This window comes from Onychomys torridus, chromosome 4 (genome assembly GCF_903995425.1).
Source record: "Onychomys torridus chromosome 4, mOncTor1.1, whole genome shotgun sequence".
NCBI lineage: Eukaryota > Metazoa > Chordata > Mammalia > Rodentia > Cricetidae > Onychomys > Onychomys torridus.
This window is the reverse complement of record NC_050446.1, coordinates 81,898,671-82,187,028: the sequence shown is the minus strand read 5'-3', so window position 1 is coordinate 82,187,028 and position 288,358 is coordinate 81,898,671. Positions and strand designations below refer to the sequence as shown.

Genomic DNA, 288,358 nt, shown 5'->3' with positions numbered 1-288,358 from the left:
CAGGGATTGACGCATCACTAGGTTTGCACAGGAAGTCCTTTTGCCTGCTGATCCATCACACAGGCCCAAAAGTCAGTTTTTGATGTTGAGGAGATTATGATGAAGTAGAGAGACGAGGCCCATGTTTTGCATAGAACACAGGCTCTGATATTAAGGGCAATAAGGAAGAATACTAGCAATGGGAAGGTCTTTTGGATACTGGTAATTTTTGAGGGGCCTATTATAAAGACAAGAGCTTGTCTTTAGTTAGCCATCTCTGAAGCAGCCGGGAAGGCTTCATTGTGAGAGATGATCTGTTGAGGAATATCAGCTTTCAAAGATGGAAGACGGCTGTCAAGACCTTCATTTGGAAAAGGAGCACAGCAAGGGGGCAGAGAATGGCAGAGGAAACAGTGCAGCAAATGTAGGTATAATGAGGTAGGTAAAAACCTGGTTCTGGAGAGCCCTTGGGTCCAAGACAAGGAGTTCAATCGAAAACAGCTAAGTAAATCCCTACATTAAGCCATGTGCCAAAATTAGTTCCAGAGAGAGCAAAGGATTAAACACAAAATAATAAAAACACTAGAGAAAAGTACAGGCAATTCTCTGATTTTGAATTAATGAAAAGTTTTTTAACTATATTTGTGTTTTAATTTTACATATCAGCCATACCCCTGTCATCCCCCCTCCCACTCCCACCCCCACCTCCCCTCCCAGACCCTCCCCTCCATTCCCATCCCCTCCAGGGCGAAGACTCCCCTGGGGATTCAGCTCAACCTAGTAGATTCAGTACAGGCAGGTCCAGTCCCCTTCTTCCAGGATGAGCATATGCCCCAGGATACAAACAGCCAGCTCATGCACTAAGGACAGGTCCGGGTCCCACTGCCTGGATGCCTCCCAAACAGTTCAAGCTATTCAATTGTCTCACTTATCCAGAGGACCTGATCCAGTTTGGGGCTCCACAGATTTTGGTTCATAGGAGGATACTAGATGTAAAACAAAGATGACTAGACTACTACTCACAACTCCAGGGAGGCTACCTAGAAAACAGGACCCTAAGAAAGACACAAGGATCGCCCAATGACAGAAATGGATGAGATCTACATGGACAACCTGGACGTGAGTGGGGGTAATGAAGGGCAAGGTTTGAGGGAAAGAAAGCTTAGGGGAGCAGGAGATCCCAGCTGTATCAAGAACAGAAAGGGAGAACAAGGAATAACAGACCATGATAAGTGAAGACCATATGAGAACAGGAAGAAGCAAAGTGCTAGAGAGGTCCCCAGAAATCCACAATGATACCTCCACTGTAGACTGCTGGCAATGGTCGAGAGAAAGCCTGATCTGACCTAGTCTGGTGATCAGATGGCCAAACACCCTAACTGTCGTGCTAGAACTCTCATCCAATAACCGATAGAAGTGGATGCAGAGATCCTCAGCCAGGCCCCAGGTGGAGCTCCAGGAGTCCAATTGTCAAGAAAGAGGAGGGATTGTAAGATTGTAAATTGTTGGACCAAGATTGGAAAAAGCACAGGGACAAATAGCCAAACTAATGGAAACACATGAATAACGAAAAGTTTTATAGCATAAAAATAAGGCAGAAATTAAATGTAACAGATAGACATACGTTAATTCTATGGCACTATAAAACATCTGTGTAATAAAATACCAATAAAACAGAGTAAGTGCACATCTAACAAAGGACATAAATGCTGAAAAACCTATAAAAATCATTTAACTATGTGTTAAGATTTTTAATAATTTGTGAGTAAAAAAATATAAAATATTCAAATGAAAATACAAAGCTAGGAATTAAAAATATTCCATAAATAGAAAACATATATAAAGATGATAGATAAATAATCACAAAAAATAAATCCTACAGCCAACAAACATGGAAAATACTACCTCTAGCCATTTAAGAAATATAAAAAAGGAATAAATTTCTGATTATTAAATCCATAATTTTGATAAGAATAATAAATTAAGTGATGATGAATATCAATTACCCAGCACAATAGGATTTGAGTTCCTATTGAGAGCCTTAGAAAGTGTAAATGAGAGTGTAAATTGGAATACAAAATGGAAATGGAAACTGCGGGATGGACTCTCTGGAGATTAACAACCTTAAAAGACTCCATACATGTTTATCCCATTTATCCCTTTCTGCACATCCAGGGTGAGACATGATTAAAACATCAGCAAATAGTTATTCACAGAGAAATTGATTCCAAGACCCACTAGGAATCTAACAAAGCCAAGCAGCTAAGCTGCACGGTGGAGGAATGCAGCTCTGTTAAAACAGAGGGGCAACCAACAGCCTCAGAGGACGCAGACAGAAATGCCACTCGTTGTCAGGTAGAGCTGACTACTCCTTGGGGTACTGAGCCTTTACATTTTTTTTTGTTGTTCTTTTTATGGTTTTTCAAGACGGGGTTTCTCTGTGTAGCTTTGGTGCCTGTCCTGGAGCTTGCTCTGTAGACCAGGCTGGCCTCGAACTCACAGAGATCCACCTGCCTCTGCCTCCCAAGTGCTGGGATTAAAGGCGTGTGCCACAGCCCCCCTAGAATCTTCCCCATTTAAAAAATGTCTCACTCTTTCTTTTTCATTAAGACAATATATTAATAATTTGTTTGTTCACTCCTTCCTCAAACAGCTTCTATCAAGTAGGTATAGATCACCACACACAAGCCTCTCTTGTATTCTACTAGTGACAGCCACACACACACACATACACACACACACACACACACACACACACACACACACACACATACATATAAACCATATGTGTGTGTTTATTTGTCTTACAAAGAATTTTAGGAAGGGAAAATACATAGACTCAAATAATTTTAATAGTACTTTCTGGAAAGAGCAATACCTCTATATCAATAACAACGTGTGTATAGATAGATAGATAGATAGATAGATAGATAGATAGATAGATAGATATTACTTTCTTCACTCTGAATGAAGATGCAGCCTCATTAGAACAAGGATGACACTGAAAGAACATGTATCAAAGCTCCCTTAAGGCCATACCATTGGCTGGTATGTGTCTACAGTGTTATTGTTTCAACCACAGGTTTCACCTTGCATGAAATTGTTTGTCAAATTATTCTGAGCAATGTGAATGCAGTTTGTTTTACTTGGAATGAAGTTAAGACAACCTGCTTCCAAAGATGCCCATCCTCCCCTCGAAAAAAATCTTCTCTTAAACCACAATGCAGTTGACCAAATACAGTTTCACTTTCTCCATGAAGTGCATGAAAATGTTGAGTGTTGAGGGAGCAAACAACTTAGCCAAGAGACTTCTCTTATGTCAAGTAGAACTCAGGCAGCAAGACACTGAACTGGCTTCACAGCGTTCTCACTGACAGAGGAGATATTTGCAGCAAGAAGTCCCATTTACCTGAGCCTATTAGTTACCCTATGGGCCAAGGAGATCAAATTCAATTCAAGATTATTTCAACAAACCATTTTGGCAGGTAAACATTTTTTGCAAACTGAGGTTTTTCTGGCAATTGAAAACTAAATTGTTTGAACCATGCTGAGATAATATTGATAAGAATCAAACAATAAAGCAATATTGTGCATGTGTACCCAGCTGCCCAGCTGTTGATAGAGACTGGTGTGGTTTGAAGATCCTAAATATGGTATTTATAAAATCTTTCTGCATGTTTTCCTTGAGTTTAGGATGATACACTAGTGCTATTTTTAGGAGTAATTTTTCAACATTTGTAATTCACATAAAAACCCTCAATTTAAAAAACACTTATCTGCAATTGGGGACCCCCTTCATTCCAAATCTGTCAGCTGAGTCATCTCAGGCATATTTTACTCTTATCCTAAGTTGTAAGCAAGACAGCCTGAAAGCCCTGCTTTGGAATAACTAGGCCAACCAACTCAAAAATATGACTGATGATATATGTTTAGCTTGAAATTTTGTATGGCATCCATATAGACATCAGAAGTTCTTCGAAGTTATCAGTGTTTACCTTTTGAATATTTGCTCACCTCCATGTTTGTCACCCTCACCCTCTCTCCTTCTCCATACCACCCAAGACACCCTCCCCAGGTATATGTAACTTCTGTCACAGATGGCTTAGTTTTCAAGAGCTCCACTTTCCTGTATCTTACCTCCTGTCACCTCTGCATCTCTAGGCAGTCAGCCTTCCTCCTGTGACATTTATGTAAGTTTTGGACCTTCAGTGAACGTATTTTTGTCTTTGTGGCTGTTGTTCTTTGGAAACAGTCTCCATTCATTTTCTTCCTAAGATCACCTCCTCTTCTTCAGGTTGACAATTTTGATGGAAAATTCAGGTGCCCTGCTCTAACTAACCCAAGTGGAGGCCCATACTACATCAGGTCTTACTCTCTCTCTAAGAATTCAAAATCCTGATTGCAAGAACTCAAAAAGGATGATTGAGTTTGTCCTTTCTGTCCTAATGATGATCTCCTGACATGATGGCCAACTGGATAAGTTCCAGTAGCTATGGTTACTATGTTTTCTAGATTTAATAACCTGTTCAAGGGTGTTCCAGTATGTTGCCTTCTGTCTAAGTCATCTAGTGCTCATTTCCAAAGAACACCAAATGATATAAGCTTTATAAGTGTTAGATTTATTGTTTTACCCCTAGAAAAAAACCTATTAAAATAAGGTAAAGCTATACCATCAGAACCATTTTACTGGGGAAAAAAATGGAGTCTTGCATTATTTAATTGTAATGTTCAATGTTACATGTTCACCACATAGTGAGGCATCATGATACAAACCCAGGTATTGGGACCTAGCATGAACTCTTTCTTCTGTGATATTTAGCTTTGGGATAACACTAAACTGTGCTTTTTAAATGTTTAATTCCCTCAGAGATTACAAAAATTACCTCTAAGTGATTCAAAATCCAAGTCCCCAGGCTGAAAAGATAACTCATGGGTTAAGAGCATATCCTACTCTTTGAACTGGCCAAAGTCATTTTCCAGAACACACAAAGACTGGCAGAGAACATATGGGATGTCCTTCTAAAACGCATTTAAAGTTAACTTCAATAGGAATACTACCTACAAATACTTCTCTTAACAATGATATAAAGGAGAAAATGGAAATAGTGTAATAAGAAGGGTTATATTGGGAGTAGAATGGGATTGTAGAGTAAAAGAAGGAAAATATGGAGGGGTAGCTAACACCAAAGACTTTTTGAAAAAGTCATATGAAAAACTCATATTTTAGAAGTTTCCTAAATTGTAAACATACACATATAAAAATAACTTAAATGGAGGTACCCTATAAAGAAGTATCAATGCCCTTACTGAACTCTACGGGACACCAAATAAAATGTCCAATATCAATATCTAGAACATGTTATCTCATTAAAGTTGTTGGCCAATGATGTCCCATACACTTGAAATATTACAGGTTATTGTTCTTACTCTTTTCTACCCTCCAGAATTTGACAGTAACACCCTATTGCTGAAGAGCTCACAGATTTGAGTCACAGAACGTAGAGAAATTCAGTTAGTATTGATCTGGAAACCTTATCACTAATAACTAGTTTTCATGGTGCGGAGAGGTACTATGCATGCCACCAGAAGAGAAAACAGTAATCACCTATCACCAGCTACAAATCCTATAAACTACAATAACAATAATCTGGCCTGGCAAGATTTGCCCATTGTTGCAATAGTGTCATGAATGGGGATAACCAGCCACTTTCTGATTAAATTTAAGGCCTACTCCACAAGACAGAACACATACTTGGCACAGATATCAGGGCCATGAACCTGTGACTAGACAAGTCAGAGGCCCTAGTGGAGAACCTACTACATTACTCCTATTGACTTCTTCCAATACCTGTAGTTAGTGCATCTCTCATACCTCATCAGAGAAACATCTTTTTGCAGTACATCACAATTAAAACAAAGATCCACAACTGGTCAACATGCACAGAATAAAAGAATTCAGAATATTCATCCCTAAACATGACATCTTTATAACACCACCTCCTCCCAAGGCTCAAATATCAAAGTAGAAGAGAGGCAGAAAGACTATAAGAGCTAGAAGCAGTGGACGACTACATGGTAAGAGTATTTTCCCAACACAATAGAGTTGCTGCACATGTGAACTCACCGTGCTGTGACTGCATGCAGAGGATCTGCATGAGCAGACTCAAGCCAGAAAAATTCAAGCATGGAGAAGGGAGATGGGCACAAAGTCCCACTTCTAGCTGAAGGACTCTTGGTAATTTGTAGCTTCTAGAAGAGTTATCTTTCTTTCAGAGTATGCCCCTAGGTAAGTCTAACATGCTCCTTGTGGTTGGCCATACACCTACAAGAATATAAGCAGCAATAATGGTATTTGCTGTTTTTTCATTTTTAAGCAGAAGTGTTGACACAAAACTGGATGAGTACGGAATGGTGATATAGCTGGGAAGAGATGGGGGATGGGGACTAATATGATCAAACACAAGGTATGAAATTCTCAAAGATTTAAGTAAAATAAATTAAAAACTAAAAAATACTCCGCTAAATCAGGGGTTCTCAACCTGTGGGTCATAAACTCCTTTGGGGATTGAACAACCCTTAGGAGTAGCCTAAGACCACCTGCATATCAGATATTTACATTATGATTCTTAACAGTAGCAAAATTAGAGTTATGAAGTAACAATGAAAATAATTTCATTGTTAGGGGTCACCACAACATGAGGAACTGCCTTAAGGGATCACAGAATTATGGAGAACCACTGTTCTAAAAAAAATAGCTTTAAAAAGTCAAATTTCATATTTATACATTTATAATTATTCTATATTTTATATTTTCTGATATCATTTCAATTTTTTGCCAGATATGCTACAGAGTATCCAAAATCAGCATTGTTTGATTTCTGTATGATAGCTTGTCTGTGAGACAAAAAAATTAGAAAAACATTTTAAATACATTGGAAAATAATAGTGTGTCACTTGGATTATAACAAAAAGAAAGATAGGATAATTAAATTTCTAAGCTTCAGTGGGCGAACTTAGTAACCCAAACCATAAAATTCTCCTTTGTAATCTTGAATTGACACTGGAAAGTTATTGTCTTACCATATTTATCATAGCTATTTTCAAAATACAGTTAATCAAACCACAGAAATAATTCCTAGAATCCATTGCCTATACACACATACACACACACACACACACAGAGGGATGGAGAGAGCTAAACTTGAAATGGATAGCTTCTGAAGAAAGAACTTCTCAATGTGTATAGTTTTAGCAATCTATTTAGAATTACTTCCCCTTAACAATGATCAGAAAAATCTGCCCTTTCTACTTCTTTCTCTATCTCTCGGCTTCAGGTTATCCCAACCCCAGAAAGCATATCAAGGAACATGATACTCAGCATCAGAGAGTGATCTTCTGATTCATCTTCCACTACCAGTTCCAGTGTGATTTTGGAAAACTATTGCTGCTTTAAGTCCTTTGTTCAATGCCGCTAAAAGTATTGCTTACTCTTCCAATTTATGGGGTTTTCCATGAATATGAATATGAATGAAAATTAAGAGTGCTGAGAGTAGCTACCTGCCTTCTGATGGATAAAACCATGCAGCCACTAGGACAAATTTGCTAAGTATGGTCCCCACTTTTGTAGATGCCCTGGAAAACTTGACTGGTTAGTTCCCTGAGAAGGTTTATCTACCAGGAATAGCATATGTTAACTGAGTCAGGAGACTTCTTTATAAAACCAGAACGCTTCATTACTATTTAACAGAAATGTAAAAATGTAGCTGATCTCAGAGGGATTTACTTTCTGCATATTTAGCAGGTGCACCTGTACTAATTTAATATGAGTTTGTATTCAAACACAGTTACATCTACATTAATATTTTGCAATCATTGTAGCCTCACGTATGCTCTAGGGCAATAATTCCAATTCCATACATTTTCTCAAAATACATTTTATCAACTTTGAAGTGGTCATGACAAAAAGACACTTGTTATCTTCTTCTGTCTATCTGATGAGAAGGACATGACCCTTAATTGAAGTTGTCACCAACTAAATTAACCTTTATGCTTGATAGTTCCCCAAATATCTGCTTTTTAGTAACATCCTTGTGATTGAGTGGCCAGTGATGGAGTTGGGGTTCCACCCCAACTCAGCTTGGTACTGTCTATCTTCTCCCAGGGGCACAATAGGTAAAGAGAGCTCTGTGAGTTGAGGTGGTGGTGCTGTGGTATGTGGAGAAGGAGCAGTGCTGTTAGCTCTCATTTATACTCAGTCATCCCACAAGCCATAGTATCCCTACGCTTCATGTACAAGTTCTTTAAATTTAAACACATAGGATTTTTTAGGGACAAATAGCCAAATGAATGGAAGCACATGAATTATGAACCAAAGGCTGTGGAGCCCCCAGCTGGATCAGGCCCTCTGTATAAGTGAGACAATTGAATTGCTTGAACTGTTTGGGAGGCATCCAGGCAGTGGAACCAGGACCTGTCCTTAGTGCATGAGCTGGCTGTTTGGAACCTTGGGTTTACACAGGGACACTTTGCTCAGCCTGGAAGGAGGGGACTGGACCTGCCTGTACTGAGTGCACCAAGTTTAAATGAATCCCCAGGGGAGTCTTGGCCCTGGAGGAGATGGGAATGGAGGGGAGGGGATGGGGGGAAGGTGGGGGTGGGGCGGGAGTGGGGAGGACAGGGGAACCCATGGCTGATGTGTAAAATTAAAACACAAATATAATAAATTTAAAATGGAGAAAAAATATATATATATACAAGGTATCAGTGTACTCCTGACATAATGGTTACAGAGCCAGTCACTATGGATCTGTGCCATGACTTGCGCAGGTTGCATCTGGAAATATGACTTAGGTGATGAGGGAATGAAGAAAGGACAGAAATGTGTACAGAAAAGCTGGGGTCAGGTGAGTTGTGTGCGATGATAAAGCAGCGGCATCTACCAAACAACAACCAGAAACCTCAGCACTTTAATATGAACAGCACCGGGGAAGACTTCGCTGGTCTCAGTAGGAGGCCTCTGCAGGTGAGCTGTCTCAGGCTGCAAATATCCAGAGGGAGGAAGCTGGGCTGCTAGTTTTTGCACACTGCCAATATTCACACTCCAACCAGTGGAAGGCTGTGGCAATTCCAAGCCTTACCCACACATGAAATACTTGGCAGTTTCCCATGGGTCTGTCCTTGACATGGCCATACCCATGTCAACAGAACACACACTCGGGACTTCATCCGCTCTTGATACATTCACTTAGGACTTTCTTAGCACCCTACAGGTGTGGGATTGAGAGACTGTCTATACAGGGAAAAAAAATGTCTCCTAATGATACAATAGTATCTCAGATTTCTAGAGCTTCCTTTCTTCAGCATTTCACTATTATTCCCTTTCTCAGGCCCCATCTCATCCGCAGCTTTATTTCCATACTTTTGAAACTTAGACAAAGCAGAGTCAATTCTTATCTCCTTGGTCTATGTAACTCTTCTATCCATGTAAATCAGAAAACACAATCAAATTCAAGCAGGAGTGAAGCCACATTACCCTGTGGCATCCAAGCTACAAGAGTTAATAGATATTTAAGAAAACTATTAAAGTAATTATCTCCACCAACAAAGTCTGAGCCCTAGGCCATGCTAAAATGCCCCCCTCCCTCCCTCCTTCCCTCCCCACTTCACACACACAGAGCTATATCTACAGAAACAGATGTGCAAAACACTGCAGTGCACAGGAAAATGCACCCAATGGGAAGCCAGAGGGAAAAGTGGATAGAAAACCTACAGAGACATCAAATGAGCAAGCAGGCTCCATAATGAGCTGTTTGATGGAGCTTGGAAATTTAATGAGGGACGTGAAAAATCACTTAATATCTAGTGAGGAGGGAATCTAAAGATAATTTAATCCAGCCACTTCACTTTATAGCTGAGGAAATGAAGATTCAGACTGAGAACGTGACTTCCCTAAGGTCATACCACTGTTTTGAGGCATATTTGGAATGACCTTGACCATAGCACCCTACCACTTAGGATTTTTTCATACAGCATGCTAGCTTCAAAGTTTGTTCTTTCATTATAGGTGAAAGAAACATCATTCCAATCAGGTCCATTAAATGAATCAGAGTCTCACTGCTTAAGTTAGAGTATATAAGAAGTCAACAGACAGAAGCTTCCTTCCATTCTACAGCATCAAGCTGTTACTCACAGTCTTCAGGAACGCTAACAGGAATCATGCTAATAATTATTATCATGCATATAGTGTTTCCCACTCACTGGGAGCCATGCCAAACACAATCAAGCTCACTCTCCCCCCACCCTTTTTCCATCATTAATCTTCATAATAAATACATTTGGAAAGGAATTTATTTGGTGTAGGTGTATGCAAAGTTAATGGTTCCTAAGAAATAGGAATATTGATCATTCTCTGGAGGAAGAAGCAAGAAAGTTGTATAGGATGGATTCTTAGCTGTTAACAAGTTTACATGTTCTTTTGACCACTCTAACATGTGTTCTATTTTATGTCCCTATTGCTAGACTTCATATCTCTGAATACATTTCCTCCCACTTGTCTTTACTGTGCATTGCTACCACATTTACCTTCCTGAAGATTGAATTTTTGAGTGGCACCTTCGTTCCAAAACCTGCTATAGCGGGGAGGGGCTAGGCCCATCCCCAACATTGAGCGACAGCCTGTGTTGACTACCCAAGGGAGGCCTTACCCTCTATGAGGAGGGGATAGAGGTAGGATAAGGGTAGGTGGGGTGCAGCAGGAAAAGAGGAGGGAGGGGGAACAGAGGTTGGTATGTAAAAGGAAAGAACTTTTTAAATAAAAATTTATATAAGTAAATACCTGATGAGGCCCCAAGTCTATGTAATGCCTTACAATGTAAGATTTGTAAACTATCAGAATCTAGCTAGTATTTTGGCATCATACCTCATCTTTGTATTTGTTCATCTAGCTCACTTCCTACCCATCATATATATCTTGAAATGTATATTTCTTTCTTCTCCAGCATTTATTGTGTATCTATCAAGTGCACACAGAAATTAAAAAAAGATATTTCTGCATATTGGATAACCTGAGTGATATAGACAGACATTCAAACTGATAATGCTAGTCTAGCAAAGAGACTGCCGTACGAGAAGTGGGCTGAAATGATGTGTGCATGGAGATGGTCCGAGATTTTAGTTGACTTGTTTTGTGCCCAACCTGCCTTTCACAGTCTTTGCCGACCTGCATCTGACAGTCAAGTTCAAATCTCACACCCTTCACTATGTATGGTCAATTTTACTAAAGCAAGAAAGTTCCCAATAACTACACAAGAAATTAATATATACATCAACTTTTGTTCTAAAATATCAAAAGTTTATGTTCAGTAAAACTACAGAAGCAGAAGATGATTGACAAAAATTCTGAAATTGATGTGAAGCCCCTTAGAGACTGAAGACATTGGTTCTCTCTATCCAAGTTTACTCTATCATTTATAACACACAATCCCTAGGACAGGACTCCTAGCTCAAGTTTTTATGATTTATTTTGTTTGATTTGTCAGAGTGTGGGGTCTACAATTGAGACATGAAGGGGGAAAGAGTGTAAGTTTCCTGGTTTAAACAGTGAAGAGAAAATTAAATACAACAAAGATTATTGTATGTTAGTAACAGGCAAGATATTTAAACTAAAACAAAAAAAAAAATGTGTATTTAACATGAAGGTTATAAGGAAACAAAGCTACCCCAAAGGCAGAACCATGAAGAATATGTTGGAAACAAAAGAAGAGAAGGAAGGGAGGAAAGGAGGAAGGAAATGAAATAGAAAGGAAGGAGGGGGCATGGAGAAAAACCAAGTGCTCACCAAGCCACTAGGTGCCTCCATGTACTGGGATTTTCAGGCCGTCTAGAGATGTGCAGGTTAAGACATCTCTAAACAACAATTACAGTGTAATTATTGACACCCCCCCCCAAATGTGAGACTCTTAAGTGCAAAGGCCTTAAAGACTTTATTTTCATGGTCCATAATGTTTAACACTCTCTTAACTGAATGATAGGCACTGAGGAATATTTGTTGAGTATACATTTAATAAAAGAACAACTAGATACTTATATAGTTTTGAAGAGTTTTTCTGAAGAACAGTAGCTGGTAGCCTCCCAGGGCTCCTCAGTGAGTTACTGGATCAGCACTGCTCCCAGGCCTCCTCCGTGAGATACCGGATCAGCACTGCTTTACTCTCCCAGCTAATGTGGCAATACATCTCCAGGCAAATCAACAGTGCATCTAAGACATTTCCCTCTCCCATTTCCCTACTCCATTATACAGAAGGGGAAATAAATGATGTTGACTGTTGCTTGAAACAAGCAAGAAGTAGAGCACTCCAAAAATATTGCTAGACTTGGAAAAAAAGCACAAAGCTTAACAACCACAGCTACCTTGGCCTGAGTTCACAGTGTTCAGCATGCTCAAGGGCAGTCACTGTCCCAGGGCTCTGAGAACTGAGAAGATCGTGTGAAAAACACTGCGGGTAGTGTGCTGATCTGCTTGCCCTTTATTTATTGGTTCTCGGGGCCTTCTATTTAAAGCCATGAAAACATTTTATAAAAGAGAACATGATCCTGGAGAGTTAACTGGACTCTTCCCTGTACTCAGGTAGTAAAGCCTAAAACCAGATGGCCTATAGCAAGCTAAGTTGACCAAATCCCAGCCCCAACCAGAGGGTAATCATGAAGACCAACACTAGCTTCTATACACAAAATAACAGCCAGACTAAATTTTAGGACTGGAGGAAGAGCTCCAGCCAGCTCAGGATGGTGGTTTTCAAACTGTATTGGTTGTAGAATCCTTGATTCACATAAAATTTTTTCAAACCTTCAGTGAAACAAAATAAAAGTTAATTTTGAAAGGAAAAACAGTTGAGGCAGACTCTCTATGCCTGTAGAACATAACCATTGTAGTCTGCTCCCTAATTTTATATGTGGAAGAGTTCTATAAGAAGATAGTGGCTGTACCTCCACTTTATAGATAAGAATAGGAAAGTACAATTTATTTATTCTTTGTAATATTATATTGCTAATATATCAGTCATATGCCCTCTAGAAAACAATGGACACATTCAAAGTTGGCTAGCATAAAAAGAAGTAAATAATGACCCTATTTAAAAGTTATGAGCAGTGTTTCCAAAGCAACTAATGCATAATGCAATACCCTAGGATTGATTCTTTAGGCCTGAAAAGAATAAGATAATAAACAGTCACCTGGAAATGCAAGGAGAGCATCAGGTAGATAGGATGACAATAACATATCTAAACTGTAGCTGAAGGACACACTGCCTTGATCAATCTTCGGAAGAGGAAATGAAAGAAACATATCCACCATCCTCATTCCCTTTTTCCTCTCTCTGATTCTCCCAGGGCTGCCATTGTCCAAAACAACTAGACACCAGAGAACTAAAGGTCTTGTCCATGTATCAATCAGCCTCTAGAGCATAGAGCAGTATGGGAGAAAAGAAGAAAGTGGGTGTGGAGGCGAAAACTGACATGATGTGCTGGAGTTAGCTAGTACTAGCATCGGAATTAGCCAGATGTTTAATGGTGAAGTCCACGTTCTGGGTCACAGTGGTCTTTTGCACTTCAGTTTTGCTATTTTTAAACACACATAGCTCCTTGGTACTAAAGCTATGATTGAACAGGATTTATGTCCACTACTTTACAAATACATCTCGTTTATTGCTGTATAAACTTGTGAATGCTATCTTCAGCAACTAAGCAAGATTTTGAAAATTTGAGGCACATTTAATTAAGTTTTTAATTGTTATTGTTTTTAAATAGTGCATGTGTTGGCAGTGGATGTGTGCACATGTGTGCAGGTGCCTACAGAGGCGTCAAATAACTCTAGAGCCGGAGTTCCAGGTAGGTGGTTGTAAGCTGCCTGATGTGGGTTCTTGAAATTAAACTTAGGTTCTCCTGAAGAGCAGTACATGCTCCTAACTGCTGAGCCATCTTCCTGACCCATTTTTTTCCTTCTTAGTATAAGTTTAACACAGCACAATTGTCCTAATGTACTTTATAACATCAAAGTTGTGTTTTAATAAACATTCATTCCAAAACATTTTAGTTCACCTAAATGCACGGCAAGTAATTTCTACTGTATGAAATATTTAACACCATAAAGAATTTAGAAAACACATGGAACTCTATTGCTTAGCTTATGTACATAGTGAATGACCTGTTGGGTCATACTTGTCTCTTGCTGGTGACAGATATCAACTTTAAAGCATTCTCCCACCGTCAGTGATTCATAAATGATTCATAATATAAAAAGAAGCTTCTGTTCATACTCATAGTGAAGGCACAGAAGAAAGATTGTGAGCATCTAAGAACTCAAACCTGAATGTCCCAACACATTGTGTGCCATTAAAAACATACTCAACACAAATGACTCACTTTGTAACAGACAAGACAATGTAAACGTGTATACAAACAAACTGCCTGTTTGTTCTAAAGAACCGGGCTATCCTTACTTAAGTCTTTTTTATTTTATTTTGGGTTTTTCAAGACTGGGTTTCTCTGTGTAGCTTTGGTGCCTGTCCTGGACTAGCTCTGTAGACCAGGCTGGCCTCGAAATCACAGATATCAGCCTGCCTCTGCCTCTGAGTGCTGGGATTAAAGGCGTGCGCCACCACCATCCAGCAATTAAGTCTTTAAACTGTTACAAAATGAATTTGATTGCACAGTGAAGTTCTTTCAATGGACACTGTCCATTGGACAATTGACACTGTCATGGGTTCACACATACAAGGATTGTGCAAGAAGTCTGTGGGCAGAGGTTAAGCCATAAAACTCTTCTCTTTCCTTCTAGGAGAATCAAAAAGAATATGAGCAGGGTAAAAAGGAGAGGGGGTGGGGATGACAGAGCATGGACTTTACTCAGAAAATGAAGAATGACATGAAGTTTCTGAGGAAAGCTGAGCAGAAGTTCCCCTCAGAAGACACCTCAACCCATGTTTAAGAAGCACTCAGTGCCTTCCCTTGAACCTGCAGATTAAACAAGTGTCACCACAATTTATAAGATCCAAGTAGACCACCCCCACCTACTTTACTGTTGCCATTTACATACGCTTTAAAAATCAGCTCAAAGAATGCACTTCCAGGAAATGTTTATTGAAAGTAGTTTCTGTTAATTACTCCCTGCCTTTGCTCCAAGATTTCTTTTTTAATCAGTGTAAATACATTTTTAACAGTGTAAATACTTGCATGTTCTTTGGCTGATTCCAAAGCTGGTATAGGAGTGCCATATAAATAAAAGTCTATACTAATCTTGCTACAGAAAAGAGATAATACTCAATTTCCAAGTATCTTGTTTTTTAACACATCCAAGCAATGATGATGCCATGAGCACTGAAATCAGACTCCTTCTCTCCTATTTTCTTTTCTGATAATTGTAAGAAAAGCCTCAGATTCTCTAACAGCCAAGAAGAACAGGAAGTAACAACAATCTTTGTGATGTAGAGATCTGCATTCAGCTCTATAATGATCTCATGTAATAAACCTGAGTGCACAAGCTGTTCATTACAAGCCCTGTGATTTGGGGTAGTAGTTCCTTGATGAGTAGTTACAGATCACAATGTTGAATGGCAAGTATATGAAATTAAAAATTTTATTCTGGAAGACAAGAGTCACTGGCTGGAATGAAAATAGATCGGTAGAGTTGAAAGAATAAAAGGAGGATTCAGGAATTGGTTAGCATCAACTAAGTAACTGGATTGGAATTCAACTTAAATGTATAAGGAAGATGGACAAAGCTGGCCCCTAAGTCATGAGAGTTCATTTACAAGTTTTCATTATCATCAGTATACAAAAGTGACCTGTATTTAGTGTAAATATACATGGAATTTTAACTCTGATCTTTTGCTGGGCTAGCAACATACAGTCTGATACTGTCTCATGATGCTAGTCAGTAATAGCTTCTGTAGCTTCAACTCAAATATAGATAGTAAAGTTAACAATCCACAATGAGTTTCTGAATTCTGATGTAAGGGTTAAGGGTTATCAAATACATTTGCAACTTATGATACTGTCAATTTACCAGGGGCATCCCATCCATAGTATGTTAAGGGGCAAAGATAGATAGATAGATAGATAGATAGATAGATAGATAGATAGATAGATAGATAGATAGATAGATAGAAATAGATAGTTAGATGATAGACAGATGAGAGAGAGAAATCTTTCTTCTTAAACTACATTTGTTAGAAGGGAAAATATCATGCTATTAAAAGTAGCCAGCCAGCATACCAAAGAAGTTAAGTTAATTCTAGAAGATTTTGATATTCAACAGTAAGTATCCAGTGAGCTGTGAATACTTGGCAAAAATATAAAAATGAGAGATTTTTTACCCAAATATAGATGGGATTGAAGCAGATAATCTTCTAGACCTCCTTGAGCTCTCTATAATGTTTCCTTATTCTGTACTCAGTAAGTGCTTTTGGGATATTTTCCATGGATTAAGGCTTATAATAGGAAGAACAAGTGAGAGAATGAAAAAAAATGAAAAAGAAAAAATTACCTAAAATAAAATTCTGCATGATCCAGATGTCACTAATGGGTGTATAGCCAAAAAAAGAAAGGAAGGAAGGAAGGAAGGAAGGAAGGAAGGAAGGAAGGAAGGAAGGAAGGAAGGAAGGAAGGCCAAAAGTTAAAGAGTTAATGCACACCCCTATTTTTTTAATAAGAGTACTGTCGTTAAAAGTCATTTTGTGGAATTTGGTGTTTATTGATGATAAAATGGATAATTATTCACCCATAAATACAACAAATCCTTCCTGTCTTTTAGTAGAATATCCATAAAACAAAATGAAATCCTATAATTTACAGTAGCTTGGAAGAACCTAGAAGACCTTATATTACAAGCAAAGAAAGACAAAAATCATATCTTCTCACCCCTTGGTGGAGGTTACAACAGCCATTGTCCTAAAGAGTGGAAACTTGGTCATCCACAAGGGAGGAGGACAGAAAACAGGGATGGATAAAGCTTGAGAAAGAGGAACAAAATTATATTAGAGAATTAACTCTTAGTGTTCCATCTTTATAATAGGGAGACAATCATTGACAAGAACTTATTACATATTTCAAGGCAGCTAAAAGAATATCATGAATGTTCTCAGTACAAATAAATGATAACTAATGATTCTATACCATTGTACATTGAACACTGTGCCTAATAAATATGAAGTATAAATTAAAATTGAGGAAAATATCATCCTTACCCTCAAAAATAATACCTTAATTATAAAATACCTTTGTATAAGACTTATATAAAGCATATATATATACAATCCCATTTTAATGTATTTCAGCTTTATTCTATAAATCAAACTATATTAGTAAAAATTCTCATTTGGGAAGATAATGGAAAATTTTAGAATACTGAGGATTATGAATAAATTAAACAGTCAAAGTTACTCAGTAACCACTTCCATTATGTTAGCCAGCCAATAGAGGCAATTATATTTTAGTAGGAGTTAGTTGAGAATGTAACTGGAAGTCTACTTTTTCATAAAGTAATGTGGCAAGTGTAATAATAATAATAAGCAGAAAAAAAGACGGAGCAAATGATTCAAGCATTGGTAATGGGGAAAGAAGGCCCAAAGTTTAGTCAGTAAGATTAAAACTTTAAACACTAAATAAACATGGGCCTGAAGAAATGGTTCAGCAGTTATGCTACAACCCCTCCCTCCAAATGTAGATGTCTGGATTTCACTTTGCTGCTCTTCCTGCAGACCTCAGCACTCATAGCAGGTTGCTCATATCTACCTATAACTCCAGCTCCAGAGGATCTGACACCCTCATATGGCCTCCATGGATACCTACACTCACATACATATGTGTGCAGGCAGCCACATGTTTATATACATAAATAAAAATAAATACAAAAAAAAGCAACCTAAATGCTTCTCATTCTAGTGAACGGCAGGAATAAGTATTAAATATGGGTCTTGGTGGGGGGAGATATAGCTCATTTTCAGGGCACTTGCCTAGCATGTGCAGGCAGGCCCCAGGTCAATCTCCAGGACCAGAAATATATATATATTGGTGTGTGTGTGTGTGTGTGTGTGTGTGTGTGTGTGTGTGTGTGTGTGTGTGTTGTGTTATCCACTAGGGGAAAACTGTCTGAGCTAAGACAATGGTTGCAGAGCTTAATTTAAATCATACACTGTATTTTAAAATTTGAGCTGAGGAAGTATATGCCCTGTGGCCCATGCCATAGCATGTGTGCAGAGATAAGAAGACAAATTTGTGGAGTTAGCATTCTCTTTCTGACTCTCTATGCACTTAGGGCTTGAATTTGGGTCACTATGCTTGTAAGGATAGTGCATTTATCCACAGATCCATCTTGCTAGCCAGTGTACCACAGTTTTGTTATTTAGTTTCCTGTCTATTGGATGTAAGCATCTTTCCCTAATGGAATGTGGCTTCACGACTTTATATAGCCTGATCCCTTCTAAAACTCCCTGCTACTTGTCCATCAACTAATCAATGCACCACTTTTCCCAGTAAATTTCTTTGACAATTGTTCCTTATTGTTTCGATATGTTTCATATTTCTGTAACAGTACCTATCACCCATTTTATTCATTTGCCTTCTGGCTTCTATTGTCAAGTTTAATTTTCCTCATCCTCATACTACTAACTTACATGGGATACTTACACTCCAGAGGGTGATCAATGGGTAACAAGGAACTGATTAAAATGGTCTTCAAACTTTTCACCATAAGTTTGACCATATTATTTTACAGCTCCCAATGTTCATAGTTATAAAGCTAAACAATAAAGAAATTACTTCGTGGAGTTTCTGAATTTATTTATTGAGAAGAAATCCAGACATCTACATTTGGAGGGAGGGGTTGTAGCATATGTACACATCTATATAGGTGTGTGCATGTCTATGTGAAAATGTTGGACATGTGTGTAGAGGCCAAAGATTAATATTGGATGTCTTCTTCAATTGCTCTCCACTTTATTTTTGAGGCAATCTTTCACTGAACCTGAGACTCATCAATTTGTCTAGGCCAGCTGGCCAATAATCTCTGGGGATCTGCCTGTCTCTGCTTCCCTAATATTGGGGTTACAGGCATCTGTGATTGTGGCCGACCTTTATGTGGGTACCAGGGGTTGATTTTCAGGTCCTCTTGTTTGCACAGCAGATACTTTACCAGCTGAGCCATCTCCCCAGACCCCTCAAACATAACTCTTTTTAAAAGAGACTATTCTCCTAGATGTCAATTATCTTGAGACTGTTCACACTTTTTTTGAGTTGTGAAGGCACATCATCCCAGCACCACGTTTAACACTGAAATAACCAGAAACTGGCTCTAGAATATCTTCTCTAAATCTGAAGCCTCATTGCACTTGACTGTGAGGAGCCTGATAACAGTCTGAGTGAAAGCTGCAAGACCACAAGAAAGATTGTTTAGTATAGTGAATGTTGAACTTCAGCCATGTCCCACATAGCAAGCTCTTCCCCTGGTGACAAGCTGTATTTTTCTAGGGTATCACAGAATTCCATTGCTCTCAGAAACCCTAAGGAAGAGCTTTAGCACTGGATTTTTCAAAATGAAGAAATAGCTAGTGTGCTCAGCCACATACCCCAGGATTTCAATAAGAAAATTACAGAGCTCAGATTTTAATGCTAAATGTTATAAAATAACAGCCAGTGGACATTACTGTCAGCAGAGAATCCCAGTTATTACCTCACCACCACTGCTGTAACTAGCACCCATTGTTCTAAGCTTCTTCACTGATGAGGTTCCCATGTGTCCAGACAACAACAGACAAATCCTAGAAACAGTAGGCATAAAGCTTCTTTTTCAGTCCCCAGAAGGGCAAGTAGATAGTACTAGTAATGTGAACAATGACTCAACTCAATTCAGTGACGAACAAAATGAGAGCTTGGCTTTGTAAAGATTGATACATAAAGTTAATAAAGCTCTACTGGAAAATACACATCTTTAATATACATAAAACTCATTGTATTATTTCTAAAGGAAAATTTGGAAGCATTTTTCAAATTTGAAATGGATATACTCTTGCCTAATTTATTCTAGTTTCCAGAATCTTCTTGCAGAAGTATCTGTATGCATGCCTGAGGACTTACTTGCATAATGTTTGCCTATTTGTGACAATTAGGAAAAGGAAGGTGGGCCAAACACGCATCAGTATAAGAAGGATGAAATATATTATGGTGTATTTATGTGAAATGTTGTGGAACTCAAAAGTGACATGATTATGTATCAAAATGTGAATAGATTAAAAAATACTTAAAAAACAAAAACAAAAAATAAGTTGTAGAACACATGCTTAATATGGTCTGTGTATATTCACACTGACCTCAAGCAATATGCACTAAAACTTAGAAGTAAGCTAGGCATGGATTTAATCTCAGCACTCAGAAGAAAGAAACAGACAGCCATGGGTTCCCCCTGTCCTCCCCCCTCCCACCCCCACCCCCACCTTCTCCCCATCCCCTCCCCTTCATTCCCATCTCCTCCAGGATCAAGGCACCCCTGGGGATTCATTTAAACCTGGTGGATTCAGTACAGGCAGGTCCTGTCACCTCCTTCCAGACTGAGCAAAGTGTCCCTGTGTAAGCCCAAGGTTTCAAACAGCCAGCTCATGCACTAAAGACAGATCCTGGTCCCAAAGACTGGGTGTCTCCCAAGCAGATCAAGCTATTCAATTGTCTTGGGGGGGGGGGCGGGAGGGGGGAGGACAGGGGAACTCATGGCTGATGTATAAAATTTAAAACACATAATAATAAAGAAAAAATAAATTAAAAAAATCACTGGGAAAGAATCCATATAATGAGCAATTCTGAGCATAGATTGCTGGCCAACAATTTTAGATAGATATTAAAATCACAATAAAGGTTTCTATCAAAATCTTACAAAAAAAAAAAAAAAAAACAGACAGATCTCTGTGAGTTTAAGGCCAGCATGCTCTGCATAGCCAGTTCCAGGCCAGATAGTGCTACATAATAAAATCCTGACTAAAAAAAAAAAAAAAATTAGAAATAGAAGTTGAATGGGAACAGTTGAGAAGGAGAATATATGCTTTTTAAAAATTATTTGTACATTGTTTGAATTTTTAAAGTTTGGTGTACGTGATCACCCCCCTAAAATGTGATTAAGAGCTTTAGAAAGCATTTAAGTAATCCCTCTTTCTATTTGTTTACAGTTTTTACAATACATTCCTATTCATCATCTGATGTGAACTTCCATCCACTCAGGAGGGAAGACCAAAGGTTAATAACACTCTGTTAGAGTGACTATACATCTAGAAGAGGCAATGATCTGTTCAAGGTCACACTTGTCTGGAAGAACTATAAATAATTGTTGATGAATTTACTTCCTTAAACCTAGAAAGCAGGCAACTCTCTTAGAGGAGGCTTGGTAGTTCTGGCTCTTAGTTTGTAGTTTTGGGTCCCCAGTCAGCATAGAAAACTGCAAAGCCAATCCCTATGTGCTAGCTACATAAAAGCCATGTTCCCCACCTACAGCAAGAACAGCCGTCAGTTTTGCCAACCCTCAGTTCTAAGGACAATGAAAGAGACTTCCATCAAACCCCGAAGAGAGGCCTACTTTCAGAATAATAACCTTTCAAAAATGAATAACCCAGAAAATGAGTTGCTCCAAATAAAAAGACTTCATGTTCTTTTACACTAGTCCCCATATCTCTTTTTATTTTATTTTTTATCATTCGCTTAAACTACCAGGATGGTGAGCTTATTTTAAAGGCTATTCTGAAATATAAAACTACGATTCATTTTAAAACATTGTAAATTTTTCAATGAAATAATTCAGTAAGTCTGATTCTGTGGGCAGCTAAGACAGCTCATCATTTTCTTTTTCTTTCTTTCTTTCCTTTTTTTTGTAAATTGTGTCCTCTAAAATGACACCATTGCTCCAAAAAACCCTTCTTTTCCTCAAGGGATAAAGATTCAGCCCTCTTTACTATGTTTCTGCCCATTCAGGAGTGTTGGCTAGTATTAGCACAGTGATATATCACATGATAAGTGTTATTAAGGACTCTAATATTATTAATAAAAAGCTTTGACAGGAGTGGTAGCATTAATATAGAATACCTGCCATTGTCTTCATCATCTTCTAATGCCCCCAAGCATCTTTAAGCACTGTAAAATTTAAGATAGTTGACTGTTTGTGACAACCTTCTTTCTCTATCTTCATTATAATATGAATCTCCTTAATTCAACAAATATTTTCCAGAATGTGAATGACAGCCTTCAGCAAAGAATTGCTGGGTTCAGGAAATAAATTGCTTCATTATACTATTTCAAGCTCCTAAAAGTAAGTATATTTGTAAAACATTCGACAAATTCATTCCTGGACTCCAAACTCTGCCCTTGGAATTATTAACTAAAATCCTTGGCCTTCAAATTCCATGTTGAATCAAACTCAGCAAATCCCAAAACAAGAGTCCCTACCTTCCTCTCCATTTTGGCCTCCCGTTTTTCTCTTTTGATGCATGTTCCTGACAACCCAAACTTGACTGTTAGATTATAATGAACATGTGAGCCATTTGTTCTACTAACTTAAAGTTTTCATTCATATATAGCTACTTTACTTCAGAATTTCTGTACTTTCAACCTGGATTATTCTAGCAGCTCTTTTACAGACTCCTCACCTAGGTGTCTTCCAACTGCTTTTATTTACTACTTAATTTTTCTTTCTGGAACACAAAAACTCCTATTTAGTAACAGCACTACCAACAACTGTCTTTCACAGAAATTTGACTCTTGGCGTGGTGGCTCATGCCTTTTACCCCAGCACTCAGGAGACAGATGCAGGTGAATCTCTGTGAGTTTGAGGTCAGCCTAGTCTACAACATGAGCTAGAGGACAGTCAGGGCAGTTATGGAGAAACCCTGTCTCAAAAAAGCCAAAAGGAAGAAAGCAAGGAAGAAAGCAAGGAAGAAAGGAAGGAAGGAAGGAAGGAAGGAAGGAAGGGAAAGAGGAAGGAGGGAAGGAGGAAAAGTAAGAAAGAAAGAAAGAAAGAAAGAAAGAAAGAAAGAAAGAAAGAAAGAAAGAAAGAAAGAAAGAAAGAAAGAAAGAAAGAAGGAAAGGAAGAAAGAAAGAAAGAAAGAAAGAAAGGAAGGAAGGAAGGAAGGAAGGAAGGAAGGAAGGAAGGAAGGAAGAGAAAAGAAATTTGACATTTTTAATATGCATATGGACTCCCTAAATTCAAGATCTAAATAAACATTCTGAACTATTCTCTGTCAATCATTCTTCAACCAAGAGGACTAATGCACTATCCCTCAACAAGAATGTTATTCTTTTACATTTTAGGGTCTTTGTAGTTTCCCCAACCTTAATTGATCTCCGTCTTCACATAGCTCATGTCTTTCTGTCTGTTTGGCTTAACTTGGTTTGTATCCACTCTGATCCCCTCACTTGAAGGTATAGTCTCTGTGTTTCAATCTCTCAGAAAGCTCAGAGCGTCTATCAACATATGCTGCTTCATGTCTAAATATAAATTTTTAAATATACTATTTAGTAAACTAGAATATTGAAGGCCCATGGACTTTGGACATCACTTATACTCTCAAAAGCAATGCTTCAGATTTAGTTAATACTCAACCAGTGGCAGAGTCTTGTTTTTCAGTGTTCTAAATTAAGAATACTGTTTACAATGTGACCTCTCTCATTACCCCATTTTCTTTACAAATTCAAAAATATTAGTGTCTTTAATGGATGAGTCACTCCTATATTTAAAAATTCCTAACTAGAGCCTTCTTTTTGAGATAGCAAATCTGACATTCAATATGTTATAGGATATTTATTTTCATCCCCTCCAAATCTGGCATGCCTTTATATTCAGTGCTCACCCTGGCACCCTACCACCTACCATTGCTCAGAAACAAGACATCTGGTCAAGCTTTACATTCTGTTGATTGTACTCTGAGGGAGCAAGCCAGTTTTGTTTCCTACTTATGCAAAAATTATTGCTTTGAATAGTTTTTGAATGTTTGCTTTGTTGAAAAACCACTATTGCAGTCAGTTCGGATGAAGAATAGCAACAGCAATGCTGACGCTTGCTTTGGCTCTCAGCGCATGGGCTTACATGTTCTCACTTGGGTGTTTATAAAAACAGATTCTCTCATCCTGCCCATTTGGTCTGATACACACTTCTGACTTCTATTCCCTTCCATAACAGGATGGTGCCACCAATATTTATTTACTCACACCAATGACTAGAAACCAGTTGTGAAATTTGTGAATTAGTGATGAAATGGAGCAAATCTGCAAAATAAAGTAAAATACCTCAACAAGTCTATTCATTTGCTTTGACAAGAGCAATTTTGTGTTAATTACTTAGAGTAGTATATGTGCTGTAGGATGTTTTCTCAAAGTAATTAAGCCTCATTTTCCCACCATGGTATTCAGCTTACAGTGAAAAAAAGAAGAAGGAATACACATATTTCATTGAGATTGGTACTGGTTTGTGGATTGAGGAAAAAATATGAAGCTCTTTCAAAAGACAGTGCCTGATTCTTTTCAATACATATGCTTTATGATTACCTGGAGAAAATGGGTATTTATTTGGAAAGATAAATGGATATGAAATGAATTTGCCTTTGTATTTGAAAGGTGTTTTAGTCCTACTCCAAGGGGAAATGGTTTCCACTCTAGTGTTTTAATGTTTGTAGACTTTCAGGGCCGAAAGGACTACCACTCTTAATATATTAGTAGATATTACTAGATTTAATATGATGTATTTTATATCTCATATATCACATTGTAAAAGGGCTTAATCCTCCACAGTTAAAAGAAGACTTTTTGCTGTGGGGGATATTTAAGTTTGGTGCTAGTTTTTAATTCATATATTGGAAAATACATGATCCATTAGGAATAAAGAGCTTTAAGGCAAATCAACACCTTGTCCAAAATCTACCACTTCTCCATAGTGTAACCTGAGATAGTCAGTATATTCATTATATATATATATATATATATATATATATATATATATATATATATATATATACATACATACATACATATCCTATCTCTTTCTATCCTCACTCTTCCTATCTTCACCCCCATCTCTCTCTCTCCCCTTCTCCTGAGAATGAATCCAAGGCCTCACACATACTAGATAAATGTTTTATCACTGATATTGCATCTCCATATTTTTGTATAATTTGTATTTTGAGATGGGTTATAAGTTGTTCTGCATGGCATTAAACTGTGATTCTCCTGCCCCAGCCTCTTAATAGCTAGAATTGTTGTGCCCTAGGTCCAGCTTGGGCAGATTCTTTACACTTTCTAAGTCTCAGTTTCTGAGCCTGGGTGTGTAGCTCAGTGGTATGTGCACTTGTCTAGCATGCATAAGAGCTTAGATTTCAAATTTAAAAATAAAAAAAACTTGAAAATAAAATAATGATAATTTAAACAAAAAAATGAAAACAAACATGCTTGTCTAAATCTCAGTTTATAATCTTTTATAATTTTTTTTTTTTTTTGGTTTTTCAAGACAGAGTTTCTTCCTGTAGTTTTGCTTCCTGTCCTAAATCTCACTCTGTAGACCAGGCTGGCCTCGAACTCACAGAGATCCACCTGGCTCTGCCTCCCAAGTGCTGGGATTAAAGGCGTGCACCACTGCTGCCCAGCTCAGTTTATAATCTTCTGAAAACTAAGATAATAATAACTAATTCCTATTTTTTGTCTGAGAACTTGAGCATGTGGAGTATTCACTCCATCATATGGTAAGCAATGTCAACTATTTATACGACTATCGCTGTTGTCTTATGTGATAGTTTAAACCAAACACAAGTTTTAGAATCTAGTCTCTCTCATAGATTTACTCATTAATTAGACTGAACTAATGAAGTCTCCCAGTAACCTGATGTTCATCCCATAAAGTTAAGTTTGGTAGTTAATTTTTTTTTTTTTAAAAAAATGTCTATCCTGATTGAACATAAATCCGTAACTATCCACGCTAACATCTTCTAGCACATAATCAAAAGACTATTACCTTTATTTTACACACAAAGTATATTGTGTATATGTCACAAGCCTCATTAACTCATGTGAATACTAGCATATTTTAACTCACAAAATTCTCTGACCCTGGAGGGAAAGAGATGCCTGAATAACTTTTTCCTGTTTCCAGGAAACATCAAGTATCTTCCAGAAGGAGAGAGGGAAATAGGGAAAGGGGAAGAAGCTGGGAGAAAAGAGGAAAGGGAAAAGAGGAGGGAAGGAGGGAGAGAGGGAGGGAAGGAGGGAGGGAGAGAGTGAGAGAGGGAGGAAGGGGAAGAAAGGATGAAGAGAGAGAAGGAAAGAGAAAAGATCAAGTAGCACTTTTACAAACCCACGTCAAACCCAAAAGTTCTACATTTTCATATTATTTCCCATCACACTCTTTAAGCAAACCAAAGACCACCATGCTGCAGGTGGACAGCAGGCACCCATCATCTATGCATGATTCATTGGCTTGCATCAGGTCCTGTGGTGAAAGTATCTTCCAGTTTATAGAAAGTTTTTACAGTTCTACTTATTATTCAAAAACTCTCCATTCATGCTCTTTAAAGCCCAAAGTCTCCAGGTTGCCCATGCGTTGTGATGACTGGCTATCTGAAAGGCAATTAAACTTTGAACACAAGTTGATGATTCATTATTCTTCACCAAAATTCTAATGGGTGTGTAGCATCAGGGCTGATCCAAGAGAAGCAATTCAAAGGGAGAAAACACAAGGATATAATGTGTCTGTAGCCAATAATCTAAATAGTATAATCAGACTCATCAAACTCAAATACTAAAATAGACAGCATGTTATTAGAACAATTGATTTAGCAACTATTTTAACTTAATTACTTCATTGAATTATGTCTTCACTCACTCCCAAAACCATGCCTGCCTTTTAATTAACATTTTCCCTAAAAATGTTTCATGTTACAGGCTCCCTTACTCTTTCTGTCTGCTCTTATGTCTATTAAAGCCCAAAGACGAAAAGACATGATGTGGGAATTCTAGTCAACATACTTTTTTTTCCAGAGAAGTGCAGGGATTTGCAGGGGGACAACTATAAAATATGTTGCCCTCCTCTCTCAAAGAGGATTATCCATCATGCTATGATCTCCTCTGTCCTGTGTATCAGAGATGTGGTTTGTAGAAAGCTTTCTGAGAGCCAACACACAAACATCAAGACTGTCAGTATAAGCTTACAAACATCTCTGGAAAATATCTATCCATTTTTCCCTGCCAGCTCTCCCCATTCTTAACTTTCCTAATACAAGAATGAGGAAACAATATTCTGTACAGGTATTTGATTTAGCTTTTTATTGTCTTCAGAAGCAATATTAATTATACAGCAACAGCGCTGAATTTACAGCAGTAGGATATGGTAGATGTTGTATTTTTCCATTACATAGCTATGATATCTACCCTAGTATAACAGTCAGAGCCATTCCTCTAAGTGTAAGAAGAGGTGAATATAAAGGAACTCCAAATGATTACATACAAATCACAATTGAGGAAGCTACACCCAAGTTCTTTGTCCTAACTCTATTATCAAGATGGAAAAGCTTTAACTTGAAGTTCTATGGGGAACAAGAAAATACAGCAAAACCAAAACACTATGTAGCAACATCAGCACAGAAACATGGACAGCAGAGTATACAAGCACCCGGCAGATTTTATGTCACTCAAACAGTTGTAGTTTATCACTAAATATATACCTGCTGAACTTGAATTCATTCATTTTTCACACTGGGCATCTATAGCATGTTAAATCTGTCTTGTTCTGACAAACTGGGAGTATCAGACATAAAAAGACATGTTTTTCTATTTGTATTACCAGATTTTTATTTACATAGCCTGGGGAACATGATTAAAGCATGATTTAGATTCAATTAATTTGACACTTTGGATATGATAAATCTGAAGTTTAACTTAGATCCCTGATAAAGTATTTGTAATCAGACTGTGAGAAATACATTCAACCCTCTGAAGAAGAAAGACTTTTAATGAGTCCATCAATTGTACACAAATAGGGGTTTCTAGCTGCATATAATTCTTAAATAATTCTCTGAAACAAGACTGCTATCAGAAAGAATTTGAGTGAAGAATTTGAGGAGCAACAGATCCTAATTAGCAGGGAGAAACAGCTTAGAGAAATAGCATTGTATTCCTCAAGACAAAGTATTTCATTTGAGTCTTAGACAACTTAAGGAGTACATAGCCTAAAAGGGAATTTTAGTACTGACAACTGTAAACAACACTTGGAGAAAGCAGGTTTTTTGTTTTTTGTTTTTTGTTTTATAATAGTCTTATCCCAATAGGTAAATGTGTGACAACTGATGTAACTTAGTCATTGACTTTAGTGATAATTTTATGCTTTCTTATGGATACAAAATATGCAGCCCAATTCCATGAGGCTATTTCCCTTCTCATGACCAGGGTAGATATGATTAATCAATTGTGTCTCTTGCTTCTAGCATGCTCAGACCAGAACCTTGGAATCATTCTACAGATATCATTTTAGATAGTAAAGAGTGATTAGATGGAGCAGGTGAAACAGACATAAATAATTTATTATCTTATCTTTAAAACCCCTCTTTAATTACTGATAAGTTTTCATGTTGAAATTCGGCTAAGAATTTGTCCTAGTTGGGTATATAAGTGTCAAGATGGATAAAGGGTTAAATGGTTGGTATTACTTAGCATGCCCCATGTATATTTACCGTTCAAGCTTTACAGAACAAACAAATTGACTCTCTTGCCAAAAACTTTGTAAAAGGCCATAGAGTATTCAAATATACATGGAAATTATCAAGCCTTGTAGCTACATGGTGTTTAGGTCTGAATTTGTGTGCGTGTGTGCTGCCTAGGAAACAATGTAAGGGAAAATTAAACAAATTTTAAGTATTATATAAGTTCATCACCTAGCTGCTTATTGACCACCAGCCCCAATACCTTAATGGAATGCCTTTCTAACCAGCATACCACCAGACTCTAGGAAACAGAGACCATCTTTAATCTGAGAACATCAATGTCTAGATGCTTATAACCGAAGTTGTGGCATTGATGCCAAGTGTGTATGTATCATTTTGTAGCTTATTATAAATAAAAACAGTCCTCTCTAGAATTCAGTGTATATAACAGCATATTATAGGCCCTGAGGAGCACCGCCTTGGGGAAAGAAAACCAAACAAAAAAATTTTACTTTGATTCAATATGTCAAAACTGAAATTATTTTGACCATTGACTAGTTATGATGATCCTTTGGGAAATTTACTATAAACTATAATTTCTTTTAGCTAACAAAAATATGTAGCTTGCAGAGGTCTCCTACTATACACACTTGGGATCTAATTTTATTCAATGACCAAGATACAGTGAAGTCTCTGGTATATCTGGTCCTAAAAACTCCAAAAGTAAAAAGAAAATAAAAATATTGGCTTGGTTCCCAGAATGACCTATATCAAAACAAACAGAATGAGATTTTTGCTGCATTAGATTGTATTCATGAACCACCTATTTGCTTGGAGTCCAAAGTAGAAATGAGCAGGCAATTTGAAACTGATCCCTGTCAATGTATGTTAACACCATAAAAGGCCATTCAATGACTCTGGTGGCCTATGCTCATGCTTTCAAGCTCAAAGTCTACAGAGTCATCATGTTGGTCAAGATGAGTCACACACACCAAGAACCAAGTTCTTGCCCACGTTGTGAATATTTGCATAGATTCACAGTGAGAGTCCTTCCCTCCAGCAGTCTGAAGACTATAATCAATAAATTAGTCAAATACAGAGTACCACTCCACACTCAGCTTAACTGTTCATTCTGTATCACATGAACCCATACATTTAAAGACAGCAAATATTGCCTAAGGCAGCAGCTAAATAAGAAAAGCTGGGGATGGCAACAATAACAAAATATCCTATTCCTGTATTTCCTGTCTGTCTTTCAGATACATCAAATTGTGAGGATCTGGACTCATACACATACAGATTCTTGTCAACTTCTCAGTTTCTGTCACTTCCAAAAGAAGTTTTAAAATTTTACACACTCAGAATTTTGTTGAGTTTTAATTTCTAGACAAGAGTTAGCATAAAGGAAAAGATCAAACCAGTTATGAAAGTAGCTGGGTCTCCTAGGGAAAACCAGTATCTGTGACCCATGCATCACTGAGCTGCCCACTCAGATGAGCAACACTTGATCATAGGACTGAAGACAGAATTCTCCTCTGTAACAAAATGCTACCTGTGGGAGCCCCAATTCAGAGGAAAGAACAAAAGAACCCCCATGGGCACCTATTTTGGGAAGCAGATGTTGTATTAGAATCATCATGAGCAAGATCTCAGAGAGAGTGATTTAATACTAGAAGCTCTCTACCTTCCAATACATCAGCATAAAGGACCCAGCTATATAAAACTATTCATTCCAAACCAAAAAATGAAATCCTTGGGTAAATTTTGATGTGAGGCCAAATAGACAACCATTCAGACACTTATTGAACATATACCCAAACCTAAATACATTTTCCTGCAACATTAGCAGCTATTAATAAGTGATTAATCAGATGTATCCCTCTCAAGGTCAAAAGTTTGGTGCTGAAATTTAAAGGGTATTAAGCATTTGTTACAACTGACACCCAAAGGAGAGAAAAGATCTGCTTTAATAGTAGTGTATAACAATCAACAATGTTTGAGCTACAAGTATGTGTAGATTGATAGACAGATATAAATGCAGACCAACACACACATACACATAACTATTCATATGTACACACACATACACACTAGATACTAGGTTACAAACTTAATCCTATGTCATAAAATGTAGGTCGAATTTAAATGAGAAAATATAGTCACTGAAAGGAAGAGCAGTAAGGAGGGGATGCTAAAATTGTGGATTTCAGCTTGGTCAATCTGTATGTCAGTAGAAGACAGTTACTGAAAGAAACTTCTTAGAAACTCATCTGGAATGAGTCAATTTCTAATCAGACCTCCAGAGGCTAATAGAGGTTGTTCTGCTATTAAAGTGAACTACCATGCCAAGTCACACAGGTGGAGGCAGCTGTGTGGGCAACTGTCACAGGATCCCTAGTACCACACAACTAAAAAAAAAGAAAAAAAACTATTTTTTTCTCTAGGAAAAAACTCTTAGTTTTATGAGAGATGAACTGCCACCGAGATTTTCTCCAAATAACTAGGTTCCTGCAAACCAACACCATATGACTAATGTGGCCTAGCTACTGACAGAAGTTATTTTAGGAGCAAAAATAATTTTACTCTGAAAACATAAGTAAAAATTATGATATTTGGCACTAGTGTGGTGGTTCTCACACCTTTAATCTTAGCACTTGGGAGGCAGAGACCAGTCATAGTGAGACCTTGCCTCAAGAGAAAAATAAAGCATCATATTTATGTTATGCATGCCTTTGGGAAGTCTGAAAACAATAAGTAAACTACCAGGAAAGCAGAGTATCCTTTGATGACACTTACATGGAGTCAAGAGTTAGGTTGGAATAGACAACGCCAAAATATCGAAGCATTGGACAACACAGAAAACATGGATGGGAGAGTTAGAGGAGAGATCAACCATGAAGTAGGAAGAAAAAAAAAATCACAGGGCTGGTTATCTCTACATGCTAAATCCTCCTCCCCTTTTAACAGCCAGCTAAAATGCCATGAAAATGCTGTGACCTCTGCCATTTTATCGTCTCTAAACCACCAAAGCTCCTTAACTGGACATTTCATTGCTCCTGCCTGGTACTAGAGGTATTTATAGGCATCACACTTTCTCTCCTAGACTGTGAAGAACAAGCATAACAGCTCCATGCTTTCTGCTTAGGACCAGACACTGTTATTTAGTATTTGCAGATGCATCACCTCAATGAAATTCTAATAACAGCCCTGCCTGTGAGGTATGTCTCTTTTGTCACTTTGGGGGTGAAAAGAAAACATGTTCCAGAGGCCTAAGTACTTACAGCATTCTTATTTTTACAGAAGCCAGAAATGGAGACAAGATTTCAAGAGAAATCTGAAGATGGTGCTTTTCCTGCTCTGAAAGTTTACCCCATTCATCATGGTATTCCCAGCATAGTTCTGAGAACACAAAGCTTTGCTTACTGGACTAGAGGTTACCGAAATGCTAATGAATATAAAAGACAAGATCAATCATCTTGTGTTTCAGGTCACTCTCTAAAATGCAGCCCAGAAAATAAAATAGCATCAAAGTGACTGGTATTATTCTACAGGCCACAAAATTTCCAACTACCAAAAGAGTACAAGAGAAAGAGGAAATGGAGACAGCAAGCTGTTTTCTAATTTGTCCTTGGTTCAGCTTAATAGAAGACACATACATTGTACATAAGAACAAGCCGCTGTAACTGACAAGAACATCCAGCTGCGTTACATGGATGAACTGCAGAAAATCAGATGGGCACCAAAGGTTTAACGTTTATCACCTGAGCAATAGCATACCATCCATTTGGAAATGTCAGCTGTTTGTCCTGGAATTGTGACTATTTCCTGACTGTGGCCTGAAGAAGAAGAACCCACAGACTTGAGGTTTTCTTCTCTGAAGGAGAAAAATGCTGGAGTGGGAGACTTCAACAGCAGCCACAGTCAGACATTTCAGAGGCTTTCCTGGAGAGTCCTAAGGCATTATTTTCTTTTGAAACAAATGCCACTAAGCCAATTGTAATGTATCCACCTATTCTGTTAAGTGTATCAGAACTGAAGTCCAAGAGGGGTGACTCACTTCAGATTACACATTAGCCTCTGACCTAAAACACTATTTGGTATTTATTTCTAATGTGGTCTCAAACAAAAACTAATTAGTAGCTGAGGGTGCTGTGTTAAAAATGGTGCATTGAAACAGTGTAAAAATTCACTGAGTAGAGATATATGACATGGACTTTAATATGGGGTATTTTAATCCTTGTTAAAAAATTTCCTCATTAATAAAAGGGTTGATTTAATGAATGCACTTTTAGAGCTAAAGACCTGTGATCTCATCTATCAAGTATCATGGCTTTCATTGCATCTGCAACAAGCACTAGGCACTACAAGAGACCCACCAGACGTCTACATCCTGAGCCTGGTCCTCAACTTTTTCATAACCATATTTGACTCTTGAGATGGATAGATAATATGAAACCCCAGATCATCTATATGGACCCAGTGAAATTTCAAGGAAGGTAAAAGGGTTGGGTCAGGACAGAGAGAGCTGAGAGAAGGTAGAGAGACGTGCTGCTTAGAAGAAAGCCAGGGAACCATGCAAGTGGTCAGACCCCAGGAGGCAGAAGAGCAAGGATTCTTCCTCAGGGTCTCCAAAGGGAGTGAAGTCCTGCTGACAGCTTCATTTTAAAACTTGTGACCTCCATAATTTTAAGATAACAAATGTGTGTTGTCTCAAATCACACACTTGTGATATTTTAAGCAGTAATAAGATATTAATGCAAAACTAAATGTGCTTTGGTAAGATTTGTACAAAGCTATGTCACAAAAAGAAAAATCCAGAAAAATGCTCTTTTGTAAAAATTGATTTGATATCAAAGGTGAAAAGTTTCAATTGTTAATGGTTTTGAAGTGAGAGAAGCCTCTGTGGGTGTAGTCATGAGATGGATGTCTACAAAAGCAAAGCAGAGTCATGAGAACAATAACCACAGTGAGGAATAAATATTGAGCTGTTATTACATGCTAGGTGCCACAGTAAGAATATTACAGATGTTATTAAGCCTTGTCTTCAGCATGCTCTGATTTCACTGATCGTCCTCCTGTCTGTCCTGCCATTTCACGTGCTACAAAGAGCAGCATTTAACCCAGCAAGAGGGACAAAGAGAAGATGGGAGCAGATGAAAGGATATGATAATGTTCTTCAAAAGAGAAGCCTGAGCTCACTTATCCTGCTTTAGTTCAGAACATACTCAGGGTTGTGAGTGTGAAATAGGAGGCGGAGACTTTCATCAGCCTCCTGTCCGACACCAGTCAACAGTATCACAGACACTGCTGCTTCTCATGGATGACCAGGTACTCAGCACTCCTTGAAAACCCATCTACTCTAAGCCAAGTGCAGACACTTGAAGGGGAAAGAGGCATATCACGGATCTGCTTACCAGGCAGTTCTCATAGGACTGAAAACTGCTCAGCAGGGATTTACTATGCTGCATTTTCAAGAGAGTGGAAGGATAAGAAAAACTACAGTGATGAGCTGCACATTCCTCCTTGACTCAGTTTCCCCAGAAAGCAAAATAACCTGAGTTCTACTATTTTAATCTATTGTCTTCTACTTTATTTTCTGCTCATGGGCATTTTGCCTGCATATATGCCTGCACACGATGTGTATGCAGTGCCTGTCAAGCCAGAGAGGGTGTCAAAGTCAGTCCTAGGTGCACAGACCAAACACTCTCTCCCAGTGTCACTGTGTAGGTGCTGGGTTGGAATAGAACCCCGGTCTTCCAAAGAGCAGCCAGTGTTCATCACTACTGAGACATCTCTCCAAGCTCTCAAGCTCCACTATTATTAAAACTATTGAGTAATACCTTCCCTCTTTTTTAGATCATTCTGCGCAAGATATAGATGCCTAGCTCACCAAAGCTGTCTCTGTGAAGACCATCATAGCAGCAACTCCTAAAATACTTTGTTAATGAATTAATTATAGAAATTAATCATGGAAACAAAAACAGCCCATAGTAAATATCAGTGTCTAATTCTAGAATCGTGTAGAACGCACATGTCAGCATTTATCAGAACACTCTTGCTTTCACTTCATTCTAATCACTTGTCCTCAGCATCCTCTAAATATGGAAAACAATGCTTCTTTTCATTATTTCATGATTTCAAAGACAACTGACTACATTACTATGGAGTAAACCTCTGTGTGGAAGCACAAGTCCAACTGTCTAATTGTTATGTCATTATGACTAAGCTAAAGAATACTGTGATTAGTTTAGCATGAAATGGAATGAAATAGAATCTCTGGAGCCTCACAAAGTGCAAGCAAACCAACTATGAGGAGGAGGGGAAATACTGTTATTGAAGTAGAAGAGGAACAGCTTTGTGGGGCTTCATTACTTCCTTCACGATGTGAAGATGTGTGTCCTATTTTACACACTGGCATGTGAGTGCAGGCACATACACACACACACACACACACACACACACACACACACACACACACACACAATTTGTATTTTGTATAAATAACTATTACAGTAATTAAGTGGCCAAACATTTTGGCAAAACATTTTAAGTATATGGATTTAACGAGAGTTCTCTTTGGATAGCAGTCTAAAGACTACTACAAAGATCTTAAGGCAGCTTCTAAAACAGTCATCCCACCGGGATTAATTCTAGGAGATCTGCCAGAGTATAGGTTGCAGAACTAGCTCTGGCAGTATTGCTGAGATTTCTATGTTAGAAGAGCAAAAACTCACAGAAAAAAAAATGTCAAGATACAGAACTGGACAAATAAATTCTCTTTGAATCTTCAAGTATGCCCTAAAAGATCTGTTTACCTGGAGGAGATGGGGAGGGAGAGAGTAAGAGAATGGAAGAGGGAGAAGGAGGTGTTGAACATGGAAAAATAAAGGAGGAAGGAAAAGAGGGAGACTGACGTGGGAAGGAAGACAGAAAGAACTGTAAATATAAGTGCAAAGCAAAAGGGTAAAAGCACTACAGGGAAAGAAGAGAGGGTTGGAGGGGAGATGGAGGTAAAATTTAAGTGAACACAGGCATTAGTATTAGACTCAAGAGACTACATCTGAGGATGTCCAAGCCAAGCTTTAGAAACAATCCTCTAAACTATCATTGCTTCTTGCTTTAACATTCATACAAAAGTTGGCGGTTCAAATTGGTCTTCATAAACTTGCATCTGCATAAGTGATTCTTGAATGCAAACTGTAGCTCAGATAATTATCGTGTAAAAATACTGAAGTCTCAAAGAGTTTAAGCTTTCAATAGATAACAAACATTTCATTTCATTTACCAACTTCCATAACCTAAATCCTTGTAAGTGTCATTTATGGTTTTTTGAACCAAGGAAGTGCTTGTTGGAGGGTTATATGTGCACCTGTCTGTAGACATTTCTACATGGCTATAGAAATCATTGATGCTTTGGGGTTTTTTTTTGTTGTTGTTGTTGTTGTTGTTTTTGACACAGGGTTTCTCTGTAGCTTTGGAGGCTGTCCTGGAACTTGCTTTGGAGACCATGATTGATGCTGCCATCCAAGTGACAAAATGAGATAGAATAGCCTCTTGAAAAAAAGAAAGAAAAGAATGGTGCATAATTATCTGAATTTCCTTTAGGAATGAATCTATTTCCAATTAACTTTTTAAAAGTCAGACATCTATTTACATATGCTTGTCTTACATAAATTCTGAATTGTATATTGGTTCTCCTTAAGAGAATGATGCATCCAAGTCATACAGTAAATATCAGAATATGAATGAATTTAATATTGAGTGATGGACTATTTTACAATGTACAAAGAACAAGACTTACTAGTGAAAAACTACATTAAAGCAAGATAAACTAGATATTTATCAGGGGGAATGATTCATCCATCAAGATAGACCAGATATCCATCACTATGAACCAGCTATCTCTCAAGATGGACCATGGCAGGCCCTCTGGAAAAGTGAGACAATTGAATAGCTTGAACTGTTTGGGAGGCATCCAGTCTGTGGGACCTGGACCTGTCCTTAGTGCATAAGCTGGCTGTTTGGAACCTGGGGCTTACACAGGGACACTTTGCTCAGCCTGGAAGGAGGGGACTGGACCTGCCTGTACTGAATCCACCAGGTTTAAATGAATCCCCAGGGGAGTCTTGGCCCTGGAGTAGATAGGAATGGAGGGGAGGGACTGGGGGAGAAGGTGGGGGTAGGGGCGGGAGGGGGGAGGATAGGGGGACCCATGGCTGATGTGTAAAATTAAAACACAAATAAAATAATAATAATAAAAAGATGGGCCATGGCTGCGCAAGGTGCTGAATCCCAAACAAGAAAATCATATCATATCCTCTCAGGTTCAGGGAACTTGTGGAAGAGAGCAGAAAGAATGTGAGAACCAGCCAATGGGTTGAAGCACTGATTGACTGTCAAATGTCATTTTCTGTGCAAACCTAGCAATTGAAATTACAAACTCAGAGCAGCTGTAGATACCTCCATGAGACTGAGCAATCAACAATCAGGCATGGATGAATGGCACTACCCACTCATGGCTGGGCCATTCGCCTCTTATGAATTCCCTTCAGTTGTATGCTCCAAAAGATTAAATGCCCTCAAACAAAAACACCATCTATAAATATAGGAAAGGAACTGTTAAGGAAAGGAGGGATTATGGGAATAGAAGGGAGGTAATGGGAAGGAAGTATGATCAGAATACATTTTATACATTTATACATGAAAAAATTGTCACAGAACAAGATTAAGAAGTTAAGAAACATATTGAAGGTCATAGTAGCTATGACAAAATGGAGAGTCAAATATATGGATATTAGATTATAGTATCTGCTATCATCCCTAAACTCACCATTGATTCATTCCATAGAGGGAAGAACTACTTTGGAATAGCTTATATCTGTATGACAATTACCTATTATCTGTTGAGAATGAAGTACAGATATCCATCAATATCAAGAAAACATCCATCAAGGTTAATCAGATATTTGTCCAGAGAGATTGGTAGCCATCAACAAGGACCAAGTGTCAGACAATATGGAACAGATATCCATTAAAGTAGACAGACTCTACCAACACAGATCAAATCTCCATCAAGATAGAAACTGTCAAAATTAAGCATATATTTATCAAACTATACTGTATATCCATCAAGAGGCAAATGGGTAAAGCATAATGTCCTGCATCTATGTCCCAAACAGTATCTAACAGTAAAGTGAGAACAGCTGATAGATTCAATGCAATAAACGAAAAGTATCATGCTAATGGGAAGTAACCAAAAACAAGAGACCTCATAATAGGTGATTCTACTTACCTAAAATCTAGAAATTTCAAAAAAATGTAGGTGACAAAATAAAGAGTTTTCTTACATGTTGAATCCATGAGACCACATGGAGAAATGGACAATGAACTTCAAAGCTGTGGTCTTGGGTTGTGGAACTCCAGTACATATTTGTTAAACTTTATTTAGTGATATACTTAGGTGATATCATTATATATCACTAGTACTTTAACAAATAAAATGTCTGGTACAATACTGCACAATATTAATAATGCATCACACAGGCCTAGAGAGATTGCTCAGTGGTAAGACCATGTGTGCTCTTGCAAAGGATCTGAGATCAGTTTCCAGCAACCCATGTGGTGGCTCACAACCTTCCCTAAATCCATTTCCAGGGTATCTGATACCCTTTTCTTACCTCCAGAGTATCCAGTACACATGTGACATAGATGCCTCCCTATAGGAAAAGTACTCCTATACATAAAATATAATAAATAAAGCTGAAGGATTTTTTTTAAGGGTACAAAGTTGGCTGGGAAGGGAAGGAAAGTGAACCGGGAAAGAGTTTTGGAAGGGAGTGAATATGATCTAGAAAAGCTAACAAAAATAAATGTAAAAATTAAACCAATACCAGCCGGGCAGTGGTGGTGCATTCCTTTAATCCCAGCACTTGGGAGGCAGAGCCAGGCAGATCTCTGTGAGTTCAAGTCCAGCCTGTCCTACAGAGTGAGGTCCAGGACAGGACCCAAAACTACACAGAGAAATCCTGTCTATAAATAAGTAATTAAATAGATAGATATATAGATAGATAAATAAATAATAAAAACCAATACCAATATTACCAGTATAAATATTTCAAAAATCTAGAAGAAAGGATTTCTGAAAACTTTTACCACAAAGCAGTTATACTTGAGGTGACATTATGCAATGTATACATGCATTAAAACATACTGTTCCCTGTTAATATGTTTTACATATCAGTCAAAATCTTAATGTAAATAACAAGATAATAAGTAAAAAGTAAAGTTTGAATGCATATATATATTTCCCCAGATAAATTCAGAAGTCATTTGAAATTCCTAACCATCCTGTGATGAATGAGTGGAATTTTCATGGTAAGAACCTCTCCTCTCAGGATTTACCTAATGTTTCTGATACTTCAAATTCCCTGAGTAAGTCAGAGGAGTGAATGCCACTGATCTCTAGTGATAGAGGGAAAACGTCGAACCCTTGAAGACCTAATGAACAGGACAGCCACAGAAGAGAAAAAGAGGTCCAAGAAAACAATGTCTTCTTTTGCTTCTAGAATGTGATATGCCGTGATGTGAACAGACTTATCTAAAAGTCTCATCAACTCGGTAAGGGTACAAAGACAAGCCTACAGCCTGGAAAATTTTAACAAACATTCCATATCACACAATTTTGAAAGCCTCTCAGTACTTGTACCTTTATGCTTACTTTCTGAACACATTTCCCCCTCTGGTTTGAATGGGATCTATAAATGGGCAAAGAACACTGAGAATGGCATTTTGTTATTTCCACATAAAAGATAACAAAATATTTAAGAAAAAGCAAGTGGACTTACTACATAGCTTTGGACAACTCCTGTCTCCTGTAACTAAATGCAGGAGTACACTTCTCAGGAAGTTCCACTAGTCCTTGGAAATGGAACAAATATATCAAATGAAACAACTTATGCCATGTAATTAATACAATAATTTTCTTGCTAACAACTATTTTAAAAATCATATTTACTCCAAATTCAGCCACAGGATTTTAGTTCTAGGATTCCTCTCCAATACCCAATCTGTGGATGCTAAAGTTTCTAAAACTAAATGATATCTCATTTTCATGAACTCACATCCTCTATATGCTTTAAATCATGCTGATTTATGTAGAATACCCAGGACAACACAAATTGTATATAAGTTGTTAAAATGCCTCATTTATGAAATAATGAAGAGGTTAAAAGATCTGTATGTATTCAGCACATATGCAATTTTTTGTAAATATATTTCACTCACAATTGGTTGAATTTAGGAGTGTTGCACCCACGGATACATAGGTTTGTTTTGTTATCCAAAATTTAATCTACATATACCCAGAGCACACTAAGAGCACTCTGTTTCCTTGTGTACATGGAGAATTGACTCTCTGAGAAATGTTATTGTTGATGGTATCCACAGAAAAGGTCTATTTTCAGTTATTAAAGAACCAGGATGCTGCTCACCTTATAATGATTCCTGCCTTCATCTCATAATGGCTGTTTGGAAAAGAGAGGCAATTCTTAAGCATGAAAATGCAATATAAGGAAGCAACATCTCTTATGAATAAGAGCAAAGTATTTTGAACCATGGGAAGCAAAAACCCAACCGTGTGTGTGTGTGTGTGTGTGTGTGTGTGTGTGTGTGTGTATGTATGTACTCAGCCAAAGCAGGAAAGATAATTAATTAAGTAGCTAATATTATGACTATAGGTAGACATGAGATTTTTTTAATGAATAAATCAATTCTTCTGCTTCAGCAAACACTTTTTCAAGGAATCTGAAAAAATAGTTAAGAATTTTCTAGCACATATATTAGGAAATATGTCTTTAAAGCATGGGAAGAAAGAAATATAAGCTAACTGTCAAGTTATTTCTTCACACACATATCAGAAAATTCTCTCAGTTCCTTTATCCAAGGAGTGAAACATATTCCTAGCCAACATGGCTAGAGAAATACAGAAAGTCAAACAGAACTGTTATTGATGATTGCAGTGAGGAAAGGTGAGTGTCTGAAATCGCCTGAAACTTAGTGGACAGCTCTGAACTTGCTAGCAAGGTGTACTGTCTCTCTATATGATGTTGAATGTTCAGCAGACTAAACTGTTGATAGTCACTGAGTAATGGCACTCACATTTTCTGCTTTTATTTTCTAACCAAACACCATAGGGCATGAACATTAATTCCACAGAACAAAACAATGTTTTCAGTTTAAATTCAAGGCATAAAGAAAGCTCTAATAATTGTTTTTAAACAACTACAAAAAGCCACAATGCATCACAAGCAAATATATCAAATATATGAACATGCTTACTGTGAAGTTCTTGTTTGTATAGCCAGGGTAACCTGTAGTCTAGGCAATAATACTATTTGTGTGTCCCTAGACTAAGAAAGTTTGCCAAAACACACAGTGAGCTCTCTATTCCTCAAAGCTTGTAATTTGCTCCACATAAAAAAATAAATGTAAGATGTAAAACCTAATAGAAATGAAGATAACTTTAAAATATATTTTATAAAATATTATCTCCAAAAGTACATATAATCTAGAGACCATACATATCCTATGGTTCAAGGGCAAAGAGTTTGAAAGACAGGCTAAATTACGCAACTCTTTTCCCATGCATTGTTTCTACACACAGGGACAAGTTAGCTATAATATTTGTTCTGGGGAGAAATTCTTCATAAAAAGAGATATGGTAATAAGCTGTTATGAACTAAAGAAGGATGTGAATAGTTTATAATTCCTATCATCAAACAGTGAACTCTGTCTCCATCTCCTGAATCTACAATTGGCCATATGACTTGTGTGGCTAATTAAAAAATTAACAGAAAGACAAAGATAATAAAAACAGATGCTTGAGTGGTTCATCCATCTTATTTACTCTTACCTGCCTCAGAGCTCAGCTTCATGGAAAGCTTACCGTACCTCACTGGGTTTTGAAGATGGATTTTTGGTCACTCAGGCAACATTTGTTTAAGGCAGTTTGGGGTGAGTCTGCCAAGAGTATGCCTCCGTTCCGGGTATAGCCACATATGAAAGCTCTGATGATCCCAAAAGAACCAGCCAAGGGAACTCAGCCAAACTACCAATACACAAAATCACTACATTCTGAAGTTGGTTGGTACTTGGAAAATGCTAATTGATACATGTGCTAAACTAGCTCACACTGAAAGCCTTTAGCAATTTGAACTGGGATTTGTGGCCCTATTTGTTGTAAATTGGTTCCATTAGATGCAGGATTGATTTATATGGACCGAGGTCTAGTGAAAAAGAAAGAAATCTAGAAGATTGGAACCAAAGTTCATTTCTGAAATATAAACAGAATGGAGAAATAAAAAATAAACTCTAAAATTAATAGTTTCATAAACTAAATCCCATAAAATAAATTATATAGCCTTAGCATTAGAACTAAGTTTTGGAATTTCTCAAGGGGTCAAGAATTTACCTTGAATTCATGGATCTTGAAAGAATATAAAGGAGGATGTTCCAAGATGCTGAAGACACAATGGGTTCCACATGTCTGTTGGCTATTGATCAGTACAGGCACATTTCAGTCTGTAACAAGTGGCAGGGCTATGAAAATGTCCCAAAGTCCATTCCAAAAACACCCATGAGTCTTTAAAATCAGAAGCATTGTCATAACTTTGCTACCTCATTTGGCATATTAACGTGTTTTAGGTTTTTATGTGCTTATTTTAGAAACTGTGAAAGTACTCTTGGCTTTATAGCCTGTGTACAGAAGTGACTGAACCCTGATTATGTAACTGACTTGAGGTGTCAAGACCTCTCTGGCAAACAAGGTACACTTAGAAGAAATAGTGAATTTACTATAATATAAATTTATTCAACTTTTTAAAAGATTACTTGTTTCTTTCAACAATGTATCTTTACTAAAAAAGGAAATAATTGAGACCAGTTATAGTTTAATTGAGTCAATTATTCAAAGATTGGTAATCACAAAGATGAGTAGCTAATAAAAATATAATAAGGTCTCAGAGGATAGAATGAGAAATATTTGAAAAATATTCCAGGATGCTTCAAATTTTTCATAAAATCTGGGAGAAGAACTTGAAAACAATGGCCATGGTGGTGGGGAACCTAAGAGTCTTTCATTAAAATTTTGAACCTGGGAAGTTAGATAGACAGACTATTCCTCAAGGGCATGAGACAGTACCAGAATATCCTGTGCTGTTTCCAGAACACAGTAAAAAACATAGCATCTGTTCTCTTTAAAAACCAGGGATCTATGCAACTGGACTCTCTTAAGCAGGACATGAGATTCAGTCCTCCAGTGCCGAGGTGTTAAAAGATAGGTACAAAGAGGGTAAGCATTTACTCCTCAATAGTAACACATCAAGTCAGTGAAAAGTTAGACATTCCTTTATGAAAATGTGAAGAAAAGGAATAAAGTGGAAGAGGAAGAAAAAAAGATGAAAAAATGGAAATTAAACCTGTGTTCAAGTATAAACCTTCCATAGGGACATTCCTGTGAATCTGCTCAGAAATATGCACATAGTGAGTATCTTAAGACATTATCTTTCTTGAAACTGAATAAAGGCATAAGAAATGATATATAGTGTCATTAAGAGAGACAAGGTAACTGAAGTGAGGTTCTCCAGCTGGAATGAGAAGATAGACATATGATGAACCTGATCTCCATGATCCAAATGAGAAGGGACAGAGGACCACTTACAAAAGGATGGAGAATTAAGAGAAAAGACTTTGCCTTCAACTGCTTCAGCAACATTTGTCATTCTAAAGCAATTTACTGCATGAACAGGCAAAGCTGAGGTCAACATATAGTCACTCTAGTATTGATAATATTTAAGTGATTCATGCTGCTGAGCTAAAGAGAACAGCAAATGTTTCCCAAAGTTGTTTCTTGCCATACCAGATTCATTATTCATTTAATACATCCTCTTGTGAAAAGAAGGCAATGTCAGAGAAATTAAAATCCTTTTATTTACAAGTGTTCAATTTTCTAGGGGAAGCAAGCATAAAAAGATGTTAAAAAAACTAAATATATATGTGAAGATACTTATCACATATTTGTTTATAATAAAAATGTTTAACATTGAGAAAATACACACTATATTGGAATGACCAAGAAAAATTATGCACATTGGATAAATAGAATATCATATAGGTGGAAAATCTTAGTAATAAAATAAAATAAAAATAAACTATGTAGTAATAGTAAGAAAATGGTAATGATATATGCTCAGGGATAAATACAATTTGTATTATAAATATATGACAATTGCTATGAGGTAGGATAGAGATGCATAGAGGAAAGGGAACTGGAGAGAGGATATTAAAAAGCATTTGCTCTCTGTTCTGTGTTATATATTAAAAACATAATATAATTATATTATTATAGTAAACCAGTTATTTAAAATAACTCCTAAGGCTTTTATAACAATAACTATGGCTTTCTTTCATTATCCCTGCATGCTATCATAGTTACTTGAGGTCATTATATTAATCTATATTACTATATTACTGTCATAAGATGAACATATTTCAATAGCACTCTTTAAAAATACATAGCATTAACTGTGCAGCATTCACAAAGCAATGAGCAAATAATATCTTCAGCTTTCTCAGTATAAAGGTACAAGTCAAATCCCCCAATAATGTGTGTGTTCATGTCTGTGTGTGTGTGTATGTGTGTATCTGCCTGTGTGTCTGTCTGTGTGTGTGTGTGTGTGTGTGTGTGTGTATGTACAGGTGTATACATGTGTGAATGTGAGAGACAACCTGAACGTTTGCTTCCAGCTTGTTTAAGACATGGTCTCTTCTTGTTCAGTGGTACATTGCTAGACTTGCTGGTCCATAGCTTCTGGGAAATCCTGTTTCCACCTTGTATCTTGCCATAGGAGCTACAGGTAGCCAGTGCTACCATATCTGGCTTTATATGGATACTGAAGATCTGAACTCAGGTTCACTCTTGGAAGCAAGCTCTTTACCTATTGAGATACCTTGTCAACCCCAAAACATCATATACATCATCAGTTGTTGAACTGCATGGAGCACACCACATTCCTGTGGGTCTCTATATCACTGAGTAGCATAAGCCAGGGGAAATATGTCATTTAGCTTCTGCTATAGTAAATGCTAATGAAGGTACTTTTCACAATTGTATATTAGTCTCTTCTAAAAGACTGCACAGAAATAAGAAGCACATATTAATCATTTTATTCACTCAAGGAATAAAAAGATATATGTAACTTGGTTTAGATGTGAACAAGTAAAGTGAGCCTAACTACACATTCACCCAATTCTTTCTCCCAAAACCTCTATTGTGATAGTATATGGAAAGGCCTAATCACTTCCTTCTCTGAGCAGCTGAAAGAGCTTGCTGTTGTTGCTGCTGCTACTGCTGTTACTGTTGTTGTTTTAGAGCATTAAGCACAAACATGTTTATTGTCCTAGTAGAAAGGGGCAATGACAAATTCTGGTCATGTTGCTCTTCTGCTGACTCTTAGCTGGCTGTATTTATCTCCTCCCCCAGGCATCCATAGAAAATAACAAATTGTTTCAATGTGATGATTTTTAGCAGGATAATGATAGAATCTATAATCTAGTAAATTTGAGTTTTCATCACTCATGCAAGTATACAAAGATGAGTTTTAATTATTGATGATTAATCTGGTTTTCAACCTTTTGTCCTTGTTATCCATTGAGAAACCAAGAAATATCTGTAGCCGGGCAGTGGTGGTGCACGCCTTTAATCCCAGCACTGGGGAGGCAGAGCCAGGCGGATCTCTATGAGTTCAAGGCCAGCCTGGTCTCCAAAGCGAGTTCCAGGAAAGGCACAAAACTACACAGAGAAACCCTGTCTTGAAAAAAAAAATCTCTAAATAGAATTTACTTATAGAAGTAATGACAGTACCTAATTAAAATAAAATACTATTTTATGTCATAATAAACCCTGTCTACTGATTATCCTCCCCAATATCTTATTTGATCATTTGTTAGTAACTAACGTCTGACAACTAAGGTGATCTGAGAGGTTTGTGCTAGGTCAACACTGAACCTGCTAAGAACCTGTGGAGTCCTACGACTGAGTCATCTGAGTTGTCTGCCCAGTGCTTCCCATTCACTATCTGGGAACTGCCTAGGACTATTCTTGAGTACATTCTGTGAAGCCATCTTTCTGGTCAAAGTTTCATAATGAGATACTTTTACTCCTATTCTACAGAGACAACAACACTGACTTCTTCATGGCAAATGGCCCCGTTTTATATGTAGAATGACTAGACTGTAAATAAACACAGTACTTTGTGAAATTACGTGTTTAAAAATATTAAGGAACAGAAAAAGCATGATTATTGAAAATTTGTTTAAAATAACTATTAGAAAAAGAAATGACTGTGACCTTATTTTTTCTAGGGGTCAATGGAGATTAACCATTCCTCTGTTTAAGTATAAAACTTAATACTTCTATAGAATAATTAAGTAATTGATAATCAATGTTAATTAAAATTTTTCTAGTGTCATAGAATCTATCCATTTGATTCTAGAAAAAAATGAAACCTAAAACCAAGTTACAGAGATAAAATCTAAAATAAAGGTAATTAGGCTAATATATTTATATTCAAATGCACACATAGGAGGCATTTTCTTCTGAAAACATAACAGCCCTTCCAGGGATGCAAATCTCCAAATTGTCAAAGTTTGTTCTGCAATCATTCAAACACAACTTACAGGCTTTAAAATATTGCCCCAAACAGGATAATGTTATATGATATAAAGTTATTTGATAACTAAGAAATGTAATCTACTTAATGTAATTTTTCAATTCCAAATTCCACTCTCTGGTTAGGTGAAGATGCATCTTAAATGCATTTTCTTTCTCTTAAAGTGCTTCTGAATGAACCACACAGAACATTTTGGCATTGATTACTTTCAATCTGTTTCAGAAACTGTAAATAAATATATTTCCTTTCATCTCTAATTTCCAATATTAAGAAAAATGTCTACCTCATTTCCTCCTTCATAATGTGTCAACAAGCAAGTCAACTGTCTCAGTCCCTTCAAATATTAATGATGTGCTGGCTAATTTAGGACAATATACATTTTCAAGTATATCGATACTTCAGATACTTTCACAAAAAGTATGTAGTGTAGAAAAAATTTCCTACTCTCAAGAATTTGCATTTAATACACAACATGTCATATTTTGAAGGCACCAGAAATAGTCACCACTTCCTAATGTAAACCCAAGAAATCCCCTGAGATGATGTTTTTACAATTAAGGATATTTCTCCAGCAAAATGGCTAGAAACTGAAGAAACTTCCAAATTTAAAGAAAATCCAGGGTGCATTTGATTCTAATGGCTTTAATGAAGCAAAATTGAACTAATGCTCCACAAAACCAAGCAATCCACTTGGCTTTATTTTATTTATTTATTCATTATTTGTTTGTTTGTTTGTTGACCTTTCCATTCACTGACATGATCAAATGTTTTGACTTCAAGTAGTAGCAATTTCAATTAAAGACAATGTTTGTTTGGCTTGAATGCAGACATGGCCTGATTTCTGGAAGAGGGAGAGAGGTATATGGAGTCTCTACAAGCTAACAAGACAGTGTCTGGAGAACAAATGAAAATCTGAGCCAACATCAGCTATATCTCAGCAATGCAGACTAAAAGTCTCACAGAAACATTAAAATTGATCTCACATTCTCTCGCTTGGCCAACTGCAATGATACAATTCTGTTTTCTAGTAAATGTAGTAGAAATAGCCACCCAAAACAAACAAAAGAAAACTTTTTGCATTTAAGAACAAAATATATGCTCTTATTTAGGTCAGAATTTGTGGAAGCAATATCGGTTATATTTTTTTAAATGAAAATATTATTATGGGGACAGAATAATAATGATCTCAGAAATGCTACTCAAGAGATTTTTTTAAAATAACTTTTACTCTTTTTCAGATATTTCTGATTTGTGTTGTCTTCTTTCACTTCTGTACATCTTTGTCTATCTCTCCACCTGTCTACCCATGTATCTGTCTATCACTCTACCTATCCATCATCATCACTACCACCATCATCATCATTTGTCCCTATACTTCTCTCTCACTATAATTTGCTCACATGCTACTAAATTAAAGAATGTTGGGAACTCGAGGCTAACCTGGTCTACAAGGAGTTCCAGGGGAGCCAGGGCTGCACAGAGAAACACTGTCTCGTAAAACAAAACAAAAGAAAGAAAGGAAGGAAGGAAGGAAGGAAGGAAGGAAGGAAGGAAGGAAGGAAGGAAGGAAGGAAGGAAGGAAGGGAGAAATGTAAATTCCACACATTTACCATCACTATTTGAAAACACTAACTATTGTTACAGCTTTAACAACCCCCCCCCCAAAAAAAAAGTAAGTTATGTTAGCTTGGATTTAGAACAATTTATTATTCTGTTGGTTCAGAAGCTATTATTTTAAAGTGCATTTCAGGAAACAAGATATGATTTTTAAAGTGTTACTTCTTCATGATAGTCTGGCAGTTCAAGCTCCAGAAAGAAACTAGACCCTGTCGCACATGTAGGTAGCTTCTGAGGAAGAAGAAAACATAGGAACAATGGGCAAAATTGGATTTTTTTACAAAAATGAATCTTTCCATATCTTAAAAATTCATTTACCTAGTTATGATTTTCTGAAGATTCAGGACATCTTGCACAGCCCAGCCTGCACTTAAGGAACCTCTATAGCAAAAAAATACCTGCTGAATGAGAAGTCTATACACAATTTTTTTCTTCTAATTCTAGTCTAGGTAGGGCACCCATAAACATCATCAGAATTGTTTTTTCCCTTTGGTAATACTGTACAGTAGGATAAATCTGAAAGTCTTCATAATAGAACACTTCATTGTCTTTGTTCAAGCTTCCCAGTCAGGGTTGATGTCAGCCACAAAGGGACCAACCTAAAAATAGACTGAGTGAGAGGACTATAGCTTGCCTGCTGTCAGCTCCTCACGTTAGCCCTGAGTGGAAAATTCAGGTGCTGCCTCTCTGTGTATCAACACCTCCCCTTAAGAAAATCAATGTAGCAGTCAAAGCAGTTTCAGTAGCCTCAGGTATATAACACAAGAGGCATTTAAAAAGCTGGCAAATCAACATTTTTGTCTTGGAATCAAACTGAGGCTGATGTTTATGTTTATGAAAATGAGGACAGCAAAAGACATCAAACTCCCCTTAATTGTGACTCAATACCTAATAACAACTATATCAGAACAGATTTTTATAGTTGTTATTATTATCTTCCCAGGTCGTTCCACACCAGCATTGTTTCTACACAGTACTAAAGCATCTGGATGAAAAACAGGGAGAAAAAAATCTAATCATCCAGCTGTTTCAAAAATCCCAGCTGTTCACTAATAGGCAAAAAAGAGCTCGCATAATGACAGGACAGAACAGACTCACAATGCAGGTGACAGCAGGAGCTCTCTGGATGTGCACCGCTATGACCTGATTTATAAAATAGCAAGACATCTACTTAAATCACACACAAATAGCTCCTGCAAAGAAATGTGTGAACAGAGAATGGCAATGTCCTTCATATTGCAGCCTCAAGTGGAAGTAATGATGTGTGACAAGAGGTAGGGTCTTGGGAAGGTGGGCAAGCCAAGCATTTTATCTGTCTGTCTCTTCAACCTTAAAATATGCTTAGTAATCAGATGAAATATCAAAAAGCAAACAAAAATGACATCTCTGGATACTTTACTTTTTCTTTAGTTTAAACATACATTAGGATCTTACACCATTACTCATCACTAAACCCCTATAGGGAAGCAACAAAATATTTTCAAGTCAGATGGCTTTTTTTAATCTCTTGCAAAGGTTATAATGTAACTAAGCCTTTATAAAACTGAAAAAAAGGGGGGCCGGGAGGCTTCCAGCATGTGATTTCCAGCATGTTTTATCAGCGAAGGTAGGATTTACCTCCTGTGACATGAGACTAACCTCTGAGAGGGACATCATGGATGTACAAGAAGGAAATGGCAGTTCCTGAAGAGAACTGCTCCTATCTAAAGAGTCCTCCAGATCTCCTGAGAGAATAAAAATAGGCTGGCATCACAAGATGACTCACACCTTGAGATACTGTATGTTGCTTCATGCTTATCTATCTAATCTAACCCTTTCTTTCTCATACTGCCTGGAAGCCTGTGAAATATGTGGATTCCGATAGTGAAATGACACCTCTTCTCTGTGTGGATGAAAAGCAGTCGCTGCAACAGCTAAGCCAGCAAGGTTTATATGACAGCAAAGTTCTAATTAGGTTGCACAACTTTTATAATTTCTCCATTCCTCTAAGCATTTCACACAAGCAATAACCAACATAAACATATCACATAGCTCTACGTTAATGATGTTCATTCCCAGAGCTTCTGTTGGTTACCTAGTTCAGTTTCAACGTATGACCAGTGCCCAAGTGTCAGTCTTTTAAAGATGTGAGAATACCCTTTGCAGGAAGGAAAAGTGAGTTTTAGCCTGATTTTGCAGCAGCAGCTGTAGCTTTCGCATGTAAGTGTTCCAGGAGACAGAAAGCAGAGAACTGTGACAGGGGGACATACCCATCAATATGCCTGCCTACTCTAGGAGATACATGCACTCTTCTGGATACCTTGGGTTAGCAAAAATATATAGTTAGCATTATAAAATCAGCTGTTTTTAGACTTATCTAGCTAATCATTCCAACAAATTGAAGACTTCACTTAGGCATCACTCCTTGCTTCTTGCCCACCTGCCTCCTACTCTACCTGTCTCCCTGTTGGCTCTGGTCCTCGATCCTGATTCTATTCTGAAAGAAATTGGTCAAGAACTCTGAGGTCACTTATAGATACTCAGAAAAGGCACCCTAATATTCCAACAGTATCTGTTGACTATGATACAGTGAGCAGGCACATCTTGTGTTGTATTTCATAGTTATTTTAGTCAGCTTGAAAACAGACCAAAAACAACTGTTGCAAAAGAAGGCATCAAATACACCTGCCATCATGCAATCAATGCATAAGTGATTACTATGTTAGAAAGCCAAAATGGTTATATGAAATCTATCAATTTAAATATAATATTGAAAGTCAAGGAAGGGAGTACAAAAAATGCAAAGGGATTGCATTATATTCTCAGGAAGAATGAATTAAATAAGTCATTATTTCTAGGCTAATTCTCTCTCCACACAAATAGTTCTGACTATATATTGCAACCTCCAAATATATTAATTTCTTAAAATAGTTAGCTGGAAATATGCTTGAAGTTAATAAAATAATATGAAGCTTAGGATCTCTACCTACTCTTTTCTCAAATCTCATTCTATTATTAAGAAAATCAACATGAAATTTAAAAATTCTGGGAGAAGGACAGCTGGTCTATTTAAGGGCAGCTCCTAGCAGGTCAAACACATTCCAGTGAATGACACACATCCAAGAATACATAGGCAGCACTAATTGGCTTCATTGTTTTTAATGCAGGCACAAAGTTGAGTAGGTATGGAACGGGAGATAGACATGGAAGAACATGGGGTAGGGGAGTGAATATGAACAAAATACAATGTATGAAATTATCAAGAATTCATAAAAATATTTTTAAAAATAGATAATGACCTTCTAAAATTTTGTTTCAACCAGAAATGGCAAGTAAGTAAATAAATCTTAAACCAAAGGCTTTCCCTAGGGAGTCTATAACCTCTTCACAGACATCAGTCCAAAGAGACTCATTAATTATTTCCTACTCTCCCTGGTAGCAACTGAAAGCCTCATTTGGATCATGATCCCTACCATTGAGAAAGAAAAGAAAGACTCACTCAGGTGCTATCAACGCCATGAGTGTTCTTTGGGGAAATCACCAATCCATTCAAGTACAAGCTTATTCAGTCTATAAATAGAACAGCATGCATCTTCCAAGCTAGCTTATATGGTCCCTATCTTGACTGGGTATGGATTCAGATAATTATCATCTGGTCTTATAAGAAATCCTGTATTCTCCAACTAATTTATGTGAATGCCTTCAGAGACTAAGAGATATTAATAACATAAAACTTTTTAATATTATACTTAAATTGGACAATTGAGGAGACATATCCAGCAACATTTACAAGAAAAACACAGAAATATAATATCTTTAGGTAAGTCTATTTCTAGAGACTACTAGGTTCCTTTCCATGTGCATCTTTTATAGAATGAAAATAATGTGTCTAAAAATAAACATTTTGCAATGTCTCATGAAGGAAAAATTAAGCTTTCTTCCTGAGATGGACACTCCTTATCCGTGTATCCCATGGGACTCCTCAGAGGCTAGCTCTAATGCCATTGTAGGTCTAAGACACAAAATCTAACCTAAAGTTAAAAAACACACTTTTCAATCCTCAAATATCATCATTTCTCCAGAATGCATATTTTCTTACTAATGGATAACTTCACCTTTTCACTTCAGGCTGTCTTTTTGCAATATCTCAGATTATTCATTTGCTTATACATATTTTATCTTAACAAAGAAAGAATAAGAAATGCATAATACACATAACATAAATGTATGATATGTGAATGTGATTCTTCTGAAACAAATAAAATTAGTTGATCCAGCTTTAGTTGATACTCAGACTCTGTTTATGTAACTGCTTTTAGAAGTGATAGACTGCCAATAACCAGTAATTTAAGAACTGTGGGCAAAAATGTCTTTGCTCTCCTGATACATGGAAAACTGAAAAGAATGAAGCACATTTCTGCATAATATTAATGTCTAGAAGAAGAGAGACCATTCTCTATATTTACTGGGTTTTCCTAGATGACTGTTAAGAATACTGTTAAGATGGGCTAACATGCCATCTGACATTTCACAGAAAATATTAACCTGCATATTTGATCCATAGCTACTTTCTGGTTTACAGCATCTACAGAAATCACCTATTCATTATCTTGGAAAACCACAGGAATCAGACAAAACTACCCTGTGTATTTCATATTTATCTCCTGTACTGGCTCACCAGACTTAGCTGCACAGTTAGATCTTGCTTATTTTCTGAAATCTGATTTTTTTTTCTTTGCATGGTGTTTTTTGAGTCAAGGTTTTGATATGTAGCCCTGAAACCACTTATGTAACCCAGGCTTGCCCTGAACTGGCTCAACTCCTCAAGTGCTGGGATTAAAGGCATGTGACACTATGTTCAGATCTGCATACTCTATTAATGTACCCTTTTATGGCTTTGTATTTCCAAACTGTCTATGTATCAATAGAAAATGGAATTCAGAGCCTGAGTAAAGACAGTCTCATATAACAAACCAGCTATGACTAATCTACAAAATAGATCACTCCTAGGTCAGAAAGCAAGAGTTAATTAACTATTTCTGGATCAAATCTCAAAGTCATCTAGATGCTGGTAACCTCCATACAAATTTGCATTTCAAGACACCAGTAACAGCAAATAGATATAAACTAAAGCTTAGGTCAGCCCCGCTGTGGCTCATGAATTGGAGAGTATGATTTCCAGGATGATAAGGCTTCAATAGGAACATGGTATTGGCCTGATAAATCCACTCTGATCCTGAAATCTGAATGGGGAATGCTTGGTTCTCTCTTAGAGCCTCAGCTGATAAACATGTGCTATGCTCTTCAAAGGTACCAAGTCATGTCTGGGGTTTAATCTTTTTCCCTCTCCTCCAAAATGATCATATTTTCTGAACCTCAAATTGGACCAGATGGCCTGATACATATTAGCATACTTTTATGAAGAAGATACTGTGAGAAATCAGGACTGCTATGGAAACAGACAACGAAGCCAGAAATAAAATTCCTATCACAGTCCTAATCTTAATTTACTTTTTAGAAGTACAGATTCCCATTTACTGAAAAAAAAAATACCTTTGGGTTTCTTCAATCTTGAACAAAAAATATTTCATCAGCCTTCATTCAAATAGGAATTCAGATCCCAGTATTAGAAAGCGGGTCTAATCTAGGGAAGCTACATTGGTTTGGAAAATTATATACTTAGAATTAAGTTTCTTTTCAACAGGAAAACCAAGAGGTACCTTTTGTCCATATCAAATGTCCCTTGCAGAATTCAGAATGACTTTTGGGTCAAGAAGATTTCCTGGAACAGGCCCTTTTGTCACTCAATGACAGCCCATTACCATTCTAAACTGTATCAATAAAAAAAAAAAAAAAAAAAAAAAAGACACAAGATATCCATTACACTCTGCATGGTGCACATGAGCATGTCACCACAGGAGCACTTTTTAAATGTAAACAAAATCTACATATATTTCCACTTGACTTGGTAATGACATTAATATGACAGACACACCAGTGCCCTGAAAATTAGCAATGGACAACACCATTTCTGATTCTGTTGAAAAACAGGGTTCTGCTATTATTATTTAAATCAGATGAAAAATACTTCCCATTGATTAATAATGACTTTTTATGAACTAGGACAATACATATGTTAGCCCTGTATATTTTCCTTGGTTATATCTATTCATAGTTTGGGTTTTATTTAAACATATGCATGCTTAATGAAAAGGGCTTTTTGTTTTGTTTTTCAAAGCTTCAATGGTTCTATGTGAAACAAACTCAACAAGAAATGCAAAAATGCTTGTAAAGTACTACACATGTCTAAGCATAAAATGAGTTCCCAGCACAGGTCAGAACACTATGACAACACTACTCTTCAATAAAGAAAAACAATAAAAATATTTACTTACCAACCTTCACTTGTATGGATTCAACTGGAGACAGAGGAGGTATTTTTCACTAAGTGAATACCTTCTCTTTATAAGTTTGTAGAATAAAGAGCTTTAAAATACACCCTATTCACCCAGTTTGGTTTATATTTTGTAATTCTTAAATTCCTGGTTTTTCAGTTAATTTAACAATGATTACAAATATTATGCTGTTGTTACTTAAAAAAAAAATGCGCGCGCACACACACACAACCTCTGCAGATGGTGTTATCATCTTGATGGGGTATTTAGTTAAATCAAAATATCTTATCAACTACATAGTAGAATTTGGGTACTGAAGGGATAAAATAAAAATGCACCCCAACATTCCAATTTGTATTTTTTAAAAGAAGTAAAGAAATAATAAAGCTTAAGAATCAAATGACACAGTCTGTGCACAGCTCTCGTGATTTTCCTGGACCAACCATCACTCCTCTGGCACCATCTCTCTTCCACAGAAATGAAAAGAATATCTGCTCTTCCTTTCCTTCTCATAACCATTAGGTATCACTGATTCCTTTTCAAGAATTTGCAAGAAATAACAGTGCATCCACCTGTGAAAGGATCCTGATTAAGATGACATTCAGATAGTGTGATCTGGATAATGTCATCTGGAGAGGACTTCTGATCCCAAGCATAATGATCTTGAATGGAATTGCTCCTGTTTTTCTGCCCTGTATGGTAAACCTGTACATATTTCAAACCTGTATGGTGGCATCTAAGAAAATACAGTTTCCTAAATCTGTTTACACAGCAGCATTATTCCTTGTAGAAAATCTTCACAAAGGTCCTAAAGCACTTTGCATAGCTTGAACCTTGGAATCGCTGCAGTTCACAGATGAACTGAACAGTCAACTTCCACATGAAGAAGTGCCACGTGCAGAAATGCCCACCCTCAAGGCAAAGGGGCCTAAAGCTTTCCTCTCAAGGTAAAATTAATCCATGCACCCTAAGATAAATGCATATTGCATGGAGGAAAACACTTTGAATGAAGATCTAATATTTGGTTTGAAAGCACAAGACTAACAGTTCCATCACTTTCCCTAAAAAAAAAAAAAAAAGAAAGAAAGAAAAGAAAGAAAGAAAGGGAAAAAAGAAAAAAAAAAACCTCTGTGAGATAAAGGAAGCCCCAGGATTCTTAATTATCTGTAGCTTATGAAGTCTCAGAATTATCAATATAATCCATATCATCAAATAAACTTAATATAACTTTTCTGATTTAGAAAGGAAATGCCAAAGAAACAAAGAAATTCAGAACATTTCCCTCCTTATCACAAACAAAGCATTACTGTTACTTCTACAAAATACTCAATGAATGCCCCATGCTAGAGAACTGTTGAATAATTTAGAAATCATATCAAGCACTTACATTAAACTCAACATTTCAGAGCTTTCAAGCTTTTCTTTGCTTTCCCAAATCCTGGGACTTAATATGCTTTTCTACTCATTACAAAAAAAAAAAAAAAAAAAAAAAAAAAAAAAAAAGTCTATGTTTAAGTGACTTTTGCCAAGGGATTATGACCATGCCTGTCAAAGGCTATTATATTTTGCTCCAATGCAATGTGTTAGAACGTCATTGTATTAGAACATCTGTACAATGTATTAGAATGTCATCTTTGGACTCCTGATCACAAGATGCCAGCATGTCATTCAATCATCTCCACTGCTTGCTGCCTTTCCTTCTCCAGACAGAGTTCTAGCAAAATGTTTCCCTATGAGTGTAGAGAAAAGACAGGAAGAGAGGCATTGATTGACTAGAACTCTTTTCACTTCAAACACCATTAAAGGAGAGGTAGAATGTATTTTGGGGGCCAAAAGTATTTGAGAAAACCAATTATAAGGGTGGTGTAGGGTGTTTCTTTTTTTGGTTTATTGGGGTTTATTCACATTTGTCAAGTTTGTTACAGGCTGAAATAGCAGACACAGTATTATCCCACAATGCTCAGGACAACCACTTTTTAAGAAGATTTTATTTTGTTTTGTTTTGTTTGGAATATATATATATATATATATATATATATATATATATATATATATATATATATGAGAGTAAGGCCTCCTCTGTGTTTTTCTGAGCTGTATTTCATGGTGATACAGTGGTACAAGGCTCATCACTTCCTGCTACCTCAAATTCAAGAATACCTGTTGTGAGTTAAAGAAAGTGTAGTCCTCAGAAACCCCCTGTGATAAACATGATACTGATTACAATGCCAATAAGGAAACCAAATGTTCTAAAACCATTCCTATCTAGCTCAGTTTTAGCAGAGTGCTTTAGCGTTTGAGGTGAATCCCCAAATTTTGTGGTTTTGTTTTTGTTTGTTTTTGTAGCTGCACACATACACACATACACAAAATGGACTAAAGTCTAGCATTTTGGTGCATATTTAATAAAAAAGACCTTAAGCCATAATTGCTGTAGCTGCTGGGTGCCTTATTTCTTCAAGAATTCTTTCTGTGCATGCAATAACTTTGGTTAAATTATTCTGGACTTAAAAGGCATAAGAGTATTTAAAATAGTATGGTTTCTGAAGCATCATTGTAACAAACCAATTTCAAAAGATTCAGCTGCTGAATTTTACTTCATAGTCCCTTTGTAGATCAGTTGTTCAGATTTTAAAACAGGAATCATGTGCTCTTATCTGTGTAGTCATTAGTCTCACGAAAGGAAAAGAACAATAAAATAAGACTAAGAAAGCATTCTTCCAATGATTGTCATTGAACTGATCAGTATTTTAGTAAACATTCACAGTATGAAGTCTCTCTCAGTCTTCAGCATAGAAAGTAGTGCAAAAGAAAAAAATTCCAGTCTCATGACCTGTGAACAAAACTTGGTACATTTCCTCCAGAATGTTAGGTATTTGCTATTATACCTTCACAAAATTAATAATAAAATATAATCAATTTCTAAAGGCCCCTGCAGCCTTTTCAAAAGTTAATTTCCAGTTAAAAATAAACTTTAATTAAATCCAAGATTAAATTGTGACCTATATTCTATTAAATAATTTACTTTCTCTTTTTTCTACACAGTAATTCTTACAATTTCTAAAAAAACAACTACGGAATCAAAGACATAGGAGATATTATTAAAACACTGATAAAAGACTTCTCAAATTCATTAGTTCTTACATAGTAAATACTTCAGAATGCCAACTTTTCCCATCACAGCACAATTCCCAACAATGTTGACAATTTTCTTACATACCCATGTGCACATACGCTCACACATACACACACACTCACTCTCCTCAGGACCATCTTTACTATTAACATTTTTCCCGTTATGTGCAAAATTCTTGCATTCTATTAAAAAATATAAAGATAGATCTGCTCTATTTAAGCCTCCCTCTTCTCCAAGATGTATCATTTATTTGATATGCAATACAAATTTAGTCACAATTATGCCATGTATTACCATTAAACAGTGTACTACTGTATGCATTGCAATCATTTGCATATTTCATTTTCATAACTGCACTCTCTATGCATGAATATATTTGGAGATGGGGGGCGGCGGCAGGTGGAGAAAGCGATTCACACATCGGTCTCCACAGCCTTTGCATTAGAACAATTGTTTTTATCTGTCTCACTATCATCCCCCTTTCCCTGACACTTCTCTTCCTTTCCACAGAGAGATTCCTTAACCCCTTCTTCCATCTCTAGATACTCTGACTTGTCCCCCAGAGAAGAAGAAGTGGAGCTCCGAAATTTCTTGAGCAAATTAGACGGGAGGTATGGACAACTAACTGCATTTTGTGTCAGCTGGGTCTGCTCCTCATTTTCAGTCTCTCTGTGGTAGAAATAGTTAAAGTTAGACACAATCACCGGCACAGGCAAAGCAATGGTTAAGACACCCGCAATGGCACACAGGGACCCCACAATCTTTCCTCCCACTGTGATGGGCTTCATGTCCCCGTAGCCCACAGTTGTCATGGTTACCACAGCCCACCAAAACGCATCCGGGATGCTTTGGAAGTGGGTAGTGGGTTCATCTGCCTCTGCAAAATATACAGCACTGGAAAAGAGAATGACCCCGATGAAGAGGAAAAAGATAAGGAGGCCCAGTTCCCGCATGCTGGCTCTAAGGGTGTGGCCCAGGATCTGCAGGCCTTTTGAGTGTCTGGAGAGTTTGAAGATCCGGAATACTCGAACCAGACGAATGATCCTGAGGATGGCAAAGGACATGGCCTGCTGCTGCTGGCCATTGCCACCTCCTTGCTGCTGGGCCAGATCAGTGCCCAGAGTGATGAAGTAAGGCAAAATGGAGACAATATCAATGATGTTCATGATGTTTTTGAAGAACAGAGCTTGGCTGGGGCAAGCAAAGCATCGAACCACAAACTCAAAGGAAAACCACACAATACACACTGTCTCCACGATGAAGAAAGGGTCATTGAATATTGTGTGCCCTGAGTTCTCCAGGTGGGATGCCGATGTGTCATTCAATAATCTGCTGTGCCCACCTGCACTCAGGGCCATGATGAGATCTCTATCGTCTCTGAACTCAGGCAAGGTTTCCAGGCAAAATATGACAATAGAGATTAAGATGACCAGGACAGATACAATGGCTATGCCCCTGGCAGGGCTAGAACTCTCTGGATATTCAAAGAGAAGCCAAATCTGTTTTTTAAATTCATTCTCTGGCAGAGCCCTGTCCTCCTCTTCTCTCACAAAGCCCTCATCCTCGCGGAACTTGAGCAGGGCTTCCTCTCCCAACTGATAGAACTTCACCTCCTCAGTAAAGATATCAAAGGGGACATTGACTGGCCTCTTCAGGCGGCCTCCTGACTGGTAATAATATAAAATGGCATCAAAGCTGGGTCGGTTCCTATCAAAAAAATACTCATTGCGCAAAGGGTCGAAGTACTGAGTCCTCTTCTCAGGGTCTCCCAACAGAGTTTCTGGAAACTGGGCCAAAGTTTTCATTTGGGTTTCAAAGCGTAGACCGGACACATTTATCACCACACGTTCACAGCAATCGCTGTAGCGGACTGAACTGTAGCCACCACCACCCCCATCATCCTGTGGCAGCAGGTCTGTGTATGAACACCCATCCCCATGGTCATCTTCACTATAGTAAAACCTTCCCTCCTCTTCCTCCTCTTCTTCCTCCTCCTCATCTTCCTCTTCCTCACTCAGCTCCCTCAAGATCTTCTCTTCAGAGCCGCTGGGCATCAAGTCTGAGCAATGAGGAAAACTGCTCTGCCGATGGTGGAGCTTCTTCTTTTCAGTTCGCTGACGACGACGCCTCCGACTCCCTCGGCTACCTTGAGGATCATGGGAGGAATAGGACCCTCGCGTCTGGTGGTGATGATGGGGGCCTCCACCAGAACCCCCAGTGCCTTCAACAGCAGCCGTGGCAGCTGCCACAGCAGCAGCTGCAGCTGCCCTGGAGTGAGCAAGTCTCTCCCGCTCTCGGGCCCGGGCCTGGGCTGCATAACCATAAGGCATATGACTGTTGCACCCTGAGCTCTCTGCACTCACCATTGCAACCTCCATGGTGGTGGTTTTGGGAAATGGCTGGTTCCAGTTGTAAGAGAAGAAGAAAGAAAAATAGGTCAGCTTATTTTCTTACCAAATTAAGGTAAGTTTGGAAGCCTTAAGCAGATTGCCTGGAAGACTTAGGATATTTTCAGTCCAACTTTGCATTTTCTGTTTTTAAATCAGCACACCCCATGCTCCCTCTTCTCAGAGATTCAGCGTTGCTTTCCAGAGCTTGGCTAGTCTAGACAACAGCCTAGTGCTCCTCAAACATAAGTCATGAAATGTTGCGGTCTCCCAAACACCTACGTGTTTTGGGGTAGATGTTCAAATCTGGAAGTATGTCTGGGATGCGGTTGGTGATGACGCTACAAGACTCAAAGGCAGCAAGTATCTGACAGCCAGACGTTGTGCCTAGAAAATGAAATATATTTTTCTGCATGGAAATTGTCCAAAGCCCAGTCCATCCAATTTAAATAAAATGTAAATATGTCTTTAGTCTTAGCACTTGCCTTCTAGCGATGGCTTGACCCATGTTAAGATGTGGCTTAAAATATGTCCAACCATTGCTGCTCAGTCTATGAGGATGATTTCTAAGATCATTAAAGGCTTCATGGACCCACAGACAATGTCAAGTTGTAGAAATAAGCAAAGACCATGGAAGGCAGAGAGGGTGGAAGATGAGGTTCCAGCAGAGGCAAACCCAACTCTGAGGTCTCCATAGAAATCAGGAAATGAAGAACATCCTTTGGCTAGACTCATTCAGAGAATCACTTCACCTGAGGAGGGATGGGAAACAAGCACAGGAGAAAAATAAAAAGAATCAAACCATAGAGAGAAAACAGCCCTTTAATCCACATACACTTCTCTTGTCCTCAAGCAAATCACGAGACACACCAGGAGACCATAACTCTTCAAGAGCACAGGACAGGATGCTAAAATCTCTCCCACTCAACATCCATCTTGCTTTCTTCTTTGGTTATTAGTTCATCTCAGTCCAGTGTGTGTCTAGTGTGTGTGTGTGTGTGTGTGTGTGTGTGTGTGTGTGTGTGTGTCTGTTTCTGTGTGTCTGTGTGTGTGTCTATGTGTCTGTGTGTGGCAGCTCATCTATTTTGCTTCTGTCCATCCTCAACCCACATGGGTCTTGCTTTCCTCTGCCCCTTCATCAATGCCAGGTTTTAATTCACACTAGCAATGCTGTGGCTGTTTTCATTATTCATTTATCTCAAGAAATTCTCTTTAAAATTTTCACTCATAAAATGTTGCTAAATTCAGAACCCTTCCATTTTCTTCTTAACTTTACTCAGAATTAAAGAAGTAAAAAAAAAAAACCAAAAAAACAGTTTTCTTCAGTTTAAGCCGAAACTTCTTAAATGAACATCTATTACTTCATCTATGAAGTGTAAACAACATAGTCCATCCCCTCCCCCCACACAAACACCTTTGTAAGGACCAACTGAGATCATGGATGCTATCAGATGGCACACTATCTTGCACATAATGGATGATAATGAATATGACAGTTATGGATAACACAGCATTAAACTATGCTGTCACCTATCCACCCACTCTCAAAATTCACAATCTTTGCCATGGTCTAAAGTGGAGAAGGATGGAACTTGAGCACCAGGGTACTACGACACTCACCAGTGCCTGTGAGAATCTGAATCTGGCATTCTCTGATCCCATGAAACATGCCCTTGTTGTTTTTTCCTCTACTCCAGCTTCCTGAACACTCTCTACCACCCACAGCCTCAAAGCAAATCCTAGTTCCCACATCTCTTAGTAACCATCCCCTCTCCTTGAAACCTCCATGTTCACCTGCTCCACTCCTCTGGAATGTGTGGATGTTGCCCTCGGAGTATACACTCTACCCACCTTTTAATCTTATCCTTCTCTCTCATTCTCCAGTTCACCCCACAATTTTTGGCAGACCCCAACCTGTCCTGCCATTACCTCCTGGCCCTCTTTTCTTACTTTGCTCTCCTAAGTCCATTAAATTCATCTCCCCAGCCAGAAGTTCAGAAATCTTCTGCCCCTAACTCCAGTCTCCTCCTGCTTCTTCCAAGAAGACTTCTAAGAATACAGAAAGTGACCCAAAGAATTGGGAAGATGATAACAGGTAGAATTCAGGGCATCCTCTAGCATCTATTATGGGAAACACTTGGGCAGCATGAGAGCAATGGCTTTGTGAAGCCATTAACAGGCTTCTACCCTTGAGCACCTGCTGCTCTTTGCTGTTGGTATCAGTCCCATAACTTAAATGACAAGCAGGAAAATGGCAAACAGAAGATATCACAAACACACACACACACACACACACACACACACACACACACACACACACACTTGATTAGAAAACAAAAATCCAGGAAATACACCTCAGAAGTTATCCCTGGTGACATCTCCTCCTCTGTCTGACTCATCACATCAGCTTACATTCAGAAATGTTTACCATGGAGAGGTCTCCAAGACTTTACTTACAAAACTGTCCTATGACTACGTATGTTCACTGTGGCATGTCAGCCAACATCCTTAAGATTGGCACAGTCCAAATAGCCTGAGAATTTGTTCAACTTCTCAACACCCACAGTTTGCATAGATATCACTAAAGTAAGTCCTGAGTAACTGACATGCCTGTATATTTACAAATGTACAGATCCCCATCCCACCCAAGCAACTCCCCGAAAAGTCGTGGATTAGAGGGTCTTCTAGCTCACTATTAACTCCATTAGCTCTAGAACCACCTTCTTTCTGCCTTACAGCAAAAGCTTCCTTATTCATGTATTTATTTAGGCTTGTTAATTACTGTTTTCCTAAGGTCACTCTTCCACACTCAAAAAGCAAACTGTGTTCCTTTTAATTGGCTCCTAGTTACCTCACTATCCTAAAGAGACAGAAGGAAAGAAAAGGAGAAGAGAGGGAGGGAGAGGAGAGAGGGATGAGGAAAGGGGAGATGGAGGAAAGAAAGAAAGAAAGAGAGAGAGAGAAAGGAAGAAAGAAGGAAAGAAAGGATAAGCCCATCAAACCATTTTTCCAACAAACCCAATTGGTTTAAAATCTCTCTTTCTCCAGGTATTCCTCTTAGGAGAATCAAGCATACTTTGTGCAAGGGACCTTTGCAGGGGTTTTCCTCCTCCTTTCTTAACACCATTAAACTAATAGGATTTGGCAAGGTACCTATTCCTGTCTCTATACTCCCAAACACCAGCCAAGCATCCCTCTGCTCCTCTTATCCAACAACAGCAAGGCTGTTTTCCTTTCTAGATGCTAATTTCTGCAACTGTGGTAGGGTGGTACCTGAACCAAATCTGAGAGAAGAGCAGAAAGAAAGGGGACAAAATTAACAACTAAAAAGGTGATAGAATCAGACAAGCCAACACCATAAGAAACACGTACTTCATTGCACACCATTTATCCAGTCCCTGAGGACTGCTCAAACACTCTGAAAATGCATGCCATCCTAATGTTGGGAGAGCCAGCAATACAGACCCGCTCATCAGCTGTTCGCAAAGGAGAGGAACGGTGCGGCTGGGATCAGGCAAAACGAAAACGATGCTGAATCTAAACCCCACCTCATTGGGGAACGACATCTTTAATTGCGCCCTGGCCTCTAGACCTGGGTTCCCGCTCAGGCACATTAAGCGGGGCGCAATCGCCCCATCCCCTGGGTTGCCCCCAGAGCGCCGCGTTGCATCTGCACCTCCCTTCTCCCACCTCCTGGTTTATTTTTAACCGCCTTCCATTCATGTCCTTCTGTCACATTCTCGATATTATTTATTCCTCAAATGTCCACAGTTTCTCAACAGCCAAAAGAGTAGGGTGGAGGAAAGATAAGAAAGGTATCATACTTACCGTTCCCAGCAAGTGAGAAATATAAAAATAGAGAAAAATCCCCCGGTGATTTGTTTTCCCCCCTTAAGCTGCAACAGCTGGAGGAGGGGCAGAATCATGAGGGGTGGGGGCGCAGTACAAGAAATCACTCGGATTTGGCAGGTGGAGGCTCCCAAATATCCACGGAACAAGTTCTGTCGCCTTGGCCGGGGTAGGGGGTAGGGGGTGTCACAGAGTCCTCGTTACTGGAGCCCAAGGGTAGGGATTAGGGACGCCCCAAGGTAGACCCCGGAGATTCTTGGTTCCTCTGGAGTTCGGCACAGCAGACCTGGGCTGGGAACGGAAGTCAAGGTTCCCCCGAAAAAGACTCAAAATCCTAGACAGCAGCGATCACTTGTTAAGCCTGGATTCCTTCTCCAGTATTCATCCCAGGCTCGCTCTCTAGCTGGCTGCAGGAGCAGCACACGCCTCCCCTGGCTGCCAGCGCGCACGGGCGGGGGCGGGGCCAGACCGGGCCGAGGGTGTGGCCTTTGGGGCTGTCACCCGGGGCGCCTCCCCGCGTGGCTGGGCGGGCACAGTCACGACGCTGCGACCCCACCCGTCGGCCCAGCCCCCACGAATGCTTAGCTTCTGGAAACCATCCCGGGAGCACTTGACTATCACCCCCAAGCGAGGAGCAAATCCTGGAGACAGATGTGTCCCGCAGGAGCTGGAATAGAAGTCCACGCCACAGCACAGGTGCCACTAGAGAGACTGGGAGAGGGACTTCGATGGGAAATGCAGTCCAAAAAATGGGGTGGGTAGCTTGGGGAGGCTTCCCTCCCTGCCCTGATCTTTCTTCGTCTCCCCTGGCACTGGTCCTCTGTTTTCTCCCAGAATGTGCAGGAGTAGGGCTCAGGTGCATCTCTGGCGAGACTGCAGGTCCAGGAGCCCCTGTTTCCCTCTATGAGTGCACTCCAGCCATAGTTTCGGTCTTCCTAGAACACCAGAGCCTGCAGCCTCAGCTCCTAGGTTGGGCCTCCCAGGCTCAGAGGGAGATCAACTTTACCCATGTTTAAGACCGTGTATTAGAGCGTGAGGGGTCCAATCTGGAAAGTGACCCTGGGTGAAGGTTACTTTGCACCAGAAGCATACATCGCAACAGGAGGGCGGTTGGAGGGTTTTGAGCAAACTGCAAAATGGCCTAGGCTGGAGACTTTGGAAGGCTGAGGTAACCCCTCTGTGAAAGTGCTGCTGCGGAAATATCTGAGTCTTAACCAGAGGCTCCATGCGGGGGCGTTGGGGAGACTTTATATTTCTGTCCCTTTCTTTACCGCCATCCACCTATTTTTTTTTTTTTTTTAAAGTATTCCACATTACCAGGCCCCTCGCTCAGGAAAGTGTGTCCCCAAAACGGCAACCACACCCCAAATGAACTTCAGAAGGTTTCCTAGGTGGTTAGTCTGTGAAATGTCTCTGGGACATAGAAATGTGGTTGTGAAATTTTGAATACCCCCCCCCCCCGAAAAGAAAGGTTAGCTCAGAGGGGGGCGGAGAGTGAGGTCAGGTTCAGGTCTCAAGGCATCTTCCTCAGCAACCCTGATGGATCCAGAAAGCACTATGGTACCCAGCTTCAACCACAGGAGCAGATCCGACCTGGGTTGCTCAGTTGGCACCTGGATTGCCATACTTGCAGGCAGCTTTGTTCATGCACCCTATTGGGCTTCCTTCTTTTGTGATTCCCAATTAATTATTAAGGGAAATATTCCTGAGCTGAATTATAGATATGCTGTGTGCACTGCACTTACCTCGTCGCTGCTGATGCAGAGAAAGACACCTGGAAGACTGCTTTACTTGTTTAATTTTTTAAATAATGCAGGGGGGGGGCAGGGGTGCCCTGAATTGGAATTAGTGAGAGGGAAAAAAACAAACAAATAAAAAACTAGTACAGGGTCTGGTTTCTCTAACTTCTCCCAGTCAATGCCCCTTGAGATTTTGGCAAGAATAAATTTACCTGGGAACACCCTCTACCCACCCCCTCTACTTTGATTGTAGGTGAGGAGCAGAGACAAGTACCCCCAGGCAGCTCTGGAGAACCTGGATGTTCTAACTTGTTCTGTATTGGAGTTCATTCCAGCAAACAGAAGGGCTGATTTCTCCAAACTGAAAGCAATCATGTTCACTTCCAAAACAGGCTAGGTCACTGTGCAGTCTCACAGGGTGCCAGAAACAGATGACAAACTTAGTGTTGCACCATCAGAAGGACATTTCTTGGGAAGATAGAATCAGGGCTGAGGGTACAGTATAAGAACATGGGACCAGTTTTAAGCAATTTGTGAGATCAATCCACAGCAGCTATGGAATGCTTCCAGGGAAGTGAAAGACAAGATTGAATAATGTACTAAAGATAAAGGTTCTATTGAGGCTTAGATATTTTAATTGGATCACATGGAAATTTGGTGAATTATGCTTCTATATGTCATTGGCCATTTGTTCTTATTATGGACCAGAGAATTTTGAACATTTAAATGCTTGAAATCTTTATAAACATCTGTATTTCTTAGCTGTCAGGAGGAGCAACTACTAAACTGTAGCAATAGCACAGCTAAATAAAAGCCATTCTAATGAAGGTATTCACCTTGGGTATTGAATGAGTATTTATTGAATACTTGATCATGACATGTAATAGTCACTGAGTGACCAGCTCATCATTGCATGTACATTGTCTTGTTGCAGAATCATGACTAAACACCTTGTATGACAGGTACTATTGTATCAGGAAATTGAGAGTTACATGGGTTATATAACTTGGCTAAAGCTGTCTAACTTTTGACATAGTAGCAGAACTAGGCCTTATATGTGTGACTTTGCAGTGTGGGCGGAGTCTATACTCAGTGACAGCAGTGCTGCACAGTCTATGCCCACATACCCATGTAAGCTAATAGCTGTCACAGATTCACAGGCTGGTGATGAAGCAAGACAACTCATGCTGTGATGCAGATATGAAAATGCTGTGTCTGGGGTACAAAGAACCTAACAACATCCATTCTAAAGGAAACCAGCAAGGACTTCCAAGGAAAAGAGAAAGTCTAAAGACTTTTGAGAGTTAGAGTAGCTGTTGTGGACAATAATTGGTTCCAGGTGGTGAGGTAGGGAGCACTGGCAGGTGGGACTGTTGGGTTAAGATGAGACTATCTGTGAAGATGAGATGTCCCTCTCTTGGCCCTCTGCCCCCATTCTAGCAGACACAGATACACACACACACACACACACACACACACACACACACACACACACACACGTGCAGACACAGGAATTCACACACATACACTCCACTTTGCCCACTTAAGTAATTTTTTTTTTTTTATAAAATAACAATCATTACATTTTTCTCTCTCATACTCTTAGGGACTCTTTAGAAACACACATAATGAGCAGAAAGATTTCTATTTTCCTATACTTTTTTTATGACTGATTAAAATCACTGCTTTGACTAAGTCCTAAAACTCTCTTTTCTTTAGAAAAGTTTTCTTGCCTTTCATAATCATCACCTAGTCAAAACTCTAGAAGCTTCCCCACCTCCACACCACACTTATCTATTACCTCAAATAATTTATCCTTGGCTTTGAAGCCTCCTATTCGTGGCACAATTATTCTTCTGTTCTCCATGACTAGTGTGTCCTGGTCCAAACTGAACAGTGATGTTCAATTTAGTGCTCACCGCCTCTTCAACAAGCCTGTGACGCTTCTTGAGAATTCTTTGTGTCTTCAGAAATGGACACTGTATCTGGCCCAGGCTGTGGATCAGGAAAGAGCTTTCCATCACTGAAGGAAGTCCATTAGGTATGCTGAGTAAACACAAACTGGAGATCACTACTTTTATACCTTCTAATTCCAGATCCTCAGATCTCCAGTTTTAAAGTTCTGAAATGATGTAGAGCAGAGATAGAATCAGGGAACTTGTTTTCATGCCACCTCCTCCAGATTCATGGGTAAAGATCCTCTGGACAGACCACTGCTCTCAATCCTAATGAGCCACTGAGCTATATGTTGCTCATAGTTGGGCTTTCCAATGGTTCCTCACCCTCACTTCCCATTCTATCATATCTTACATGCTACTCAGGTCTTAAGATTGCAGAAAGGCACATTTTTTTCTGACTACAGTCCATTTAAGTTTCTGTAGCAAAATACTGTAGACTTAGTGACTTACAAACAACAAAATTTATTTCTCACAATACTGCAGGCTAAGAAACCCAAGAACATGATGTTGGCAATATCTATATTTGCTAAATACCCATCTCAAGGTTCACAAAGGCTCCTTCTAGCTAAGTCCCCACATGGTAGAGATGGTAAGCTAGCTCTACATGGCTTCTTTTATAAGGGCACTAATGGATTCTCAAGAGATTTCCTGGAATAATGGTACAATCATCTCCTAATATCATTCCATCGGGGATTAGAGCCCCAATTTTAGAATCTGAGATGGACACAAGTATTCAGACCACAGTAGAGAAAGAGAGACCACTCAACTCAGTGATCTTGATCACAGCACTTGCCAGGCAGCATAGAGAAGGCATTGCCACCTGCCATGGGTGAAAGCTGGCCATCCATAGGTGAGAGACAAGAATCAACCTACTAATGCAGTAAAGCTGATGGAAGTCACACAAGAGACAGAGAGAATAGATGCCCAGTGGAGATTACAGGGAAAGGTTCTTGGGCATAATTGGCTTCATACCAGAGGCTCATCAGAGAAGAATGATGTGTGAGAGAATAAGCAAACATCAGAAGAGCATATAGCATGAGGAAATAAGTTTCTTCTCCTCCAAAGTATTTTTAGACACAGTGGTGATAGAGTGAAATTGGTTTGGGCTTAGTTACTGTTCTATTGCTGTGAAGAGACTATATAACCAAGGCAATTTACGGAAGAAAGAGTTCTGGGGCTTGCAGTTGCAGATGGTGAGTCTATGGCCATCATGGCAGGGAGCATGGCAGCAGACAAGCAGATGCAGAAGCAGTAGCTGAGAGCTTACATCTAGTCTCCAATCACAAGGCAGAGAGAGGTAACTGTGAATGCCATGGGCTTTTAAACCCTCGAACTCCACCCTTGGTGACACATCTCCTCCAACAAGGCCACTCCTCCTAATCCATCCCAAACAGTGCCATCGACTGGCAACCAATTATCCAAACATACGATCTTCTAGGGGGCATCATTATTCAAACCACCACAGTACACCATACTCAAACTAAGGACTATGAGAAAGCATTGCAGGATGGGATTCCTGACCCTTTTTAACTCCACACATAGCGTACATGTAGAGTGCATATCCCTGCTCAATACCAAGTTATCAACTTCATAGTGACTAAATGGAATGACTTACAGTATCTCCTGCCAGTGATGACACCTCTCTCCTCCACCTATGAATGTATCTTAGAAGTCAAGTAGATGAAATGAAACAGGCAGAACCTTAAATCAAAGCAGGCATAGATTTCTAATCATAAGCTATTCAGAAGATAGCCCAATGAGTTCAAGTATCTCATTCTCTAATGCCATCCACATTAACAGTTATGCACTACTGCAGTTGAAATCCACTCTGCTAAAGATACTGTAAAAGGGTAAAATTGAATCATCCTTTTTATCTCCTTGTTCTGTTTTCTTTTTAGGTGATTAGGAAATAGGGCAGTGGTGAGACTTGTTGAAGATGAAGCAGATGTTGGTGGAGGAAAAAAATCACCCTGCTCTGGCTTAATTATCATGTCTCAAGCAGAAACAAACTTGAGTCAGGGATGGACTGAGGCAAGATGAGGTAAGAGATAGTATATCAGTTTTATAGACACTACTACCACCATACCCCTAGGGCAAATACTCATAGTTTATATCAAAGAGTTTTTCACAGACACCTACATGTGGGCCTTTGCAATTTTAAAAATCTTAGAGTACAGTATAGAGTTTGTGAAAAATGAATTCCAAACTCTCTTAAGGATCCTTTAAATATGGTCACTGATATTAGGCTGGGTCTCCTTCTGTTGAAAGTTGGACTCTCCCTACTTCCACTGTTTTGATTTTAGTTGGCATTCAGCTTCTGAGGACAGGCATCACCAGTTCTTATAGAACATCACTGTTCTATAGCCTAAGAATATCCATGTTCTGTTTCCTGGCTGCTAACATGTAGGCCAGGCTGGCCTAGAACTCATGATCCTTCTACCTCTGCCTCCTTCAGCAAATCCTACAGCCATGTGCCACCACAAGTGGTTGTCATTATTCTAAGTACTTGGAAAAGGCCAAGAGATTGATTATAAGGAAAGACCTAGAGAAGTACAGAGCCCATTGACCCACATCTGAGCCCTTGTATAGGAGTTGGCCAAGACTGATAGCTCCAGGATTCTCAGTTAACAAATGAGGTAATTAATCCTTGTCCCAACTGTGACAGAATACGTTATGTTCAGTTACAACTTCTGTTTCATTAGTGGTTCTTCTAGAAGTGAAGAGATAATGTGGTTCAAGCTAGCTCACGTGCAGGAGAGCAATGATGGAGGCAGAAGCAGATCTTGCATTAGTCCAGAAAAGGGCTGAAGACCAAGATTCGGTAAAATTAATAATAAGGTATTAGGAAGGGAATCCTCTTTATATTTCTCCTTCCCATATCCCCCTTTCTTTCTCTTCTCCCTTACTCTGTCTCTTTATGTTTCTATTGTCTCTCTTCCTGCCCATCCTCTTTCCTTTCCACTGAATCTGTCTTTCATTGTTTCTGTGCATGCGGTCTATGCAGCTGAGTTAGCCCCTTGTTACATAAGCATTGAATAGTCTACTTGAAGAGAAGAATCTAATTAGCATCTTTTTGCACTAGGTAACTCAAATCTCAGATTACAGTCAAGTCACCTATACCCTAGGGAGAGTCACTCATTCAGGGATATAGATGGGATGATGTTTTCTCAACAGAAATACTCTGGTTAGTTTTCTCCATGCTTTGATAGAATATCTTACCAATGTAACTCAAGGAAAAAAGGATTGCTTTTGCTTCACAGTTTGAGGGCACAGTCAAGGAAGACATAGAGGCAGAACCACAAGGCAGGTGGGCACATTGTATCCTCAGTCAGAAAGCAGCGGGATGGGTATGGAGACTCCGTTCACTTTCTCCTTTCCACTCAGTCCAAGATCCCAGCAAGTAGAAGGGTGTTTTTTCTTCAGTTAAAACCCACAGACATACCAAGAGGTATGTTTCCATGCTGAATCTAAATCCAGTCAAATTGAAATTATGATTAACCAACATGAGAGGCCACCCTAAGTCTAGTACATTGATTTTTTTCAAGATCTTGGGACAGGCCTGGTGGCAATCGTAACTAGCTTCAGCTACCAACTGAAGTCACTTGGGAAAATGGACCTAAAATTGAGGAATTGCCTACATCAGACTGACCTGAGGCATTTTATTTTTAATAATTTATTATTATTATTTTCGTGCATTAGTGTTTTGCCTACAGGTATATCTGTGTGATGGAGCCAGAGCTTCTATAATGCAGTTACAGACAGTTGTGAGCTGCCATGTGGATGCTGGGACTTGAACCTGGGTCCTCTGAATGAGAAGCCAGTGTTCTTTTTTTTTTTCTTTTAAGGACCCAAAATTTATTATCAGACAAGATTGAAAGAAAATGATGAAAAATACTGTAACGTCTCATATATGACATGTAGGGCTATAGGTACTTTTAATTTTTTCATGTTCATTTTTAATATAATTCAGTTTAAGTGAAGGGTTTCTTTTGATCAGTAATAAAGGCACAAGACTGAAATAATGAGAATAATTCATAATACATTTGGGATACCATTCTGGAATTAAAGTTGACCAAAAGTCCTAAAATGTCCATTTTACTATTTATCATAAGCTAATGAATGAAAAATATCAAAATGTATAAATCATACTTCATCATAACCCAAAGCATCAAACTGAGATATACTGATTCTGATAGGACAGTTTATAGACACTAAACTATTCTTTTAGATTTTATAGTGTTGTTTTAATGTTAAAGTTAAGAAAAATAAAAATATACTTAATGATTTATGATTTTTCTTTTGTACAGTGCTATTGGATACTGATATATCTGGCTGATACCATGACTACATTTGTTTTATTGTTTGGTATACTTTTTTTTTTTTTAAATTCTGACTTACAGCTGTTGGTTTGGCATTTTCTAAATATGTGCCAACACTGCATAAAATTCACAATAACTAAAGAATAAGTATTAAAGGTATTTTTAAGTACAATAGAAAGTTTCCTGTGTGTATACTGACACTTTAATCTTGTTGACATCACATACTTGGAAGAGAAGCCAGTGTCCTTAACCTCTAAGCCTTCTCTCCAGTCCCATGATGCATTTTCTTATTTGCTAATTGATGCAGGACAGTCCAACCCACTGTTGCCAGTGTCATCCCTAGGAAGACTGGCCTGGCTGTATACGAAATGTAGCTGGGCAAACCAGAGTGAGTGATCCAGTGAGCAGCATTCCTCCCCCGTCTTCTGCTACAGGTTCTTGTCTTGAGTTCCTGTCTTAGATTCCCTCCATGATGGACTAAACCAGCAGAATGAATAACGCCTGTCTTTTCCTACCTCTTTTGTTCAGTATTTCATCATAGCAACAGAGAGAAAAGTGACAGTGGTATATATCTGTAATTCAAGCACTGAGGAGGTTGAGACAGGAAGAGCACCAGGAGATTGGAGACAGCCCAGGTTACATAGTGACAACATGTCCTCAAACAAACAACCATCAATCAAAAACAACTTGAAAGATGCTTGAGGCTTGTACATCCCCAGAGTGTAATACTCAGCACACTTGAAAGTGTTTCCACATTCCACATGGGTGTGTGGTTTACAATCTTACACTGAAATTTTGCAGGGCTTTGTCTTTTTCAACTGTTCCCACAGCTAATAATTCCAGTTCAGAGCATAAATATTGTGGCCTCATTAAAGTTATAGACACAAGGCACAGTCCAGAAACAAACCTGCATGAAGAAGTGGGCCCTTTGTTACTGACAAGAACACAGATTCTTCTACTTTAAGGAATTGACCCATCACCCCATGGGTTGCTCAACTCTGGATGAAAGGTACACCTGTTTATTTGTGCGTGACTCTGCACTGACGTGTGTGGAGGCATCCTGTGTTTATGTCTTCCATGTTGTGTGTAATCTATACTGAGAAAGCTAATTATTAAACCCTGAGAGTGTGCCCAGAGGCTACTGTGAGAGATGCATCCAAAAAATTATCTAAAAATAACTAAGCAATAAATAACCATTTGCAGATGGGAATTGTTCATGCAGTATGCCAAGCAACAGTGAGTTTTTTGTTTGTTTGTTTGTTTTTAGACATGGTATTTTTGCAGTTTCTTACTGAGTATACTAAATTCAGACTATTTAAGGCAGATCATTTAAATAACAGTGTGATAAAATTGACTGGCTCAAAATTAATGTTACTTTAAAAGACATTATTGAACTATGGCTTTTATGTTAGAAGCCCGTCACTGGTGCATATCCTTATACATTATTAAAAGTTCCGAGGGAATCATTTCTGAGAGGGAGGCAGAGAATGCCAATCATTATTTTAGATTATATTGTCAACAATGCAAGGGCCACTCTTCAAAGTAATAACTTAAGTGCTCAGTGTTTTATTTGTTCACATTCACCGACAGTGAAAAAGTATAAAAGAAAAAAACTAGACATATGATGTCAATTGTGCCCTGGGAATATGCTACATAAATGTGGTTGCATCTGTGAGGAAGCTGAAGTGTTTGCATTAAAAGACTTAGAAATGTAAGAGAATAAGAAATTCTTAGCTATAGTGTCACACCAGCCTTTACAGGGCAATCAGATGATAGTAAGTGAGCAAGACTTAGTGCCAACTTACACCGGATTGAGCATGATTTTTGATAATACTGAATGACTTATCACAGTGGTTCTCAACCTTCCTAATGCTGAAACCCTTTAATACAGTTCCTCACGTTGTACTGACATCCAACCATAAACTTATTCCATTGCTACTGTTATGAATCATAATGTAAATAATGTAAAATGTAAATGTGATATGCAGATGGTCTTAGGTGACCTCTGTGAAAGGGTCATTCGACCCCCCAAGTTGAGAACCACTGAACCCAAACAAAATGTTCAGTGTGCTTTTCAAGGATGCTCTTGTTTATATGGTCTTCTGTCATTACTAATGCATGTACAGCTAGTGGTCTGGCCATGTACTTCAGACTTGTTCAATAAAGCCACAGTGCTTCTATTTAACAATGCAATTAATTTTCCTATTCAAGAAAATACCCATCCATTAAGTAAAAGACTTTGGCTCTGGTTTTAGACTTCAAGAAAAATACAGTCATACACTTACTATAGTTTAACTTGCTGGATACTTCCTCTGTTTAACCTAATGTGTGGAAAGAATAGTGTGACCCTTTCATGCCCTTTCTGGTGAAATACAGCTTAACAGAGCAAAAACAAACTATAAAATTCCAAAATCTCATCACTTGTGAGACCAAAACCACAAATTAAAACAACATAAATTTCTTACATTTTTCAAAAGTAGTGCTCAATACTAATAAAGGAGGATGATAGACAGAGCCAGGTATAGTCATGATGTCTCTAAACTGGTTTATCAGTGCTTGGAAGGCTGAGATAGATGGATCGTGCATGAGTTTGGAGCTAGTCTGAGTAACATGGTGAGTATAGGACCAGCACTGCAACAAGTGAGATCCTGTCTCAGTAAATAACTGAAATTTCAAAACAGATTGTTTTAGCTCTTTTATAAGAAATCTATGAGAACTGAAAGAAAGGTTGGGGGTAAGACTGGGGGAGTGGGAGGAGGGAAGAGAGGAGGATCTGTGGTTGGTTGGTAGGTAAAATAAACAAAAAAATTCTTAATAAAGAAAAAGTAAAAAAAAATAAAAAAAGAAAATTGGATCACAGAAAAAAGAAAACATGAGAAACAAATGTATGTGACAATTGAAATTATTTTATTTAAATTATATATAGAATATTCATTAATGAATAATGAAAGTCTCAAAGAAATGGTGAGGGACCTAAGTTTATATAGAAGGTGATAAGGATCTCACTATGGTTATAAACTGGGAAAGTATGGGAACGAATCCTAACTTAGAATATGCAAGTATAGGCTGGGTGTTTGGGTTCCTCAGTTGGGTGAAGAATGGTTAAAGATATTCTGAATGATTTTTGTTGTCATTATTTCTTTAAAATTCATTGAGCCATGAAAAGAAAATTTTGGGGTTAATTGTCAAGTCCTGTATCATTTGTCCAGCCGCTGCATAATGATAAAGTGCAGGGCTTGTTCAAGTAGTCTGTCAGGCTGTATCATCTCAGCCAGTCATCTCGAAATTGTCCTGAGCAGTTTGTAGTCCAAAGTCGATCTTTCCATGGTGTTAATGGCTTTACCATAGTCCATGTGAATTCATCTTTGTAGGGTCCCATCATCCTTTTGAAGATTTCAAAGTCACTGTTAGGTATGGTCATGGTTCTCTGAAGACTTTTTTTTTTTTTTTTTTTTTTTGCCTCCTCTGTGGTTTGGAGTAATCACAGTCTGATAAATAAATGTCTGTCTCTTGGAATCATGAGCATTCTTCCCTAGAAGAGCAATTTCTCAGCAATTTCTCCCCACCATTTGTCTTGCCAAACTTTTCCAGACTGACCTTTGGTGATGTTTTCTTGTAACACGATGGTCCTGGCAATTCTTCTCTGAACAAGCAGCAGTAAACTCTTCATCCCAGGTAGCAGCATCATTGCAGTCATCAACACAATGAGAAGCAGCCTGTGACTCAGAGCAGCAGTCACTGCCTCCATGGTCCCACTGCCACCGTTTGTAGCTAGTCCCCAGCCGGCCTTAGCTTCTCCCTAGCAAACCTCCTAGGCTGGCCTCAAACTCAGGATCCTCCTGCCTCTGCCTTCTTCAGTAAATCCAACCAGGGTTCCACCACAACTGGCCAAGTATAGCACAAGGCCACAGGCAAGAGGCTTTTTCGTGAATTTGTACCACGAACGTTGGTCGCTAGATGTAGCATGAACTTAAAAGTTCTTATTAATGAAGTCAAACCTGAGGCAGGTTATTGGGATGAATGCTGGAAGATCAGAGAAGCAGAACAAGTCACGGCTATCTCACCTTGCTAGTTCCTAAGGTGATCCTGTTTCCTCAGGCTGGAAGTTTCTGAGTCCTCCTCACATGAATCTCAGCTGAACTGTGTTGCTCCAAAGCCTGAATGCTTAACTAACCAAATGCTTAACTAACTACATGCTTTACTCAGTTAGTTCCTGGTCCTCATGCCTTATATACCTTTCTCTTTCTGCCCCCACTCCCTGGGATTAAAGGTTGGGTTTCTGGGATTAAAGGCGTGGGTCACCATGCTTAGCTGTTTCTAAAGTGGCCTTGAACACACAGAGGTCCACCTGGCTCTGCCTCCCAAGTGCTGGGATTAAAGGTGTGTACCACCACCACCCAACTTCTGCTATAGCTTGCTCTGACCCATTTTCTAGCCACCATTTCTGGCTCTGTTCTAGTGGCTGTCTGTTCTCTGATCCCAGATAAAATTATTAGGGTGCACAATATTGTTGGGAACACAATACCCACCACAGAGCCATCTGTTGAAAGGTCACAGAAGGGCTGGAGGATGGCTCTGTGGATAATGCTCTTTCTGTGCAAACTTGACTATCTGGATTCATGTCCTCAAACCCACATAAAAAAGCCAGATGTGGTAGTGCATGTTTGTAACCCCAGAACACTTTTGTAAGGAGTTATAAAACTGGGACAAGAGAATCCCAGGGCCAGATAGCCTAGAATATACCACAGTGAACAAGAGTAAAGACCTTGTATTTTAAGAAAGGTGTAAGCTGAGGCCTGACACTTAAAGTTGACCTCTGACCTCACTACACATTCTGTAGTATGTGTACATCTGTACTTACAGACACATGAATGCACACTTACACAAATCCTACACACACACACACACACACACACACACACACACACACACACACACGAAAGGTCATAACAGATAGTATTGATTCAGAGTTCCATATAAAAGGTGGATGCTGAGGATGACAAAGACAAATACTCACATAGAAGTCTACAGGAAAGAGTCAGCTGCTAAACTCAATGCAACTAGTTTGATGCATTGTACAATTCAGAAATTTTCTGTTATATAGCCCCCTTGTTTAAGGGCACTGAAGCTTTCCAGCTAGTGTGTAGATAGATACTCTTGGTGATACTGTGCACAGTCATGCTTGCCTCTATATCCTAAGTGATAATAAATTCATCATAAAAATAACCCTAAGACAAAGTCAATAATCTAAAAATGACATCACTTTAACATAGGACAAGTCTAAATTCTAGCTATAGAGTGATATAGTATTTGACATTAAAGTACTTAACTTTAATGAGCATTATCCATGATAGATGAAATTCTTATGCAACAAATTTGTTATTTACTTTCCAGAGAACATATTTCCTCAAACCAGCAAAAATGAACACATTCACTAATAAGCTAAGATGGTTATATATTATTGTCAACCTATTTAGATTATGGAATCAGTGAAACGCCTCTCCAGCTGTACCTGTAAGTGTCTTTCCATAGAGACAATACCCACCCTGAATATGGCATCACAATCCATGTTCTGGGATCTACAGCTGAGAGAGAACTGATCTGTTCAGGTATGAGCATCATGTTGCTGCTGAGAGTCACCCTGACAACATATCTTTCTGGCTGTGCTGACTGTACCCTCAAACTGTGGGTTAAAATAAACCTTTTATTAAATATCCATCAGGTATTTGGTCACAACAATGAAAGTAATTACTTTAAGACCCAAACATATATATAGTCTGCACATGAGGGTAAAAAGCAAAAGTATATAAATGTAAAACTACAATACAAAAATAATACTTCAATATTCTGTTACTTGAATCTAATCTATATCTAATAAATGACTATTTAATATCAGTCTAAGGTTTGCCTCCTAAAGATCTTAGAAATTGCCTTTTAGTTAGCCTACTATGGAATATAACTTCTTATGAAATAAGTATTTTGAAATAATGGTTCAAATTTTAAATATAATGTATAATTTTTATATCTTCAACATTAAGATGAAATATTACCATATTTACCAGTAAACCTATATACATTTACAAAAACACATTGCAAAAATAATAAAGATATATTAGTGTTGTATTTAATGCAAGTCAGAGAAGACAGCTGTTCCTATCAAATTAAAACTTTAAAATCTTATTTGCCAAGTATTTCCCTAAATCTATATGTGAGTTGGACTCTCTAAGGATAACTTTAAATTTTAACATACTAACAATCTTAGTAATTTTATTTCTTTAATTTATGAGAATTTTTGAAATATTTAATATTTGTAAATAGTAATTTATTTCTAAATCTGTCAGAATAGAAATCCTGTGCTTTCCAATAAATTTGAAAATGGCATCTGTAGACAAGGTAAGAACACAGTGAAATATGAAGGGAGTAAGTAAGGGACATGTGACTTCTTCCTTGGGCCTCCACAAGCATATCCAAGGAAGGATGTAAAGGTACCCTTCACCTCTTAACTTTGACACTTTCACCCACATGCACATACCTACCCACCCTCTCTCCAAAATACACACATACACACACACACACACACACACACACACACACACACACACACAAGAGTAACAAACCAGTGTATCTAGTACACACATACTTTCCATTAATCATTCATTCATTTACAGAAATAAGCAAGCAGTCCAACGACAAAGCCAGTACCAAAAGAATCCAAGACAAATCCTTATGGTGCTTTCCATGCACAAGCACTCATAACACAAGTTTAGGAATCAAGCTCACCACAGGGTTACAGCCAGAGGCCTCCAGAAACCTTCCCTGAGCATGGAAAAGTTATTACAATAAGAAAGCCTGGTCCTAGGCTGCAATCCATAACCACAGAGAAGCTAGGTAACAAGGAGGCCCCTAAGAGTGACATGCATAGATCCGCCTAAGGGGAAATAGATAAAATCTCCTGAGTAAATTGGGAGCCTGGGGGTAGGGAGGTAATTGGAGGTAGGAAGAGAACAAGAGAGAATGGGATGGTTGTTGAGTTGGAAGAAAGATGGAGAGGGAGAGCAAGGAAAGATTTCTTGTTAGAGGGAGCCATTATGGAGTTAGGGAGAAACCTAGTGCTAGGGAAATTCCCAGGAACCCACAAGGATAAACCCAGCAAGACTCCAAGCAGTAGTGGAGAAGGTCCCTGAATTGTCCTTCCCCTGTAATCAGATCAATGACTACCCAAATTGTCATCGTAGAACCTACATCCGGTAACTGATGGAAGCAGATGTAGAGATCCACGCTAAGCACTGGGTAGAGTTCCCAGAGTCCAGTCGAAGAGAGGAGGAACTAGCAATGGGACCAGGATTTATCCTTAGTAAATTAACCGGCTTTTTTGGGGCCCATTCCCTATGGAGTGACACCTTGCTCAGCCTCGATACAGGGGCGAGGGGCTTGGTCCTGCCTCAATTTGATATGCCAGATCTTGTTGACTCCCCATGGGTGGCCTTACCCTCTCTGAGGAGTGGATTGTGTAGGTTGGGGGGGGGGGGTGAGCAGGAGGAAGGGAGGGAGGAGGAACTGTGGTTGGTATGTAAAATGAAAAAAAACAAAAACTTTTAAATTAAAAAAAAAAAAAAAAAGGAAGAAAGAAAGCCCGGTCCTATGTGAGTTACAGAAGCAAACCTGAAAGAGACTGTGCCAGATGAAGGGACAGTTTTCTCTAGATCCCTGCAATAGAGAAGATGCTCACTTGCTAATGAGAAAGCATAAAATGAAAGGAGCCTCAAGATTCCTAGAGGCATACAAAGCCACTTAGGAATGTGTGGGCTCATGAAGAATGTAAGTGAGTCTTGTCTAGAAATCCACTAGTTCAGGATGGCTCTGAGCGGTGACAGCATTTCTTCACCATTGTTACTTTCTAGGAGAGAACCCAACTGTTCCCTTGCTTTTTATAGAGAACACTTACTCAGAAAGGGCCCAGGTGGTCAGGTACTGCTGAGAAGACAGTGCACTTGCCAGTGTACTTAAGTGCAGGGGTCACATCCTGCCTGTGTCCTTCAGTAGATTACGACTTTGGGAACACACATAATTTCATTCTTAATTTCCTAATCATCTTCCAGGGCATTGAAATAGTAGCCTCATCATAAAGTTTTTATGACTCAATAAAGCTATAAAATTCTAGAAGGAGATTGTACTAATGGATAAGTTGTCATAAATGAAAGCGAACCATTGTTACCTTAGCTGTTTAAAACTAAACAAATACTGTAAGCAAATGTATTCTATTCTGAAGACCTGTAAGACATAGTAGACCTTTTTATAACACCATGAGTTTATTTTATTCTTTAATCTGCCAAGTTGGATTTTTAATCCAAATGGAAATTTTAATGCTCTTTAACATATTAATTAGAGATTTTGTGATTAGGACAGAGGGATATTGTAAACCTGTTCATTAAAGGTAAATGCAAGGAAGCTTAGTTTTTCCCCCAAGTAATCAATTGAATATTAACAAATTAAGCTAAAATCATAGTCAGAAAGAGCAGAATGATGTCTTTCTGAACTTGTTATTTTTTTTCTTTTTCCCATTCCAGCAGAAGCGAACTGCACATCGGCTGTCTAAGGGAGGTCTGGGCATTAGATTTCTTTCATCTTAACATATGCCTTCCTTTGGGGGAGGGAAGTGAACAGCAAGAGAGCGTGGTTCGAACTTCCATTGTTGAAGCAGAAACTTTTTGTTTGTTTGTTTGTTTTTGTTTTTGTTTTTCAAGACAGGGTTTCTCTGTGTAGCTTTGCACCTTTCCCTGGATCTTGCTCTGTAAACCGGGCTGCCCTAGCACTCTCAAAGATCTGCCTGGCTCTGACTCCCGAGTGCTGGGATTAAAGGCATGCACCACCACCGCCCGGCAAAGAATTGTTTTTTGTTGTTGTTGTTTTGGTTTCGTTTTTTGTTTTTTTGAGACAGAAACATCCGTGTGTTTTTTCCTTCCCATTCAAAGCTTTGGAACTGGGGGCGGTGGTAAGATGGGGGAGTAGTTTGTGTTCCTTTGGGCCCCTTCCCTTCCCATGTTCAATTTGCACTGCAAAGGGTGTTAGAGTAAATGTCTTGTTTGGGAGGAGAATAAAACTAATCGCTACAAAATTACTTATTTTTACAACACTTTTTCTTACTTAATGTATTTGCGTGTAGGTGCACATGTGACATACCACACACATGGAGATCAGAGAACAACCAGGAGTGAGTTCTTTCACCGTGTGGATCCTGGATATTGAACTCAGGTTGTCAGACTCGGTAGCAGGAACCTTGACCTGCTGAGCCATCTTGCAATTCCTACAGAATCATTTAGATCATGCAATACATTAGAAATAAGACAAGTTCTGAAATACACAACTGAACATAAGGCAGAGATCTATGGATAGTGACAGCTCTGGCCCAACAGATATATCTGTAACATAACTCCTGTGCATGGCCATGGCTCAGGAAACATCATAGAAGAGTGAGGCTGGAAGATTTTAAGAGCCAGGCCACCAGGAAATCTGCTGTGAGATTATGTCTCCTAGAAATGCCCATCCAAACAAAACCTGAACAATAACAATATCAGTGTACATGTTGTCTTAGTCACTGTTCTGTTGCAGTGAAGAGGCATGGTAACTATTACAACTCTTAGAAATGAACACTTTAATTGGGGAACTCGTTTACAGTTTTAAAGGGTTAGTCTGTTATCAGCATGGTAGGGAGCATGGCAACTTACAGGCAGGTGCTGGAACAGTAGCTCAAGGTTATATCCTGATCTGCAGGCAGAAAGAGAGACTAGTCTTGGCTTGGGCTTCTAAAACATTAATGGCCACTCCCAGTGACACACTTCCTCCAACAAGGTCACACCTACTCCAATAAGGCCATACATACCTCCTAATCCAATTCTTTTAGTCTTTTCAAATAGTTCCACTACCTAGTAATTAAGCAATCAAATATATGGAAAAAAATATAAGAGCCTATAGGGGCCATTCTTTTTGGTTATTTGTTTGTTTGATTGGCTGGTTGGTTTTTCAAAACAGTTTCTCCATATAGCTCTGGGTGTCCTAGAATAGATCTGTGGACCAGAGTGGCCTCAAACTTAGAAATCTACCTGCCTCTGCCTCTAGAGTGCTGGGATTAAAGGAAGGTGTGCACCACTCTGCTCTGCATCTGGGGACCATTATTATCCAAACTACCACACATACTAATGGGGAAGAGGGAAAAAAATATCTCAGTACACCACCCCTAGACAAAGAACTACAGGCAATAATGATTGCTGAACAAAAGAGAATTAAACCCTTCCAAGGATGAACCCCCTAACTGGTTGTCCAATATGAAGTGGTCATCCCAGAAAATCGTATACACACAAACAATGAAACTGGACCTGGTAGGTAGTGTTTAAATATTTGTGAATACACACACACACACACACACACACACACACACACACACACACACAAACACAAACACACACACATATATATGAATAAATGATAACCAAAGAAAATAGACATAGACTTTAGAGAAAGGCTAAAGAGCGTGAGATTGGGGAAAATAAAGGGAAGAGGATAATATAAGGACATTTTAATTTTGTTTTACATTTTTATGTTTAGCTTGATTTTTTTTATTATTATATTCGTGTTTTAATTTTACACATCAGCCATGGGTTCCCCTGTCCTACCCCTCCCACCCCCCCTCCAATCTTCCCCAGCAACTCCCCTCCATTCCCATTTTCTCCAGGGTCAAGACTCCCCTGGGGATTCATTTACACCTGGTGGATTCAGTACAGGCAGGTCCAGTCCCCTCCTTCCAGGCTGAGCAAAGTGTCCCTGTGTAAGGGGAAAGTTCCAAACAGCCAGCTCATGCACTAAGGACAGGTCCTGGTCCCACAGACTGGGTGCCTCCCTAACAGTTCAAGCTATTTATTTGTCTCACTTATCCAGAGGGCCTGATCCAGCTGGGGGCTCCACAGCCTTTGGTTCATAATTCATGTGCTTCCATTCGTTTGGCTATTTGTCCCTGTGCATTTTGCAGTCTTGGATTCAACAATTCACGCTCTTGCATTCCCTCCTCCTTCTAGACAGTAGGACACTTGGAGCTCCACCTGGGGCCTGGCTGAGGATCTCTGCATCCAATTCCATCATTTATTGGATGAGAGTTCCAAGACGACTGCTAGGGTGTTTAATCATCTGATCTCCAGACTAGGTCAGATCAGGCCCTCCCTAAACTACTGCCAGCAGTCTACAGAGGATATATCATTATGGATTTCTGGGGACCTCTCCAGCAGTCTGCCTATTCCTGTTCTTATGTGGTCTTCATTTATCATGGTCTGTTATTCCTTGTTCTCCCTTTCTATTCTTGATCTAGCTGGGATCTCCTGCTCCCCTAAGCTCTCTTTCCCTCAAATCTTGCCCTTCATTACTCCCACTGTCGTCCAGGTTGTTCATATAGATCTCATTCTTTTCTCTGTCATTGGGTGATCGCTGTATCTTTCCTAGGGTCCCGTTTTCTAGGTAGCCTCCCTGGAGTTGTGTAGCAGTCTAGTCATCTTTGTTTTACATCTAGTATCCTCCTATGAGTGAGTACATACCATGTTTGTCCTTCTGAGTCTGGGTTACCTCACTCAGGATGACTTTTTCTAGATCCATCCATTTGCCTGCAAACCTCATGATGTCATTGTTTTTCTCTGCTGAGTAGTACTCCATTGTGTATATGTACCATATTTTCTTTATCCATTCTTCAGTTGAAGGTCATCTAGGTTGTTTCCAGGCTCTGACTATTACAAACAAAGCTAATACGAACATAGCTAAGCAAATGCCCTTGTGGTATGATTGAGCATTCCTTGGGTATATGCCCAAGAGTGCTACAGCTGGGTCTTGGGGGAGATGGATTCCCAATTTTCTAAGGAAGCACCATATTGATTTCCACAGTGGCTGTACAAGCTTGCATTCCCAACAGCAGTGGAGGAGAGTTCCCCTAGCTCCACATCCTCTCCAGCATAAGCTGTCTTCTGTGTTTTTGATCTTAGCCACTCAGACAGGTGAAAGGTGGTATCTCAGAGTCATTTTGATTTGCATTTCCTGGATAATTAGAGATGTTGAGCAATTCCTTAAATATCTTTCAGCCATTTGAACTTCCTCTGTGGAGAATTCTCTGTTTAGTTCTATAGCCCATTTCTTAATTGTACTGTTGGGCATTTTGATGTCTAATTTCTTGAGTTCTTTATATATTCTGGATATCAGCCCTCTGTCAGATGTGGGGTTGGTGAAGACCTTTTCCCATTCTGTAGGCTATTGCTTTGTCTTGTTGACTGTGTCCTTTGCTCTACAAAAGCTTCTCAGTTTCAACAGGTCCCATTGATTGATTGTTTCTCTCAGTGTCTGTGCTACTGGTGTTATGTTTAGAAAGTGATCTCAGGTGCCAATGCATTCAAGAGTACTTCCTACTTTCTCTACTATCAGGTTTAGAGTAGGTAAATTTATGTTGAGGTCTTTGACCCACTTGGATTTAAGTTTTGTGCATGGTGACAGATATGGATCTATTTGTAGCCTTCTACACATTGACATCCAGTTATGCCAGCACCATTTGTTGAAGATGCTTTCTTTTTTCCATTGTACATATTTGGCTTCATTGTCAAAAATTATATGTTCATAGGTGTGTGGGTTAATGTCAGGGTCTTCAATTTGATTCCATTGGTCCATATGTCGGTTTTTATGACAGTACCAAGCTGTTTTTATTACAGTAGCTCTATAGTAGAGCTTGAGGTCAGAGATCGTCATGCCTCCAGAGGTTGTTTTATTTTACAGGATTCTTTTGGCTATCCTGGGTTTTTTTTTTTTTTTCCATATGAAGTTGAGTATTATTCTTTCCAGATCTGTGAAGAATTGTGTTGGTAATTTGATGGGAATTGCGTTGAATCTGTAGATTGCTTTTGGTAAGATCACCATTTTTACTATGTTAATCCTGCCTTTCCATGAGCATGGGAGATCTTTCCATTTTCTGACATCTTCTTCAATTTCTTTTTTCAGGGACTTAAAGTTCTTGTCATATAGGTCCTTCACATGCTTAGTTAGAGTAACCCCAAGATATTTAATATCATTTGTGGCTATTTTAAAGGGTGATGTATCTCTGATTTCCTTCTCAGCCTGTTTGTCTACTGTGTGTAGGAGGGCTACTGATTTTTTTGAATTGATCTTGTATCCTGCTATGTTGCTGAAGGTTTTTATTAGCTGTATCAGTTCCTTGGTTGAATTTTTGGGGTCACTCATGTATACTATCATGTCATCTGCAAATAGTGAGTACTTGACTTCTTCCTTTCCAATTTATATCCCCTTAATCTCTTTATGTTGTCTTATAGCTCTGGCTAGAACTTCAAGTACTATATTGAATAAGTATGGGGAGAGGGGACAGCCTTGCCTTGTTCCTCATTTTAGTGGTAGTGCTTTGAGTTTCTCTCCATTTAATTTGATGTTGGCTGTTGGCTTGCTGTAGATTGCCTTTATTATGTTTAGGTATGTTCCCTGTATTCCTGATCGCTCCAAGATCTTTATCATGAAGGGGTGTTGGATTTTGTCAAATGCCTTTTCTGCATCTAGTGAGATGATCATGTGGTTTTCTTCTTTGAGTTTGTTTATATGGTGTATTACATAGATGGACTTTCTTATGTTGAACCACCCTTGGATCCCTGGGATGAAGCCTACTTGATCATGGTGGATAATTGTTTTGATGTGTTCTTGGAGTCTGTTTGCCAGAATTTTATTGAGTATTTTTGCATCAATGTTCATGAGGGAGATTGGTCTGTAGTTCTCTTTCTTTGTTGCATCTTTGTTTGGTTTAGGAATCAGGGTAATTGTAGCCTCATAGAAGGAGTTTGGTAATATACCTTCTGCTTCTATTGTGTGGAACAATTTAAAGAGTATTTGTATTAAGTCTTCTTTGAATATCTGGTAGAATTCTGCAGTGAAACCATCTGGTCCAGGGCTTTTTTTTGGTTGGGAGACTTTTAATGACTGATTCTATTTCATTAGGGGCTATTGGACTATTTCAATGGTTTGTCTGGTCTTGATTTAACTTAGGTATGTGGTACCTATCCAGAAAATTATCCATTTCTTTTAGATTTTCCAGTTTTGTGGAGTAGAGGTTTTTGAAGTATGACCTGATGATTCTCTGGATTTCCTCATTGTCTGTTGTTATGTCTCCCTTTTCATTTCTGATTTTGTTAATTTGGATGCTCTCTCTCTGTCTTTTGGTTACTTTAGATAAGGGCTTGTCTATCTTGTTGATCTTCTCAAAGAACCAACTCTTTGTTTCATTAATCCTTTGTATTGTTCTCTTTGTTTCTATTTTATTGATTTCAGCTCTCAATTTGATAATTTCTTGGTGTCTGTTTCTCTGGGGAGACTTTGCTTCTTCCTGTTCAAGGGCTTTCAGGTGTGCTGTCAAGTCACTAGCATGAGATTCCTCCAGATTCTTTATGTGGGCATTTAGTGCTATGAATTTCCCTCTTAGCACTGCTTTCATAGTATCCCATAAGTTTGGGTATGTGGTGTTTTCATTTTCATTGATCTCTAGGAAGTCTTTAATTTCTTTCTTTATTTCTTCCTTAACCCATTGGTGATTCAGTTGAGCATTATTCAGTTTCCATGAGATTGTAGGATTTCTGTAGTTTTTTCTGTTGTTGAAATCTAATTTTAAACCATGGTGGTCTGATAGAACACAGGAGGTTATTCCAATTGTTTTGTATCTGTTGAGATTTGCTTTGTGGCCAAGTATGTGGTTGACTTGAGAGAAGGTTCTATGGGGTGCTGAGAAGAAGGTATATTCTTTTTTGTTCGGGTGGAATGTTCTGTAGATATTGATTAAGTGCATTTGAGCCATAACATCAGTTAAGACTATTATGTCTCTGTTAACTTTCACTTTGGCCTATCTGTCCAGAGGTGAAAGTGGGGTGTTGAAGTCTCCCACTACTAATGTGCGGGGTTTTATATATGATTTAAACTTTACTAATGTTTCTTTTACATATGTGGGTGCCCTTGTTTTGGGGGCATAAATGTTCAGAATTGAGACTTCATCTGGTGGATCTTTCCTGTGATGAGTATGTAATGTCCTTCATCACCTCTTTTGATTGATTTTAGTTTGCAGTCTATTTTGCTGGATATTAGGATGGCTACACCAGCTTGCTTCTTAAGACCATTTGATTGGAAAGTCTTTTCTCAGCCTTTTATTCTTAAGAGGTGTCTGTCTTTGAATTTGAGGTGTGTTTCTTATATGCAGCAGAAAGATGGGTCCTGTTTTTGTATCCATTCTGTTAGTCTGTGTGTTTTTATAGGTGAATTAAGTCGATTGATATTAAGGGATATTAATGACCAGTGATTGTTCATTCCTGTTGTTACTTTTATTTTTTGGTGGTAGTGTGTGTGTACTTCTGTTCTGTGGAGTTTACTGCTGTGCTGTTATCTATTGCCTGTGTTTCCATGGGTGTATCTGCCTTCCTTAGGCTGGAATTTTCCTTCTAGTGCTTTCTGTAGGGCTGGGTTTGTGGATAAGTATTGTTTATATCTGGTTTTGTCTTGGAAGGTCTTGTTCACTCCATCTATGATGATTGAAAGTTTTGCTGGGTATATTAGTCTAGGCTGGCATCCATGGTCTCTTAGTGTCTGCATTATATCTGTCCAGGTCCTTCTGGCTTTCAAAGTCTCCATTGAGAAATCAGGTGTTATTCTGATGGGTTTGCCTTTATAAGTCACTTGGCCTTTTTCCTTTGCTGCCCTTAATATTCTTTCTTTATTCTGTATGTTTAGTTGTTTAATTATTATGTGGCAAGGGGACTTTCTTGGGGGGTCTAGTCTGTTTGGTGTTCTATAGGCTTCTTGTATCTTCATAGGCATTTCCTTCTTTAAGTTGGGAAAGTTTTCTTCTATGATCTTGTTAAATATATTTTCTGTGCCTTTGAGTTGGTATTCTTCTCCTTCCTCTATCGCTATTATTTGTAGGTTTGGTCTTTTCATGGTGTCCCAAATTTCTTGGATATTTTGGGTCATGACTTTGTTGGTTTTAGTGTTTTCTTTGACTGATGAATCTATTTCTTCTACCGTATCTTCAACACCAGAGATCCTCTCTTCCATCTCTTTCATTCTGTTGGTTATACTTGCTTCTGAAGTTCCTGTTTGTTTACTCAGATTTTCTATTTCCAGCATTCCTTCTGCTAGTGTCTTCTTCATTTTTTCTATTTCCCTCTTTAGGTCTTGGACTGTTTCCCTTGCTTTTTCGTGATTTTCTTTCAGGGACTTATTGTTTTCTTCTGCTTTAATTGTCCTTTCCTCTAGCTTTTTATAGTGTTCTTCCCATTTTTTGTTTGTCTGTTCCTCCACTTTATTTTTGATTTCTTCTCTATAAGGCTCTAGCCTCTTCATGATGTTACTTATAAGGTTGTTTTCTTCTTCTTCCATTCTGTGAAGTTCAGGTCTAGCTGTTGGAGAAGGGCTATGTTCTGGTGATGCTGTATTGCTCTTTATTTTGTTGTATGTACTTCTGCCTTGATGTCTGCCCATCTCCTCTTGGGTTCATTCTTGGTCTTACAAGTGTACTTGGTCCAGAGAGAGCTGACAGATTTAGGGAGCCTCTCTCTGGTCCAGATGGAAGCTCTGGGCTAGATGGGAGCTCTGGTCCAGATGAGAGTGCTGACCAGATAGGAGCTGGGGGCGGGGGCTGGACTCTGAGTCTCAGGAAGTCCCTGGGGTCTCCTTATCTTCATCCAAATGGGGGCTCCTCTTGTCCAGATGGGAGTTCTGGGACAGGATAGAAGCTCTGGTCCAGATGGGAGTTCCAGGGCGGATGGGAGCTGGGGGCTGGTTTCTGAGTCTCAGGATGTGTCTGGGGTCTCGGGCAAATGGGTGTGGGGGCAGGGTGTGGAGACTGCAGGGTCTGCCTGCAGTCTTGGAAAAGGGGAGCCTATGACATTTTTATTTTCAAGTGTATATAAAAAGGAAGAATAAAATAAAGAAAAAATAAGACAATACTTTCACTCAATCCAAAATCTTAGCAAAATGATGATGAGCAACCATGGAAAAGGGACGTACAGTCTTATACCATTTCAAATCCACCTAGTCTCAAAGGACTACCCAATGTGACCTTCCTGCAACAGCAAATGCTAAACAAGATGTGTGTGTGTGTGTGTGTGTGTGTGTGTGTGTGTGTGTGTGTCCTGCAAAGTTTCATGTCCTTCACTGAAATTCTCATTCCATTACCTAAAGACCTTGGGCAAATAACTTAACAACTCTAAGCTCTAATTTCTTCCTCTGTGAGAAGTGAGAACAATAGAAACCCACAAACTGAAGAATTAGTGTGAGGATTCAAAGAGAAAATCTCAATGTTTAGCTCAGTCCCTAGCCCATGGTGATTACTTTAATGAAGATTAGACATGGTAGTACCTCAGTGGAATGAACTATGCAAGTAGTAAATGTTATAAAGAATTTTTAAAGCAGGTGCACGGCAGTCTACAATTAATGTATTCAGCAGTATATAATTAAATTGTAGAGTGGAACAGGCCACAGCATCAGAGAAAGTCAAAGGGAAGAAGAGAAGTGGCATCAATAGGGAAATTGTGCCCTGAGTAGCAGGTAGTAAGTTCTTGGTAAGTATTAGATACTTTCATTACCACTGCTGAACAAGTAGAGTTAGCAGAGGATGGTAAGGTGGAGGAAACTCAAGAAATGAGTGAGATGAGGATTGTACAAGGTTCTCTTGCATAATGGCATGTCAGGAGGGAAGTCACTGATGGGGAAATTACTGTGTTAGACCACTAACATGAAAAATATCAGTCTAATAAGAGCTAGCAGAAACAAGCTCCGGCTTCTCTGTAGACAGCTGTTGTCATTCTTATCCTTATTCTCATTAGTCAAAAGCTTCTTTTCCTTGTAGTGTGTATGTGCTAGTTGCTGTGGTAGTAAGCTGAACAACGGCCTCCAAAGAAATTCATCTCTATGCTGACCCTCCAACCTGTGGATATCACCTGAGCTGGAAAATGTGTCTTTGCAGGTGTAATTAAGGATCTCAAGAGGAAGAGATCTACCTGGATTATGCATGCATGCCCTAATGCATCACAGAAGAAACACTTTGGAGACCCTCAAAGGAGGTAAGGTGACCCCAAAAGCACAGAAGGAATAGTGCACACAAACTGAAGATGCAGGCACCAAAGGCCAAAGAAGCAAAGCATGGACAACCTTCCAGCACATCATAGGAAGCAAGACAGTGATGTCACCTTGATTTCTGATTTCTGCCCCAAGAAATGTGAAAGGACAGATTTATGTTTATTGGTTTAACCACCAACATTGTGGCATTATTTTATAACAGCCACAGAAAACAAACTATGCCAATTATTATCTTTCTAGCCTCTGGCTTATATAATCTTGCCATTATCATCAATATGGGTGTTTCAGGAATACTCAAGGGACACAGCTACTCTAGCCTAGAGGAAGGTTCAAATGGGCCTCTTAAAGAAGAATTACCTAAAATACAATTAGCTAATTGGGGAGGCCTCAGCTAAGACATGAACTGACAGGAATAAAATGCAGGCAGAAGTATAAGAGACTGAGCCCAGTTTAGAGATGCTCAAGAACACAGGAGTCTAGAAAAGGGCACTAGGCAATGGTTCAGGATGGAGGGACTCACATAAGTCTGGGATGGAGGTCCTAAAAGACAGAGAGAGATGAGCCTGGTATGGACACCATACCAAGGAGACTAATCACTGGCTAAGACCAGACTGCTTTGGCCAGTCAGCCTGGTACAGGGAGCTTACGTCCTTTCCAGTGTAAGAATATGTAGAGGTAAGGTCTTTGGGAATTGATTAGGTCACAAATGAGACTATTGCTCTTTTAAAAGCTCCTCCTGAGACCTCCCTTCCCCTTCTGTCATGAGAAAAGGCAGCAAGAATATGTTGGTCTTCTATAGGGCTTGGGTTGTACACTAGATTTCCAGCACCCAGAACTGTGAAGGTTAAACCTCACCTAGTTGTAGCCCATCTTTCTTATGCTGTGACTTAGACACAGGTCAACCACTAGCCTTTTGATAAATAATAGATTGCAGGAGGGTAAGAGTAGAAAGGAGGAGTTGAATACACATAGAAATTGACATGTGCTCTCCAGGGTTGTTTAGAAATCAGGTGGTAGCCCCAGAAGAAAATCAATAGCCACTGCATCTATTTGTGGCTCTTCGTCCACAGAAATGTGCTCATGGGTGAATTTGGAAGGCATATTAACAATGCCAAAACAACCAGTCTTGGTAGGGGGAGCCAACAAGAAAGAAAATCCTGACAAACTTTGTTTTTAAACTATAGTTACAAGGCTTGGTATCACTAACATTTTTTTCATTTAATTAGCTGAATTTGAAGGGCATATCAAACTCAACTATGTTCCTTCAAACACCATAACACTGAAATCTGTTTCTGTGTTAATAGAATATACTAAAGGCAGCAGGAAAATATTCAGCTGTCCTGTCCAGTTAAACCTATAAATAAGAATAGTTAATACAGGCAAATTTAACTTTAGGGAGCTGGGCTAGTGAGGGCAACTAAGATTGATTATGTCACAATGGGAAGTTGGGAGAGAGATTAAGGGAGGGCAATTCAAAACACACCCTATTTGAAAATGTCATGATGATATCTAATGCTCTGTATGTTAATTTCTTAAATAAAAAGTAAATTTAAACTAAAAAAAATAACAAATAGGAGAATTTAAAACCTCAGTTTTTCTTTGTGACTTGCTAAATCTGAAGTGTCTTGGCAACTGTAGCTGGCACTTTATAAAAATATACTTGAAATTATCTGGTGATAGAGTATAAACGCCCCCTTCAACTCAGGAAAGATAAGATTCTGTCTAAAACTCATTGTTTAGAAAAATAATGTATCATCCCAAATGCTGGAAATGTTCAGAACTTTTGTCATCTAAGAAATATAAAATTATTTTTAACCCACTGGCTCCAATAAGTGCTGTCAGTATGGGCATGAGTGCAGGATCATCTATTAGGGTACAAGAAAACTACCAAGGGCCCCACCTCTAAGAGAAACTTACTGTCTCTCCCCTATCAGCCATCATGTGCCAATAAATCCTCAGTAAGGGGTGGATCTTGGTGAGGCTCTTCCTAGCCATTTGAAATTTTGATGGGCTTGGTCTTGTGCAGGCATTATGCAGGCAACCACAGCCACTGTGAATTCATATGTGTCAGAGCCCTGTGCAAGCCAATCCTTAGCTCTTATAATCTTTACATCACCTTCCCCTAAATGATCCCCGAGCATTGGAAACATGGGGTATAATATGAATGTCCCCATTTGGAGCTGAGCACTCCATGATCATCTCTGACCCTTTGTGATCTCTGTATTGACCACCATTCATTTATAATAGTGCATGTATGAAATTCTCAAAGAACAAGGAAAAATATACTTACAAATCATAAAGTTTGTGATAGTTCCTTTTTAAGCCTATATCTATACCAGTTTCTGAAGGAAATCTGTCTTCATCTGAATTGTCCTGGATTCCCACGACAGTAGTAAGCCTACGTACAAGGGTAGAAAAGAGGGCAGGAAAAGAGTGAGGTAATCAGCCTTAGCTGTGACATCTGTAGGAAACCAGAGGGAAAGTTCAGGAGAGATCACATTAGCTTGAAATGCCACAAACAAAGTGTATTCTTTCCATAGCACCCAACACTCTCCATAAATGATAAACTGCACAAGCTCTCTTAGGTCAGATCCTTCTCCTTTTCTCATCTGCCTTCTCTTAAGTAGATAACAGTTGCTCACCACCATCCTCTCCTGGCGTGCCTCTTAGGGAACAACATCTGGAATCGCATGGCCTTTTATATGGCCATCATTACCACTTCTTCTGTATCACTCCATAAGCCTCCTAATACATGCTCCTATTTCTACTCTTGTTCCTCAAGATAGTTCTCATCACCTCATCACCTCTAGAAGTTAGCTATTTAAATGTAAGTCATAAAATAAATACCTCATTTAATTGACTCCCCCTACTGTTGAGAACATCTAGCCTCCTTATGACAACTTACAAGTTCTAGATGACCAGACAATACCTCTATTTCTGACCTTAGCAGTATTTCCTTCCTTTTTCCCTTGTTTCCTTTTCTTGCCTTTCTTTTGTTGAGACAGATTCTCACTGTGCAGCCCAAGCTAGCCTGTAACTTACAATCCTCCTGCCTTAGCCTCCCAAATGCTGGGATGATAGCTGAGTGCCAACATGCCTAGATGCCTTCTAGCTTCCTAAACATACCAAACTGTGTCCCATGTTGAGGACCTCTGCCCTCAGAGTGTTCTGGCGTTCTTCTGTCTGAAAGGCCTCATCTCAGTTCTTTGCATGTCTGACTCTTTGTTGTCATTCAAGTGATACTCTACTCTGAAACCAAAGCCCCAAAGCTTCATCCCCAACATTGTGTTCTGTTTCACACTATGCACTGCAAATGATCATTGCCCAAAGTATTCCTACTTTTTTCCTAGAATGACAATAGTTTTGATACCAGAAGCTTTTCATCACACTACTACCCAGAGCTTAAGAATTATTCAATAAAGATGTATTAAAGAGGAGGAAGAGAGGGAGAAGGAAGAAAGGAAAGGAGAAAATATGATCTGATTTCAAGGCCAGTTGCAACTACACAGCAAGTTCAAAGACAGCCTGGGCTACATGAGATGCTACTCAAAACAACAATAAAAAGAAGCAAAAAATTCCAGCTAATTCGATCTAGAAGTAATCAAAATACACTGTGAGTTAGCAGACCTGCCAGCTAAAGAACATGAAATTGGGTACGTTTCTATAAAATAGAACCAGTGAGCTGGCTCTATGGGTAAATGTGTTTGCCTCTAAACCTGGTAACAGATGACCTAAGTTTGATCCCCAAATCCACATGGTGGAAAGTGGGAACCACTCTCTCAAAATGGATGATATACCATATGGATCAAATTCCCGATAGTTTTTAATTGCTTGATATGTGTAAATGTTTAGCTTCATTTCTGTTTTATTGCTACTATGAGTATGTATGTGGAAGTCATGGATTTGTTCTCCCAGAAAATGTATACATTATTAAGCATGTGTTCCTTTAAATGTAGTTAATTCTGACTCTGTTGGCAGGGACACATGTAAGCCAGCCATGAAAGTATGAGAGCAGGAAAGCTGACTCTCCCCTAACCCCAGCCCTGTCTGCCATGTGCCATGTGGTGGCATGGGTGAGGGAAAAAATGCCCTCCTCCCCTACCCCTTGCCACTTGTAGCAAACGGGAGAGCTGGGCTTGCATCTCACCAACTGCAGCACTCGGGAGAGCTGGCCCTGCACCTCGCCTGGGCAAAACAGTAGAGTTGACCCTGGTGGTGTGGATGCAGGTCACCCGGCCCCGAGTGCATGACAGCCTGCTATAATGGATGAGCTAGTGGGGGCAGTGCAGAAAAGCTCCCCCTGATGGTGATAATGAGGGAAAGCTGGCAGGCTGTCCAACTCAGCTACCAACCAGAACCAGGGCTGAGTTGGACTGCTCCAACATCCACCTCATCTATGAACTGCTGGAGCATGTGAAGGGGCCTGACCTGCAGATCCAAAGCTGAAGGATCCCCATGACACAGGACAACAACAGGATATTCAACAGGAGCCCCAGTGAAGGCCCAGTACCAAGGATACAGCAAAAGCCAGAGGCCTCGAACCACACCAATGACTCATTGCAATGAACACTTGCAGGTAAACATGTATGGACTGAAGAGTACACTGTGTGACTCACTGTGCCACACTACAGCTTCCATGAAGAGATTTTTGTTTGTTTGCTTGTTTGTTTTTGGTATTTTGTTTATCTTTTAAGATTTTTTGTTTGTTTGTTTGTTTTGTTTTGTTTTGTTTTGTTTTGTTTTTTTGAGACAGGGTTTCCCTGTGTAGCTTTGCGCCTTTTCCTGGAACTCACTATCTTTTAAGATTTATTTTATTTTGGGGGAGGCAGTTGCAAGGGCAGAGGGTGAATATGGAGGAATGAGAAATGAATGAGCTCAGGGTGCATGATGTGAAATCCACAAAGAATCAATTAAAAAGTTTAATATATAAGTAGACATACACTTTATAAATTTTGTTTTAGTGGTTTGAAGGTCTGATGCAGATAAATATTTGCTATATTAAACATATATTCTCCATCTACTCAAAGAATTTGAGTTAATATTTGATACAAAATATGTTGAAAATACTGAGTTTATTACTTACTTGCCCTTTTTTTCTGACTAAAGAAAACATGAACCCAAAATAAAAGGTCCTCTGACCTCTATATGTATATTATAGCACACAGACAAAATAAATATATAATAAAATGTAATATATTTATACATAAACACCAGAAGTAATTTTAGTAGGTACATGGTTTTCAAAAGCATAGCTAGGATGTAGTTATGTTTAATACTGCACTGGCTCCCGTCCGTATGTGTCCCCCAAACGTACCTCTAGTGGACCGAACTGTTCATAAGAAAAGTCGCTTCATAGGACACAGAATTGAATGGATCCTGTGTCACTTGGCAGTTCTTACTTGGACTCAGAATCTGATGGATTCAGCAACTATAAAGTGTTTCATACTGAATCTTGTTACCGGCAGATTTTTAAAGCAGATGTTGGGCTCCCTTGTTTGCAGTAGGGGCTAGTGAATGAATCACTCCATATTGGGCCCCTGTGTGATATCTGACACCGGTCCTCCGAGCCTTGGCACTGTATTCCCTTCTCCCTAAAAATAGCCAGAGTACTTTCTTCCTCTGCCAGGCAGCCATGCCTGCTAGGCTTTCTTTCCTCTCTATAAAGCCCTGTTTTCTCACGGCTTCACATATGCATCTCATTTGGTGTCTGCTCGATGTGACTGCTAGTGTGTAAAACCTGTTTGATCTTGATGGAACGATGGGAGATGGGAGTTTAGCAGCGTCTCCCAGGCATTGCCCTTTTTCTCCTTCAATTGTATTGAGTGTCTTAGAGATAAAAATAAAGTGGCATTATTTTCAGAATGATTCCCATAGAAACCCTCTTGTAACTAAAGAACTAATAAAAGACTCAAAATGAACCACAAAGCCTTTGAACTATATGTATGTGGTTAACAAATGCCATGAATCAAATGTATCCAGAGAAACAGATGCTGGCAGCCATAGAGAATATATTACCTGATCAAGTAACCCTTATAACATGCCACCTACCTATTCTCAGCAATATGAAAATTTCCATGGAGAAAATATATTAACATTCCCATTAAACAAAAGTTCTGTATTTTACTGAATTTTAGTTTTACGATTCCAGATTTCCTGATATTTTCAATGGTCTGTGTTTATCATGAAATGAGGCATAAACAAAATATAAAAATGTTCCCATAGTGTACTGAGGCCAAGACAGGGAATTACTAAAGAATAAGGAAGAACTAGGAATAAAATCGCATAATTTTGTGTAGTGATAAATAGCTCTTCTCCAATAAGTGCAGTTTAATTATACATCTTTAAGCTGTAGGCAAAAGTTACAAATGAATCATGCCACTATAGAGTAGCCTATTTGGCAATTCATTCTTAGATTCAAGGAACATTTACTATATGCCAAGTGCTGTGCTAGACATTGCCTCATGTTATCTCACTTATTTCTCATAATTACTGTATGGAAAATGCACAATTACCATTTTTTTGTCATATGAAGAAAACTTATGATCAGAAAACTGAGCTCAGTTATGCTTAGTTGCACATCTAAAAATGGCTTTGGGAATGACATCTGGGGTTAGCATTCCAGTAGATTTCACAGTTACAGAGCTAACCAAATCCTAAGAAGCTGAAGGCCAGGGTATATATGTGGGGAGGAAAAAGGGTAAAAATAAGTCTGAGGTGCTGGGATATAGCTAAGTCAGTAAAGCATTTGCTACACATAAGGACCTGAGTTCAACCCCTAGGATCCATATAAAACATTCAGGTGCAGTGGAACAGAGGTGGAAATAGGAGGGTCCCCAGGGATGGCTGGCCTACTTGGAAATCTCCAAGCCAATGAGAAATCCTATTTCAAATTTCAGTGTGGGTGGTTCCTGGGGAATCACATCTAAAGTTGATCCTGGCCTCCACCTGCACACACACACACACACACACACACACACACACACACACACACACACTCACACACACACACATGAAGTTTATGATTGAAAATTCTCAGAGTAGTAGAGGAGACACTAAGAATTTTCTCTTCCTAAGGAGAAAAAAAGAAAAACTAATAAATATTCAGCCTTTAGGAAGCTTTGCCGCCTCAACTTGCCATCCTGTTCCTAACTGTGGATGATGCCCCAAGGTTCTTCCCCCAGGGCCTTTCTTTATTTTATTAAGAAATTTCAATTTGGGGGAATGTGGGGATGCAGGGTGGCTTGGGAAAGAGGGCTGGGGGAGGGAGGAGGGAGGAGGGGGGATCTGTGGATAGTATGTAGAGTGAGTAGAAAATTTCTTAATAAAGGAAAATGAAATAAATAAATAAATAAAGGAATTCAACTTAAAGAACAAAAAAAAAAGAAAGAAATTTTTTATTCATTTTATATACCAGCCACAGATCCTCCTCTTCCCTCCTCCCACCCCTTCAGACTTCCCTCCAGCCCATCCCCCCATTCCCTCCTACAAGAAGATAATGCCGCCCAGGGGGAGTCAGCAGAGCCTGTTACAATCAGTAGAGGCAGGTCAAAGCCCTCCCCTGCCTCCAGGCTAAGCAAGGTGTCCACCATAGGTAATGGGCTCCAAAAGCCAGCTCATGCTCCAGGGATGGATCCGGATCCGACTGCCAGGGGCCCCTTAAGCAGCTCAAGCTACACAGCTGTCTCACTTTGCAGAGGGCCTCGTCCAGTCCCGTGGAGGCGCCACAGGTGTTGGTCTAAAGTTCATGAGCTCCCTTTAGTTTGGTTTGGTTGTCTCTGTAGGTCTCTCCATCGTGATCTTGATGTCCCTAGTCATAGAATCCCTCCTCTTTCTCCTCGACTGGACTCCTGGAGCTCAGCCTGGTGCTTGGCTGTGGATCTCTGCATCTGCTTCCATCAGTTACTGGAGAAAGGCTCTCTGATGACAGTTAGGGTGTTCACCGATCTGAATACTGGGGTAAGCCAGTTCAGGCACTCTCTCCACTATTGCTAGTAGTCTAAGCTGGGGTCACCCTTGTGGATTCTTGGGAACTTTACTAGCACCAGGTTTCTCCCTATCCCCATGATGTCTCCCTCTATCATGATATCTCTTTCATTGCTCTCCCACTCCATCCCTGTTCCAGCTCAACCATCCCATTCCCTTATGTTCTCAGCCCCCACCCCCTACCCTCCATTGCCAACCCTTCATCCCCAGCTTACTCATGGGGATCTCATCTATTCCCCCTTACCAGGGTGATCCATGTGTCCCTCTTTGGGTTCTCCTTATTAGCTAGCTTCTCTGGAGCTATGGGTTGTATTGTCTGGTTATCCTTTGCTTTACATCTAGTATACACTTATGAGTGAGTACATACCATGTTTGTCCTTCTGAGTTACCTCACTCAGGATGATATTTTCTAGTTCCATCCATATGCCTGCAAAATTCAAGATGTCATTGTTTTTCTCTACATTGTGTATATGTACCACATTTTCTTAATCCATTCTTTGGATGAGGGGCATCTAGGTTGTTTCCAGGTTCTGGCTATTACGAATAATGCTGCCATGAACATAGTTGAGCATGTGTCCTTGTGGTATGATTGAGCATTCCTCGGGTATATGCCTAAGAATAGTAGAGTTGGGACTTGAGAAAGATTGACTCCCAATTTTCTGAGAACCTGCCATACTGATTTCCAAAGTGGCTGTACAAGTTTGCACTCTCACCAACAGTGGAAGAGTGTTCCCCTTGCTCCACATCCTCTGCAACACAAGCTGTTATCAGTGTTTTTGATCTTAGTCATTTTAACAGGTGTAAGATAGTATCTCAGAGTTTTGATTTGCATTTTCTTAATGACTAAGGATGTTGAGCAATTCTTTAAATGTCTTTCAGCTATTTGAGATTCTTCTGTTGAGAATTCTCTGTTTAGTTCTATAGCCCGTTTATTTTGTTTTGTTTTTTGTTTTGTTTTGTTTTGTTTTGTTTTTTCCGTTTGTTGGGTATTTTAATGTCTAGTTTCTTGAATTCTTTATATATTTTGGAGATTAGCCCTCTGTGGCTATGTGGAGTAGGTGAAGATCTTTTCCCATTCTGTAGGCTATTGTTTTGTTTTATTGACTGTGTCCTTTGTCTTACAAGTCCCATTTATTAATTGTTGCTCTCAGTGTCTGTGCTACTGGTGTTATATTTAGGAAGTTGTCTCTTGTGCCAATGCATTCCAGACTACTTCCTATTTTCTTTTCTATCAGGATCAGTGTAACTTGTTTTATACTGAGGTCTTTGATCCACTTGAACTTGAGTTTTATGCATGGCAATAGATATGGATCTATTCGCAGTCTTCTACAAGTTGACATCCAGTTATGCCAGCACCATTTGTTGAAGATGCAATGTTTTTCCATTGTACTGTTTTGGCTTCTTTGTAAAAAATCAGGTGTTCATAGGTGTGTGGGTTAATGTCAGGGTCTTCAATTTTATTCTATTGGTCCACATGTCAGTTTTTATCCCAATACCAAGCTGTTTTTATTACTATAGCTCTATAGTAGAGATTGAGGTCAGGGATGGTGATGCCTCCAGAGGTGGCTTTCTTGTACAGATTGTTTTAGCTATCCTGGGTTTTTGTTTTTGTTTTTCCATATGAAGTTGAGTATTGATTGGTCCATGTCTGTGAAGAATTGTGTTGGGATTTTAATGGGGATCCCAGGGCCTTTCTTCATTTCTCCCTCAGCGATACATCCTCTCTATGGGTCACCTCTATACAGATAATTTACAGACTGATGCCTTCAGGTTGACGCCATCAAAAGTCTCCTTTTCCAAATTCCAAGCAGCAAAAATGGAGAGTAAACAAGTGGAAAAAACTCTAATCGTTAACACAGGGCTATAGCTAGCAATTGTGTAGTAGTGTCATAGGCCATTCCCTTCAGGATCTCTTCTCTTCGTCAGAAGGTGACGGCCCCTCATACCACAACTAGGAACAAAAATTGGATAAGTTTATGAAATGATGATCAAGGCAGTGTGTTCTACAGTGAGAACCTTGTATGTTTGTGCATGTGTGCACACTTTATAGCATCATGTGTAGATCTTAAATATGCACAAATGTGTTTTTGGTTAGGCAATATATTCTCCTCTTGAAACCAACTTTTGTAAGAGAAATAGTGCCTCTCATTGTCCAAGAGTACCCAAATGTGTCTTTATTCTGCGTCCTCTATGTCTGCTTATTGTAACCTGGCCATTCAGATACCCTGGCACAAAATTCAGCAACATTCTGATCCCTTTCTCATCTCTTAACCTCCACATTTACTACTGAGTCACATGGATCAGGTCATTTTACATTTCATATTGACACTTCAGTCCTATTACATGTATTAAAGGGTAATTTTAAGTGGTAAAATCAAGAATCATATTAATATGAGATAGAAGTGTCAATTGTCATAACTTGTTAATCAATAAGAAAGCTAGGAGATGTACCAATCATTCAAAGTACCACAGAACTACAAACAAGAAATGCTGAAGTTGACTTATAAATAGACATAAAGCATTTATAAGTAGATAAAGCTGGCTTACTACACAAATTGAGTGGGGAAAGATAATGAAAGGATTCTACTGCAACAGACAGAGCTCAATTGAGAAAGATTAATCTGTACTGTGATCAGTTAATTACAGCTTTTATTGTATTAAACATCATTATAGACCAAAAATAATATAGAAGAAGAGATCACAAATTAGGGAAGGGAGGTTGGAGACAGCAGAGGGTGTGGAAAGGATGCAAATATAGTATGCTTATATATGAAATTCTCAAATAAAAACTATGCAGGCAGGGAATGGAGAAACAACTAGTGGTTAAGATCACTTGCTGCTCTTGCAGAGAGCATGGGTTTATAATGTGAGTTATATGACAATTTATAAGTCTAGTTCTAGGGACTTTGATCCCATATTCTAGTCTCCATGGACACCTGGCACACAGGAGGTGCACATAAATACATGCAGACAAAATGATCACATCCATGAAACAAAACAAATCTTAACAAAAAATATAAACAAATAAACAAAACCAGCTCACAGACAGTGAAAGGCACATATCTCATAAATACAGATAATCAGACAAGATACACTATGACAAACATACTTTTTCAACTTTAAGCACTTACTACTATTTTTGGTCCATTTCAAATTCTTTTATAAACTTTCAAAATTCTGGCTTACTGCTATAGCCTCTAGTTCATTTCTCTGCATCCATCCTGTGAGTGAGAAGCCCTTTACACTCTACTCAAATGACCAAATTGTATGCCAGTGGTTTTTTTCCCTTGTACTCATTTCTTAGAAACAACAAGATGACATCAAGAAAAAGCACACTCTCTGTGCAGTCTTTTGAGAGGGGAGGAACCTAACTTCTACAATATCCAATGGACAATTACATGTGGACCATCAACTTGATCAATCTGCCCATCTAACTCTTTTGGCATATACCACTATTGCCTCTCAACAGGGAAAACACCTCTTACTTTTGCTTTATCAGAGTTAAGTTCATTCTTTCCTCTTATTGCAACAGTTGCAGTTTTAAATAAGGTTGTCCTCATTGGTTTAGCTAATCTGAAGTATTTCTTCATTTGTGTTATATCTCTACCCTGCCCAGTCTATCATAAGCATTGACATTGTAAGCATTCACCATTCAATTTACAGTCTTTCCATCTACCAAAATCACTATCCTCCATCAACCCTGAGACTAAAAATAAGCAAATGATTTTATACAACCTACAATATTACTTGTGGTTCTCTAAAAGGAAAGAGCCAACTGAATATAGATACAATTTTAAGAGTATTTATTAGGCTGGTTCATACCATCTGAGGCTGGGTAGTCTCACAACCACCTGCCTGGCTGAACAACAAGGAAAAGTAGCTATTCAGTCCACAAAGCTGCAAAACTCCACACAAAAGGGTCCCAGTGGGTCACAGTGCATGGCTGAAGGCCTAGAAACTGCTTACAGTGTTACTTCTGGTCCATAATCATTGTCAAAGGCTGAATGACCTATATAATCTGACATCATTAAAGAATGGCAACAGTTAAAAAATACATATCTATTCAAGGATAGTACTTATACATGCAATAGATTCCCATCTTCTGCTCTGTAAAAATATTTATTCATTTTTGTTCTATGAGTGTTTTTCATGTATGGTTTTGTGTGCACCATGTGTGTGCAGTGCCCACAGTGGCCAGAAAAAGGAATTGGATCCCCTGAAATTGAAGTTACAGAAGGTTGTGAACTCCCTTGTAGATGCTGGACCCTAATCCTGGTTGTATGCAAGAGTAATAAATGATCTTACTGCTGATCCATCTCTCAAAATGAATGCTTTGTCTCTTACTCCATTTTGCTAATTCAGATGCTTCCTGGACCTTCTGAACAGTTGTCTCCTTTTCCTTTGCTTTGTTTGTCCTGTCTTTGCTTCTATACAACTCTCCTCTGAAATACACATGCCTCTTTTGTTTCCTTACCCTTATTTTAACCATGAACTCAGCCACATGCTACTTTTTTGAGTCTCTATAACCGCCACAGCAGCATCTGCAGTCGCTTGTGTCTAACTCACAACAGCATGTATCAGTTGCCCTGTTAGATATGAATGTTCACCACATTATCCATGCTCCTAGCATCTACAGGACAGTGTTTCAATATGATGGATAATTTTAACTTTTGTTCATACACACACACAATAAAAATAAATAAATAAATAAATAAATAAATAAATAAATAAATAAATAACATACTTCAAGAGTTAGGGGACAGATTTTTAATTTTCTTTCAATCTCTGTAGTCCTTGACCTAACATTTTAAGTTTTCAAAAATTCAATAAACAGGTAAATAAAATATTTATAAACAGCCAACTGGGAAAATGTGAAAAATGGAAGACCAACCCCCAGCTCCTGTCTGCCCTGGAACTGCCATCTGGACCAGAGGTGAGTGCCTGGGGTTATATTCAGAGAGGCAACTGCCCCTGGGTCCCACCGATGGACACAGGCCATCCCGGGAGGACCTGCCCAACTTGGCCCCAGTTTCTGGCCAATCCACAGGCCCTGCTGGAAGGTTCCCCTTTTCCAAGACTGCAGGCAGACCCTGCAGTCACCACACCCTGCTCTCACACCCATTTGCCCGAGACCCCAGCCATTTCCTGAGAATCAGAGACCAGCCCCCAGCTTCCATACTGCCCTGGAACTCCCATCTGGACAAGAGGAGCTCCCATCTGGACAAAATAAGGAGACCCCAGGGACTTCCCAAGACTCAGAGTCCAGCCCCCCAGCTCCTATCCTGCCAGCACTCTCATCTGGACCAGAGCTCACATCTCTCTCAGAGCTTCCATCTGGACCAGAGAGAGGCTCCCTAAATCTGTCAGCTCTCTCTGGACCAAGTACGCTGATAAGACCAAGAACGAACCCAAGAGGAAATGGGCAGACATCAAGGCAGAAGTACATACAACAAAATAAAGAGCAATACAGAATCACCAGAACCTAGCCCTTCTCCAATAGCTAGACCTGAACATCACAGAATGGAAGAAGAAGAAGAATAAAACAACCTTATAAGTAACATCATGAAGAGGCTAGAGACTTATATAGAAGAAATCAAAAATAAAGTAGAGGAACAGACAAACAAAAAATAGGAAGAACGCTATAAAAAAACTAGAGGAAAGGACAATTAAAGCAGAAGAAAACAGTAAGTCTTTGACAGAAAATCATGAAAAAGCAAGGGAGAAAGTCCAAGACCTGAAGAGGGAAATAGAAAAAAAATGAAGAAGACACTAGCAGAAGGAATGCTGGAAATAGAAAATCTGAGTAAACAAACAGGAACTTCAGAAGCAAGTATAACAAACAGAATGAAAGAGATGGAAGAGAGGATCTCTGGTGTTGAAGATACGGTAGAAGAAATAGATTCATCAGTCAAAGAAAACACTAAAACCAACAAAGTCATGACCCAAAATATCCAAGAAATTTGGGACACCATGAAAAGACCAAACCTACAAATAATAGCGATAGAGGAAGGAGAAGAATACCAACTCAAAGGCACAGAAAATATATTTAACAAGATCATAGAAGAAAACTTTCCCAACTTAAAGAAGGAAATGCCTATGAAGATACAAGAAGCCTATAGAACACCAAACAGACTAGACCCCCCCAAGAAAGTCCCCTCGCCACATAATAATTAAACAACTAAACATACAGAATAAAGAAAGAATATTAAGGGCAGCAAAGGAAAAAGGCCAAGTGACTTATAAAGGCAAACCCATCAGAATAACACCCGATTTCTCAATGGAGACTTTGAAAGCCAGAAGGACCTGGACAGATATAATGCAGACACTAAGCGACCATGGATGCCAGCCTAGACTAATATACCCAGCAAAACTTTCAATCACCATAGATGGAGTGAACAAGACCTTTCAAGACAAAACCAGATATAAACAATACTTATCCACAAACCCAGCCCTACAGAAAGCACTAGAAGGAAAATTCCAACCTAAGGAAGGCAGATACACCCATGAAAACACAGGCAATAGATAACACCACAGCAGTAAACCCCAAAGAAGAGAAGTACACATACACTACCACCAAAAAATAAAAATAACAACAGTAACGAACAATCACTGGTCATTAATATCCCTTAATATCACTGGACTTAATTCACCTATAAAAAGACACAGACTAACAGAATGGATATGAAAACAGGACCCATCTTTCTGCTGCATACAAGAAGCACACCTCAAATTCAAAGACTAAGAATAAAAGGCTGAGAAAAGACTTTCCAATCAAATGGTCTTAAGAAGCAAGCTGGTGTAGCCATCCTAATATCCAGCAAAATAGACTGCAAACTAAAATCAATCAAAAGAGATGATGAAGGACATTACATAATCATCACAGGAAAGATCCACCAAGATGAAGTCTCAATTCTGAACATTTATGCCCCAAACACAAGGGCACCTACATATGTAAAAGAAACATTACTAAAGCTTAAATCACATATAAAACCCCACACATTAATAGTGGGAGACTTCAACACCCCACTTTCACCTCTGGACAGATCGGCCAAATTGGAACTTAACACATAATGGACTTAACTGAAGTTATGGCTCAAATGCACTTAATCAATATCTACAGAACATTCCACCCGAACAAAAAAGAATATACTTTCTTCTCAACACCCCATGGACCTTCTCTAAAATCGACCATATACTTGGCCACAAAGCAAATCTCAACAGATACAAAACAATTGGAATAACCTCCTGTGTTCTATCAGACCACCATGGTTTAAAGTTAGATTTCAACAACAGAAAAAACTACAGAAATCCTACAATCTCATGGAAACTGAATAATGCTCAACTGAATCACCAATGGGTTAAGGAAGAAATAAAGAAATTAAAGGCTTCCTAGAGATCAATGAAAATGAATACACTATGCTGTGGATATCACTCTGTGTAAATAAAATTCTGATTGGCCAGTGGCCAGGCAGGAAGTATAAGCAGGACAAGAGAGAAGAGAATTCTGGGAAGTAGAAGGCTGGGGGGAGACACCGCCAGCCGCCGCCATGAAAAGGAACATGTAAAGACACTGGTAAGCCACAAGCCATGTGGCAAAGTATAGACTAACAGAAATGGGTTAATTTAAGATAGAAGAAACAGGTAACAAGAAGCCTGCCACGGCCATACAGTTTCTAAACAATGTAAGTTTCTGTGTACTTTCTTGGTTGGGTCTGAGCGACTGTGGGACTGGTGGGTAAGAGAGATTTGTCCTGACTAGGCCAGGCAGGAAAACTCTAACTACAACACTACATAGCCAAACTTATAGTGCTAAGTGGGAAATTCATAGCACTGAATGCCCACATAAAGAAGCTGGAGAAATCTCATGCTAGTGACTTGACAGCACACCTGAAAGCCCTTGAACAGGAAGAAGCAAAGTCTCCCCAGAGAAACAGACACCAAGAAATTATCAAATTGAGAGCTGAAATCAATAAAATAGAAACAAAGAGAACAATACAAAGGATTAATGCAACAAAGAGTTGGTTCTTTGAGAAGATCAACAAGATAGACAAGCCCTTATCTAAAGTAACCAAAAGACAGAGAGAGAGCATCCAAATTAACAAAATCAGAAATGAAAAGGGGGACATAACAACAGACAATGAGGAAATCCAGAGAATCATCAGGTTATACTTCAAAAACCTCTACTCCACAAAACTGGAAAATCTAAAAGAAATGGATAATTTTCTGGATAGGTACCACATACCTAAGTTAAATCAAGACCAGACAAACCATTGAAATAGTCCAATAGCCCCTAATGACATAGAATCAGTCATTAAAAGTCTCCCAACCAAAAAAAAGCCCTGGACCAGATGGTTTCACTGCAGAATTCTACCAGATCTTCAAAGAAGACTTAACATCAATACTCTTTAAATTGTTCCATACAATAGAAGCAGGTGTATTACCAAACTCCTTCTATGAGGCTACAATTACCCTGATTCCTAAACACAAACAAAGATGCAACAAAGAAAGAGAACTACAGGCCGATCTCCCTCATGAACATTGATGCAAAAATACTCAATAAAATTCTGGCAAACAGACTCCAAGAACACATCAAAACAATTATCCACCATGATCAAGTAGGCTTCATCCCAGGGATCCAAGGGTGGTTCAACATAAGAAAGTCCATCTATGTAATACACCATATAAACAAACTCAAAGAAGAAAACCACATGATCATCTCACTAGATGCAGAAAAGGCATTTGACAAAATCCAACACCCCTTCATGATAAAGATCTTGGAGCGATCAGGAATACAGGGAACATACCTAAACATAATTAAGGCAATCTACAGTAAGCCAACAGCCACCATCAAATTAAATGGAGGGAAACTCAAAGCACTACCACTAAAATGAGGAACAAGGCAAGGCTGTCCCCTCTCCCCATACTTATTCAATATAGTACTTGAAGTTCTAGCCAGAGCTATAAGACAACATAAGGAGATTAAGGGGATAAAATTTGGAAACGAAGAAGTCAAGCTTTCTCTATTTGCAGATGACATGATAGTATACATGAGTGACCCCAAAAATTCAACCAAGGAACTGATACAGCTAATAAAAACCTTCAGCAACATACCAGGATACAAGATCAACTGAAAAAAATCAGTAGCCCTCCTATATACAATAGACAACAGGCTGAGAAGGAAATCAGAGATACATCACCCTTTACAATACCCACAAATGATATAAAATACCTTGGGGTTACTCTAAGTAAGCATGTGAAGGACCTATATGACAAGAACTTTAAGTCCCTGAAAAAAGAAATTGAAGAAGATGTCAGAAAATGGAAAGATCTCCCATGCTCATGGATAGGCAGGATTAACATAGTAAAAATGGCGATCTTACCAAAAGCAATCTACAGATTCAAAGCAATTCCCATCAAATTACCAACACAATTCTTCACAGATCTGGAAAGAATAATACTCAACTTCATATGGAAAAACAAAAAACCCAGGATAGCCAAAAGAATCCTGTAAAATAAAACAACCTCTGGAGGCATCACAATCCCTGACCTCAAGCTCTACTATAGAGCTACTGTAATAAAAACAACTTGGTACTGGCATAAAAACTGACATGTGAACCAATGGAATCAAATTGAAGACCCTGACATTAACCCACACACCTATGAACATATAATTTTTGACAATGAAGCCAAAAATGCACAATGAAAAAAAGAAACCATCTTCAACAAATGGTGCTGGCATAACTGGATGTCAATGTGTAGAAGGCTACAAATAGATCCGTATCTGTCACCGTGCACAGAACTTAAGTCCAAGTGAATCAAAGACCTCAACATAAATCCAGTTACTCTCAACCTGATAGAAGAGAAAGTAGGAAGTACTCTTGAACACATTGGCACCGGAGATCACTTTCTAAATATAATACCAGTAGCACAGACACTGAGAGAAACCATCAATCAATGGGACCTGTTGAAACTCAGAAGCTTTTGTAGAGCAAAGGACACAGTCAACAAGACAAAGCGATAGCCTACAGAATGGGAAAAGGTCTTCACCAACACCACATCTGACAGAGGGCTGATATCCAGAATATATAAAGAACTCAAGAAATTAGACATCAAAATGCCCAACAGTACAATTAAGAAATGGGCTATAGAACTAAACAGAGAATTCTCCACAGAGGAAGTTCAAATGGCTGAAAGATATTTAAGGAATTGCTCAACATCCCTAGTTACCCAGGAAATGCAAATCAAAACGACTCTGAGATACCACCTTCTACCTGTCAGAGTGGCTAAGATCAAAAACACAGAAGACAGCTTATGCTGGAGGGGATGTGGAGCTAGGGGAACTCTCCTCCACTGCTGTTGGGAATGCAAGCTTGTACAGCTACTTTGGAAATCAATATGGTGCTTCCTTAGAAAATTGGGAATCCATCTCCCCCAAGACCCAGCTGTAGCACTCTTGGGCATATACCCAAGGAATGCTCAATCATACCACAAGGGCATTTGCTCAGCGATGTTCATATCAGCATTGTTTGTAATAGCCAGAACCTGGAAACAACCTAGATGCTCTTCAACTGAAGAATGGATGAAGAAAATATGGTACATATACACAATGGAGTACTACTCAGCAGAGAAAAACAATGACATCATGAGGTTTGCAGGCAAATGGATGGATCTAGAAAAAATCATCCTGAGTGAGGTAACCCAGACTCAGAAGGACAAACATGGTATGTACTCACTCATAGGAGGATACTAGATGTAAAACAAAGATGACTAGACTGCTACACAACTCCAGGGAGGCTACCTAGAAAACGGGACCCTAGGAAAGACCCAGGGATCACCCAATGACAGAGAAAAGAATGAGATCTACATGAACAACCTGGATGACAGTGGGAGTAATGAAGGGCAAGATTTGAGGGGAAGAAAGCTTAGGGGAGCAGGAGATCCCAGCTGGATCAAGAACAGAAAGAGAGAATGAGGAATAACAGAACATGATAAATGAGGACCACATGAGAACAGGAATAGGCAGAGTGCTCAAGAGGTCCCCAGAAATACACAATGATATATCCTCTGTAGACTGCTGGCAATGGTCGAGAGAAAGCCTGATTTGATCTAGTCTGGTGATCAGATGGCCAAACATCCTAACAGTGGTGCTGGAACTCTCATCCAATAACTGATGGAAGTGGATGCAGAGATCCTCAGCCAGGCCCCAGGTGGAGCTCCAGGTGTCCAACTGTCGAGAAAGAGGAGGGACTGCAAGAGCGTGAATTGTTGAATCCAAGATTGCAAAAAGCACAGGGACAAATAGCCAATCAAATGGAAGTACATGAATTATGAACAAACGGCTGAGGAGTCCCCAGCTAGATTAGGCCCTCTGGAAAAGTGAGACAATTGAATAGCTTGATCTGCTTGGGAGGTACCCAGTCTGTGTGACCAGGACCTGTCCTTAGTGCATGAGCTGGCTGTTTGGAACCTTGGGCTTATACAGGGACACATGCTCAGCCTGGAAGGAGGTGACAGGACCTGCCTGTACTGAATCCACCAGGTTTAAATGAATCTCCAGGGGTGCCTTGATCCTGGAGGACATGGGAATGGAGGGGAGGGGCTGTGGGGAATGTGGGGGTGGGACGGGAGGGGGGAGGACAGGGGAACCCATGGCTGATGTATAAAATTAGAACACATAATAAATAAATAAATAAATAGATAGATAGATAGATAGATAGATTAATAAACAAACAAACAAATAAATAAATAAATAAATAAAATGTGGAAAATATGTTGATATTAAAAGGACTACAGGCACAAAATTCCTTGTATAAAGCAGCCAATTGTGATGTCATATGCAGAGGACTTACATTAGCCTCTACTAGATCTCTTCTCTGTGTACAAACTGTAATATTCATTTTTGTTTGGAGTCCAAAAGTAAATGATGTAGAAGTGCATAGGAAAGAAAGAAATAACAAGAGTTCAAAGTCTGACATCTGAAGAGGAAAATTCTTTAAATCTGTAAATCATGGATTTCAGATCACTAACAGAACTCTCCCACGGGGGGAGGGGGTTCTTCAGTGTTTTAGTTCTTTATATATTGTGGCTTATTACAGCACGCCTTTGCTGTCTTTCCACTTCCTGAAGTCCGAGTTCCCTGTAGCTTAGCCGCATGCTTGGCATCAGTCAAGAAGGGCCAGCTGGGATGTGCTTGCTTTCAGACTTGCTGCAGTGGTTGTTGCTGAGGTTCATTTGCTCACAAATGTTTCAATTCCTTAGGAGCTACTTGCTTTAATTCTGGGAATTTAGAAAATTATGCAGACCCAAATTCTAACCCCATCCAAGAAAATTAAATGTTCCTAGTTTTTATGCATTAAGTTTATCACTTACTTATTGCCATCTATACCTCACCCATATGTATACATTTTCCTCTGTTTTCACTGGACGCATGCAATTCTGAGTCTTTTTATTTCACTGCATGATTCTATGTCCTAAGGATGCAGTACCACAAGCTGGATAAGTTAGAAGGGGATTTTACTCTGATTCACAGTTATGGAGGTCTGAGAGAAGGTCTAGACCTGGTGATATAATGTGAGATGAGGTGGTGGTTTGCCCAGTGACAGAACAACAGCAGCTGTAACTGTGGGTCCTTCATCTTCCTGGGTTCACACAAATTCACTAAAGACTCGTCATTGGTCTAGACTCTCAGGGTCTCACAGAGGTTCCACCTCTAAACACCATAATATGTTTAAGTATCTACCTTCTTAAGTACACCACGTGGGGACTAAATATCAGCATATGGATCTTGGAGGACACACTTAAACCATATGCACACCACACTGCTTGCTTAAAAGTATATTGTAGGGGGAAAATAAAACAAAATAAAAAGTATATTCTTCTTCTATGAATGATGCTATGGTTCAAATTTAAGAAAAACCTTGTGATCCATTTTACTATTTGGTCAATGCAACTATCACTGATCACATCATGGTACGTCTTACCAAGTGCCTCTCCCTTGCGGTGTCTAGCATAGAAATGATGCCAATATGTTGAAAATTACCTTTTAAAGGCAGTAGAGCCTGTCAGTCTGAGTCTTTCCATGACTGTGTAGAGGACTGTCTCACTGCTCCGTGTGTTTCTCTAGTTCTGTCCCATTTAAAAAAAAACTTAAACTATGATACCCTATGATTCTGTCTGTATAGCAGTTAGCATACTGTAACTAATGCATATTTGATACGATAATGTAAATCATATTTATTTAACAAATAAAAATCATACAGTTTTTATTAACATATTCTGTTAAAGTATTTGATAAAATCTACTCTCATTCCTGGTATCAACTAGTTTGTTTGGTTTGTGTGCCCAGGATCTTGAGCATGCTTTGCAAGAATTCTACACCCGAGCAGCATCTCCAGCCCTTATATCAACTGTTTTCAATGCCCCAGAGCATCTTTACTTTCTGGTCCGAGTTTTTGTACTTGTATTCCTAAATCTCCTACAGTATTTCCTAGTTTTGCTTGTACTGGCTTGACCCAGCTTCTGCCACCTGATCCCATAGCCCAACTAATACAAAAGCCAAAAGAATGAAATGCTTTGTTTAAACAACTTTGATCTCTCTCTAAGTGAGCAGAATACTTTGTTTCTTTAACCAAAAAACAAAGGGGGAAATATATTTATTAGATTGCTGGCACTTGCAAGAATACAGAGCTGTCAATATTCTGCCTACAAATACAGAACAGTACCACCCATTACGTTAGTGACCCTTCAACAATAAATGGCTTTAGATGATTAATGGGCATGCATTGGCTTGATAAAGTCACTTATCCAAGAAAACTAGTAAAAGAACCACATGTCTGGGCAGAAGAGATGACTCAGCAGTTAAGAGCACTGGCTGCTCTTCCAGAGGACCTTAGGTTCAATTCTCAGTACCCATATGACAGTTCACAACTGTCTGTAACTACATTTGCAGGGGACCCAATACCATCACACAGCCAAAACACAAAATGCACACAAAATGAAAATAAATAAATCATTAAAAAAAGAAGAACCAAATATCATCTCTCCTTTATAAAATCTCAGAGCACTAGCAATACATTTGAGAGATTAATTAGTCCTTCATCATCTAGGCTTAGCATACTGTTACAAAAGGTTTTGTGACCTAACAGTGTTTCAGATTAGCAGACAAACTTCTAGTTAGAATTGTCTATTGATATATGGTTATTATCTTGAATGGAAAACAATGTTTTTTTACATAAATGGAAATAATTCGTATTTTAAAATTCCAAATTTACACGAATACTCAGCAAATTCCATCCTGTTCTGACACAGTGAGCCCCACTGGAAGTTTTTAAAGCAAACAACGTTTGATATGTTTCTCAGAAGTGGAGATGATGTTTATCATTGAAAATGGTTATTATTATGACCAGCCTGTTTGCTATAAATACATTTAGTTTCTTCAACAGAATCCAGTATTTGCTTTTATCAAATATATTTACTCTAAGACTTGGTGTGATTTCTGCACCAGTTCCATACTTTCAAAATCAAGTTACAAAACTCCAGCTCAAAGTAGCTTAAGTAAAACAGTGGTGTAAATTCCTCAGCTGATCTCGTTTCCTCAAACTGGAAGCCTCTGTGTCCTTATCTGAATGGATCTCAGCTGAACTGTTGCTCAAAAGCCTAAAAGCTTAACAAGCTTTAGTTTCTGTCTCTCTGATCTTTCAGAATTTACCCCAATACCTGGCTCCTGGGTTTGTTTTTATTAATAAGACCCTTTAAGATTCATGTTGCATTGATTAGTCATATAAAATTTTGTAAGTTAATTGATGAATTCTCATAACTGGAAGAGATATGTGGCTATGAAAATGAGTGGGATCTTCCAGCAGCAATGTTCATATATGAACAATTGCACTTGACATGGTATGTAGGGAAAATTACAGAGAGATATGTTTCAGAAATGACAGCTTAATATGACTAGAAATAATTATGCATTCTACTTATTGATATTAATATCTCCTCAATGTGGCATTAATTGAAGCAGATTTAATTGTGGCTTATGGTAGGTAGAGTATACCAGGTACATTTGTGCTTCACTATCATGTTCTTCCTTCTGATCATAAAAATCTTTTGTCTTGGTGCTGAAATTCTGGTATATATTGTTAGGAAGACCCAACCAATCAAAACCAGCATATATATGGGACAGTTATTGAATAAATAATTATCACAACATATGTAATGGTTAGAAAATCAAGACCAAACATCTTCATAACTTCTCTAGCTCTAAATATGATGTAAACCTAGAATTGATAGCTGTTATTACTGCTATCACCATTTGTGATAAAATTGTCCAATAAAATGAAGACATGGAGTCTCTGGATGCAGCCAAGCTTGTTTTTTTTATTTTATAATTAAATTTTGCATATCAGCCACAGATTGTGGTGAGGTGAGCTGTGACTGGTTCTGTCTCTCTGATCCCAGATAAGTTTATTAGGGTTCACAATATATTGGGAGACACAATATATCACCACACATCGATTTCTATGTTGATGGATAGAAACAGGAGTCACCTTCACTCTTTCATATGGGGCCATTTAGAGAAGTCATGAACAAAAACCAGGCCCCTGTTTCATCAACACAATGGCCTAATCCATGAAGCAAGTCAATCATTCCTTATCAGCAATGCTATTGTTCAAATAAACTACCAAAGAAGAGAGGGAGAGAGGGAAAGAAATGTGAGAAAAAGTGAGGAAAGGGGGAAGGGAGGAGGGGAGAAAGAAAGGAAAGAAAGAGAGGAGAAAGTAAGCCACAGTCAAGATCATTGTCAGTTTCTGAGCCTACGATGTCAGAAGGGGAAGATATCCCTCATTAATATTAATTTTCATTAAGGTTAGTACTGGCTCTGTTTCTAAGCTTACCTCACTAAATGATAATGGATCAATTACTGTTAGTGAATTCTTTCCCATTCCCTCTAAAGCTATGAAAACATCACTATCAAATTACACTCATCTACTGGTTGTTCATCCACACTGGTACCCACTCAGACAAACAGTATGCTGGTCCTCGTCACCACTTTAGGGGCTTTTGTCCGGCTGCTTCCTTGGAGGTGTGAGATTATGACACGTACACATGAATGAAGGCCTGGAAGATGTTAGCTATATCGCTCTGAAAAACATTCCTTCACCTACTTCCAAATTCTCCACACATTTTGAACACTAGTACAGTCTTTCCTAGCTTTAAGATTCTGAATAAAGGAGAGGGAGGGACGGAGGGAGGAAGGGCGGGATGGAGGGAAAGAGAGAGAGAAGCAAGAAATTGCAAAACAAGTCCACAACTTTGAAATAAGAAAAAAAGGATCATGGTTTCCTATTTTCTGCTAGAGGACCACTGACCACATTTCATGAGAAGAAGAAAAGAGGAGAAATATGGGAGAAGAAGAAGATAAATTTAAGGGTATTTGGGTAAGTTGATAAGGCCTCTCTCCCCTTGTGAACGGTTTTGTTCACTCCATGCTTTTCCGTTTTTCTCTTTTATTTTTGAAATTAACGTAATTACTTTCTTTCTCCCTTACTTGACCTCATTCCAAGTCCTTCCGTTCTTATGATGTGCGGAGATATCTTAACCCCTCTCATCTCTGCTCCCATCTCTGTGATAAGCTTCCAAACCAACAGGCTCGAAACCATGAGTCCTGCCCAAACTACCGGACCATTAGCTAACAGAGACAAAAACAAAGTTTTACAGTCCCAAATGTCCCATCTCCCCAAAATGACACTAGTTGACTATTCTAGATGTTTTCTGAATAGCTCCATTCTCAGGATTTATGTTCATTTAACCTAACTCAAAGCTTACAATGCAAACACCCGTATACCTACTGTATTCCTATCATATCTTTAGTTTATTCCTTCCATATATCTACTATATCCTGTGGTGAGATAGTAGTGGTAACTGAAGACAGAGTTAAACATAGAGGTCAGACAGTGGTGGCACACACCTTTAATCCTAGCACTCAGGAGACAGAGATCTGTCTGGATCTCTGTGAGTTCAAGGACACACTGGGCTGCATGAGATTGATTCAGTCTAGGAGAGAAACAAAGCCAGGCAGTGGTGGCACACGCCTTTAACCCCAGCATGTGGGAAGCATACATGTCATTAATCTCAGCACTAGGAAGGTTGAGATATGAAGTAAAATGGCTGGGCAGAGAAAGGCATATAAGGCGTGAGGAGATAGGAATCAGAGACCCTTCCAGCTGAGGACTCAGAGGTGTTCAGTCAGAGGATTCGTGGACACAGGATCAGCTGAGCAGTTGGCAAGGTGAGAAGTGGCTATGGCTTTGTTTCCTGTGATCTTTCAGCATTTACCCCAATATCTGTCTCTGGGTTTTTATTATGAGACCATTTAGGATTCGTGCAACATCATACCCACATATTATTACCATATCCCTGCCATATTCTTTCTGTATTCCTGGTGCATTTATCAGAAACAATCGGGACAACTGTTTAATATCGTGTCTTCCAGAGGTAGTAAGGTGACTCATTACTAACATGAGGCTGTAAAAGATACTTAAAAGAAAATAACTTGAGAATGAGTTGGCTATAGGAAGCTTGAAAAGGCACCAATATATTCCCTGAAATGCATAATAAGACCATACACCTCCATGTGTAGAGTTGCGTTCATGTCTGTGAACAAGGTAAAAGGGCTGTGTAACCTCTTACTTATTGCTGAGTTAGAGGCTATATCAAACAGGCAGTGAAAACTAAGACATATCTCAGCAAAGACAGTGACTCCAGGCAATTTCCAGGACACTAATGTAGGGTAGGAGCTTGAGGGAGATTCTTGCCCAGTAAGATAACTGAGCAAAAGCTATAATGGTCAGACAATGCACACCATGGCAAAATCTTCATGCCATGTATCATCTGTACCTTATAAAAATTACTCCAGTAAATCACTAAACAAACAAGTAGTAAAAACAACAGCAACACCACCTCAGGAAAAGTGAGGTCTTGGATTCCAACGTCTTTTTAAAAAAAATACACAATGAAACAGTAAAATATGAGTCAATCACAAGGAAGAAAATACTGTCCATGGGTAGGTTCTTGACGGAGTTAATAGTTGGAACTACTAAACAAAGGCTTTAAATTTGTCGCAATAAATATGTCCAAAGACCTAAAGAAAACCATGCCTAAAGAGTTCAAGAAAAAGATTAAAAAAAAATGATGTCATGCCAGTTAAAATCAATTGTAAAATATCAGATGAAAACTATGTAGTGGAAAAGAATCAGATCTAAAGTGATTATGGGGATCAGCCACAGATTTGAGCTAACGGAAGAATCAGTGAACATTTGGGTCAATTGGCATCTTCAAGTCTAGGGTACAGAAAAGGGAAGGAATAGGAAAAATCAATAAGACCTCAGTATCTGTTGTATATTATTCAACATACCACCATAATCATAATTAAATTCACAGAACAAAGGGGTTAAAAGTAGAACAGGAAAGTATTTGAAGAAATGGTGGCAAGTTTTCCCCAGATTTGCTCAAAACCATTCATCTAATGCCAGTCAGATGATAGTGTAATGAGACACAGAAAACTAGGTTTCATCAGTTGGTCCATACCACATAAAACAGGGTAATGATTTGAGTCAGTCACTCTTAAGGTGCACACTAGCATTGGTGTTACAGACTATCAACACTACTTGCCAAGGGACACATAGCAGGTGACATTTCTAGAGATTATTTTTGTTTCACTTGAGTTGCTGACTTGGCAACTGACCATGGGGCTAACACAGAAAAAAAGGAAAGTGTAAGCAAATGTCCAAGGAGCTTACTGCTTCAGAGGCATCCTTTCTAAGTCATCGCTGGCCTCCATCCAACCACTGGTGTGTGTTCGAATCTTAAAGTGAAGCCATGCCTTTGGCCACATATCTGATTTTAAACATGAATGATGCAATCAATATACAGTACTGAGCAGCTGCCCTGGAAATGCATAGTTAGCTTTGAGCCTCATAAACTTTTATACTGGCCTTCCAAGTATAATCTGACCCTAGCAACTTTTTCCAACCCTGCAGAAAGAATAGAAAAAGACAATGAGACACTTTTTTTTTTTTTTGATCCAAGAGACTTGAAAATCCTTTGGCTTCTCTTCACTTTGATCCAAGTATGCTTATTTGCTCCTTGTCCTCTGTGATAGAGTCTATATTGCACTGAGTTCAAATGCTCAGCCGTAATTTTATTTGCCTCCAGTCTTTGGGTGGTGAAAGTTTAATTTTGCCTAGTACAACTTAAAAACCTTTCAGCCTAATCCCTTTCTATTAGAAAGTCAAATGTAATAACCCTGCCTCTCTCTCAAGGGATTATATAAATTCTTAGGAGAATTACTTATTTGAGTGAGGAAACAAATGAAGGTTCTGCTACCCACAGACTGCTTACACACTGCTCCTTCCTAAGTATCTACTACGAAGTCTCTTGATCCACAGCAGACATGTGACAGCCCCTCCTTGTTCTCAGTACTTCTAGGTTTCATTCTTCACTCAGAAATCTGGCAACATTTCCTCTTGTATGTTCATTTGCTAAAAAGATGGATGCATCCTTCCTTCAAACTATGATAGATCTTGTCTAATTCCAGGATCTCCCTCCTCTGGATCCTGAGAAGCAATAATTTTTTGTCTATTCTTTGGAGGCTACTTGAGTCTGGACATTGCTGTTCATAAAATCTTGTTAAATAAGATTCATAGTCCAGTTGCTCTTAATTACGAGCCTAAGCATCCTTTTCTACTTGGTTTTAAATTTCACTGGGTAAGGATTTGATTTCAAGGAAAACTTTATGAAGTTCAGTGACCCCGTGATACTCTGTTCCTCTAATTAAATGTGAGTCTTCCTAATGACTAGACTCTATTTGTCTGAGTATTTTACAAGCAGGTGTTCATTTATTTTATAAGCACAAAAATGTTTTTTTCTTTGAGGCACTCTCTGTCCACCTCACAAGGTGATGGTTTTGGCCCTTGGTGATAATAAGGGGGGGAAAATCTAATCCCAACTAAACCTGTGAGTTCTGTTGCTTTCAAGTAAGGAACAAAAATAGATATGTGCCTGGTGTGAGGCTGACCTGAGACTTGTGAAGATGCCTTTGAGCAGAGAGCACAGGGGCAGAACATTCAAAGGAAACATGTGTGGCTTTATTTTTCCTAGGGGGAGAGACCATTTTATAATCATTCTTTATTACTTTACATAACATATTATATGTTGTTATGAAAAGATTTCCTTTTCACATTAAAACTGACACTCTCGCGCTCTGATATTGTAGTTATTAACATCCTGATATGGGAAAACATTCTACTTTAGTACAGAACTGAGCTTTCTATATCGTTTGAATCATCCTACAGTAGCTTGCACCTCCGTGGGCGCTAGAGAAAAAAAGAAAGGAGAAAAAAAAAAGAATTTGTTGACTAATGATCCTCCTGGGGAAAAAAATAGACTACATAGTAATTATCTTCTCCCTTTTAAAAATGGAACTACTCTTACCCTTTTAGATCCACGGCACCTACAAAGTTCAAAACACTCTCCAGGAGACTTGGAAATACGTTACAATCCTGACCAGAAATAAAATGGAATAGTGTTTTCACTTTATAGGCGTTCAAATGAGATATGGGGGAAAGAGAACATTTTTTTCAGTCACAAAAAAAAATGATAAAAACTTAGATTTATTGAAAGTTTAACATGTGCTGAGCAGTATTCTGCAATTTCCTTCACAAAGCACACTTGACTTAGATCACTATTAGATTGACTATATTACTGACTATCTTTTGAAAGATTTATGAACAGACAAGCAGCTGGATCAAGATCACCCAGAGTGTATGTGGTAGAGTTGAAAACCTTAGTGTATTGTCATCATTCAATACTGCACACCAAGTCTTCACCACATGCAGGCAATGAAGCTTCATCATGTCAAACTGGAGTTCAGCTCCCTTGTTAACTGCAGTGAGCTATTTATGACCTTTGAAATGAAAAATTAAGATTACAATTAAGTTCTCTATAATGGAAAATGAAGAGGTATTTCTGGACAAACCCACCCTTATTATCAAGGACTTACTTAAATTACCTCCAGTAATGATAGTAGGTCTGAGTGTCCAAAAAAACAATACAAACATCCCAGGTTAAAAACTGAAAATTGAAGGGGTTGGGGGTTTAGCTCAGTGGTAGAGTGCTTGCCTAGCAAGCACAAGGCCCTGGGTTCAGTCCTCAGCTCTGGGAAAAAAAAATGAAAATTGAGATCCAAACACAGTAGGTCAAACCATATAAAGCTATTGCTACTTCCTACAAATTACTATATAAAGGCAACTGAAGATTTATTTTATTGAAATCCTATTTGTTCATTTTGTGGTCACAATGTTGTTCATCACTAGTCAAGCAAATTGGATACACTATAAATTCGTATGAGGAGGTCTTACATTAACTCAGTGAATGATGCAATTTGGACCTTTGGATAGGTGTCTCATTAAAAAAAAAAAATGACAGCTGTGAATTCATTTTCCTGCTTGAGGAAACAATAGGAGATGAACTCTCCAGCTTAAATGTACTCAGCACAGTTACAGGATTGTGATACAAGTCAACCCAGTTCTCTTTCAGCCCTGCATCTAGAATGTCTTAGTACTTGACTGTTTATACAGAGCTATCCTATCTGCTTATTTTACTCTTTTCTTACAGTAAGGCCCACGCAAAGATGGTGTGTAGTCTGCCTTCAAAATCAAAACGTCTAAAGGCTGGCAAAGTCAAAACAGCACAGCTCGTAAAAGTGCTTTGCAAGCAACCTGGGTTCAATCCCTGTAACCCAGAGAGGATGGAAAGAATTGACTCCTTGACTCCTGAAGGTGTACATGCCTGTGGGTGTACACACACACACACACACACACACACACACACACACACACACACACGAGAGAGAGAGAGAGAGAGAAAGAGAGAGAGAATTTTTTAATTAATTTCAGGGCTATGTATCTGACGCAAACTGGCCTTGAACGCATGATTTCCCCATCTTCCCTTCTCAAGTACTCAGATGAGAGGCGTTCTCCACCACACCTGGTTCCTCATAACTTTTTGAACAGAAACAAGTCATTTAATTTCTCTGTAACTTCACTTTCTCCTTTGATAAAAGGTAGTTTATAAAAATTCAGTTAGGTAATGTGTATTTAAGAAAAAAAACAGAATGCTCTTTGCCATGTAACAAGCTCTTTCTCAAGAAGGATGCTCTTCTAATTGCTGTGACCAAGACATGTTAAAGAGCAGTAGCCTTCCCACTTGGGAAGTGATGCTAACACAAGGGACACCCATGAAGACAGGCCCCTGTGCTTGCCCTTGCATTACATGGCTTGGCTCCCATTTCCCCTGCTCCTGAGTGAATTTATTGAATGACGACTCAGTGGTAGGGTTCTACTTCTGAGACTGGATTGTGTGTGCTCCACGCTTCTTGCAGATGGTCACCTGTTACATTATCAGGCAGCTTCATGAATTAAGTCTACGAAGAAAAAAATCTGAGGAGGGTCTCAAGCCAATAAATACTTAGCAGGGACATGAGGCCCCCAATCCAACAGTTCTAAGGAATAAACACGCACATGAACCCCAGGGAAAGCAAATCTTCCTTCTCTGAAATTTTCACATGAGTCTTGAGAGCTGAGCAAGAGCTTGGCTGCACCCTCCTGGGGGAATGTAAGCCAAATGCATTTGACTACACCAGGATCAGATTTCTGACCACAGAAAGTTTGAGATGATAAATGTACATTGTTTTGAACCTTGCACTTGGGTCTTAATATGTCACACAGCAATGGATAACCAATGCACATACCTAGTACTGGGCAGGTGCTCTGGAAGGTAGGTATAATTGAATTGACTTAAGGAGAAGTCCAGAGATTCCAGGAGAGAACTTTGCCTGTTTTCAAAATCCATGCTTCTTTTTAACCACAATTCTAATTCCTCTTATTGACTCATATTTTTTTTTGCATTACTTTTGATTCCTGTGTTTGGCTTATGGTAATTAAAATAAGTATTGCTGAAATCATTCAGTAATTGAGCTCAGTCTGATTTTGAACCATGCTACTGGTCTTCAAGCAAGACTTGGGAAGCTGAATAAATCTCTGTTAGCAGGATGTCAGTTTTACCAACATGTATGCTGTAGGCAGTAGGAGCTAAGGGTTTTATAAACATCAAATTATAGCCCCCAAGTCTGAGTTCTTTGTTCTAACCTCCTCATTATTGCTGTCATTTATTTTTGGAACATTGTCTTAAAATAAAAAAGTCACTCATGGTACTTAAGTTAATTCATGGCTTTAAGTCAGTGAGGGTAATCAGCCATCACCCACTCACTCTCATCTTCAAACAGAATTCTGGTCAACAAACTGGTGGTCATGTGACTCTTGGATATTGATCCTGGACCCAGAAATTTTTCTGCTTCATCCTTGGAAATAGCTGAATCCTGAGACAGTTAATGATCCATGCCAAACCATTAAAAATAGCTGCAGAGCCCATTTAAACTTGCAGTCAATCCTGAAGGCAGACATGAAATAAGAGATTTATAACTACTCCAGATATAGCTCAGACCTCAAAAACCAATTCCTTGACAAAGTCCTTTCCTTCTGCCATTTTGAAATAATTAGTGACTTTCACTCAATGGCATATTAAATTTTTATCTCTGGTTACTGTAGCAAATTGAGAACAAAATGAAAATCATTAATCCCAGCAATGAAGATGTCAGTTATCTTGAATTTAGAGACATCCCATTAGAATGTGTTATTAAAATGATTAAGTATGTTTAAAAGTTTCAGACATTTATCTATCATTCATGCTAGAATCAGTCTATCAATAGTGAAAACATCACTAATTTTGAAGTAGGCATATTTGGTAATAAAGAGGTCTTGGGTCTCACTAGTGTTCTAAAAAAGAAACACATGCATAGCATTGAATAAAAACAGTTAGGGGGTTGGGGATTTAGCTCAGTGGTAGAGTGCTTGCCTAGCAAGCACAAGGCCCTGGGTTCGGTCCTCAGCTCTGGAAAAAAAAAAAAACAGTTTGGGAGAAAAGACATTTTATTTCTCAGTTACTATGCTGGCAAACATACAATGACTGAAGTTTCATTGTGAAATTTCCATACATTTGTACACACACACACACACACACACACACACACACACACACACACACTTGTACTTCACACTTATCAGCTCTGTGGCTTTCCCCTCTCCCCGATAGCTGGTCCACTTCCCAAGTAGTTTCCTACTTTCATGAAATGTACCACCCATTGTTCTCTCTTGGTCCCTCCCTCAGCAGCTTCTGCCCTTTAGAACTCTCTTCCCTGCCTATTGTCCTATGGTTAGTTTATATCTTGTAGATATAGAGAGAAGGGACAGGGGAGACAGAGACAGACAGAGAAAGAGGTGGCGCTCTAGTAAAGACTGCATGTGAGTGACAATGGCTGATATTTTCTTTTGTGACTCTGGATTGCTTTATTAATATAATAACCTCCAAAGACATCCATTTTCCTGCAAATAAAATTTCTATTTAATTCTTTATGGGTTCAGATATCAAATTTTGTCTAATAGTTTGTGTTTATAGAAGTTGAATCCTTATCTTTGCTATTGTGAAAAGTACAGCAGTAACAAGGATATGCACATATATATAAGATATGCAGACTTAGAATCTTTCAATTATATACTAAAAAGTGTTATAGCTGGGCAATATGTTAATTATATTTTTTTAATTTTTCAGAAACCTCCATATTGGTTTTCACAGTAGAAATCATTCACCATCAATACAGAAGAGTATCACTTTCCTAACATGCTCAAAAACCTTTGTTTTCTCTTTTAAACTAGTGTGTGTGTGTGTGTGTGTGTGTGTGTGTGTGTGTGTGTGCCTGTGTGTGCCCCCAAGTGCACACTTCCTTTTTGTATGTGCGGTACCCAAAGAGGCCAGCAGAAGGCAGAAGATCCCACAGAACTGGCTAGAGTTACAGGTTATTGTAAACCACCGGATGTGAATGTTAGAAATCAAATCCTAGTTCTAGGCAAGACCAGGAGGTGCTCTTGTACCTGAGTCACCTCTGCAGCCTCTTATTTATTTTCCTGGTGACAGCTATGGTATCTGGAATGAGTCTGAATCTCAAAGCACTTTGCTTTCTGCATTTCCTTGATGGCTATCAGTGTTGTACACTTTTCCAAATACTTATTGGTCATTTGGATTTCTTCACTGGAGAACTATCTGTTAAGTTCATTATCCTGTTTATTTATTAGATGATATGGGGTATGTGGCACTCAATTTAGGGGATGTTTTGTACATTCTAGACAAAAATTCATGGTTGGATATATATAGTTGGCTAGGATTTTCTCTTACTCTGTAGGCTGTTTCTGCATTATTGATAATTCCCTTTATGTGGAAAGGAATTTTTTTTATTTCATGCAATTCCATTTATCAGATCTCAAGGTTATTTCCTCTGCTATTGGAATCATTTTCAGAAAGTTCTTGCCTATACCTATATCTTCAAATATTTTTTTCTATCTTTCTATAGCATTTTCAGATCTTAAAGTATTTGATCCATTTTAAACTTATTTTTGTGCAGGATGAGAGATATGTATCCAACTTTTATTCTACATATGAAATTTGAGTTTTTGCAGCATGATTTTCTTGGGAGACTGTCTTTTTTCAAGGTAACTTTTCAAAGATTACATGACAATAAATATGTGGGTTTATTTCTAGATCCTCTATTCTATTCCACTGATCTATGTGTCTATTTGATGAGACACTTTTTGTTGCTTTAATGAGCCTATAAATTAAAATGCTTCATTGTATCTTCACACATAAATGTCATCTACTTTGCTCATATTAACACCCTCATTATAAGATCTTCTTTCTATTCCCCTGATTAGTCTATATCTCCTTGGTGTGTGTGTGTGTGTGTGTGTGTGTGTGTGTGTGTGTGTGTGTGTGATACGTTGAGACAAAACATGCCACAATTGTCTTTCTGAATCTGACTTCTTTTGTTCTTTCGATGTTCTCTAGTTCTATCTGTTCTCTTACAAATGTCAGAATCCTAGTCTTTTTTGTTTTAAACATTTTAATTATAAGACAGGGTCTTACTGTGTTACCCAGACCGGACTTAAGTTTGTGATCTTCCTGGCTCTGACTCCCAAATAGCTAGGATTGCAAGGTGGCATCACAAGCCCCAGCTCCTTTCTTCAGTGGTAGACGTTCTGATTGGTATGACACGGAGTCTCGATGTAATTCTACTTCCATTTCTCTGTGGCTAAAACATTAAAATGTCCTCACATATGTATTGGCAAATTGCACTTCTATTGAAAATTCTTTGTTCAGTTAATTACCTCACTTACTGGTTTAACTTTCGGCGTTTAATATTTTTAGTTCTTTATATAAGCTGGATACTAGCCCACTGGCTGATATGTACCTGGCAAATAATTTCTCTCATTCTGTTGCTTGTTTCTTTGTTAATTGTTTCCTTTGCTGAAACCCTCTTTAGACTTTATCATATTGAATATATAATACAAAAGCAAATTAGACAATGAAAATCTGCATTTTGATGTAGCATAGTACAAAAGTTCTTATAAAGTTTACTTTTGTAATTTTAACAACCCATTTAAGATTCAGTTTGTCTCATAGTTTGTGGTGAGAACATTTGTGTATATGTAGAGAACATGCAAGTGAGTGATTCAGATGAGCTAACCATGCAGTGTGCCCTGAAAATTAGACCCCAAAGGTCTGAAGAGGTTTCTCAGGTGAAGAGAACTTGCATAGCACTCCCAGTGGACCTGACTTTAATTTCCAGCAACCACCATAACGGGAGGCTCAAGACCACTGGTACATGCAGCTCCAGGTGATTCAATGCCATCTTCTGGCTTTGATAGTTAAATGAACACATGTAGTGCACACACACACACACACACACACACACACACACACACACACAAATAAAAATGAAAATCAATCTTTATCTTAAGTAGACTCAGATCTCTCATAGATATCAACAAAATCAAAATTGTCTGCTAAATCCCATTCTTCATGCCATGCTAAAATCCTCTCATTTGGAGATGAATTAAAAAACATAACCATTGATATAATCTCAACTTTGACATTACCTTTAATTATATTCCACATAGTATAAGGAGGAGTAATAGAAAGAGGAATAGATTTATTTTCCAAGAGGTATGGATTCTGTTTTGCATGATGTGACTTATCCAGTTTGGGGAAATGTTCCTTACCTCTCTAACAGTAATTTTTTGTATTAAGTGACAAGATTCATATTTAAAATCCCTACAGATGTTCCAGGCAAAATGTGACAAATATAATGTAGCTTCACATATTAAATAATTCAGGTTCTGAAAAATAATGGTTATGTTGGTCTTAGTAACCCAGGCAGCATCTGTTTCCAAGGACAATGGATCTTCATTACTCATGAATTATACATTGCCCAATTCACCTACACACTAAAATTTGCATTTAATCCCAATATTAATAATCATGCTATTTTCATGGTCATTCATAAAGATGTATAGTTTGTTTTAAAAAATAAGTTATCCAATGAAAATGCTCACAACCAAAGTCAAATAAGAAAATACTCTGGCTTTTTCTTTCCAGATCTCTTATTGCAAACAAGTAGCACCTTTTTTGCCTTTAATTTTACTTTTTTGGTGATTATTCTGTTTGAAATAGTCTCAGAAAATGTTGCTAAAGTTCTGTCTATAGTCATGAGGCTTATGGAAGATGTGATGTGCCTTACAGAATGTTAAGTAAGCGTTGTGGAGACATGACTTACAGTACAGCTCTCTGTGAGTTCAGAGCTAATTAATCCATATACAGTACATAATTAAGTGCCTTTAAATGAACACACATATAAACAAGATTGTGTAGTTCTAGACTAATGAAACTGTTGTAATAAGGCCAGCTTTGCAAGAACCCAATGCTGTCATTTTTCCCAAAGAGCCTTTATTCAAAGAAGCATTCCTTTTAGTAAATTTACAGTAGCCTTTTATTGCCAGAGAATGTTCCAGACATTCATGGAAATGTTTGGTGTGGTCACTATGACATAAAAAACAGTCAAATATTTAAGATTCTGCTGTGTTCTTTCTTATTATTATTACACTACTGTTGGCGGTTTCTCAATTTCAACTTATTTCCACTTGAATTGCATCTAGGCAGTTCCAGATTTCATTTGATGTTACAACAATCTTTGAAAATGTCATTTTGCAGGGTCTTTAGTTTCTTATCATCCAATACAACAGCCCCACAGAGTGTACATTCAGCCTGCTCAGCATGTGGTCTCTGGGGATGTCACAATAGTTTTCACAGAAGTATGTCCTACCATTTAATAGACTGGAGGAAATATCCAGAAAGTAGAATACAGATATGGGAGCTATACAACTACAAAGAATTCATTTATTTTTCCATTAATAAAAAAACTGAAATCCTGCAGCCTGAACCATCTCTGGATAAGTTGATAAAAAGAAAAAAGAGAAAGGGTTTGGGATGTGATTCTCAATATTTCACTCCTGTGTTAACATCTGTTTGGCAGAGTTGTTACACTTATGTCCTGTAAATCCTGAAACTACCACAAACATGTATGTGGAAGGGCTTTAGGGGAGTTGAAATTATAAGTTAAATTAGGAGGAAAACATCCTAATTAACATACAACAACCTGTAGAGGATGTAAGAATGTGTTGGAAAGTTAGTGGATATTTTATTCCCATTGTCATAAGTAACTTACACTTCTCCCTCAAAAAAAAAGGCAGTGAGACAACTTCTTGCCTTTTGCCAGAAATAGGAACAATGGAAGAGTATGTAAAAAATCAGTTGCTACCCATACTTGTTTTTAAAACCCAGGCCCATAAGAGAATATGGAATTGGATTATGCCACTGCAGCAATTTTGAGGTCAGGAAGAGAATCAATTAGCCTTTGTGGGAGAAGGATCTGTAAGAGCTTTCCTGAAGAGTTGGAAAGTCTGGGTTGACAAGCAGTGGACAATGGTGCCCAAACTGATCTATAACCAGGGAGATAGCAAATCTTGGGAAGATGTCAGCTGCAAGGACTGAAGCAGCTGGGCCACAGAAGAGGCCTTAGTGCTCCTTAGATATGTGTGTTAGTCTGTTTTATGATATTATAATGAAATGACTGAGGCCAGACAACTTTATAAACGAAGAAGTTCACTTCACTGTTCTGGATAATCAAAGGTAAACAGTTGGTGAGGGCTTTTTCTTTATTTATTTATTTTGAATAAAGTACTGAGATGATGTGAGACAGCACATGACAAGAAACTGTAGTTGGAGAGCTTCTCTCCAAGTGCCACCAAGCTCCTGCAGTCCCTCAGCCCACATATAAAATAAACACACAGACATTTATATTATTTAAACTACTTGGCCATTAGCTCAGGCCTATCATTGTCTAGCTCTTACTCTTATATTTAGCCTATTTATATTAATCTATACTTTGCCATGTGGCTTGTAGCTTACCAGTACCTTACATCTTTCTTGTCATGGCAGCAGCTGGGGATGTCTCTCTCCCCCAGCCTTCACTTCTCAGAATTCTCCTCCTCCTTGTCCCACCTACCCTATCCTTCCTGCTTAGCTACTGGCCAATCAGCACTTTATTTATTTTAACCAATCAGAGTAACACATTTGACATACAGAACATCGCACAGCAAGAAACAGAGAATGCACCCATGCATGTCTCTTCTGGTCTCCCTCTTCTTACAGAGCCACCAGTTTTCAATCATGGCACTCACCCTGGTTAACATACATGATCCCAAATAGTCTATCTTTTCTCATCATAGCCAGATTAAGTTTGTGGCCTCTTAATAACTAACAATGGGAATTAGATTGTAGTTCCTGGTCCCCAGTGGTACACACTTAATCATGAACCAAAAGGGTATATATAAGAATATATGTCAATTTATTAATTGGAGCTGTGGGAATACAGACTCACAGGTATAGGATAAGATAGATCCAGTTGCAGAGTTCTCCCACTTTGTTCAGGAAAGATGGGGTCAACATATGCTGCTTCATGATGTCTTTCTTGGTCTCCACAACCTAAGAGAGAGTGTGACCCCCCACCTCTTCCCTTTTAAGAGGTCGTATAGGCAGACAAGAAGTACCACCTCTATCAGGCCAGGTAGGCCAAGGTCATAGGTTGAGTGAATACCCACACTTCCCCATTTTTGTCTCAATAATAAGTTCTAAACCCAATACAAAACTATAACCAATAAGAACAATTAACAAATACTGTCCAGGAGAATGAAAGGGTAATAACCTAAACAAAAATGGAAATACAACCAACAAGAACAACATCAAACAAGGAACACATACTAGATGTCCAGAATACAGGTAAATGCCAAAATACAGAGATTACTCCAATAGCTGTCCCATCATAAAGAATCTAAATCTAGTACCTGTTATGTTCTTAGCTAAGGTATGAGAGAATTGTAACTGTAATCATCTAGTCTTCAAGCCCATCAAAAACCTTAGAAGGAAAATAATATTACCTGAGTAAGCAAGAAGGGCAAGCAAGCAACTTCAAAAAATACAAGGAATGACAGAGATAGATGGCTGCCTGGAGAGTTACCCAAGGTTTCTCTGCAATGTTGGGACATCTGCTTTTGGCTACAGGCCTAGAATATCTGAAAGACCATTTTCAGAAGCAGGACATTTTTGAAAGACTGTCCTACCTTGTCTTGACAAGGTTCAGTAGTCGTTTTTTCCTTGTGTCTTGCTCATCCTGAACAGACAGCATCCTTACTGTCAGCAGTCAAGGCAAGGGCAGTTCTATAACCAACTGGCTGTATTTGCCAAGAAGACAAATTCCTTATGGAGTGTCTTTGATGGCCAACATCTTCTTGGGAGTAGATTGGTGCTTCCAGGAGTAATCATGTCTCACATCAACAGAGTTCTAAGTTATTAAAACATTTAAATGCCAAGTTCTCCAAGTCTATGAAGTGTTTCAAGATTACCTATCCATCTGACATATATTTGTATGTGTCTAGGAAACCTAACTAACATAACTATAAGTATGACAAGCATGGGTGACTATTAACTTATAATTATTATCAACCTAAATAGCCTAAAGACCAAAGCTTCACATTATAAAAATAGATAATCTGTAAACATGCACAGTATAAAAACAATGACCTCAAATTTGTAACAATATACAAAATATTTCAATCAGAGGTAGAAATGAATAGTACAATATGATAACAATCTCCTTAATATGTATCAGTATACAAAATATCCTAAACAGAGGTAGAACAAACATACAGCATGACAAATATAATTTTACCTTTGTATCAATATACATAAATATTTTAAACAGAAGTAGGAACATATATACAAAATGACAAATATAGTTCTGAATTTGTATCAATATTATCTTAAACAGGAATAGGAATGTAATTTTACCTTTGTATCAATATACAAGAATCCATAACAATGCAAATTATCTAAAGCTGATAGTTTGCTAAATTAGTTTTCAAGTAGATACAATAATCTACCTTATTATCCTATCCTATCCCCGTTTTTTCTTTTCCAAAGATATTCCTGAGTCTAAACTTTATTGATCTACCCCCAACCCTATTAACTTACAACCAACCCCTAACATAACCCTGAGAAAACAAAACCTATTAGGAGAGGGGGGTGTCATTTTCTTAGAATTGCTTCCTGTCCTGCTATCTAGAGAGTGATGGTATCTCTGTGGGATCCTATAAGAAAACTAAAACAGTGGTTAAATCTCATTAAGACTAGCTGTAACATTTGCAGCCAGTCTTGGAGTAATGGGCAAGGCTTATCTGAAGTTCTGCTATAGGTGTAAAATGATGGACCATCTTGGAATTGTTTTAAGCATTTTGTAGTCCAAAGCCAATCTTTAAGTGGTGTTTATAGGCTCAATGGCATCAAGAACCGTAGAATCGTTGTTGTGGGGCCCCATCTTCCTTCTGGAGACTTCAGAGATCAGTGTTAGGAAAATTTTATTGTTCACTGTGGAATACTTAAACATTATTAATATTAAAATGGAAAGTTTAAATTTTAGGATATCACTATATCTAAAGAAAGCGTCAAAAGAGTCAAGAATAAGTATGGGGAAAAACAGAATTTTAACAACAATAATCCCTAAATTTTTGGTCTTATTCTGTCCCACACCAAGTAACTCTTCTGATGTGAGACAGAAACTCTTAATTTTTTCTTTTAACAACATGCTTGGATTTAGAGGAGAGAGTCACACTCTAACTTCACAGCCAGCTTTGATTATAATTGAGCTAGGACTACAACTTTTCTGAGAAGCAAAGAGATATAAATGTTTAGGTAGTGAGATTTTACCCTGTAAGAATATTGGTACCTTTGCTTGGTAATTTTTTTCTAGATAGCTAGGAAGACCTTAGCTGTCTTGATGTCCAAGGTCTTCTGATTTCTTGAAGATGGTTATTTCCATTTTCCTGTAAAAACAGTCAGAACCCTACCCTGACCCTTGTTTGGTGAGTTTTCCTTATAATTTGTGGAACTGTATGCAAACCATAGCTATATGTAACATATTAGCTATTGTCTATCTCAAGGCAATATGGCAGAAAGGGACAGAAAGAGATACCTAGTATCATTTTTTAGCGTCCATATGTATGTGCATGGTATGTGCATGTTCATGTATGACACATACAAGACATCTGCAACAAAGAAATACTGTGAACATGTTTAAGATTTACTTAGCCAGCCGCTTGAGAGCTTCCATGCTTCTTTTTGGTATTTCCTATGGTGCCTGACATGGACTTTAAAAAAAAAAAACAGGGCACTTTCATGAACATGCAAAAATCAATTTTACTCATAAAAGAGGTCTGAATGCCTCTGTGTTGATACAAAGACACACAGAGAGCCTTTAAGATACAGGTAGTGGGATGGGATTGATCAGATTAAATGCAATAAATGCTAGATTAGAAGCCTTGGCTGCATTAGCTACCTATTAAGTACATTTCCACTAGCTCTTTATCATCTGTTTGCTTCTTAACATCTGAGTGTCTAATAAAAATGGTAATGAGGTGGATTTTTTAAATGCAGCTAGTAAACTGCCAGCTCTAGATTTTACTTGGAAGGTATTTCAGATTTGTTTTGAGTAAGTACCACACGACACTTCATGAACAATTACAGCTCATACGGCAGATGGTGGTGTGCATACCTGGACTTTCCTGATATGGAAGGTCGGCCAGCTGCAAGCCCTCTGTGCTCAGCCCCTGCAAGCCATACCTGTTATCTCACAGAGCCTGCAGCTCATGACTAGAAATGCAGAGGTAGAAATATCTGAGATTGATGTTGTTGTTGTTGTGGGCCTAGCCTTTAACAGATGAGCCATCTCTCTAGCTTGAAATATTTGACTCTCCTTTTCAAATTTTTAGATCAGGGCTGAAGAAAGAGCCAATTAACCAAGTGTCTGTCTTAAAATCTGAAGATCTGAGTTCCATCCCCAGAGGTTTCATTTTAAAAGCAAGGGAAAGTGACATGCTACTAACATCACTGCTGGGAGGTAGAGACAGGAAGATCTCTGGCTCTTACTAGCCAATGATTTGTTCTATCATAATTGGTGAGCTCCAGGCCAATGAGAGAATGTGTCACAAAAGGAGGTAGACTGTGTTTCTGAGCATGGCACCCAACAGTGTACTCTAGCCTACATGAATGCATGTGTGCATGCGCGCATATTCGCGCGCATACACACACACACACACACACACACACACACACACACAGAGAGTGCACAAAAGACAACAAAAAGATTTTAGACCATCATAATTTTCAGGCTCCACTTGGGTACCATCTGTGACCTTCACTGAAACTGTCTCCAAGCTCAGCATCCCCCTGCCCTAATCCTGAGAATTTCTCCTTCCTTCCTCAAGGGTTGATCCTAAGAATCCTCCAAATGTAGTTCCTTTAGCCAGACCTCATATCAGCATCTGCTTCTTCTGGAAGGTAAGCTGGGAAGCCCAGGGCATAGGAATATACATTCTCCCAGCCAGAAGACTTACACAGTTTAGCCTAATGAAAGTAGATAAATCATAGCGAAAGATTCAAGAAGCTTATCTTGCCCTGTTGTGTTTCTCAACATTACAATGAAAATATCCCTTTCTAAATAATCCTTAGATCACTTTGCTGTAGCATCCACTGCAGGAGCTAACACTGAATGCTCACAGGATATCAAGCACCAGGCCAAAGGCTCTGAAATTATTCTCCCATTTAAGCTGCTTAGTGCCTGCATGAGGTTAGTGCTATTATCATTTCACTTCACAGTATGTATGAGAGTAGTAGTTGGGTAACTTTTTGAAAGTTACATAACGACATGGCATATTTTGTCTACAGTCTCTTAATGTTGCATACGACAAAGAACTATACAAAATTCAGTAATTCACTTAAGTGATTTCTATTATATTCACCATACAGGAGCACCTAAATTCATCTGAAATATAATAACATATTACTGATATCTGTATCTGGCCTACAGACAGCTTTTGAAGCACATACACAATTACAAACTGCTTTCAAACCCTCTTCATTTCTCAAGAGGCCATCTCATTACACCTTAAAATTTACTCTTACCTGCCTTAGATAATCTACCTACCTTTCTTATGTAAGTAATCCTAATGTCTAAGGCTATAGACTCCTTTTCCTTACCTTAAAAATGTGCACAAAGTGAAGAGGGGATCAGGAAAATTAAAGTACAATGTGTTAGTGTGGCCTGGTCATATTCTAATGATGACTACTGCAACTGTCCCTGAGACATCTTGTAGAGAGAAGGCAAGTGCTCCCAATCTTGAGGTTTTCAGAAATACCTCTACTGGGAGAAGAAGTAAACAAAAGACATAAAAAAATAATGCATGAAATTTTGTTCAGGAAAAAATGTTCAAAGTAAAAAATCATGACTGAAGGTAAGCTAGAACAAGAAAATGCCACCAAGTTGTATGCTTGGTACAAATTTTAACTAAGTGAATTCACTGAAGGATTTTAAACAAGCTTCAATGTAAAGGGCAAATGGGTTGATTGTTTTCTGTATCTCTTCCTACACAGTAAGATAAAATAAAATAGGAGATGGAAGGAAGAAATGGAAGAAAAAATGCCTTTGATGCATTAGTTCTGCAGGTGAGCATAGGCACTACATAAGCAGCGAGACAGTTACTTTGGGTGACTGACAGCCAAAGGCAATGTAAGTCATATTAGAGCAAACACACAATCTAGGTAGACATTCCATGGTGAGCATGAATCAATGAAAGGAATACAATTTACCTTCTGTGTGAGTGTTCTACTGTCACAGATCATAAATGAAAAAGCCAGTATAAAAGTAATAAAAGAAAAATGTCCTCTTTGGATGTACCAAGCTTGAGGACACAACAAGAAACCATATGCAGAAATCAAATCAGGTAGACTAGATGACCGATAGAAAGTGACTGAAAAGGAAATTCCAGAACCAATAAAGAAATCGTAGCCAGCAAGGAATCTGGATGTAAGAGGATCTGAAGGGCCTGCTCAGTGGTTAGGAGGACTTTACTACTATTGCAGGGAACCCCAGTTCACTTACTAACACCCACATACTGACTCACAACTATCTGTAACTCCTGTCTCAGGAGATTCCAGCCCCTCTTCTAGCCTTCTTGAGCATTGCACATACATGGAATGCAGACATACATACATGGACTCTCATGTACGCATAAAATGAAAATAAGTAAACCTTCACAAGAGAGGCTGAGTTAATGAGTAGTCATTAAGTAATCATACCCCCAAAAAACAAAAACCAGAGAAGGAGTCAAAGTAGAAAACACTATGTGAGTAATATACACAAAAAAATTAATAGTGTGTATTCTATGTCATTGGAGATGAGAATCTACCAAATAGACCAAACCATAGGATCTAAGTTAAGACACAAAAACCTACATGAGACCCACAGACTAAGCCAAATAACATTTCATCACGGATGGTGGAGGGGCACATGAGGCCCTATCCCTCTGTGAGAGGCTATTGATGATGAATGGTTATTATAGAGTGGCATTTTCTTCCCTGGTATAGCCACAGAGGAAGCTGCCTTTGCTCCAGCAAATGACCCCAAGCAATAAACTTAGTCTCAGTGGTCACATACAGAAAGAAGACCCAGCAGTAAAAGGGGACTTGTGGAGGTTCCAGCAGTAAAGGCCGGGGAGAGAGACAGGAATAGAACATTAAAATGATGAAAGTTATTTGTGTAAATGTATGACGCTCTCAAACAACTAAAAAAATAAAATAAAATAACCTGAAACAGGGCACTGGAAGTGAAGACAGAAGGACTCCAGAGTGTTGAGAGACAGCTAAGAGAAAGCTCATTTGAACTAGATCTGATTAAAAATTTAGTGTTATGAAGTTAAAGGAAAATGTCTTCAACAATGCAGGGAGGAAAGCACCAATGAACTAAGACCAGCAGAATTATTACATCATGACTGTGTCACTATTCAAAGTCACAGATAACAAGTGGATAGAAATGTTGAGAGGGCTGACCTAAGAGTATCGGCTGAGTTGTAATTTATCAATAAAGGTTCTGAAAGATATTTTAATCATGACAGAACACAAGATTAAAAGGTACTAAAGAATCATTGGCCAAGAAAAAGAAAAAAATTGCATAACAATAAGTGTGTGTTTGGATAATTCAAAAATGAATGGAAATTATCTAATGACTATATTAAAACAATGTTGATAAAGCACAAGGAGAAATAAAATATGACCCAAGGATTTTTTTAGCCAAGTTATACTTTCTATTTTTTTAAACAATTTTTATGTTGTTTATTAGAACATTTTTTTTTTTTTTTTTGGTTTTTCAAGACAGAGTTTCTCTGTGTAGCTTTGGAGCCTGTCCTGGAACTCACTCTGTAGCCCAGGCTGGCCTCAAACTCACAGAGATCCACCTGCCTCTGGCTCCCGACTGCTGGGATTAAAGGCATGCACCACCACCGCCTCACTGTTTATTAGAACATTTATGTCTATTGATTTCATAATAGATCACCAAACACATTTCAAAATAATTTCAAAGATGAATTGAATGAATGATTCAATATTTTTTCTGACTGCAGTTAAATTAAATTAAAGCATACTAGCAATTATTTTAAAAAGTACTTAGTTCAAACACTTGACAATTAAATAGAATGCTTTTAAATGAGTTCACAAATCAAATAAAAATTTACAAAGACATTTAAAAATTAAATTAAATGATAATCAATAAACTGTATTAAAATTTGTAGGTAACAGCTGAGCAGTGACTAAACAGGAACATAAAATTATAAAGATATGCATATTTATATATGTGCACAGCAAACAGTTTTAAATTGAAGCAAAGTATGCAAAACCATGGTAACTAAAGTTTACATCTAGTTACCCAAGTTATACTTTTCAGGAAAACGGGCAGGTCATAAGTTCTTTTAGACAATAAAAACTTCAATGGATTCAATATATTTTCACTTTTCTTGAAAAATCTTGAAACAAATACAAGCTGAGAAATTAATTAAAATAAAGAATTCAGAGATAGAAAATGTAAGTGAGCATGTACATAAGAGCCATGGTAAGGAAAGACTTATTCTGAGAGGCAGCAGAAAACAAAGCATAGGATAATGCTTAGAGCAACTCTGCTGGCTGGTTTTATGTCAGCTTGACACAAGTAATAGTCAACTGAGAAGAGGGAGCCTCCATTGAGAAAATGCATCTGTAACATCTGGTTACAGGCAGGCATGCCTATAGGACATTTTCTTAATTAATGATTGATGTGAAAGGGCCCAATCCATTGTGGGAGGAAACACCCCTGGGGTGGTAGTTCTGGGTTCTATAAGAAATCAGGCTGGGCAAGCCATGAGGAGCAATCTAGTAAGCAGCACTCCTCCATTGCCTCTGCATCAGCTCCTGCTTTTTGGTTATTGTGCAGTTCTGGGTTTCTCTTTATTTTCCTTCAATGGATTGTGATTCAGAACATGTAAACCAAATAAACCCTACCTACCCCAAGTTATTTTGGGTCCTGCTATTTCATCATAGCAACAGTGACCCTAACTAAGACAGCAACTGTCAGCCACAGATAGGTTTATATAGAAATATTAGTAGTATCAAATTTGTTAAGATGAATGGGCAATATAACAATTAATATAAGAATATGATAGAATTAGAGACAGAGCAAAGGTTACTATGAAATATGCCTGCCTTTCACAGTAGATAGGTATTCAGTACAACTTCAACCTGAATACAGAATATAAAAGCATATCTGCCCTATGTCATGTTTCACAATAATTTTACTTAAGTTTAGAAAAGTCTATGGAGAACTAGCAAATGTTTCGGGGGGAGGGGAAGGAATAATCAATGGATACTCAACTTTGCATTTTCAGTTTGGTTTATTTTTAATGGTTACAGTAAATTAATAGAATCCATTCATTTAGAGAGGGATGTGCTCCTGGAGAACTATCAGTCCTTCATTCTACCTGTCTCACTGGAAACTATTATTTGCTTTTATGTTCACTTAATGGTGGTGGTTCTCCCTCCATGGTGAATTTTTTTGTTCCTTATATTGTCTGGCATTTTATTTTTTGCAAATAATAGATTATACTTGGGGGGGGGGTGACTACCAGGTGTCTGGAGAGTTGGTTCAGTGGTTAACAGCACTTGATGCTTTTGCAGAGGACCAGGGTTTTATTCCCAGTACCCACATTTCAGCTCACAGTCATATGTAGTTCTAGTCTCAGGTAATCTGATGCCTTCTTCTGACCTCCGAGGACACCAGGTATGCATGTGGTACATGTACACACATGTAAACAAAATAATAAAAATAAATAAATCTAATTAAAAAACACTACCAAGAAAATAGTATGTAAAGACTGTATTCAGTTTGTGATAACAAGAATCTGCCACCATCACATGAGTGTTGGTAGAGTAAAGGAAGACTTTGGGTTTCTTCTTCTGGAGGCTGTTGGCATGAGGAAGCTGTAGTCAGGCCAACCAAAAATGGGACCTCCTCGACAATTACTTAGTGGTGCGCATTTATCTTTCACTAATTTTTCCCTAAACTGTCCAAATTAACCAAGCCCTAACCACATATAGCTTTATATTAAAGTTCTTATGGTTAAGCTACCAGGCCGCATTACTAGTAACAGCAGTCTAATTTCCCTTAAATATGTCCTGCAGATAGTAGGCTGGCTTTCTGAGATGGCTTCTGTACTTAAGGGTTGCTTTCCTTAGCTAATTAATACATGTATGAGTTGGAGTTTTGTTGTTACATTATGGGGTGTCTGTATGTTTTGTCTATCACTTGAAACAGAAAACTAAAAAGTCAAGTTCTGAACAATTCTTTACTCTTGAGATAATGTTGAGGGAAGAAGGTCTTCAGTGACCTGTATAGATTGTGTGTACATATTTTTACACATACACAGTCTATATAAGTATATACACATACATATTTATATATGTATATGATGAGTTGGAGCTAATTCATATTATATATATATATTACAAAGTTGGATAATATTCAGTTACATCCTATTCATCAAAGCTAGGAAATACTAAAATTTGACGTAAGTATCAATATAACATTCAGCACATTATTCTAAGATGTTCATTTTTTTGCCCTGTGACTTATGAAGGGTAACTAAATTTCGTTTATAATAAATGACTCAGCTTGGAGAAAATATCCAATAATTTTTAACCTAAAGCATACTTTATTGACAAGGAAATTATTCTGTATTAAATATAATGTACTTGTTGTTTATCTACCACTAATTGAAAGAGACAGTTATTATATAAAAATTAGTGTTGTCATCTTAATGCTCTAGTTGCATTTATATTTATTTTAATCCATATTGTACTTCATTTAATCATGATAAGGCTATTACTAAGAGAAAAGAACAAATGAAAATAACTTTCGTTCTTAGCAACACTGAGTGCTGATATTTCAGTTTGATTTTGTTTCTTTTTTTTTCTGAATGAGTAACTGCCTCTCTTTAATTTCTCTTTAGATATAGTTTTAAGCCTATGCCACAAGTCATCAAATGTCTTCCTTATTTATTTGAACAATGTAGCTAAAATCTAGAGTTGATGTTCTTCCACATTTGTATGCATCTAAAAGTTGCACCTCAGAAGCATATAAAAGTTGAAACCATCTATAAATACCACATTTGTCCCTTCATAGACATATAACCTAGTCCATGAGAAAGTTAGTAGGTCCCAGTGATTAATTCGTAGTTCAGTGTTGAACAGACCTGAATTCTGATTTTCTGTGTGACCTTGGAGATGTTTGTTACCTACTTAACTGAATCAGTTTTGGGTTTTCTGAGTCTCTAAAGTGGAGAATAATAATAGCCTTTGCTTGCCTAATGTCATTAGGTGTCTAGTCTAACTAACAAAACTATACCGTTTCCTCTGTAATTACATGGTGTAGTTGCTCTGAGTAAAAGGTTACCGTGTCTCCCCTATCAATTAGGACCATCAGTCACCGAACTTGATTAACTCAGTCCATTTCAAGGCTCTCACAGCTGCTCTGTTTTCATGGGGCGGCACTTCTACATACCAAGACATGGGCCTCATTGACAATAGTAAGATAAGGTTGTGGTAGACTGTCAACACCTGAAGCCATTGGTATCCAACCAGCTGTTTGTTAGCATTAAACATTTTTGAGCTCAGGCTCTAAAAGTCTCAAAACATTGTCTCTTTTGTGTTTAGTATTCCTCAGCCTAGAGTCACATCCAAACATGTTATGTTTGAAAGTTACTATTTATAGACATTAATTAATGAAGTTTAGTTTTCTATATTATAAGATATTGTAAATATTATGCAATAACTACATATTACTTTTATTTATTGAAATTGCATCAAAGAAAAAAGGCAACTATCACCATACTGAGTGTTTTAAGTTTTAAATATTTTAGCAGATTTGTTTATTGGGGGAGGAGAGAGCATAAGTGTGCCATGGTGTATGTGTGGAGGTCTGAAGACAATGTAAAGGTGTTGATGGCTTCTAGCGATCAAATTCAGGTTGTCAGTCTTTTACCCTCTGTCACACATTGAGTTTTATCACCTAAAATCTTTTCACTGAAATTCTTGTCTACAAAATCATTATGACAGACATTGTAGTTTGAATATGAGATTTCCCACATAGGTTCACATGTTTGAGCACTTGGTACACAACTGTGGTTGTGTTAATCAATCTTCTGTTGATGTGAAGAAATATCTAAGAAATGCAACTCAAATTCAGGGAGGATGTATTTTGGCTCAAAGTGCTAGAGGTTTCAGAACATAGCTGTTTTATCCCATTGAGGGTGCACAGTCTAGAGTTGGCCAGCCCTTTCTATCCCAAAATGGAAAAGGGGAAGAAAACTACCCTTCTGTGACTTGCCATGAAATAGCATTGAGAATCACAAGGAGCTAGAAAATGAGATGCATGAAGCCAAGCACATCTCAAATCAGGTTCATGTTTTCTTATCATAACTAACTCAAATAGTCTGCCCTCATGCCTCCTTATGTGTGGGCATTTTATAATAAGAATGATAGAAAATTATTTGACTGTAGTTCATTAGCCACAGGAAAATTCATTCTCCATCTAGCTCTCCCTGTGGATTACCAAGAGCTCTGTAAGCCAAGGCTTGTTGAGTGCTGTTTTTGTAAAAACTGGTTAAGAATTTCATTTTGGGCTGTCACCTCAGTTCAGAACATCCCCCTATTGTAGCTGAAGTTTTCCTATGTCCCATGTGGCCTGCAGCTGCTCAGACCCCAATAAACACACAGAGGCTTATATTAATTGCAAACTATATGGCCATTAGCTCAGGCTTATTACTGACTAGCTCATACACTTAAATTAACCCAAAATTCTTATTTATATTTAGTCACATGGCTTGGTACCTTTTCTCAGTTCTGCCTTGTCATCTTGCCTCTTCTGTGTCTGGCTGGTGACTCCTGGCTCAGCCTTCCTCTTCCCAGAATTTTTCTTGTCTTCTTATTCCACCTATACTTCCTGCCTGGCTACTGGCCAATCAGCCTTTTTATTTATCAACCAATCAGAGCAACACATATTCACAGCATACAGAATGACATTCCACAGTACCCTATATCTTAGACTTTGCCATTTGTCCAGCCACTCTATTTACAGGCCATTAAAATTCTTTGGTCTTGATTAAGGCACAGAAAACCAGATAGTCTGTCTATTCATATGAATAGAACTCAAGGCCAGTGGACTGACACAGTATGAAGAGAGAGATAAACAGAGAAATATGAACATACTTTTCTCTGGGTTCCTGATACCTTGGGGTTTGTAGATTGCCACCTCTGTAGTCTATTGCTTGCATTCTCTCAGTCCCTGGGTCTCCACTGCAATTGTCATTCCTAATTTGCAATTCAAATTAGACCTACTCACCAGTATTAATATTCAGTTATTTTTCCTTGCCTTCTTAGAATTCTAGTATTTAATTTATACATTCAAGTCTTCAGAAAAACTCTCCCAATGATTCATAAAAGGATATTCTACATGATATCTTAAGAAAGAAAGGAAGGAAGAAAGAAAGAGAGACAGACACAGATAGACACACACACACACACACACACACACACACACACACACACACATGGGGAGGGGGTCTTCCTCAGTCAGTTTCCCAGGACTGAACTGGGAGGTGTCCTCCCATTCACTCTTTGTGAACTGGTTGTGGGTTTTGATTCAGTCCAGAAAAGCCCTGAGAAAGTGGCAATCACTCTCATGATTGTTGACTGTAAACGTTGGCTTTTTCTAAATGTAAATCCAGCAGGTCCATAGCATAACTGCAAGCCGCAGTATCATGACTGTCCTCCAAAGTCCTGCCTATGTAAAATCCACAGTCCTCGTCTTAAAGGGAATGCGAGATAGTTTATTTTGGAGCCATTTTGAGTGGCCACTGCCTGGAAACACAGATATAGGTTACACAAAATTCCATGTTCCAATGTGGAACCAGTTTCACAGGATTTTATAGTTTTGTAGAACAAAGAAAGTTATGAATCAAGGCAAATTTAAAATACATTGGTAGGTACATCAGAGAGGCGGGAGTTATTCTATAAGCCCAAGGTGTTGTCTGATGACATTCTTAGCTCCTGAATTGGTAGAGACTAGTGTTATATGAAGTTGATAGCTTCTAAGAGGTTTTTAATCATTATCACAACGTGTTAGTTCAGATAGAGTAGGATAAAGAATGGCTGTTCCAGAATGCTAAAACTAGATCAAGATGAAGGAATTAGCCTCTGAACCTACAGAATTCCAGTCTCTCCACAACACTGAAATTCCAGTCGGTCCACCAGACTCTGTAGACACCAAAACTCTTTCCGGGAGTTTTTTGTTCACAGCCAGACACAGCTTCTTTTCAAGAATTTTTATTCACAGTCCTTATGACTCTGAGTTCCCAAAGGACTTCATGGAAGCCTACACTTCCATGCTATACATAAAAATAATTATATCTGTCCCATGTATCATGTGCTTAATTCTAAATGGCTTCATTTTAACCTGTCTATCCTTTTTCCCCATTTAAGATTGATTGGACATTACATGGATTTTGTTGTTTGTTTGGCAGTGGAAGGGATGGGGGAGGGGGGCATGTGAACCTAGTGCCTTGGGCATGCTAGGCAAACACTCTGCCACTGAGTTTGATCCCCAACCCAATTTCACCTTTAAAATTGGGAGGGTTACATAAACTAATCTGTTTGTGTGCTCTCTATCTCTAGGTCTGGTAATTTCATTATGTAAGAGGGGAAACTCAAAAGACACAATTCCTACATTGGAGTTTTAAAGAACACAGAAAAATCACAGTGGCTTTTTTCATTAATATTATAAACCCCACTCTCAGTATCAATTTCTATATTATTTTCTGTTGCCATGACAAAATGCTGACCAAAACCAACTTGGATAAGGAAACAGTTTGTTTGACTTGCATGAACATGTAACAGTCAGTGGTATAGGGAAGTTAGGACAGGAACTCAAACAGGAACCTGAAGGCAGGAGCTGAAGCAGAGACAATGGAGGAGTGCTGCTCACTGGCTCATTTCCCTGGCTTGCTCAATCTGTTTTCTTAAACAGCTCAGGCCCACCTGCCCACAGTGGGCTGGATCCTCCTATATCAATTAGCAGTGAAGAAATCACTTCACAAACATAGAGGACCAATGTCTTCCAGGATATTTCTCAACAGAGGTTCTCTCTGAAGTGTGTCAAGTTGACAACTGAAGCTAAGTATGATAGTATGTATATCTGTAGTTGCCAAGTATTTTTATGCTTTAGAGTAGAAAATTGGTTTTGTTTAATAAAAGTAGTAGCATAGTATAGATTAGGAATTTTAATTTTACAGAATCAAATTTGAAAACAAATTTCTAGTATTTACTCTCTCTGAAAAATTGGGCATATCACTTCACCTCTGGTTATATATCTGAAAAAATAGGATTATGAACTGAGTTTATGGGGTACTTTGAAAATTCATTAAGAGATAGATAGATAGATAGATAGATAGATAGATAGATAGATAGATATTATATCATATTTTCTATGATAGATATTAATGCAAATTATAATATTAATGTCAATCACTTAAAATTTATTTTAAGAAAATCTGTATACCACAATATTTCCCTAAAACCTCACAGCCCAGCTCAGCTGTGCAAATATGTGCACCGCATTATTTGAAATATTGTTTGAAGCTGCAAAATGTGAGGAGAGAAAGAGCTGACCTCCTAAAACTCCTTTCAATATCTCTCTTTCCATTTCTATTCTTATATTCAGAAAAAGGAAATGAAAGCATTACAAATTCAGAGAGAAAATAATACAGTTTTTTTTCCCTTTATCAGCTTACATTCACAGTTCTCTTCTAAAATTAAAGTAATAGTCAGCGTTTCAATATATTTTTTTTATTTCTCCTGACCTAATGGCAAAAATAATGTTCTCTATTTATGAGGCAAAATGCTAATCCTGACAAGATAGCGTTCATCCTCTACATCTTACCTCCAGAAGATCTCTTCTTACGGCTTCAAACAAAACACAATCTTAATTATTAAGTGTACAGTAAAAATAAAAAAAATATTCCTGATAATTTTAGGGCCTTATTGGGGGTAAAATATTTACTCTAACAGATTATTATTTTCTTGATTGGTTTTCACTGAGGTCCACTTAGAGAAACAGAAACAGGAGCTGAATGAAGAAGCACATATATATAACCTCAATGCCTATAAATAGTGAGGCCAAGGCCAGCCTACGCTATAAACCAAGACCTTATTTCAAGAAAGAAAAAGAGAAAAGGAAATATAGAAAAAGAGGGAGGAGGAAGGAGAAGAGAGAATGGAGAAGAGAGAGGAGGTGGAAGGTAAGGAAGGGGAGGTCAGAGGATGGGAGAGAAGAGAGAAGAGGAGAGGAGAGGAAAGAAAAGGGGAGGGGAGGGGAGGGGAGGAGAAAGGAAGAAGAGAGGAGAGGCCATCTAAAGAGATGGCCTTGATCTCACAAATTGGTTACTAGGTGACCCAAGAGCTTAAAAGACAATAGAAAGCAATAGGAGAGATAGTTCAACAAATAATAGTAGTTACTGCTCTTGCAGAGGACTAGGGTTTGGCTCTCAGCACCCATATGGTGGCTCACAGCCATCTACAACTCCTGTTCCAAAGGATCCAGTGCCTTTTTCTGGGCTCCCTAGGCACAAGGCATTCACATGGCACACATACATTCACACAAAGAAATGTTCCTAGACATAAAATTTAAAAAACATAAATAAATAAGCCTCTTTTTTTAAGCCAGTGGAGAAACAGCAAGTCTATGGATAAATTAGCAGTATAAGGGAGCTACTACCTATGTGGCAATAGACTGGAGAATCTTTGAGAACAAGTAGGTTTCAAGAGACAAGGCCTGGCTGAGAATCACACCAAGGGGTTCCAGGAGAAAGTGAATTCTGGTTTAGTTGCTGTAAGAAATACAAGAAGAAGCTGAGGTGACCAAGATCCAGAGTTCCCATCTTTCATCCTCTCTACAACTTGTTCCCAGAATGTTCATTGGCCAAATCTACCATCCTAGGAAAATGTAGATCTCTCAAAAAACAGCTTGCAGAAAGAAGGGGAAAGAAATGAATTGAAGAGAAAAAAATGAATCAGTTGGCCACTTACGTTAAGCAGAATATATATATATATATATATATATATATATATAGATAGAGAGAGAGAGAGAGAGAGAGAGAGAGAGAGAGAAAACAGACTGGGAGTCTGGGGATTTAGCTCCATTGATAAAGCACATACATACCATGCATAAAACCAAGACTTTTCTCTATCACTGTATAAACCAGATGTGGGGAGGCATGCCAGTAATATCAGGTCACCCTTAGCTACAAAATTAGTTGGAAAGCCTAGAAAACACGATACATCACACTCTGACTCAGAGAGATAGAGAAAGAGAGAGGAAAGAGAGATGGAGATAAAGATAAAAAGAGAGGGAGGGAGAATAACAATAGCCTGCATCTAGTTTCTGAGCATGTGCTCAGACAACTCCACATACAACAATTTATTTAATATCCACTAGTTAAATTACTCATTTAGTGCAAGGTAGTGTGTCAGACACCTTTCACACTCTACTCTGATCCTCTCATAGCAATGGACTATAGTGCTCACAACACCATGATGTAACAACCTTTCTCTCATGTCCCACTTGAGAGGAGTCCGCTAGTGCCTACTTATGTACCATCACTGGACAAATGCTCCGGAGAACATTAACACATAAACTCTCTCTCCCTTTCTACCAGTGAGAACTATGCTGACATGCTGTTGACAAGCCTTCCCAGTAAATGAGCCAACAACATCAAGTAATCAGTCGCCTTGAACAGCGATAGTTGGCATCCCTCTTAATTAAACTCCTACCTTTCCTGTTTCCTTCTTTCTTTCCCCGTGTTCTGCTTGGAGATTCTTCATGTAGCAGCACATAACCTTTTACTTCAGTTTTTGTTTACTGGGGGAACACAGTGTGGCACTGGTAATTTTGAAAGAACAAAGTTAGAAGTCCAGAGTGAGTGATTTGAGTCAGAACACACCCTGAAATAGCAATATGACTTCTAGAGAATCCTTGAGCCACTTAAGATCTAAATTTTATCTATTTATTCATGATTATTTATTGAAAGGGTATTCTAAACAAATCATGGTCCTAGATATTATGATGAAAATTTGAAAAGACTTTGGTCTTGGCTCTCAGGGACTTTGCATATTAAGGAAGACAGACATGTTCACCTTACCTAAAGTATAAAATAAGATCCCATGTGTAAGATATGAATGTCCTCTATATCTCAGTGTGTCAGTAGTTTACAGTTCAGACTTTTCACATTTCAGACAAACCTCAATTTTAGTCTTCAAAGATTTTAGATTATTCACATGAATGGACCAATGTCACAGTATAGACTTTCTTGAATTCTGAATAACAATTTCCCCAAATAATATATTTCCTAGTATTATTTAAAACTGATAAAGTCCCAAGTTATGCCTAATACAACCACACTTAGAAGTATATTCTAATGAAGAAATTGAGGGCATATGCAAAAATCCATTCACTGAATTTTCTTTCATTTAACTTTTTGTTGACTCTTTCTGGATTTCACATCATGCATTCTACTCATCTTCCTGCCCCTTCATATCCATTCTCTGCCCTTGCAACCTGCACCCAAGATACACAACAATAAAATTTAAAAGAAAAGAAAAGAAAAGAAAAATCTCAATGTGGAAGCTACAGTGTGGCCCAGTAAGTCACACAGTACACCCTTTAGTCTGTACATCTTACTTGAAAGTGTTCATTGCAATTAGTCATTGGTTTGGTTCAAGACCTCTGGTTTCTGCTACACTATTGATGCTATGACCTCACTGGGACTCCTCTTGGATATTCTGTTGTTGCCCTGTGTCCTGCAGATCTTGCAACTTCAGGTCTACAGTACTGGCCCCTTCACATGCTACAACAGATCATAGATGAAGTACATGTTCAGATGGGCCAACTCATAGCCCTGGTTCTGGGGCTGGGTGGTTGAAAGGTTGGTCAGCTCACCAGCTCTCCCTAAACATCAGGGTAGGCTCTCCCACACCATCCTGGCTAGCTGATCTTAGGCAGTAAGCAATAAGGGCCTGAGCAAGTTCTCCTGCTCTCATGCCCTCAGGGCCAGCTCACCTACACTCATACCACCAGGGCCAGCTATACTGTGTTGCCCAGGTAAGGTGCAGGGCCCACTCTGCTGAGTGCTGCAGCTAGTAAGAGGCAGGGCCAACTCTCCTGCTCTCATGACCTCAAAGACAGCTCTTTCACCTGCCACAGGCAGTGAAGGGCTGGAGAAGACCCACTCTCCCTTGCCCAGGAAACCACTATATGGCAGATGAGGGATGGGGCAAGATCTCTCATGCTCATGTTCTCTGGCCAGCTCACCTATGTCCCTGTCAATGAGGTTAGCTCTACTGTGCTATCCAGGTGAGGTTCAGAGCCCACTCTCCCAAGTGTGGCATCTGACGAAGGGCAGAGTCTCACCTGCTGAACATGGCAAAGGGGAGAAGGGAGAAGGATCTTTCCCTCATCCTCACCATCACATGGCAGAGGAGGGATGCAGAGCCAGCTCTTTCATTCTCATGACCTCAGGGAAGATTCATCTCCACCTCCACCAGCAGGCTCAGCACTACTGTGAGGCCCAGGCAAGGTGCAGGGCCTGCTCTGCTGAGTGCTGCAGTTGGAGAAGGGCAGGACCACTTCTTCTATTCTCATGACCCAAGGACCAGCTCTCCCCACCTACCACAGGTGGTAAGAGGTGGGGGTGGCATCTCCCCCTCACTCCCTCCACTGTATGGCAAATGAGTAGCAGGGTCATATTCCCCAGGCTCACATTCTCAGGGTGGGCTCATCTGTGCCTCTGTCCACAGGGTTAACACTACTGCACTGCCCAGGTGAGATGCAGGGCCTGCTCTCCCTAGTGTTGCAGTTGGAGAGGGGCTGGATGAGCTCTCTTGCTGTTGGATGGTCTTCTGTATGTTGTGAATATGTGTTGCTACCATTGGTTAATAAAAAGCTACTTTGTCCTGTGGCAAGACGGGTTATAGCCAGGCTGGAAATCCCAGCAAAGAAACAGGGAGAAGAAAGGCAGAGTCAGAGATGCCACCAGACTAGTCATGCCATGGCCGTGTGGCAATACATAGATTAATAGAAACAGATTAATTTAAGATGAAAGAGCTAGCTAGCAAGAAGCCTGAGCCATAGACCAAACAGTTTGTAATTAGTATTAAGCTTCTAAGAGATGATTTCAGAGGCTGTTGCCTGGGCAGAACTGGGTGGGACCAAGAAACTTTAGTCTACACTCTCCTGCCTGCTGCAGGTGCTGAGGAGTGGGGAAGATATCTTTCCCTTGCCCATGTCATCGCATGGCAGATGGCGGGGGGGGGGGGGGGGGGGCGCAGTTCGCCCACTCTCACACCCTCAGGACCAGCGCTCACTTGCACCCCCCACTAACAGGGTCAGCTCTGTCATGCTGCCCAGGCAAGGTGCAGGACCCACCCTCTCAAGTCTTGCAGTTGGTGAGGGGCAGTGACAGCTCTCCTTAGTGTTGCAGCTGGTGAGGGGCGGGGCCCACTCTGGACAGCCCTATCCTCTCAGCCTTCAGTGGTAACAGGAGCCATGGACACCAACACAGATCATGGTGTGGCAGGGTCAAGGGTACAGACATAGCCCTTGGCAGCAGGCCAGGCCAGGATATCACCATGACCCTGGGTGGCAAGCAAGCCATCCAACTCAGCCCATTCCCCACTGCCTTCACCTCTTTGGATCTGCCTCTCTCCACAGGACATGAACCATTCTGTCTCTCTCTCTTCTATGCCCCACCCTATATGTGCTCACCATAATAGAGCCTGACTTCCTGGTACCACAAGTCTCCTGGAAGGCCCATGTTGTCTCTACCTGACCAGAACTCTGGCAGGCCTGTAGATCTTTGTCTTCAGGGTGCTGGGCAGGCTCCTGTTGTCTCCTACCAATGGTGAGTAGAAAGTCTCAGGCGGGCATGTCTGCATGAATTTTTATAACAGAAAATTTCATAAAAAAAAAAAGACATTGACACTAATACAATGTCCATATAGAAGAAAAATTCCCACTAACAGCTTTTTGATGGGATAGTGAGCAACCTCAAAAATTAATTATAATGTTGCTTATGGCATAAATGAATATTGGAGATAATTTGAAATGAAAAATGTTTTATACTTTAAGTTAATAGGCAAAATAATCTATATCTGTAAAATTACATGTGTGGACATAAAACCTGAAAAGAAATGTTGGGAAATGTTAATATTTGTTGTCTATGGATGCTACTTACTCCATATATCCTTTTTTTTTTTCTACAAAGAGTTATTTTTGAGCACTGAGGCCTAACAGGGCTAAAATAAAAACATAAAGTAATCTAGGAGTCAATTTACCCACTCAGGCATTGCTAGGAGGGAGTGACAAATTAGTATTTTTATACTACATGCATTCTTGTGCTAATTTACTTGGAACTAGCAGTGATATTAAATATTTTCTCCACACATACAAAAATCAATAACCAAAAGTGAAACCCCCCTCTGTGTTATTTCACATTAAACCCCCATTTTTACAAAGAATGTTTGCAAAGTAACAATTTTGATGTCCCTTGGAGCTCCTTCAATTGCGATGCACCCTGAACAGTGAAATGTTTTGCAAGCTGTAGGGGAAGCTAAGAGGGTATGGAGAAGATCTTCTGAGAGGGGAGGGTCTTGGCTTCAAATCCCAGAAACCCCCCCCCCAGCTTTGAATTTGAACCTTAGGTTCTTCAAATGCAAAATGAAACAGTAAGAATGGTGGGATCGACTCTAGTCCACTAGGTCTTTTTCAACCCTTTGAAATCTGAGGAAAATAAAGGGGCCTAAACATAGTTTTCAAAGTGAAATGCGAGTGAAAGGCTGAAAGGTTTTTATACCTACAAATGTGATAACTCACCCAAGCTCATTGCTGAACGATTCCAATTTGAGACAAGTCTTTGTTTCATTTTGCAGAAATTGGAGTATTATTCATGGCTTGTCTGTCTGTCTGTTTATTTGCTTGTCTGTCTGTTTTGGAAAAGGAAATGTTATCTGTCCTAAGGGCAATTTTACTTCAGCGTACCATTCCATGTTAGAAAATTCATTTTCTGGATTGTTCCAAACCACTGCTGAAGGATGCTGTTGAACAATTCTCAATCCACGATGCTGCATCAGCCTCTACCACAGTGAATCTCTTAAGTGTGAAACTTCAATCTCTTTCCTGTCATGGTAGTACTATTATGCAATGTGGAGCACTAAAGGGAGAAAAGAGAAGGAAAGAAAGAAAAAAGTAAGCTAATGTGTTCCAATAAAAGTTCAAAACGCCCCAGAGAATGAGTTTGTTCTGACGATAATTTCTTATGTAAATTGGCTGTTTATCCAGAGGAAAACAAGCAATTGAGTGAGCATTGAAATAGAAATCAATATGCAGACATTCACAGACCTAGCTTAAGTCATTCATTACATAACGGAGCTGTGAAAACTGCTTTCCTCTCACTGTGGTCAGTGCCTACAGCCTGGATTTCCAGTTTCTTCTCTGCAGCTTCAGTTTGGTTCCTGCCGTAGAGGAACAAGATATGGCCTTCCTCCTGGCTTAGAACCTTCTCTACAGAGAAATGATAACTGGTCCGGGGAAAGAATGTCTGGAGAATGGCGGGCAACAGGAAGCTTTATAGCTTCAAAAAGGAAAAAAAAAAAAAAAAAGCAAAACAAGGACTATAGAAATGTTTCTGCAGAAACATGAAACATCTAATGAAAATTTGACAAGGCCCAGTGTCTCTGAAGAGAAGGAAACTTAAATAAAAAATAGCAACACACAGTGATTGGCACCCACTGCCAGCCTTGTACCTCATTAAGGTCCCACAATCTTTGCAAACAGGCCTCTGAGGGGAATTGTATTATTAGATAGAGAGAAGTAGAACTGGGTGTCCTGTTGGGTCATGGTCCCTTGAGATACCAACCAGTTTTTTTCCTTGGCATCAGGGAAAAAATCACACATTTTTAAAGTGAGTTCATATTGCTTTTCTTTTTAAATTATACATTATTTGGAATGTCCCAGCCTTTAAACACCAGGCTAGTCTCTGTTCCCAATTAGAAGTTGGGAAGCCTGTACAGAAATGGATTCAATCCTCCACTCCTGACCAATGAAGGGAAGGGAATTAAAGCTATAAAAGTCACCTCTCATTTCCCCAGCAGACCCAGCAGTTTAGTGCTTTCTGACCTAAAGAAAACCAAACACAAGTAAAGCAGAAAAAAAAAGAGGTAATTCTAGCCTCGGGGTACAATTATGCATCACACATAAGGTGAGGGGTGAGTAGAGTGAGCAGGAACAGGGTCAGAATATTGTTGCATCAACCGTGGACACAGCAGGAGAAGGGCCTGCCAGACACAGTTAATCCAAACACAAACAAACACAGAAAATGAGTGTTTTCACAGAAGGCAGCTGAGGGGTTAGCTCTGTCTGTTTAAGACATATATAAACAGTGGGTCCACCAAACCCAACTAGGTCACTTGAGGAACTATGTCTGATGAAAGGACAAGGCTAGGCAGGCACAGTTTACTGCAGAAGAAGAGAAAACAGACATCCTCATCTGCCTGAAAAAGAGGACAAGCACCTCTGCTGAGAGGTGTGGAGGGAGGCCACCTGTCCTCAGGAAAGGAAAGGACTTGGCTTCCCTTAGATTCTAGCATACCTGGGGAAGAAACAGAATGATAGCTGTTGACGGGAGTAACACAGCAGGTATGTGGCCTGTGGGAGCCCACAAAGATTCCAACTTGTGGTTTATTTCCATTTTGATTCAAGGTCAGAGAGTCAAAGTTTATGTTGCTCTCCAAGGCTGCATAATAGGATAGTGTGGCCAAAGGCATGGTTACCAGGTGTCTTATGCTTCAAGGCCTAATTACAAGAAGACATGGTTACCAGGAATTTAGAGAGTTAAGAAAGGGTTTACACTTGTTTGTACTTTGTACTTTGATCCTAAAAGGAGGAGGTCTTTTGCCTCTTCCCTTGCTAGTGTATTAAAAAAAAAAAAAAACATTAGGAATAAACTTAAGGCGACAGGGTATTGACCCAGGGCCCTCCCAAAGCTGTCCCATGCCTCTGTTCTTTTCTTCATCTATGTCTATATTTCTTCCTATTATTTCTTAATTCCTCACTCCTCCATTCAAGAACCCTTCAACAGGTCAGGGCTGGTCCCTGACAGTGGCCCTGAATCAAAGACTACCTCTTTGATCTTGTTTAAATGTCTCTTCTTCACCCCACAGTCTTTGCTTGCTCAGTCTCTTTTACTTCCCAGTTTGCCCCTTGATTCCTGATGTTTACCTGTGAAGATCCATGCTTTCAACAACTCTGTCATTACCTGTCACTGCCTGTCAAAATGTTGTCCCATCCATCACCACAAATAAGAGGTCTCTTAACACCCCTCCAGGCCCAGGCTCCCAGGGTAAACTTCATTCACACCTGTTCTCCTATAAGCCCCTTTTACTGGTAACTCTGGCCAGCCATTGTCTTGATGGCCTTCAAGAATTTGTACTTCAGAGATGTGAATACTGCAAAATTAATTTCCAGACATTATTAATGAGTGAGTTTAAGAAGCTTCCAAGACCTATCTCAAATCCAGCGGTTCTCCTTCCCCACTGTGCAGTTCAAACCACATAACATCTTATCATTATTAGTCCAAAAGCATCCTCCTGTCTCCTCTCCATTCCTCCAGTCTCACACATCACCTCCACAGATCTATTTATACAACATAATGAAGTAGTTTTCCTAAAATAAGCCCAGACTATATCAGTGCTCTGCCAGAATTTTATCAATGACTTCCATTGCTCTCAGGAATATGTCTCAATAGCATATTAACGCTTGATTGTTCCTTCAAGTCCCCTGTCTGTTTCTTCAGCTTCCCACCCTCCTTCTCCCTCACCTCCTCATTATATTCTGTTGTATACCACAACAACGATCTGGACACTTCAGAGATAACCCAGTGTCTATGTCCTCACAATGCTCTTTCCTTTGACTCCTTCTTCTCCTGTCTTTAGCTGGCTAATTTCTACACATCCCCTTGGCTTTGGTTTCCACCAGGAAGTCTTTTCTACTCTACAAAATTAGACATGGTCACCCTTCCTGTACTTTTGTTCTTTGCTGTTCTCTGATACTTAAAGGGATCTTCTAAAGGTTGGTCACTTCTATACCTAGATTCCCACCAAGCTCTTAGCCTCATGAATGCAAGTATTCCTTCAGTCTACAAAGGCCCAGCAGGAGGCTGGCAGTTACTGCTCTTGACAAAGAAGCAAAGAATTAGAGGGGAAGGAGAGAGGCTACCTGACTGTGTGGATCACACTGATGGAAAGAATTGGGTTACATGTTCATGACTTCCCAATCATTGTGGTGGGGGGAAATGACTGAGTCTTCTGTAACTCAAGACTGACACACATAAAACCGTGCCTTCCTCACAGTGTTGCCTAGAGTGAGCCCTTTAACACATCAAAGCCAAAAGCCTTGTCAACTGCCTGCTTTCCCCCAGAAGGTGGCATGCAGTGAACTTGCCATCACCTAAACGTTTCTGTTCCAGATCTTCACATTCAAGGGGAAAGACAGACAATGTGGGAAAGGGGGGGGGGGGGGGGGGAGGTGTCAGGAAGGAAATAAGCTCACCTATTTCTCAGGACTTATCTGGTACCTGATAAAAATCAAACACATACATGTGTTAGGGGTATACTGCTGAACATAAAATGCATCTATGTTCCCTGGAGGATGCAGTTTCTGCCTCAGTCTACCTTCAAACTACAGTAACAGAAGCCACAAAAATGTCCCTAGTGTACTAATTCATTAAAAGGACAGTCTCTTATCTGAGTTCTTCCCTCTTATCATCTAACACATTCCAAAAGCCCCATGTGTTGAATGTGAGATTGCTGTCCCAAGAATTTGAAGGGGACTCTGTACAAACCTTCAAACCATCCCAGAATGCCTTACTGAGAAGATTCTATACTTCCAATATTTTTCAACCACTATTTCTGATGATTTCTAGTGATTTCTTTATTGACTCTTAATGCATCATTCTATCTATTGTCTCTGAGACCCCAAATACATATATGTTAGATTCTTCAACCATTGTTTGTCTCTCTGTTCTCCAGGTTGAATCATTTTAATTGCCTTTTTGTCAAGCTCATTGACACATTTTTTTTCCTTTCTACAATGAAAAACATCCTTCTTAAATTTTTAGACACTATTTTTAACCCTAGAGTAGGAGATGTGTGTGTATGTGTGTGTGTGTGTGTGTGTGTGTGTGTGTGTGTGTGTGATTTGCTTCTCTGCTGATGTTCTCTGAAGATTTTTTTCACTAATCTGGCATACATTTTCTTTTCCAGCATTGAGCATATTTATCATAGTTGACATGGAATTTTTCCATACTGGCTGTGGGACACCATACCAAGCAGAGGAGAAGCTGAGGCAGAAGTGCCACAAGTTCCAGGCAAGCTAGGGCTACATAGCTAGTTCATGTCCAGCTGAGGTACATCCTGAAACCTAGTGCATGAGCTAGCTGTTTGGAACCTTGGGCTTATACAGGGACACTTTGCTCAGCCTGGAAGGAGGGGACTGGACCTGCCTGTACTGAATCCACCAGGTTTAAATGAGTTCCCAGGGGAGTCTTGGCCCTGGAGGAGATGGGAATGGAGGGGAGGGGCGGGGGGGAAAGTGGGGGCGGGGAGGACAAGGGAACCCATGGCTGATATGTAAAATTAAAACACAAATATAATAATAAAAACAAGAGATGAGAACATAGCCAGATTATGTACAGTTTGCCTACCATCCTGGTCTCCTTCTCCAATGCCACAAAATAAAAAAAAGAACAGCAAAATCTTCTGTTTGCTAGTGTTGTGGACTATTCCTTTACACTGGGTGAAGATGTGCCACTGTGCTTGGTTTAATAAAGAGCTGAATGGCCATTGGCTAGACAGGAAGAAGATAGGCGGGACTTTGGGGACAGAGAGCTCTGGGAAGAAAAAAGGTGGAATCGCCAGTCAGACACAGAGGGAACAAGAGATGCAGGAGGAGAGGTAAAAGCCACAAGTCACAGGGCAATACCAACAGGAAGAGAAATAGGTTAACTGAAGTCATAAGAGCTACTGAGACAACCCTAAGCTGTAGGCCAAGCTTTTGTAATTAATAATAACTCTCTGTGTCATTTTTTATGTGTGAGCTGGCAGCCCAAAGGAAAAAAACATCCGTCTACAAATTGTAACATTAGAGTCATCACTGAGCCATTCTTCATTGTGTGACATTTCTGAAATAGTCTCATTTTCCTATTGATGCACATATTCAATGACTTTTTATTGCAATTGGATATTACAAATGATATGTATGCTGCAAATATTCTGAAACGTTCCTACAAAGAACATGATTTATTTTGAAATGGACTATTTATTGAGCTGTATGCAAACTGTTAAGTTCTCAGTCCTCCACAATTCCAAACTGTGGAGTTAGTCAACTACTTGGGAACTGCCCCATGCTCTCATGTCTCAGGGCTCATTTAAAGATGTTGAAGGAATTTGTTTATAGAAATTTGGCATCATCCTCTATGGCTCTATTGTTTTCTGGGATTTTCCAAAATGGTGTACTTGCTTTTAAAACCAGTAAGATGGTGGGCTAATATCAGATATCAGAGTTTCGGTGATCCTGTAAGGGACTGTGCTCTCGCATTAAAACCTCTAAAAACCAGTTCATTCAAATGTTTTTCTTTTTCCAAGGGTTAACTGCCTCAATTATCTACCTGTTTGTGGCTCCTTTCCAGTGACTTTCCTGTGTGTGTGTGTGTGTGTGTGTGTGTGTGTGTGTGTGTGTGTGTGTGTGTGATATGCAGTTTTATTTGCTACCTACATCAGGACTGTTCTGAAAATAAACTACTTGAACATGCTTAGTAGCAGAACCACTGAAAAATGAGCTTTAGACATTTCCAGGGGGAACAATAATTAGTCATTTAGACATCTGTGGGAAAAGAATTGCAGGAGGAAAGGATGGGACATACATACATACCTACACAACCTAGAAGGAGAGCTTTCTCAAAGTGCTTGAGCAATATAAAGGAGACTAGTGTAGATAAGTTATAGCAAATGAGAGGGTGGAAATGGAATCAGGCCAGAGCTAAAAAGAATAACTTGCCTCCAGCAGTTATGCTAACATTGTTTTGAAGTTTAATGTCAGAAGCCTTGGAAAAGTTTCAAACAGAGGAATGCTACAATTTAACTTTCATTTTAAAATAAGTCATTCATAGTAGGAATACAAAAGTATAAAAATGAAGAGATCATCCAGGAGGCTCTTCTAAGACCAAGGTAAATGGCTTGAATCCAAATGGACATATTGTAGATAATGAGAAAACAGCCAGACTCTGCATGTAGCTGAGGTTGGAACAAAATGATGCAGCAAGACTTAGGATTTGGGGTGTGTCTTAGTTTGGTTTCTGTTGTTGTGAAGAGGCACCATGACCATGGAAACATTTATAAATGAAAACATTTAATTTGGGTGGCTCACCTACAGTTTGGAGGTTCAGTTCATTATTATCATGGCAGGATATGGTGGTGTACAGGCAGATATAGTGCTGGAGAAGTAGCTGAGAGTCCTACATCTTGCAGGCAACAAAAGTGGTCTGTGACACTAGGAGTAGCTTGAACATAGGAGAACTCAAAGCCCATCCCCACAGTGACACATTTCCTCCAACAAGACCACACCTCCTCCAACAAGGCCACATTTCCAAATAGTGCCTCTCTCTTTGTGGGCCATTTTCTTTCAAACCACCACAGAGTGTGAAGGCAAAAGATGATCTGTGATGTGCAGTTTAATAAATGAAAAATAATGAATAGAGAAATCTCAATGGGATTTCTATTATCAATCTTGAATATTTAGGCTTGATATGTTTGGTAGAAACTCCATGGCATAATCAAGATAGAAACTAGAGCTTGAGAGAGAAGTTATACCTGGTTATAAATTATGAAATTACTTATGAATAGAATAATGTTCAAAGTCAAGAGACTCTACAACGTCACCAACAATGATCAACCTATTGACGGAAAACATCTAAGGATGTTGTTCTGTGGATTCTGCAGCCACATATAAGAAGGGGAAATAACTCTAGAATATTCAATAATAGTAAGAGGGGAACAGGAAGAATCAAGCTTAGAAATGAAAGGAAGAAGTGTCAAAATATTCCAGAGCTCTGAGTTAAAAGTCAGAGACATGGAGGAGTTCAGGCTATACCTTGACCACTTAACTGAATGGTCAGAAGTAAATATTTAACCACAAGTTTCAGTTCCCTTCTGCAGAGACTAGAGACACTAATTCTTACCCTTAAGAACATCCAAGTATCAAATGACAAAGCATACATGTCAACATATAAACAGATATTCTTTTATAGCAACAAGTGTGAGACAGAGTTACAGTGAGGGAAGGAGGCTACGATGTTGAGAAGATGCATCTTGGAAGGCTAGTGATATCAGCATTTTTGAGTAAGGGGTATAGGCTCAGGTAGATCTTGAGTTCCTGAATGTGGGCTTTTTCAGTCCCCAGATCAATACATTCATAGGCTGATTTGTGAAGCTTGAACCTTTTGCAAAGCCATAGAAACACAGTTGAAACAGAATTAGGATATGAGACCATATCTAGAAACTTTCTACAGTATAAATGCCCACAACATTTTGGGTCTTCCATAAATGTCTGGTCTCTATTCCTTCCATCATTTCACTTTGATTAGGGTCCACCATCACCAAGAAGGACACAGCAAGGAGGAGACATTCAACAGTGCAGATTCTGGAGACATATCCCGTTCAGTTTCATGTCTGAATTTGTAACCTTGCCCAAGTTACTCAACAATGCAAGGCCTCAGTTTACTTGTATATAAAATGGAAATAACAGAATGCATTCACAAATCATTTTGGCAGAGACAGAGTTTACCATAATCTCTAAAGAATGGAGTGAGATCATGCAGGAGGAAGTATACAGCATAAACGCTAATTATTTCCGACTAATAACAGTATTCCTGACAACATATTTGCCAAAACAGTGTACAAAATAATTAACTCAGAATGCAGCCATGTAATCTGAGGAATGATTGATTGGATCACATGCAGCCATGTAAGGGAAGACAAAACAGGATATGCCCTGATTAAATGTATGGTGTTGCTGAAGTTGTTCCTCAGCTTCTTCAGAAAAGGGCACTCACTTTCTACTCTTTGTGTGTCACTTTGAAAAGCAGTGAGCTCTGAAATGAGATGTGTCATTATGTTTCATGATGCAATGCAACTTGCTAGATTAAAACAATCTTGGGTGAGTCAGTGCAAGAACACTGCGTCATCCAGACAATTGTATCTCCTTACCAGGGAGGAAGCAGGGAACAGTGTTTCTGAGCTCCTTGGGTTGTAACTGAGAAGAAAGGCAACTTTAAAACAAAAAGCACCTGTTTCTCTGTGTGTCAACTATTTTCACTTCAAATGTGAGCAGAATATTAGGAATGTAGATTCCTATATCAGACCAGCACTAGGTCTAGATTCTAGTCCTGTTCCTTGCTAATTGTGTGACCTACAATCTACTCATCCACTGCACGGCAGAGAAAGCTACTATCCATCCAAGATGCTTTTCTTTCATGTTTTTAAGTTACCATTTTTATCTTTGATCATTCATAAACATGTAAAGACTTTTGGAGGGGTTAATTTCATTTTACAACTCCCAGGTCAAAATCCATCACTGAGAGAAATAATCGGGAGAAAAACACAAGGCAGGAACCTGGAAGCAGGAACTTCCCCAGAGCCCATGGAGGAGGGGTGCTTACTGAATGGATCCTCAGCCTGCTTTGAGTTCGTATGTGCATTGATCCTGTTGATTCAGAAGACCATAGTTTCTTGGTGTCCTCCTCTTCCAAGGGGTTCCCTGAGCCCTAAGTGAAGGGATTTTATGGTAACCTCCCATTTTAGGCTGAGTGTTCCAAGGTCTCTGACTTTGTGCACAGTGTCTGGCTGTGGGTCTCTGTATTTGTTTCCATCTGCTGCAGAAGGAAGCTTCTCTTACAATGACTTAGCAAGGTACTGATCTATGAATATAGCAGAATGTCATTAGGAGTCGTTTTATTGCTATGGGGTTTTTGCTTGTTTGTTGTGTTTTAGAACGGTAGTATTAGGTTTTACCCTAGACCCTGGCTATCTAAGCAGTGTCAGGCATGGTTCCCCTCTCATGGAGAGGGCCTTAAACCAAATCAGATATTGGTCAGTTACTCCCACAAACTTTGTGCCAACATTGCAGTCAGGACTCCATTGTAAGTCAAAGGTTTTGTGGCTGGGTTGCTGTTTAAATTTCTCCTCTGGTAGCATACAGAGCATCTTCCTGTACCAAAGATGTTAGTATGTAATGGTGAATGCTCTATGTGGACACCAGCTTGACTTCTCCATGATCAATGAGTTGTGTAGGTGTTGTCTTCAGGGATTGGGCCTTGCTGTTAGTTTGTAGAGAGTAACCTGTAGTCTTGGCAGCAGCGTGGGATATTTGGGGTTTCCCATGGGACCCTTTTGGTTAACATCTCAATTAGATGTAACCCAATCCTGGTACTGGAAGCTTCTTGGGGTGACAAGAGATGGATAGTTGGGACTCTCTTCCCCCATTATTTGGTAATTTCATTTAGATCACCTTCATAGATTTATGTATTTTTCAAAGTCTCTACTATATTATGTCTCCATACTACCCCTCAAAGGCCCTTAATTTTATCTGTCTCTCCTCAGGTTCCCTCCCTCATCTCCCTCTTCCTTCCACCTCTCCATTTGATCCTCCCATTCCAGACCCCTTGCCCCATAATTTCATAATTATGAATTCTATTTCCCTTTCCTGGGGAGATCTATCTGTCCTGGCCTTCTAGTCCCTTACTCTATGCCTAACCTGTGTGGGTCTATGAATTGCAGCTTGCTTATCAGTGACTTAATAGCTAATATCCACATATAAGTGAATATATACCATATTTGTCTTTCTGGGTCTTGATTACCTCACTAAAGATGATTTTTGTTTTGTTTTGTTTTTCTAGTTCCATCCATTTACTTGCAAATTTCATGATTCCATTTTTTTGACAGCCAAGTAATATTCCATGCATTAGTGTACCACATTTTCTTTGTCCATTCTTCTTTTGAGGAACATCTAGGTTATATGCAATTTCTGAGTTTTATGATGATGGCTAATTAAGGCACTGAACTATGACTGTAGCAGAATGTCATTAGGAGTCATTTTATTGTTACTTTTTTTTTTAAGAACAGTAGTATTTAGTTTTACCCTAGTCCCTGGACTGTTTAGTCTCAGGTTCTTGGTCACTCAAGGAGTACCAATTATAGGTACCATCTTGTGGAGTGAGCATTCTAATGACATTCTGCTATTCTCATAGATCTTTCTCAGCCAACATCAGTGAGCAGCAATGAATATGGCTGTACAAATATCTCTGTGGTAGGATGAAGCATTCTTTGGATATATGCTCAAGAATGTTATAGCTGGATCTTGAGGTAAATAGACTCCCATTTCCCTGTGGCATGGTCACAGTGGTTTCCATAGTGACTATACAAGTTTGCAATCCCACTAGCAATGGATGAGTGTTCTCCCCTTACTCTACATCCTCACCAGCATGAGCTGTCACTTGTTTTATTGATCTTAGCCATTCCGATGGGTGTAAGATGAAATCTCAAAGTCGTTTTGATTTGCATTTCCCTGATGACTAAGGATGTTAAACATTTCAAGTGTTTCTCAGCCATTTGAGTTTCCTCTTTTGAGAATTCTCTGACTAGGTCCATAACTCATTTCTAATTGTATTATTTGTTTTCTTGATATCTAGTTTTTTTAGTCCATTGAATATTTTGGATATTGCCCTCTATCACAAAGGTTCTCAAACTATGGTTTATGACCCCTTTGGAAGTCAAACAACCCTTTCACAGGAGTTGAATATCAGATATTCTACATATCAGATATTTACATTATGATTCATAACAATACCAAAATTAGAGTTATGAGGTAGCAACAAAATAATTTTATGGTTGAGGGTCACCACAACATGAGGCACTGTATTAAAGGAGCACAGGATTAGGAAGGTGGAAAACTACTTGAAGTCTATTGGATATAGAGTTAGTAATAATCTTTCACATTCTGTAGGCTGCCACTTTGTCTGAATGTTAGTGTCCTTTACCATACAGAAGCGTTCCAGTTTCAGGAGATCCCATTTATTAACTGTTGATCTTAGTGATTGTGCTAGTGTTATCCCATCCAGAAGGCCTTTTCCTATGTCAATGAGTTCAAGACTATCCCCAACTGTCTATCAGGTTCAGTGTGTAAGGTTTTATATTGAGGTCTTCAATCCATTTGTAGGTGAATTTTGTGTAGAGTGATAGGTATGGGTCTATTGGATTCTTCTGCAGGCAGCTGTACAGTTTGGTTAGTACCATTTGTTGAAGATGCTGTCTTTTTTCCTGTGTGTATTTCTGGATTCTTTATATAAAAAAAAAAAATCAGGGATCCATGGGTGTGTGGATTTATGTCTGGATCTTCAATTTTGTTCCACTAATCAATAGATAAGGTTTTGTGCCAATACCACAGGGTTTTGGGGTTTTTTTGTTTGTTTGTTTGTTTGTTTGTTTGTTTGTTTGTTGCTTTTTATTTTTGTTTTTTTACTGTAGCTCTGTATTATAACTTAGAATTGAGTATGATGATATATCCAGTGGTCCATTATTATTCAGGGTATTTTAGCTATTTTGAGTGTTTTGTGTTTCCATGTGAAGATGAAAATTGTTCTTTCAATATCTATGAAGAATTGCGATTGAATTTTGACAGGGATTGCATTCAATCTGTAGATTGCTTTTGGTAGAATGGTTTTCCTGCCTGGCCCACAGTCAGGACAAATCTCTCTCATCAGCCAGGCCTATAGACGCTCAGAACCAACCAAGTAAACACACAGAAACTTATATTGTTTACAAACTGTATGGCTGTGGCAGGCTTCTCGTTATCTACTTCTTCTATATTAAATTAACCCATTTCTATTAATCTATACTTTGCCATGTGGCTCATGGCTTACCAGTATCTTATTTCTTTTTTGTCATGGCGGCAGCGGGCCGTGTCTCTCTCTCCACCTTCCACTTCCCAGAATTTTCTTCTCTGCTTATCCTGCCTATACTTCCTGCCTGGCTACTGGCCAATCAGCATTTTATTTATACAGAATGATATCCACAGCACTTCCCCTTTTCTTTTTTGTTAAAAAAAGTTAACTTTCACATAGTAAAATTACAGATAACAAAACAATTATCAAGCAAGAATTACAGTTACAGTATTAAAGAAGATATCCTATCTATCTTATATTTGTGAGTTTAAGGTTTTATATCTAACTTATCTTTTATCATAACTGAGAAAATTATAACTATCTAGTCTTCAACCACATCAACGACCTCAGAAGGATATAATATCACCTGAGAACCGGGAGAAGGATGCAAGCAACTTTCGGGGGTCTTACAGGGTAGACAGAGACGGGCTGGCAGCTTGGACAGTCACCTAATGTTCCTTTGTAAAGTTGGGGCATTTGTCTTCAGCCCACAGAGCTAGAGTCTCTTGGTCAATTTTTTTAGCGTCCTGTAGAATGTCTGGCAGTTTCCTCTATGAAGCAGGAACCTGAAGGACCATTTTGTCAAGAAAAGTTCAGTGGTCACCTTTCTATGGGTCCTGTATGTCCAGTCGATCAAGCAGTCCAGGTAAGAACAGTTTCTTGCCCAAATGACTATTTTTGCCAAGGTGAAGATAAGATATGAAGTGTCTTCAATGCCCCTCCTCCTCTCTGAAGTAAATTGATGTTGCCAGGAGCAGACATGTCTCACTGTCCAGAAAGTCTAAATTTTAAAAATATTTTAAATGCCATATTCTGTAGGTCTTTGAAGTATTTGAAGATTACCTATCTATCTGAAATATCTCTATGTATAACTAGAAGACTTAGCTAACATGGCTATGAGTATGATTATCATAGATGACTAATTATTAATCTATTTTTAATTATCCATTATAATTTAAAATGAGCTATACAAACATAATACCTTAAGCACGGGTAGAAATATACACACAGTATAACAAAATTAACTTTAAGTTTGTATCAATAGACTAAAATCTATACCAATGTAAAACATTTTAAACAAGTTGTTGCTCTTTAGAAGTAAGTTCCTTAATCTACCCTTTCATCTTATTATATCTATATCATACCCCCTTTTTTTCTTTAGAAAGAGATCACATTTATAATCAACCTGCTTTAAATAAAAAATACTGTTTTTTGTTTTTTTTTTCTGTCCCACATTAGAGGGCTCTTCTGATTTGGGACATAAAAATCTCTTAACCTTTTCTTTTAGCAATATGTCTGGGTTTAGAGAAGGAGTGAGCCAATTCCATCTCCAAAGCCAGCTTGAAATTGTTTGGGAATTTGGGCATAGTTTCTCTTACTACTTCCTGCTGGAGGGGGGCACTGTGTCTTATGGGGACATAAAGAAAATTTTAGGATTATGGAGTAGTCTGTGAGGGTGAAACTCTGAGCCAGTTGCCTTGAAACCATTCTGGATGTTGGATCATCTGGGCCATGGTGTCATCGGAGACCTTTCAGGTGGTCTTGGCTGATCAAACCTGATGTATCTTAATCTAGAACAAATCCACATCCTCTGGCTCTCTGTGGAAACAAAAGCAGAGACTCTTTTCCAAAGCAACATATCCTTATATCCAAATTTTGAAGTCAAGTTACCTTTAAAATTTACATTTTTATTTAATTCAATAGCTTTTATGATCAAATCTTTTTCTGCAGTTAAAAATCCCAAAAACAAGACAAACCAGATTCTCTGTGTAATATCCATCTTTGTAAGATTGAAACGCAGCTGTGGCTGCTGGCTCCACCCACCTCAGTTTCCCAACATGGCAGTGATACAGTTAACTGCCAGCTCTGGGTTTGGAGCCATGTGTACCATCAACTATCAGAAGCAGTTCTATCAAAGCAGTGCATATACCCAGAAACTTTTTTTTTTAACTAGCAAAGGCTAAATCCACCATGCAGCAGAGTAAAGTGCCGCTTGTAGACACCTCATTTCTGGCACACTGTAGGTCAGACACACACGCCAGGAACCTGCCATAGTAGCTCAAACCTGCAGGCTGCCATTAACTTGAGAGAGACAACTAGGAAGCTATTTTTAGCTCCGTTTTAGAATCTTTTTTGTCAAGTTTTAGGTGAAAACTCTTGCCAACACATTGGGTGCCACTTGTAGTTAGAGTTTTCTTGCCTGGCCCACAGTCAGGACAAATCTCTCTCATCCAGCCAGGCCTATAGACTGCTCAGAACCAACCAAGTAAACACACAGAAACTTACATTGTTTACAAACTGTATGGCTGTGGTAGGCTTCTCGTTATCTACTTCTTCTATCTTAAACTAACCCGTTTCTATTCATCTGTACTTTGCCATGTGGCTCATGGCTTACCAGTACCTTATTTCTTTTTTGTCATGGCAGCGGCTGGCCATGTCTCTCTCTCTGCCTTCCACTTCCCAGAATTCTCTTCTCTACTTGTCCCGCCTATACTTCCTGCCTGGCCAATCAGCATTTTATTTATACAGAGTGATATCCACAGCAGTGTTTTAGCTATTTTGAGTGTTTTGTGTTTCCATGTGAAGATGAAAATTGTCCTTTCAAGATCTATGAAGAATTGCATTTGAATTTTGACAGGGATTGCATTGAATTTGTAGATTGCTTTTGGTAGAATGTACTTTTTTAGTATATTTATTCCTTCAGATCCATGAGCATGGGAGATCTTTTCATCTTCTGATATCTTCTTCAATTTCTTTTGCAATATGTTAACATTTTTATCATACAAGTCTTTCATTTGCTCAGTTAGGGTTACCTAAACATAATTACACTATTTGAAGCTATTGTGAAAGGTCTTGTTTCCCTGAATTCTTCCTCAGTCTGTCATTCGTCTAATGGAGGGCCACTGATTTTTCTTAGTTAATTTTGTAGCCAGCTACTTTGCTGAAAGTGTTAATCATCTATAGGCATTTCCCAGAGGAATTTTAGGGTCATTTAAGTATACTATCATGTTGTAGAATATTATTTTAAGATGTGTTGCTTTTATTTATGTTGCATTTGTTTAGCTCTGTGAAGCTGTATTACTATGTCTGTCTAAAACACCTGATGGTTTAATAAAGGACTGAATGTCAATAGCGAGGCAGGAGAAAGGATAGGTGGGCCTGGCAGGCAGAGAAAATATATAGAAAGAGAAATCTGGGGAAAAAAGAAAGAAGTAGCCAGAAGAGGAGGATGACATCGGGGCCAGCCACCCAGCTACCCAGTAAGCCATGGAGTAAGAGTGAAAGTAAGATATACAGCAGAAAGGGATAAAAGCCCAGAGGCAAAAGATAGATGGGGTAATTTAAAGTTAAGGAAAGCTGGCAAGAAACAAGCCAAGCTAAGACCAGGCACTTATATTGAGAATAAGCTTCCATGTGTGTTTATTTGGGAGGTAGGTCATGGGCCCCCCAAAAGAACAGAAACAATCAACAACATTATCATATTATATCATCTGTAAATAAAGATACTTCCTTTCCAATTTGTATCCCCTTGATCTCCTTCAGTTGTCTTATTGCTCTAGCTAAAACTTAAAGTATTACATTCAATAGGTATGGAGAGAGTGGGCAATCTTGTCTTGTTCTTGTTTTTAAAATTTTTACAGCAAAATGTTCTTCTTTTATATCCAGAGGGCAAATGTTCTATTAAATGGCAACTACACAGCCAACAAAAACATTTTCTTGTCTTAATTAGACCTGGAGATGGACATGTGAAAATTCTGCTCAGGAGAATGTGGATAGAATTGATAGAAATACAAGCCTACAAATAAATCATCTTCAAATTCCTCTACATTCTCTTCCCCATCTTCTACCTGGAAGTTGATGTCCAAGGCCACAAACATGTCCTAATATTGAATGATGATCCCTTTATCAGTGTAGGTCTCTGAATGACTGTGTGGTTCATACCCCAAGCCCACACACCAATTCCTTCCAGTTATCAATAGTCTTTTCCTGAATTCTGTTTATATAAAAATGACAAACCTCTGTTGAGGGGAACTACTGTGATTTCAAGGTTTTTCTGTTAAAGCATTTAGTATTACTCTAACTAATGAATACATAAATGTAATACATATCTTTCTCCATCTGTACAATAGAAGAATAACAGCAGCTATTCCTGATTGTGACAATTAAATAAGATAAGCCACTTATCACAATAACCAGATCCTAGATGGTTCTCAAAAATGTTAGTCACTGTATTTATTAATGGAATAACCAGCTTTTTTGTTACTGGGACAGAATCTCCAACAAGGACAGCTTACAAAATAATGTACTTAGGCTCAGAGATGTACAGTCTACTATGGTGGGGAAAGCACACTGGGCAACTGAGATCTTCAGAGCAAGGGTTAGGAGCTGGTCATATCCCATGGGAGAAAGGAAGCAGAGAGCTAAACAGGAACTGGAGGTGGGCTATAACTCTCAAAGACTGGCCCTACAAACCTGTGTCCAATAGTGAAGCCTCACCTCCTAACAGTTATAAACCACCCCAAAACACTACCACCATCTAGCAACTGAGTGTTCAAGACACATGAGCCTGTAGGGAATATTTCACATCAATAAGACAGACACATTTTTCTTTTTTACTGCTATAGAAATAAATATAAAATCTTCACTCCAGCCACCTCCACAATAAACTATTCTTAACTGATAAGGGCTTTCATGATCATTAGTTTCTTAACATTTAAAAATGTATGATACTACTACTATTTTCAATTACCTGAATTTTTATTAATATCATCATATACATAATTTCCTTCATTTTTCCCATTATACCTAACTTGTAACAGCACATATGTTTTTATATTAATGTAATCCACTGTCAACCATTCTTAACACTTTTTCTGTTAATAAAAGAAGTGATAAGAGATACAAGTCTGCTGCAAGCCATCCAAGACCAATAAGCAATCTTCAGCAAGCCTTTGAGTTATTTAGAAGACAATGGCACACAAGAGATGCGACCTGAGACACTTGTCTTCATTACTTATTAAACATCAAGGTAATATTTAGTGCTGCCTCAAAAGCTTATGGGCAGATGTCACTTAGTGGTAAAGTGCTTGATTAAAATGTCAAGACTCCAGCCTGGGCTACAAAGTGAGTTCCAGGGAAAAGCGCAAAGCTACACAGAGAAACCCTGTCTCGAAACAAAACAAAACAAAACAAAGAATGTCAAGACTTGGAGTTTGGTGCTCATTGGCAACAAACATAAAAAAGAAAAAAGAGAAATAGACAGAAATAAAAGCAGTTAGGATGCATCTCAAGTATTGGACATGAACATCATCATGTCTATTTCAGGGATGAATGATCTGAGAATCCAGATAGGTAAGCAGTAGGATAGAGTCGGTATTCAAAGCCAGCTTTGATTTAAAACTAAGTGCTTTGCTTTTGGTTAGCACTTCTCATCAGTCCAGGTCTGAGAATCTCTGCCTAGCTTTTGACTTTTGAGGAGAGTCAATGTTTGTATACAGAGTGGATTTGATTCCATAGACACCTAGAAGGGCTGCCTTGCCTCTTTGTATTGAAAGTGCCCCCAAGACACCATCTTTCTTGGTTGTAATTCATACATAGAGTCCAAATCATGTATCTATACTCATCTACATGTAGATTTGGACAGATGGACCTTTCTCTTTTTTTGTAGCCCTGGCTGTCCTAGAACTCACTCTATAGACCAGCCTGGCCTTGAACTAACAGAGATCCTCTGCCTCCCAAATGCTGGGATTAACATCATGGGCCACCACTACCTGGCTTAACTTGGCCTTTCTAAAATGACACTCTGAGCAATCAAGGCACAATGCTGGCAATCTGAGTCCTTCCCTCTTCCAAATCATGCTTTCTATGCTGGTTTGCTGATAATTTTTCATTACAGAGCAATATTTAAAATCCTCAAATAGACAAGTCCTAGAGTGGTAAAATGCCCCTCTTCTAGATTACTAATTCCTCAACTGAGAGATGGTAAGTGAACTTTTGAACTCTTAAGATGAATGTCACAGTCTTTAATGATGATTTTAAACTGAGGCTAAGGCTATGGTAAGTTAATGATAACCAAATGACTCCAGTTCTCTTTTGTTTCTCCAACCAGTGAATGACAAATGACAAATCACTTTCAACAGTTTTTCTGAAGCCTATGCAACATCCATGCTGCCACATCAATGTTCTTTTTGTTTTAAGAACATGTCCCTGGATGAGTCATGGAACCTTGAAGAGATGAGCAATAGAAGAGCACTGTGGCCTACCAGGGTAATTATACGAGAACCAATTGAGTCAGGGTAGGGAATCCACAGGCTCTAATAGCATGCTCACCAAGCCATTGCCATTTGTCACCTGTTTTACCCTGGGCAGGTGACTCACCTTCACTGTAGTTAGTTTCCTATCCTGTAAAGGAGGGTTCTTCATGTGTCAGCTCCAGGACAGACTTGAGGGACAGCTAAGTGTAAATTGCTTTTGATAGAAACTGTGAGCTGCTAGCTTTGGCAATAGCCTCTTCCATACCGACTTGCCCACAGCCCTCCCACACACTCTCTGCACCAGCCCTCTTGTGTAGCTTCTATCTTTCTTCCCTTTTTTCCTTCTCTTCTGCTCATACGGGGTTCTGACTTTGCACCCTACTTTATTGTCTATCCTTCTCAGTTGGGTACCATATTAAATGACTTGAAGCCCTCAGCCTCCCTCTTTGCCTCCCCTACCAGGTATCAATAGTCTTTACTTTATAAGTAATACAGACAGTACCTCGGCCAAACAGAAACATTAATTTGTTCTCAAACTTATATATTCCTTATTCTCTCCCAAGAAAGCATTTTTTTTTATATTTGGTTTTTCGGCTTTTTGTTTCAGCCTGTTTCATTAGTTGATGTTTCTTTCTTACTTGCCATAGGCAATTTGATTAAGATTCTCTACAATTTTGCTTCTGTGCATCCTCACTTGGACTCTCTCCTCTCACAAATTCAGTTTCCTGTTCAAGAGCACAATTCTCCAAGCAGTAATAGATGGTTGCAGACACTGAAGAACTGCTGTTCTCTCAACCCATTAGCTGATCCATAGGACTTCATTTTACTCAACTTTCTTTAACCTACTAACCCTTATGAAGCCCCTCCACTTTTCTCACCTGTATTTATCCCCACTTTTGGCATGGCACATCCTTTCTGTAACTCCTAAGTTCCCTCCAACATAGCTCCCTATTAACTAATTGAAGTTGACATGAGATTTTCCAACTTCTCAGGCATGGAGTAAAGGCATGCCTTGTTACAAGTGTCATTTCAACTCTTCCTGACAACATAAGGACAGTCTTATTGACTTGCAAAAAAAGCCTGTCCCCATTCTCAAGCAGAAAATTGTCTCTGGGTGTTCTGTATAAAAGATGCTTTGTGTAATTGGAAGAAGAGATGAGAATGAATAGAAATTCAAAATGCATTCTCTCTTGCTACATATCTTATTTTATTCAGCATATAATTAAGGGAAGAACTTGGCACTTATCTCTGAAAGAAAGGATAGAACTCCTCAATGAATTTTGAATATTCAGCCACCAAGGTTTCTGTTTCTGAATGAACAGCTTGGGTTGAGATTTTGTTCATGTACATTGAAAGCCACCCAGTGAAGCCTAATTCACAGTTATCAGAGTTTATGCCCAGCACACATCTTTCCCCTTTTGACTATGATGCAATTCAAAGAGTTTCCATATTGTTCTAAGAGAGTAAATCCAAGCAATGAAAAAATTAAAAATATGCTTTTAATAGTTTTAAGATAAAAGAGATTAGGAGCAACTGCTTTTTAAATATAGGTTTTTTCTTTGTATGACAATTTGATTCTGACAAACTTAGTCTCTAGGATATCTACTTGATCATCACCAGAACTTTCTTAGGAGTAAATGAGAAGGTGCATGGAATTACCTGGGATAAATTCTATCACAGAACAAGTGCTCAATGAAATCCTGAACTGAATCAGTTTTCCTGACTAGTCCAATTGCAAAAGGAGATCTTCTTCTTCCCTACCCTGATACTTACCTAATTTTATAAAAGTTACATCCATGTATTGTTCAGAGCATCTATCCCTTTTTCTGAGGGAGCAGTGGAAGTTGGAAGATGAGAGCTTCAGAGATGGTCAGGAAATAGTAGTGACTTATATAAAGTCAAAACTAGGTAGAAATAGGTGAGATCTGTATCAAAGTGTTAAACAGGAATCAGAAAGTCCAACAAGGCATGTGTAGAGTGTAACTCTATCTCTATGATGATTTAACATTCTTTTCAGTATGAGAGCCTACCAGACAAAGGAAAATAAGACCATATTTCATAGTGAATTTTGACATCTTATATCCCTATATTGGGAGATCCTTCAGTCACCCTCAAAGCAAAACCATAGCTGCAGCTTAAGCAAATCACAACAGATTTATCTGTAAGATCCCAAGAATTTCACAGTCTGTTGCCCTATTTAACCTTCTAACAGCATTCACTGGTGCAGATTCTACCAGAGAAGGAGGAACTAGAGGTGATGCATTTATTTTGTAGACACATGGGATCCTGCTGGACATCATGGGCAATGTTCCTTCATTGACTCAAATTTTACAGCTAAAAAAGCTCCTTCCTCTAAATCTGTTCCATTGATACCATAGTAATGCTCAAGAAACACTGATGACTAACTCCTATTTGTTCTTTGTTTAAAAAAAAAAATAGTCTTTATTTAACCCTGACTTTGTGAGATTGGTTGCAAAGGGCCATAGATAAGTTTCATCTCTACATCAACATCCTATTCTAGTGTGGCAAAAAAATAAGTGGAGTCTGTTTTCCTACCCATTAAATCTAACCTTGATTACATAGCTTGCTTTGGTGAAAGGACAATTAGAAAATACTACATAGGCAGAAGAGAGAGAAAGTACTTGTTCAATATCTCCTGTTTTCTCCTGCTGCCCTGAAAGCATGTTGGGAAAAGCCCAAGCTGGAGTATGAGTGATAAATAGAAGTTGGCTGAGATGGAGCTCACTGACCTCACCAGCCTGACAGCTATTGAACACAGGAAGGGGGCTAATATGTGCTGGCTTTCCTGCCAGCTGCCAGTATAAGTGATGTTACTTCAAGCCACAACATTTTGGAGTGGTTTCCTTTGTAGCAACAGGTAACAGATATTTGTGGTTTGACGGTCCCTCATCAGCCACCTTCAATAGATAATAAAAGGTTGTTTTTTAATTGGAATTAATCAGATGGTGAAGATAATATATTTATTAATATAATTATGTTCTAATGCCAGTTTATTTGTATGAAGAGTTTAAGATAAGCAGATAAAATACAACAACTAGAAAATAGAAACAAATAATAGGGATAAGGTTAAAAAATAAAAATGAAAGGAAACTTTAAGATGAAATAAAAAGTACAGGTATGCTGGGCATAAAGGACTATAGTGATTTATCCAACTCTTTTTGAAGGTCCTTGGGAGACAAATGAAAAGTTGCATATTTTTCAACATCAACCAAAAGTAAACATATCCGTTCTTTAGGATAAACAGAATATTTACCACACTGAATTCTAATAATTTGAAAATATTAATTGTTTTTACAGGAGACAAGAAGAGCCATAAAGGAAGTGTTTCCCTCAAACCCATCTAGTATTAAGATGTAATAAGTTTCCACAAAAAAAAAAAACAAGAGTTAACATGAAACCAAAATTTGTGAAGAAATTTTTCCATATGCTGCAGAAATTAATATTCTTTCAAAAATATTTAAGAATTTCAAAGTGTGTGTTTGTGACATGAACGTGAATAGTAGTGAGAACAGAATGACTCACATTTGGTTTTGTGAGAAAAATGTGAGCGTTATAAGAATCAAAGGGGAGTTGTTTGTGTCAACTCAAATACATCAATAAATAGTAATCAGCCAGGTAATTCTGAAGAGTTCCTAAACACGGCAGCCTGATAGTAATAATCGTAAACAATCATCAGAATCATAAGCTTGAACAGAAACCATCATACAAAAAGTACTTCCACAGGGGCATATGCCCTTGTCTTCTGATTGACAACCTACTTCTTAATAATCACCATGACCAAATATTTCTTTTTAATTCTACTCAGTTGTGCCTTTAAAAAGTTGTCCCTTACTTCAACCTTTGAATATGCCTAGGGTACAACATGGTATGCAGATTCACATTGCATTGTTATGAAATTCCCCAGTAAACTTCATCTCAGAGACTCTCTGAATTTTCTATTTTTAAATTGGCAGTATGAGGAGTGAATAGCTTCAGGAATCAATAATTTTAAAAAAAAAACCTTGATCTCTCAGTACAGACACAAGTCTCCTCTTCCTGGCATAGCTCACCTTTAAGATTTCTGTTAGAGAAAATGTAAATAACATTCCCAGTTTTAAAACAGGAAAATTAGAATCTGAACCCAGGTCTTTCCAATTTAAAACCTAATGTCTTGAAAGCTGCAGGGATAACATCAGTAATGATTAAAGAATGAAATCATAAAAAGATACCAAAGAACATTTTGAATCTTCCAATATCAGTCAAAGACTGGAGCAAGCCTGTTCTTCAGAATGGTCTGGATTATTTATTTATTATTTACTTGAGTTGACACAGCAACTTTGATTCTGATATCTCTCATGTTTCTTTCATAATACCAAATCTGATTCATTTTATTATAACTGATATTCATGTTTCTAACATAAACATACACTTTGCAAATCGAGTTTTTTGAAAGAATATTCATTTTAGCAGGTTATTGAAGAATTTATTCACAAACTTTTGTTCATTAACTTGTGAATAAATAATTTATTCACAAAACTTTCATGTTATATCTTTCTTTTTGTGGAAGGCTACAACATTCTAACACTAGTTGTTAGGTGGGCTTTGGGAAACACTGCCTCTTACTTTATTTTCTGTCTCCTGTAAAAACTATCCATATGTTTTCTTTAAATGCCTTTGGGAATCCAGAGCAATAAATATTTTCTTTATCCTAAAGAACTGATATGTTTACTTTTTTGCTGATGTTGAGAGATAGATATGCATCAGCAAATGGCATCCCATGAGTTGCTTGTTTGAGGGAATTAGACTTTCTGGCCTAATGTGAATTGCTCAAATTTGTACATTTAATTCTTTAGAAAAAAAGAAAGAGGGGGGAATAGTAGTATTTCAGTTTCTCTGCAAGGGTTTGTCGAACTTTAGCATAGCAAACACATGCTAACTCATGTTCTCCATTCTCTCCTGGAAGAGAAAAGAGGATTTAAGAAGCCTCTGCTATGTTTCTAGAGTGTTGGATGACCAACACAAAACTAGGATGAGCCAAGCACCTACTGAGACCTCAGAATCCACAAACTATTAATCACAAGAAGCCCGTTTTCTCACTGGCTTTTTGAAGTGGACTAAATATGCTGCATTTGTAATGACTATGAAAAACAGAATTATACCTGCATTAGAGCAGAAACATTGGTACCTGCCTTTATGAACATTTCATAATGAAGAAAACTAAGGTATGGTATCAGTACTTCTGTTTTAAAAACAATCACCCATGTTTGACAAATCAGGAAAACGTGTCTTGCTGAAAGAAATGTCATTTGAATAAATAATTGACCATATTGACATGAAATAACAGCATGAAAATTGCCTATGATACAATTATAACATGTGACTCTGTATATAGCAACAATTAGAATGTTAATGAATCCTATTTACCTTGACGACACAATACCTAAGTGGGTCATTTGTATTTTTAGCATGTAGGTGCTATCTTTTTTTTTTTTAAGCTGAGGATCGAACCCAGGGCCTTGCACTTGCTAGACAAGTGCTCTACCACTGAGCTAAATCCCCAACCCAATGCTGATTTTTTTTTCTTCGAGACAGGGTTTCTCTGTGTAGCTTTGTGCATTTCATAGGTGCTATCTTTAATGAAGAATTAGCTGATGATAATAATATTATCCTCCTTGAAATGGAATAGTAACCAAAGTAACAGTAGGCTAGTATTAATTACTGGTTTCTTATACACAAAGGAAAGCATTAAGTATTTTCTATGTTGCTACTCATTCATCAAATATTTACAGAAGTTGCTAGTCACAACTTTTGTCATGTCTGAAATAAAGTCATGAACAAATTAGTTTTTCCTTTAAAGAGTGGAATACATATCTATAAAGAGAGACATTAAAGTTTTTGGTGACTTTAAAGGTGTGTGTTTGTGTGTGTTGTCCTGATGTTCAGAGAATAAAATGATACCTAGGGAAGATGAATATCATTCCCAAGGTCATAGGTGATTACACAGAGTCTGGATTTGAACCTGACACTAAGGATTTTGCTCTTCATTGTATCATTGCATTTCTGTGCTTCCCGTATTATTGTTGATTAGATGCCCCACTGGCCTGATTTTGATACCAACTGTCCAAGCTCTTTTATCTGTTTCTTTAGTACATCTAGCCAGCCGGCAGCAAGCACGTACTAGTTGCTCTTCCAGGAAATGGGGACATCATCTCCATGAGTGAGCATATTCTGAGGTAGGTGAGTACTGTGTGAGAGTCGGCCCTACTCCCTCTGTTTGTCTGATTCCATCCCTGAGGCAGATTCTGATCCTATTCTTACATTACATAGAAGAGGCTCTTTCTGTGTCTAAGCAACGTTCATTTTCATTTGAATCAATGTATCACAGTTGAACAGATGCTCATGAATGAATGCTAATGTCATTTAACAGATGCTCCTGGGAAAGAGCCCTCCCATTTTGACTTTCAACAGTTTGGCGACATTTCTTTCCATGAGAAGCTCTTTAAATCCATACCAGTTTTGAATTTGGGTATGAAGAAAACCAAGTACCCAAGATCCTTAGAGATTCTTTGATTAGTTTCCACTTTTCAAGTGTGGATTCATACTGATAGTGACTTATCAAAAATTCAGCCATAGAATTTAATTAGGTTTCCTAGATGCTATCCATTACAAGGACTTCAAAACTTGGGAACACACTAAGCTAACCTCCAGAGTTTGTGAAAACAGACATCCGGATGTAGATCAGTGAAAGTAACAGGAAAGCCAAGAGCCAGACACAAACTGGATGTCAAAGATAAAAGACTTTAAATTAGATTTCATAAAAATTCAAAACATTTGCTCTTTGAAAGACACTATATTAGTTGTTGTGGGCAAAATCACAGAATACCACAGATTTATGATTTTAACAATAGAAACTTATTTTTCATAGCTCTGGAGGCTGGATCATCAAGACCATGGGCTGGCAAGATTGTTTTCCTGTGGAACATTTTCTCTTTGGGCTTGAAATTTGTCTTTTTTCTGTACACATGACCCCAGTGTCATGCTGTGTGTGTGTGATTTACCTTTCAGGTTCCTATGAAGACAGTAGTCAAATGGGATGAAGACCCAACCTAATAGCCACAGTTTAAGAGAATCACCTTTCTAAATAAAGTGTCTTTTCTGCTGAATCCATTTGGTTGTGTGTGTGTATGTGTTTTCAAGGCATATTGTGTAACAAATATAATCAAAGAGATGGAGACTATCAACTTGATAGTGAGGTGGCATGGGAGGGGTTTGAGGTAGGATGGCTGAGAGGGACTAGAAAAAGAAAAGGGAGGGAAAGTGGCATCATTCTATTTCAATTAAAACTTTTTTTAAAAGGTTCTAGCCAACTCTAGTCATGTTGAGTTATTGGGAATTGGGTCTTAAACATATGGGTTAAGGAGATGGGACACAGTCTATCCATTTATAAACTGAAAAAAAGACAAGCTACTTGATTCAATAAAATACTGATAATAGATATATTTGGCAAGAAATTTATAGAATTTAGGAAGATACTTTAAGACTTTGGGAGGTATCTCAGTGTGAAGTACAATAAAAAAGAAGACAACTGGCTTAAGAAAATAATCAGGAGATTCTTTTTTTAATATATGTACATGATTTTTAATTTATTTTTTATTATTATGTGTTTTAATTTTATACATCAGCCATGGGTCCCCTGTCCTCCCCCCCCCGCCCACACCCCCACCTTCCCCACAGCCCCTCCCCACCATTCCCATGTTCTCCAGGACCAAGACTCCCCTGGGGATTCATTTAAACCTGGTGGATTCAGTACAGGCAGGTCCAGTCCCCTCCTTCCAGGCTGGGCATGTGTCCCTGTGTAAGCCCAAGGTTCCAAACAGCCAGCTCATGCACCAAGGACAGGTCCTGGTCCCACAGACTGGGTGCCTCTCAAACAGATCAAGCTATTCAATTGTCTCACTTATCCAGAGGGCCTGATCCAGCTGGGGGCTCCACAGCCTTTGGTTCATAATTTATGTGCTTCCATTCGATTGGCTATTTGTCCCTGTGCTTTGTGCAATCTTGGATTCAACAATTCATGCTCTTGCAGTACTCCTCTTTCTCGACAGTTGGACACCTGGGGCCTGGCTGAGGATCTCTGCATCCACTTCCATCAGTTATTGGATGAGAGTTCCAAGATGACTGTTAGGGTGTTTAGTCATCTGATCACCAGACTAGGTCAGATCAGGCCCTCCCTCGACCACTACCAGCAGTCTACAGAGGATATATCATTGTGGATTTTTGGGTACCTCTCAAGCACTCTGCCTATTCCTGTTCTCATGTGGTCTTCATTTATCATGGTCTGTTATTCCTCATTCTCCCTTTCTATTCTTGATCCAGCTGGGATCTCCTGTTCCCCTAAGCTTTCTTTCCCTCAAATCTTGACCTTCATTACTCCCACTGTCGCCCAGGTTGTTCATGTAGATCTCATCCATTTCTCTGTCATTGGGTGATCCCTGGGTCTTTCCTAGGGTCCCGTTTTCTAGGTTGCCTCCCTGAAGTTGTGTAGCAGTCTAGTCATCTTTGTTTTACATCTAGTATCCTCCTATGAGTGAGTACATACCATGTTTGTCCTTTTGAGTCTGGGTTACCTCACTCAGGATGATTTTTTCTAGATCCATCCATTTGCCTGCAAACCTCATGATGGCATTGTTTTTCTCTGCTGAATAGTACTCCATTGTGTATATGTACCATATTTTCTTCATCCATTCCTCAGTTGAAGGGCATCTAGGTTGTTTCCAGGTTCTGGCTATTACAAACAATGCTGATATGAACATCGCTGAGCAAATGCCCTTGTGGTATGATTGAGCATTCCTTGGGTATATGCCCAAGAGTGCTACAGCTAGGTCTTGGGGGAGATGGATTCCCAATTTTATAAGGAAGCACCATATTGATTTCCAAAGTGGCTGTCCAAGCTTGCATGCCCATTTCTTAATTGGAGTGTTGGGCATTTTGATGTCTAATTTCTTGAGTTCTTTATATATTCTGGATATCAGCCCTCTGTCAGATGTGGGGTTGGTAAAGACCTTTTCCCATTCTGTAGGCTGTTGCTTTGTCTTGTTGACCATATCCTTTGCTCTACAAAAACTTCTCAGTTTCAACAGGTCCCATTGATTGATTGTTTCTCTCAGTGTCTGTGCTACTGGTGTTATATTTAGAAAGTGATCTCCGGTGCCAATGTGTTCAAGAGTACTTCCTACTTTCTCTTCTATCAGGTTCAGAGCAACTGGATTTATGTTGAGGTCTTTGATCCACTTGGACTTAAGTTTTGTGCATGGTGACAGATATGGATCTATTTGCAGCCTTCTACACATTGACATCCAGTTATGCCAGCACCATTTGTTGAAGATGGTTTCTTTTTTCATTGTACATTTTTGGCTTCATTGTCAAAAATTTTATGTTCATAGGTGTGTGGGTTAATGTCAGGGTCTTCAATTCGATTCCATTGGTCCACATGTCAGTTTTTATGCCAGTACCAAGCTGTTTTTATTACAGTAACTCTATAGTAGAGCTTGAGGTCGGGGATTGTGATGCCTCCAAAGGTTGTTTTATTGTACAGGATTCTTTTGGCTATCCTGGGCTTTTTGTTTTTCCATATGAAGTTGAGTATTATTCTTTCCAGATCTGTGAAGAATTGTGTTGGTAATTTGATGGGAATTGCGTTGAACCTGTAGATTGCTTTTGGTAAGATCGCCATTTTTACTATGTTAATCCTGCCTATCCATGAGCATGGGAGGTCTTTCCATTTTCTGACATCTTCTTCAATTTCTTTTTTCAGGGACTTAAAGTTCTTGTCATATAGGTCCTTCACATGCTTAGTTAGAGTAACCCCAAGGTATTTTATATCATTGGTGGCTATTGTAAAGGGTGATATATTTCTGATTTCCTTCTCAACCTGTTTGTCTATTGTATATAGGAGGGCTACTGATTTTTTTCAGTTGATCTTGTATCCTGCTATGTTAAGTAGGAGATTCTTAACTGGCTGAACTGTAAGTCAGTTGACATTGCCTGCTATTATAAATTACATCAGTTACTAAGTCATTAAAAAACAAACAACTATCAAAAATCCCCTCACTGAAAATTTGACAAACAGGGGCTGTGACGGCTATCCTTGGTTGTCAATTGACTATATCTGGAATTAACTAAGACCCAAGCAGTTGGGTACACCTGTGAGGAATTTTTCTTAATTAAATCACTTAAAGTGGAAGGACTCACTTTTGAGATGGGAAGAGCCACCTTTAATCTGGCCATGCCTTCTACTGGCAGCCTATATAAAAGACATGGAAGAAGGAATCTTCTTCTCTTTACCTGCTTATCCTCACTCTGGCTGGCAAGTCCACACCTTCACTGGCATCAGGTTCTTCTTAGGGATTCTGACATAGACTGAAGATCAGCTGAGACATCTAGCATTGTAGACTGAACAACTACTTGATTCTTGGACTTTCTCTTGGGAGACAGCTATTGTTAGAATAATTGGACCCACAGACTATAAGCCATTCTAACAAATCCCAATTTACATGTTATAGCACCAACTAATTTACAATACACCTGATAGCAAATATCATCAAAGATGCTCAAAACCTGTTACCATTATTTCTAAGATGAATAATATCTGACAGGCTTCACATGAATTTCTTATCATTAGTAAAATATCTTATGTTAAATTTAATGTTTTCTGTTTCTTTTTCTTTGATTCATCTATTAATGTCATTTTGCTGGTATTGTTTATCCTTATTAATGTCTAGAAGTTCCTTATAGTTTACAGGTGTTAATCCTTTGCCTAGGGGCTGGAGAAAGGATTTAGGAACTAAAGCACCTACCATACAAGCATGAAGACCTGAGTTCAGATGCTTAGCACCCGCAGAAAAAGCCAAGCATGTAACCGCAGAACTGGGAGAAAAAAAAAAAAAACAGGAGAATTCTAAAGCCTGCTGGCCAGCCAGTTAGCTGATCAGTGAGACTCAGCTAGTGCTGCTCTTCCAAAAACAAGGTGGTAAGCAATTAAGGAAGACTCCTGACATTGAAGTCTTGCCCCTATGTGCATGCATGTACACACACACATGCCCACACACTAACATGTATGCACACAAGCACACTAAGAAAAGCATTTGCCCATTACATGTAATATATATTCTCCAGCTTGCCATTGTACATCAGTTTTGTTAACCATGTCTTTTAGTGTTGAAAATTCTCAATTATGTAGTGTCATCTTGAAATTTTTTTAAAGTTTGTCAGCCTTGATGCAACAGTGAGATGTTTAGTAAGATTTACCCTTGACCAGTTAAAAACCATTTTCCTATATGTCACAGCATTTCAATACAATTTTTTCTGAAATTAACTTTCATAGTTATTAATTCTTATGTTGATGTAACCACTCTGTAACAAAAAAATGGTAAAAGTTTGAACATATGCATCAGAAAATAAGATATACAAATGCTGATAGGCACAGAAGATATGTTCAGTATCTTTATGACAGAAAAAAAAAGAGTAAATAAGACTGCAATGAGATTCCACTACACACTCAGTTGCATGACTGCAATGAAAAAGACTAGGAGTGGCCAGGATATGGACAGACAAATCGCCACAGTGGCTGTGGATATATGAGAACAAAACTCCTTTGGAAAACAACTTGGCATTATTCTAGGAAGCTAAAAAGACATTATAGAATGCTATAATCCCAATACTAGTTATTTTGTTTATCCAAGTGAAATGAAACCTTCCTTATAAATCATATATATAAATGTTAATAGCCATAACATATAAATGTTAATAGCAGTCCTATTTATTATGGACAAAAATTCAAAGTCATGCCCAAAAATGTTAACAAGGGAATAGATAAACAGATTATGACTCTGTCTAGATAACAGAAAAACACACATAAATAAAAAGCATAACCTACTGAGATAGCTAGAAACATGGAGAAATCTCAAAACTATACCAAAGGAAAAGAGCCATTGATTCCCATATATCAAATTCTATAGCAGGAAATTAACTGAGAATAACATAAAACTTATCAATATGGCCTGGAGCTGAGAGGGAGATAGCCAAATATAGAGATTGTAGAAAAGTTTTAGAGTTATATGACTATTCATGGTGGTAGGTCTATGGGTATATATGTCTCTCAAAATTCACCAACTTTTCATCATAATTGGTACTCTGCGTAGTAACTAAAATTCATTAGGTTCAAAAATCTTATATACTTAACTAGAATTGGGGAGTCTAGGGATGAGTATCTTCAAAATTCCCATCTGTAGCTAGTTTTAAATTCAGACATACAGGAGAATGGCAGGATGTAACTAAGTGCAGCCACCCCTGAGCTGCCCCACACTAAGGCAACCACACAGCTTCTGCATGATGTCTCCACTCCCTTCCACACCATTCTCTACCAAGAGAAGGTGACCACTTAACTGACAGTTCTGGAAACCTCAACTGAAAAGCAGAAAGTCATTTAATTTCTTGCTCTTGTGAATTCCAGTCTATGCTGGGAACCAGTGCCCTCAATACAGTGATTTGTGGCTTGAGACCCAAGAGCCTCTGTTGTCTTTACCACTAGGCTTCGAAGAGCTCACTAGTCATAGTTAGCTGGCATCCTGAAAGGGGGAATGGAGAGCAGATCACAGGCCTGCAAATTAGTGTGTCTCACTTCTCATATTTCATCCTTTATGAAAACAGCCTCACCTAGACATAGAAAAATGTGAAAATAGCCTAGCTGTGCACCCAGGAGGAAAGGGAAGTAAGTTGAATTAATGGCTAGCTAGTCTCTGATACATAGTGATAATGTATAAAGTCCTGTAATTAAATAAGGAAAGAACATCTTGCTGTAGTGTTGCACATTTGTAATTCCAGTATTTCAGGGGCTAAATAAGTCAGAGCATGAGTTCAAGACCAGCCTTGGTGATGTGACAATACTGTCATGTAGCAGAAATCTTAAAGGTTTCTTTAGGTCTTATTAATAAAAACAAACCCAGGGCCTAGTATTGGGGTGAATACTGGAAGATCAGAGAAGCAGAACAAGCCACAGATACCTCACCATGCCAATTCCTCAGGTGATCCTGTTTCCTCAGACTGGATGCTTCTCAGCTGAACTGTGCTGCTCAAAAGCCTAAAAGCTTAACCAGCTCTAAGTTCATGGTCCTCACACCTTATCTACCTTTCTGCCTCTTGTCATCACTTCCTGGGATAAAAGACATGTGTCACCATGCCTGGCTTTGAATTCACAGAGATCCAGTTGGATCTCTGCCTCTGGAATGCTAGGATTAAAGGCATGTGCTACCACTGCCTAACCTCTATGTTTAATATTATGGCTGTTCTGTTCTCTGACGCCCAGATAAGTTTATTGTGGTGCACAATATATCAACCACACTGTCTCAAACAAACAAAAACAAATTAATAAAAAGTAAGCAAAACATTGACATACAAATATGTTTAATTAATAATGACAGAGAAAAATAAAAACACACTAAGGTGAGCATCTTCACACTTGGTTGATTGACAAGAAATCAAATCTCTGAAGAGTTCAAGTGTTTTCCAAGATGGTGCAGCAGTCACTCTCACTGTCTGTCTGTCTGTCTCCTGTGGCTTAACATAGAGTTCTGCTGCCCAGTTCATGTACAGACTTACAGTGGCAACCTTCACAAAGGGGTGGGATGTGGTAACTAAGCATGGCACCTTCCCTAAAGGATACCAGTACAAATGAGTCCTACTTGCCCATACATAGTAGTAAACACCTGTGCTAATTTTCACATAGCCTTCATTGACTCTTCTATCTTTATCTCAAATTTACTATTGTTTTGCTATGTATTCTGGGTTTACTCTCCAGAAAAACTACTTGTACCTAAATCTTTGTTCCATAATCTGTCCATAAGAAAAGCAAAAAAGGCCTCAGAATACAATGATTCTTTCTGCTCTTGTCTCTGATTGAAGGATAAATTTGTATAAAACCTTCCTGTGAAATAATTCAGCATTATGTAGCAAATTTCAAGAAATAAATCATAACTAAATCCTAGAGAACTCTGTGCACTAATATACTATGAGACATGTATGAGGTTATTCACAATAGCCGTTGAGAACTCACAAAAAGCATGCAATGGTCCACATACAATAGGCTTCATGTTGAGACTGAAGACGTGAGGACAAGTTTAAGTAAAGTCCAGATGTTTACTCTCTTATATTCATGAGATACAATCTCATGCTACCAGTCAAGAGATGTCATTTCTTGTTTGACTCAATCCTTTATTCCTACAATAGATTATAAGAGTTTTCTTGTGTCAATGATCTCTGCAGTTGAATAAGTCTCTTCAAAGAGAGCTGAGCATGTAGCTCAGTGGTGGACTGCTTATTTTGCATGTGCAAGGCCCTAGGTTCTATTTTCCAGCACTAAACACACACACACACACACACACACACACACACACACACACACACACTCCCTTCAAGAAGCCCAGAGTCCAGTGGTTACAGTAGTGTATAGTCAAATAAGCTAAACAAGTCACATGCTGGTATGAGGGCAAGTAGAAGGGTGTGCAGTCCAGAGTTTATGAATGCAAAGGCTGAGTAACAGAGACTTAGGTTTGAGTTTAGCTCAGTTTATTGACAGTTGTTTTTTCCTGAGTGAATTGTCAACATCTCTGAGCTTTATTGTCCTATGAAATGTACTGATAGGGACAGTAGAAAACTAAAGAGCTAGTGAGTACTTTGTAGAGGGCTACAAAGTGCACCCAGCTGATAATGCTGGCTCTTATGGAACAGAGGATGAGGCAAGGGCAAAAGGATTCTTTTGAAGGATGAAGAAAGGCTCAACAATGTCAATGTCAAGCCCACAAACAGAGTTTATTTGAATGCTAGAGTGAGTAAAATCAGGAATTAAATGTTTCCTCCTAATAGCTAGATTTAGGAGTTCTTGAAATTATTAATCAGCTTAGGAAGAATAATTCTCAAGATATGGAGGTTAAGCAAACCTTTGGTACTTTGCCATAAAGAGCAGCCACTGATGACCAAACTTGAACCTCTAGAACATGCTGCCCTTTGTATGTCAACCATACAACCTTTGGGTGGGGCTTTAGTTTTTCCCATTTATCATTTCCCATTTTCGTCTTGAGTGACTTTACTTTTTCATACAAAATTTCATCTCCAAGTCTCTCTTAACACTGACATACAGCTTTTATCATCTACCTTGGTCAACTTTGTTCAAGAACTAGAAGTAAATTATGTATTTTCCATTAAAAAACCAATTAACGGATCCTCTCAATTGTTCAATTATATAATCTGATTCTATATATTCTGTATTTCCATATTCTTCCTTGTTCAATAATATGCAAATTCTAAAATTAGTCATTTAATGTATTATTTAGATCTTCTCAAGCATGGATGCTGAGAATTGTGTCTAATGTAACAGATACATATTGACTCAAGCGATAGGTCTAGAAAATAAATCTTTATATATGTTATGTCAATTACTAATAGACTTTTCAGCTCTAATCCCCTAGTGCTATGAAACCCTAAAGTGTTCATCCTTCTCTATAAACTGATATTTTCACTCCTACATATTGTCTCAGTGATGCTTAAACTTGCGCCTCCCTTTCCTGAAGATTTGTATTTGTACATTTAGTCACCTGGCCTCATTATTGATAATAATACTGCTACATGCTGATCAATTAATAGCTATTCAAAGTCTCTGACATGTTTGCAACTGCCCATGATCTTCTCATCATGCAATGATGTGTTCAACATGCCAAATGCTAGGGTCAGAGTTGAGGAAGAAAATGAGTTCAACTCTGATGGTCTTTCATACAAATGCCTATGGTTCTTATCTACTATGTCTTGAAGCCTGTTTTGGAATTTCTGCTTACCTCTTTGGATCTTTTGGATACATTCTTCTATCATGTTTGAGAGTGCTTCAAACTGAATTGGTGTATTTGAGCTCTTCTTCCCATCTAAGATTGTATGTTTGGGGTCAGCAGGAAGATAAATATACCACAGTCTCTGCCCTCTTGAGGTCAGTCATCTCATAATACAGATGACATGAAACCAACACTGGAATAAGCAGCATTCTAGTGTATGTGGAGGATTTCTCAGTGGATAACACCTATAATGACATGTAAATGACAGTTAGATTACATAGAGCATGCAGACCATTGAGAAGAACCATGATGCCTCTTTTCTTCCACGGAAACATCCCAGCGTTCACTCTCAGAATATTACCCTAATTCAGTACACATTCACCCTGAGAGTTTTGTCAGCTCTAACCTCAGTTAAAAAGGTGTTGACAATCTACTAAAAACAGTGAAATACACAGAAGTGTTCTTTTTTTATGCTTTACAAAACATTCCAGATGACATTTTGCAATCCTGGTAATGACTGACAGCCCATGAATCACAATTATCAAGCTTTCCATTTCCAGTGAGGCTATTTCTCTGCAAGGGCTGGGTCAATCTCCTCAACCCATTGCAGTTACGGAAGAAAAGAGGGACTACAGATAAGCACCATGCAAAAGGTTGAAGTTGCAGATAGCCAGTAAACATCCATCTATGAATTCAGATAGCATTGAAGGGTGTGTGTGTGTGTGTGTGTGTGTGTGTGTGTGTGTGTGTGTATTTAGTTTGTTCTTGTATATGTGTATACATATACAGAGTATATACATATACAGTAGATAAATAGATAGATAGATAGATAGATGATAGATAGATAGATAGATAGATAGATAGATAGATAGATGAAATTCTAGCACTCAATTGTCTCTTCACCTCCAGTGCTTCACTCTGTCTGATATAAAACAGACTCAAAATGTTTGATGGCTGGATTAATTAATTTTATGACCTAAAATGTTCAATTCAAGAAGTGATGAGTTTCCACTATTGCCCTCAATTATTTTGACTTGACAATTTTTATTTTGTCTGTCTCCTCTTCTCCTCTCTCTCTCTACCCAGGATTCTGAATTCATTCTTTCCGTGACATTTCCTCTCTGGGCCTCATGTAATTCACAAGGCTATTATTATGCACTTTAGTATTAGAACAACATGAACCTTAGAAAGTAGTGTTAATGGAATTCTAATAGAAAAAAATAAGATAAATTATTAAGATGACTTGTAATTTGTATCACTTTGCATCTCTCTTAAAAGAAAAAAAGGGAGAGTGAGGAAAAGGGAAGGGAGAGGTTGGCTTTTGCTGGATGTAAGTAGATAGGTCCCTGAGAGCGACCAGAATACCTAATGCACTAATCATAAAAGGTGCATAGCCCACTAATGATTTGTGGAGACACAGAAGCCTGCCTAGTTGAATTTAAATTTTGATCTTCCAGCTGCTAATTGTGACCTCATGTCATTTTCTTAAGCTTTTTGTTGTTCAGTTTCCTCATCTGGAAAATGGAAATGATACCATAAATTTGTGCGGTTAAAATAATAATTGATAAAAATAATATAATAGATACAATGAAGACAGCCTCCGAGGGTTGTTGTAAAAAGTATAAAATGTTAGCTCAACAACTGACTCATAGGCCCTATGAAAGGAGCAGTATTAAAGCCACACAGGCAGGTTACTGCTAAGTTTAGAGTTCAGAGGGATGAAGAATGCAGTTATATGGCTTGGTATAGTGTGTACCAGAGTTCACTGGAAAGAGAGACTAAATGTTCTAGAATGGTAAATACTTGGCTTCTATGCCTTCACTACTCCCATCTGTGCCTATGACAAACATTTCATATAAACTATGGAATTTGTTCTCTCTAAGTCTGGACACGATTTTTTTCTGCTGATACCAAACCGGGTTATCCATAAACGAGAGAGAAAACCTGCAGTTTGAAACTATTTTCTTTCTACCTCTGCTGGAGGTTCACTATAGGATCAGTCACCAGGGATAGAAGAGAAAGTGGGAAGTAGCCTTGAGCTCACTGGCACAGGAGACCACATCCTGAATATAACAGCAGTAGCACAGACACTGAGAGCAACAATCAATAAATGGGATCTCCTGAAACTGAGAAGCAAAGTCTACAGAATGGGAAAAGATCCTCATCAACCCAACATCTGATAGAGGGCTGATCTCCAAAATATATAAAGAACTCAAGAAACTCGACTCATTTTCTGATCCATGTCTTTTTTACATCGCCATAGAGACACATTCCACTGAGAAACAGAAGAGGAGGACTTTGACAGGAGATGTACCAGTTTGAGTGGATTCCAGCCATCAGCTCAGCCTCTTGTTCAATGACATTTACAAGGGACCACCTCTAGAGGGAGCTAACATTGCTATCTTAGTCCATAAGTGAACGGGCGAAAAAGGTCAAATAGAAAACATTTTAAGTATCCAAGATCTGGTAAGTCAGAACATTGTCCCTCGTTCCTGTACTTCCAAGGGACCCAGGAAGTATTACCACAGGTAAGTGATAAAATGAAGCAACCAATCCCTAAAGAAGAGGGGAAAAAATATCCTACAAAGAAGTGGCTTGTTTGTAAATTCCTTCACTTCATATATGCCAAGTAAAAGAAGAAAAAAATATGCCTACACATTTCTTTCCCAAACCCTTCTCAACAGTGACATTGCTTTCTTCTTAATTTTCTATGATCCATCTTAATTTTCTTTAATCCATCTAATGCCATCAATAAAACATTAATTAACATAGAAAGGGAGGCTATCAGAAGAGAAAATAGGAAATATATGATTGACTATCATACGTATCCTGACTTAGAAGACATTTTCAATTCGACATTCAAGTTTCCACCCAGGCTCAAGCAGTGCAAGGCTGAGGACAAGTGTGTAGAATCTGCAACTCTACATATTTTGTTAAGACTTGGCCGGTTCTCTGCAACATCAAAAAGTTTCCAGATTATATTCAACTAAACAGAACAGTAAACAATAAGCACCGACTGAATCAGACTTTAAAAATATAGCTTGGGGCTGGCAGTTGACAGATGAACCACCATTCTCTGCAGCTGAATGGGGCTCTGAAATTGTAGCCTAGGAACCAGACAAGCAAAGAGGTAATACTGTCAGACAACAGCCACCCTGACCTCCCAGAGGCAACGGTTTAGTACTGCAAAGGCAATGCCAAAAAAAGAGTCCATGGGGCCACAGACAGGCTGCTAGAGGTCCTGCCTCTCAGGGAAAGGAACCAACTTCCATCCCACAATTTCCATAACAGAGAGAGAGAGAGAGACAGACAGAGAGAGAGAGAGAGAGAGAGAGAGAGAGAGAGAGAGAGAAATTATCAGATTGCAGCCAAGATAAAACTAACCTCCTCTAACTTTTCCCAGACTCCTCCACCCTTAACTGCAAAGGGCTTACAAGCAGAAGATCTGGGAACTCAGCATATGCTAAAACAGTCTCTTGTGTTCTAATTAGTGGACTGAACAGGTCTGAAGGATGATGGGGATCAGGGGATTAAAAGAAAAGAGTGTCAAAGGGACTGCATTTCACCTTCAGCCACCCTTAGGCCAGAAAACATATTAGGAAAAAAAGAAATTGAAAGCAAAGGGGCTCCAATATGACATGTCTCACAGCAGTGTTATCCTTAGGAAAACTGTAGAGGCCTTTGAAGAGAAAGTGAATATGGCATAAGGTGGTAAATGCTTGGCTAAGAACTTTGTGGTGTCATACCCACCAGGGGGCCTCACAGTCAAAGTTGCAGACACTTGCCACCTCTTTCCAGTTCATCCTGAATGTGGCTGGAAAATTCATCTTCTCAAGTTGTACTTTAATCACAGGCCCACGTACACTTCTTACACCTTCTAGAAATCAAAACTTATGTATCAAATTACTCTTAGTCTTCAACATAAAACCCAGCTCCTACTGGGGAACTCACTTACATGTAGAATAATAAACTGAAGAGTCCTAGCCAGAGCAGAAATAACATGCTTTGGTGCCCAACAGATTGGCTCTCAGTGTCAGCCTTGCACTGGACAACTGGCACATCTTTCCATTGCTGAATTTTCTCAGCCACTTGTATAAAACAAAGATGACACCAAATCCCATAGTACTTGTCATAACTTCTTCATGCTCCATGGCATCCTAAACTGTTCTGAGATTTAGATGGCAGTGCCATTAAGTAGCTCCATAGAAAACACAAACCTCAACAAATCAAAGGTCCCAGAAAAAAAAAAAAATACTGCTATATGACTGTCGCTGGATTGGATTCATGATTATACAGGTTATATTTTCCTCCTAAATTTGACTTCCACAGTATAACAAGTAAATCACCTGCAGTTGTTTTTTGTTTGTTTATTTGTTTGTTTGTTTGTTTTGGTTGTTGTATGTCTTCTGTTTTTTTTTTACCTTCTTTGTCCTTTGGCAGAAGGTAACTTTTACATACAGGCAGCTATATGGCACTCACATGCTAACTGTGCCCTTCCATGTTTCTGTGCACATCTTACCTTCGCCACTGAACTGCCATTTGTTTGTTCTGGTTTCCTCAAAGAACAAGGGTCAGTTTTCATCTTTTAAAAGGTGATTCAAAATGAAAATGGATCTGAAATGAAAATGAACTGGCGTTCATCATCTTGAGATCTAAATTCAAATGTATATTATTCTTCAAAGCTTAAATACATGGCAGAGATCTTGAGGGTATAATGTCTAAAGAGGAGACAGGCCAGAACAAAATGAGGATTGGAACAAGAGACTTCTGAAGGAAACAGAAGATGACTAACATAGGAAAGAGCCAGATTCGTTCTATTGAGGACTGTCTGTACATGCCATAAGCAACAAGAGAACAAATAATGAGGACTTTTCATGAATAAACTTTATCAGAGGCAAAGCAGAATAATCCAAAATGAGATCTACTCTTTGCTCTGTATGTGACACAGAATAGTGAATGTCTGACACAAAAGAACCAAGAATATAATCATTTCTAAAATGAACATTCTTAGGAGGAAGGAAAGGAAATTTTCACCACTATGAAACCAAAAGCTTGCTTTATGCAGTGGCTGTCTGAGTGGCAAAGGCCAGCAGAAGAAGGCCTCATTCAACTCCATACTCTTCCTTTTGTTCAGTTTGCCAACTGATTCAGTCAGAAGAAAGGTTGAGGGTATTTCTGAGGCAGGAATCTACTGTAATGTCTACAGGAGGGTGTCTTAAACCAACACTGTGTGGAGCTATTGCTCTAGAAGAGTTGGATGGTCAAGGTCAGAAACAGCAGTGTGACTCAGACTCTGAGTTGGAAAAGAAGCTCCATTGCATATCATAGACAGAAATCTAACAAAGCCCGTGAAAAGGCTCAAAATTCCAAAAAGAAACAGCGTCAGTGATTGGAACCATTCATTTATTAAAACCTGCTGAAACAAGTACTTTAGAAGATTTCCCAATAAGCTCTATAGAACCAAATTCCATAGGCTGATAATGGAGCCTACATAAAGACTCCCAATATCTTAACCACTTAGAGTATTTGTGCCAATGTGTTTTATTCTTTTTGCTCCTAAACATTGGCTTTCAGTGTCACTGGGTCACACCCTGACACTGGATGCTCTATACAATTGTTGTATATGAGAAGTGCATCCCTTCTTTTAAACTCTTGCTTTATTTCATGGTTAGGGCTTCGGATTTCACTCTTAGAAAATTTTCCTCTTTCCAACGGCACAGAGATATGCTCTTGTAGTTTCTTCTACAAGCGTTATGGCTTTAGACCTTAAGTTGAGGTTCATACATCTGGAGTTCATTTATATGGGTAAGGAACAAGGTTTCTTTTCCCCATGTATTCAGCCCAGTTGTCCAAGTACCATTTGTGGGAAAGATGTTCCCATTCTCATCCAATTACCTTGGCATCTTTATTGAAAATCAATTGACCAAATATATGTGGGTTTATTTCTAGGCTCCATTTTGTTCTGATGATGTATGGTTCTGTTAAGATGCCAGGACCACACTGTCTTGATTACAGTAAGATTTATAGCAATCTATTCTTACATTTAGTAGGTAATTTGAAACAGAGGGCAAAGACACAAACTCTAAGGCCACATTTGGCATTATTTAGTGGAGAATTTTTTAACAACTCATCCTGTTTCTCCATGCCTTCATTATTGGTAAAAGGAATATTTAGTGAATTCAATCAAATGAAGGAAGTGAAATAAAGAAACAATTATTATAAATCTATAAGTAATAGAAAACAAATATAAATTAGCCAACTCCGTTTAATATTTCCAGTTAAATAGTTACACAAATCTGAGAGTGTTCATTTTCTTTGTACAAGGATAACATATGCATACAGAATGTAAAGGTGGTAGCCAAAACTCACATACTAAAAAATATCCTCCAAGGTGAGTAAAAGCAGGGTTGGAATATGCTTTAACAATGGCATTCTGAGTGATTGTAAACCTCAGGTTTAATTCAATGTTTTTATCACAGCATGGTTGATTTTCATTTTTTATGTGCTTTTTCTTTAGGAATTTAGCACAAGGAAGGACAGGGTCTCACTGCTTAACCCTGAATGACCTCAAACTCACAAAGATCTGCCTGCTTCTGCCTCATGAGTGCTGGGATTAAAGGGTGTGCTGCCACACCTAGTTCTTGGCTTTTATTTTTAAAAAGTAAATAATGGGGTCAGGGATTTAGCTCAGTGGTAGAGCACTTGCCTAGCAAGCACAAGGCCCTGGGTTCGATCCTCAGCTCAAAAAGAAAGAAAGAAAGAAAGAAAAAATAAATTTAAAAAAAAATCAAAATTTAAAAAAAAAAAAAAAGGCTGGGCGGTGGTGGCACACGCCTATAATCCTAGCACTTGGGAGGCAGAGGCAGGTGGATCTCTGTGAGTTCGAGACCAGCCTGGTCTACAGAGCTAGTCCAGGACAGGCTCCAAAGCTACAGAGAAACCCTGTCTCAAAAAAAAACAAAAAAAAAGGAAAAAAAATTTAAAAAGTAAATAATGGCATTATAATATACTCTCTCATTAATAATCAAGTTTTCACTAACAAAAAGTTTTTAAATTATTTATTAATTTAATGTTTTGAACTTGAATTTGAGTGTTTCTGAATAAAACACAATAAAAACTAATGATGATTGGCTTTTGTAGTTCCTACTAATAAGTCCTGTGTTGTGTTTTGCATACTACAAATGATACCCTTATGCAGGATTGCATTGAAGCTGCTCCTTTGGGGCATTTTTCCACTTCAATGTAAAATAGATCATTGGAGTTTTATGAGCAGTTTCATTGTGTGTCTTTTCAAAAGAAAAAAAGTTTTTTTATTTTTTCCACAGTTCATAGTTCTCAGAAGAGATCTATTTTGGGATATTATATAGTCCAATGATGTCTTGAATAACCCAGAGCTCCATAACATATGACATCTCTCAATGCAAATGTAATAAATAGACACCTACATCCTAGTTGCAATACAAGTACCTTTTTCTTAGTCTCTGGCTCTTGTGGGGAGCATTGTCAGCCCAGGTAGCATAACTTTGTTTAAAATATACATAGAGATAGAGATAAATGTGTAGGTGCCCATACACTTATACATGTGATACATGATGTCAGGTAAATATAAAATAATTCCTTGATGCTTTATCAAACAACCTGGGTATTATTTGTCCTCTCTTTTCCATCTTTCCAACTACAGCCCCCTCCACATTTTCCCATTTCCTACTTTGTGTCACCTGTATCTGGCTGTGCATCTCCCACCCCACCACGGTCCCTTTATACTTTCCTGATTTCTGTGATTTCTCCATCTTACACACTTGAATCTGAAGATTTGGAGTTAGGAGCCTCTGATGAGTGAGAACATTTGATGTTTGTCTTTCTGGGTCTGAATTATCTCACTCAATATAATCTTTTGTAGTTACATCCATTTACTTGTAAATTTTATCACTTTATTTTTCTTTACAACTGAATAGTGTCCCGTGTGTGTGTGTGTGTGTGTGTGTGTGTGTGTGTGTGTGTGTGTACCACATTTTCATTATCCATTCATCTGCTGAAGGACATTTAGGTTATATTTCCATTTCCTAGCTATAGTGAAGTATGGTATGAAGTCAATTGGGTTTATGCCAAGGAGTAGTATAGCTGGGTCATAAGATAGGTTTACCTTTAGCATTTTCAGGTTTCTCCATACTGGATTCCAGAGTGGCTGCAACCCTTTGCTCTTCCCACCAACAGTAAATGAGGACTCCCTTTTCCTCATATCCTCTCCAGCAGTTTTTACCATTTTTTATTGATCTTAGCCATTCTAACTGAGGTGAAATGAAATCTCAGTATTGTTTTGATTTGCATTTTCCTAATTGCTAACATGATGAATATTTTTTAGATATTTCTTTTGCAGTTGTTGTAGATCATTTATTTTATTTTTTCTTTTGTTGAAAATAGATTTTTTTTTCTCATATAATATATCTTGATTATGGTTTCCCCCTCCCTATACTCCTCCCAGTTTCTCCCCACCTCTCCTCCCATCTAGATCCACCACCTTTCTGTCTCATTAAAAAACATTCTTCTAAGAGATGATAACAAAATGAGACACAAACTAACACATCAGACTAGAACAAAACAAACAAACAGAAGGAAAAGAGCCCAAGAAAAGGCACAAGAAACATGTGTAGATACAGAGAACCACTCCTGTAGGAGGGAGGGGGAGAGAGACAGAGAGAGAGACAGAGAGACAGAGAAAGAAAGAAAGAAAGAAAGAAAGAAAGAAAGAAAGAAAGAAAGAAAGAAAGAAAGAAAGAAAGAAAGAAAAGAAAGGGAGAAAGGAAAGAAACAGATGAAATGAAATAAAAATTAAATATGAAAAATAAAAATGATTAAATTTTTTTAAAGCCCTAACATGACATTATAAGATAAGGAAATCCTAAATATGCCATTGAGTTTGGTTTTTGTCAGCCATCTACTGGTGGGCATATAGTCTACCCTTAGGAGTAGTTTGGTCCCCCAGTGAGACTCCCTTGGAGGAAACTAAATTATCAATTGGATATTGCTTCTGGGTTAGGGATAAGGGGCATGTGTACACTTCTCCTTTCAGCTCCAGGCCCCTATGTGATGCACACCTGCCTCAACCTATGTGAGTTCATATGTGAGTCGACCTTGTTGATTTAGAGGGCCTTGTTTCCTTGGTATCCTCCATCCCTGCTCCCCTGGCTCTTACATTCATTCTGCCTCCTCTAATGCTGAGTTCCTTGTGAGGGCTGAAGGATTTAAAAGAGACATCCCATTTAGGGTTGAATGGCCCAAGGTCTCTCACTCTCTGTATATTGTTTGGCTGTGGATCTCTGAATTTGTTCCCATCTGCTGCTGGAGGAAGCTTCTCTGATGATGGCTGAGCAAGGCCCTGATCTGCTCCCTGGCTGGAGTGGAGTGGGGGTGTTTCTTAGCCATTTTCATTCCATCTATTGAGAACTCCCTAGCCCATTTTTGAAATTGGGTCATTTGCTTTCTTGACTCTGTTTTTGGAGCTCTTTGCATGTTCTAGGTCGTAATTCTCTGTCAGATGCCTAGCTGACCAAGACTCTCTCCCAGTCTGTGGGGATCTTCTCCACTTGATGATTTCCTTCGTTATTCAGAAACATTTTAGTACTGTAAGGTCTCACTCATCAATTGTTGGTCTTAATTCCTGGGAGCCTCACTCAGAACCTCCTTTCTTAACCCTGAGTCACACGGAGTCCCACGTAGGTTTCCTTGTTGCAGTTTCAGCATTTCAGGTTACAAACCCAGGTCTTTTCTCTACTTGGGTCCAATATCTGTGTATAATGATAGACATAAGTCTAATTCATACTTCTGCATGTGGACATTCACTTTTCCCAGCACAATTTATTGAAGATGTTGTCAATTTCTCCAGTGTATGTTTTTGGCTTCTGTGTCAAATAGCAGATGACTATAACTACATGTATTTTATCTCATTGGTCAGTCTCCGTTTCTGTTTTTGTACCAGTACTTTTATGACTAAAGCTCCATCAAACATCCTGACATCGGAAATGGCAATCTCTGTCCTATTGTTCTTTCTGCTCAGGATTTCTGTGAGGCATTTTCTTGACTGCCAATTGATGTAGGAGGACCCAGCCCACTGTGGGTGGTACCATTCTTAGACAGGTATGCCTGGAACATATTTTTTTAAAGGCAGCTGAGCGTGAGCTAATAAGTGAGCCATAAGCACTGTTTCTACATGGTTTTTGCTTCAGTCCTTGCCACGATTCCTGCCATGGCTTCCCTTGATGATGGACTATAATCTGTAAACCAAATAAACCCTCTCCTCCCCAGATTGCTTTGGACCGTGGTCTTATTACAGGAACAGAAAAAGAAAACTAGAATACATTAATTTATTAACCTGTAAAATAAGAGGCTGGGGGTTGGGGATTTAGCTGAGTGGTAGAGCGCTTGCCTAGCAAGGACAAGGCCCTGGGTTCGGTCCTCAGCTCCGGCAAAAATAAATAAACAAACAAACAAACAAATAAATAAATAAATAAATAAGAGGCTGTGAATGAGACATGAAAATTAAAGTACCTGACTGAAACCTACATGTGTTAGTCTGGAATGTGCAATGCAATCATGCAACAGAGAGGTATAAGGATCAGGACAAAGTGTACCAAGTCTACGTGTAAAGTTTCTATTCAGTTCTAGCTGGCTGCTGGTTCCCACATCTCCTCATTCTCCCTAACCCATTCAACCCAGCTCGGAAATCTGGGTTGCTATGTGAAGTCTTCAGATATTTAAATAATATTCAATAATCCTATGAACCAAACAAACTACAGAACTAGTAGGGAGAGATGTTCCTTCAAATAGGCCTCTACCGTAGGTCTTTGTTGGCGATGTGGTCGTTAGTCTCGGTTTCTGTTTGGATGGCTGAGAGGAATCCATGAGCACTGTGGCTAGCATCTCCTGGGACATTTCTGTGTGACTGGCTTTTCTAACATCCAGATCCTTCTGGAGGCACAAGCAAAATCTGTCCAGCTACATCCTTAATTTCTCCTCAGAGCAATCTTTCCTGAGGGTAACTTACTTAGTCACTATTATTAGTCTATTGCTGTGATAAAACATTATGACTGAAAACGACTTGAGGCGGAAGTTATTCATTTCCGCTTTTACTTACAGCCCTTCATTGGGAAGTCAGGGCACGAGCTCAAGGCGGGGAACTGAAGCAGAAGCCTTGGAGGAACACTGTCTACTGGCTTGCTCCTCATGACTTGCTCAACCCACTTTCTTTAACAACCCAGGACCACTTTCCCAGGGATGGCACCACCCACAGTGGGCTGGTCCCTCCCACATCAATCATCAGGGCAATACCTCTACAGTCTTGCCTACAAACAAGGCACTTTTCCCCATTAAGATGTCTTCTTCCCAGATATGTCTACATTTAGGTCAAATTGAGAAAAGAGGCAACCAGCACAGCAAGCATCCAAATTTCAGCATCGTTTGCAATCTGGGTACAAGGAGATTTCCAAGTCATCAGACACCAATTCCTTCCCTCTTTAAATTTTCGTCCATCAACACATCTCTTCCCTTACATTTCACCAAAATCAGCAAAATAGGACTGCTCAGTACCTTAAGTCATTTTCTTAGAATTCTCCAATCAATAGCCAACATGACTGACTCCAAGTTCTGCTTCCTGCACAAAGGCAGGACACAAACTCAACAAATTTGGGGCCACAATATATGAGTTACCTTTCCCCCAGGGTTCCTTCATGTTCCTCATTTGTTTCTAAATTGTTACCCAGGGTGTCTCTGATGTCTATATTTTTGCCAACAGTCTTTTGAATGCAAGTGTAAACATCTGACATTGTGATATAATACAGCCTTTTCCCAGCCATGTCTTCATTGCCTTCTGCACTGTCATTAGTGGAGTCATTGACATCTATAACATGAATAGTCCATTGAAAGCAATATAGGCATTTCCTCTCATGTCCTCAAAATTCTTCCCATTTCCGTCCACTGCCCAGTTCCAAAGCCATGCCACATTTACTTATTTGATTACTACCTTTCTGGGTACTCAAACCTCTATCATTTAGCATTAAGTTAGAGGAAGAGAGTCAGTGGGAGAGCTGGATCTAGGCACTGTATGGAGATAAACTGATGTGGGGGACTTGCACCACAAATTCTGACGTCTGTATACTGGGGCTTGCTCAGCACATGGTGAAACCGACACTGGAGTCTTCCAGTAAAACTTCCACTCTGAAGCTCTGCTTCTGTTCTCAGTGGCCTCTGATTGACTGATTTATTCAGATTTTAAAACTTGGCTCTTTTCTGGAGCCACCAGAATGTGGATCATATAAAGTGTAATCTTGGTTGCCAATTTGGTTGGTTTTTGACAGGTCTCTGAGTGGGTTGGTATGCATATTTTCCTAGAACCATTAACTGAGGGGACAAATGGCTGTAAAACAGCTCTAGTTGAGCCCAGGTCTGTCTTAGAGTTAATGTGACCCCTTGTCTCTGAAGTGTAGATCTCATACACCATCCTCTAAAGCAGGGCGGATATTCCATTAGTGACCATGGGATGATTTCCAAAATCATCAGAAGGAACCCAGGTGACAGGTATGGTATGTCCCGTGGTTGGCAAGAGAAAGTATTCCACCCCAGCTTGGTTTCTTTCATTGGGGACCAACTCCAGGAGGAAAGAAACTTCCCAAGAAAATGAGGTTTTAAAGATTAATCATTGGAAAATTTCACTAATGACTCGTCATTAGAGATAAATCATTCATGATCTCCTTCCCGACAACGATGAATAAACGGATACATCAGAACAGAAAGCTCTGAGCAAAAGTTGAGACGCCAGCTGCACAAAACTGGGCCCCAGGACTTCCTGGGAGAATAATACATTTGTGCTCCCAAAGGAGCCAGTGCTTTGCAACATGGTTTTTACAGTGCCATCTAGTGGAAGGTAAAATTATTGCACAGCAGCCTGGGCATCTGGGTTCTACTCCTTGGCTCTACCACAAGCTCAGGCCAAAATGGGGATTCCAAACTTGATGTTCTACTTTTGTCCAGCAGCAAGCAACACCAAATATAGGTTTTTTCCCATTAAAGTTGACTGTAAGTCTACTAGGCATAAAAATGAATGTAATACGTTACCTCTCCGTGCTGACATAGAGATAAACATTTTTAAATGCTGGAGCTGTACATGGATAGAACTGGTCCTAATGTGGAGCTGAAGAGTTATTCCTTAACAGAGAAGACAGACAGCGTGGGAAGAACATCTTCAACCTGAAAAGAGTAAAGAGGGCAAGAGGAAAGATGAGCTGGTCATGTGCCTCACAGGGTGTCACAGGTGGATGTCCTAGTACAGGGATTGGGTACTGCTTCAGAATGAAAGTCAAAGGTGGCCTGTATCACTTGGTGATGGTATAACACCCCAGGGGCAGTTTTTCTGGAACTCTGTTCCCCAGCTAGAAGAAGCTGTCAGCCATGTCCTCTGCCTTATATGGAAGTTCTTAAGAGAAATGAGGAAGCAGGGGCAGCCTTGGCCAAAGGAGATTCTTTGAGGTGGGAGTTACTTTCCCTCCACCATGACCAAAACCTCCACTGCTTGTGTTTGTTTCAGCTCAGCTGTTTCTTTTCCCTTGAACCACTTGGCTTTGACACTCCAAGTCAACCGAATTCCTTCCTCCTCAATTTCAAATTCTAATGTCCTCCATCCCAAAGAATCAACCAGCTTCTAGCTGAATGTCCATGACAAATCAGACATCTTTCCTAGAAATTTCTGGAAATTATTCATGCCTATTTGCTGCTTACAGAAAACCCGTAGCAAGTCTTCTTCATGGGGCTGTGCCACTCAACACAAGCAGGGAGATGTAGGGGCTGCTGACCTCAGACCAGGATACAATGTTCTCACCTCTTCTATCCAGTCTACATGCCCACCCTCCACCCCACCTGGTTCTCTCCCTTTCAAAGATGTTTGTTGTAGCCATCAGGATATCAGCCAGTTGCCCTCACAGGGTGACACAGCTTTTTGCCTTTCTTTCCTGGGGGCCAGAGTGAGTAATGTCTTGTACCTGGGAGAACAATCAGGAAGGGCATAGTCTTCATTCAATGCTGAAGAAAAATAAGTATATGTCCCCTGGCTCTTTGTAAACATTTATTCTTTGCTGGAAATAAGTGTTATCAAGAAAAACCAATGAACCAGCCACACAGCAACAGCTTGCTTCACCTTTGATGTTCCTTTGGTCCTCTCAGAGGCAAAAACAACATTTTCCTCACAATGGTGATTTTCTCCCCCATGAAGCCCACAGACAGACAACTGAATTGATTTTCAGGCCAAAACAATTTTAGAGTCTATTTATCTTCTCAGGATGTTGTCCATACCCAGCTCACTCTGTCATATCTTTGCTGAAGGTTTGTTGTAACAGAGAAGATTGTAGGCTCTCGTGCTTGAAATATAAATAAATAAAGAAATTCTGCTTTCTTTGCTGACTGTGCCCTTTGCTCTAGCCTCTGAGACCATGTTAGTATCGAAGCAAACAGTAGCATGGAGACTTTCCCTGGGAAGCTTTTTCTGAGTTTTAGATTCATTTTCTCCATTAATTCTAAAAAGAAAAAGAAAAAAAGGCTTTTTAATAAAATGTAGTGAAGGTAGGAAGAGTAATAGGAAAACACTGTGAAATCAGCTGCATGCTTCCTTCCCACAGGAATATTGAAAAGGAGGTTTGTATATGCTGGTTAAAAAGTGACCCCATAAGAGGCCTCTTCACCTTCACCCAGGTGAACACTGAGTAAGAGAGTTCTGTGTAAAAACATCAAATGCCATCCGGTGCTTTCTAAGATATTTTTATCAATATGTTTAATGCACTTCATCTTTGAAATTACTAAATATTATGAATTTTTATGAGTGTGTCAAAAATACTGATTGACATTTTTCAACTATTTTAGCAAATGTCTACTGCAAAACATTTCAGTGAGCGTCCTTTGAAATACAGCATTGTCCATTTGAGTGAGTAAATTTATGTGACACACTTGGATAGAAAGAGTGCTGGATTGATGTGGTAATGAAGACAGGAAAGAGAATCAACAAGTGCTAATTCCCTAATACACATACATAATACATACATACATACACATACACACACACACACACACACACACACACACACACACACACACACACACACGATTTTTGTTTGTTTTTCGAGACAGGGTTTCTCTGTGTAGTCCAGGCTATTCTGGATAGAACTCACTCTGTAGACCAGGCTGGCTTTGAAATCATAGAGATCCCCCTGCCTCTATCTCCCAAGTCCTGGAATTAAAGGCATGTGCCACCATGGCCCAGTTTACCTGAATTATTCGAAGAGACTGAAGTATAAAACCACTACAGTATAGCATAAAAGCACATTGATCTTGCTATCTGAAAATTCTTTGCCAGGACTGATGAGATGGCACCACTGTTAAGACTATAATCTGCTATTGCAAAGGACCTAGGTTCAGTTACCTGCAGCTCACAACTACCTGCCACTAGGTTCAGGGGGATCTGATGCAGTCTTCTGGCCTCTATGGGCATTGCACACACATGGTGCACAGACAGGTAAATAAGTACATACATACACATAGATTTTTTTTTTATTCTCTATCATTAAAGTGGTCTCTATGTGCTTCCTTTCTCCACCTCACCCTCTCCCCTTCATCTTTTTCCCATTTCTCCTACTTCTTGCTGTCTCCCTCTTAAAGTGCAGGTAATATCATAATGATGGGAGAAGCTGCTAATCAAACTCTATCCCCAGACCTGAGGTAGAGCTAGCATGGCTTCATGTCTAGACCCTCTTTGCTAAATTCTAATCAGAGATGACAAGTGTGTTCTAGGCCATGAGCAATGTGCAGGTTGGTAGCTGATAGCCATGGCTTCTGTTGTAACATTCATGTCCTGAATTCTGAAAAGTATCAGCTCAGGGTACCAAAGACCAAGTTCTCAGCACAAAGGAGATTTACTTGCCCCAGAGGGACAGAGGGCAGGGAATAATAGACAAAGATGGGAGGTAGAGGATGAGGAAAAAGGAAGGGAAAGAAGGTAGGAATATTTGTCCAGTGGTGGGGTGGGAGTGGACAAACCTGCCTCTGGATAAAGAGGAGACTGACATGGCCTATAGGTAAGTGGTGATTTATAAAAGTAAAAATGGGAACCTCTGTGTTAGGATGAGGTACTTAATTTTAATTGGGCATGTAATTAGGTGAGCCAAAGGAGACTTTTGATTGCTGGACTTCAATGTTTTGATAGCTGAATCTTGGTAATCAGCCTTAGGAGGAAAGGTTGATCAAACAAGAGAACAGACTTTGGGGGCTGGCTTTAGAACTGTAATCTAATGGTTTTTAGCAAGGCAGAGGGAATGCAGAGAAAAGCAAGGCCTGCCAGAGAGCCACATGCTTGCGTGGGCTAGGGTCCCTTCACATTCTTAGCACTCTATAGCATTGTTCCCTAACCTCGAGTATTCTGTACACTTGTCTTCTGAAGAAATCCCAGGCTTCTGCATTAGGAAATGAAGTACTTCTTGAATTTCCTAGGTGCTACACGCAAGCATACCACCCAAGGCTGCCCTGCATTTCCTGTGCTACTAGGTACCTGACAGAGATGCCAGCAGCAAGGTGGAACACGCTGCATCATTCCCCACCTGCTGTGATTCTGGGAGGCAAAGATGGGCACAGTTCATGGACCTGGGAATCTCTTGTCTAAGGACTTAGTCTAATCTCTTTTGATGTTTTTGCCGACTTTCATTTTATTGCCTTTCATGTTGGCAAAGCTGTTGTCATTCACTGTAGTAGTCGGCCTACCGTATGGATTTTGAAACTTGCTGTGCTTGGAACTCTAGATTATTTACTAATATCTGAACAGATGCCCTTTGAGTTTGGAAAACTGTTTATTCTCTTCTTTTTCAATCTTTAGTTTATATTGTATTGGTTTGGTTTGATTTTAGCTGTAGTCTGAAATAGTATTTCATTCCTCTGGAGTTACCTAAATATGAGTAGAGCCTAAAGTTAAACATTAATTCCATATATTCTAATTTTCATCATGAATTACTGACTAGTGTGCAGTGTTTTTAAATGCAATAAGGATACACATTATAAAATTGCAACCTACACCTTATTGTGACCCTAAAGTGACTTCCAATATACTGAATCTTTCATCAAAGACATCAACTTTTCCTGTCCTTTTAAATTGTAATGTTCTTGATTAAATTTAAAATGTACAATAGATAATATCAACTTTTTTGTTTGATTTGGTTTTCAAGACAGGATTTCTCTACATAGGTCTGGCTATCCTAGAACTTGCTCTGTAGACCAGGCTGGCCTCGAACTCAGAGATCCACCTACCTATGCCTCCCAAGTGCTGGGATTAAAGGCATGAGTCACCACCACCTATCTCAATTACTTAATAGTAAGACTTCTGGATTTCTACTATATTTAGGATATTATTTTTAAAAAGCAAGAGTATTCAATAGTTTTGTCGTATTTTAGTAAACAGATATAAATGTTTTAGTGTAAAAACACAATAATAATAAAATTATTATATAATGAACCATTATAATCAGACTAAATGGAAATATTTCTTAAATCCCTCTGAGAATTTTAAAAGTCTTTTAAGAGAAAAAAAAGGATCATGAATGTTTTTATAGCAGGATAAGTCTCAAGATAAATAGGAAAACTGAGATAAGTACACATTTTAAAAGGTTTTACTAATATATTGAATTGAAAGAATATTTAATGTATCTTTTTTCTATGAAAAGAAAAAAATGGAAGCCTAAGTACATGTTTATAAACAACACATTTAAAAATAAATCATGATGAGTACAAAAAGAAGAATGTCACTTTAATGGGGAAAAGTTAAAATATATATATATATATATATATATATATATATATATATGCATTGCTTTCTGAGCTAATACTTTAATTGTTTAAATGGTATTAATTTCAAATGGTGGCTCTTAATGTGATATATACTCTCCAAAATCTAGATATGAACTCTAAAATAAGAACAATGGAGAACATAGTAGCTGTCAAAACCTAATCTTTAAGAATAACGTTTAGTGAAATGCAAAGCTGCACCATACAGCAAAACATTAATAAATAATCTAGAAAAATAAAATCATAGTGTGTTACTTCAAATGACTCAAACTAGAATTTAGCCCAGAAAGACATAATTGACATGAGTCCATTTTTCATGGTAATTTCTAAATGAAAAGAAAGTTATAGATAACACAAATTTTCCTATTTTTTCTGAAGACAAAATATTTATGTAGTTTCCCAACAGCATTGAAATAGAAGTAAGCTAGATGAGGCGTGCTATAAATATTCTAAAGGTAAAGGCAAACTTTATTTCATTACATTAATAGAGACTTAACACATTTAAAGATCTACAATAACAAGATTTAAATTGTTTACTCTGGGACACTTATGGGGGAGGAGATGTCCAGGCTATGAAAATCTTTCTGGTTTGTTGTTGGTTTTATTTTATAGTAAAAAACATACCAATAGCTACTGAATGAATCAAATAATAAGGAGTCACAAATGTAGGACTCACTGGCTTAATAACAATGCAGTGGCTGCAGAAAATAGCTGATAAGGATGGAAATATCCATCAAATATAAATCTATATTTGGTTTCCTTTACATTCCCTGATTGTTTTTCTGGTTCAGTACCAGAACCAGGCCAGCACCCTAATACAGTTCTGTGTAGCATGAATCTTAAAATGTCTTACTAATAAAAACAAACCTGGATCCAGGTATTGGGGTGAATGCTGGAAGATCAGAGAAGCAGTACAAGCCACAGCTACTTCACCTCATTAATTCCTCAGCTGATCCTGTTTCTTCAGACTGGAAGCCTCTAAGTCCTTATCCAAATGAATCTCAGTTGAACTGCTTCTCAAAAGCCTGAAAGCTTAACCAGCTAAAAGCTTCTAGTTTCTGGTCTTCATGCCTTATATACCTTTCTGCTTTCTGCCATCACTCCCTGGGATTAAAGGCTCACTTCCAGGGATTAAAGGCGTGAGTCACCAATGCTTGGCTGTGTCCTTGAACATATAGAGATCCAGGTAGATCTCTGCCTCTGGAATGCTAGGATTAAAGCCGAGTGCTACCACTGCCTATCCTCTATGTTTAATATTGTAGCTGTTCTGTACTCTGACCCCAGATAAGTTTATTAGCGTACACAATATTTTGAGAAACATAATACCACCACAGTTCTGCCACTGGCTTCTTCACTTTTTACATAAACATACTGACATATATCATCTTCTATGTCTGCCAGCCAAATCCTTCCGCTGTAAACCCTACCTGCACATTCTCTTCTCTGATACTACTAACCACCAGATCAAGAGCCCATTTCTTGGACAAATTTAGGAAAACAGACTGTGTGTGCTCCATAGTAGGTACAGTGATAATTCCTTCAGGTTGGGGATCTCGTTCTCTATGCCGGCTAGTTTTATGTCAACTTGACACAGCAATAATCATTTTCAAAGAGGAAACTTCAAGTGAGAAAATGTCCCTACCATATCAAACTGTGGGCAAGATGATGGTATATTTTCTTGATGGATGGTTATGTAGGAGGGCCCAGTTCACTGTGGGTAGTGCCACCTCTGGGCTGCTGTTCCTGGGTGCTATAAGAAATCAAACTGAGAAAGCCTTGAGAACAAGCCAGTAAGCAGCAGTCCTTGTGGACTTTGCCTCTAGCTTCCTGCACTGACTTCCCTGGATGATGAACTACAAGCTGTAAAAGATGAAATAAACCCTTTCCTCCTCACACTGATTTTGTTCATGGTGTTTTATCACAGCAATAGAAATCCTAACTAAGACATTCTCCTCTTTTCTGTGCCAGTCTATGTACTTGGAAATAGTTCCTCTAAATGTTTTCTGAAAAGAGTAAAATACAACCTATGGACTTCAAATTCCTAGGAGCAAAACCTTGACTGAGACAAACCTCTCAGGAAAGTGTCTATCCTTGCATTTATGCATCTATGACATACTCATCATAAACCTTTATATGATAGACCCTTTCTAGATTAGGTCAGCCTTGCTGTACCTCCAAGGGATCATCTTGACTACGTTAAGTGAAGTGAGAGGCTTCACCCTGAAAATGGGTGGTGCCATTCCCTAGGCTGGAATCCTATTCTACATAAAAAGGCAAAAGCTGAGTGTGACCATTCATCATTGCTTGCTTCCTGACTGTGGAGGCAAAGCAGGCAGCTGCCTCAGGCTCCTGTCACTAAGACTTCCCAGTAAGGATGGATTGCTCTCTCAAATAAACCCTTTTCCCTTAAGTTGCTCTTATTGGTGCATTTGGTCAAAGCAACAAGAAAAGCAGTTGAGACAGAAGGCATGCAAGGAAGAGCTGCTAAGGGACTGCTAAAGACCCAAAAGAAAGGACACTGGGTGGAACCTCAGACTTCCAATGCAATATTTTCAGTTTATTCTTTGGGATTTGCATATGTACACACAATCTATCTTATATCCATACCCTTCTCCCTCTTCAACTCCATGCAGACCAGACACCACCATATCTCCATCCCAACTTCATGTCCTCTTCTTTTTGTTTTGTCAATAACTCGCTGAATTCAATTAGTTTGTCTGCATCCCATCTACTGGGGCATGGGTAGCATATCACTCACCACACCCACCCCAGAGGAATATGAACTCTTTCTCCCCAGCAGCCAATAGCTACTTAACTAGACATGGGACCTTGTGATTGAGCCCTCCTTGATCCATGCCAGATGTTGACTGGCTTGATCCTGCTTAAGTAGCCACAGCTGCTGTGACTTCATGAGTGTAACAGAACCACAGATTGATTTTTTTTTAATAAATGAAAAAAACCACCAGAAATGGTAAGCCTCTAAGCAAACATGAAACTCTTTTCCTTTTTAAAATTTATTTATTTATCTTATGTGTACTGATGTTTTGCCTGAATCTATATCTGTGCATCACATGCATGCCTAGTGCCCAGGGAGGCCAGAAAAGGGTATCCGATCCCCTGGAACTGGAGTTACAGATGGTTGGGAGCTGCCATGTGAGTGCTGGGAATCAAACCCAGCTGCTCTGGAAGAGCAGTCAGTGTTCTTAGCCACTGAGCTAACTCGTCAGCTCTGTCTCTTTTCTTAATTACCTTAAAATGCATACACCTGTTTAAGGCTGAGATTAGAACACTGTTGGTCTAATCATTAATGTGATTGTAATATACATGAAATAAACAGAAATATTTATTTAAATATCATTTAAATTAAAATTGTTAATATACATTCATCTCTGAGAGATAGGTTTGTTTATGACAGCATCTCAAAACTTCTGCACATGGCTTGGATTTTCCTGTTCTACATTTAAGAACAGGAAGGAAAGTAGTACTGTTTCATTATTTCTAGTGCTGCTAAGGTGGCTTTTAGACTGATTTTGAGATGTTTGTGCACCTTCAGTCAACAAGACAATCTGAATCCAGCACCAGAAAGGACAGTGCTTCTGGTCACTACCTCTTCAGTGGAGCATCTGCACATGAAGTTATGTGGTGATATTTTAATTGTGCCGAAATGTGATTTTTATTTGCATGTTAATAAATAAAGTTTGCCTGGAGATCAGAGATCACACAGCAAGCCATAAACAGAAGTCAGTGGGTGGTAGCCCATGCCCTTAATCTGATCACTTGGCAGACAGAGTCTCTGTGAGGTGAAGGACACAGCCAAGCATACTAACACAAGCCTTTAATCCCACCCAGTACCAACCATACAGACCTGGAGGTCTGTATAGACAGGCAGTGACAAGAAAGTCATGTGGCTGGGCTGAGAGCCAATGAGAAGGTAAAACAGAAAGGCAATAAAACCACAGGTTAGACAGGAAGAAGCTCTCTCTCTGGGGAAGCGACAGCAGCAAGGTGGTAAGATAAGGTAGTCCTGGCTCTTTACTAGTGCTCTGATTTCCTTGGCTATCACCTCTGTATTTGGCTCTGTGTTTCTTATTTAATAAGACTGTTTAGAAATTTGTCTACAAAGTTGCATGCCAAAACTCTCTGCATAAACACTTCAGGTATCAGGTGTGAAGAAGCATAGATACTGGGATCCAAAGGTAGGGGGTTGACCAGAATGCCCCCAGTATAATCAAATGTCTGTCAATGGCAAATTGTCCTGATGGCCTTCCCAGCTGGCCTGCCAATGAGTTCTTCTTAGTCAAGCAGCACTAATGGACTCTTAAAGTATTTTATGTTGATACTATTTTATTTTTTATGGGCTCTATGAAGTCCAAAGTGGTTTAGAGCAGAGCTTGCTGTGGCTGCATTTTCTAGCTACCAAACAACCAGTAAGAAGTGGAAATTAAATTCCCCCTATCCCACCCCTGCCTCACCCTAGACAATGACATACACAGTCAATGGTCCCTGGACTCAGTCTCTTGATAGACATTTCACTAAATTTAAATTTAAATATTATTTTATATCATAGTTCACATAGTTATCCAGAAATAGCAATAAGAGCATATGAGCAGAAGTTAGATAAGGGATCCAAGCACAGTCTTCCACAGCAATTTTATTATTTGCATGCATTATTCATTGTTATTGTTAAGCTTCAAACAAAAACAGAAATTCAAAAAGAGCAGCAAGTGACAATGGGGATTAGAAAGATCACAAAAGATCCCACAATTGAGCTAAACTGCTTCCTCGAAGAGATTCTGGTTCATAACCCCACTTACATTTTGTTGTTGCCTTAGTTTATCAGCAAAAACAGGTGCCTAACACTGTCGGCAAAACAGCATATTCCTAACATAGCTATACCATTAAAAAGAGAGTGCACGCCTGTCACATCAAGGTTGAAATCTAACCATGAGATCTCACTATATGTTGCTGGATTAAACAGTCCCTTCACTATGTGGATCCTATATTTCTAAACACAGTTGCTAAAAGGAGCATCCACATTATATAGGGTCAAAGAATACTTCATATGCAGAGGCCACAAACTATAAAGTCTTACAGGACCAGGCTGGTAAAAATTTTAAATAAATTAAATTAAAAATGAAACAGATCATGTCAAAACATGGGGATGGGGGAGATGGGACTATGGAAAATCAGAAGCATCCATCTTGTTTGTATTAGGCTTGTATTTATAGGCTCTTATGAATGTTTTCAGGAAGTATTGTAGCCCTGTGCTGCTAAATCTGTGAATTTTCCAAGGAAACAGGAATCTCCATTGTTTTATAATTCCTTCATTAGAAAATCAACATGTGGTCAAGCACATTATCTGTGGGAGCCTGATGCAGCCAGAGTTGCCAGTTTGGGACTTTCCCGTTCTCTTCTGCTGATTTCAGTTTACCTCGGCAGGAAATGCGATGCAGGGAAGAAGCCTTCCCTGACGCTTTACTCGTGGCCTTTCAGAACACAAGATTTACAACATCTGTCAATCTCTGTGTTGTGTAAACCTTTAAAGCCAATGGAACAAGGAGGCATGCAACCCAGAGTTGGTAGTAGCTGAGTCTTCTGGTTTTCTCTTGGCCATGAGGTGCAGAAGGCCAAGTGTTGAGAAGTGAGCCCGTGGTCAGCAGAGCTGATCTCTGTGGTTGCTGTGTAGTTTATTACTGAAAGGCCTGTGGGTTTCTCTCAGATCTCTCATGAGTTTGACGACCAGGGCTTTTTTTCTTCAGGCATCCATTTGTCCAAAGCCACTAAGTGCCATGACAACTGAAATGTGAATGAAGTGTTGGCAACATTTCAAGCATACAAAACACCTATAAAATACTATTTCCCCAGGAAAAGCCTACCTTCTAGATAAGTGTGGAAGTCCTGCAAGGTCTAAGTCACCCTATAGACATTTTCTCATATGCATGGAATTCTGGACCCCAGATGTTGACATAAAAGAAAAAAAAATGAAAGAAGTGGTCCATACTCATATAAGTTTAGGAAAAATGATAAGATATACCATACACACACACACACACACACACACACACACACACACAAAGTAAATAAAAATAAAACTGTCTCAAAAAAAAAACAAAAAAAAAAAGAAAGAAAACTACCAAATACAACATTCTGATGAATAAAGGTTATGTTATATATGATAATCAGATCAGAAACTATTTAAGAAGTCAGACCTCTGCTTTGTGCTGCCTCTGAAGTATGGAAGCATGTCAGACATTTAGCATATCTCAGACACTTCCAATTTAGGGATATCGGTAAAAAGCAAGAATGGCTGAAATAGTCCTGTGTTTTCTGAAAGTCAGACCTTCACAGGCCTTCATTTCCTGTTTTCCTGACCTCTTATTCTCTACTATACCAGGTACGGCTGAGCAAAGGGAGGCTATGCAGTCCCTGCCTTTAAATGAGAACAACATCTCCTTTAGTGAACACTCCCAATGGAGAATCTGTGCTACAAGGGGTGCTATCTTAAAAAATGCAACCAAGCATGGTGAGTATGTCAGATTTGTAATAAAGTACGGGGGTGAGATGAAGGAAAGAGGAATCACCTCTGCCTGAGTGGGTCAAAGAAAGCCACAGTTCCTTGAGCTAAGCTGCAAAGCATTAAAAACTATTCCCCAAGAATATCCAAAACAGAATAAATGATATCATAAAGACACCATGGCATGTGAAATCAGAGATTATTTACAGACATATGAGTAGATCCTTCCCTGTACATATTCAAGGGATAAAGTAAACAACGGATAGAAAAGGAGGGGGTGAGTAACTAGGCAAATAGGTTTCTTACAGGCCTCCTAGAAAATACTTAATAAACCTGACTTCAAAAATCTGTCCTGCCTCATGGAACAACTCATTCTAGTGAAAGAGACAATGCAGTATAAGACTATTAAAGGATAAGAGCAATGGAGAAAAACAAAATAGAGAAAAGGGGTTAGGAAGTGGGGGTTGAAAGAGAGCAGACCATGCCATATAGAATGTTAACAAGTCAGCAGCAGTAGGGGAAGGTTTGGACAGAGACCAGAAAGCACTATAGAAACCAACATGAAGGTGTTCACAAGGACTACGCAGCACTGAGGATTGCCAATGGGAGGGGATGGGGGCAAGTGAAACGAGAAACAGCAGGACCAGGCCAGGGCAGACTCAAAAGAAGGGAAATTACACAGTCCTTTCTGGACAGTTGGCATTCATGGCTGCCATCCAGACATAATTATTTAAAAGGACTTTCTTTCTCAGAATAGTTCCAATCTGGATAATAAATATGTCATCAATCTGCTTATAGGTGACTTTAAGACCTCTACCTTTTCTTCTGGAAAGCCCTTAAATGAGGGTTAGGCAAGAGGATGACACAGTAAGATCTACTTCCTCCCACAAAAGAATCACTCTGACTCCTGAATTAAGGGAGGGTGCCAAGGCCAGAGTGAGGCGGGATGGGGAGATGGTTGCACTAGACCAAGCACAAGATGAGGATGTCCTGGGATACAGCAGAAAGGTGCAGCATGGTCTCCTTTTGTTTTGTTTCCATGGTGATCTGTAGGACTTACTGGTGGGGTGGGTAGGTATTGGTTGTAAAATAATGACAGAAGCACCCACACACTCCCAAAATCTCTACATATTCTTGCCGCTTATTTCTGGCCCTGACATTTTGCCTAAAGAAGAAAACCAAGATCCAATCTGGTTATTTTTAAATAATTTTGATTTTATTGAAAAGTTGTGAGGTTAGTACAAAGAATATTGATAAAGCCTTCTCTTCCCCACCCAAGAATGACTCCAAGGTTTTGAGTCTGAGCACTTTCGAGGTTGGCAGTCTTTTTCTCCTAGAACTGGATGGCCCTTGGCATAGTAATAGAAACAGATAGTGCTTAGCATCTAGAAGAAAGAGTCCTCATGTTTGAAACCTTACAAAAAGTGAGAAATAGCTCAGACCCCTTTGCTCTGTACCTGAGAATCTGCCTTGAACACAGAATGGCTTTTAAAAAGCAGAGCCACATTTGTTATAACTGCAGCAAAGAGAAGCAAGGGGTGGAAATGGAAGGGCCTGTCTTTCAGGCACTATGAAATTTACAAACCTGAACAAATGCGAAGTTTCCTGCCCACCCCACCCCCACCCCACCCCCGTATGTTTTTGGACTTGGAAAGTAAAAATTTTTTTTTATTAAAATTACATTTCTGTACATTGCTAATGTAGTATTTTAGCATTGGTTTCATTTTGACCATGGTAGGTACCAATAGGTTTAACTCCTCTAAACCAATGTTCTTTGAGATGATTGGTAGTTTTGAAGAGTGCGGGAGTCTGGAAGCAGGACGTCCAAGAACTCCTTAAAAACACCTTGTCCAGGGACCCTGAGCAACATGGTTGTTAGTTGCCTACTTGCTACCATGGTATATCATAGTTCATTGGCTCTCTGTCTCTCTGTATTTGTCTCTGTCTCTCTCTCTCCCTCCCTCCCTTCCTATCTCTGTGTCTGTCTCTCTCCCTCTTTCTGTGTATGTGTATGCATGTATGCACACACACATACACACACATGTGCTATCCTCTCTCCTAGTCTCTCTGTGTGTCATTCTCTCTCTCCCTACCTTGAATTTCCGTGCATCATTATCTCTCTAATTCCATGTCTTTCTCTGAATGTGTGATATCCTCTCTCTAATTCTCTCTACACAATTTTCTCTCTGTCCTTCTCTTTCTTTAATTTCCCCCCTCTCTCCAAGTCTGTGTATCAGCATCTCTCTTCTTCTCTTTTTCCCACAGTTTGTTTTCTGCTAGCAAGTCTCCCCACTTTCTGTCCTCCTGCAGGAGCTGCCCTGCCCATCACTGAGCCATTAGCATCTCAAGCATCCTCTATGTCATTGCACCCTGACTGCCAAATCCAAGGTGTCTCCTAACTATGGCATAAAGTCCAATAAATCATGTTATTTGTCTTGCTTCCCAGCAACTAAATGAATGCTCAGGACAGAAAAGAGCTCAATACATAGTATTTCTTCCTACTCGTTGCCCATTACTCTCAGGATAGCATATTTTCACCTGTGTATTCCCTCAATATCTTTCTTGGCTGGCTTCCCTAACGGTGCTTCATGCCTCAAGGAAGTGCAGTCACTGTTTTCTCCTCACCACCCTGAGCCAGCCCATCATAGCATCCTATTTCATAGAACAGCAAATTATCAGAATGTGTGGCATGGCCTGGTCTACCCATCTTGTCCAAAAAGGTTTCCTCCGCCTCCTCCTCCTCCTCCTCCTCCCTCCTCCTCCTCCTCCGCCACCGCCTCTGTCTTTCCTCTACACCTGTGAACATCTTCAGCCTCCCAGAAGCTGCCACATGCATTATCATTTCTACATTTCAGTGTCCATGCCACTTTTCCCTAAATTGATCTCTAGTTGCTCAAATTGATCCGTCCTTCAAAATCCAACTCATGTCACCTCTCTTATTGGGCCACTCAGGATATGTCATGGATGTCATTTTACACTGCATCACATAATTAACACAGGATCAGAATTCAGCTGTTTCTTTTGCCAGCATTTACCTAGAATGCATCCTTCACAAAGCCACTCAGTCTTAGAGAAAAAGCAATGTCATGGTTCATTGTGATGTCCACCAGTGTGCCTGGGGCACAGAGACAACTTATTTGGCAATTACTAATGGGCTTCTTATAATCCTTATAATCTCTTTTATGTGAGCCTAATAACTTCCCCCAATCCCATCATGCAGTTTTTTCTCAGTATAAGGACATCATATGGCCAACACTCTAATGTGAGAAAAGGACTAAGTTGCTATTTCAACCCTTTTCTAACTTCAGCTCAGGCCCTGCAGAGAGCCATCTAGTCTGGCTTCATCTATCTAGCTTTCAACTCCCTCCCCCTCGACAAAGGAAGGAGCCATTTTATGACCAACAACTGTTAGCTGCCTCACTTTTTTTAAGCCTAATCCTGTACTGTAGAAATATCCATTTCAAATTATATCTGCCTCTCTGATCCCCCAATACAGATGCCTATTTTTGACTACTTATTACCAAAACCATAATCAGAATGGTAAATTTCCTAAGACTAGGGTGTATATCTACACCTCACCACATCATAACACTTGGCACCAAGAATAAAACTGAGGCCAAAGCAGGTAGCTGAACAAGAGAGGAGGTGTGCAGCTCCCTTGTGGTTCTAAAATGTAAGGAATATTTTATCATGGGCAACTATCTTGGATATTCCACAACCTAGGATTAATTACACTTGCCATGTCACTTTGGAGAATTTTTACTTTTACTCTTTTAAACATTTGAGTCTGTACATGCATGCCTGTGTGGTATTTTCTGTGTGAGCACAGGTGGGCTCATCCATTCATGTACATGTGGAGGGACAGACGTTGATGTTACATGTCTTGCTCAGTCACCATCAGCTTATTTTGTTTTTTAGGTTTTGGTTTGAGTTTTGGTTGTTTTTTTTTTTTTTTTTTTTTTTTTTTTAGGGGGAGCGGTGTCAGGGTCTCTCACTAGACCCGACGAAGCCCACTGTTTGGGCTAGACTGGATAACCAACACTCAGTAGAGACCCTCCTGTCTCTGCCTGCCACTCCCCAGCACTAGCACACCAACATTAAGGTTAGTACTGAAGACCTGAACCAAAGTCTTCATGACTGCCTAACAAGCACTATGCCCACTGAGCAATCTTCCAGCCCACACATTCTATGTCCTGGGTGTTAGCCAGCTATCTAATAGGAAAAACCAATGTGGGATGACTTCACTGATGGAAAAATCCAGAGAAATAAACAAAACTGTGCTGAATGACAAAGTATCAGAAAGGCTGTACACAGCATGAGTGGGCAAATCAGTAGACTTGGGACTCCGCGTCACCTGACATCCGTGTTTGTTATTATGGCAATACAGTTTATTGGTTTCCATCTATATCAGGGTTTGTGATTGTGGGTGCTCACTGCTTGCCAACTCCGATGTCTATAAGAGCAGAAAGAAGGAGACAAGTGATCAATGTTACTTGAGGCTTTAAAGTTCATGATCCATCATCTAAATTGATATTTTAAGTATTGAAGCTGAAAAATGAAATTATTGCAATTAATATTTAAACACAGAAAGTGTTTCGTGATAAAGGACCCAGCTCAGACTTTAAACATTTGGAGGAAGCATTTGGCTAGTTCAGAGCATGTACTTTAATCATCCTACCTGACTACACTTTTGGAAAACAGTTTATAATTGCAGAATTGGAGGAGACTGAATTTGATCACAATCCCAACTGCCACTCAGTATATTCTTTGCCAGCACAGAGTGGCTTTATACAATTTCACTGTCTCCTCATTCCAAATGCAATTTTGAAGCCAGCAAAGTCAGAACTGTCACTGCAGTTCGAGATTTTCTTTATCAAATGATTCAGCCTTAAATGTCCCTTCTCAGACCTCTGTTTGCTCATGTCATTATCCCTGCCTCTGCCTCTGACTCTGCCTCTGCCTCCTTCAAGCCCTTCGAATCAAGCCCACCTGCATTACTGGCCTGTTCTCTTTACAAATATTTCTCCAGGTAATAACCTTTCTGGGCACTCAGGATTCTGCCTATTTTGAACAGGCTATCTTCCTTAATGAATAGCATTTTCTTTGGAAATAATAAGGCAATCTAATTACCTTCTTGAGTGTCTCACATCTTTGTCCTCTCACACTTTCTCTGCTTGAAACAGCACTCACCCAACTGTTGGCATAGCTACATTCTTCTTATCTCTCACATTTCAACCCACATATTACTATCTCCATGCGGCTTTTACTGATCCCCACCTCTCCAACAACTGGCACTCTCCATTATCTCCTTATCTGGTCCCAAATTAAGTTTACCATTACATCATGCTTGGGTGACTTTTTTGATCTCTGTAATTAAATATAATCATATAAGGGCAGGGACTATTTTTATAATACTCATCATCTCATTAGTATCCTGGAAATCTAGCACTATAGTGAGACAAAGGAGTTTCCAGTGAATATTATTTGACTAAGTGGACAAATGAAAAATGGAAAGTAAAGGAGACAGTGTAAGACACAGAGTGGCCCGGCTTAAAGTGTTCCCTTCACCCTGAATTCTCCAGCTTTGGTCAATGTTTCAGCTACTGCCATGATTCTTCTCTCAGTGAGAAACAGGACGGCCTTGTGTGAAAACACTCAGGTTAAAATTTAAATTGTGCCATTTACTAACTCTGGGATTTCATAGAGTCCCTGACCTGGCCAAACACTTTTTTTTACCTAGAACAGACTGTACAGGGTAGCTGTGAGAATAAATGAGATCATGTCTAAAAACATGTATTGTGGTTGCTGAGTAAATATTAGTTCCTGTTGTTTCTCTCCCCGAATGCTCCCCACCCCAAGCCAGAGTGTGCCAGGTTTCCTTTAACACTTCGGCTCAAGTGTGGACATCTTCTCTTGGTTCCTCAGCACATTTGAGACAGGCTGGCACTTTTCTAACTGCTAAGAGAAAAACAAAAGGTAATTGAATAGAAAGCAGGATGAAGCAGAATGGCTCCCCCAGAACAAGACCTAGCTTCCATTACAGCTGAGCTGCTTAGACCCAAAGACTGTGCTGTACTCTGAATGGATTCCAAATGGAAAGAGGTGTGGTGGAACAAACTATTTTCTTCATTTGTCCATTCATTCACTCAACACTGGATGTATTTAATTATCAGCAGCCAGTTGGTCGCTCCCTTTTAGACAACTGGTAAAAACTGAGTTTGAGGAAGAAGAGAAGCAGAAACTAAAGAAAAGGGAATGAAGGCACAATTGCCATTCTCTGGAAGTAAGGCTGTCAGATGCTACCAGGGACATGGGAGAGGAGGGGAACAGGACACCAAGTCAAACTTCAAAAATAGTTCTCCCTGTCATGTCTTTTCTATTTTTATTAAGACCGGAATCAAAACGTTTGACTGTCTTGACAAAAATCAATACAAGATGCAAGTCAGAATCTTAAACTTAGCACATGTCCTGAATATACAGAATGTTTGCCACACTCTGTCAAGGGAAGGACCTATAACTAAGGGTCAAAGTCTACTCTTAACCTTGGACTGGGGAGGGAAGTCGGTCGAGGACAGAGACTCCAAACACTGCCTCATGTGCATTATGCAGAGGTCTATGCTCTGTGATCTACCTGCAGAAACCTCTGCATAGACCGGGCAGCACCTTGACTCAGTAGTTACTGAATCTTGGGGTCCAGGAGTTCTTGGAGAGGCATTCCAATGGTTAGTGTACCCTATTATGTGGTCACTCAAAGAGATAAGAGCAAAGGACTATTTATCCCTAGAAATGAAGTATTTAAGTTTTTTTTAATCAAGGAGTACTGTGATGTCTGTTGTCAGAGATTATCATAACCCAGTTATTTCTCAGCATGATCAAGACCCTAGACCAGACACTGAAGCTCATTCCCAGCCCAACCAGCTGTGGCTTTGTCTTTCTGACTATGAAACTGCTTATATAGGATGTCCCAGGGACTTTGCTAAAGGCACTTGGGGAAGAACATTTAAGGGGTCAGAAAGAGAGACACCACCAAAACAAATATCAAAGCCCTCTTGTTTATCTCAAACCTACCTCTCCATTTGGCAAAGATGAAATTTGTATTTCTCCTCTTTTACTAGGGGCTCCAGGGAAACAGAGACTGAGAGAAGGAAACAGCTATCAGATCAGATAAAAATGTATGGAAAATAACATTACACTAGACAACTATCATACTGAGAGTCCTTTGTCTATTCAGTGTGTAGCTGTTGATAGCACCTACTATGTGACAAGCTTTATGCTTTCCAATGCTATTATCATAATTAAAGAAAAATTAAACCTTAATTCCTCTTTATAGAATTCTATGCTGTATATTTGATACACATGCCCCCATTTAGTACTCAAAATTCTACAATAAGATATTTTTGTGCCCATTTTACAGAAAAAAAAACAATATTTAGAAAAGTTTAGTACATTGCCCATAAAATGCACAGCTGGCAAAAGTTCACATGACAAAAGAAGAAAGAAAGAAAGAGAGAGAGGGGGGGGGAAGGAACAAAGGAATGAAGGAAGGAAGGAAGGAACAAAGGAACGAAGGAACAAAGAAATGAAGAGAAAATACCTTCCTTCTTTCAGTTCTGTTCAGTGGCTCAGCTGGTAAAGGAGCTTGCTGTGGAGTCTGACCACCTAAGTCCAGTCCCTGCACCCATGTGATAGGAAAGAACTATGACCAATTCAGGTTAACCTACAGCATGCATGCCACAACCTCCCATAAATAAATAAATGGAAAAGCAATTTTTATCCTCACCTTAGAAGATTCCATTTTGCATCCTAGAGGGACCTGGAAGAAGGGATTTTCTTTCTTTCCTTCTTTCTTTCTTTCCTCCTTTCTTTCTTTCTTTCTTTCTTTCTTTTGGTGACAGCTATTCTTGGTTGTCAAGTAGACTACATCTAAAATGAACTACAACAATCCAGAAATGGAGGGCATACCTATGAGAGATTATTTTTGCTTGGTTTTAAATGGATGGATCAACTTCTGGTCCAGACCTCTGAGGTAGGAAGACACACATCTTTGATCTGGATCTTGAGGCAGGAAGATACACCTTTAATCTGGGCCACACCTTCTTCTGGATGCCTATATGAATGAGGACATGGAAGAAGGAAGCTTTTGCTGTTTACCTGATTGCTCAATTTCTTCACTAGCATTAGAGCCTACTTCTTCAGAATTCCAGCATCTATCAAAGACTAAATGAGACATCCAGTCTTGTGGACTGAGCAACTTCTGGATTTTTGGACCTTCCATTCATAACCTCCCATTGGACCATAGAGTGTAATAAGTGATTTTATATATATTTTTATATTTAAATATATATATTCATATATATGAGTGATTCTTATAAATCTCTTATATATAACATAAAATACGTTTGAAATATATGTATGTGTATGTATGATATATATATGTATATTCATTCTATAAGTTCTGATACTCTAGAGAGCCTAGACTAACATACTACCCATGGATGATAAGCCATCTTGGCCTGCAAGCTCATCTTACCAGTTGAGCAGACCCCACTGAGGCAGACTCAGACTTCCCCAGTGAACCTAAGAGGAAAAAAGAAATAATATTTGCTCTAGACTTAAATGAGAAAAGGAGAGAAATTCCAGGCACATCCAGTGATTATTTTCATGTTGTGATCAGTCAAACATGCCACCCCTCCAAGAATGTACCTGTGAAGATGTCAGCAAGCTAGGATCACACCTAAAGAAAACTCCATTTATATCAAGCCAGCATGGAAAATATGTGTTCCTCTCACTCATGGAGGATAGAGATTCCTTCCAGAAATTGTGGAAGAAATAAATAAACAAATAAGTTAAAAAGAGAAACATCTAAGGCAATGGGGACCATAATATGTGGACACAGAAACAATCAGGATGATAATATTTCCTTTTCAGTCTGTATGAATTTCCAAATGCATGCCCTTTATGTCCAATAAGAAGGGAGTCTCTGGTTGAAGATCTGACCATTGTTGAGTAGAGCTGAGTTAATTTGCTGTGCTGGAAAAATGGAGGTAGTTCTATTACAAAAAATAGTGTTCTGTGGGGTGATCGCTGAAAACCATTTGGCAAACAGCAAGGAGGGTGGCAAGCCCACAGCCCAGGAAAGGCCAGTTCTTGATCATAGCAGCATTCTGCAGAAGTGCTTCCATTGGTATTTCTGAGTTGCTGGTTGATTAGGTTTCAGTTAAATCAATGAAGTCTCCAGGATTAACTCTTTAGGGGATATTACTGTATAATTACAATATGGAGAAAATTGCCATCAACCTTCTCTTGCTTTGGCTTAATTATTAATGCACTTGTAATCTAATAGCCATCTCCCATTCCCCAGAAAGCAATCTAAGAAAGAAACTGGCAAACATTTCAGAGGCCAGACTCATTTCCAATTGGCAAAAAAAAAAAAAAAAAAAAAAAAAATCAAATGAAAAATGGACTTATTTCTCAGTTGTATAAAGAAGATAAATATTCTTTCAAATCAATCACTGAACAGATAGCTTAGCATAGTGAAATCCACCATGTGCTGAGGAGGACCATGTGTCAGATTCAAACAAGTGCTTTGTGAGCATCATCTCACTTCACATCTCACCTGCAAAAACTTACAAGATAAGTAAGCATCATCATCCCCATTTCCAATGTGGAAGATGCTGAGTCAGAAGGAGAGGATTTAAGTCTACTATGTTTTGAGTCTAACCATTCCAACATTTATAGATTGAAGTCCAAACCTCCAGGGTATCAGAATTTGTTCTTATATAATAATGGGGTTGAGAGAAAATTATTTATTTAAAATGTGCTTACAGTAGAAGAAGAGGGTAAATATCCAATGATATGTATGACTGAGGTCTTTATAAAAGAGACAATTTAGAAACAGAGAGAATCCCATGAATGGATGAACTCAGAGACCAAAATGATATTGCTGCAAACCAAGGAATGTCAACACCAGAATCCATGACAAAAGAATAGACTAGATTCATCTCCCAGAAGATACCATCCCTGCTGGTCTTGACTTGGCACTTCTAGCTTCCAGAAACTAGACAATAAATTTCTTTTTTTAAGTCAGCTCATTCAGGGCTCTGTATTGCAGCAACCTGAGTAAAACAACATAATTAGGTCCTAAACATCCATGCCTGTTCACTGGGCCATGGGGTATAGTTAGGCGTCATTTCTTGTTGCTACTGAATCCACCAACCTGGTTGGTCACCCTGATATCAACTCAATTGGAAGTTAACTGAGATAATAGAGAGCCATCTGACAGTATGTCAAAATACTGTGGGTTCCTTCCCTACAGTGTCACCTTTCACCCATTTATGACTTACCTAGTTTTTGTGAGAAATCCACAGTACCTCATACTTTGAGGTGTCATAGTATGTGTCCTCATTCACTGGCTTAACTATATTTTCTGAACCCATACTTTGCTCCTATTAGTATTTCACAGATCTCTCATTCTAATAGAGGAGCACAATCAAGAAAATTATCGTGCCTAGAATTACAGGCTGGTCTTAGGATCCTACAAATATCAAGATAGATTTTCTGTTCTGTTCTAAGTGATTCTTCTTAAAATAAATCATAAGATAGATATTTCAAAACACCAAGACACAGAGGCCAGAAGATAATTGAATTGCTTTCTTCACTCTGTATTCCAGGAAGTACTAAGCAATATTGAACAAATACATACTACTTTTCAGAACTCTACCAGTGGGATTTATCTCTTTTCAAGTATCTGAGTAGCTCTGAACTCGCATTTCTGAAGTGCAAATTCTCACACAGAATAGCAAGGACCAGTCTTGTTCTCTGTCACAAGCACTTGACAACGAAAGTAGCAAAGCAATGCCTTCAAACATCAGAAAAGGGGAGTACACAAGCATGGTCTATGGAGGAAGGGAAAAAGCAAGATGAAATTTCTAATCCTCCCTGGTTTCTATAAAGGAGAATCACTTTCCAAACTTTTATAAGTGAGGAAATGATGCAGAGCTGAGCAGCCTTGATTACTAACCAAGAAAAAAATCAGAGTCCATGAAAACTAAGAGTGCTGGTGTTTGTACACCAGAATACCACGGAGAGCAGAAGAACAGAAAGAACAAGACTTCGAGGAAGGAGCCATTTCGAAAGGCTCCCTAGACGAGCTTCCAAGCTTAGAAACAGACTCTAAATAACTGAGCTTCCATAACAGCATAAGATGACTGACAGCCTTTCTAGCAAGACAGCAATATTCAAACACTCAACATCTCAACACTTATAATGTGTGATGTCCAAACAAAAATTATTAGCCACACCAATAAGCCAACATACATCTTATGTGTAGGAGAAATAGGAAGTAGTTTTTAAATTGTAGAAGGATCAGTTTATCATTTCAAATTAATTGTTAAAATATGGTCAATAAATGTAAAAATAATAAAGAAATGGACTGTATATAAAATGAAACACATGAGAAACTTTTAAAATGAAACACATGAGAAACTTTAAACTATAGAAATTAAAATCACATTGAGTTGATTCAAACATCTAGTGTGGATTAGACAGAGCAGGAAACCAAAATGGGACCAGTGAACTGAATTACACAGCAACAAATAAAAACTTTATAACAAAGAGGACAAAGTTTTTTAAAGGCAATAACAGACTCAGGACTAATGATACAATAGAAAACTGTATAAACTACATGACAGTTAAGTATCTAAGAAGAAAAGAAGAAGAGAGAAGTGAGCAAAAAAAAAAAAAAGTTTTAAACAATGCCTGAAAAATTCAAATTTCTAAAACTGTTTTAAACTCATATTTCTTTTTTTATTAATCATAAAACTCCAAGTAGGATTAACCCTATGAAAATTACAGCCATCTATGCCAAAACTCAGCATCAATTTATTAAAGTTTGCTGAAAATTATTGGTAAAGATATTTTAGGCCAGGCGGTGGTGCCACACGCCTTTAATCCCAGAACTCAGGAAGCAGGGGCAGATGGATCTTTGTGAGTTTGAGGTTAGCCTGGTCTACAGAGCAAGTTCCAGAACAGCCAGGACTGTTACACAGAGAAACCCTGTCTTGAAAAACAAAAAAATAAAAAATAAAAAGAGATATGTTAAAAGCAATCAGAGGATAAAAGGCATAAAAGAATAGGTTCTGGGAAAGGGAGAACAATTTTTCTTCAGTTATGTAGCCACTTGTGAGTTATCTATGCTCCAGTAAGGAAGCCCCCACCCACGCTCATGGAAGCAACCTTCATTAAACTCAATGGATCATTTTTTTTTAATGACATAAAAATTAAGAAAACTGTTAGGAACAAAAAGTAGTCATAGAGAATGGGGGTAGAGATAATAGAGGGTGCTAGGCAATGAATATGATCAAAATACAATATAAATAAAAATAAATTGGCAAAGAATGTATAAAAACATTTTAAAGGCATAATACTTAAAAATGGGCAAGACTGTAATATTCTCATCAGAAGCAAGGCAAACAAAGATGATAAAATATTGAACTAAAACAAACAAATTCCTTAAACTTGCTAACTTAAAATTCTGGGAACAGTAAGTATGTCTTTCAAAAGCTAAATTATGTAGGTGCATTCTTTAGTAGACTTGGTGTGGTGGTTTGAAAAAAAATGGTCCCCAAAGGGAGTGGCACTATTAGGAGGTGTGGCCTTGTTGAAGGAAGTATGTCACTGTGGGGGTGGGCTTTGGGGGCTCTCTTGCTCAAGCTTCCCTCAGTGTGACTGTCAGTTGACTTCCCGCTGCTTTCAAGATATAGGACTCTTAGCTCCTCCAGTACCACATCTGCCTGCATGCTGCCATCATGCTTCCTGCCATGATGATAATGGATAGAACCTCTGAAACTGCGGTGGAGACACCCCAGTTGAATGTTTTCTTTGTAAGAGTTGCTGTGGCCACAGTGTCTCTTCATGGCACTAGAAAACCCTAAGATTGAGTTAGAAGAACCTCTTGCTAGGAAAGCAAGCATGACAAAGAACTTTAAAGGCAGTCCATTGAGTACAAGTAAGGTGATATGACACATGTTGCAAAAGACCTATACAGAGAAAATATAAAAGAATTCTCAGTTTTTTATTATTAAAAAGCATAAATGATAACTTCAAACAACAATAACTATACATTGTGAATTCCAATGATGTGGAAGTAAAATAAATGCCAGCAATACAAAACAGGGTTGGAAGAAACAGAAGTACACTGTTGTAAGGTACTTAATTATGTGGTGTACAATAATTGAACTGGAGCTAAAACTATGCATTTTAACCTTGGGAATGAGTAGACAGGTGATAGCTAGATACACAGGCAAGAGATCTGACCAGCCAACAATGATGATAAAACAAATCTTAGAAACAATGGAAAGAGAGAGGGAAGGAGAAGGACTTTAAAAAATAGATTAAATAACTAACAATATAATACACATATACCCAGAAATATAAGAAATTATACTAATTGCAAAGGTTCTTGTATTCAATTTGAAAGTCAAAAGTCAACAAATCAGATTTTGAATGAGAGAAGACTCAACTATATGCTGGGTAGATAAAATACCCCTTAAACACCTTACGATGGAAAAAAGATATCTTTCAGATAATAATAATAGAGTGACTTTATTACTGTTGGACAAAAGGAAATTCAGGAAAATGAGAAAGGAAGCATTTCACAGTGATACATGGTGAATTCATCAAAAAAAAAAAAAAAAAAACCTGAAAACTCCAAAATGTCTGTGTACCTAGTAACAGAGCATCATGAACCTAAGAAAACACAATAAACATTAAGTAAGTCTTCAATTATTGTTGAAAATTTCTACAATCCTTGCTCAGCATACCAAGCCTACAGAAAAAAACACTGTCAATCAGGCTCACCAAACTGATACAGAACATTCTAACCTTTAACAGAATTCACATTCAAATGCATAAAAATAGTCAATAAGAAAACTCTTAGGATGAGCTCTAAAGAATTTCCAATTTTATAAATGATATAAATGATATGGCATGTTTTCTATTATGATAAAATTGATCAAATCAATAAAAAAAATCTTTGAAAATCCAAGAGTTTGAAAATTATTTATTGTGCTTCCAAAGACCCAAACATCAAAGAACACAAATCAAAGAGGAGAAAAGTTAGAAAATATCTTTCATTTGATGATAATTAGAACTCTGTATGAAGTAATATTTTAGATGCATTCAAAACAATATTTAGAGGAAATTTCATATTTTTAAATTCTAATATTATAATATAGACTTAAAATATATGACCTCTTACCTTCAAAAATAAGAAAAAAAATTAAATGCAACACAGAGGGATAAAATATAAAATCAGAAAATGAATTTAGTGGTAAATGTAGGTATAATCCTTTTTTATGTGTGCATATATGGGATTTATTAGAGTGACTTACAGACTGTGGTCTGAGCAGTCTAACAATGGCTGTCTCCTGACAGAAAGGCCAAGGACCCAGCCATTGTTCAGTTCATGACACTGGATGTCTCTACAGTCCCGATCTGTAGTTAGAGTTTTCCTGCCTGTCCCAGTCAGGACAAATCTCTCTTACCCGCCAGTCCCACAGTCGCTCAGACCCAACCAAGAAAGCACACAGAAACTTACATTGTTTACAAACTGTATGGCTGTGGCAGGCTGCTTGTTATCTACTTTTTCTATCTTAAATTAACCCATTTCTGCTTATCTATACTTTGCCACATGGCTTGTGGCTTACCAGTGTCTTTACATGTTGCTTCTCATGGCGGCGGCTGGCGGTGTCTCTCCCCAGCCTTCTACTTCCCAGAATTCTCTTCTCTCTTGTCCCGCCTATACTTCCTGCCTGGCCACTGGCCAATCAGAACTTTATTTACACAGAGCAATATCCACAGCACTTCCCCTTTTCTTTTTTTTTTTTTTAAGGAAGGTTTTAACTTTTACATAGTACAATTACATATAACAAAACAATTATCAAGCAAGAATTACAGTTACAATATTAAAGAAGATAGCCTATCTATCTTATATTTGTGAGTCTAAGGTTTTATATCTAACTTATCTTTTATCATAACTGAGGAAATTATAACTATCTAGTCTTCAACCACATCAAAGACCTCAGAAGGATATATTATTATCTGAGAACCGGGAGAAGGATGCAAGCATTTTTTGGGAGTCTTATAGGGTAGACAGAGACAGCTGGCAGCCTGGACAGTCACCTAATGTTCCTTTGTAAAGTTGGGGCAATTGTCTTCAGCCCACAGGGCTAGAGTCTCTTGGTCACTTCTCTCAGTGTCCTGTAGAATGTTTGGCAGTTTCTTTTGTGAAGCAGGAATCTGAAGGACCATTTTGTCAAGCAAAGTTCAGTGGTCACCTTTTTATGGGTCCTGTATGTCCAGTTGATAGAGCAGTCCAGGCAAGAACAGTTTCTTGTCCAAATGGCTATTTTTGTCAAGGTGAAGATAAACTCCATATGAAGTGTCTTCAATGCCCATCCTCCTCTCTGAAGTAAATCGGTGCTGCCAGGAGCAGACATGTCTCACTGTCCAGAAAGTCTAAATTTTAAAAGTATTTTAAATGTCATATTCTGTAGGTCTTTGAAGTATTTGAAGATTACCTATCTATCTGAAATATGTCTATGTATATCTAGAAAACTTAACTAACATGGCTACGAGTATGATTATCATAGATGACTAATTATTAATCTATTTTTAATTATCCATTTCAATTTAAAATGAGCTATACAAACATAATACCTTAAATACAATTAGAAATATACACACAGTATAACAAAATTAACTTTAAGTTTGTATCAATAGACTAAAATCTATACCAATGTAAAACATTTTAAATGAGTTGTTGCTCTTTTAGAAGTAAGTTCATTAATTTACCCTTTCATCCTATCATATCTATATCATATCCCCTTTTTATCTTTAGAAAGAGATTGCATTTATAATCAACCTGTTTTAAATAGTGGGTTTTTTTCTCTGTCCCACACCAGAGGGTTCTTCTGATTTGGGACACAAGAAGCTCTTAACCTTTTCTTTTAACAATATGCCTGGGTTTAGAGAAGGAGTGAGCCAGTTCCATCTCCAAAGCCAGCTTGATAATTTTGGGAATGTGGGCATAGTTTCTCTTACTACTTCCTGCTGGAGGGGGGTGCTGTATCTTATGGGGATACAAAGAAAATTTTAGGATTATAGAGTAGTCCATTAGGGTGAACCTCTGAGCCAGTTGCCTTGAAACCATTCTGAATGTCAGATTGTCTGGGCCATGGTGTCATCGGAGACCTTTCAGGTGGTCTTGGCTGATCAAACCTGATGTATCTTAATCTGGAACAAATCCACAGCCTCTGGTTTTCTGTGGAAACAAAAGCAGAGACTCCTTTCCAAAGCAACATATCCTTATATCCAAATTTTGAAGTCAAGGTACCTTTAAAATTTACATATTTGTTTAACTCAACAGCTTTTACGATCAAATCTTTTTCTGCAGTTAAAAATCCCAAAGACAACATAAACCAGATTCTCTGTGTAATATCCATCTTTGTAAGACTGAAACGCTGCTGTGGCTGCTGGCTCCACCCACCTCAGCTTCCCAACATGGCTGTGGTACAGTTTACCACTAGCTCTGGGTCTGGAGCCATGTGCACCATCAACTATCAGAAGCAGTTCTATCAAAGCAGCTCATAGCCCAGAAACTTTTTTTCTTTTTTTTATACTAGCAAAGGCTGAATCTACCACGCAGCAGAGCAAAGTGCTGCTTGTAGACTTCTCATTTTTGCCACACTGCAGGTCAGACACACACGCCAGGAACCCGCCATAGTAGCTCAAACCCGCAGGCTGCTGCTAACTTGAGAGAGACAGTTAGGAAGCTGTTTTTAGCTCCGTCTTAGATTCTTTTTTCTCAGGTTTTAGGTGGAAACTCTTGCCAACACGTTGGGCGCCATTTGTAGTTAGAGTTTTCCTGCCTGTCCCAGTCAGGACAAATCTCTCTTACCCGCCAGTCCCACAGTCGCTCAGACCCAACCAAGAGAGCACACAGAAACTTACATTGTTTACAAACTGTATGGCTGTGGCAGGCTTCTTGTTATCTACTTTTTCTATCTTAAATTAACCCATTTCTGCTTATCTATACTTTGCCACATGGTTTGTGGCTTACCAGTGTTGCTTCTCATGGCAGCGGCTGGCGGTGTCTCTCCCCAGCCTTCTACTTCCCAGAATTCTCTTCTCTCTTGTCCCGCCTATACTTCCTGCCTAGCCACTGGCCAATCAGAACTTTATTTACACAGAACGATATCCACAGCACCGATCTGATGCCAGAGTTCCAGATAATTGCCAGAGAGCTCCTGCTCTTTCATGTTGGAATTCAAAAAAGTAAGTACAAATACCCGTGAAAGAGTGTCTCAGAAATAGGACAGATGAACTTGCCAGCAAAAGTGAAGACAAGCAGGCAAATGGCAAAGGCTTCATTCCTTCATGTCCTTTTATGAGGGCTGTCACCAGCAGCTTCAAGCCTCTGTCAGTGGGTGCTGGGAATCGAACTTAGGACCATTGGAAGGGCAGTAGCACTCTTAACTGTTAAGACATCTCTCCAGCCCTAGAAGTAGCTATAATTTTATAGTATTTTACAATACTTAAAGAAGCTATATATGTTTTAGTAATTATTGGCGTTATTCTAAGAAACACTACGTGAAATTTAACTATCTGTTCTGTGAGCTTTAAGTGTATACATACATATTTGTTTATATTAAGACCCCTTGTAATGGCTTACTAAATACTTGTACTTTCACTTTTACTAATGTATACTGCCTTTGCTAATTGCCAAGAACTTCCAATGCATGCCTCCAATGTGTCATTACCCACCTGAGAGACAGACAGGAAAACAATTTACTACAATACTATCAGAGTATGAATAAGCATCAAGAGGTATGAGGATAAGGAAAATGAGCCCCCCACCTTGAGAGCTCTCAATTACAACTACCTGTAGACACTGTTTGATTTAGAGACATGAAAGCTAGAGTCTGTGGTAGCTGCTGCAGGGCTTTGAAGATTTTGGTTCCTTGACAGATTAAAAGAGGAACAGGGCAATTTCACACCTAGGAGAGTGAAGACAGCGCACCAGTCTCTCGCTAAACGGACAAATGTGGTTGGAATCAGGCAAACTGATGCAGGCAGGCACTCCTAAGTGGCCAGTGGTATGGACGGAACCATACCATGAAATTTTCATCTGTGCCCTCATTTTGTAACTCTCCATCCTCAACATGGTTAAATGCAACTTGGAAGGGATTCTAAGTTCATCAAGGTAGAGACACTAAAGAAAAAGGAACATCTAAACTTGTCAAGGTAAAGGAAAGGATGGCCACTCTATTGTTGGAATTCTGAAAGGTGACCTGCTTTGGGTTCTCCTTGCTTGTGTGTTGTGCTAAGGCAGACATAGGTTTAATCAGCTCATTATATTACTGGTTCATTTTAAACATGATTGAATCCTTAGAACATCTCAATACCTAACAAATCTACCAGGACTCAGTACTCATGATTTCATGAGTATGGTGAACTTGAGATTTGTCTGTGATTTTAGGGTTTATTAGCCAAGCCAACTTGCCACAGGTAGCACTGCTTTCCTAGTTTTCAAATGAGCATAGTTACTTCTAAAGTTACCCACTCCAAGATCCACAAAATACAAACTGAGACTCTCAGGAAAGGGTTTCCACCACCGTTGTGCAGGCAGGGAGTCCAGGCATGCCCAGCTTCATTTCTTAAATAACAAGCGTGTTTATATTACAAGCAGGAAGAGAAATGGAAGGTTTTATAAAACAGACAGTTTGACTTTTAAAATATTCTTAGTCATCAGATGTAAACAGGAAAATATACCTGTGTTTAAGTTACCTAAAAAGTGTATAAAATTTCCTTTATAAAATCCAAACACAATTGAACCTGAGAATTAAAGGTCACTCATTAAGATGTTTGCCTCCCTGTACACTAACCACTTACATTTTGAAGTAATCCCCTGTGACATTTGGATTCTGAAAACCGTAATTGTACTTAGAGAATTGTATCGGAGGTTCTGACTCTTTTGCCAAGACGCATTTTCAGCTGAAACTAAATGTAATTGTGGAGTTTGGAAAACAGGTAATTTCAGGTGAATCGGACCAGGTCAAGGTTGTCAACAGTTACTACTCTCCTGTAGGTTTCTCATTGGTTGCTTTCAGGCCAAAGCTGAGGTCAGCCAGGTTCCATTTCCTTCACTGTTGTCTGAAAAAGCTATCTGAGGTGATCAACAGCGTCACCGAAGTGAAGAGAGAGGAAAGTGCTTCTGTCTGAGCGCTGACACTCCTTGGGGTGTCAGCAACAGCGTCAAGAAGGTGAGAGGTCTGCTTTTCTGGAGGTGAGCTGTCTGAGATCCTCAACAAAGCGGCCTCCACTAAGCCCCACTTCATCCGTATTTTGTCTGTCTCTAAAAGCGGCCTTGAATCCCTTAGCCAACACTGTCTCTGCTGTGTGAGATTAATTACTGTGACATCACTGAGATGTTTGGGTTTGGATTAGACTTGGGTAAAATAAATTTAGGGAATGCTAGACAGATGTGATAGAATGATTCAAATGGTATTTCTATTTCTATGCCTGCTGTGTCTACTGAGGAATAAACATGAACAAGAATGTGTATCTATATTTAATCACAAATACTGTCAATAGTCTCCCCAAAAAAGCCAATTTTGATAACAAAGGGCAGCATCCACTGCTACAGGGACGGTCTCAAATGAGCATTCTGAAACTAAAATAGAAGCTGCCAATTGTGGCATGAATTTCAGGTCTACCTGAAGACATATGCTAACACAGAATTCTACGGGGTCAATCAAAACAGGCAACTAGAAACAATTAATCAGCAAACCCAATTCTTTCTTGTGGTTGTTGAGGAAACCAGATGTAGACAGCATATCCCTGTGTTTCTCCAGGGCTTCTTCACAGTGGTCCAGTTCCTGCAGCATCTGGCTGTCTGGGCAGGAGTTCCAAAAGCTGAAAGCAAAAGTAGCTGTGTTTCAATTACTATAATTCTTTGGTATGAAAGGATTTGACCAACAAACTCATCCTGCACACTTCTACACTTTGGGAGAAATAGACCTATGGACAGTTACAGAACTAAGTCAGCAAGTGTCCCCTTTCTTCCTTAATACCAACCACTTTTCTCACTAGACAAGTGAAAGAATGAAAAAAACTTGGTGTTCTGATATTGGCACTATGTCTTGTCCTAAAATACATAGGGTTTAAGACAGAAAGAAGCCTTGAAAAATCCAAATGGTAATAGGATACCCAGAATCAAAGATTTGCCAAATGTGGTGGAGGCACACACCTTTAATCCCAACAACTGGGAGGCAGAGGCAGGCAGATCTCTGTGAGTTTGAAGCCAGCCTGGACTACAGAGTGAGTTCCAGGAAGGGCTCCAAATCTACAAAGAGAAACCCTGTATCAAAAAAAAAAAAAAAAAAAAAAAGGATTTGCCAAATCTTGTAAACAAAATATCAGCAGTTGTGTGGATCCCCCAACTGGATCAGGCCCTCTGGATAAGTGAGCCAGTTGAATAGCTTGAACTGTTTGGGAGGCACCCAGGCAGTGGGACCAGGATCGGTCCTTAGTGCATGAGCTGGCTGTTTGGAGCCTGGGGCATATGCAGGGACACTTTGCTCAGCCTGGAAGGAGGGGACTGGACCTGCCTGTACTGAATCCACCAGGTTGAACTGAATCCCCAGGGGAGTCTTGGTCCTGGAGGAGATGGGAATGGAGGGGAGGGGCTGAGGGAAAGGTGGGGGCAGGGGCGGGAGGGGGGGAGGACAGGGGAACCCATGGCTGATATGTAAAATTAAAACACAAATATAATAAAAAAAATAAAAATAAAAATAAATAAATAAAAATGTCAGCAATTGAGTTTATGACTCCTTGATTGAAAATTAATGGAAAAAGGTTACTAAGAAATATCTTCTTGATTTTATTGCTATAATTCTTCAGCAAAGTATGGTAACTAGAGTCTACGACAATGTATTATATGTTTATAAAGAACTGGAGAGAAGGAAATCTAAGGCTCCAGATGCAAAGAAGTGGGAAAATTTTAAAGCAGTTGGAACTCTAATTACCCTGCACTAGTCCTGTAGTATCAAATTACCATTTTATGGTGATTAATTTGCACACCTATGTGCTAATCAAAATTTAATTTTTATGATGCTAGAACTTACATATACTGCTTTATGTCTGCCCTGAAAGTGCTCTCCCACTGAACTACATCCCATGCACATCTTTAGAAATTATTAAAGTAAATTTATGTATTAATCTCTCTCTCTCTCTCTCTCTCTCTCTCTCTCTCTCTCGTGTGTGTGTGTGTGTGTGTGTGTGTGTGTGTGTGTGTGTGTGTGTGTGAGTTTAAATGGGCACATGTGACATAAAAAATATGTGGAAATCAGAGTTCAATTTTCACAAGCCAGTTTTTGCTTTCCACCATATGGATCCTGGGATCCATCAAACTCAGGTCACCAGGTTGGCAGCAAGTACACCCTTATTCTTAACCTGTTGAGCCATCTTACCCCTCCCCCAAACCCATTCTCAAAGGAACAACCTGAGCAATTAAACCTGAGTGCTAAGTGTGACTACTTGGTATCAACGTAATTATGAATTAATGAGCACAGTAAATAAATAAATAAATAAATAAATAAATCTAAAAATTTTTGTCATTTTCTTCTAATATAAATTCAAAAAATTATATAGATTTTAAAAACTACTACATAGATGGCAGGTGATAGTATCGTGGCAGGGTAGAAGGACACAGATTATTTTTTTTTAAGAATTTATTTTTATTTCCATGTGTATGGGTGTGAGAGAGTGTATGCACATATGTGCAGGTACCCATGGAGGCCAGAAGAGGATGTCAGATCCCCTGGACAGTCACAGGGAGTATTAAGCCTCCCAGATTGGATCTGGGTCTAAACTCTGGTCCTCTGAAAGAGTATCCAGTACTCCTAACCACTGAGCAATCTGTCCAATCCCAGAATCATCTGCCTTACACTTCTAAAGACAGATAACACAGAGCCCCTTACTGAAACCCACTGCCCTGCTTTTAAGCCTGAAAGCTGGTTTTCAGAGGCCAAATATTAGAGCAAGCTGTATTACACGCCTATATTACCTTGACTGAGCCAAACTTAAGTTTCTCAGTAATGTAACCTAACTCTCTCCTTCCTGAAGTACTCAGGATCTGGGGTGTAAGAACCTAGCCAGTCCCAACACCTACAAAACATGCACTTTAGGAAGCTGGTAAAGGAGACAGCCTGGCTGGGCTAGAACCAAGCCTCCCTACATTCATACCCAGTAGCCAGTGGAGGTTACTGTGGCAGGTGTGACAGTGACAGCATTCGCTGTACCATGTAAGTCTCAGAGCCCAGCAAGTGCTCCTTCAATAAAATGAAAGAATATAAACAATGAATCAATTTACCCGCCCTTGTCTAGAGGACCAAGACATCCAAAATATCTGTGTTCATGCTGTGATCACTTTGCAAACCATGGGCTGGGAACCATCAGAACCATCACCAATGATTCCCAAATCTGCAGATCTGGGCTCTAAGTTTCACTTAACCTCAATTCATGAGCAGTTGCCCTTTTATAACAGATCTGGGTGGCCTTCTAAGTTACTTTTGATTACACAGATGCAAAATCCTAGGCTAAGAAGCCCTTGAGATAATCAGGTGAGAGGAACACATGGAAACCAATGTACTGAGCTCAGTGTCCTGAAGGATCATGATGTCTTTAGCATTTCAGAGCTCTAGTGTCCTGCTGCTAAGTGACTGAAGGACAGAGAGGATGGCTTCCATCCACTTTACTGCTGATGCTCATGGGTGGAAGCATTTTGTGCCTAGTCTAGGCTTTCCTGGCAGAGAGGATGTTGCTGATCCATAAGAGGATGTAGAGGCTTAAGGTGGAAAGCAGTGTAGCCATTCTGGATCTGCAACCTAAAACAGCATTGTCTAACAATTTCTATTTCAGACTTGAATTAAGATCCCAAGTAAAATATGTGGTGGTATTGTGTTCCCCAAAATATTGTGTGTTCCCTGAAATAAACATATCTGGGGTCAGAGGACAGACTGCCACTAGAACAAAGCCAAAAATGGTGGCTAGAAAATGGGTCAGAGCAAGCCATAGCAGAAGTTGGGCAGTGGTGGTGCACGTCTTTAATCCCAGCACTTGGGAGGCAGAGCCAGGTGGATCTTTGTGTGTTCAAGGCCACTTTAGAAACAGCTAAGCATAGTGACCCATGCCTTTAATCCCAGAAACCCAACCTTTAATCCCAGGCAGTGGGGGCAGAAAGAGAAAGGTATATAAGGCATGAGAACCAGGAACTAAGTGAGAAAAGCATGTAGTCAGTTAAGTATTTGGCTGGAGAAGTATTCAGGCTTTGGAGCAGCATAGTTCAGCTGAGAGCCATTGGGATGAGGACTCAGAAGCTTACAGTCTGAGGAAACAAGACCAGCTGAGGAACTGGCAAGGTGAGGAAACTGTGGCTTGTTCTGCTTCTCTGTTCTTCCAGCATTCACCCCAATAACTGGCCTCAGGTTTGATTTTATTAATAAGACTCTTTAAGATTCCTACTACAAAAATATGTTAACTTGAATCTATGAATGCTCAGTTGTGAACCCAAGTAAAATACGTTAAGTTGAATCTGTGACTGCTCAGTTGTGAAAGCAAGGGAATACTTTTCCTGATGTGTTAGTTTCTCTGTATTCCATGAAGGCAATGCATTTTATTAAGAACTTCCAGCCTCGTGTTAAACTCCCCCTGGACTAGTAAGATGTGTCACTTGACATGTCGCAGGGAAAAGCTTTCCCTCTATAGGTGAGGTGGGAGTCTTCAAGCCCGTGTAACAATAAACCAGGCATTAATTTAAAAAAAAAAAAAAACTGTGTGTAAATGTTCATATGAGTGCAAGTACATCTGGGTCATCGCACACATGTGGAAGTCATATGACATCCTCAAATGTCTGTCCTCACCTTTCACCTTGTTTGAGACAAGGTCCCTTTAGTGTTGTGTGCCACTGCATATTCCAGGTTATCTGCTCTGAGTCTTCCATCGCTGCCTATTACACCGTAGTGCTAGGATTAGTGGTGCACTCCCAAGTCCAGTTTATGTGGGTTATGGGAATCCAAACTCAGGTCCTCACTCTTGTGTGGCAAGTGCTTTACAGACTAATCTGTGTCCTCAGCCATTCGTTTATTTTCCATTAGCTTCTCCATGCCATATTTCTCTTAAAAGAAGTTTGAAACCAAGATGAAATAGCTCTAACATCTGGGCACTCTCTACATTTTCTTGATTGCTAGATTGCATAGTCTCCCAGACAGTTTGTTTCAACAGACTTCAAAGTTCTTTCCAGAGTTAAACTGCCTCTGAAGATGGTAACCCTTTTCTTATCTCTGTATCTCAACATTCTGGAAGAACTAAAATGTCATTTGTCAAAGATATTTTCATAATTCCAATGGACACATTATTAAAGGTCTATTTTAAATTCTGTGCATATTTCCTATGCCCTTTGTCCATTTGAGAGTCTCAACAAGAATTCTGCCAGATGTTACTGGTCTTGCCTTAACACATGTATATAACTGACAAAGCTATTTCCAAGAAACTTCCTGGGTTTTTTTTTTTTTCTTTTCTTTTCCTTTTTTTTTTGGACTCACTTTCATGATGCATACCTGTTGTTCTTCACTCCTCTTTGTCTCCATAAACTGACTTGTTCTTCAGGAATCTTGGAACAAATCACTCCCCACAACTCAGATCAACTGAGAGTCTTCCTTTAACCTCGGGAATATGTTTAAGCACTTCAGCTAATGTATTTTCCAGTGCACGAATATCAAGGAGTATTCCTTGCCATCAATTCTCTTTTTTCCCTCTTATTTGACATTGTCACATCACAGGCACATTGGGACAGGGGCTTCTCATAAGAATCATCTTCTGTGACCTTCCAGAACAATGATGACTGTTTTTTGATGGTCCAGACATATAAGGTCAAAATGAAAGCTGAGTGAAGTCATAGAATGGAGAGAGAGCTGACCTGTTGAGGACACTGTTCTCTTTACATAACAATAACTGTAGATGGCTTGGGGCCCTTGTTAAGGGATCAGAATTAAAATCCTGCCCCTTATTTTGAGCCTTCCTGTGGATGGCCCATACCATGACATGAAAACCTCTTCCTAATCAAATTAGTTCATTTAATATGACTGTCTACAAAGTGCAGACCATTACCCATACCTATCATTTATATGACAAAAAGTGGGCTGCACAGAAATAATAATAAAGTTGTAGCTCTGGAGATATGAGAATTCTGTATGCCTTATTTTATCCCAGGTAATCACTTGACACACAGAATAAACATTAGTGAACTAATTGAATTAGAATGATTTCAACTAAACAGAGACTAAACTAAATGATTTTAACTAAAATGAGACCTTCCATAATCCATGTCAATTTTTGATATGTCTTAAGAGCTTATATAAATCAAAATTCATAAAGAGCAGCATGGATTCTAAATAAATTCAAACAACAGACTAAAGTAGCAAGCTTTCAAAGCATAGAATGCCGAGCAATTTTGTCCCAAACACTTGGTCCAGGTCCCACCACTTATGAGTCTCTGGTAACCATATCTAAATTACTAAATTACTATAGAATTCTATCTTAATTGCTTTCTAGAACTATTAGCCTGTATATCAAGCCTGTGGTCAAAGGCCATTCCTTTTCACATTAACTTAATTATTTTTATGTTGCTTGAAGACACCAAGGCAAAACAGTCTTGCCAATTTCAAATAAAACATTCATTTTTGCAGTCAGCATTAACAACTGCTAATGTCATTCAGTCAACTCTAGGGCAGAAGTTATTTGGAATTTTTTTGAAGGGAGAGGTACATTATTGTCATGACAAGGTCTTCCTCAGCAGCCCTCAAACTCATCACAATCCCCTAACTTATCCTCCTATTCAGTTCCTTGGATTCAGATTTTTATAACATTGATACCTTTAATTTCTTAGAAAAAAATATTCGAGGAAAGACCTTAAAAGGTGCTGAAAGAGCTAAGAATCATGGAAGCAGTGACATTTTGCCAGCATAAGCACAGAAAATTTGTTTATACAGCAGAGCTTGTTAGCCATGGAATTACCCCAAGACATACCGGTCCAAGAGAACCCAAGAGCTATAGATAAAATAGTCGGTGACTTGGAGCAAAGATATGGCTCTAAATCCCAGCTTACTCCCTTCATGTACATGGGCAAACTACACAGCTGCTTTGAGCTTGTGCTGTTGTTTTCAAAACTGAGTTCATATGACGGTCTTTCAACAAAAGTTCACAGTTACATAGCAGCTACAAACATTATTTATTTACTGATTCCCTTAATTTGACTTATATGTTACCTTTTGAAGTGAGTCTTATTACCATCTTCATTTTATAAAGAGGAAACAAATGTTTCAATAGGTTAAATAATATGTCCATGTCACACAGTTATTAAATAGAGGAGTTGATACCTCCCCCTGGCAACCAGTTCCAAGCTTCAGTCAATTGACCACAAAGCCAAGGGCTCCACACTCATGCAGACATGCGTTCTAGAACTAATATTAATATTAATGGATCACTTCCCTTCGTCATCCCTTTCCTTTGCAGCAGGAAGGAAGGATCACTGGTATGAAAAAGAGCTGAGCTCTCTTCACAACTCCTCCACAGTGACCTCCGGGACCCCAGCCACCTTGTCTTATCTCTCTGGGTCTCTGAATCCTCATCCATAAATTGATTGTTTCCAGGAGCCATATGCTTAGAGTGGCCCACAGAGCAATGTGGTAAGTAGAAAGCATAGTCACATGACAGGACATATAAACCATGAACACAGGGGTAGCACTCAACAAGGTGGGATTAGCCTCATCACCACCTTTACCTCTCCCTTCTCTCCCTCAGATTGCTAGAAAAGATGGGAAAAGCTATTCACTTAATACCTGTACAGCACTTTGGGTCCCCGAGAAAGCTGTTAGTGTAGAAATAGCCTTTCAGAGATAAGGACAGAGGCAAGCCACAACAGCAAATTTTTAAGCCTGTTTAGTCCTGCAGCAGCATATAGCCTTGGCCTTCTAGCCAACTCTGAGCCAAACACATCAATGCCTTTTAGACCCAAGGCTATGGATGCACAGTGTTCTGGAAGCAGTCATAACCTCTCAAATCCATTTAGTCTTTTAATCCCTCCCTCCCGGCATGGCCTGAGCCCACACAGAATGCCTGCCTCAGCTTCTACCCAGTAGAATCAACAAGATCCACAGCCAAGTGGCAGCGCCTCTGCCCTATGCAGGAGGCCTTGGGCCTGGCCGTCTGAAACCTTCTGGCTTTTGGAGGAGTATTCTGTGCATAGCTAGGGCTAGCTAATACATAAATAATGAAATCCAAAGTACATTTGGTATTTGGACAAATGTCAAATATTTTCTCTATGCACCAGATATAAAACAAAAATGAGGTAATTGTAGTGGGGGTGTGTGAGTGTGTGTGTGTGTGTGTGTGTGTGTGTGTGTGTGTGTGTGTAGGGGGGGGTGTCTCTAGGCAGCTAAAGGTGGCTCCCAATACAGTCCAGGATATAGGTCCTATCATTTCCAGTAGCTAGGTGCCAGCCAAAAAGAAAGAGTCCTGAGTTCCATTTGAATCCACTTCTCGAGCAGTGCTGTGGTCCTGGACACATTTTTTTTTTCCTCTCGGGGCCTCAGAACTCCATCTATAGTTCAAAGAAGCCTAAAGTTTGTGGATCCACTCTTGAGAATGGTCCAGAGAGTAATAGAATGAATGAAACAGAACCTGGAGATTTCTTATAACAAAAAAAAATCACTATGTTCACAGAATTAATACATAGCAACAACCCCTTTCACAAAGAAACATACTCAACTCAGTTTCCTTTTTTAATGAAAGAAAATTCATTTTTAACTTTAGAACAGCTTAAGATTTGTGGAAAAGTTGCAAAAATAGTCAAATCCCTAACACACCCACATTTTGATTCCCCCTTTGTTAATGTCTGCATTAGGATCCTACATGTATTTAAACTTTTTTGTTCCTTAAAATGTGTAGCCCTCTCTGCCTGTCTACAGATGTGCAACCTCCAAGATTTAGACTTAGAGAGCCCTGAGTGAATGGAGGAAGCTGCAGCTAACAGGCTCAAAGCTCAACTCACAGAGGAGTGGCCACTCAGATTAACTCATGGTTATCACCCAGAAATGTAGATTCCCATAAGAAATCCAGATTTTATGCAAAATATACTCATTTTTAAAGGTGAAGTCATTTTTGTTTTCCTTTCTTAAAATAGCATCCTCTTCCATCAAAACAGTTATGCTAGCTGAATTTGACCCACCACTTCTCATCTATGGGCTCCAGCCATATTCCTTCCACTTGGCTAAAATCAAGATGAAATCAGAAATGGCTCCTTCTAGCAGTTCTCAGGAGAATCTGCTTAGGGAGCAGGGTCTTCTCAATATCTAGTGGCCAGACACATTCTTTGGCCTATGGCCCCACATTCTACCATTGTCACAGCACAGTCTCTGTCTCTGTCGCCACAGAGCCTTCTCTGACTCTTAACTTTTCCTACTATAAGTATGATTACATCAGGCCTGTTGGGAGGGTCCAGAGTACTCTCTATAACTGAAAATTCCTAATTCAAGCACATCTGAAGAGTCTTTTTCCATGTAAGTCAACAATCCCAGGCACCAGAGAACCAGGACATGAACATATGTTCTGGGAGGGGTTAGGGATTCATGATTTCACTTATCATAGTTGGCAGCTAAGTTCCTTTCTTTTTTTAACATAAAAATATTCTCCATGCTTTTTCTCAGCCATACCAGTATTTCTTATGATTCTATTATCCTGCCCTTCTATTCAAGAATCTATATTGGCATCTGGTATTTTTGAGGCAGGCACTAAATGCCTATCAGTGTGCTGGTATACACCGCTAATAGAAGAACACATACTCTCTTTCATTGCAAAGCTTTCTGATGTACTCATCAATGAACAAGAAATTACAGAAGGTCCAGGTGGGGTCTGATGGATAACTCACTGTACTGAATAGCTCTTCATTAGACCTGGAGTAGGGACTAGGATCCAGACCTTCTTGCAGAAGAATAGCACATATATATATATATATATATATATATATATATATATATATATATGTCCTACTATACATTTATTAACTTGACAGAATAGCCATTAGTCATCACTGCCCCATATCACCTCAGTCCACACTGAAGAGAAATGAAGTTATGAAAACAAGCCCAGGATGTGGTATAAAAGAAAAGGCAACAGATGAAATTGTTGTCATCAACATGGCCAAGGTAAACTTATTCCCCTCAACCAACAAAGGCTTATACCCTAACACTATAACCATCAAACACCATGCAGGAAGTGAGTGCCTGGCCCATCTGTAAGTCAATTTCCAACTTGTTCAGTGAAATATATTTCCTTTTAACACTGAAAAGCATTTTTGGCATCTCTGCCACGCTGACCACACTTGATTGAATCACAGTAAGCATCTGATGCCTCCAGTTCCATCTCTGGCATTTAGACTCTTAACAGTGAATGAGTTTGGATGATGATGCTTGGCTTTTCCCCCATCATAAGAATGTAGACAGAAGACCATGTCAATGAAAACAGCAAGCAAGATATGAAGCAATCGTATGGAAAGAATGCAATGATACCCACAGTTCTTGTTGGTTTTTAAGAATCTACCTCAAGTTACTTCCTGGGGTTTGAATATAATAAGTGCTCCTGAGTTATGGGATACAACTCTGCTTCAAAATAAGACCTTATTTTTCTCCAGGTGAAACCAAACTGGCTTCTGTTACTTGAAACCAAAATGTATTCTAATCCACAGAGATCTCTCAAAGAGCTTCCCTTGAAGGCCCCACTCATTGCTGTCTCCACTTTAAAAAAAAAAAATGCTTTCTATTATCTGGTATTTGAATTCTTGTCCTTAGGAATTATTTCAGAATTTGTCACCTGGCATCTGTCAGACTTGAGAACAAAGGACACCTTGGGCAACACAATTCACACAACAGTTTTGTAAAAGTGAAATGTTTGGCCTAATTTCTCAAAATACATTCATTTTTATAGGTGGATACTTCCCTTGTGTCCCAGTTGCTGAATGTTTTCATGTAAACCTTGAAGGTTTATAGGGATTTTATCTTCCTCATTGTTGCTCTTTAAGGAATGAGAAAAGAGTTGATAAATACTTTGGTGTTACTTTGACTTACTAAGCAAGTGTTGAAAGTCTTTAAAGAATTTCTGTGTTTGACAGGGTGCAGAATGATTTCCCCCACAGTGCCGTATTTGATCCTCATAACCAGCCATGGGCAAATACTGGGCAAAACCCTATAGCCCCATTTAAGGATTCTAGAAGATTTGACCTAGGAATGTGGCAATGGATTCTGAGTCCTTGAGGAATTAGAGCCAAGCCTATGCAGCCTCAAGGTACCCTTGACTCTGCAGGAATTGACACTATCTCCAGAGTGACAAGTTCATCTCCTCTCACACAGGAAACACAGATGGCAGCTGCCTGAAATACTGTCTTGAGGACTCGAAGACTGGGTCTGCATTCTTTCTAAATCACTGCTGGAGAGATAAGAAAGGAGACAGGCACCATAGGTCATAGTGTTTCCATCTGAACAATACACACCCACTGGATTAAACCAAACTGGTAGACTCAGAACTGAATGCCAATTCATTTGACTCTCTGTCTTAAACCCCTATCAGTACATTCACTCTGATCTCTGATACCCTAAACCATGAGTCAATAACATACCCTACATACCAAAGACCAAACATGGCCTGCTACCTATTTCTGTAAATATATGACTAGAATGTGATCATGCAGGTTTATTTATGTCATTTACAGGCATCCTCATGCAATAATGACACAACCCAATAGTTACAGCAGAGATAGAGTTGAGCCAAAGAATAACAGGTGTACTATCTTGTCAACCTCACGCCTAAACAAAATCAAAGAAGTTCAGAATAACTTAAAGGAGATTAATCTAACCCAAGTTTTCCTTATCAATGGGGGAAATGCCCAACCTTGAGTTTTAGTGCCCACATGGAAATTCACCTTCTGTCACTAAGGATTCCATTCTAAGATAAAGCACAGATAGTCATGGACTGACACTTAGCAAAGGAGCAACTTGAACATGAATTAAAGACTTCTGTCACTGTGCCTAAGGTGATTAATTCAATGAATGGTAAAAGAAATATATAGTAAGTATTTTTAAGAGGTCTTATTAATAAAATCAAACCTGGATCCAAGTATTGGGGTGAACACTGGAAGATCAAAGAAGCAGAACAAGCCATAGCTACCTCATCTCGCCAGTTCCCCAGCTGATCCTGTTTCCTCAGACTGGAAGCCTCTGAGTCCTCATCCAAATGGATCTCAGCTGGACTGCTGCTCAAAAGCCTAAAAGCTTAACCAGGCTCTAGTTCCTAGTCCTCATGCCTTATATACCTTCTTCCTGCCATCACTTCCTGGGATTAAAGGCTCATGTCACCATGCCTGGCTGTTTCTTTCCAGTGTGGCTTTAAACTCACAGAGATCCAGGCAGATCTCTGCCTCTGGAATGCTAGGATTAAAGGTGTATGTGCCACCATTTTCTGGCCTCTATGTCTAGTGGTTGTTCTGTTTTCTGACCCCAGATAAGTTTACTAGGGTGAACAATATTTTGGGGAACACAGTATCACCACATTTCCCCATTTTTGTCTAAAATTTTAAAAAACATAACTAATACAAGAAAAACTATATCCAATGAGTATATAGAATATATACAGTCAAGAATTACATTAACAATGTCTAGTCCACTAACATTTGACAGATTCAGACAAAAAAAATACTCCATTATATATATTAACAATGTCCAGTCCAGTAACATTTGATAAACTCAGACAAAAAAATTTCATTACTTATTCTGTTTAAAACAAGTAGTTCCTTTTTAAAAGTAGATTCAATAATTGACTTTTTTATCTTATCATATCCATATTCTCTCTTTTTCTTTTCATAATAGATTCAATAATCTACCTTTTGTCATTTTTATATCTCCCCCTTTTTCTGAAATCCAATATAAAGTAAGTAATAAGACAATTAAAATCTACTACACTCTTGTTTACCCAGAGTGCAACCAACCTGAGAGATAAAGCTTTCATTTCCCTCTTAGAGGGAAAACTCTATGCAAAGACTGGTTAATTAGTATAGCTATTAATGAGATAATCTGCACTCAGCATATCCTCTCAACATAAAAGTAATTGGTTGTCCTAATTAACTTTATCAACTTGGCATCGCCTAGAGTTATCTGAGAGGAGAGCCTCAGTTGAGCAATTCCCAAGATCCAGTTGACTTGTGGGGATGTCTGTAGGTGATTGTCTTGATTGCCAGACTAGTGTGTGTAGCCCCATTCCCTGAGCTGATGGTTGGGGGCTATATGCAAAAGACAGCTAAGCATGAACTTGCGAGAGAGCTAGCAAGCTTGAGTTCCTGACTTCCCTCGATGATGGACTATCACCTGAAAGCCAAATTAACCTGTTTCCTTTCCTAAGGTCCTTCTGGAGAGTGTTTTATCACAGCAACAGTTTGGGGACTAGAACACTGTTAACAATGATGACATTAAAGTCCCATGAGTCATATAAGCAGGATTTTATGATCTTTGTGTGACTTTGAGAATAACGTTAACAAATGTTAATAAGCCAAACTACTTAAGTCCCACATAGAAGAACCCCATATCAGCTTATCTTACATCTTTCTTTACTTTTACAGTTCTATAAGAATTCAGCTCACAAATACAAAGAAAATATATTCAGGTTAGTCTCTTTTTGACCAATAAGATTTTGAGTGTGATACTATGTGATATGACACATAGATGATCATCAAATGTTTCCATGGTACTTAGACAAATTCACCTACTTCAGTAGAACTTATAAGCCACTTTTGCTCTCCTGATGGAAAGTGTGTCCTGGAAGGATGTGATCTGGGTTGCTGAGCCCATAAAACTAAATAGTAGTGCTACAAGACAATGTTAACCCAGTGAGACACTAGAATTCAAACACTGTTGTCTTTTCCTGAAGATACTAGGGAGAACTGAATTCTTGGTTGTGACTGAGATTTGTGGGTGGCCAAGGTTGGAACCAAAGGAACTTTAAGTGAAATAACCAGATAGAAATACAAGCATCCTTTTATTAGTAGTAAAACTATTGAGAACGTGTGACTTTACATCTCCATCGAAAGCTTGATGTTTTTTCTGAAGTAAACCTACAGTGACTTGTTCTCTGTCCCTTGTGGTCAGCCCCAGGTCTGACTCACAGAGTCAGACTCTTAACCCTATAGCAGAAGAAAAAAGACTTGCTTGCTATAAGAGGAAAGTGTCTACAGTGAACATGATCAGATTATTTTAGCAGAACACTTGTCAGAAAAAAATTATTTTACTTCTCCTGGTGAAAAGGAAATGTGAAGTAGAAAGAAGCAGGGTGTCATCCTACAGAGATGGACACCCCTCCCTGAAAAGGCAAATGGAATGAGTGCCCCCCACCCCTTCACTGAAGGTGTGTCAACAATGCTTTATGTACTAGGGATATAATAGTATGGAAACTAGACAAGACCTCAACTCCTGTGGCCCTTACAGTCTAGCAGGAAAGATTAAAGAAAACAATGAACATATAAACCTAAAACATAATATCAGAAAGTGAGACACACTGGGGGAAAATTACCAGAGAGGTCATGTGTGACCTGAGAGGTCATGTGTGATTGCTTGAAATTTGATGGCAAATGACAAATGATTTTTCACATACCTGTGTTTGTGTGTGTGTGTGTGTGTGTGTGTGTGTGTGTGTGTGTGTGTGTGTGTGTGTGTGTCTTGCTCCTCTGAGTAGGCAGCACCATCTTCTTGCTATGACTGCACAAAGGCCTGAGATTAGTTTTGGCCAATCAAATGTGGCAGGATGATACCTTAGCATTTTCTAACCAGGCCTTCTGAGAGACTTCTTTGTCCTGGAACCCAGCCACACTGTGCAAAGAGCCAAGTCAAACTCTTCAGTAGGAGGCCACAGAGAGGGACATCAAGCCAAACAAGACACCAACTTAGACAGTCTTCTACCAGGTTCCAGATGAAGCTGGCTGCCTGTGCAAAGAGAAGCTGGTGAATTACCCAGCTGAAACCAGTAAACCCAGAGCAATGCCAGGTTTTAAGTCATTGTATTTGGAGTGCTTGGTTCCATAGACATAGATCCCTGGCACATGGCATTTAGACTGGTAGTCAGGGATGGTCTTCTCTAGAAGTGTTTGAACTCAATGAAGAGAAGGAACCAGACAAGAGACTCTAGTGGCCAACCATCTCAGGAAGAAAGAGTGAGCAAGGAAAGGCTTGTGTAAAATTATGCTTGGTGTGTGTGAAAGGCAGGAAGAAGCCCAGAGCCACTGCAATGTAATGAAAGAAGCTCCTGGAGAAATAGTGTTCTATGTCCCAGACGTCCTTGCAAGCCGAGGTGAGAACTTTGGGGTTTCTTTTAGGCCAGTGAGAAACCAATGGCAAGTTTTTAAACATGATGAAATGACTTGGGTTTTTTAAATATTGTCCTGGTTATTATGTAATGAACAGATTAGTGCTATGTGAGAGCCCAGTTAGGAAGGTCAATCCTGGCACCCCAAAGAGGGAACACCAGTATCCTGGGAATTTAGAAGTAGTTAGATCAGGTATGTTGAACTTTTAAAGATTGCCCAGTTGTTTTCTAAAGTAGGTAAAAAAAAAAAAATGTTTTTTTTTTAATTTACAACTCAATAAATAATCCAATCTCTACATTCCCATAAGCACTTACTTTGGCCCCTCTTTTTAGTTCCAGTCATTCCACATAGGTGTGCCATGACTTTTCCATTATGGCTATAAATCACATTTTCTAGGTGGAGATTCGGGACGCATTCATATAATCTCAGCACTCATGAGGCTGAGGAGCATCCTGAATTCAGAGCTACAAAGTAAAATCATCTTCTCTAAAATTCACATGTGCTCAATGGTAGAATGCATGATCACATGTACAAAAACCCTGATCACATCCCTAAAACCATAAGAAAGGAAAGGAAAGGAAAAGAGAGGAGAGGAAAAGAGGGGAAGGGAGGAGAGGGGAGGGGAAGAGAGAGAGGAAAATTACATTTTTCTACTAACCAACAGTGATATCCTTATTTGTTCAAATGTGCTTGTGTGGAGAAGGATCAAAATCTTTTCCCCAATATTTTAAAATTAGAGAGTTATAATGATTTGTGGGCTGGGTGTGGTGGTACATACATTTAATCCAAGCATTTGAGAGACAAAGAGATAAGTGAATCTCTATGAATTCAAGGTCAGCCTGGTCTATATAGTGAAACCTTGTTAAAACACACATACACACACACACACACACACACACACACACACACACACACGCAGAGAGAGAGAATAAAAAGTTGTAAGATTTTTTCATATTTTTTGAGAATTGTATACATGAGCACTGTATACACCTTTACTCCTCTCCAACTAACTCCTCCAGACAGTACGATGCCATTCCCAGTTCTCTCTCTCTCTCTCTCTCTCTCTCTCTCTCTCTCTCTCTCTCTCTCTCTCTCTCTCTGCCTCCTACTTTCAAATAAGAGTATGTGAACTATCAAATACTGTTCCAGCAATTTACTGCTTGCTGCCATGTTTCCTGCATGGTGGTCATGGACTCGAACCTTCTGAAACTATAAACCCCCATATATCCTGTCCTCTATAAACTGCCTTGGTCATGGGCTTCTGTCACAGCAACTGAAAAATAATAAGACACAGGACCTTCTGAAAAATTATCTCCCCGTCTTGGTCTTGCTTTTCATATATTTTCTTATGAAATGTTTGAGAAGAGAGCAATTTAAATTTAGTGAAATCCAATTATCTTTCTGTTGTTGTTCAGGGCTATGCTTTTTCATTCCATTTGTGAAATCCTTGCCTAACTCGAGTTCACAAAATTTTTCCACTCTATTTTCTAGCATAAATTTTACAGCTTATGCTATTAACATTTGGGTCTATTGTCTACCCTCTTGGCATCATTTTATGTATCACTAGATCACATTTTGGGGACAACAGTGTTTATTTCAAGGAGCCTAAACTTTATAGTTTAATGCCTGAAGGTCCAACCCCTAAGAGGGAGGCCTTAAGCAGTCAATACAACCATAAAGGCCTCCCTCTTAGGGGATGGACCTTCAGGACCAAGGTTATGGTAACTCTCTACACAGATGTGTCTTACCGATATGTCCATAAACATACAGAAACAAAACACATTTACCCAAGCAGTCAACACAACTGTAAAGGCCCCTTCTTAGGAGTTAGACCTTCAGGACCAAGGCTGTCTGAGTGGTAACATTCCCTACACAGATGTGTCTTAATAATAGGTCCACAAACACATAAATACAAACCACATCCATCCAAACATCAGCCTTATCCACAATGAAAGTAATATTTTGCTTCCATTTGCTTAATCTCTTCTCTGGTTCATTATTTCGTTCAGAACTCAGACAAGAATGAAAGCTTGGCTGTTGCTTATGTGTGTATGTTTGTTTGTGAATATCCTTAAATACTCCCCAGTCTTCTATCATTACAGTTTACTAACTCTATGCCTCTGGTTTTGTAAATTTTCTCTTCTTGTCTTCGTGTTTATTTTTGATAGACTAGAATTTTTATGTTTAAAATTATTTAAAATTTTCAGACATTTTAGAAAATGCAATTGTACAGACGTATTAGCAGTGCCCATTCTTCCATCCTTTCAAGCTGTGCAAACCAATGAGATAGCTTTTCACTCTGCACAGCCATTTGAATATGAATTCACTAATGAAACAAAATTAAAAATCCTATGCCTCAGTCTTACCAGCCACATTTCAAGTACTTTCTCACTGTATGTCAATAGAGATGACTGTCTCAGGCAGCAAGTGCTGAGAGCATTTTGATCACCAAGTGAAGGTCTATTGGAGAACACTCCTCTTGAGAAAAGTTGGTATTAAATATGGGATTCATGTTCAATCACATATTATCTATGTTCTTCTTCCCTGATACACAGGAGAGATCGTGCCCTAGTTTTCTCTCTGTGGTTGTGATAAACGCTGTGAACAAAAACAGTTTGAGGAGGAGGGTTTATTTCACCTTATGGTTTACAGTCTGACTTTGAGAAATGTCAGGGCAGGAACTCAAGGCAAAAGTTTGAAGCAGATACTGGTGGAAGATCACTGCTCGTTTCTTCTGGCTTGCTTTCATACACAGCAAAGGCCCCCCTTCCTAGGAATGACACTTACCACAGTGGTCTGGGCCCTGCTACATCAATTAACAATTAAGACAATGCCTCGAAAGCACGGCCAGAGACAATCTGGTCTGGGCAATTCTTCAGTTGAGGTTCTGAGTGCAGGTGATTAAGTCTATGTCCAGTTGACAGCTGAAGCAAATGATAACAGATTGATTCCAAGACTCCCTGCAAATACCAAAGCTTTGGATGTTCAAATCCTTTATGTAAAATGGTGTAATGTTTAAAAATGAACTACATACATCCCATGTATTTAAGTCGTCTCTACATTACCCATAATGCCTAATACAACATAAATGTTATTTAAATATCTGTTGTATTTTATTGTTCCAGGAAAGACAAGAAAAAAATATACATGTTCAATACAGATGCAATTTTTTTCTGTATGTTTTTGATACTCAGTTGCATTTCTAGAATCTTGTGTGTGGGTGTACATGGGGGGGGAGTGTACGTGTGTGTGTGTGTGTGTGTGTGTGTGTGTTCTATATATAAAATACATAATAAAAATGGACTAACTTTCTCATAGATATGTAATGCGTGAATCCTTCTAGAATATTATTTCTAGTAACTTCTAAGTATTTTTGTCTATCAAGGAACTGCAAACTTTTGGCTTTTTTCCCAAAACTTTCTTCATTATAGCCCAAAGCACATCGAGAACTCTTGCATCCTTGTAACTATTGTTAATTCTGGAAATGGTCTACAGAGTCAATGGGCACACATACCTGTACATTCCTGGGGTGGGGGCTTACTAATTAGAAGAGGTACCTTGTCATGAAGCACACACCCTACCCTCCTGGGCTAAAGAAACAGAATATAATTCAGGATGACTTTTCCTCTCCACAGAAAGCTGTGAAAAACACAAGGCCAAACTGAGAGCTGTTAGTTAATATGCTAAGGATTCCTGCAGTCTCAGGAACATGCCTCTTAGAAGTTGCAATCTTTTTTGGGTCACACTCCAGCAATACTTCTTGCATTCTTTTATACACCTTTAGTAGAAGTAGTTTTGCAGATATCTAAAGCCTTTTTACCTCTGCAATGTGATAGTGAACTGAAGACCAACCATGGGTTCCATTGCTATCTGGCCTGCCCTCCCTGACAGACATTCTCTGACCAGCATCTCCCTACCATCACACAGAGTACTGTTACCAATTTGGTTTCTTTAGGGTGGCTGAGTGTGGCAGCCAATATGAAAAGCACTTACTCAGATGTGGTAGAGAAGGATGTGACACTAGACACAGGGTACACATATTTGGATCCTATTTCTGCCACTTATACCCGTACAACTTCTGTTACATTAAAAAGCTGCCCTTGGGGAAGTTTCCTCATTAGCAAAAAGGGGTAATTAAAACCACTATAATGACATGCTTAGAACATAGCTTGCATCGTGTGTTTGACAAGTAAACAGCCTAATCAAAATAAAATGAATGGGATTTCATCTTGTATTTATTAATATATTATACTTTGGGGAGGGGTCATGAGAGCTAAGCAAGAGCAAGCTAAACATACAAATCTATCTATTGATTAAAATTAGATCCAAGTCAGCTCAAACATCTAGATGACTATTTCCAACAATTTATCAAATGAATGGAACATTTTAAAAATAATTTTGTTACATTTGAGTTTGACTATTTTGTTCATTTATATAATGTATTCTGTTCCTTCTCACCCCCCCATCAATTTACATCTCTCTCCCACACCATCAATCTTCACTCTCCCTAACAACTCCATTCTCACATTTATGTCTTTTTGCTTTGTATCGTGACCCACTGGGTTCAACCAGAGCTGTCTGTGTGCCCATGGGTTTGGAACTGTCCTTTGGCACCTGCTGGGCTTCTCTATGGGTACACCACTGGAGACAGTTGCTTCTCCCTCAGAATCCATCACTAACCAACAGTTCACTAGGGAGAGTTTGAGCCCAGGAGCTTCTCTCTGACCATGATTGACTAACTACAGAACCAGTCTTTGGCCTGCTCAGTGGAGGTAACCTCAGCTACTATGGGATCATGATTACAATGACTACATGGTGTCCTGAAGATGGCATTTTACAGATCCTCATCTCCTCTTCTGGATGCTTTTCTGTGATTTCCCTGAGCTTCAGAGGGGATTGTATAGATGTCCCATAGGACTGAGCAATCAACTATCACTTATTCTCAGCACCTAAGCAGCCGTGAATCACAGCATCAATTGCCATTCACTGCAAAGAGAGCCTTCTCTGATGAAGGCTTGTGGTACCATTTGTCTATGGATTTAGACATAAACACCTAGAAGGCCATTTGGAGCAATGTCCATTTAGCTACACAATAGTCAAGTTCCTACCTAAGGCCAAAGACTTTCTCCACAATGAGTTTTGACTGGGATTATAGTACCAAGAATGAATTCGCTCCTGTGGAAGGGATCTCACATGCAATCAGGGACTAAGGAAGATCATCAGCAGGCCCCACTGGACATATGCAGAGTATTTTACCCAGCCCACAGCAAAGTCTGAGACTGGCTCCTCCTGTGGCCCTAATTAGGCTCTCCCCCAAACAGGGAGGTGAGTTCTCAGAAAGCAGGGATCCACGGGTGGGCAGACTGGACATAGAGGCCTGGTGTGGGCATGCCCCTGTTGCCGGAGGTTGGAACAGACTCATGGCCAGCATAGCCAGTTCAAATTCAATCGGAGTGATTGATTACCCCATAACATTCTTGCTACTATTGCTCCAGTGATCACTTATTGCCTGCTAGGTAGATTGGAAATGTATAAAGTTCACAGGTACTTTTTTTAAAGTTCACACTGATTCCTTTTCTCTCCCAACAGCCTACATAACACCTTCTGGGAATGTGGAAGCAGGGAAGACATTTCTGGTTCCATCTCAGTTTTATTTCCCTATATCACATGGCCAAGGTATGTACTCTCTTCAGCAATAGGGCCTTATTAGCTAGGTCTCATCAGAAACTGAGAAGAACGGCAGGAGCCTATACTGTCTGAGGCCTCTCAGGCCTCACTGACCAACAACTCGGACATATCCCATGCCTGGTACTGAAACTTGGTTTAATAACCCTTGGATTTCAAGGATTCATCAGCCATGCAGCAATCCTCCCTTTAAATATCTAACTTACAAACTATTAGGTTTCCATTGGGGTTTTTTGTTCAGCCTTCATTTGGGTTAACCTTTCTCCTCTTGCCCCTCAGTTGCTCATCCCCTACCACAACCCTGCGTAACATTTCCATTCCCACTATTCCCCTTCTCCATTGTCATAGTTAGCACAGCATAGCACAGCACACACAGCACAGCACAGGTAATATAGCATAGTAGTTATCTACTATCCCCTCTTCCTCAAAGCATCCCCAAACCTGCCATTCCCATTTCAATCTGCTGGCTTCCATGGGTGCTGCATGTTAAACACACAAACCTAAAGATCCAACATGGGATCCACATGTGAGAGAGCACCTGAGATGCCTCTCTTTCTAGACCTGAGTTATCACACTTGATATAAATTCTCCAGTTCATCTGTTTACTGGAGAACTTTCTTTCTTTCTTTCTTTCTTTCTTTCTTTCTTTCTTTCTTTCTTTCTTTCTTTCTTTCTTCTTTCTTTCTTTCTTTCTTCCTTCCTTCCTTCCTTCCTTCCTTTCTTTCTTTCTTTCTTTCTTTCTTTCTTTCTTTCTTTCTTTCTTTCTTTCTTTGTACAATTGAGCAAATTACTACGGTGTGTATAATAACAAACTTTCTTTATCCATTCACTGGGTGATGGGCACCTCAGAGTGGTTCCATTTTCTCTGCAGGAAGAATTGGTTTCAATTAAGTTTGGAAAACACTGTTCTACTTCTAGTACTGCAATGTCTATTGGCTTATTCAAGGTTCTCCAATGAAGACACCTGTTGAATTTCATTCAGATGTCTCCCAAAATTGGGGGTTAAGGATGATTCTTATTCAGAGCCAAATTTAGGCAGTGGTACCACCTACTATGTGTCTTTTGTTGTTGTTGTTGATATAAGGTATCATGTTTTCTAATCTGGCTCTAAACTTGCTATGTAGTCAAGAATGACTTGAATTTTACAGTACTCATGATGTTGTTGTTGCTTTGCTATTATTATTATTATTGTTGTTGTTATTATTATTATTATTGCACTAAAGATTAAACTTAGGGCTTCATGAATGCCAGGCAAGCACTTATTCAATGAACTGATTCCCTAGCTATCTCTAAGGTACCAGTTTGTGAAGCCAACCATTAACTTTACTTCAGTAACACTTGTCAGATCTTCCTCCAGTAAACCCAAGGTTGTTTTTTTTTTCTATCAACTTGTTCAAAGTTTTTGGCATAATGCTTCCTTTTGCCTCATCCTTTTAATCTTATCTTAAAATTGTTAGTTTTAGTCTGACTTACAAGATTTGGCAGGAATCTTATGGTTCTGTAGGAATTTCAATATCACCTCCAAAAAGAGTGATTGGCTTGATTTTATTTCATCTTTCCCCCAAGCATTGGGAGAAGATATCGAAGAAAATGGATCAAGGATAGAGCAAGTGCTGCTATGGATTGGCTCCTAACCACTGCATCATTGTCATGTGGCAGTCCTAACAATAAATGTCACTCATGTAGGAAAGGATGAATGTCAAATAAAATAATCTCCCAAGTACTTTGATACAAAGTGTTTAGAGACATTACCTTTGAATGACTTTGAGGAACTGTAATTTTGGTTTTATTTCATGTACCAGACAATATACTGGGGTAGTTGACAGGGGTTTGTTTTTAACAGGTTTCTCTGCATGCATTCTTCCACTGTAACAGAATACCTGAGATTAAGTGTTTATAAAGAACAGAGGTTCACCTAGATCGTGGTTCTAGAGGCATGGTGCTGATGTCTGGCCGTGCTGAGGCAGCAAATGGAAGGACAGTAAAGCATGGGAAAAAGACATGGAGATTGCATTTCTAACACATGAACTTGGGGAGAACAGATCTAAAGCACAGTCACAGGTTTGAAGGACAGGTGTGGGACTTGTCGAACCTGTCATAGATAGGAAATGATGAAGTTGTAGTATTTTCTGCACATTTTCCAGTTTCATGTTGACTCACCTATCCCAGGTCAGAGATTAATTCCTTTCCATCTACCCAGCACCATCGAAGGCCTTGCAGACCTTTCCAGTTAGGATCTTTGAAGACTCTTAAGATGTCTGTGGGACAGAAATACGGCTTAGTAGAAAGAACACTGTCCCTCATGTTCAGGACCCTGGATTCTAGCTGAGCATTAGTCCTGATGCAGGAACAGGAAATAGTGTTGCAACCAAAGACTGGGCTATATACACACTCCTATTCTAAAAATGCGCTTATGTACCTAGGTCTCTCATCTTTATATACTACACACACACACACACACACACACACACACACACACACACACACAATCCAAAAATGTACCTAGGACCCCTACCTGCATTAAGTTACACACCCCTGTCTGAACAACAGAAGTAAGTTACTCCCCTTAGCAGCCCCTTGACAAAAACTGAGTTCTATCCAAACACATCCTGAAACATGATCTGGGAACTATAGGCAATGGCCTATCCTGCTTTGTCTGTTTTGGAGTGCATGAACAATATAGCAAACTCTGTCCTCACAGTGGAGTTACCTATTTACCACCATCTGCCTGTGGATAAGTGGACATACATATGATTAAAATCAAATGCATTATGGGAAGGGACATGTACAGTAAAAAAGACACTGTATAACTTAGTCTGATCCATGTATCAGTTACTTGAGTTCCCTAAGGCATAGCATACCTATTCACTTCCTGCCCATCTTCCCTACAGAATGGATGTCATACCTGGCTCCATGCTATCTCCTGAAACCCTGAAAGCATCTTTCAAATCCTGGTCCACAATTCACCACATCTCGGAAACTGTCTTCTCCTGCCTCCAAAGTCCTCCTTCTGTATGTGTGCTTATTTTCTTGACAACTGTGCCTTCCCCCAACAGACTATGAGCTTCTCAAAAAGAACCTTAAAACTTTATGTCCCAGCATCCTCACTACCTGGCTGTACCCCCTTCTCTCAGAAATGAGAGCAATGCTTTATGGTCAGAAGAAATACATAACCTGCCTTAAAGCATTCTGAAGACAAAAGTGTTGATTCACAGAGCAGAATGGGATTTTCAAACTATGTCCATGACAACCACAGCCCACACCATCTTCTTACAAAGGGACATTGGCAATTTGTGCATGGTATTCCCATGAATTCAAATGGGCTTGTGACTATATAAGAAGACTGTTAGGTACTATCCAAGATAAGATTGTCTGCCTGGGTCTCTCAAGTTGCTCACTCTTTGAACCCAGCAACAATGTTGTAAAGATGCCCATCTTAAGTTCTTGTCTTTACCACTATGATAAAATACCCAGACAAAGCAACTCAAGGGAAGGACAATCTGAGGTACAACCATCACGGTGGGGAAGTGAACGATGCAAGTGCTCGAAGCAGATGGTGACATCACTTTCACAATTAAAAGCAGAAAATGGTGAATACATACTAGTGCTGAGTCCACAGTCCCCATTTGATAAAGTCCAGGACCCCTGCCTATGACTAAGGTGGGTCTTCCCATGTCAATCAATGCAATAAGATAATCCTCCAAAGGCATCCTTCAGGACCCATCTGCCAGGTTTTTCTAGATTCTGTGAAGTGGACAATTAACACTGACCATCACAATTATAGTTTCATAGATAGCATTTTATACATTTCATACATAGCACCATATACCAGCTAACAGCCCCAGCTCAGGTACCAGCCCTGACAGAAAAGAACAAAGAAGACTCTAAGGATTTGAGCCAGCATGTCACCAAGAATGCTAGAGCCTTTTCCTACTGAGCATTGAGACTTCTGGGTCAGAGGCAGCCTATCCCTGCTGTGCCCTTTGCAAATTCCTGGCTGGAGTGTCTTGATAGTAATACAATGACTCTTCTCTTAGGATGTCACTCTTGGTGGTGGTTCATTCTGCAGCAAGACAAAGACAGATGTAACAAGTGATCAGTGGGGCCACCATTCCTTACCCTACTCTCAAAAGAACCTTGGTGTCCTAGGAAACCTCACTACCTGTTCTCCAAACAGAGAAGATGAGATGGCTGCTTGTTTGATGGTTGCACACACTATACCTCTTTCTTAAAGAATATTGCTGCATAAAAGAGCAAATTCGTGGTTTTGAGATATCAGAAGCAGCAACAACCTGCTGTAATCACCAGCACTCCCCAAGATACACTTGGGGATACCAGACTCCTCTTAGCATACCACACAAAACATCCCCAAAGAAACTCCAGCTCCTGTAACAATCTGATGCACTGGGCTGCAATAATTTAAACTCACCAAGAGAAAGTCTCCAATGCTGGCCAGTTATTTTGTTGGTAAGGCCTTGCATTCAGCAGGATAGCCTTAGAAGAGCAGTCAAAAGCAGCCAGGTTGTGATGGGAAAGCTCTGCCGGCATGCAGTGCTTATAACAGAAGAACGGCCCTTTGAGCTGAGGTGAGCTTTGACAAGACCCAGCACATCCACGTCCCTACGGGGAGTGTGCATAACCCACTTCCAGCTACACTAACAGAAAGCTGACAAGGAGTGGTAGGTCCGAAATCGGAAAACGGAGAAACACCTGCACAAAGAGATTATATTTCCATACGGTGAAAATCTTTGCCTTTCTTTTTATTAGTATTATGGTTTTGTTTTGTTTTTTTTTTTTTTTTTTTTTTTTTTGGGTGGGGGGTCGAGGCAGAGTTTCTCCATGTAGTTTTGGTTCCTGTCCTGGATCTCGCTCTGTAGACCAGGCTGGCCTCGACCTTTATGGTTCTTTTTTATTTCCTGCACAAGCTAGGGCAGTAAAGTGATCCTGGGATGACCTGCAATAGACAGTTCTCCGGTTTTCCGTCCATTTTTATAATTAGCATTCTGCACTGGAACACCAGATCCTTGCTCTTTCAGTGCGATTTGATGCTGATAGGAGGCTACTGTACAAACTTGTCCATCATTGCCAGCCCAGGGATTGGCTCACCGAGTACCTCAGAGGTCAGTGTGCACCACCGCCACCTTGTGGCCTCCTGTAGGAAGCTCACTCTCCTTTCTCTTTTTTTTCTTACAGTCTGTGCATGAACATTAAGAAGACATAATACTTTGGGGCAAGAAGGACAATATATATATATATATGTGTGTGTGTGTGTGTGTGTGTGTGTGTGTGTGTGTGTGTGTGTGTGTGTGTGTGTGTGTGTGTGTGTGTGTGTATGTATGTATGTATGTATATATATACATATATATACACATATATATATGTATATATATATATGTGTGTATATATATATTCAGCTTTGTTAACTAGATATCAACCAGGCATCACCTCAAGTCATCTTTCATTAAAAGTCTGTGTGGCAGACAACTGGTGTTGAGACAGAGCTGACTATAAAATTGGGGAACAAGGCATAAACACACAGTACATATGCATACACACACATTTGCACGTGTATGTACACAAATTTACATGCATTTATGTGTCAGAAAATATTGTGTTATGGCATTAAATGCATTTGAATCATTTCTAAAAAACAGAGAAAAGGGGGCTGACGAGATGGCTCAGCAAAGAAGAGTGTGGGCTGCTCTTCAGAGGACCTGGGTTCAATTTTTTCAGCACCCATGCAGTGACTTACAACTCTTTATAACCGCAGTCCCCGGGGCTCCAAATAGCTCTTCTGGCCTCCCTAGTCACCAGGCATGCATGTGGTACACAGACACACAAGCAGGCAAAACACCCAAACACATCAAATGAAAATAAAAACAGAGAAAAGGTACACAGTCTTCACCACATCCCTATACTCAGAGCATCCTGTGTTTTCCTGCCTCTGGGTTGGAAAACAGGTAGAGGTGTGGACTAAATCCAGATTGGCCATCTTTTTCAGTCCCAAACTCCCCCTGTAACTAAGATATTATTTCCCCCATTTAGGAGTCTATTGGACACAATAGATTCATAGTTCTAGTCTAACTAGTGTGAGTCTAGAAACTAAGCTCTGAAACACATGAGGTTCTAAAAAAAGAGCATCGCTCAGACTACATTTCCTTTCCACAGGATGAGAAGCCAATATCCCGGGAGCTCAGAACATGTCTCCTCCAAGGATTTGAAAGCTGGGTCCCACCGAGGTGCCTAGTTCGTTACTTCACTCAACCCTCTTTCTCTTCATCAGTGGTCTCAAGTCGCAGCAACACTGAGTAACACACTCCCAAAAGCCTCAGTGGCAGGGGAAAAAAAGAACGAGCATTTGCTGGTCTGGTGGAATCAGCTGGCTTTTGACTGAACGGCCCTATGGACCAAGCTGGACTCACTCAAATATTGGAGAAAAGGGTATTTATTCACTCACTGGGATGCTCCACTGAGGCTGATTTCTTCTTCTTCTAGAACAGCAGTCATCTGGGATTCCAACTAAGTCTAGTTCGGTAACCCCATGAATTTATGGGGGTTACTCCTACCCAGTGTAGGTGAAGGGCTACTTGCAGTACAATGGGTGAGGGATCAGTTACAGGATCCTGGGAAGGGTGATGGGGGGGGGGGGGGCGGGCAACTCAAAGGCGCTGCATCACTATACACCTTTCAAGCAGCTTCACTGTAGAGCTTTTCTCCCCAGTCACTGCGGAGGGTCCTTGGGAATCCCATCCCTTTTCAGAGCTTCCTGAGACTAAGTGTTGTTTATATGCACTTCCTTCCTCCCTCAGGGAGAGAATCCTCCAAGTTAGAAGGAACAGCTCCACCAAATAGGACATACCCTGAAATAATGAGGATCCGGCCTTTAATAGATGAATTTGGAGATTATGGGGACAGAACTATCCACAGCACAACAGCCATGCAGAGGAAACTTTCAGAGAATGCTATAAAGCATTCCTGCCATTCTGTCTAACACTGTGGGAGGGAAATCTTTGAGAGTCTTTCATACATAAATATGGATGAGCTGACCCTAAATGAGTATAAAGTGTGAGCGTAGCTCATCACAGAGAGAAGCAGAGGGCGAGACTCAGAAAGAGACAGAAACAGTGTAGGCCTAGAAGGGGGGTGATGAGAAGAGAATAGAGGCGTGAAATGGGGGATCCAGTTTCATTCCACAGGTACTGATTGCCCCATAGGCAGTCCTTCTAAGGCCTCCCTGCTGTCCTAATACCCTTTCTGGAAACCCTCACTACCACCAGACTAATCTCCATTGGCAGCAAAGAGGGGAGAGAACTCAGCTCACCCTATCATTCATGGCCTTCTGCAATGCAATCTGAAACTTTGTGTCCTTTTGAGTGCCCTTCCAAACCCTGAGCCCTTGTGACACATTGTACCCACATGTCAGAAAGCTGAAGGGGCCCTTTGATTTGTGCATGTTTCCCTCTAAACCAGGACTTGCTCCTTGTTCATCCTGTGCACACGTATCTGCAGCCTTCAGTGATGAAGTTGACATCGTTTGCAAAGAGCTGTGGACTCCTTAAGAAAAATCCGATCCAGTATTCACCTTTGACACTCCCTGCAGCCTGCCATGGTACCTAGTGTCTAGCAAGTACTCAAACAAAAGGTTTTTTGAATAAATGAACTAATGATATTTTGTGGCAACTAATTAAAGGAGAATCCAGTAGCTGACATTTGAAAATGTCCATGGTGCTGACTCACCTGTTGGAGGACAGACAGGCGAGCGTTCTCTGATAACTTGGTGGCTTTCCCATCTGTCAGACACACCTTATCCATGATGATGTGTTCACTCACTGCAAGGAGAGACAGTTACTCAAAACTCAGGTATTTTTGTATAGTCAGACTATTATGTCTGGAATTTAATATTGCTCTGTCCTGTGATATTTATCTCAGGGTCAGAAGAAACGTAACTACTCCCTGCCTATTTGTGTCCAGTCTAACAATTTAGGGGATTAGACTCACTGTTCTGGCTTTTGATGCATAAGGAATAGCCTGGCTTTAATGCCCGTGCATTTTCCAACAATATAACATTAAGCAACTATCATTTGATATTTTAATTTTTTCAACAGGTTGGCATTCCACTTAGCATGTTTGTCTTCCTTGTATCTTTGATGATGATGCATATATAAGATTATAGATGTATATACCATATTTGGTATGTTATGTTTTCTTGTATTCATGTACACAAATAAGGTTTTAACCCAACTCAAATTGAAGTTTTACTATGGGATAAAAGTGTTGTATTATTTATCGCTGTAATGCCTTATATCAGATACTCTGTAAAACTTCCCACACCTATCAATTTAGCAGACAGTGCAGGAAGTCAGTCTAATAAATAGTGTTATCTCTCTACTTGAGGTAACTAAGAAGTGAATAGATTATTTAAGGGGATATTGCAAGTTATCAGATTCTAAACAAGATTTTGTTGCTTCAATGCCTGGTGCTTGCCAAAAGAATTTAGCTAAATAAACTGCATTCCACAAATAATGATCTTAGGTAAGGCTCAAGATTGAGACTCAGGTGATCTCTGTGAGTGCAATGGAGTCTGGTCAACAGACTCAGGAGGACTTGTGCGTGCAAAGGTCCATAACCATCACCAGCCACCAGGGTACCAACATCAAAGGCTAAGCCTGGGCTCCTGTCTCACAAGTCCCAGGAATGGAACCCACAGACAGTAGGTCAGTGTGGAAGCCAAAGCAGTTGACTAAACAGCAGGGGAAGGGGACTCCCAAGAGAAAGGCACAAGCATCAGAGGGTTCCTAGGACATGTAGCTGCTCTCCGGCTCTTGGTTTCGGGTTTGAAAAGGACTTTGCAAAGGGGAAGAATAGGAGACTCCAGAGCTGTGGTTCTGAGCCTTCCTAGTGCTGTGACCCAAGAGTTGCTCTTGTGGTGACCCTCAACCATAAATTCATTTTTGTTGTTGCAACCTCGTGACTGTAATTTTGCTACGGTTAGGAATCATGTTTTCCAGTGGTCTTAGGTGACCCCTGTGAAAAGGTTGTTCGAACCCCCAAGGGGGCTGAGAGCAACCACGAGCTGCTATCAGTGTTCCCTTGGTTGTCTGCCTCAGTTGCTCTTCCAGAATCCAAGAGGTCCTTCATTGTGCTCAGCAAGTAGTTGGTTGTCATTGAGCAGCACCTGTGGGCAGTGGTTTCCTTATCAAGATCAAAAACCCTTTCACGATATGCAGACATGGAAAGTATTCACCAGTCCTTCCTTGAAGCTGAAATGGGTGCCAGACCTCAAGCTAGTAACCCTCCCTCAATTTAGCTCCCGTTGGACCAACTCAGTTGCAGCAGTTCCTGCTAGCCACAGAGACAAGCGTTTTAGCACAGGAAGTTCCACTCTTAGCATGGACATCAGCAAGCCATCAGACGGGACCGTAAGACAGCCAAAGATGCAGCAGCTCTCTTGTGTGCTATTAAAGCAGGTATACCGTTCTGCGGTTTTTAGGAATGCTATTAAATAAATCTTTACAACAATATGCTTGTGAAAGATCTAAGGAATGAATATTAAGTCACTACTCTGAGCGAAATGATGTATATATCCTATCAACTAACCTTTACAAAGCTTTATTACAAAAGAGTATTCCTTACCAACCTGAACTAATCCAGAGATTTCAGAGTGAGATGTCTGTGCTCTGTAGACTTAAGCCACCTTGGGCTGTCACTTCCATTTACTCAACCATGTGTACAGGCCCGCATTCTTTTACATTGATTAGAAACCAGCTAGAGAAACAGTGGTGGATGGGCTATCGTTCCTTCTCTCTGAGCACTGACAGTCCTAAAAACAGACAAAGCAAGCTGCTAATGGTGGCTGCAGTGCTGAGGAGAGGCATAGAAGAGGAGCCACTAATGCAGACTTGCTCTCACATTCCAGCTTTCAAAATGGCTTTCATTTTCAAAGCCACATCTCTGATACCACATTGATTTATGAGTCTGAAATGGAGAGTGCTTTGAAGTGTAATTTCACTAGCAGGACCTCAGAGGCTCTGTCTCTAAGAAGACAACAGTGCTCATCTCCAGGGATGCTTGTAAATGTTAGCTGGTATTTCCAGAGTGGACAAGATAGTATGGATCTGAGAAGAAAGGAGAGGGTGAAGGGAAGTGGATGGTTCCAACCTGCATTTTAAAACACTAAGTCAGCTTCCTTCTTAAAACCACACACTCTTAACATCCCAGATGAATTTTAAAGGACACCATCCTGTCTCTTGAAAGAAAACGTGAAGGCACACAACACAGTCCTCGAGGTAGACAGGTTAGAATTAATTGCTCTGTATGCTTTTCCACATCAGCACATGAGGCAGAGGATTGGGAACAGGGACCATCGTAAAACTAGAGCAAGCTCAAAATTATGATAACCACAGATAGCTTCTATAATCTACAGACGCTCTCCTCCCATGTCACATCAATGTCACACAGTCAGCAATCAGCACAGAAGAAACAATGTTTTCTCTACCACATTCCAGGACCTCAGATGGACTGCTAGGATAAGGGTTTCTCAGCAAAATTTAATTGTCTTCCTATTTTGTGCCAGGCAACATGTTATGGCCTAGAAATATTAGCATAAAAAATAAAGAAACACAACTTCTCCCATTTATGAACTAACAGTCTGCCATTTAGGAAGATCTCCTTGTTTATATGATGGTACCAATAGCTAAGAAAGATAATCAAACAAGCTCTTCACCATAGCCCTGCTCAGGCATTGAAAGGTGGACCTTGAAGGACATAGCAGTTAAAGAGGGTAGCATCCATACTGCTGGGCTGCAAGTCCTTTCTCAAAGTCCCCATGTTCGTAACAGCAGTCACTATCTGGGATGCTGAGTCAGAAGGACTCTCATGGGTAAAGTCAAGTAAACACCCTCATGCACAAAGCTGCCGGCCATGTTTTATCCTTGATCAGAATGTAGAATGTGTCCTTCTGTAATGGAGAATCTCCAAAGGTTCCCAGCATCTGACATACCCAGTTTTACTGCATCTTCCACCGCCTCTTTCATGGCTCAATACTGACAGGAAAGCTGTAGCTTCCTCCGGACTGTGCTGCTTCCCAAACAGGGTTCTCTTCTGCATGGTAGGAAAGCTGCTGTGACCCAAGACCTCAGACTCTCATAGTCAGGACAGTGATCATGATCACCTCAGCCTTGGCCTTCCCCTTCCTCAGACTCTACCCAGGGACAAGAGCAGCTCACGGTAATTCAGAGTGTCAGTCCAGGCCCAGGAGTGTAACAGTTTGATCCAGAGAGACCACCAAAATGGACAGCCAGGATCTCCAAGAACAGTATAAAAAGACTAATATTTCTGCTAAGAGATTTCCTCTAAAAGGGTGCCAGTGCAGAAAACTTACAATCATGGATAGTACAGCTGTGAAGAAAGTTTCTCAACAAAACAGTCTTGAATACAAGGAAAATGTCATCGCAGAACAAAATGAGAGTTATCATCTCTAATAGGTAGTGCATCATTTAGCACTCAGGTATTTTCTTGTTGTTTTACAACAGGGCTCTCAGCGGTAGGAGCCTGTGATTTAGTAATAGGACTCATTTCTGCTGTCCGCTGTATTTCATTTATGGGTAAGCACAGTGAGGGTCCAGGCTACAGTGGCTGTGTGCTTAGCTGCACCTGCCAGCCGGAAGGAAGGCTGAGCAGCTGATAGCAAGGTCTAATGCCATCTCTCACCTGGCGGCAGCCACCTGGCAGGAGGTAAATCTCCCGGGAACAGAATAAAAGCCTCAGTGGCAGTTTGAAAAGCCTAAACTTCAAAACTCCAAAAGCACGGAGGAAATAAAGCAGCATCTAAGGCCCGTTCCTCAATTTCTGACTCAAACGTCCATTTATATTGTGAAAGATTGTCTCCATGAAGCATATTCCTTTACTGATGAACTATGTAGAGAGTGGAGCCGGTTTGTGACTTCCATAAATGCTTCTTGATGATTCAAGAAATAGCAAGGCCATGTCTTTGTGTCAAGTTTTAGATTAGCATCTGTAAGGCATCGTGATTGCCCTGATTGCGTCTTTTTGAAGAATCAGAACCCTGGGTACCTCTTACTCTCTTCTCCCTTTTTCTCATCATCTCCACCTCTCTAAACATCAGTGACTTCCCTTCAGCTCTTAAGCCCTGAGCACAACTTCCTTTGGTCCTTCTTTCCAACAGTCTGTTATAGCAGCCTAACTCAGTCAGTTAAAACAGAGCTGCCTAGTGGGGCCTCAGACTTCCCATCCTCTCTCACCTTGACAATTTAGACTGCAACACGTGTTAAAGGTCAAGAATGTAAGTGACCTGGAGGTCAGGCTTGGTACAGTTCCAAGTGAACTGCTAAATGCATTTCTCTAAAATGCCACAGCCATGGCCAAGGACATACACACCCAAAGTACCAGGGAATGCTCAATGACTCTTGTATCTGAAGCAGCTGGTTCAAGGGTGCCCGGGCTCTGCAGGCTCAGCAACTGGAGCCTGACTTCTCTAATTTCCTTCACGGACTCTTTGCATAGTCAAGTACCCAGAGGGGTAAAAGAACACCCAGAGCTCCTAAGCACTTTCCAGAGGAACACAGGGTTGGCCTCGGGCAAAAATTTAATCAGGAAACTGGGCTTTTCAAGCTCTCTAGCTTCATTTTCTTACAGAATCCTGATTGATTTCACAGGATTCATTGATTGTTATAATATACTGCAACCCTAAAAGCAGACCCAAAAGCAGAAGCATGTCTTTCACTGCTATTTCTAATCTAGTACGCTGTCATTTCCCGCTTCTTCCTGCCATATTGATATGTCATTGGCAAACTTTGCATCTTTAAAGCATCCAACTCAAATGTTTGATATGTTTCTGCTGTAAAACAAATAACCATATCAAGCAATTAGTACAGCCGTCACCATCCACCCCTTCTGTTCTGTGGTGGTTCTGAAGGACCGACCATTCACCTGCCTAATTCCAAATACTGCATGCATTCTGACATAACAGACCCCAGAATGGATAACTAAAAGTCCATGACTTTTGACCAACAGCTCCCCATGATCCCTGCTAGCCCTTTTTCTAACAGTTTCTACAAGTTTTTCAGGATCCACTTATAAAGTGAATTGCCTTTCTGTGTCTAACTTATGTGACTCAGCATGAATGTCTTACAGGCTCATCTACTTCATGCTATCACAAATGGCTGCATTTCCCTCTTTTTTTTTTTCCTTTTTTCTTTTTCTTTTTTTTTTTTTTTTTTGGTTTTTTGAGATAGGGTTTCTCTGTAGCTTTGGAGCCTGTCCTGGACTAGCTCTGTAGCCCAGGCTGACCTCGAACACACAGAGATACACCTGCCTCTGCCTCCCGAGTGCTGGGATTACAGGCATGCGCCACTACCGCCCAGCTTTCCCTATTTTTAAAGGCTTCAGTGTGTGTGTGTGTGTGTGTGTGTGTGTGTGTGTCCATATTCCATTTTCTATTCAGCTGGGAATAAACGTTTAGACATTTTATAGTGTCTCCATATCTTGCTTCTTGTGGATAGTATTACAGCAAGCACAGAGATGCAGGTATCTCTTCAACAGAGTGATTGCTGTTATGATCTGTGTGTTATTAATGACAACACTTTGCACTTACAGAACTGGAAGGATTCTGGGGAGTCAGAAAGCCTCTCCAGAGTACTGCATGTGTGTAAGTTGTGGGTATTTCATATGTACGGAAGGATGTTAAGGCCACGGAGGAGTTACAAGAGCTGAAGCCAGGCAGTTTCTGATGCAACATACTCCTTATTGCCTCCTGCCTACCTGTTCGACTTAGAGATCAAAGTGGGTTATTATATCTTTGGTCATTCTAGGGTCAACTTAGCTTATTAAAATACAGCTGCTTGTCATTTTCCAGAATCCGAGTCACCATCTCACAAATCTACTCTGCACTCACTGCAAAAGCCCTATGACCTACTTTTGATCCTCAAATGTGCCGGTCCACACAAAAGAACTGCATTTTTTATTTAACTATTCTTTCAGGCTCCTATCTTTTAAAATAATAAAGGCTAGAGAGATGTCACATCAAAAGCAATTGCTCAAAGGAAGAAGTTGGAACGTAACTAAAACCGATTTTATTAGCATATTAGAGGACATTTACTGGTCTGAGAGTCGATGACAATGGATGAAAACACCACAGTGCCTACAGGGGGATTTAGTGGTGGATTTGGGCTCTAAAAACCCTACCAGTCGTTTTAAAAATCTAAGTAAGAAGAATGATCATTGACTGAAACCTGGATTCTTCTGCTTTTGAAAATGCTAATCATTTCACTTTCCCCGGCATTCTGATCCCTTGAAGGATGCCGACAGCCAACTTCTCGGGCTGGTTCACTGGAGTCCACAGCCTTCTCTACATTAAGTCACAGCCTAAACTGCTCGAGTGTCAACTGTGTAGCGTTCATGTTTCCTTACACAATAAGCTCTTGAAGGGGATGCGTTCTGTTTTCCAAGGCCTTTCTCACTCTTCCTGTGTTTTGATATCTTACTTAATATCCAAAAATGCATATGATGCATTTGGATCTAATCTACCCCCATTCTAGTTCCTCTCCTATCCCCTCACTGCTTCCCCCGACTCTCCCTCCTCTAGCAGCCATGCATTGGCTTGTCAGCAGCTCTTAGACAGATGTGGGACTTCATGAACCCCTTCTACTTTTCGTGCTGGGATTTTAGCTGGCTTGATCTTGTGCAAGTCTTGTGCTCGTTCTACTTTGCCCGGAAGCACCCTGTTTCGATGGCTCCTCATTCTTCTACTCCCCTGTATGTCCAGACTCTGACGGTTTGAACAACCTCCCTTTCCTACCTCCTCGGTGAGAACCCTAATGCCATCTCTTTAGGGGGCCCTCAGCTCCCCAGGAGACGTACACAAGGATGCTACCAGCAGCCCAGACTCCCTAGTTTACCTATGGCATCTGCTGCTCTGGCTCCCTACATCAATACATTCCCCCACAGCAGTTGAAGTCAGCTATGTGTCAAAAGCCTGATCAAGAATGTTAGAGCACAGACAGATGAGACAAGAAAGATGTTGGCTTTCCTGCTGGTAGAGAAGCATGCTCTTCTTCCTCTAACTTTGAACCATACTTTGTCACACCCTCTTGAAGAAAATAGTACTTCCATTTTCCTGAAACCTGCCCCAAACCAGCACCCACACATCTTTCTCTGATAAGCATAAGTTCTGCCTCAAGATGGTCTAATCTACTTTCAAAAATGGGTTTCCTCAGCGCTCATTTTACCTATAGGCTGTTTCCCATAAAAGCAATACCTCCACAGACATGCCCATTTTATAACATAGGTTTTGCTATCACTTATGATATAGAGAAGATGTAAGGGTAAATGAACTCAATACAGAGAAGAAAACATTTGTGAGTATCTCAAGAATACTCATAGAAAATCATCCAAATATCTCCTAGAGATCCTTGTCACTTGACCCTAATTGAGCTAAATACCCAGAAACCTTCTCTCTGTACTGTCCTTCCAAGCTGCATGTTCTGCCTTTCTGCCCCTGGCCTATCAATGTTCTTTGACTCCTCCCACACCAAAACCATAGATGCCTTTCTACCCAGCTTTTCTATGGTGTATTGGGTTTTGAAAATTCTTCACACCTGAAGACATATAAACCAATATTGCTTCTATGTCTCTAGTAGCTTCGTGTTAGTGGGCTAGCTGAAAGACTCTCCTTCCAGCATTAGGTGACATCTGGGCCCAAGAGGCTGCTGAGGACCATGTCTGGGTCTGTGGTCCTACCACATCCAGGGTCTTTGTTGATGTCTATGGCCCACATTCCCACCAAAAGCCACAGGATGCACTGTTTCTGGGTTAGTAGTAAGCTTTGGCAATGTTGGGGTCCCTGGAACATGCAGCTGCCAGGGCCATGTCAACTTGAGTGGCCTGTGATGCCACCATGGTCATAGAGTCATCTGGCCAGGGCTATTACAGAGTGCCATGGTTCCATGGTCCCATCACAGCCAGGGTCCACATCAATGTCCATGGCTCAAGTTATCACCAAAGGCAGTGCAGAAACTGGGGTCTAGGCCCACACTTGAGGCAATGTTGGTGCCCGAGGATCATGCTTCCATAGAGGCCATGCAGATCTGGGTGGCCTGTGATGCTACCCAGAGCCATGTTGATGTCTGGGCCCGAGTTGTCGCCAGGGACCATGTCTGGATCAGTGGCCCTACTTCAGCCAGGGTCTGTGTTGAATTCTGTGGCTCCTATTGCCATCAGAGGCCGTGTGACTTCTTGGGGTCTCTACTAACTCCTGGGACCATGTTGAAGTCCAGGAACCACTCTGCTGCTGAGCCCATGCCCATCTGAGAGGTCTAAACTGTCACTTGGGCCATGGTGACATCCGGGCCTAAGCTGCTGCTGATGCTCATGGTTCTGCCGCAGCTCTGGTCGGTGTTGATGTCCATCGCCCATGTTACCCCAGGGGCCTAAACGAACCATGTATTGAACCATGAGTTGAAGTAAAAGGGCCTCACTCAGCTAGCCCTGCCTCTCACAGGCCCAGGGAGTGCTGCCTCCTCCTCACCTGAGAGCTGACCCCATCCCTCCCCAGCCCTGAGATAGTAAGATGACCACGGCATAGGAAACCTGGCCCAGACCCCAAACAGGAGACCAGGATGGGCCTCAAACTTGGAAAAGATGGTCCCACCCTTCACGTAAAGGGAGTGGTCCCAGTGGCCCCAACTGACCAACTCAGCAGCCACCCAGGTACATATCCAGGGCTCTGAGCCAGCACACCCCAACATCTACCCCATCTATGACCTGCTGGAGTGTGTGCAGAGACCGGTCATGTGGTCTACATGACTCAGGCAACAGCTGGATGCCCCGGGAGTTTCCTTGGGGGTCTAGTGTTGACATCTGTTCTGGCCTTGAACCTGACCAACAGCATATGACACAATGAATGTTTGCCAGGAAAGCTGTGTGGACAAAAGGGTATACTGCATGATACACAGAACCTTCTAGTGCCACTAAGATTATGGACGAGGCAAAGATGGAGGACTGAAGTGTTGAGGGGTTTTTTGTTTGTTTGTTTGTTTCGTTTTTGTTTTCTTTGTTTGCTTGTTTGCTTGGGTTTTTTGTTGGACTGTTGTTTTTTTTAATGGAAATTGATATTTGTTTTTTATTTATTTATTTATTTTCCTCTTTCTTGTCTTTATCTTATTTTTATTATTTCCTTTTTGGTGTTCCTTCAGAGAGGACACTACAAAGGTGAAAGGCAGATGTAAAGGGACTGGGAGATGGGTGTGATTAGGATGCATGATGTGAAATTTCCAAAGAATAGATTTTAAAATCAGGTTTGAAAAAGAAAATTAAAAACAAAAAGTTGTTTCCCCCTCTCCTAAAGTTATAAAGTTGTGCAATAGAGGCCCAGACTGGTAGCTCTGCTCTGAAAAGTCCTCAGTGGCTCAGGTGATTTCTAGTGTTGCAGCCCCGCTACTGCACCCTGTGAACCTAAGAGAAAATGGTCGCATCTCATGGAGATGGAGGCTTAAAGAGGGGGAACACTCCTGTCCTTTGCTTTCCGATAAAAAGGAAAGCCACATGATGGTGTACACTTGTGATCCCAGCACTTGGGAGGCTGAGACAGGAGGACCACGGGTTCAAGGGGAGCCTGGGCTATTCAATGAGACCTATTCTCCAGGGGTAGGAGCGGGGGTGCCCCAGAGCTGCTACATGGCATTTTAATTAGATCTTTACTCAGAACACAGCCATGTCTAACTGCAAAGGGGAAGCATCTTCTCAGTTCTAAGCAGCCACGGGCCAAATAGAAATCCTCTTCCTACAGAAGCAGAGTGATACACAGGAAGAGAGCCATTAATCCCTGTCACGTGATGTTCCTAGATTTGCTATTTTTTTCTGTGCTACAAATAAACTCCGGAGCCACCTATAACAGGATGACTCAAATTACATGACTTTTATAAAGAGTTGAACAGTTGTCAAAATTTCGCCATTCGGTGTAAATCTAGGCAAGTTACTCAGCAATCCTGTCAGTTCTGCAGTCTGAAAAGATCATCCCAGGGCTGATTCAGAACAAACTGAGGTTGCCGGGCGGTGGAGGCGCATGCCTTTAATCCCAGCACTCGGGAGGCAGAGGCAGGCGGATTGTGAGTTCAAGGCCAGCCTGGTCTCCAAAGCGAGTTCCAGGAAAGGCACAAAGCTACACAGAGAAACCCTGTCTCAAAAAACAAACAAACAAACAAACAAAAAGAACAAACTGAGGTAATAAAGAAGATAGAAATGTTTTTGTTTATTTGCTTGTTTGTTTTTGAGACAGTTTAGTGTAGCTCAGGCTGGCCTCAAACTAAATATATAAGGGTGACCTTGAATGTCTGATCCTCTTGCCTTCACTGCCCAGGTGTTGGAATTACAGATGTGCACTGCACTCAGTTTCTTGTGGTGCTGGGCCTCAAACCCAGAGCTTTGTGCATGCCAGGCAAGCATCCTATCAACTGAGCCACATATCCAGTTCCAAATGCAAATTTTGAAATAAGATATAAGTAATTCCCCATGCAAAGTGAAATTTAAGCAACAAATTACCTTGTGAATCTTCCTATGAATCTTCAACAGTATATTCACTCTACTGTCAGGTCCTATTTGGTGAAATATGAAATATAAGTAGCCAATGAACAAAAGAAACAGACAGGTGACTTGGGGGCACGGGAAATTACCTAGAAAGTACCATTATTTATGATATCAATCTGATGTCTAAATATTCTCTAACTTGTAATGATTATAGTAGGTATGAGGTTAGAACATGGTTTGTTTTCTTCAAAGTTCTAGATTCTAGTAATTCTGTGTTTTTTAGTTGAAAATAGATTCTTCTTTCATACAATACATCCCAACCACAATTTCCCCTCCCTCCACTCCTCGCAGCTCCCCACAACCTCCCCTCTCCCCCAGATTCACTCCCTCTCCGTTTCCCTTCAGAACAGAGCAGGCCTCCAAGAGACAACAGCCAAACATGGAAAAAAAAAAAAAAAAAAAAAAACAAGATACAATAAGACAAGGCAGAATCCTTCATATCGAGCGAGGCAGGACAAGGCAACCCAATAGGATGAAATAAGTCTCAAGAGCAGGCAAAAGAGTCACTCCCAGCCCCTCTGGGACTGTTAGGAGTCCCACAGAAACACCAAGCTAACAGTTGTAACATACACACAGAGACTCAGAGCCAAAAATTACATGGAGAAAGTACCTAAATTGGGGTCTCCACCAGGTCCCAACCCTTAGACCTCAGGGAATCCCACAGAAGAGGGAGAGGAAGGACTGTAGGAGTCAGAGGGCATGGAGAACACCAGGAAAGCATGGCCCACTGAATCAACTAAGCAGGCCTCACATGGGCTTCCAGACTGAAGCAGCAAGCAGGGGGCCTTCCTGGGTCTGCACCAGGTCCTCTGTGTAATTCTGTATTTCAAAGGTAGTGATTCCAACCTTTTAGGACAAGTCAAACAATCATCATATCAGATGGCACTTTTGTTCGATTGATTGATTTGTTGTCATCTCTGGAATGTTCCATCTGGTGATCACTGCTATTCCTTCTGGAGCTGTTGAAAAGTACTGGAAAGATAGGCTGTCTGGAAAGTCCAGCCCCTCCAAGAACTGCACCCCTGTGAACTAAACACCTCTCGTTGGTAAACTGGTGGAACCACTGTCTAAATGTTCCACCATCTTAACAGTAATACAACAAGAACCAACCTGCTAGCACATGAATGTTTGAGAGACACACCGTAAAGGTATCTAACCCATAGCAATACCATTCACAAGTGTATAAATACAAATATACACACAGTGAAGCTGAAATTCATCCTAAAGAGACTGGGAAATGGCTCCAACGGTATTAGTACCTGATTTCAGACTGGCAGCATGTACCTAAAAAGCCAGGTGTGTGGCTGTGTGGTTGTAGCTTCAAGACTTGGGAGGGAAGAGAAAGGCAGATGCCTGAAGATCACTGGACAGCTAAATTTATAACCTCCAGATTCAGTGAGAGGCTCTCACAAATAACAAAGGCAGAGCTGAACTGAGTTTATACATATGGCAGTGACCTCAGGCGTTCACATGTACATGACCTCATGAATACATATATATGCACTACACATAGCATAATACACACACACACACACACACACACACACTTTGTCTTAGAGGGCATGGAAAAGTGAAGGTACTGATACTAAAAGGGCTAAATTTTACTCTGATGAGAGCAGGAGGTAGAAGAATGTGCTAGGCTGACATTAAGACTCTAGACCCTGATAGACAGCTCCTCTATTTACACAACCAGAAAAATAGTAAAGGCGTCTGAACTGTCCATGTTCTAATTTGCTCATCCCTAAAATGGAAGTGACGGCAGTACTTAGTTCATGGTTGTGAGGACTGAATTTACTTAAATGGTACATTTGTAAGACCTCATCTTAGTTCATCACTTACATATTCAGTGGGAGCCAACTGGTTAAAGTCTAGCTTTCTCTCGAGCCCCCTTGAATTAATGATTCACTGCACTTTCCTTACATTTTGCTTCTGTCATCTTCCTGAGATTTGTTTCCTCAGTCTCTACAACTGGCTCTCTCTTATCTGCTGAATTTATCCAAAATGTAAGAAGCTCCACAATGTTGAAGCTAGGTAGTGAGGATGATCTCTCCCAGGCTCGGGGTACTTCTCACCAAGTGGGCCATTCTCTCTAGTAAGTCATTGCATAACAGAAGTAGTAGCAGGAATATTGTGTCTCCTTGCAGACTCTGCATTTACTATGCCAGTGAGGATCTTCACACCTACTTCTGACCCGTAGTTCATCTGTAATGTGGAGATGCTGACAATGCCCCCTTCCTAAGGTGGCTGAAAACATTCAGTGGTATAATGCACAAAAACATTTAGCACATTGATGGCTCCAACACTTGTACCTTGTAAAGTGAAGGCTATAATACCTCCTGCAAAGGGTATGCATGAGATTAAAGGTGTGGAAGTATGATAAGCTATTATCCCAGTGTCCTATATATGTGTGCATGTGTGTAAATAAGATGCCATTTCCAAAATCAAAACAGTATAAAACAGCTAGAGGGGAATTGTGTTGTATACCGAGAACTGTCAATATATGGCTATTCTTCCAGCATAGTCCATATCAATCATCAATATATTGCTAGTTACTTGGACAGACAATGCATTCTGTGTACCTTGTTCTTTACTTTCTAGAAAACTGCCAACCGGAATCAAAATGGAAACGAAATCCATATGTATTTTCAGAATGCTTACGCTATGCATGTTCTAATTGCTGTAAGCCTAGGAAATATTTTTAGCTTTGTGCACTATCAGGTGACTGGCAAATGGACTAACTTTTTACAGGAATACCATCGTGGACTATTCAGAGTGCTATTACTGCTTTTAAGGCACTCTATTGGGAGAATCCTATGCCAGTTTGGTCTACTTTTCTCTGAAAAGAGAAACTACAACATAGATAGGCATTTCATTTCATCCTACTGTACCATTGTCCCCTCTGATGAAATAAATTAAATCGCTAGCTGGCAGGCCCTGTGGAGAAGAAAAATAAGTTGAGTACAAAGACTGACTCTCCTGACCTTTTCCCAGAGAAACACCAAACACATACTTTATCTTTATATTGATGAGCATTGGCCAAAGTGGGCTTTTCATTTTCTTATTTGCTGTGCCCATATCAGTTGACCCTGGCAATGTGCAATGCATGTGAACCAGACTTTAGACCAGCAAGCAGATCTAGCAACCTCTGCAAACTTCCTCATTAGCCACCAAGTCACATGCTAGAATTAGCCAACAGAAATCAAGTTTGAGCCATTCTAGAATTCAATTATTTCCAATTACCACATTTGAAAGCAAGGCCAAAGTTAAAATAGAATAGGTAAGATTTCCACTTCATAGTTTACTTAGGTTCATATATCTAAATGAATGTCATTTCTAACATAATAAAGACAAAGTAATTAATGTGAGAGTTTAGGTGCTTGCTTCATTTGTTTTAAGATCCAGCATCTATTTTAGACCTAATGGAGCATTTTAATTATTAACCACATTTCAAACCCAAAATAACTACATGTGATTGGTGTCTGCTATAATTGGGCAGCAAAGGTCAACTCTATTCTTACTGGATCATTCAAGGGGGCTAAAACAATAAAATTAGGCAGTTTCTATAGGGACATTATATCACATAGGTTATTTATTACTTTGTGGCCTAAATGAAATAATGAATTTAAAAAAATAAAATAATTCAAGAATAAATAAAGCAAAACCCAAAATATGTTAAACATTTACAGCTTTACATTTCAAAATGTACATCCCATTCCTGGTGCATGAGCGGGCTTTGTGGAGCCCACTGCCTATGATGGAACACCTTGTGCAGCCTTGAGGCAGGGGGAAGAGCTTGGACTTGCCTCTACTGGATGTACCTCCCCATGGGAGGCCTTGCCTTCTTGTGGGGGGGGGGATGGGTTTGGAGGGGGAGGCTGGGGGGTGCAGGAAGAGGGAAGGGGTTTCTATGATTAGCGTGTAAAATGAATGAAAATTTCTTCTTAATAAAAAAGAAAAGAAAACAAACATCATGTGAACAAACAAAGATGGGAAGGGGAAGAAAACCCTCTGTAGAGAACAGATAACTTCTCAGGATTTCAGCTCAGATAATTCCCTGCTTTAAATTCAAGCATGAATGAATTACTTGAAAACCCCCTTTGCAAATCAAAAAGGAGCTACAACACAGAGCACACATGTACAGAAGCTCTGACATGTTAAGACTTGGAGAAGTTGGTTTCTCCAGATTCTCATAAGTCTGCTGTTTATAGAAAAGAGAGTAGGATGTATGTCTTGCCACTGAGGTAAGGACTCAAAAGACAAGAAACAGAAAATACTAGGCTGAGAGCAAACACTGGGGACTGCAAAATGTGGATGAGGCTCAAGTCAATAAAGAGTAATGTAGTAGGTTTTCCTGAATATTGCTCAAAATTTCAGTAAACAGTGAACTAATGTTACTGTACTCAGCCCCAAGTGGATTTTCTTTCTGGAGGACTGAAAGCCAACAGTAGCTATATTAACCAGAGACAAGTCAAGACAGCAGAAAACATACCTGATAAATACAGGAGCCCCAAGGAATTGCTGAGACGCTACATAGGAATGTGCGTCAATCCAGAGAAGTCCTCCTTACCCATGGGACAGAGAACTGCCAGAGACCAGAAAGAGAAAACCTCAGGGGAGGCTCAAAGAACATCTGGGGGTTCCTCAGAAGAGCTGGGGCCTGCCACAGAGAGGAGCTGGGGCCTGCCACAGAGAGGAGCTGGGGCCTGCCACAAAGAGGAGCTGTCCATTGCAACCTGTGCATTTCGGGAGAACGCAGTCACACCAGTAGATACCGCCAGGAAGTAAAGAAAACAGAACACAGGCAAGCGAAGCCCACACTTCCTCTTCTCTTTACTAACCATTCCCCTTGGGAAGGCAAAGGCCCTCTCACACTATGAGAAGTGCGCCTTGTAGATGCCCTTCCTCCCAAAACAGCAGACTAAAACAAGGAAAGGGAATGCACCAACAGCCAAGAGGCTAAGGAAAACCTGCACAGCACACTATTATTGTTTTTTTCAATTAGATTTTTAAAAAAATATATCAAATTAGATTTAAAAAGTCTAATAGTACCCAGTGAGCTACTGGTGTCACTTAAGAAATATATGAACTAACAGATAAACTAAGCTGTAAGAGGCATGCAACTGAGACAGATCTCAGGCTTCTTGAACAAACAAGGAGAATGGGGTTATTTTAGGACTCTGACCCAAACATAAATGTAAATTAAAATATTGACCCTTAGCATGGCTTCTCAAATATGTTTTTCATTTAAAATACATGAACTTTGTTCACAGCTCATGCCTGCTCTTTCACCTAAGGTTGGCACTGCTATTCGAGAGCTTCTGTCTTAACCCCTCTCCAAAAGCAAGTGAGCAATGAGAACTATACCCCACCCCAAATCTGCATGGGTCAATGAGCAGTACTCCAGATGTGGAGGTGGCAAGACTGTGTGTGGACCAGAACAGCCACACCCCAGCAAGTGTATAGCCTTGCTCAGTTCGCTTTCCACATCTCTCAAAGGGAGTAATAAGTCCTTCAAAAGGTTGCTGTCAAGATTATACATGAACACATATTTAATATGCTTATGCATTGAGGGAGCCATGAGCACTAATGTAAAGAAGTTGCTAATATTTTAAGTACATATTTCGGTACATATGAATGACTAAAATTACATATACATGAATTATTGAAATACAGAAATTGATATATGGCCACATAAATACACTTTGTGAATACAGATTAAATACATGTAAAGAGTTTACTCCAAAATATAAGGGATTACTAGGAGCAATACCAATGGTAAGACTCCTTTAGAAAGACATCCATAAAGATGGCTGCTTGGCTCGAACTGTTTGGGGGGGGCACCCAGGCAGGGAGATTGGGATCTGTCCCTGGTCTATGGGCAGGCTTCTGGGAATCCCGTGTCTGTCGTGTGACGCCTTGCACAGCCTTGGTGCATGGGAAGGGGCTTGGACCTACCTAGGCTCAGTGTGCCAGGCTCTGCTGACTCCCCATGGGAGACCATGATTTGGGGGACATGGGGATGCAGGGTGGCTTGGGAAAGAGGGATGGGAGATGGGAGGAGGGACAAGGGGGGTCTGTGGATAGCATGTGGAATGAGTAGAAAATTTCTTAATAAAGAAAAATGAAAACAAAAAGACTTCCATAATTCTCAGCACCCCTTGTCCTTACTACCAAATGATGGCTACGGCTGATGTTTTATGTTCCCACTTTTACTGGGAAAAGAAATTAATCAGAGGCCAGTTTATAGCCTATCACCATGATTCTTGCCCATAAGCATCTATACCTATCACACCTGCCCTCCCACCACACCTGCCCTTCCCCCACACCTGCTGTCCCACCACATCTGCCATCCCTCCACACCTGCCCTCCCTCCACACCTGCCCTCCCTCCATATCTGCCCTCCCTCACACCTGCCCTCCCTCCACACCTGCCCTCCCTCCACATATGCCATCCCTCCACATCTGCCCTCTCTCCACACCTGACTTCCCTCCACACCTGCTCAGTTATCACACCTTCCCTCCCTCCATACTTATCCACCTACCACACCTGTTCATTCACCATTCAGCTCTACCTTCCTGCTTGGTTGGGGGTTGAGCTCCCCAAGTTCCTACCTACAGTTAGGACCTCCATATGTGCTCTAAAAACCATCTGTTCTCTTTTCTTTAGGGACACTCAACAATCTCTCCAGTTTACTGGTTTTCGTTCCATTTAAACACTCTCAGCTCCATATGAACAGGCATGTACTTCCCCCCATAAATTATTTTCACTCTACTCTACATTGCCCCAATTACCCAGTTTTCTTGCTGATGCTTGTGACCAAATTCTTTTCCTTTTTTTTTTTTTTTAGCTGAGGATCAAACCCAGGACCTTGCGCTTGCTGACCAAATTCTCAAAGGAATTGTCTATGTTCCCTACATGTTATTTCTTCTCTACCATTTAAACAAACACCAGGTTCTAGCTTCCATCCATTCAACTTCTCTAGCTGAGGATTAGATCTTTAAATTGTGAGATCTGTTGTGCAATTCTTAGCCCTCCTCTTATGCAGCATTGGACTAACTTGCCCCTTCCTCTACCTTTATATGTTTTCTTTACCTAGCTTCTAGGATACCACATTCCCTTCAGTCCATACCTTCCTCAGTAACCCTTCTAGACCTCATTTGGATGGAAGGAAAGGAGAGGAGGAAGAAAACAAACAGGATGAAGAGGAAGGAGACTCATTGTATCCTTGACATTTTAGTATTGAAGTTTAACCAGATTCAACTCCTCTATTATCATTAGATCCACTCCCTTGGTGTTCTCATCTAGCCCCCTGCCATCAACTTCCAAATTTACACCTTCAGGCAACATATTTCTCTAAACTCCAGATTCACCAGTCTATTTAAGTATATTATAGGCACCTCAAGGTCAGTATGTCTATGCAGAACATCTTAGGTTTTCCCCAAGCTTACAAGTTTACCCACCCCATCTTTAGAGTTCAGTCTGTTCTTGAAACAGTTGATTAGACATATTTTGGTGTACCTCCTCAATGGAGCCAAAGCAATGCTTGGAAAGGATTCTGAGCTCTCCAAGTTAAAGATCAGAAAGAACAGTCTAGACTCCAGAGCGACATTTAATTTAGCAAGGTAAAGGAGTGGGTGTGCTACCATATCAAATTCAATTTGTACAGAAATCATCATCACTGATAGCATTTGCTGATTTAGACTACATTGGCAAGGCTTGATCTCCCTGTCCGTCTAAACACTGATTCACCAAACAGGAGGTTTTGTTTTACTATTGGTCATCCTAACACCCAGTAAATCCACAGGGTGTTAATTTTGTATAAAAGGGGATGTGTGACTTTACTCAGTATTCAGCTTTCCCCAGAAAAGACAGCTGACTATAGAGGTGAGTCTCAGCCCTGGGTGCAGAAAGGACAGCTACTCTGGAAATTGCAGACTTTTAGGATTTAGAGAAGGAATGACCATTCTCCATTGCTGTACAGAAACTTACTCTTGTTAACTTGGCTTCTTGAATACAGTCGATGCACTAGCATCAAGAGTCTCACCTATAGACCAGTTTGTCCAGCTTCTGAAATAGACTGCTTGTCAACAGTTGTAGGCAAACACAGATGTTTAAAGGGTGCTAAAAATGAAGAAGCACTTCTGTTATAGAAAATTTTCTTCATTTTAAACGAACTACTCTTTAAAACTGTTAATGAAGCAGGAAATATAAGGATCGTAGTTACCTGATTGGAATAATCACTTTAAGATGGTAATAAATTCATCTTTAAATACTGAATTGGTTAAATCATGATATTGGAATCTTCATATGTTTCTACTTTTACCCTACCATAACCCCATCCAGCCCACAACCCAAAAAACAAGGAGGAATATTGGTCCAGGAAGCAAAAAAGTAAAAACCCTTGCTCAAGCAGAACCCTTGCTCAAGAAGAATGAGAGGTTTAACAGTTTCTCAGCTGGTCAGTTTTCACAGTGGTTTTAATTATTTGATTTCTCTTTTGCTAACAGGATGAAGCTGCTTCCTTCCCAGCCCAGGATGAAGTCGATACAATTTTGCATCTTATTCTGGTGCTGGCGAGCAATCTGCAGCCAGGGTTGTGAACTAACCAACATCACCATCGCAGTAGAGAAAGAAGAGTGTCGTTTCTGCATAAGCATCAACACCACTTGGTGTGCAGGATACTGCTACACCAGGGTAGGTCCTGTGCTCTGCTGGAGATGGGGTGCTGGGGAGCTGTATGAGATGGGCTTGACAAATTCCTACTTTATTGATATTTTAATTTCCCAAGCAATAGTTCCCTAATTAATAGTATCTGTGCTGTGAATGAGTTAATAATTAGGATGTCAGTTTGAGGCTGAGATTTTATTTGGGTGAACTTAGAAAACCTTGGAATTAGATAAAATTGGAAACATACTATTGCTAAATAAAAAGTATTTCTATGCCATATTTTATATGTAGAGAGATAAATAGGGGACATATATGTGTATATATATATGTGTATATATATAACCATAAAAGAACAACAATGTTTTTTAAAGGCAATTTTTATCATTAGGGTCTTGAGATAATTCTAAATATGTATTGATGTCACATGAAGACACAAATAGTGCCTTATAAAAATTGTCCTTAGCTCTGCTGGCACATACTGCCTCCAAGTAGCCTGAGAACACAGTCAATCCTGGCAGGCTTTTTAAATTCACAAACATACCCCGTTTATTTTTCTAAGTCTTTGAGAGAACGGAGACACAGAGGCATTAAGTCACTAGCTGGAACTCACACCCCTTCTTTGCATCAATACAAGTAAAGGCACACTTCTCACTTGCCTCTTTTTTAACCCTTTTACCTTCTCGTTCATGTAGAGTTTCATACCACACACTGAGAAAAATAGAACTTGGTGAGGAAGTACACTTTATCCAACGATAAAAGAGTTCAACCAAACTCTACTTACATTACAATTTTACTGCCCCTTTCTGGGGCTATTGATTGGGTAGCATGCCACTAAAATAAAATGAGCTGCAGCCTCATTTTTCTCCCCTTAGCACAAATAAATTTTCCACTGGAAAGTTCTAGAATGAACAATTTTTTATTTTGAAAGAAATTCTTATAGGCAGAGTATATGTCCACTACACCATAAACAGCACTTAAAAGGAAAAAGACATCTACCAAGCAATGGGATGACCCCCCTCTTACAAGGGTGTTCATAAACATGATAAGCATTAATATTCATATCATATTCACTATTTCATAAACAAACAATATACACGTTTTCTGAAAGTTAAGCTGTAATACTTGTAGTTTAAGTTGTCATTAATATAGCTTTCCACTGAATATGAAAAGGCAACTGAAATTCTAAGTCATTATGTCTCTTTTCTTATTCTATCCTGAAATTCAACGTTCCTTTGCATTTTGACAAATAACTAATGTTCTGATATGGCCATGGGGATTAGGAAGGAAATGAGTGACATTTTCTGTAAGACTTCCAGAACAATTAAGAAATGTTCCAGGAGAATTAGGAAAGGAAGTACACTGCATAGGTGGTCTATGACGTTACATGGGCTTTAATGAGTAAATGCGAAAGCACCTAGTATTAAATTACTGCCTCATTTTGACTAACCTGAACGGAAACTTCTAAATAGTCTATCCTAATCCTCCCTTTCCTGAACTCCTCAGGATCTGGTGTATAAGGACCCAGCCAGACCCAACACCCAGAAAATATGCACCTTCAAGGAGCTGGTGTATGAGACCATAAGACTGCCCGGCTGTGCGCACCACTCGGACTCCCTCTACACATACCCAGTAGCCACCGAATGTCACTGTGGCAAGTGTGACAGCGACAGCACCGACTGCACTGTGCGAGGCCTGGGACCCAGCTACTGCTCCTTCGGTGACATGAAAGAATAAAGAAGAAGGGACGCCCTTGTCCTGAAGGACCATCATATCCAAAATGTCTGTGTCTGCTCTGTGCCAGGGCTGCAAACCACTGGCTTAGGAACCATCATTTCCACTGGCGATGTCACCGTCCTGAGAGGGAAGAGGAGCGAGCTCAGGACCGGAAGTACAGGGGCCAGGACTCTACCACCACTCATCCCTCTATCCATACGTTGGTTACCTATGTTTCATTCACTCTCAATGCTCAGCTTTGTGGGAGCTTTCCTCTTCCACAGTCTTAGTAGCCCTCTAGGGCAATCGCTTCCTTTTAGACAGAGGGATGCATGAGTCCAGAGGGAGGGAGGGAAGGTGGAAGTCTGAAAGAACTAAATCTAGCACAGCTAGATTTTCAGAGACTACAGAGTGATCGCAAGCTTAAAGCCCAAACACTGCATGGAATTAAAAGGGAAACTCAACGGCTTCCTTAAGTAAAAGAAGACCAGACATGCTACGTGCAGGGAAATACTATTGTAGCTGGCTGAGGAAAGCTGGCCCAGCAAGGTCAGGCTACTCAGCTCTTCTGAAGCATGTGGAGTATCAAGACAGGATCAAACATCTGTGCATTGTCTCATGACGATGCGGACAGGAGGAAGGGACAAAGCTCAGAACTTGGTGGCACCCCACCGAGTTCTTTAAAAGGAAAGAAAAAAAAATAATGTGGGACTGTGGTTATTAGTTCATGTTTATTCATTACTTTAAAAAATTATCAAACGCTACTAGTGTCCTGCCAAACTCCCTTTTGGAATTGAGGAAAACAGCAGTGATAGTGTTTGATAGGTGATTCTGCTAGCTTTTCTCTCACATGCAGAGTGTAAAGATTTGGAATTAGGTTTAAAGCAATTTCAGCAATTGAATAAATACACTTAGCTTTGCTACAAATACACCTACATAAATGAATGGTTGTAGATAATTAACCATGAGGGGAAAACTACTCTTTTCTAGGACATCCTACTTCTTCTCTTTTTCCAATTCGTGTTCTCCCAAATCTTTGGTCCTTTCAAAGTAGACACTGAAAACACATCATGAGTTGAATTCTTTTAAAGATGTTAACTCTTTTAGTCATGTACTTACTTCATAGTTATGATGCTGCACTAATTTATTTAAATCTTATTTTTTTAATAAAAATGTTACTTACAAAAGTCAAAGTTTGATTGTTTCATATACAGATAACTTACATGTTGATATGTTTATAACATTGTTAGAAAAAAGTCTTTAAGTATAACCCTAGTGTTTCTACAAAAATTATCTGTTTTCATCTTTGGAAATATTAAATATTACAGGTTTTTTGCATTTCTAAGAGCATTTTGTCATTATTTTGAAATTGTTTTTATGTAATGTTAGGGAAAGCACAGAAATGAGAGTGGACAGATACCCTGGAGGCTCTCTGGTTTATTTCTTGAATGTTGGAGATAGAAGAATTGAGCTCAGTAAAGTTAAGTGAGTCAGCAAGATCCCTGACTTAGTTGGGTCAGTCTTAGGTAAGATAAACACAATAGAAACATATTACTCACAGTTCTAGATGTCAAAGGTCCAAAATCGATACCAGAAGACTTGATGTCTAGCAACCGCCCTCTCTATGCTTCAAAGAGGATGCCTTCTTCCCCTTCATTCATCCACATGATAGAAACAACAACAGGTGCTCTCAAGTATACTTTTGAAAGACATTAATCTCATTCCCAGGACCCCTTTGTCATTTTATAACTTCCTGAAGGCCCTCATTAATATCACTTGTCTTAGTAAGTGTTCTACTGCTGTGAAGAAGCATCATGGCCATGGCAACTCTTTTAAAAGAAAGCATTTAATTTGGGCTTGCTTTCAGTTTCAGAGGTTTAGTCCTACAGCCAGAAGAGAAAGACTCTTGGTTTGGCTTGGGCTTTTGAAAACCTAAAAGCACCCCTCTAGTCACACATTTCCTCCAACAAGGCCACACCTCTTAATCCTTTCAAATGCTGGTGACCAAGCATTCAGCTCTATGAGACTATGGGGACCATTCTCATTCAAACCTCCACATCAACTCAATGAGGATTAGATCTAATTTGGAAGGTACCTAAACATTCAGACCAATCACAGAGGCTGTTCATTGCAGAATCAGGATTAGAACCCTGGTCTTTAGGCTCTTGTTATCACTCTCCTATTCTACTGCACATTAGTTTTGCAGAGATTTAAATAAAACTACAGGTAATAGGAAGGTAGAGAAGGAATATAGGGAGTAAAAAGGTTTAGCAGGGAGAAGTGGGGAAGGGGGAGATGAGAAGGCAGGTGGAGAGGGTTAACTAAAATGAAGAGGGTATTTAAAAATATGGAAGGTCAGCAACTTGAAACCAAATTTTAAAACATATTTTTTTAATGTTTGACAAGAAATCCCACTGTGACATGGAAAAACTGCTCCTAGAAGCCTTGGATTATTACAAAAACCCTACTAATGAAGGAACAGTATTCCATTATGAGTTGTTAGTTGGGATGTCCCAGAGGCCCCCAAAACAGTACAAGCTCTTGCTGTTACTCTTAATTTTCCACCAGAACTAGATAACAGACCTTATTTCTGAAGATACCACACACTTGAGTTTCATGAGACAGAAAACTCAAGCTGGAACTGAGCTGGGAGTTCTTTCCATGCACGGCCAGTAAGCAGCTTCCCTCTGGGTTTCTGCTTCAAGCTCCTGCTTTGAGTTCCTGTCCTGAATTCTCTCAATGATGGACAAAAACCTGTGTGATAAAATAAACACTTTTCTTCCCAAATTGCTTTTGTCCATGCTGTTCATCGCAGCAGCAGAAAAGGAACCTAGAACAGAGGATAACCAACCATTCTTTGATTGGACTTGAGACTCACTCTAAAAAATGAAGTCAGTGCCTGGTAAACTTCATCTATGATGAGGGTCATAGACCCTAAGGGGGAACTAAATGTCTGTTTACATTGGCAGAGCATCAAACTGTCTTCTAAATATTTGTGTGTTTATACACATACCCAAGTGCTACTTTCCACCTTAATCAGAGAAGCCCCCCTTTCCAGTGAATGGCAATGCATGAGAAGACTCATAGCTGCATCAGGTACTGAGAATAAGTGGCAAGTGGGGGCTCAGCCCTAAGCAAGACATTTATTCCACCCCTTGTAAGGTTCAGGGAATGATGAGGGTTAGAAAGAACATAAGAGCTGCCAAATGCCATCTTCTGTGAAAAACAATCATTGTAATCATGAACTCACAGTAGCTCTGGATGCTGGCCCTGGGCCTGCACATGAATGGGCCTACTGAATAACAAGGATGATGGAAGAACTCACAGAGTCAAATCTCTCGCTAGTGAACAATTTGCTGTTGATAAATTCAGGGAAAGAAAGAGCCATTGTCTTTAGATGTGACCCTGCCAGTCTCCACTGGATAGTTACAACACAATGGTCACACAGACAGCCTGAAATAAATGGATCACAGAACCAAAAGTCATGAACCTGGGAAAAAGACTGGCAAGGATGAGTGGGTGGTGATAAAGATGGGAAAGAGATAACAGAGTGTGGGGAGATAGAGTATAAGAATACATTAAATGCTTATATAAAATTTTTAAAGAACAAAACTTAATTTAAAGAAATTAAAAACTATAGTTGTGGTACTTTGAACAAGAACGGCTCACAACTATCTGATGAGATCTGGCACCCTCTTCTGTATACATAATAAATAAATAAATCTTTTAAAAAATATTTTAATAAAAAAATGATTACAAAGTAATATTTGTAAGGATACTTAGCAGAGAAACATGGCTAAAAGAAAATAAAGAAATAGATTTTAAAAAACAAAACAGAAATGTTCATTAAACAAGAATGTCAACATCTACTACAGTACACCTCAGTCTCTAGGCACAATGGGACACTGGTTGGTCGTCCTAGGCATTTGCAGACAGAGGGTGGAAATGATCAAACTTCACTCCAGACAACAGCTCAGAACATGAGTAAGCTCTCTTTCCCTTCACCACTTTCTAACCTTATTTTGAAAGCCTCTTTTAACATTGGTTTGGATCATGAGTCCTCTTTCATTTTTACAGCATCACACACCAATTTCTATTGAGAAGTTTATGCAGTTATCCCTGGAAAGAAACAATGTGGCAAACCAGAAATCAGACTCTTTCTAATAATCTTGGGCAACTTAGCCAACTGTATTAGGACTTGTTTTTATCACTTTTAAAATTGAGTAGCTAGTCCAAAGAGCTACTACCAACATTTAGAAAAGCAATACACCACCAAGTGCTTAGGACTCCACTACGGCTATAATTATATTGGAGAGAAACTATTTTACAGCATAGATTTTTTTTAAGGTCAAAACAATCATAAGTTTCTGTATGCTCCACCTCTCCACAAAAGTGAAACTCTGGCCTTTAACTCTGGGGTCCACGCCAAGAAAGTCCTGCCCCTTGGAATGCCATTCAGTTGAGGTCCATGGAATTTATTCTCATTAGGATCTCTTCCGGCTCTGGGCAGCCTCACAAGGATCCAGTCACAGCTTAGAGCAAGTCTAGTAACAGCTCGAATTCTGTACTGGTTTCAGGATAAAAAGCTAACCCTGAAAGCCACGGTATTAATTCTGATTACCTCTATAACTCTTCCTCTCTCTCTTCTCCCCACCCCAAGAGGCAGCTGGAAGCCAGAGACTAGTTAAAAGAACAGAACTTCCTACCAGCTTTCACCAGAACACCATGCCCCATAGGGTGTCTTCATTGCTTTATCCTTTATCCATGGAGTAGATGCCTCTCATGATTCTTTTTAATGAAGAGAGGAGGTACTGTGACCGTGTTAGGTACTGTAAGAAGTCCTCCCTATTTCCTTACTTACTACTGGCTACAGAAGAGCAAGGCAATTAGCTCGTCTTTTTAGTTCAGTGATTTCCAGACCCTAAAGGTCTACATCCAGATGTTATGGAGCAAACTTCACAGCATCTGAAAATCATGGGGCTGGAAGTGGACTCAGGAAGGGGAAGTGGTAGTTTTAATGAAGGAGAAATTTAACCTAATACTTGCTCTCAGACATTTGGACTTGGATGGAAAACATTGTATACTCACCAAATTCACTTCCTGTCTGTTCCTAGAGCATGGCCAACCCACATTTCCTACCCTCACTGCTAGGAAGGCTTGAGTATGCCAAAGTTCTATTGGTGAATAGTTGTTAGAAACAGCATGTGCTACTTCTAGGTCTTGTTAATAAAATCCCTGCCACAGGGAAATCAGGTTCTCTTCCTGCTCAGCCAGTTAAGGCACCCTGGGAAGACATATATACAAGGTGGCAGAGCCTCTATCAGCTTAAATAATGGGCCAGAGGACCCACATATACCTACACATCTGTTCCCTCTTAAAGGGCTTTATGCAGTCCAGAAATAAACCTGCCATTTGCTAAGCCACTGAGTCACAAAGGTTTATCTGTTACTGCTAATAATCTAATCTTAGCTAATTCAGGAGCCCACAGTGTGCAAGAAACACAAATATAACGTTTCATGTCAACCTGCATGAGCCAAGTATTAAATTTGTTTCCATAATGTTGTTCATAGATACACTCTAGACCACAAGCTTCTGTATAAAACAATAGATTTGTTAATTAGTACTTTAAGTGTGGTGTGTGTTGGTGGTGGGGGAGCAGAGATGAAGAAGGAGGTAGAGGGAAAATAAAAAAAAAAAGAATGAAAGAAATCAAGAGGGGAGACAGACAGACTGTTCTTAAGACTTCAGAACCTATGTGCCAAATTTGTGCACTGCTGTTTCTTCATAGATTTCATCTTGAGGAAAAAGGAGGAGAGATTCACATAGACTGTGACATTTGCCTAGGATTTAAATTCTTACTTACAATTTGAAATCAATTGGACGAACTGCAGAGTGAGTACAGTCTACTGTGGTTGATATACTGTGCATCCCAATAAAGTTATCTGGGGGTCAGAGAACAGAACAGCCACTATATTAAATACAGAGGTTAGGCAGTGGTAGCACACACACCTTCAATCCTAGCATTCCAGAGACAGAGATCCAGATCTCTGTGAGTTCAAGGCCACACTGGAAACAGCCAGGCATAGTGACACATGTCTTAAATCTCAGGAAGTGATGGCAGGAAGCAGAAAGCAATATAAGGCGGTGAGGACCAGGAACTTTAGGCTTTTAAAGCTCCTAGACTTTTAGCAGCAGTTCAGCTGAGATCCATTCGGATGAGGACTCAGAGGCTTCCAATTTGAGGAAAAAGGATCAGCTGAGAAGTTGGCAAGGTGAGGTGGCTGTGGCTTGTTCTGTTTCTCTGATCTTCCAGCATTCACCCCAATACCTGGCTCTGGTTTTTTATTTATTAATAAGATCTTTTAAGATTCTACAGTCTCTTGCAACCACAGAACTTCATCCCAGCCAGACATCATGTGACCAAGAGTAAGGAGTGGCTGAGCTGGGACTAATGTAGCTCGCCAAGGAAACCATAACTATTCTCTGCTCATTCTAATAGTATCTGCCTGCCATTTGCCTCTCAGGATTGCCTGTTCCCATCATGTACCTGATGTCATCACACATCTAGGACAAAAGAAGGGGGAGATTGGTAAAACCTAATCTTAAGAAATCCTGGAATGCCCCATATACCTTACCTTATAAGTAATCCTCTTCTCCATCAAAAAGTGTCCATAAGATGCTTTTGAGATCATGAGCATTCAGCACTCACTGCTACAATCTGTACTTTTACTTCATAAATCTTCCTCCCAGTTCAGTACTTTGTTTTGTCTCTGACCTATTTCTTTAACAGTGACAGGAATTTGGAAACACTGCTCTATATCTTAAACCTCCTGGTTTTCCCACAGGTAACAAGTTCACAAGCTAATGGAGTCAGGAACCCGCACTGCACTAAGCTGAAATATTCGTGTTTCAAATGAGAATGCTGCAAAGCCTCAACCCCTGTGTGGAAAAAGAAGGTGGCACGTAATGAACAAGGACCAGACATTAGGTCCTTAGAAAGCAGTTAAATAAGAAACACGAAGAAATAATGCAAACCATTAAGCAGTAAGTTTCATAAACTTTTTTATTAGATACATGATTTCCATCTTAATGCTATTTTTCAAAATCTAGAGCAGAACACCTTTATCATGTCAGCATTTGTTCTCAATCCCATATACCGATGTTGAAAAAGAAATCTTCAAATGACAACAATAAGAAACCAACTCTTCAGTTTTAGGGAACAGGAAAAGGAAGAGGTGAGCTCGAAAGAAAGGTGCCAAGATAAATCTGGGTAAGAGATTCATTAACACCATGAATATGCAGAGCTCTAAAGCAAAAGAATTCACCCCCAGCCAGAGTGGAATTCCCATATACATGGGGATAATATAATAAATTTTATATATGTGTGTATGTATTATTGATATATATATATACATATATCCCCTTCTTAAAAGTTTCTGAGTGGAAAGGAAAACCCTCCACACTGCATAGATATAAGTAATCCATAATAGGTACTTATAGTCAGGTTGCCTCTGATTGTCAACTCATGTGAATATACAGGTATTTAGACAACAGTTCAGATTAAATGATGAAAATAATAAATGAACCTATAGAACCAACTAAAATATAGGATTCTGAATGTAGGAAGTTAATTGTACTAAAAATATAATAAAATTTAACAGGACTGGGTCAAATCTACAACACTCTTCCAATCAGAATTGTTCTGATGACAAAGAATAGTATGATTCCTTACTGTGGGGCTGGAATTAAAATCAGAATACTAAGGAGGAAGGGCATTTTTGCTTAAGGGCTGCAAGCATCTCTCTTTTCTCTGCACACCACCACCACCTATTTCTCAGAATGGCTGCAACTGTCAGTGACAGGATGCTTTCAGTGCCCAAAGCACCCAACATGAATTGTAAGTTCTTTTGTGAGTCTTGTAGTTTCAATATGAAATAAAAAAGATTCGATTGACTGAAATGTTATTACTTTTCTTTGGGTAGCATTAAAAGCAGATGGTTGGATGCATAGGTTGCCTTTGGAACCAGGACATAAACTTCATCCCTTCCATGACATTGCATAAGCCAAGAACAAACCAGTTCTGTCTTGTTTTATTTTTGCTGTTTAGTGTGTGACTGGAAGGAGGGCAAAAGCTGTGGAGGAGCATTTTAGTCTAGAAAGGGGAGTTGAAAGTGGAAAGCACAATAATTACAATATTTCAAACAAGTATTTATCGGAGCTAGGAAATACATATTTGTGTTGCATGATCATATGTATGCGCTCATGTATATGCATGTGTGCAGTCTAGAGTTCAGTGTTGGGTGTCTTTGTTGGTCAATCTTCACCTTATTTTTAGAGACAAACATGGACCCTGTATGGATCTGAACTAGAGCCTCTGCATATACGTTATAGTTGTGTAGCTTAGTGTTCTTCTGAGACACCCAACAGTGGGAGTGGGGGTGTCTCTGACTCTTTCGTCTACTCTTGGGACCATTTTCCTCCTACTGGGTTGCTTTGTCCAGACTTGATGTGAGGGTTTGTGCCTAGTTTCATTGTAACTTGTTATGCTGTGTTCTGTTAATATCCCTGGGAGGCCTGCTCTTTTTTTTCTTTTTTTGGGGGGGGGGGGGGGGAGAATGGGGAAGTGGGGATAGAGGTGGAGAAGTGGAGTAGATCTGGGGAAGAGAGGAGGTTGGGGAGGAACTTGCAGGAGTGGAGGGAAGGGAAACCATGGTCAGGATGTAACATATGAGGGGGGAAAAGGGGAAAAAATGCAGCCAATATATTAATATACATATTAGAAAGAAAAAAAAAATGGACCTCATCCATTTAGCTAGGCTGGCTAGCTCATGAACCCCAGAGATCTGCTTGTCTCCTACACACACACACCAAAGTTGGGGCTATAGTTTCAGGCCACCATTCATGGCTTTTGACACGAGTGCTGAGGATCCAAACTGGGATCCTCATGCTTGCTTATGCAGCAGGTAGTTCACAGAGACAGATGTCTTCCCAGACCATATGTTCCTATTTTAAAGTCACCACAAAGCTCTAATTAGCTGACTGACACTTAAAAACCCATCTGAACCTAGGTCCATTGATTTGAGTTCAGCCTACTTTTAGTCTGGTAGCTGTTGTCACTGGCACACTGAACAAGCAGAAGCCTTGGAGTGTGATACCAAGAGCCCCTTTATTTTATTCTCCCACTGTCCATTTAAATTTGGCAGCTGCCCTTCCCCTGCCCCTGATTGGAAGTTTATCACCCTGTATGACCTTGGTGGTTACTCTTAATAATAAAATTGTTACAATGCCCTAGCAAATAATAACTTCAATCCTGTAATGATGTTGAAGGTTCTCCAACCTCGAGGGCTGGAAACGTGAAGATTTACCTCTCTCCCCTCATCTGAACCTTCTTTCCCTTGCCTCAAGGTCAACAGCCTCTCTGGAATGGGCACAGAATGAGAAAAAAGACAACTACAAAACAAGGCTGCGTGTTCTTCATAGCTGGCCACTGAAGCTGACCATCTCCTACGTTTTCTTCCAAGTACCTCTGCTGAGACACTCCAAACATACTGCCACTGTGTAACATGAATCTTAAAAGGTCTTATTAAGTAAAAAATTAAAATTAAAAAAAAACAATAGGAAAAGCCAAAGACAACCTCACCTCACTGACCTTCAGTCTCCGAAGAGACCACTTCCTGTATACTCACGCCTATATGCCTTTCTATTCTGCCAACTCATTTCCTCTCCGCCTAGCTACGTCACTTCCTCTTCCAGCCTAGCTCTGTCACTTCTTGTCTGTCTGTCCAGACCTCCAGACCTTTATGGTTAAACTAGTGTTGGAATTTAAGTCATGTGCCACCACACCTGGCTCTGTTCCCAATGTGGCCTTGAACTCACCCAGATCCAGATGGATTGCTGCCTCCTGAGTGATAGGATTATAGGCATGTGTTACCATTGCCTGACTTCTATGTTTAATATAGTGGCTGGCTTTACCCTCTGATCCTCAGATAAGCTTTATTGGAGGACATAGATAAGATATTACCACACCACTGTCATGGGGAGTCCACATCTTCAGGCAAGTTCTCTTGATCTCCTCTTCAACTTCCTTATCCTTCACTATACCTCAAGCCACTGCCAGGAAACTTCTTACACAGGATCATTTATTAAGCAGCTATTTCTCATAGGTGTTTCCAGTGGCGGGGGGGGGGGGGGGGGGGCACTAAGAATTCTTGAAACAGTGAGCCAATATCAGAGAGCAGAGCAGAGGTTTTGCAGGCCTATTTATTCCTCTACTTTAAATCAGGGGGTTTAGCTAGCTTCTTGACTTTTAGCTTCCTTAAGTGTGAGAGAGCCCAAGTCACAGCATGCAACAATCCTAGGAACTGTCTAGGATGCTCTGAAAGGGCTGGCTGCATTTGCACTTCACATGAGGAACACATCTCTTTCTTGTTTCCTTAGCAGCAAGCAGGGTTTAGAGTGAGATTTCACACAAGCTTTTCCAAAGTATCTCTTCCTCACAGAATCCTCCCTCTCCTAAACACCTACACATATTCTAGCCTTGCTGGGGAGGTCTGGATTCAGGATTCAGCTACCCTGGAATTTCAAAAGGATGTCTATCTCCAGGTTTGTTTCATATCTGAAATCAATTCGTATTTTATATCTTGAAGCCTGTGTCTTTAACATCCTCCAAGTCCGATAGATGAAATGGGAAAGGAAACAAAACATTATGATTCTCTTTTATTTTTACTTATTCATTTTTATTGGTACCACAGTCTTAGAGCGAAGTGCAGCTCTTCCCTGACTTATGAACCCTTGATGGTTCCAGAAGAAATGTAGACAGTGGGGAATACCAGCCCTGACACTGACAGGAAACTGAAATGGAAATGGCCTCTAGACAGACATGAGCCCTGTGAAATGAGGGCATCTCCACCTCAGAGCAATTTCACCATCTCCTGAATTACAGTGCCGACGCCCCCACCCCACCCCTGCCACCTCCCAGTACACAGAACATCACCTTCAGCATGTTGTCTCAAAATTTAATTTTCCTCTGGACAAAATGTTACATTCTCATTCAGCCTTGAGCATGCTCTGTGCCCCTTTTTATTTTCTTAAATAAAAGTTGAGACAAAGATAAATGAGCAGAAGCTGCACAGAAGCACAGGGACCACTGAGTGGAAAAGGAAGAGGAGGACAAGAAAGTAGTTTTGCGAATTGGCTTGGCTTGGGCTGCCGTAATAAAATACCATAGACCGCTGGGCTTCAACAACAGGCGTCTGTTTTCTCACAGCTCTGGAACCTATTCGTCCCAAATGAGTCAGTTTCTGCTAAGCACAACTTTCCTGGCTTGCTACCTTTTCACGGTGGCTTCACATGGGAGGAAGAGGCCAAAGGGTAGCTAATGGGGTTTGTGGCTTCAAGATACAAATTCGGGGAAACTGACATACATTCAGCCCATCACAAAATTATTATCCCACTAGCCAGTTAAACATTCTTTTTCTCCATGATGTATTCAGAGCCATAGGCTGCATAGCTGTAATGTCTAAACATTGAGGCTGCACAGGGTGTCCTTGGGTCAATCACAGTATAAACAGAATAAAGACCTTTCAATGTACCTGGACTCTGCACACTGGAGTCTATGACTATATTGCAGATATTATCAAAAA

The 288,358-nt window shown here is 39.4% G+C and overlaps 2 protein-coding genes and 1 long non-coding RNA gene across 6 annotated transcripts; 2 read left to right on the top strand and 1 right to left on the bottom strand.

Annotated features, from left to right (window-relative positions):
* Positions 1–57,479: 57,479 nt before the first annotated feature.
* Kcna4 (potassium voltage-gated channel subfamily A member 4) lies at positions 57,480–64,268 on the bottom strand. 2 transcript variants are annotated; one of them, XM_036185024.1, is made up of 2 exons: positions 63,751–64,268; positions 57,480–60,674 (listed from the first exon to the last, which is right to left on the bottom strand). In XM_036185024.1, exon 2 carries the CDS (start codon positions 59,911–59,913, stop codon positions 57,949–57,951), a length of 1,965 nt encoding a protein of 654 aa, XP_036040917.1. In that variant the 5' UTR covers positions 59,914–60,674; positions 63,751–64,268; the 3' UTR covers positions 57,480–57,948. The 2 variants fall into 2 exon arrangements, with proteins under 2 accessions (XP_036040917.1, XP_036040918.1); XM_036185025.1 differs by lacking the exon at positions 63,751–64,268 and adding an exon at positions 63,388–63,528.
* On the top strand, positions 64,259–174,412 carry LOC118582288. Of its 3 annotated transcripts, none has more exons than XR_004944753.1 (6): positions 64,259–64,467; positions 69,367–69,509; positions 72,618–72,796; positions 89,813–89,909; positions 173,432–173,517; positions 174,350–174,412. It is a non-coding gene; the product is annotated as an uncharacterized LOC118582288 (long non-coding RNA). The 3 variants fall into 3 exon arrangements; XR_004944754.1 differs by having other exon boundaries at positions 72,589–72,796; positions 173,432–173,521; XR_004944755.1 differs by lacking the exons at positions 173,432–173,517; positions 174,350–174,412 and adding an exon at positions 93,276–93,396.
* Positions 174,413–274,871: 100,459 nt separating this feature from the next.
* Fshb (follicle stimulating hormone subunit beta) lies at positions 274,872–276,737 on the top strand. Its single transcript, XM_036183134.1, has 2 exons — positions 274,872–275,030; positions 276,507–276,737. The coding sequence occupies exons 1-2, from the start codon at positions 274,872–274,874 to the stop codon at positions 276,735–276,737; spliced, it is 390 nt and encodes a 129-aa protein (XP_036039027.1).
* The last annotated feature ends 11,621 nt before the right edge of the window (positions 276,738–288,358 follow it).

Coding starts and splice junctions, on each gene's coding strand:
- Kcna4 (XM_036185024.1), bottom strand. CDS start 59,913: ATGGAGGTTGCAATGGTGAGTGCAGAGAGCTCAGGGTGCAACAGTCAT.
- Fshb (XM_036183134.1), top strand. CDS start 274,872: ATGAAGTCGATACAATTTTGCATCTTATTCTGGTGCTGGCGAGCAATC. Junction 275,031..276,506: donor CAGGATACTGCTACACCAGG/GTAGGTCCTGTG, acceptor TGAACTCCTCAG/GATCTGGTGTATAAGGACCC.